We start from the raw sequence: 282,472 nt of genomic DNA on the forward strand, positions 1-282,472 counted from the left end.
AGCCACGTGGAAAGAGATCTTCTTGTGCCCAAGTGCATTCCCAGAGTTAGGTGACCTGGACACCCTCAGGGAGCTCCTCTACCTACATGCTCAGTCCTCAGGAGTGCAAAGTCATGGCCAGTTTAACCTGGGACTTCTCGGACTTTTACCTCAGGGTGGCATCTCAGCAGGGATGCTAGAGTAGAAAGGAAAACTTACACAGTGAAAGACAGTGTCCACAAAGCCCCAAGTGGTGAACCCAGACAGGGTAAGACTGATGTACAGGGGTGGTACTTCCCAGGCCAAAGGGTACAGGGGCCATTTCTAGTGCTCTAACATCTTGCACAAGTTTCCTACCAGGCAGCAGAGCAGGCAGACTGGGCCTCAGCAAGCTTATCTTGAAGGCAGCTACGGTTCTGAGTGCTGAGACTCATCTACAGGGCACAGCAAAGGTTCATGCTGTGCCTGGCTATCTCTGCTGCTATGGAACCACCTGCATGCCTGTGTGTGGACAGCCATGTGAAGTACAACTTTGTCCCAGTCTTGGGCTTCATCCCCAGCAGCCAGGCCACGGATATAGCAGGGCAGGTTCTGCCACATTGGTCCAAGTGGGCTTCATGGAGAACACAGGCAGCAGATGGGTGAAGGCAGAGCTTCTGTCATGCGTTCCCTTTTGAAGTTGGTCTGGGACATCTATTTCTTGAGTAGGACATAGGTAGGGTCCCAGGAACTGGTCTAACTAATGGAAGTTGGGCCTCGTGGCTCCTTGGCCTCCAGTACTAATGACAAATTCTCTTCCTCCTGGGTTTTTTTCAGCGCACCATCAGCCCCCACTATTTCAGGTGAAAGGAGAAGCCCCTGCATGGTTCCACGGGTACTGGCTCTGTCCACAGAGATGTGGAGAGGAAGTGGATGTAGGGTAGGATCATCTTCAACCTAGAACTTGAGCTCCATCTCCCTGGAACAATGACCTCTTGGATACTGTTTGAGGTCCATTTGAAAAAAGAAGTACTTGGTAAGCTCAGGATCCATCTGAGTGACCATGGGGCCAGTGGGAGGGGACAAGAAGAGCAGGCTTCTCCTTGTCCTTTTGGAACAGTCACTCATACTTCTCGTTTCTCCTAGTGCCTCAAGTGCTATAGGAATGCCCTGGAAGTGTCACTACTTCCAGCCCCAGATGGAAGCCCCCTTTTATTATTTTTCAATCTCCATTATGTCTCTAGATATTTTCCCCTTTTTTGTTCTGTATTTTATTTGCACCCACCTGTTTTTTTGTCCTTGATCAGTGTTGCCAGAAATATGCCTAGATTATCAGCCTTTGTTTTTTTTTAATATTCTGCGTCTTTAAAAATTATTTATTTATTAAAAATTGTGATAAAAATGTACCATTTTAAAGTATACAGTTCAGTGGCATTAAGTATATTCACACTGTTGTGCAAACATCACTGCCATCCATCCACAGAACATTTTTCATATTGCAAAACCGAAATTCCATACTTGTTAAACAATATCTCCCTATTTCCCTTACCCCAGCACCCCTGAACTTTCTGTCTCTAAGAATTTGGCTATTCTAAGTACCTCATATGAGTAGAATAATACAGTATTTGTCATTTTTGTGAAACAATATTCCATTGTATGTATTTATCACATTTGGTTTATCCATTCATCAGTCGATTGGTTATTTGGGTAATTTCCACCTTTGGGCTACCGTGAATAATGCTGCTATGAACATTAGTTGTACAAATATCTCTCTGAGGTCCTGCTTTTGATTTTTTCGGGTATATACCCAGAAGTGAATTTGCTGGATCATACGATAATTCTATTTTTAATTTTTCAAGGAACTGCCATACTGTTTTTCATAGTAACTACACCACTTCACATTACGACCAGCAGTGCACAAGAGTTCCAATTTCTCCACATCCTCTGCAACACTTATCGTTTTCTGTCTTGTTTTTGTTTTATAATTGCCATCCTAATGAGTGTGAATCCCTATTCTTTTAAAGTCTCCATTTCACTCATTTTTAGCCTTATCATTTTTATTTTCTTCCTTCTCATTTCTTCAATTTTGCCCTAATGTTCATTTTCCAACTTCTGGAGAAGAAAGCTGGGTTGTGTGATTTGCTAAATGATAAGAGGAACAGCAGAACAAGAAGACTTAATCATTATAAACATATTTTTGCACCTAATAACACAGCCTCAAAAATCCATCAACCAACAACTAACAGAAATGCGAGAAGAAATATATAAATCAACAATTAATAGTTGATTTTAACACACCTCTTTCAGAAACTGATAGATTAAACAGAGATACATAAGCAGAGATACTGAATTATAATTAATAAACTCAAATATTAGATACATACAAAAATAGAAGACGAACAGTGGACATCCCTGGAGAGAGTAAAAATAGGAAGAGTGTCAAGGCCAACTTTTAAATTTTACTATGTATACGTATGTATTGTTAGAATTTTGTATAATGGAATTTATTTGTGCATTATTTGTAGACTTCAAAGAACAAGAAGAGTTAAAAGGCAAAAAAGCAATAGTGGTTCAACTGGCTGGCTCACATTTTTCCACCACAACACTGTCAAAACCTTGATGAAATCAATATACATGGGGATTATTATAATTCCTTTGAAAACTCATTTACAAAGTAGGAAATAAGAGTAATGTGGGAAATTTTATGTGGTAAGTACTTAAGGACTATATTTAGATACAAACAAGCACTTGAGGATAAGGCAAATTGCACTGCTGAACTGCAAAAGCAACTCACAGTTGGTCAGAACACAGGTGTGCACATTTCAATTCCCATCTAGCAAGTCTCCATAGTAGCTAGTTTGAGAGAATGTGTCCATCAACTTTGGAAGAGTAAGAAAAGAAGAGTCACAGAGACAAATCTGATAATACTCATCCCAGCATTGGTCAGAAAAGATAGAGCTTTGCCCAACAGACTTTGAGTATTTCTATTGAGATGCATGAAACTAACCTCTTAGCTTCGTGCTACCAGGCAATCAATTTATTAGTTTGCCCAACTTTCCTTGTTCTGAAACCATGCATCAAGCATTTCTGACCCCCAGGCAGTTCTGTCTATATGATTTGAGAATATTGGTGATGTTGAAAGCAGTAAGTCAATCTCTGCAACTATGATTTCTCATGGTAAATCAATTTTGTGGATTCTGATTACATTTTGACTCCCCAAATAGACTATAGAGAGAGAATATGCTAATTATTTCCTGTCCATGTGAGCTATTTATTTTTAAAAATTTATTTTTATTTATATATATATATATTTAAATATTTATTTATTTGGCTGCATCGGGTCTTAGTTGCTGCACGCAGGCTTTTTGTTGCAGTGCGCAGGCTTCTCTCTAGTCGTGGCGTGCAGACTCTCTAGCTGTGGTGCACGGGCTCTCTAGTTGCAGTGCGTGGGCTCAGTAGTTGTGGTGCACGGTCTTAGTTGCCCTGCGGCATGTGGGATCTTAGTTCCCCGACCAGGGATGGAACCCAAGTCCCCTGCATTGGAAGGCGGATTCTTAACCACTGGACCACCAGGGAAGTCCCTAGGGTAAATTTATAAATCGGCATTCTGGCACTTACCTCAGGCTGTGTGTTTTAGTTGGCATGGTCAAGAGCACACTTCTTATCCTAGAAAGTGAAAGGTTAGATATAACTGCCTTCCCTGATGACACGATATATGTGCCACTTCCGGACGGCTGTATGTTCTCTACAAGTTGTTTTACTTGAACCCACTCTGGCCATTGTGATCATCCATTTCCTTTCTAAGAGCTTATATACATTCTGTCAATAATGCAGTTTAAAATTTTCCTGGCAAGGGCTTCCCTGGTGGCGCAGTGGTTGAGAATATGCCTGCCAATGCAGGGGACACGGGTTCGAGCCCTGGTCTGGGAAGATCCCACATGCCGCGGAGCTACTAGGCCCGTGAGCCACAATTACTGAGCCTGCGCGTCTGGAGCCTGTGCTCCGCAACAAGAGAGGCCGCGACAGTGAGAGGCCCGCGCACCACGATGAAGAGTGGCCCCCGCTTGCCGCAACTAGAGAAAGCCCTCGCACAGAAATGAAGACCCAACACAGCCATAAATAAATAAAAAAAAAAAAAAAAAAAAATTTTCCTGGCAAGCAACTAGAAACTGACTGATTTGAGATTCTAGAATTTATTGTTTCTCCCTTTTTGAATATTTACCTATCTCTGTTTTCTGACACCTCTCTCATAATCATGATTTCTCCAAGAATACTCAGGTAGTTCTGTAAGCAGCCCCTTCCTTCCACTTCCTACCATGCAATAATGTAGGGCCCAAACAGAAAAGAAAGGAAATGAAAAAGCAAAGTGCAAAGGTCAAATTCTCTTAGATAACTATCAATTTACTCATTCATTCATCCTCTCAACAAACATTGGTGGATTTCTGGAAAGTGCATGCTATAGAGCATTTGAAAGAAATAGAACACAGTGTTCTTGCCCACCGTTGGAGTAGTGGGGAGTGGTTAAAGTGTGTGTTAGATAACGTCTACAATAGGAAACAACTAGCAAACAAGAAAACAACTGCATTACAATACCATGTTTCCAACTTGGATGCCAAATGCTTAGAGTATTTCCATTTGCTTGGTCAGTAGAGTTTTACTAAGCATATAGTAATTAACACAAAATAAGGGAGAGAGTGGTTAGTGTAAACTGAAGTTACTATAGAAATTTTTTGTTAGAACAGTAATCTTCAAACTGGGGTCCTCATACCCTAGGGAAACATGAATCTTTTCCAAGAGGACTCAAGTTCTAGGGTTTAGTTTTGGTTTATCTAGGACTGTTTTGGTTTTAGCACTGAAAGTCTGGCATCCCAGGAAGCCCTCAGTCCCTAAGGCTGGATCTCAGCCTCCATATTCGCTCCTTCCTAAAACTGATATGACTGAGGTTTTGCCTGGTTCTGCTCTCCTACCACCCACCTCTTCATAAGAACCCTTCTCTCACTTTATACTAACCGTACATCTTACTCAGTCCTAATTTTATTATGATGACTTGTCCTAGGGTGAAAAAAACTCCAGGGCACCAAAAAAAGGAGACAATTGGAAATATTGATATGGGCAAAGCCTCCTTTAATCTAGGCATCATAGATCATTGGAAAGGCATCTCATCTTTCACTTATATACTGTGACGGTTAATTTTATGTGTCAACTAGGCCAAGGGGTGCCCCGATATTTGGTTAAACATTATTCTGGGTGTGTCTGCGAGGGTTTTTCTAGATGAGATTACATCTGAATCAGTAGACTGAGCAAGCAGATTGCCCTCCCAAGGGTGGGCCTTGTCCAATTCATGGAAAGCCTGAATAGAACGAAAAGGTGGAGTAAGGGAGAATTTACTCTCTCTGCCTGTCTTCAAGTTGGAACATCAGTCTTCTCCTGCCTTTGGCCTCAGACTTAGACTGCAACTTACACCATTGGCTCTCCTGGTCTCTAGCTTGCTGACCGTGAACTTCTCAAACTTCTCTGCGTCCCTCCTTGCATGAGCCAATTCCTTACAGTAAATTTCTCTTTATATAGATACATAGATAGCTAGATACAGATATAGATATATGCTATATAAATATACACAACTGCATACCAACAAAAGTAGATAACTTAGATGAAACAATTTCTTAGAAAGATACTAATAGGATATATCTCAGATAGATAGATAGACACAGACATAGACATAGATACACAGACACTGATATATCCCATTGGTTTTGTTTCTCTGAAGAACCCAGACTAATACATATATATTTCTGTTAAGGGTATATCCTGGCATTGGAAACAAGGTATTTTGTCCCTCTCTGGGGTAGTCTGAATTCAGATTTACGGTGGAATGTAGAAGAGGTGGTATTAGAAATTTTTATTTAATGACCTTGACTCTTCATCCCTTGGTAACTCTCTAAGGAAGACTTGCTTCTGAGAAGGAAAGAGTCCTGAGAACCTCACTGAAGACCACAGGGCCTCCTTTCATCTAAGAACAAATTCCTGGAAAGTCTCATGCCTGGTCTATCAATCTATCTTAAATTTACAGTATCCAACAAGTAAGCAGAAAATCAATAAGGATATAGAAGATTTGAGCAACACAGTAAACTGAATAAACCTAATAGGCATCAAAGAACACTCAACAACAACAGAATATACATTATTCTGAAGTGTGCATGGAACATTCTCCAGAATAGAACATACATTAGTGCATAAAACAAGCCTCTGTAGATTTAAAAAGATAAAATCCTACAAAGTATGTTCTCCAACCACAGTGGAATTAAGTTAGACATCAATAATAGAATAAATCTAGGAAATTCACAAATATGTAGAAATTAAACAACATATTTCTAAATAATCAGTAAGTCAAAGAAGAAATTGCAAGGAAAAGTAGAAAATACTTTGAGATTAATGAAAATAAAAAACAACATACCAAAACTTATGGGATGCAGCTAAAGCAGTGGGAAAGAGGGAGAATTTATAGCTGTAAATGTCTATATTTAAAAAGAAGAAAAATCTCAAACCAATGCCCTAATCACCTTAGGAAACCAGAAAGGAAAGAAAAAACTAAACTCAAAACATGCAGAAGGAAAGAAATAGTGAGGATTAGAGGAAAAACAAATGAAATAGAGACAGAAAAACAATGGAGAAAATGAAAAAGAGTTTTGGTTTTTTAAAAAGATCAACAAAATTGGCAAAACTTCATCTAGGCTGACGAAGAATAAAAGAGAGAGGACTCAAATTACTAAAACAATAAATGAAAAATGAGACATCACTACTGACCATAAATAAAGAAAAAAGGATTAAAGGGGAACATTATGAACAACTATATGTCAACAAAAATAGACAACTTAGGGGATTTCCCTGATGGTCCAGTGGTTAGGACTCTGCACTTCCGCTGCAGGGAGCACAGGTTCAATCCCTGGTCGGAGAGCTAAGATCCCGCATACCACGTGGTGCGGTCAATAAATAAATAGATAAGTAAATAAATAAATAATTTTTAAAATATAGATAACTTAGATGAACAATTTCCTATAAAGACACAAACTACCAAAATGGACTCAAGAAGATGTAGATAATCCGAAAAGAAATACAACAAGAGATTGAGTTAGTAATATAAAAACTTCCCACAAAGAAAAGCCCAGACCCAGACAGCTTCCCTGGTGAATTCTACTAAACACTGAAATAAGAATAAATACCAATCCTTCACAAATTGTTCCAATGAATAGACTAGGAGGGAACACTTCCCAACTCATTCTATGATGCCAGTTTTATTGTGATACTAAAACCAGTCAAGGACATCACAAGAAAACTACAGACAAATATCCCTTACAAATATAGACACAAAATTCCTCAACAAAATTACATGGGAAATTAAGGTTGCTAATCAGCTGACTTTAAAATAGATTATCCAGCTGGGTCCAATGTAATCACACAGGTACTTAAAAATTGAAAAGGGAGGCAGAAGAGTTCAGAGTCAGAAGAATGGTCATGGAGATACAATGGTGCTGGCTTTGAAGACTGAGGAGAGGGACCACGAACCAAGGAATTTGGCCAACCTCTAGAAGCTGGAAGAGGCAAGAAAATGGATTCCCCCTTAGAGCCTCCACAAAAGAACACAGCCCTGCCAACATCTTGATTTTAGCCCAGTTAGACCCATGTTGGACTTCTAATCTACAGAACTGTAAGATAATATATTTGCGTTGTTTTAAGCCACTAAGTATGAGGTAATATGTTACAGGAGCAATAGGAAACTAAAACAATGGTCAACAGATTTTTGACAAGGATGCCAAGACAATTCAGTGGGGAAAGAATAGTCTTTTCTGCAAACGGTGTTGGGACAATTGGATATTTGCATGCAAAAGAATGAAGTTGGGCCCCTACCTCATACTACGTAGAAAAATTAACTCAAAATGGATCATAGACCTAAATTTAACAAGTAAAAATACAAAAGTCTCAGAAGAAAACAACAAATCTGTGTGACCTTGGGTTAGGCAATGTCTTAGATAAGATACCAAAAGCAAACAAGAAAAGAAAAAAATAGAAAAATTGGACTTAATTTAAAAGCTTTTGTGCATCAGAGGAGACAATCAAGAAACTAAAAAGATAACCCAGAGAATGGGAGAAAATATTTGCAAACCATATATCTGATAAGGGACGTGTATCTAGAATATATAAGAACTCTTATAATTCAACAATAAGAACACACAAAACAACCTGATTAAAAGATGGGCCAAAGATTTGAATAGGTATTTCTCCAAACAAGATAAACAAATAGCCAATAAGCACATGAAAAGATGCTCACCATCATTAGTCATTAGGAAAATGTAAATCAGAATCCCAATATTATACTACTTCACACCCACTAGGATTGCTCAAATCAAAAAGACAGACAATAACATGTGTTGGTGAGGATAGGAAAACTTGGAACGCTTGTACCTTGCTGGTGGGACTGAAAAATGGTAAATTAATTTGGACGACAGTTTGGCAGTTTCTCAAAATGTTAAATATAGACTTATTATGTGATTCAGCAATTCTACTTATAGGTATCTACTCAAGAGAAATGAAAACATACGTCCATACAAAACTTGTACAAGAATGGTCATAGCAGCATTGTTCATAATTGCCAAAAAAGTAAAAACAACAAAACTGAATGGGAAAATCTACAAACAACAAATGCTAGAGAGGGTGTGAAGAAAAGGGAACCCTCTTGCACTGTTGGTGGGAATATAAATTGATACAGCGACTATGGAGAACAGTATGGAGGTTCCTTAAAAAACTAAAAATAGAATTACCATATGACCCAGCAATCCCACTACTGGGCATATACCCAGAGAAAACCATAATTCAAAAAGAGTCATGTACCACAATGTTCATTGCAGCTCTATTTACAATAGCCAGGACATGGAAGCAACCTAAATGTCCATTGACAGATGAATGGATAAAGAAGATGTGGTACATATATACAATGGAATATTACTCAGCCATAAAAAGGAAAGAAATTGGGTCATTTGTAGAGACATGGATGGATCTAGAGACTCATACAGAGTGAAGTAAGTCAGAAAGAGAAAAACAAATATTGTATATTAACACATGTATGTGGAATCTAGAAAAATGGTACAGATGAACTGGTTTGCAAGGCAGAAATAGAGACACAGATGTAGAGAACAAACATATGGACACCAAGGGGGGAAAGCAGCAGGGGTGGTGGTGGTGGTGGGATGAATTGGGAGATTGGGATTGACATACATACACTAATATGTATAAAATGGATAACTAATAAGAACCTGCTGTATAAAAAATAAATAAAATAAAATTCAAATATTCAAAAAAAACTGAATGGGAAAACAAAATGTGGTATAACCATATAAAGGAATATTATTTGGCAATAAAAAGGAATAAAGTAACGATACATGCTACAACATGAAGGAACCTTGAAAGCATAACGTTAAGTGAAAGAAGTCAGACACAAAAGGTCACATATTGTATGATTCCACTCATATGAAATGTCTGAAATATGCAAATCCATAGAAACAGAAAGTAGATTTATAGTTTCCAGGGACTGGGGAGAGGGAGGAATGAGGAGTGACTATGGGTGTGAGATTTCTTTTGGGGGGATATAAAAATGTTCTACAATTAGATTGCATTGATGGTTGCACAACCCTGCGAGTATACTGGAAAAACAGTGAATCGCACACTTTAAATGGGTGAATGGTATGGTATGTGAATTACATCTCAACAAAGCGATTAAGAAAATAGATATTAAAACATATAAGCATATCCAAAGAGAGTAAAACTTAAACGTCCTCACCTCCCCCCCAAAATATAGATGTAAGTATATGAGGTGAAGGATGTGTTAATTAACAGTTAAGAGGATTCCTTTCACAATGTATCAAATCATCATTATGTACACTTTGAAGGTATTACAAATTTTAGTTGTGAATTATACCTCAGTAAAGCTAAAAAACTGTAGAACATAACTAATAAAAAAAAAAAGCAAACATATAAGCATTATCCCAAGGGGGGAAAAGGTGTGGAGCATGAACCACTGCTCAGAAATCAAAGAAAACAGGAAGTTGAAGGGAGGGTCCAGCCCAGATAGGCTGTACAGTTGGGGAGAAGCCTGGATGGAGGAGGTGGTGGGAACTGTAAAGTATATGGGCAGAGAGCAGAGGTGGGGGCTAGGCCCTGAAGGAGAGACTGAATGCCCCAAAGAATTTTGCTTGCTTCAGTTTTATCAAGGGCCAGCCTTTGGATGATCTCTGAGAGAAGGTTCTAGAGCCTTGAAGAGGAGAGTCTATGATGTCAGCCCCCGACCTCTGTGACATAGGCACTAGATGCCAGGGACAACGGCCCCAGGAAATGGGGCTCTCAGCTCCCAGCTCCTGAGGGCTGTTGGGACAAAGTGCCCACCTCCCAGAGGCTTTCACCAGCTAGCCCCACTGCTACTGCTGCTACTGAGCGTGAAAAGCCATCTCGGCTGGGGCCAGACTGAGCCAGAGGACATCAGCGTTACGGAAGACAGGGATTAGGGCAACCAGAGTGCCAGGAAACCAGGATGCTTGCAGAATCTCTGATTCAGGTTTAGGAGAACAAAAACCTGGTAACAGAAGACCTCCGCCTGGCTGAAGGAGGACCGAGAGCAAGGCTCAGACAGAACTCTTGGTCAGAGTGAGTTTTGGGTGACAGACGCTGGGGGCAGAAAGGGGCGTACCCACCATTTGTTGACTCTGTTCCTCTCTCTCCCAGGTCCCACACCACTGAAGTGCCTTGAGAAACACAGCCCAGAGGAACCCTCATCGGTAAGAGCTCACAGCACCAGAACACCCTCAATTCCTAGTCCCATCTCCGTCCCCATCTCCCAAGCCCCCTCCTCGAACTCCAACCTATCCATCCTACCGTCCTTCCCTACTCCTCTCCTCCTTAGCTCTTACCTTCTCTGGAGCTTTTTGCCAGCTCTTCTGACCCCAAAGTTGACATGGATTTAGGGCCTTGGTGAACCAGCTTGCATGGTACATAAGCCAGAGCCAGAAATGGACCCAGTCTCCCAATATCTTGGGCTCTGTTTCTTTCTCTACAGATCCTATGGGCTGTGTCTTCCTCCCTGGCCCACCCAGATAACTTCTGCTGTCGTTCAGCTCCCAAGAGTCAGTCCTGATTCTCCATCCCCTCCATCCCTCATCACTGGCCTACTGCAAAGAAGTGAGAAGGCAAGTTTAGAGCCAAGCTCCCGTCTGAACACCCAGAGAAGCTGGTGCTCCAGGGCTGGGTGTCTCCTTGGCTTGCCACCAACAGTCCTACCAACACCAGGCTGGAGCCACATTCTGTGCACAGAAGGCCTTGATTTCTCAGCCACTTCTGGCCCCAGAGATACTGGTCCTGCGTCTGCCAGGTCTCTAATCTCTGGGCTTGACGCTCCACTCTCCTCTGGATTCAAGGCAATGTTGACTCAAAACAAGGACCAAGTGCTGCTACAGAACGCAGCACCCCCTGGGCACCCTCCTCGGGGCCCCTCACAAATTGTGGACTCCCTTCCCTGCAACCTACGACCTCAACCTCCCCAACAATCACTCCGTCACACCCACCCACCTTGCTCTCCTCCCCCATGGTCCCACTCTGCAGGCTCCCATTTCTACTCTTCTGACTCAAATTCGGACTTTGTCCTACATCCCTACTCTTCTTCTCTCCCAAGTTCCCCTTCTTTCTTTCATCAGAATTGCCTCTCTTTCTCCCCACCACATTCTTCCTCGCCCTCCCACTGGCTATACCCATCTCCTACTCTCACTCACTCCTCTTCTCCCTCTCAGCCACAGAACTCCTCTCTCCTGGGCTCACGTTGCCAGTCTCCTTCCCACCCCGAAGACCTACCTAGGTCCACTCTCACCTCCCCAAGCCCCAGTCTACCTTCTCGTGGGGTTCACTCTAACAGCCAGACATGCCACTCGCATCAGTACAGGAACACCGGGTCCCCTGGGGGGGAGGGGGGATGCGTGGCAAGCGAGAGGGACCCTGCAGAGTTCAGGGACCCAGGAGCCCTGGCCCAGGCCCTGGTTGTTCATCTGGGGCACCGCCGTATCGCCCACGACCTGCGGCTACTGCTTCTGCAGCGCCTGTGGCAAGGCAGAACCGGCAAGGCCCCGGTTGTGGAGTATCCTGTCTGTCTGGTGTGTCTCCGGCCCCGCAGCCCCTCTTGCCCTATCCCCAGGTACAGGACTGGACCCAGGCTACTTGCTTTCCCCCAACTACTGCCCTGTGCGCAGGGCCGGGAATCCGGACCACTGCGCATCGGCATTGGCTTTGGCCTCCGCCTGCCTCGGGGCCAGGCCAGGGCCTTGCATCTGTTGGCAGAAAGAAGGCCGGAGGAAGTAGGGCCTCGGGGAGAGGCTGCTCAGGCCCGTGGATGTCAAGCCCAGGCATCTCAAGCCCCAGCAGCTCAGGCCCAGGCAGATCTAGGCCCAGGCACCCCCTCCCAGAACGGGAGCTTCAGGTCTGTAGGCCCTCAATCACCAAACTCGATGTGCTGTTCAGGGTCTCAGACTCAGGCACCAAAACAGGCCACTGTCTCCCTGAAGCCCAGACCTTCCTCTGCCTCAAAGAGGCCTGCCTCTCCAGAGCCCATTCCCCGAAAGTCACCACTCTAGTGCCAGAGCCACGGAGGCTCCCTGGAGCACCTCCTCTGAACCCCCCCATCCCTGCCCGGCCCCAGATCTCAGGGAGCTCCCGAGACACTCTGAAGGGCTGGCTGGCTGGAGGTCAGGTGTGTTCTCCAGCCCTGAACCCTGGGAGCCCCTTGTGGAGTCTGCTTTCTCCTGGCTGAAGAGGACCAAGGGCACCCGAGGCCCCACTCAGCCTTCAGTGTATCCAATAAAGCCTGACCCTGCAAAACTTGTGTTTGTGTCTTGCTGAGCAGATCCTGTGGGTGGCTGTACCTTCAGGGTGACCAGAACCCAACAAGGGGTGGAGGAGAGTCAAAGGAAACAGAATGACCAAGGAGAGTGAGTGCCATATACCTGAGGAGGGCAAGGGACCCATAAGCCCTGAGCACCTGAGATGTGCAGAGGGCTCTGCCAGGCCCTCCACCCATTTAATTCGATTTGTTGGGACAGATAATGGCATCCCCAGAGATAAAGCCACTGGGCCCCTTCCTCTGGCTGCACCTTAGATTAAAAGGACTCATGCTGATGAGGCCAGGGGAGCAGCAGGAGGTGCCTCCTTGCAGGGAAGGGCAAGCCTAGCGTTCACTGCAGAGAAACACGGGGTCCTCACGTTGGAGATCAGAAATCCAAGGGCCCCCTCAGGAGGGTGGGCTGCGAGGCAGACACCTGCCCTACCTGGGGGCTGAGCTGCCTACCTCTGAGAGTATCAGAGGGGAGCTGTCCCCACCCACAAAAGGTGCAGGAGCGGGTGTGGAGCCTCGAGAATGGCCAATTCCCACCTCTGCCAACTACGGAGTCTAGGTGTTAACCGTGAAGTTAAATAGTGGTTTCCTCATACTAGGAAGCCGTGGAATTGGGATTTGAAGCCAGGTTTGTTTTCAAGTCCACGCTGCGTCCATTAAGAAGCAAGAGAGAGAGAGGTCACTTTCCGGAGTGTGACCTTGGATAAATCACTTCGTCTCTGGGGTAAACGTAAAGGCTGAGCTTGACGAGTCTGCGTATCACTCCTGAAGTGTGGACAGTCCTAATCCACGGATTTCTTTATTAAAGCCTTATTAACCCTCCTTAACCTTCATTAGCACACCCCGTCCCCGCCGTCCCCACCCCCGCTCCTGCAGAACAAGACATTTTCTTGAAGCTGGTGCGCGCCCCCAACGCCCCGCAAAAAGATGGCGGAGTCTGCCGTCACAAGCGGGCGGAGAACGGCATCCTGGAGCTGGGGCTCCGCCTGCCCGCGGCCGGCTAGTGCTGACGCGTATTGGCGGCTCTGCCCCTGCGCGAGGAGTGCAGGCTCGGTGCGCCTGCGCCTTGCGCGTCTGTGAGACCGGGTTAGGCGGCCAGCGGCAGTGATAGGGAGCCTTGTGTGTAGTTAGAGTTTCGGCAACCCGGCGGCTGTGAGAGGGGTCTGGAGTCCTCCCGGCGGCGACCGGACCAAGGTCAACAGCGACCGGAGCAGCAGTCGAAGGCCGGGCGCGGCATGTCCCCGGTGCCTCGGCGCAGACAGTGAAGCGCGGGGCGAGCGGGATGGGTCGGCGCCGGGCGCCAGAGCTGTACCGGGCCCCGTTCCCGTTGTACGCGCTTCAGGTCGACCCCAGCGCTGGGCTGCTCATCGCTGCGGGCGGAGGAGGCGCCGCCAAGACCGGCATAAAGAACGGCGTGGTGAGTACAGTGCCACTGGGCCGGGTCGCGCCACGGGCTGAGGGCGATTCTGGGAGGGTCTGGGGACCGGCCGCACCCCTGCTTCGGACCCGGCCCCTCCCGGGTGGGAACCCCGGCATGCCGGGCGTCCCGGCGCGAATTTCAATCGAGAACTCACTCACCGGTCAATTGAGACGCTCCTAAGGTAAAGTGAAAACTGCACACGGCGCTACCTAGGCAGGAACGCTTCAGTTCGACCTCAGGATTAGCACCAGCAGTCTTATCCTGGCTTTTTCCAGGGAGGCCACATAGACTTGTCTGCCTGCCTAATAGGAGCGGCGAGTGAAATATAATCTAGGTTTCTTTACTCCTCTGAGCGTCATCATATTGTTCTGCAAACTAGAGGCTTGTTTGCTGTTACAGGTTCGTGAGGCTCAAAAAAGAAAAAAGGTTGCAAAAAGTCTTTTAAACTAGAAAGTGTAGTTAGCAAAGGGGTTGGGCATCAGACTATAGGATGTTAGTTTGCCCTTGAGGTGCTCTCTGGACCTCATCCTGGTTCCCTCTCCCACAGCACTTTCTGCAACTGGAGCAGATTAATGGGCGCCTTAGCGCCTCCTTACTACACTCCCATGACACAGAGACACGGGCCACCATGAACTTGGCGCTGGCTGGTAACATCCTTGCTGCGGGGCAGGATGCCCACTGTCAGCTCCTGCGCTTCCAGACCCATCAGCAGAAGAGCAAAAACAAGGCAGAGAAGGCAGGTGAGAGCCCCCTCTCTAGCTTTGGGAAGAGGGTTAAATAAGTAAGATCTCTCTCATCTTGGTCTCTGACGAAGTGGGGCTGGAAGTGGGATTATGGTAGCAGGCGAGAAGCTCGATGTTCACCACTAGAGAGGGGGCCAGTACTACTTACTTTAGAAACCTGGAACCTGGCAGGCTGTTTGTGTTGCAGGTTTCAAGGAGCAGGGGCCTCGACAAAGGAAAAGGGCTGCCCCAGCAGAGAAGTCTGGAGCTGAAACCCACCAGGAGGAGGTAGAATTCAGCGTAGAGAATCTGCAGGCGGTGCAGACAGACTTCGGCCCTGATCCACTGCAGAAAGTTGTATGCTTCAACCATGATAATACCCTGCTTGCCACTGGAGGGACGGATGGCTACGTTCGTGTCTGGAAGGTGTGGTTTGGGGAGGTTAGAGAATGAGTGTCAGTAGCAGCAAGGCCAGAATTGTGAGAAACTGAACATGGGTTTTGGGGAACTTGGGAGTGAAGCCTGCACTGAGCGGCCATTAGTAGAGAAGAGGGGTGAGTATCATTGCGCTCTTGCCGGGTACCTAGGCTAACTATGGTGGTGGTTTGGCTGCAGGTACCCACCTTGGAGAAGGTTCTGGAGTTCAGAGCCCACGAAGGGGAGATTGAGGACCTGGCTTTGGGGCCTGATGGCAAGGTGAGGAGTTGAGAGGGTGGAGAAAGTAGGTGATTATGCTGTTTGTCCAGTAAGTGGATGCCCTAACTGTCCATCCTTGGAATCTTGATTCCTGACTAGTTGGTAACTGTGGGCTGGGACCTTAAGGCCTCCGTGTGGCAGAAGGATCAGCTGGTGACACAGCTGCACTGGCAAGAGAACGGACCCACCTTTTCTAACACGCCTTACCGCTACCAGGCCTGCAGGTGTGAGGACCCCGGAGGGTGGCTGAAAGAGGCACAGCCCAGATGGGGTGGGCAGTGGGAGGAGACTGGGGGGAAGCTGGGGAGGATCGGAGCCCTGTCGGGTGTCACCCTAGGCCTGACCAGGGTGCAGGAGGGCACACACCTCTGAGGAGGGTTGGGCAGGCCCCAGGAGCCGAACAGCTTCTCGCCCGGCCCCCAGGTTTGGGCAGGTTCCAGACCAGCCTGCTGGGCTGCGACTCTTCACGGTGCAGATACCCCACAAGCGTCTGCGCCAGCCCCCGCCCTGCTACCTCACAGCCTGGGATGGCTCCACGTTCTTGCCCCTTCGGACCAAGTCCTGTGGCCATGAAGTCATCTCGTGCCTTAGTGTCAGGTGTGAGACAGTGGTGGCTTGGCTGGGTTTGGGGGGACCAGGGGGAGCTCAGGGAGACGTGCTGCCTGAGTCCCTGAGGACTGTTGTTGCTGCACAGACTCCAGGACAGCGAGCATTTTATTGTTTGTTGCAGTGAATCGGGCACCTTCCTAGGCCTGGGCACGGTCACTGGCTCTGTTGCCATCTACATAGCTTTCTCTCTCCAGGTAATGGGTGGAGGTGGGCACAGCCCTGAGGGCTCTTTGGGGTGGGGATTCTAGGCCTGCTTCTGCACTGAGTGTGCAGGAAGGAGTCTGGCCCAGCCCGTAGCGGGAAAGCCTTCTGGGGGCAGAGGCCGTGTTTTCCAGAAGGAATGTTCCCAATTGGGCCTCCCCTCACTAGTTTTCCTCCTGTCCCCAGCGCCTGTACTACGTGAAGGAGGCCCATGGCATCGTGGTGACGGATGTGGCCTTTCTACCTGAGAAGGGTCGTGGTCCAGAGCTCCTTGGGTCCCAGGAAACTGCTCTGTTTTCTGTGGCTGTTGATAGCCGTTGCCAGCTACACCTGCTGCCCTCACGACGTGAGTCATTGGGGTGGGTGGGGTGGGGGAACCACCCCAGCTTTCGCTGTAGCGAAAACTTGCCTCCTGGAGAAGGGGATGCTTATCTGTAGCCATCTACCCCCTTCTTGAATGGTTCTGTTCTCTGGGCTGTGATGCTTTGCCTCCTGACTTCTTCCCTTCCCCCCTTGCAGGGAGTGTTCCTGTATGGCTGCTGCTGCTGCTGTGTGTCGGGCTTATCGTTATGACCATCCTGCTGCTCCAGAGGGCCTTTCCAGCTTTTCTCTAGCCTCCCTGCTCCCAGGGAGCCAGGGGCCTGGGCACTGCCACCTTCCAGACCAGTGTGGAGGCCTGGAGCCCACTGCTCGCGCCACCTGGGTCCACAGCTGAGGTTGCCTCTGCTCTGATGAGACTAACGGGCAGTGCCTGCCCTTTCCAGTTAAAGCTTGGCTGTGGCCCTGTGCGACACTGAGTCCTGGGAACCTTGCATTCGTCATCTGTGGATCCGCCCAGAACAGTGGTGTCTGAAGGCCAGGCCACACCACCTGTCTCCTTCCCTCTGCCTACCAGAGGCTCCAGAGTTGAGCTTGTCCTTTCTCCAGAAATATGTGAAGATGCCCAAGAACCTGGAGGCAGTGCTGTCCTTCCTGCAGAAACAGTCGTTTTCTTCTCCCCTCACAGCCTCGTGGCCAGTTGCTCTTCGCATTTGCTGGGGCAAGCACTGGCCTGGGACTTGGTATTAGGGAAGGAAGGGGCAAAAGGAAGGACCAGGCAGTAATCTTTGGGTTCAGCTGGGTAGCTCCAAGCCAGCCAGGCTAAATATGCAGTAAATTCCTGGACAGTCTACCCTAGCCTTGAGAAAAGGGAAAATGAACTTCAGCGCGTTAGGCAGGAAAAGTTGATATTTAATAAACAAGTGAAGACTGACCTGAGGCTCCAGATGGTACTCTTGTCAGCTTTTGCCTCCCTCAGAAGGAGTGGGTGCCCTGAGGCTGAGCAGCTCTGCTGGGTGCTGGAAGATGGCTTTGGCATACTGAATGCAAGAGGCGGCTCATGTAGCAGTGCTGCCAGGGGAGCAATCCTTCCAGGAAGCCGATGTGGCCACCCCGAGCTGTGATGAGCAGTGCAACGTGGGGAGAATGTTGGGCAGCCTGTAGGGGAAGGGCTAGGAGGGGTTGGAGAGGAGGTCAGGAACCCTGGCCTCTGCTGAGAGCCCAGGTTCTCTCCACTTGCACTGCATGGCCCATTTCCCCTGGGGCCTAAAGCATCCAGATCCCAGGTGCTCACCGTGGACTGGGGAGAAGGGGTCATGAGCTGCATTGAGGCAGAGCCCAGGGATCTGGATGGCATCTACCTTGGTTCTTGGGCTTGCTGCTCGGTAACAGGCAGCACAGTCTTTTTTTTTTTTTAATTAATTAATTGATTATATTTATTTATTTATTTTAATCAGTCAATTTTATACACATCACTGTATACATGTCAATCCCAATCGCCCAATTCAGCACACCACCATCCCCACCCCACTGCAGTTTTCCCCCCTTGGTGTCCATACGTTTGTTCTCTGTATCTGTGTCTCAACTTCAGGCAGCACAGTCTTGCTATCCAAAGACCACAGTTGTGTAGCGCTCATCAAAGTGGCAGATTGTGCGGGCCTGCAGGTGGTGGCGGGTGGGATAGGCTAGGATGAGGATAGGGAATAAGGTGTTGGAAGAACAGTTTTGGGCAGAGAGGGGATAGTTGAAAGACTACCTGTAGCACAAAGTCTACATTCACCACCTTTTCCATCACCTTTCTGTTTCTGCAAATGAACACATAGGGTGGGACTTCCCTGGTGGCACAGTGGTTAAGAATCTGCCTGCCAATGCAGGGGACACAGGTTCGATCCCTGGTCCAGGAAGATCCCACATGCCGTGGAGCAACTAAGCCCACGTGCCACAACTACTGAGCCTGTGCTCTAGAGCCCGCGAGCCACAACTACTGAAGGCCACGCCTAGAGCCCGTGCTCCGCAATAAAAGAAGCCACTGCAGTGAAGCCCGCACACCACAACGAAGAGTAGCCCCCGCTCGCCGCAACTAGAGAAAGCCTGCGCGCAGCAATGAAGACCCAACGCAGCCAAAAAAAAAAAAAAATTAAAAAAAAAAAAAGAATACATAGGGCTTTGGCTCTACTCCTGGACCTGACCCAGAGCCAGCCTCTGTCTTATCTCACGAGTGAGAAAATCCAGATAGGGAACTGACCCGAGCTCTGGGAGAACGTGGCATGTCTGCCATCCTACCCTGTCTGCTTCCCTTTTCCACTTGTCAAGACCCTACCGGTTCACAGCTCGGCAGAGCCCAGCAGTGAGGTGCTGATTGAAGAGCAGTGAGTTCAGTGGGGTCTCCAGGGAGCAGGTGGTCTCAGAGGAATCCCAGCATGCAGGTAGAGTCAGTGCTGCCACCAACCCCGCAGCCCGTCCCATTCGAGCCAGGTGGTTCAGCACTAACATCCTGCAGGATTGGACCAGGGGCCATGAAAGAAGGGTTTGTATTGGTGAGTTGGAACAGGAGAACGGGAGAGAACATGGAGGAGGAAAGAGAAAAAGGAAGACTGGGCCTTTGGGTTAAGTGCAGGCAGCCTTTACCCTCCGAGAGAGATGCCCACAGCCAGCAGTGGAGCTTGGGAGTAGCGGCTCTTTATGTGGTTCACGACTGTCTCCAGATCTTCAGTGTTGCGGGCACAGAAGGTCCTGTAGGTCTGAGGCAAACCGGATCACTGGGTAGGGAAGGAGGCCCTGACCAGAAGGCAGAAAAGTGAAAGGGCTCAAGAAATGGAAGACAGGTAGGTTGAGGCCCAGGGCCCAGGGTCTCTGAAGGGAGTGGGGTGAAGGGCCACTATGAGGAAGGAGGGTACTCACCAGCAGTTCTTCCCCACAGCAGCCCCGGTTCTTAAATACAATAGCCCTGTGGCACACACAGGTACATGTTAGGCAGACCCTCCCTAACGGCTCCTCTCCCCTTTTGGTAGGTTTCAGAAAGGCCTCCGTCAAAAGGTTCCCTTCATATGGCACCTCCTCCCCATAGCTAGCAGGGTCTGAATTGACCCTCCCCCGACCCCTAACACACAAAATTATGTTATCAGACACCACCCACTTCCGCTGGGCTGTGTCCATCCTTACCTATAGCCATCCTTCAAAGCTTGGTCAACTAGGTGCAAGATATATGTCTCCTGACTACTGCCTGTGACACCAGGAAGCAGTAATACAATGGGCTGGATGGTAGGGTCAGGATATTGACTGCTGTTAGGCTGGCTGGCCCAGTCTAGGAGGAGCTGTCCTCTATCCGGGGTTTTGAGAACTTCCCTGTGGTTTTGGAGAAAAGGGCACAGAAAGATACTATTAGGAACTCCATGTACTTCGAAAGATTTTACACCCTCCTCTCCCTCCCCAAACAGCTCCCACAAGTTACCAGCATCATTTGAGGGCATGCATTATGCAAAACATTAAGACTGTAACAAGGTATAATGGGACATAAAAGATTTGAGTATTCCCTCATGGTTGTGCAATTAAATAGCCTTTCCATATAGCCACTCTGGTTACCCTTAGCACACTGAGCTAGATGGGGCAAAGGTTACCCCCATTTTAAAAGAGGTACACGAGTAGGATTCCACTGTACTTGCAGCTTTATGTTCACCCCCATCTGTCCTTTCTTACCTTGAGTAAGGGACTATAGGCGGAGACTGCAGTAAGACTCTGAAGATGGTTTGTAGCCGCCCCTCAAAACACCAGAGCATAGGGTAGAAAGTCTCCACAGTGACTGGACAGTGTTGCTCCAGGAAGGCCAGAAACTGGGACCTAGTCACCAGTTGTGGCCTCTGTAATCACACAACACAATGTGCCTCACTCCCCTGATTTTTGCACCAAGCCAGTGAGGTACCCGATACCAGAGTGAGCCCTTTCCAAAGGCCAGCCTGGAGGGCACTGCTTTGTCTGGGCGTGAGAAATCTAGCCTACCTCAATCTGGAATGGTCAAGTCACCTCTGTTAAGATAGTCCCACTAGGGCCCCAACTCCAGTCCTAGAGTGTAACCTCTCCAGAATTGCCCCTGAACTGACTTCCACACTCAACCTATCCATGCCCCAAACCCATTTTGGAGAGAGCAGGTAATATAAAATAAGTTGCCCAGCTGATCTACAGGAAAGGTTGGGATCCTGGACAGAGGCTGAAGAAATGCAGCACCATTCATTCTGTGACTTTTGCCTTTTGAATTGTCTACACTTCTGCCAGTTGAATTATCCACACTCTAATCTCAAAACTAGCTCCGGTCATGCTGGCTCCTGATTTTAGCATTCCATTGTTGCATATTCCCATTCCCTACTGCATGTGCTCACTGCTGAAGGGCTTCTTTGTACCGCACCACCTCATTTTCTTACTTAACAGCCCCTGCTGTTAGACCATACTGTAAAGGAGGAATAGTCCCAATGGGAACAGATTTTCTCTTTCTTCATGCCAGCCAGGAGGAAGGTAACAGGGATAGGATGGTGGGCCAGATGAGGTCTTTGGGCACTTAGCCCTGTCTTTCAACCTCTCTGCTTGGTTCTTCTGGATATACATCAAGTGAATGAGAGGGCCTAGCCACAAAGAAGGCTTATGAGGGGGAAGTATGCTGTACAAAGACAGAAGGCCTCAGACTCAAGAAATAGAAATTGCATTTCTGTTGCAGGCCTGAAGGGACCCAAGGACCAGAGTCCTATCTCTTCTTGCAGTCAAAAGGGGCTACGTAAATTATGAACTAGAGAGGCCAGGTTGGTACTGTGACTGTTGTGACTCGTACCCTGGGTCTTAAGCCCTGGAATAATAACACCTGTGATTCATTGTATGCTATTTGCTGGCACTAGGCTAAACCCAACGTTATTATAAGAAACTATGACAGGTTAAGATGTTTGCCCAAAGTCACACAGCTAGCAAAAGGCAAAGTGGAATAATAATTATGAGATTAGGCAAAATATTCTCTGACATAAATTGTACCAATATTTTCTTAGGTCAGCCTCCCAAGGCAATAGAAATAAAAATAAAAATAAACAAATAGGACCTAATCAAGCTTACATCTGCTTTTACAGATCAAGCTTTTTCTAATCAAGCTTTTGCACAGCAAAGGAAACCATAAAATGAAAAGTCAACCTACAGAATGGGAGAAAATATTTGCAAACAATGAGACTGACAAGGGCTTAATTTCCAAAATATACAAACAGTTCATACAACTCAACAACAACAAAAATAAACAACCCAATCGAAAAATGGGCAGAAAAAAAAAGAAAAAATGGGCAGAAGGCCTAAATAGACATTTCTCCAAAGAAGAAATATAAATGGCTAATAGGCACATGAAAAGATGCTCAACGACTCTAATAGCGAAATGCAAATCAAAACTACAGTGAGGTAACAACCCACACCAGTCAGAATGGCCATCATTAAAAACTCTACAAATAACAAATGCTGGAGAGGATATGGAGAAAAGGGAACCCTCCTACACTGTTGGTGGGAATGTAAGTTGGTACAGCCACTATGGAGAACAGTATGGGGGTTCCTCAGAAAACTAAAAATAGAATTACCGTATGATCCAGCAATCCATACAAAATATATCCATACAAAATTCTAATTCAAAAAGATACATGCACCCCTATGTTCATAGCAGCACTATTCATAATAGCCAAGACATGGAAACAACCTAAATGTCCATTGACAGATGGATAAAGAATATGTGGTACATATATACAATGGAATACTACTCAGCCATTAAAACCCCCCCACACACACACATTTGCAGCAACATGGACACAACTAGAGATTACCATACTAAGTGAAGTCAGAAAAAGACAAATACCATATGATATCACTTATATGTGGAATCTAAAATATGACAGAAACAAACCTATCTACGAAACAGAAACGGACTCACGGACATAGAGAACAGACTTGTGGTTGCCAAGGGGGAGGGGGTTGGGGAGGGATGGAGTGGGAGGCTGGGGTTAGCAGATGTAAGCTATTATATATGCAATGGATAAACAACAAGGTCCTACTGTATAGCACAGAGAACTATATTCAATATCCTGTGATAAACCATAATGGAAAAGAATATAAATAAAGAATGTATATAAATTGTGTAACTGAATCACTTTGCTGTACAGCAGAAATTAACACAACATTGTAAATCAACTATACTTCTATTAAAAAGTGTAAAAAATAATTATGATATTACCACTAATACTAGTAAGATTTGTTGAGTGCTCCTTATGTGCCAGGTTTTGTGCTAAGCATTTTACATGATTATATCCTATAACCTTCACAATAGCTCTTTGAGATAGGTACTATGATCCCCCTGTGGGAACGTGTTTGAATATTGAGTAAGTCGTCAAAGGTCACAAAATGTGCCAAAGCTAGTTAGCAGTGGAGCTGGGATTGAAACTAAGAGTTTGTGCTCTTCATCACTTTACTACATTACCTCCTAGTTGCCAAGATTTTGAGTTATCAATTTATTAAATCTTTGGTCAAACAGCTCAGTTGTGTAGAACAAGGTGCTAATAAATCACAGGTTTGATGTATGTGGGTTAGTTTCATTTTAACTCTAGTGAAGTGTTTCTTGACTTATCCCTGAGAATTAATTAGTTAAATGCCATTAGTTACTGTGGATGAATCAATCCCAATCCATTACCATGCTGGACAATCCAAACTGCATGTCCTCAGAGTGTCCAGAATTACACTTTCCCTGCCTTTAAACCAGTATTTGGAAATCAAAGAAGGATTTGGAGTATAAAGTGGCAGAGGTCTCTGACTTCTCTGTGGCTGGTTGTAAGCAAAGGAAAATGTTTAGTTCAGGACAGCTCTGTTCTGAAATGACTGACTTTCCAAATCAGGCATATAAGGTAAGGTTTATAGGGTATTGTGAGGTTTGGATTTTTAAAATTGTTTTACTAAGGCACATGTATTCTATAAACAATACATAGGATGTATAAAGCTCTGAAAATACAGAAAAGTTGAGGTAACATTAAATTTCCCTACAGATCTTTTTAAAGGGCTTGAATCAATAGGTTTCTTGTTAGACTCAGCTACTTAGAACCGAGTTTAATGAAAATTAAAAGATTTAGATTTTTGTGGCTATGTAACACGTTAATTTCAGTGAGAATAAAATTTCCAAGTTCATCAAAATCATCCTCTTCGGACTTTTCCATTGCACTCTACATGGAGAGCCTGGAACTTAAAACAGGGCTGAATGAGCAAGGACAGTTAGGGTTATCCATTAGTCCTGAGCTAGGCGGGGAACCTCTGCCAGTCCTTAAGAGAAGCAAGGTCCTACTAAGCTGATGGGATGATGTTGGGAGTTAGCCACCACCCCACCAACTGGTTCCTTCATTCAGAGCAACTAATGAGAAGCTCATCTAGACTGCCTAAAAAGAAAAAGATAGTGTGCATATCTCCCTGACACCTCAGGATGCCTTCCACCCCGCTTTTCCGCAAGTGTTTGTCCACATCATCGGCAGCAGCACCCCTCCGATGCCTAAAAGGCCCAGCTGGCATGGGGAGTACGCGGGATGCAGAGAATCCAGGCAGGCAAAGAACCGACTCTCCATTAGGTGATAGTAGCAAAGCTGAGCCTGGCTGGAGCGCGGGACCGGAGTGGTGGTGGGGCTGTGGCGTCAAATTTCACCTGGGCCAGGAGACCCCACCCAGCCAGCCTCCACAAAGGGCTCGAGCCCCCGCTGGAAGCTGCCTTCAGACTCGAGTTACCTACACCCGCCAGCGAGAGCTCTGGACCCGCACCCTCCTGGGCCACCCACGCCCGTAGTAGCCCAAGTAGAGGGCAGCGCCAAGTCCCAAAAGCAGAGAGAAGGACTGTGTCCAGCTGTCATCTTGGGGGCCCAGGGAGGAGCTCAGCCTCTTGCGTTGCTGAGTCTCCACTCCCAAGTTCTTGACTGGCTCTGACGCCTGAGCTTCGATTAGTGGGCCCGCAGGTGCGCGATGGGCCCGGCCCGTTACACGCCATTGGACAGACTGTGCGGGTTTCGCCCGCACTGCCCGGCGATTCGGGGACCCGGGCCCCGCCCACCGCCCGTGCTCCCGTCGGCGGGCGTGGCGAGGGGCGGTGCTAGGACGTCGAGGGTGTGGGTGGACCGCGCCTGGGCAGTCTGCGCGGAGCTGACCCCAGTGTCCTGCGAGTGGCCTCCCCGCTCGCGGGCCGGGTCTCGCGCCTCTGCGGCTCCTGCTTCCGCTTCGCGGTCACCGGCCCTGCGGCCTCTTGTGAGGACTAGCGGCCTTCCCCGCAGCCGCCATCTTGAAGGGCAGCTCCAGCTCCATCTTCCTCAAACCCTGCCCCGGAGCGGCGAGTCTGACAGCCTGGCCAGAGTCCCCCAGCCTCTCAGTCAGTCACACACAGAGCACAGCCACTGACGTGGTCACACCACTCCACTCCCGTAGTGTTCAGTCATTGACAGTGGCCCTTACACACTGGACACGATCATTCACACCGACACCCCACAGTATCACGTAGTCAAGTTTCAGCTACTTGAGTGAGTGGCATTCCGCACAGAGTCACACACACATGGGTTAAAGCCACTCGTCCAGTGTCACTCTACGCTGTCTCATACAATCCCTGTAACAAGTACAATAGATACTTACTCATCACCCACTCTGTACCAGGCACTTGGGATGCTGTTCCTGTCTTCATCGGGATATGGAAACAAGTAAGTAATCTACTAGAGCAATGACTCAACCTTGACTGAAGAGTGGAATTATCTGTGAGTTTCTAAAACTAGCAGTGCCCAGGCCCCACCCGCTGTTATGACTGGTCTGGAGAGGAGCCTAAGTATTAATAACAACTTAAAATCTCTCGGGAAGACTCAAATGTGTAATCAGGGTTGAACCCCTGCAACAGAGCATGGTGCTAGATAAGGGAAGTACTAGCTGCAGCGGGAGCCCTGGGGAGGGTGCCCAGACTCCATGGATCAGAGAAAGCACACCCAGCTATTAAATGACAATACATTTAAGGCGAAATCAAAAAATAAGTAGTAGTTTCCAAGGCAAGGTGGAGGAGGGGAGAGAGTAATTGTTCCAGGAGAGGGAAGAGCACAAGCAAAACCCTGGATGTGAGAGACTTCTTAAAGGAACCAAGAGAAATTTGGTGTTGCTGGATCATGTGAGATGGTCAGGAATCAGGTTGTGGGCAGCTGCATAAAGGATGTTAGGCTTTATCCTAAGGGTGGAGGAAAGCCATCAGAGTTTTAAGAAGGGGTGGGCAACATGATCAGAGTTATATTTTAGAAGAATCATTCAGGCTACTTTGAGAATGGATTGGAGGGGGATGAAAAGTAGGCTAATTAGGAGGCTGTTAACGGAAATTTGGCATGGACCATGGCTGCCTGGACTGAGGGAAAGCTCGGGAGAGGAGTAAAGATCTTTAAGATAGGAGGCAGAATTGATAGGACTTGGTAGTAGGTTGGAGGTGGGGGAAGAAGGAGGAATCATGGACGACCCCCAGTTTTCTGACTGCATAGATTCAGGGATGCATGGTGGTAACATTGGGATAGGGAAGCGGGGGGAGGGGAAGTTTTGAGGAGGAAGATGATGCATTCTGATTCAGACACGTCTGGGGTGCTGGTAGGTGTTCTAATTGTGTTTTCTTAGATTCTGAATTTGTCTATTTGGCATCCATTAATCACAGGACCAAACTAACAGCCAAAGTTGTTCACATCTCGCCTGCAATCCAGAGGCCATACTCTGAACCACTTCCTTTATCCAACTCTCACACACCAAACCAATATTTTCCCTTTCCTAGATAAACCCAGGACCAGGGACCAGTCAACTAGGGACAGCCCCTATGCCCCAAAGCTCTCTGAAGTTATTAAAACTAGCCAACCCTAAACTGTTCAACCTGCCTTGTCTTGCTTTTCTAGCTTAATAAAAGCTGTGGCCTGTGCCCTCCCCTTGCTCCTTTCTGCCTTCTGACCTCCACTGGTGCTTCCCTCTGTGGTCCTGTGTGGTGAGCTGTGCCTCTTCTTCCTAAGGGAACTGTAACATTAAACTTTTCTTTCAATGGCATTGACCTCTCTGGGTTGTCACTCAGTCACCTTTAAAAATTAAGATCCGGCACAAATCAGTAGGCTGTTCAGTTCCTGATGTGGTCTGGGGCTCAGAGATTGGAATTTGAGATATGGTAGTTATCAGCATTTAGATGATATATTAGCTTGCAGGGTTGCCATAACAAAGTGCTGCAAACTGGTTGTCTTGAACAACAGAAATTTATTGTCTCACAGTTCTGGAAACTGGAAGTCCAAGATCAAGGTGTCAGCAGGATTGGTACTCGGAGAGCAGTGAGGAAGAACCTGTTCCATACCTCTCTTCTAGCTTCTGGTGGTTTGCTGAAAATCTTTAGCATTCCTTGGTGTGTAGAAGCTTCACTCCAATCTCTGCCCGCATCTTCACATGCTGTTCTCCTTGTGTGTGTGTGTGTGTGTGTGTGTGTGTGTGTGTGTGTCCAAATTTCCCCTTTTTATATGAACACCAGTCATATTGGATTAGGAGCCCATCCTACTCCAGTATGACCTCATCTTCACTAATTATATCTGCAACTACCCTATTTCCAAATAGAGTCACATTCTGAGGTATTGGGGGTTAGGACTTCAACATATGAATTTTTGAGGGACACAGTTCAACCCATAAGAGATAGTGATGGAAGCTACGTGAATGGAAGAACACATGAGCAGATGGGGAATGAGGAGAGAGCCCAGAGGAACTCCGACACATGAAGAAACTAAGAAGAAATGACTAAAGAGAGAGGAATGGTATGGCCGAAACCAATGATACCATGACCCAAGGAGGTAGTGTCCAGCAGTATCCACCTGTCCACCACAGGAAGGAGGACAGCGTGACTTTGATGAGAGTGAGTTTGTTGTTGTGGATGGACGCTGACGGGAAGGAGCTGATGGGGAGGGAGAAGTTGAAGATTCCAGAGAGATAAGAAGTCATGCACTCAAAGAACTAAGTCTTTGAGCCAGTGGGTGAGGAAGTAGTCTGCAGCCTGGGTGGAGGAACTGGCTGCTCTGAGAAAACTGGTGACACTGCATTTTGACCACAAAGCTACAGCCACACATTGCAACACTGTGCTGGCGAACAACTGCCACTGTCACCCTTAAGCTGACACTTTCCCAGGCCCCCCCTCCCCCCACCATGGCTCACATGGAGCCACTTCTCAGTGATGTGCAGTCACAGTCACACAGTGATACCTTCACCGGAAACCGACAGTCACGGGTGTCACTTGAGCATCACAGCTCAGGAAGAGTTCAGCCAGATACCCTAACAGACACACCACTCACGTCCTGTGCGGTCACACACCCGGACAGTCGCACGTTGGCCATACTCTCTCCAGTACTGCCACACTGGATGCACAGCCACACGAAACACTCCCTACCGCGTCACAGGTCTCTCATCCACACAGCCACATACCCCAGTCACAATCACACAGGCTAACAGTAAGTCACATTCTATCTTGTCACACACATCTGGGTCCCAGCAGGGAGGGAGCCCCCAGTTAAACGTGCTTCTCATTACGCACCAGCCTCATCATCTGTCTCTTTGCCTCTCTCCCTCTAGTTGTCTGTGCCTGTCAAACGCGCACGCACTCGCGCACACGCTCTCTCTCGCCCGGTGCGGGCCGCCGCGGGCCGGGGTCTGCGGGCCAGGCGGGGCGGGGCGGAGACCCTGGCCACGGCGCTGGCGCTCCGGACTCTGCCCGGGCCAGGGCGGCGGCCGCAGCCGGGAGGGCTACGTGGAGCAGCCACGTGGAGCGGCCCGGGGGAGGGCCGGGCGGCGGGAGCCGAGGCGCGGCGGCCGCGGCGGCGCACAGCCTCGAGCGACGACCCAGCCGGACCCGGCCCGCGCCGCGCAGCGCCGCCGCAGGTGGGTGCGAGCCCCGCCCGGGGCTGGCGGGCTGGGGCCCGGGGACCCCGCGGCGGGCAGCCGGGAATACTGGGCGCCGCGGGGCGGGACCGCGGGCAGGGGCGGTCTCCTGGCCTCCAGGTCGGAGGCTGAAGGCGCAGTCCCTCCGCATCCCCTGCGGCTCGGACGCCGCCGGAGCGCTGGCTGTCGCCCCTGGGCGCCTCTCCGAGGTTACCCCTGAGAGCACGTAGAGGGAGGGCCTGGAAAGCGAGGCCTGAGCTCCCTCGCTGTGATGAGGGGGGTTCACAGTCCCCCAAGGGCTTTTCCCTCCGGTGTCTCATTCGTTGCTCTTGACAGCCCCGGGGAGGGGGGAGGCTGGCAGGAGTTTCATCCTCATTTGACAGTGGAGGAAAAGGGGGACCGGGGAGGGGCCGAGGTTATCACCCAGCTAGAAGTGGCAGTGGGAGCCCAGCTCTCAGGTGTGGGACCCATTTGGCTGTATAGCCAGTGCCTCTTCTCTTGCGCCGGGGGGTGGGAGGTGCTGGGAGTCACAGGCGGCCCTGGAGAGATAAGTTAAGGGAGAGGATTGAGCTCAGAATTACTTCCGACAGTTCGAATTAGGCAGAAATGGAATGCGTGCCCTGTGGGTGGTAGGCTCCCGTCCTGGAAAGTCCAGTGGAGGCTGATGGCCACTGACAGGCATACTGTGCAAGCAGTTTTGCACTGGATGGGAAGTCAAGCAAGAGAAAAGGCCCTGCCACGTCCTAGAGCCTCTGAAATACTCAGGGAGCCTCTACTCACTGCCATGCACTCAACCTACATTATTCCATTGCATCCTCCCCAAGCCCCTACAAGATAGATACCACTATCCCCATTTTTTAAAGTGAAGGTCCCAGAGCTCAGAGACACGAAGACACCTGCTGAGATCACACTGTTAGTCCTGCGAGAGGCTGGATTTGATCAGAGGTCTAACTCCAAGGCCAGGCTCTCCTCCCATGTACTGGTGCAAAGGCTTGAAGAAATCAGAGGCTAGAGGATCATTGTGAGTGTGTGTGTGTGTGTGTGTGTGTGTGTGTGTGTGTGATGTGAATAACTTTATTGAATTATATCACAACTCTAGCAGTTGTGGTGGCTTTTCTGTGGTCATAGGGTAAACTACGCTTATGCACGTTATAGAAAATGATTAGGAACGTTTTTATTTGACAGACAGTTGTTCAATAGCTGCTTTATTTCTGTTGCTCATAAAAGCTTTTGTAAATACTGTAGTTAGAAATGTGAAAGTGTGAAGAAATCACATAACACCAACCTCATTACACATTACTTGAGGTGCCTTAGCCTGACTTCCTTTAAATAATAGAGGTGAGTTACCTGTACTAAAAACGTCACGTTTGGAACCATGACTTAGGAGAATATTACTGAGATGACACCAAAAGTCCACATGCAATTATTTGTTTCTGAAGTGGGCTGCAACCAGAGTCCTAAGGTTGTCAGGAGGGCACAGGATGTTCCAGGTAAAGGGTGGAACAGCTTGGGCAAAGGCACTGCAAAGTGAAAACGAAAAGTATTTCCGCAGACTCCAGTAACCCCTCTCTTTGAAGCAGAGTGTTAGTATAATGGAGCACTGGAAGATGAGTCTAAACTGGTAACTTGATATCTGATTGTAGAAGGCCTTAAATGTCCAGGCGAAGACTCTGGACTGTAATAGAAATAGGGAGCCATTGAAGGTTTCGGAGCAGCAGAGTTCCAGCAAAGGAAGGGTACTCTGCGTGTGGAGGGTTCTTTACATCGAGAAGATAGCAGAGGCAGGGACAAGAATAAGAGACTACTTGTGCAATGAGTAATTCATTATCCATTTAGTATTCACTGTAACTCTGTGACGTAAGTACTATTATTATCTCCATTATGCAGATAAGTTTAGTGAGGGTAATTAACCTACCCGAGGTCACGGGGACAGTCTGTGGTGGAGCTGGGATTTGAACCTAGGTCTGGCTGGTTCCATAGCTCTGTTCTCTGTCCACTGCACATGCTGAATAGTTGCACACATGTGACATAGGGCCAAGAGGAGGAGAGTAAGAGTAATTCATGTGGGCAGGGTTCAGGACCAGGTCTTACTTTTCAGGGCTCGGTGCAAAAATAAGATTAAGAATTTCAAGACAGAGACAGCAGAGCATTAGACTAAGCCCAGGGCCCTTTTGAGAGCAGGGCCCTGTGTGACTGCCAAGAAGGCAGTTGTAATCATTATGACAACTTGACAAATCACCTCAAAACTCAGTGGCTGAAAACAATAACATTGACTTTGCCTATGAGTGTACATTCTGGGTAGGGCTGGGAAGGCAAGCTCAATTCTGCTCCATCAGTGTTGGCTGGGGCAGCTCGAAGGCTGGGGCTTGGAATGATCTACAGGTGTGCTCTCTCACCTGCCTGGCCCTTGGGTGGGGAAGTGAGCAGCTGGAGGCTAGAGCAACTGGGGCTCCTCAAGCATCCCTATCCCTCTGTGCTCTCTCCACATGGTCTTTTCAGCGTGGCAAACTTCTTCCTTGGCGGTTCAGAGCTCCAGAGAAGCATACCTGCATGTCAAGAGAGGGAGAGAGAGAACCAGAAACAGGCATAAACCGTGTTGCCTTTTATGACTCAGACTTGGAGGTCACATGGCATCATTTCTGCTATTCATTTGAAGTGAGTCGCTAAGTCCAGATCATATACAAGGAAAGGCAAATTTAACTCCAGCTACTTCCCACAAGAAAGAATTGGTAGATGTTTTTCAAACCAGCACAGTTGGTCTAATGAGTGACTGGATTAGTGGGATCCGATAGGTGTTTCCCCTTTATCTCTGAACTGCTACCACCAGAGTCATTCTTTGTAGTTTCCAAATGTCCTTTTTTAAAAGGCAGCTCCTAGTGATGATAACACATTAAGCCTGGATAATAGGTTTTGACAGCTCTGAGGGATTTAAATTACTCCTGTGCCTCCTGTTAGCCTAGGTCCTGGCAGTTAACAGATGGGAGGAGAAAGAAATTTGAGGGTATCCAGGTGGGGAGACCAGGATGGTGTGAAGCTACTACAGAGCAATCCAGAAAAACTTCTGGAAGGAAAATGCCTTATTGTATAACCAGGCACTGCGCTTTACACGTCTTGTCTCATTTAATCCTCGCCACACCCCGAGAGGTGCTCTCATCAACCTCATGTTAACAGACTGAGGTTCTGAAACACAGGAGGCACACAGTGAGTTGCAGAGCCTGGATTTGAACTTAGGCAGTCAGAGATTAGGGCCCGTACCCTTAAACTTTGGGCTATGCCACCTATACCTTAGCAATTCTGTTTCTATGTTTTTCTCTTCATCATTGCTTTAACATTTGTATCATTTCCTAGTTACATAAATATGTAAGCTTTAAGGAGGAAAAATAATAGGTAATTTTACCTAATATTATCATCTTACTTATAAAATAGTGCCTCACATATAGTAGGTACTCAATAAATATTAAAGAAATGAGTACCATTTGCCCTTACTCTATAAACTTATATTTACACTTGCCTTCCCTACAAAGGCTCGCCTTCCTGGTCCTTGTCACTCAAGGTCTTGACTTCGGCTGGTGCTTCCCATGATGTCCTCTGCGGCATCCAGTCCAGGGTCTATATCTTCTGGCCTTCTCCTTTTGGCCTTTTCTGGCCAGCTGGCCCTCTCAGCCGTTTCGTGCCCCTCCTTCCACCTTAGAGCCTGGAGCCCTCAGACCCCTCTTTTCAAACCAGCAGCACGCTGGATACCAAGAACTGGGTGAGGCAGGCCTCCTGTCCACTTGCCTAGACCCTCTCTAAGCCATTGCTTCCTAACCGCCAAGAACACTGTGGGCAGGGCCTTCTCTTGAATCCTCACGGGTTAGGCACATAACTCTGCCGTTCTTGGATTTCCACTCAGTCTCCGTGGGGTCTCTACGGAGATTTCTGTCTCCAAGCCTCTGCTGGGGGTGGGGGTGATGAACTCCACCCTGCTGAAAATCCAAATCGCCTTGAACCCTGTTCCCTCCAGTCCTCCATCACTTGTCTTCTTGAACTTGATTCATGGTGTCTTTCATAATACAGAAGTTTAAACTTTTGATATATTCAAATCTGTCCATTTTTTCCTTTAAAACATGAATTTGAAATATTTATCATTTAAAAAATATATTTATTAATTTATTTATTTTGGCTGCGCTGGGTCTTAGTTGCGGCACGCGGGATCTTCGTTGTGGCATGCGGGATCTTTAGTTGCAGCATGTGGGCTTCTTCGTTGTGGCATGCAGACTCTTAGTTGTGGCACGCAGACTCTTAGTTAAGGCATGCATGCGGAATCTAGTTCCCCGACCAGGGATCGAACCCAGGCCCCCTGCATTGGGAGCTCAGAGTCTTACCCATTGGACCACCAGGGAAGTCCCATGAAATATTTATCATTTTTAATGGCTCTGTCACATAATATGATTTGCTTAACCATTGCCTAAATGTTACAGTTGTTTACAGTTCTTTGACTAATATTAATAGCACAGCTATAAATAGCTTTATAATTTCTTTTCCGTTTGTGTTTTTCCTTACATAATCCCCAGGATGATATTGTTGGGTAGGGGTTTTATGGCAGTTAATACACATTTGCAGATTACTCTCCAGAAACAGTTCACGTCTATAGTCCCTCAAACAATGTAGGTTAATACTCACTGATTCAATTTCTTCAGTGGTTATAGGACTATTAAAATTTACTATTTATTTTGATGTCAGTTTTACTGTTAAGTTTTTCTGGGAAAATGGCTATATCTGCTAAGTTTGCAAATTTCTTCTATTCCTGTAGTTATGTCCCCTTTTAATTCCTAATATTGTTTATTTGTGCCTTTTCTCTTTGTTCTTAATGAAAATTGTCAGGGGTTTTGTAGTTCATTAGTTCTTTTAAAGAAACACTGTTGTTTGACTTTATTGCTGCTCTCTATTATATTTTAAATTTCTTCTATCTTTTATTATTCATTTCTTTTAGTTTCTTTAAGTTTATTCTCCTTTACTGGCTTCTTGAGTTGGAAGCTTAACTCATTAACTCTTGGCCTTTCTTCTAATATAAGTTTTTAAGTCAACCCAATTCCCCTATACATATATATGTATATATATATATGTGTGTATATATATATATATGTGTGTGTGTGTGTGTATATATACATTCCCCCCACCCCCGCACCACATACCTTGTGGGATCATTTTTTTTAAAAAAGTTTTATGTTTTCTCTCTTTTTAAAAAAAAATTTTATTTATTTATTATTTATTTTTGACTGCATTGGGTCTTTGTTGTTGCATGTGGGCTTTCTCTAGTTGCGGCGAGTGGGGGGCTACTCTTTGTTGTGGTGTGAGGGCTTCTCATTGAGGTGGCTTCTCCTGTTGCGGAGCACGGGCTCTAGGCGCGTGGGCTTCAGTAGTTGCAGCACGTGGGCTCACTAGTTGCAGTGTGTGGGCTCAGTAGTTGTGGCTCGCAGGCTCTAGAGCTCAGGCTTAGTAGTTGTGGTGCACGGGCTTAGTTGCTCCGCAGCATGTGGGATCTTCCCAGACCAGGGCTCTCACCCGTGTCCCCTGCATTGGCAGGTGGATTCTTAACCACTGCGCCACCAGGGAAGTTCCAGCTTGTGGGATCATAGTTCCCTGACCAGGAATTGAACCTGGGCCCTTGGCAGTGAAAGCGCCGAGTCCTAACAACCTGACCACCAGGGAATTCCCCAATCCACTTCCCCTTTAATACTGCTTTAGCTACGTACGTTGTTTTGATGTATGTTTTCCCAGTATTATACAATTCTCAGTATTCAACAATTTCCATTATGATATCCTTCTTTGACCCATATGTAAGTGTACCTTTTAAATTTTTTATATAAATGAGATTTTTACATCATTTTTGTTATTGATTCCTAATACAATTGCATTTATTCATGTAACAGTATGAGACTGATTCTTTAATATTTGCTGAGCCATATTCTTTGGCTGACTGCTTGTCAGTTTTTATAAATATCCCACATGTGTTGAGAAGAAAATGTATTTGCTAAGTGACTGGAGTTGGGTTCTCTATTTGTTCATTAGCTCAGGCTTAGAAAATATTTTATTCAATCGTTTACATTCTTACTAAATATTAGTCTGCTTAATCTTTCAAATACTGTATGAGGTATGTTAAATTCTCCCACCATAATGGCAGATTCGATTTTCCTGATTGTGTTTACGCCAGATTTTTTAAAGAATTTATTTGTTTTAGAATAGTTTTAGGTTCACAGCAAAATTGAGAGGTTTCCCATATACCTCCTGCCCCACACATGCACAGCCTCATCCATTATCAACGTGCCCCACCAGAGGGGTATACGATGAACTGATGAACCTATACTGACACATCGTAATCATCCAAAGTCCATAGTTTACCTTAGGGTTCACTCTTGGTGTTGTTTGGGTTTGAACAAATCTATAATGACACGTATCTATCATTATAATATCATATAGAGTATTTTCACTGCCCTGAAAATCCTCTGTGCTTCACTTATTCATCCCTTTCACGCCCAGTCCCTGGCAACCACTGATCTTTTTACTGTCTCCATAGTTTTGCTTTTTCCAGAATGTCATACAATTGGAACCATACAGTGTGTAGCCTTTCCAGATTGGCTTCTTTCACTTAGTAGTATGCATTTAAGATTCTTCTGTGTCTTTTCATGGCTGAATAGTTCATTCCTTTTTAGCACTGAATAATATTCTTTGTCTGGATGTACCACAATTTCTTTATCCATACACCTATCGAAGGGTATCTTGGTTGCTTCCAAATTTTGGCAATTATGAATAAAGCTGCTATAAACATCTGCGTGCAGGTTTTTGTGTGGACATGAGTTTTCTGCTCCTTTGGGTAAATACCAAGGAGTTTAATTGGTAGATTGTATGGTAAGAACATGTTTAGTCTGGAATGAAATCACCTAAGTGTCTTCCAAAGTGACTGTACCATTTTGCACTCCCATCATCAATGAATGAGAGTTCTTGCTGCTCAACATCCTTGTCAGCATTTGGTACTGTCAATGTTCTGGATTTTTGGTCATTCTAACAGGTGATAGTGTTATGCCAGTTTTCGTTTTAGGTGTTTTGAGGCTATGTTATTAGGTACATACAGGTTCAGAATCATTATATCTTCCTAGGGGATTAAACTTTTGTGCATTTTGTCATGATACTTTTTTATCTATAATAATGCTTTTCACCTTAAATTCTATTTATTCTAATGTCAATAAAACTATGCCAGCTTTCTTTCCTCTAGTATTGCTTTATATATCCTTCTTCCACCGTTTTGTTTTCTGTGACTTTACTTTTTAGGTTAATCTCTTGAAAACTGCATGTAACTTGTATGTTGTTTTATGTACCTTTTGATAATCTCTATTTCTTAACTGATGAGTTTATACAATTTATGTTTATTATGATTACTGATATACTTGGATCTATTTTTACCATCTTGTTTTATGCTATTTGTCTTCCTTTTTAATTATTTAATTTTTAGTTTCTTCTTTTTCCCCTATTATCTCCTCCATGATGCTTTTTTTTTTTTTTTTTTGGTTGCGGCAGGTCTTAGTCTACAAACTACGTAGACTCACTATATCTGTTGGGGCCAACGTATGTCTAGAAAAACAGAGACAGTTTCTATGACTCTCGGGAGCTTCACCTTCTTGTGGACTTCCATGTTGTGCTGCTTCTTCCTCAAGGCAGCTCTATTTGCACAGCTACACATGTATCTACCTGTTGGCCAGTTGCTCACTGCCTCTAGGAAGAGCTCTTAGGAAGCTGATGTCCTCCCTTGCACTGGTTCGGAACCTTGTCAGGGTCATGGAACTCTTTGAGAGTCTGCTGAAAGCTATGCACCTTTCTCCAGGAAAATTCAATGCCAGCCAAAGTGTAGGGTACCATTTCAGAGAGTTCCTGATCCTCTGCTCTAGACCATCAAGCACCTGATGATTTGTCTTCCTAAAGATGAGTTTGATGTCTCAGGCCTCAGCTCTGGAGGGCTTCTGCTTCCTCAGAAACTCACATGATATGTACACAATCCTGGGACTAATTGGAAAGCTTCATGCTCTGAACATTGATAGATACTCTATTTGACTATTTTCATTTAATCAAGTGATGTGCTGCCAATGGGCCTACACAATGTAGGTCTAAAGGAAAGTTTTTGTTTTTTTCCTTTCTATTGGGATCTGGTTTTCCTGTGTTTAATAAATAGCAATTCTTGGGACCACTGTTGGATTGACCCTGATTTGTTGTGTTTTCAAGCCCTACCTGAGTGTAGACCTATTTCAAGGAGTCTAGTCTCTTTTGATTTGTTCTTCAGTGAGTTTTTAATAGATACAAACCAACAATCTGTTTCCCTCCCTGTTTAAGCCTTGGTCTTTTTGTGACTCTATGCACTTCTAATTTGGCCTTTTTCTTATCCTCTCTGAACTAGTTTCCACTCGTAAAATGAGTGGACTGAACTACATCATATGTGCTTAAACTGCACTTCTGCGAGCACCTGGGGGACTGGCAGGGCAAGAGGAGTGGGGTGCTCCTGCCCGCAGCGCAGCTTCCCCCAGCACAGGTCTGCGTTATGCGCTTTACGTGCTGGATCCGGAATAAGATTTATTTTGAGCCAAGTTCCTGATGTCCGTGTGTGGCTCCTCCCTGCACAGGAGTCCTGTCACCTGGGTGGCAGGTAGAGGCAGGGAGAGAGGCGTTCCTGTCTAACCCACCGATCCCCCCCTCTGTGGCAGACACCGCTTCCCTCTGATGCCCTAACCCTGTTCCTACTTCCAGCTACAGGAGGGATGTTACCTGTGACGATGAGAATGCTAGTGCTGCTGCTGCTGCCGCCCCTGAGTCAGGCTGCCCCCAAGGACGGCACCACAAGGTAACGGGATTCAGAGGGCAGGGCCGTGGGCTGGGAGCAGGGGGGGGTCTCTGGAGAATCGGAGGTATGCTGTGGGCCCCTCTGGGAGGCAGGAGACTGGGTGTACGCTCCCTGACTTCTGTATCCTCCCCACCACCTCAGCTTCTGCCTTGTGCCTGTTAGAGTGCCCTCTGCAAGGTGGGCATCGACACGTTTGCTGGACTCACTTGGAAACCGGGAGCTCGTTTCCAATGAGATGTGAGGCTATGAGCTTGGGAAGGGGCTGCAGTCCTCTTATCAAGACCTTATAGTGGAAACTCCAAAGAAATAGAGATCATTAGCATATCACTTCTATTTTATTTGAATATCTTTCTTGAGGTTTTGTGTATTAATACTATGCAGTGGGTATGCTGGGTGGGGTCGGGGGATGGATACAGCCACAGCAGCAAGGGCTGGCAGCAGTGACAAAAGTTGCTGTAACAGCTCCTGCCAGCTCTCTGGCATCACACATCTGGATTGACTTGGGCAAACAGGGATCCCTGTCCGGAACTGCGAGCAAATCTTGAGCTTTAAAGACTGACAGAAAGCCCCTGAGCAGATCGAAACTACAAAACCAACATATATGCCCTCAACTTGGGGTAAAAAAGAGTCTACTCTGTGTCATGGAGCAAATCGGGTCTGTATAAAACTGGGCAGTGCCACCGGGCTCAGCCAGAGACCTGTCCCTCGGCTCCCAGCATCACAGAGGAAGGGTTGCCATGATGCATGTTGTCCTGCCGCCCACTATGCTGGTTTCTTGGGTCTCCAACTTGTGTGTCTACTAGGTGCGGCTTCCTCTGGCCTCCACCAAACCAGATGTTTTATTGGGATTTTCACTTACCATCTAAGCTAGGAATCTGCAAAGGCAGAGTCTGGGGAGTAAGGTTCTGCTTCTGAGGAAGCCAGAATGGCCTCCTCCCCACAAGGTTTTTGGGGACCTGGAGAAGCAGCTCCCTTTGGGTCTGGGGGGAGAACTCTACCAGGAGCTTGGGGATGGAAGGCTGTGAGGCTGGGCCCTCAGAGGAGGCTCTTTGCAAGGCCAGTGCTTCCCTCCCTTCTCCAGGCTGGACCCTGAAGTGCAGCATCGACCTCTACCCAACCCCTTCCAGCCAGGCCAGGAGCAACTTCAGTGAGTAGGCTGGGGTGGGGCGCCTGAGGGCCAGGCCTGGGGCTGCAGACTGGCCTCTCGTGGACTGATTTTCCGCTTTTCTGCCAGACTTCTGCAGAGCTACCTAAAGGGACTAGAGAGGATGGAAGAGGAGCCAGAGCACATGAGCCGGGAGCAGGGTGAGGGGCTGGGCTGATGGGGCCAGTGGACGGGGGCGGGGCTCAGGGCAGCCAGAGCTGGGACTGACCTGGGGCCATCCCGCGACTCCCACCTGACCCACCTGTCGCCTGATGCCTCTTCTGACCCAGCCTCTCTTCCTTAGTCCTCCTCTACCTCTTTGCTCTCCACGACTATGACCAGAGTGGACAGCTGGATGGCCTGGAGCTGTTGTCCATGTTGACAGCAACTCTGGCCCCTGGAGCTTCTGACTCTCCCACCACCAACCCGGTAAGCCCTGCTGGATGGGGGCCCTTCTCCCAGAAGAAGACCCAGCTCCCTGGGGCTCTGGTTTTTTTCCATCATGACTCTTTTGGTGAATCCCCTGTGAAAGGAGGGCTCAAAGCCTGCATGGCAGGGATGCAGGGGGGTGTTGGGAGGGTCAGGGTTCCTGGGAGCATCCAGTCACTATAGACCCTTCCACAGGTGATCCTCATAGTGGATGAGGTGCTGGAGACCCAGGACCTGAATGGGGACGGGCTCATGACCCCTGCGGAGCTCGTCAACTTCCCCGGAGAGGACCCGAGGCACACAGATCTCAAAGAGCCCCCAGAGCCACAGGATGTTGGGAGGCAGCCTCTGTTGGCTAAAAGCCCATCAAGCCAAGAAGCACATGAAGCCCCAGGTCCCAGAGAAGAAGCTGGGGGACAGGTGGAGGCCAGAAGGGAGTCCTTGGAACCTGTGCAGGAGGCTGGGGGACAGGCAGAGGCTGCAAGCGAAGCCCCAGGCCCTGGAGGGGAGGTTGGGGAACAGGTAGAAGCCAGGGACGCTGGAGAGAGAGCAGAAGAGCTTCCAAGGGAAACACTGGAGTCTAAGAAAACCCCAAATGAGCTTGAGGTTCATGCTATTCAGCTGGAGAATGATGAGATATAAACCTTGAGGATACAGGTTTGCACCCCTAGAAGTCTCAGTGCCAGAACATAAGCCCCGAAGGGTAGGGTGTGTATGTTAGGACAACAACCACCTCTGTGCCCCCTTCCTGGCCCCAGTAGGTGGCAGGTCTTTCTGTGCAGCTCAGGGAGACCCTAAGTTGAAGGGCAGCTTTAGGGCCCAGACAACCAATAAAGAACCAAATGAACCCATCCCTCTGGGCCATCGATCCACTGGTCCAGCCTGCCCTGACCTCAGGCTGCAGGGGGTCGGGACTGGGCAGTCCCCTTGGGAGGGCAGGAATTCAGTTTACCCAGTGTTCTCAGATGGTGCTGAGACACAGCAGAGTACAGCACTAGGCCACAGCCAGCTGCAGACAACCGGGGGAAGGGAGCTCAGTCTTTCCCTGGGGCCTAACCACTAGAATGCCCTCCTGCAGTTCAGGGTAGATCTTCTCCATCATCCTGTATCTGCTCCCCACCCCTGAAAATATTAATAATTACCATTTATTGAGAACCTAGTACACACTGGGCATCATGCTGGGCATTTTACATATTGTGATTTTATCCTCACGATAATTCTATGACCAGGCATGCACCATTTGACAGATGAGGAAATTGGGGAAGATGGAGTTCAGTAATATACTCATGGTCCCATAGCTAATTAAGTGGCAGATTTGAATTCAGGCCTGTCTGAGCCTAAAGCCCATACCTTTTATCACATTCTATGGCCTCACCTCCCTGCCCCAACTTCCATATGGAAATTCGCCAATTCCCATATGCCCTCAGACCAGGTCTCCCCCAGGGAAAGCAATGCTTTGTATTCCAGGTCACATTTGTGGCTGAGGCACCGCCTCAACTACAAGGCGGCTCCGAGCGTGGGGCGGTCAGGCTCGGGGGCAGTCACTGGGGAGATATTTTTGGACTGCAGAGGCTCCGCCAAACCAGAGTAGGCTCCGTGCCCGCTGGCCTGTCAGGTTGGCTCAGCCACGTGGACACTCTTGTGGCCACTGGAGTCTTGTGACAGAGCTGGGGCCCAGAGGAGCTTTTCTCATGGCTTGTGGTTATTTGGAAGGTTCCCTGGGGTGCAAGGGGTTAAGTCTCCTCCCCCACCAGGAAGGCTGGAAGTCTGGCCCTCTACCCTGAGCTGGGCCCCCAGCAAGGGCACAGCTGGTGGCAAGCCTGGGGCACTTCCTGCTGCTCTGGTCTGGGTGGCCCTTCCTCTGGGCCTGGGCAGGAGGTGAATTTGGGGAATAGAGAAAAAAAGGGCGAAGGACTGCAGGATCAAAGCCTCCAGAATCCCCAGCCAGAGCAGCTCAGACATCAAAGACAGACTGCCAGAAGGAAGCTGGCTCTGGGGAAGATTTATTTGCTCTGCAGCTCTGCCATGTGAGATGCCAGGTCACAGGTGGAGCCCTCCCACGGCCTGCATCCGCCCAGGGGGCAAGGCAGCCTGATGCCAGCTGGCCAGAGAAGAGAGGGCAACGGCAGCCAGTGATGCTGGCCTGGGGTGGGGTGTGAGCCGGTGCTTCCTGCCACAGGGCCCTCACACGATGCCATCGAAGCCCTGCAGACCACACTTCTTGCCCGCCACCTGGCAGCCAAAGCTTAGTGCCTCCTGCATGCTCTTCCCTGGAGGGAGGGATGAACAGCCAGATCAGCCTGGTCTTCTGGGCAGGGGCAGGCCCCAGCCCCGGGCCTCCTGCTGGGGTACTCACCCTGGGACAGGCTGAAGATGACGGACGCGTTGAAGGTGTCTCCGGCCCCCAGAGTGTCCACCACCTGGGGCGGTGGGAAAGCGTCGGAGTGGAGCAGCCGTCCATCAGGGCCCAGGGCATCGGCACCCTCCTCAGCCCAGGCACAGACCAGCGTAGCCCTGTGACACCCTCCACTCAGCTGGGTGTTAGCCCAGCCCTGGCCCCCAGCCTCATTATCCCTCCCCGGGGCAGACCCTGGGGGCCAGGCTCCCTCACTCCCCGTACCCGGGCCGCTGCCTGGCTTCCGCTAGCTCACCCCTTCCTCACGCGACCGTACAGGCCCCTCAGGGCCTCCTCCGCTGACTGGAACCCAAAGTGCTTGGCCACATCTTTGCTGACAAACACCTGTGGGCAGTGGAGAGAGGCTGCCAGTCACCTGGGCTCTACCCCAGCTGCCCCTCACGACCAGCAACCTGCTCCTGCACCGTGGCCACCGACACCCCCAAGTAGCACCTCGCTGTCCCTCAGGAACAGGTTTTCATACTTGCTCAGGATATGCTAGGAAACAGCCATGTAAATTGTGACACAAAAGCCCCGGCCTATTCTAAGATCAACGAATTTCCTCACAATTGAAAACCCAGAGTGAGTCTTGAGGTCATCTTGGGGCGCAATCTACAACTGGCAGGTAAAACCACGGCTTTCAGGAGGGTTTCTGTTCTGTTTGGCTTTCCGCATATAGCTATGCCCTCTAGGTCTGATTTCTTCATCTTTAAAACAAAGGGATAGGGGTTCTAGAGCTTCCTTAACACCAGCGACATATTAGAATCACCAGGGTGTTTTGTTAAAAAATACTTCAGCCCAGGCTTCACCTCTACCAACCAAATTAAAAAAAAAAAAAAAAAAAATGAGGGTGGAGCTCAGGCATCCACATCACTTAACGTGCAGCCAAGGTTGAGGCCCAACGAGCTTCCACTGTGATGCCAGGATCATCATCCCGATTCCACTTACATTCCAAACTTACCACGGGCAAGTCCCCCTCCCATCCTCCCTCACCCCCTAGTGGCTCCCACCCCAGAACTGGAGGGCACCTCGGAGAGCTGCCCCATCCTGTCATCTGACAGAGGAAAAGACAGGAGGCCCAGGGAGGAGAGGCTTCCACGCAGGCTGGCCCTGAGGCTGGCTGTCTTGGCCTTGACCAAGCCCTCTGGCTGCCTTCACACCTATGCGCCCACTGGGGTGGAGTAATTCTACTCCTTGGCCACTGTTGAGGCCTGCACCAGAGCCCTAAGCTAGAGGTCTGCCGCTTTGCTTTGCCCCCACCTGCCAACATCACCAAGCTGCAAACTGCCATCCTAAGTGTGACAGGCAGGACAAGGGGACACTCGGACTCCCTTTAAGGACCAAATGAAGCTGGATGTGGCAAGTGGGGGGCCGTGGGGGATGCTTACCACGTCTCCGTAGCCTAACAGCTGGTACAGCTCCTCTCGCGGCTTCTCCACCTCCACAGACACCTGGATCTTCTGCTCCGGAGGCTGCCTGGCGTTGTGCTGTTCTATCCGCTGCAGCATCTTCACCTGCTCCGATGCATTCCGGCCCTGGGGCAGAGCAGGGCAGGGCAGGCAACTCAGGACCAGCTGGGCGCTGGTCTCATTCTGCCTCATTAATCCTTCCCTGCTGGAACCATGGGTGAGGGGGGAGAGGGGCCAGGAAGGCTGGGCCAGAACCCCATCCTAAGCCTCAAAATTCTAGTGCTATTCTGGACCTTGGAGACCTTATTGACCAGCCCTCCCACTTCAGATGAGAAGACGAAAGAATAAAAGAGAGACTTTCCTAAGGACCTACAATAAATTAAATGACAGGGCTAGGATTAGAACTCAGGACTTCTCAAGGTTTCCTCCCACCTAGACTCCAAAACTTCTCTTGGAATGAAGATTCTAGTTCCCTTTATTTGGGAGCTGGGTCAGGCCCTCTCATTCCTGCCTCCCCAGAGGTAACGGGTCAGGCCTCCCACAGCCAGGCTCCTGCCAGAGGCCAAGTCCAGAGGAGGTGGGGCAGCCTGTAACACAGAAAGCACCAGACTTTGCCTAGAGCCAGCATCCTGCTTCTGGCACCTACATCCTGCTGTGTGACCTTGAGTAAATCACCCAGTCTTTCTGGGCCTTAGTTTCCACCTGAAAACATAAAGGAGGATGGAGAGGGGGTGAGGGGGGTTGGATTCATTGATCTCTAAGGTACTTCATGGTTCAAAGAAACCAAGAAGGAGGCAGAACATGTGGAGGGGCTGGCAGGTTGAGGCCCTCAAAACACAGGTAGGGCAGGGCTTGCCTCAATGTGGATCCACTTGAACCGGGTCAGGTCAACCTTCTCAAAGTCTTTAGCAGACACATCTGGTAGGTTCCTGAGTCGCAGGACAGAAAGGACAGAGAAGGGTCATGGTGAGGTCAGCCAGGGCCAGGATCTCTAACTGGCTGCTAGGGCCCCTATGCCTGGCGCTGCCTGCAGCATGGCAGGAAGCTGAATCTATAGCACATGCTTCTGAGGCTTAGCTCCAGGACAGACCCTGTCTCAGGCTAAACTCGAGACCACTCCTTGCCCTACTCAGCTCCATCCAGACAGGGGGCTGGAGGCAGTTTCCTAGGGTGCCCCTTCCTGTGTTTGAGGCTGTGATATTATCTAAGGGCAAACTCAACCACCACATATGTCAAGCAAGGGACCAGTTCTGCGTGCCTTGGAGACCATATCTCCCAAAATGCTTTCAGCGCACCAGGGACTACAATTCCCAGAATTCCTCTTGCCAGCAGCACACACAGCTACCACCATGCAGTGCCCCGGGAAACTACAAAGGCCACGCCGTTCTGCCTGGAGCTCGGGTCTGGGCCCTCTCACTTCAGGCACCCCAGCGGTGACAGCAGCGCTGTCCTGAGTTTGGCAGCTCCGTGTTATGACCCTGAGATCAAGGTTGGTGCTTGAGGATGAGTTTATTTTTGGCTGACTTAGGTGTGGAGACCTGGGAAGGGTCCGCCTTGACCTTCCTTGGCCAGAGACCTACACACAGCCAGTGTCCTCCCCTCCATGTTCTGTGCCAAATCCTCCTCCGATTTAACTAGCTGGGTGACTGTGGCCTTTCTGAGGTGCTTCCCCTTTGGTAAAGGGGACCGAACCCCTAGTCTCGCAGGCCTGCTGCAGCTGGAGATAATGTGTGTGGATATGCCTGGACCGAGGCCAGTGGGCAATAAACATTTCTCCTTGGAGCTCCTCTCCCTCCCTTCCCGTGAATACCCATGTTGTGTCCCTGATCAAAGATGCTACAGATTGTTGCTTAATGGGCAGATGACTAGGGTTGCCCAATGGGAAGATCGTGTCTAGCATGTATGCCTACCCACTCATTCACTGGGACACAAAGAGCCCAGGGCCACTGGTTATAAATCTTGTTCTAGGATGACTGCCCCTCCCGCAGGTCCAGTGGTCATGCTGGGCAGCAGGGACAGTCAGAACCCCAGGGCAGTTGGGCTTGGGCCATCTCTGCCCTAACAGAGTACTTGGCACACATTAGGTTCTCAGTAAACTAAACCTCTGAGATTTTTCAGGAGGGAATCTGGGAGAGATGAGAAGGGGTCTCTCCCTGGCAGCTTGGGACCCTAAAGGGATTCCCCTGCCCTGCCCCACGTTAGCAACACATCAGATGGCCCTGTTCTGCTGAGCCAGTGTTCCCCTTCCCTCCTTCAGCAATGGCTGTGAGTGGTGTGTGGCATTTGGTCTGGCTTCATTATGCTGGGACCTTTGGGGTTGCTCATCTCTTTCGAACACCCAAACCTCAGCTCCTGGTGCCATGCTGCAGGCTGGCAACTCTGGGGCTGACCCTGGAAACCCCAGTGGGCCCCCTTCAGGGCTCAGGATGGTTTGAATCACATCTCCCATCCCTCTGTCCTCAGAACAATTTCCCCGTACTCACACCCAGGCTGCTGATTGGCTGATTATGGAGGAATCACATCATAAATTACAGTTTGCACAGGCCTGCCCGCCCATCCTTGGTGTTGACCAAGGCCAAGTCGCCAGGCAGAGCAAAGCCCATCCCTTCCCACCTCACTTCTCCCCTAATTGAGAACAATTCCGAAATCACTGAACCGTTTGGCATAGGGACAATTTCTGGTACAAAGAGAGAGGCCACAGAGGGCGGGCAAGTGGGCTGCCCACGTGGCAAGTGAGGAGGCTAATTGGTGGGCTGTGGCAGGGCAGGCCAGGGGGCCTTACGTGTCGTAGAGCACAATGGTACGGGAGCCATTGGAGCTGTTGACGATGCAGCAAGAGCACGGGGCTTCCCCGCTACTCTGCCAGGCCACCTGAGACACGTCCACGCCCCGCTGCCTGAAGTCAGCCACCAGGAAGCTTGGGGTGGAGCCCGAGCCGAGGGAAGGGCAAGGAGACACAGATTAGAGGCTACCAGGGGCCTGGGCCTCCCGCGGGGTGGGGAGCGGTGCTGGAGCACGCGGGCCTTGGAGAGAAGGGTCCTGCTCTGGGAGCTGAGTGACGGCAATGGCGGCGGCAGCTGGCAAGGCGCAGACAGATGTACAAACCTGTAGGCATGTAGGATGGTGCGGCTACCACTGGCCTCGCTGCTGATGACTGTGGAAATGGGGACGGAGCCCGTGGTCTGAAAGACCGTGTAGCGTAGGTCCACGGAATAGCGGCGAAGGTCGTCCAGGACAAAACTGCCAGGGCGGAGTAACCCGGGGAGGCGCAGTTCGACGGGGGTTTGGGGACTGGAGGGTAGGTGGCAGGGCCACCGGGGACCCTGGGGTGCAAGCAGAGGGGCTGGGATGGGACGGGGAGTCACTGTCACAGGCTGTGTGGAGGCAGGAGAGGCAGGAGAGCATGGCTGGAGCTTAGTGAGAAAAACCCTAAGGGACATTCTTTTAGGTCCTGACTGAAGCAAACTCCAACCCTGACCCTGTCCTTCAGTCTGACTCAAGCTGGAAAGGATTTGCTCACGTTCATAAAGCTAGATGGGGTAGACTTGGGACCTAGAACATGCACCCTGTTTGAACCAAGCAGGTGAGGGCACTGTGGCCCGCATCATGCAAGGCCCAGGCAGTATTAATAATTACCAAGGTGACACTTTGTCCCCCAGGTGCCCTCTGCTTGCTCATCCCCATGGTACTGCTCTCTCTGAAGTCCTTCCAGTCCTAACATGATTCCTCTCCTTCTACACCTGCCTCCACGATGCCCAGCCAGGAAGTGGTGCTGCCTCGGTGGGCCGGCTCACTGCCCTCTCCTTCCACAGTGGCAAGCCCTCTCAGTGCCTGAGGCCCCTCAGTATAGACTGGGTCCAGGACTCTTGCTCAGAATCCCCTCCACTCAGAGTGAGCCGGGGGGTGGCCCCTCAGGAAGACTGTACCAGCAGAACAAGGAGGCCATCCCACCCCTCCCAGCTCTTTGGAAATGCAGTGTCCTGTCACCAGGAGCTGGCAACTACGCCCAGCAGCCCAGCCACCATCCTGACCTTTCTCACTATGGCTGAACCCCACTTTCGGCAACACCAAGGCTGGACAATACAGATTTGTATAGAGGTACCACGTTGGGGCATCGTTCCTTGTCTTATGTCTCAAGGATCCTTTAAATAGTAGCTTTCTCACAGCATGGAGAATATGATTTGGTTTTTGCCAAATAACTTTTTGCACCCACAGTGCCAGGCACATGGTAGGTGCTCATTCAGTGTTTGTTGAACACATGGGGAGAATTTGGAATGGCCCAGCTATCAGCATGATTGCCACACAAAGGTGGGTCCACCACCCCAAAGCAAGAGGCACGGTCTTGCTCTAGCTGGGAGGGAAGGCAGCTGCTGAAGAGCGCTGACAAGTGAGCAGCTGTTGGCTCCGGGTCCCTCTGTCTCCCATCACAGGGCAGGCTCTCACCCCATTATTTGCTTCGTGCCAGTTCATAAGGAAGGGAATCTGGCTGCGGCTTGGGGCTGGGCTCTGGCAGCAGCCCCTCTCAAACCAGGGTTCAAAGGGCTGTGCTTTACAGGCCAGCAACCTGGCAGCCTGCCCCTGTGCCCACAGTGGGCAAAGTGGGCCTCACCGCCCTGATAAGCGCTTGCTGAGTTGGCAGTGCCAGGGGTCAAAGGGCTCTTGGGTCCCTGCAGCAGCCAACATAGAGGAAGTGTGTGGGCCACTACGGGCTGCAGCCTCCTAGCCGATGAGCTGGGAGGCATGGGTCTGGGCCCAGCTTTAGCACGTGGCATCCGGGTGTCCTTGGGCAGGGAGCTCTCGCTGCTTCAGTGAACAACGGGGACACAATCACTGGCCCTGCTCCCTCAGCTGGGAAAGAAACTGCAGGCCTGGACCCTGGGACCGTGGATGCAGGACATCCCCGAGAGAGGGCAGGTACAGCATGTCCCTAACTGCCTTCTGCCACAAGCACAGGCAGGATTAGGGACTTGAGAAGGGCAAAGTCACATCCACCGCAGAGAGTCTGTTGGAAACAAGGAAGAAGGTGGGAAGCCGAAGCAGGCTCCAGGGACTGGCCAAGGAAACAGGCTGTGAAAATGAAACCTTTAACAGGAGCAGCATTAACAACTGAGCAGCAGATAAGCCACACCAGGGAGGGTCTGGGATGCTGGTACTCCACTCCCCACGCCCCACCCATTTCTGGTGGCCGCAAACCGTTTCTCAGAGACCGCCCGCCCAGGGCCAAGGCTTCCTTCTTCTCCCCCCACCCTGTGGGCCACCCTCCCCTGCTCCCTCCACTTACTCGGCAACGTGGCCCGGGGCCAGCGAGCCCATGAAGGCACAGGGGGCTCCAAGCAGGGAGAGGACAGTGCAGGAGTTGGATGCGTTGCCTCCACGCTGCCATCTCTGGGACAAGCACCTGCAAAACACAAGGAGGGTCCCTGCAGATCCAGCAGGCTGGGGCTGGGATAAGCAGGGCTGAGCCCTGAGTAGGGCCCACAGGATGTAAAAGCCAGGCGATTCCCCTCAGAAAGCATCCAGGCCAGCCTTAGGCTCAGCAAAGGGAAGAGGCTCAGCTATTCCCCAGCCCAGGCTAAATTCAAGTTCACAGTGATTAATTTCTATCTTGCACCTATTCTTAGGACATCAGGAAAGCACTCACTCGGGCCCATCACAATTTGAGGGTCCCACTGACTCTGGGTTACTTCCTCCTTTGTTACAGTGTCCCCCCACCAAGCCTCCTCCTTGAGACCTGCCTCTTCCCAAAAGTGGCAAACCTCCTGCTGCTCCTGTCTTAGGAGAGACCACTTCAGTAATAACTCAGATTAAAATAATTAAGACAGGAAGCAAACCCGGACATTGTGATCATTTAAGAAGGTTGTGTGTGGTAACTTTTATGATGACAAAAGTTAAAAAGATTACTGAGTGAAGACCAGTTTTTCTCCATCTTTGTTCGTTTCTCCTTTTTTTTCAGCTTTATTGAGATGTAAGATGTAATTGACATATAACATTCTGAAAGCTGAAGGTGTACAACGTGATGATTATGATATACATATATTTTGTGACGTGATTACTACAATAAGGTTAGTTAACACATCCATCACAGTGCATAGTTACCTTTTTTTTTTCTCCATCTTTACTGAAAATCTAATGAAAGGAAACTAAGTCAAGATACACCTGAAGGGCTTCATTGTCATCATCAACAACAAAAATGATAACTCATGCATACATAGTCAAAGCACTTGAATGGTTTCTCATTTGTGCTCCAATAATACTGTGAGGTAACAGTACAGGCTATTATTTCTATTCTTCCAGTTCCAAAAAGGATAATAATAACTGTGGCAGCTTACGATAAGGGGAACAAGTACCGAAGAACTACTAATTAAGAGAAATAAATGAAGTAGCATTTTTAGGCTAGGGTATATTTGTACACAAAGCTTAACCTTGAAGTTCCCTTCAGCCTTGGGAAAAGGGGACCATGATCTCATTAGAAAGAAGGATACTAATCTGCAAAGGGTCAAACATTTCTCAAGCTATGAGCTTTAGAGAAATTTTCATGCAGAGAAGAGAGGAGAAGCCTGGAGGGACTGGACTTGCTCAAGGTCACAACAACAGTTAATGACAAAGGTGATACCAGAACCCGGGTTTCCTGACCCCAAACCACTGCAAGTGCTCTGTATTTCTGAATGGAAAGTAGTTGGGTCCCAGCTTGATGAGGCTTCAGAGAAAGGGTATACAGTTTTACTCTGTGGAAACCCTTCAAAGTTATATTGACACCCAACTTTCTGTGCAGAAATGCTCTGCTGAGCATGAAGATGCTTTCCAGAAGGTCCTTCTCAGCCAGGACTCTGGGAGGGAGGGCCATTCCTCAGGGGTCTGGCCGAGTTCCAGGGGGCAGCTCCTGAGAGTCCTCGGCTGCCAATGGAGAGAGCCTGGGAAAGGTGGGGCTCAGATGCTGGGAAGGACTGTGTCCCCACTCAGGTTTGCCCATCGGGGAGGCACAACAGAGTCCAGGAGCTGGGCTGGGTGGGATGGGAGCACAGGAGAGAGGCCCTGTGGACAAGCAAACTGCTCCACAGAGGAGCAGAGCCATGGGTCTGGCGGAGGGGGGAGATACTCCCTGAAGCGCAGGGAGCACGGAGGGTCTCTTCAGAGAGGTACCTCGCTTAGTGCCCACCTTCGGAACCAGCTCCCGTCAGGGTGGAACTAGCAGGCTCTTGTCCTAGCCTCCCAACATGAGTAAGCTCAAAGGCACTGGGACTCAGCTCTAGCAGAACAAGTCGTCTGGGTCCTCTGGAGGTCCTCCACAGTTCTTGGAGAAACTGTAGCCCCAGAATCTGCACTGTTCTCCGGAAAGTAAACTTGACTCCTCACTGGGCACCAAGTCCCGGGGCTGGCTTGACCTTGGTAGGTGGGCTAGGTCCACACAGCAGCATACCCTTGTGCCTCCCCCCCACTGTCCCTGCACCTTTTGCCAGGGGCTGTCACCTCTGGCAAACAAAGCAGCCCAAAGCAAAGGGTCAACTCCATGAGGCGGGCAGCAGCAAAGGAACAGGGAGCACCAGAGAGGGCGGAGGGCTGCGGCACTAGCATCAGGACGCTTGAGTTGTGACTACCGCTCTGCCACTCATCAACCACGTGGCCCCTTACAGAAAGTGTCTAATTTCTCCAAATCCTTAGCTTCCTCATCTCTAAAGAGAGGATGTGACTGATCCCTACATGCTTCCCATGGGCTGCTGTGAGGAAACTATGTAACAATGCCTGTGACAGTGCTGTGTGGACCCAGGGCTCTCCCCTCAGTGAGCGTCCTGGCTGTGGTTGCTGTAGTGTCTTTCCCGAGTTCAATCTTGAACTCGCCTTTTATCCAGTTCTTGGCTGAGACAAGTGAGGGCCAAGAAGCAGTTCTTGCCCGTATTCTGAGCACCAGACTGCACCAAGAGACAGCCACGGATTCCACCACACAGAAGTGTCTTGGGATTACAGTGTAAGGGTGATCAAGAGTAAATACGGGAACCAACAAATGACTTTTCAACTTCTACCAGACAACCAAGAAGGGTCTCTTCCACTATGTTGTTCACTGAGTATTGTAAAAAGGACTTCTGGTAAACTTTTGGAATTCGGCACCAGGGAAAAGTCTGTGTGGCTCATGAACCAGCTCTACCCATAACTCACAGCATCTCCAAATTTGCCTGCCGTGCCAGCAAGCCCTGAGCTACAGTGAAGCTCAAACATCATGGTTTTGAAAGTCCCTGAACAGTCTAACTGCACATACTTCTTATTGTAAGCTACCTCAAAAAATTTTTTTAAAAGACACATATGAGATATATATGTGGTAAATAAATTAGAAGTAAATGCTGGTGATAGGTAAGTGCACAGTTCTTGTTAAAAAGAAAAAAACTGGTTCTGCACCTTCCTAGCTGTGTGCCCGTGGATAAATAACTGCGTCTCTCAGGGTCTTTACTTGCTTAGCCTACTCGGTAAAATGGGGATAATGATGTCTGACACGGTCCCAGGGTTGAAATGGGAACTGGAGAACACAATGCTATCCAAAGCCTGGATCTTACTACTAAAGGCCTCAATTCTTTCCCCAGGTCCCGGGCAGAGGGCAGGGGGCACCAGCTCCCAAGGCGACCTCAAGGCCTCGCTGCGGGGGCCCCCTCCCGCTCATTAGCCGTGTAGTCTTGGCCGCCTGGCACAACGCGGGGCTGCAGCGGCCCCTAGGGTCTCCGAGGGGCCCGGGCGCCCCTACCTGCTGTCCGTGTCCTCCTCCGGGTATTTGTCCATCACACTGATGATGTCCAGCGCCACTAGTCCCACGCACAGAATCTGTTTCTCTTCCATAATGCTGCTCCCGGAGCTTTCTGCCCGCTCGGCTGACGGGGTTCCTCCCGGGCTCTGCCTCTTATCCAGGAGTATCGTGTCCCAGCTCCCAGAGTCTGCCCTGGCTCCTCCTCCGCGTCCCGAGCTCCTCCTCCAAGGAGCCTCCTGCAGCGGCGAGGGGTGCAGTAGGGTGCAGTGGACGCAGCCGGGCTCTTGCTCCCCACGCGCATCGACCCCAGCGGGCCTGGGAATGCAGACCCCGCGGTTTTGGTCCCCGGCCTTCCCTTAGCAGGTTGCGTGGCCCAGGAGATGGCTACGCCTTCAAATTCTCGCCCTCAGTTTCCTCACTTGTCAGACGGACTCCGAGCTAATACAAATCTCTCTAAAGCGCAGCTAGGCAACCTCATGAATGCCAAGAGAAAGCGCAGCAGAAAGGCATCCCTTGTCCCGCCTTCTCCTGCACCCGCGGATCCCTCTCCAGACCCTAGGCCCGCGGGGTTGAATCTGGCCTCGCAGCTGCGGCCCGGTCCCCTGCATCCAGAGCCGCGGCTCGCGCCGTCCCTACTGCCCCGCCCCGCCCCGCCCCCGAGGCCCAGCCAATCCCAGCTCGAGGCCTCGCCTCCGCCGCTGAGCAGCTGGGGCACTCAAGATGAACGGCGGACGTCACGTGACGGTAGACACCGCCCAGCGGCGCCGCGGTCTCGGCTCCCAGCGCCCTCTGGCGGACGCCGGCAGAAAAGGCGCGACCAGTAATGGGGCCCGGCTAGGGCTCCAAGCCCCGGGCGCACTTCTCGCCCGCGCGTCCAGTGCAAGTGCAGGCAGAGCTACCCCCGCCAGAGCGGAGGGCGCGAGCGGGGTCCGGAACCCGGGGCTCCCTCACCCCGTCCCCTGTATACTCCTGTCTACCCCTGAACACATAGTAGAGCAGACAGCTTGTTTAGTTTAGTTTTTTTTTTTTTTAGAAAAACCAAGTGTCTTTATTCCTGAATAGTTTAGTATGGCGGTGGGGGCCGGAGCCCCCTCGAGAGAGTCCCGGAGCCCAGGGATTCGGCCTAGAGGCCAGTTGGGGGAGCAAAGTGTGCGAGGATTAGCCCCTCCGCAGTCCGAGTCTTGCAGGGACGGCGATCAGGCCAAAAGTCTGGACGAGGGGACCCCAGAGTCCCAGACCCGGTGCACTCCGACCGTGGGAAGGACGCTGCTCTGGGCGCCTGCGCTGCTGCGGCGGGTACAGAGACGGCGACTTGCCCCGAGTCGGGGCCCCGTCCCAGGCGAGACGCCCCGGAGCCCACCCCCCAGCTGGCTGTTTGGACGGCGTAGACACTTCGGGCCACTGGGGCCCGGCTCCCTGTCTACTCCTGTTCTAGCTCCAGGTCCCCGTAGAGCAGGGCTCCGCTGAAGATGGTGAGCGGTTCCTCCGAGTGCGCCAACTGCCCCATGACCAGGTCGATGCAGACCGTGTCCCCGGCCTGCAGCGGCAGGATGAGGCTGAAGACGCCTAGGGCGCCCGGGCTGGGCTGGCTCTCGGCCACCGGCTTATTCTCCAGGCCCTCAGGCTCGTAGCCACCGGAGTCTATGCGGGCCACGCCCAGGTTGGAGCGGGACAGCACGGCCTCCACTTTCTCGTGCCGGTGCCCAGTCAGCACCGCGCTCAGCAAGTAGCGTCCGGCTAGTGGCGCCGTGAACACGCCTGGGGACAACAGTGGCAATCAGGAGGGAGACAGGTAGGTGGCAGGGGCCGGGAAGGTGTCCGGGAGCCCTTGCAGAACTCCTGGACTACGTGCGGAGGGACCCTCTGGGTCTTTTCACCTCTCTTCTACCAGAATGTGAGCTCCACATGGCAGGGAAACCAGTGTTTTGTTCATTTCCGCATCCCCAGCACTTAAAACAGTGCCTGGGCAAGAACAGGCCCCCCCATAAAGAGCTGCGGAATGATAGGCTTTTCCCTCCCCACCTCACCCCTCAGTCCAAGCCGTGGTGAGAATGAATAAATGAAGGAGAGAATAGGGGTCTCCCCAAACCAGAGAATGAAAAGACTCCGCTTGTCTGAAACTGCAAGAATGGAGACATATCACCGCACAGCCTCCCCCGTTCCCCCCAGTGCCCGGCTGCCCACTCCCAGGCTTACCAGTCTCTGGATCATAGTAGCCCCCATCGTTGAGCAGGACCCTGTCAAAGGGCACTGTGCCTGGTTCAGACCGGGGCAAACTCAGGGCAGCTGAAAAGGCCACGCGGGGCACAGAGGCTGCTGGTGCCCCCTCTGCTCCTGGGTGGGGTGGGGAGGGTGTCAGAGTGGACGCTCAGTGCAGGGCTGCCCAGCCCCCTTTCCCTCCTGGCTCTCTACCCCCAGGGCTGCCTGAGGCCTTCCGTCCTCCAAATCCTAGTTCAGTTCCCCGCCCTCCAGCACTGAGTGAGAGGAACTTACCCTGTTCACCTTGGGGACCTGTGGGAAGAAAAAAGGGAGCAGTGAGAAGTAGGGCAGCTCTCGCTAAGTCACTCAGCAAACATCTGCTTTCCCACTGTGCCAGGTGCTATGCAGACTCCAAAACAGAACTGGGCGTATCAAGAAAAGGAGGAAGAGATAGGGTCCATTCTGTTCAACCTTATAGGCTCAGCCATCGTCTTCAACACAGCAGTGAGGCCACCACAGCCAACTGGCCAACACAGTGACTATCCTAGCTCCTAGTCACTGTCAGCCATGTGGGAGCCCCAGTTCCTTGCCCCTTTCCCCCCTTCTCTGTCCGGTTCAGAGAGGAATGTCAAGCCCGGGGCAGTGGCGTTGGGGTTGGAGTAGCCCTGGCTGCAGCAAGGATCTCAGCCCACATACCTGGTGGTCCGATGGGCCCCTTTTGTCCATCCTTGCCTGGAGGTCCCGGAGGTCCGGCAGGGCCTGGGGGTCCCTGTACCCCAGGAGGCCCTGGTGGCCCAGCCTCACCTGCAGGACCTACAGTGACAAAACTAAGTTGAAGGAGAGCCATAAAAAGGAGTTTCCAAAGGACAGGGAAGGTGGTGGATCCAGGGGCAGGGTGATGGGGCCCCTCGCTGCCCATGCTGGGTACCTAGCTGGCAGAGCAGCACCCCTCCTCCACCCACAGGCCTGTCTGAGCCGTCAGGGGAGGGCGGGGAGCTGGGACCTTGGATCATCTCTTGTGGACAAACCAAGCCCTGGGACAGAGGTGGGTCTGCAATTCATGCTGGGCAGGGCAAGGAGAAAGTGGACGAGGTTAAGGCTGGGCTGTCGCAGGGTCAGGGGAGGAGAAAGAAAGGACTTGAAAGGAGTCCCGCCACCCCGTGCCTCCTCTTGCCCCCTCACCGGTGAGGTCCTTCAGACTGAGTTGGTGAAGCCGGTCCTCCAGGAGCAGCAGGGAGCTGTTAAGGGTGCCGAGCCGCCTGCCCAGGCCGGCCTGCCCCCCTAGCAGCTTCTCCAGCAGGGCTGCCTGTGTCTGGCTGGTGCTGTTGGTTTCCCGTAGCCCGGCCCAGAGCCCAGCCACGTGTCTGGAGAGGCCTTCGCGCAGGCCCTGCAGTCCCCCAGCCACCGTGTCCAACCGCTCACAGACTCCCTCCAGGCGGCCCAATCGCCCCTCTAGGCTGGGGCACTGGCCGGCCTGTGCCTGTCCCTCTTCCAGGCCTCGGAAGCGCTCCTCACTCTCTGTAGCATGCTCTGTGGCCTCCTGCTGCAGCCTGTTAATCTCAGAGATGATACGGTCCTTGGTGGCTCCCAGGTCAGCCAGATCAGCACCCTGGCCCTCCACTGTGGTCTGGAGCTCATGCAGTGAGTCATTGAGGGAGCTGAAGGTGAGAATAACCTCGGAGAGCTCTCCCTGCAGGGCCTGGAGGGCTGAGCCTGAGCTGCCCCCGAACACACTGAAGCCATCCAGAGGCCCACGGCTCGGTCCCCCAACACCCGGGCCGGCCCCAGGGCCCCGCGGGGGTAACAGGGGGCAGGAGCAGCGCTCCACACCATCTCGAAGACGGCCCAGCTCCTCCTGGACACCACCGCAGGTGCCACAGCCCTCATCCCCACGGGCCTGCAGCAGCCCCTCCAGTTGGCCCAGCCGTGCAGCTGTGAGATTCAGCTGCAGTGTGAACTCTGCAGCCGCCTCATCCAGCGCATCGACACGACCCTGGAGCTGGCCCACGACCCCTTGCAGTCCCTCCAGCGCGGCCTGCTGGGCCTCGCCAGCTGCTCCCAGCTTGTGCAGGCCTGAGCCCACCAGCTGCAGCTGCCCCTCGCTGTCCAGCACCCTGCGCTCCAAGGCACTGAGGATCTCGCTGACCTGGGAGCCCTGCTCTCCCGGGGCCCCAGAGCAGAGCTGCCCACATGCCTGCACAGCCCCTGCCACCTGCTCTTCCAGCAGAGCCAGCCGCCCCCCCAGCGCCCCGCTCACATTGGCCAGCAGCCCCTCCAGCTTCTCTTGTTGGCCCCGGGCAGCAGGCAGCCAGTGGCCCAGCCCCCCGGGATGCCCCCGCCAGCCCTCCTCCTGCTCCTCCAAGGGGCCCAGGGTGGAGTTGAATCGGTCCTCCAGGCGAGAGAGACGGGACGCTAAGCTGGTATAGCCTGGGGGGTGGCCCCCTTGCCCAGCTGCTACTCCCAGGTTGGCGCCCCGCCGCCCGCTCAGGACTGTCACCGAGCCAGCCACTACATCCAGCCTCCGCTCCAGTTCGGCCAGTCGCCGGCCCAGCTCTGGAGGGCAGCATTCCTGAGGGGGCCAGCGGCCCAGGGCCTGCCCAGCGAGCTGCCGCTGCCGCTCCTCCACGGAGGCCAGTAGCTTCTCCAGCGCGCGCAGCCGCTCCCTGTCCTCCTGCTGCTGCCGGCGGAAGCCATCCAGCCCCGCCAGGCACACGGAGCAGGACTCCTGCAGCCGCTGCTCCAGCTCCCGCAGCAGCTCCTCGCTGTGGCCGGGAGGGGCCGGGCTTGGGCCCAGAGCCCTGCTGCCACCGCTGCCACCACCACCGCTGTGATGGGTGTTGAGATGGCCCAGCTCCTCGTCGTGGGTGGAGACGCGGTTGTCCAGGAGCTGCAGCTGCTGCTGGATCTCGTTGAGGGTTTCGTGCACACCGGGGCGGGCAGCTGCATCTGCGGGCTGCTGCCTCCCATTAAAGGCTGTCTCCACAGCTCTCTGGACGTCTTCCGTCAGGCGCCCACTCAGTCCCTGCAGGACACCCCGGAGGCCCTGCAGCTCCTTTGTCAGGCTCTGCACCTGCTCCTCCAGCTGCTGCACCTTCTGTGACTCCCCAGGTCCTGGCAGAGAGGGGAAGGCATGAGGTCGAGGGGCTAGGCCTCAGAGCTCAGTGCCTACCTCCTAGGTCCCGCTCTCCCCAGCTCCAACAAGAGGGCAGAAGTCCCAGCTGATTCGGCCATTCCTTAGCTGCGTGACTTGGGCAAGAAAAGATGGTAGGAAACTCCATTCACTGAATGCCTTTAAGCCACATGTGTACCATGGCTCCTTCCCCCATCCAACAACTCCACTGTGAAAATACCATTAGTTCTTCCCATTTCACAGACTGGGAAACAGAGGACCAGAGAGGTTAGTTAATTAACTGGGCCATGGATTACAAGTTTAATAAGTGGCAGAGCCAAGTTTCAAACCCAGGTCATCCATCAGACCACCAAGGCCAGGTCCTTTCCACCTTCCAGAATGCCTCTTAACTTTATGGAAACTGTTTCCACATCTGAAAAAAGGGAATGATACTATGTCACCCCCTCAGGGTGAGTGAAATGCGAACGTAGGGTAGGAACCTCTCCACAGCACTACAGGGACAAACAGGGCTCCGAGGCAAGCTGCGGGGGATCCGGCTGGATGGTGGGAGAGTCAGCCAGAAGTTCCTGTTTCCATAATTACAGCACAGCTATCTCCCTGGCAGGCAAACACAGCACATCTGCAGTGCCGGGCAACGGGGACTGCTGCATTCTGGGACCTGCAGTCTCCAGAGGCCACCGAGGGCCCTGGGACCTGTAGTTGGCCGCAGTGCATGCTAGGACTTGTAGTCTCGTCTGTCTATCCCCTTGGACCAAGCTTCTCCAAGGAATTCCCCCTTCCTCCGCAGCTGTTCCCAACTAGGAAGTATCTTGGCCACACGTGGGCGTGAACGAGCACATTCTCTTTTTCTGTCTTCCTTTTCTCTGGGTCTCCACTCAATCTCTCTTCTCTGTGTCACACACACACACACACACACACACACACACACACACACGGACACGGACATATTCTCTCTCTCTCTCTCTCTCTTGCTCTCACGTGTGGGAAGGGATCTCATTAACTCCCTTCTGTCCCCTCTTCTGACCTGGAGCAGGGGTTCCCCGCAGCAGCCTGGCCCACGCCTCCCCCAGCACCGTCTCGCCCTCCTCTCCCCAGCAGCTCCCGTACTCACCTTCCCCGCCCAGTCCACTCAGGTGGCTGCCCGCACTGGAGCCCGAGAGGTTGGGGCGGGCGGGCCGGGGCCGGGGGCGCGGCGTGGTGGGTGCAGGGCCCAGCGCCGGGGCAGGGCCCTCGGCACAGTCATCGCCCCCGTGCCCCTGGCAGCACCTCCACTCCATATCCGTTACTGTTTTGTAGGCCACACGGTAGCGAGGGCGGAGGAAGCTGCGGTACCTGGGAGAGGCAGAGGGAGGCCTCTTGACTCCTCCCTGTCCTGTAGTGATCCTGGCCCCTGTCCTCAGAGATGGGCGGCCGCTGGTGGACTAGGCCTGTCCCTCAGGCTGGGTCCCCCTTACTGACCAGCATGTGGCCTTGCTCAGTTGACAGTTTTCAGCTTGTTGGCCAAGGGCCAAATCCCTATTCTTCCTCCCCTTGTCCTGGGCTGGAACTTTGAACTCCTCTCCTTGACTGTGACCCAGCCCGGAAAAGGCATTCCAGGGGCTGGCAGGGTGGTCCAGGTAAGTTTGCCCTAAGTATTCCACCAGCCAAATTGCTGCCTCAGCATCTCCTCAGCTGGCTCTGACCGAAGCCCCCGGTCCTGCCCCTTGCTACCTGCTTGGTACAGATGCCCCCAGTTGGCCGCCCTAGCCCAGCCCCAACCAAGTGCACATCCCCTGGTGGGGGGGGGGGGGTGCTCACATGATGCTGTGGGAACACTGGGGCTGGCCCCAGCCACAGGGCTGGTAGTCAGGCTTGATGAAGGTCTCCACTCCATCCTCAAGGACACAGCTCACTGTCCGGGTCACCACATAGGCACACCAGTTCCTGCAGATACAACCCCACGTGGGCCCAAGAGCCAGAGACACATGCCCCCAAGGAAGGCCCAGGGGCCACCAGAGGGGCTGAGGGAGGGTCAAAAGATGAAGGGCCCCTGGGGACCGGTGGGAGCCAGGGCTTTGGCAGGGGCAGCTCCCCCCCGCCTTCCTGTGCAGCAGGAGTCAATAAAGACTTTTCAAGAGGGGGACAGGAGGTGTAGATGCAAAACCACAACCATGAGATGTTGATCCTTGTGGCTGGGGGCACCTGGGGAGCCTCTGAATCCACGCATTCATTCGTGTCCCTTCTGTCTCAACCCCCAGCTTGGCGTGGCCTGTGTGAACCGACTGGCCGGGTCCCCTGGAGATCCCCTGTAAGCTGGCTTCCACCCACCACTCAGGGGAGACGACGGGGCAGGCAGGGGTCCAGCTCAGGGTTAAGGAGAGAATAAGCCATTGATGAGCCCTGCCCGCCTTGGGGCTCGAAGTTCTACACTCTTGGCCCCATTCACGCCAGCCTCTGGTCCGTGTCGGCTGGAGAGCCACAATGAGCAGAAGAGTGGCGTCAGAAGCGTGGATTACTGGATGGGGCTGAGGGAGCCCTAGAAAGGAATGAAAGGTCTGCCGAGAATCCCAGGCTGGTATGCAGCTGGCGGCTGGCAGGAAGGCCTGGCTGGTGCCGCTCAGGGTAGTTTCCCTGGGCACCTAACGTGGAAACGGATCTCCCTGAGGTTGGGGGGGACCTATCTATTCAGGGGGCCCTGGAAGTGCCCTGAAGGAAGGCGGGCGTGTAAAGAGCCACCTGATGGATGGGTTTCCTCTTCCCCCTTCCCTGCCCTAGGCGGGGACAGCCCAGAAGAGCAGACCCAAGGCAGGGGCCAGGATACGCACCTTCTCACCCACCCTCCCACCTATCTCCAGCCTCAGGCTGGGACCCGGACTCTTACCTGTGGCGGCTGGCAGGCCGGGGGGCACTCTGGGCCTGGGGTCCCCCAGGGCTGAGGGCCCCGCCACTCCCAGTGTAGAGGCTGTAACCGCGAGGAGGGTAGCTAGCTGCCCCCACGGCTGTGGTCAGCAGGCAGCAGAGGTAGCAGCTCCAGAGGGTTCTGGGGGCCATGGCGGGGGCGCTCCGTGGTGGCCCTCACAGGCACATCCTGGCCTGACCACTGGCGCCTCTGCCTGGAGCGGGGGATGCCGCTGCTCCGAGGGACAGCAGGTCCTGTCCCCAGCTTCCTGCCGGCAGCCCCCAGCCACACGCCTCCTCCTTGGCCGCCTGGCCTGACCGCTCTCCCCCTCCTCTTTCCTCCTCAGGCTCCTATCTGTCTCTCCCTCCGTTCCTTCCGCTCTCCTCTTCTCCACTTCTGAGGGGGGTTTGTTCTCTGTGCCCCCCGGCCTCCTGTGCCTGGTCCCTGGCCCTCTCAGATGCTGCTTCCTGGGCCTCCACCCCCTCGCCCCAGCTGGCCCTCCTCTGGCCTCCCTATCGCTTTTCCCCAATGACTGGATCCTGAGGGTGACAGGGCTTTGCCCCTGTGGCTGCTCAGAGGCGCAAGAGTGGCTTCGGGGCGGGCCCTGGCCTCCCGCCTCTCTCTCTCCCTCACTCCCCTCCCTTCCCCCCTGTCTGGCTGGCGGTCCAGCCTCCCCCTTCCTCCCCCCACCTCTCCAACCATCGTGCGCCACATCTGCTTCTTGTTAACTCCGGGAAAGAGAGGAAAAAAAAGGAAAAACAGAGAAATGTGGAGTTGCCGCCGGGCTTGGGGCCAGCCTCTCAGACGGGCCACATGGAGCGGAGCTGGGGCCAGAGCTGGGGAGGAGGCCCAGGGCTGGTCGCTTAGACAGGGAACGGGAGCTGGAGCCACAGCTCTCCTGGGGCCAGGGCAGGCCTACCCTGGGACAGAAGACCTGAGAGAGGAGCCCAGAGGGGAGAGGTGGAAAGGAGAGCTGTAAAAGGAAGGAAGAACTCGCAGGGCTCAGCAGGACAGTCACTCACCATCTAGTCCAGCTGCCTCCTTTCATAGATGTGAAAATTGAGGCCCAGAGTGGCAAAGTAACTTGTCCAAGGTAACACAGCAAGTCAAGAGCAGGGCTCAGATTAGAATTTAAACAGTACCCAGGTCAGTGGCTTGGGAGGAAAAAGGAGGAGAAGAGCGAGGGCTACTGGGCCAGGGAGGAAAAGGAGAAGGACTCCACTGAGGCAGGCAAGAAATTCAGAGAAGCCAGAAGAAGAAAGGAATCTGGAAATGGGGAGTAGCCTTCTGTCAAGTATGGAGAGGACATGGGCAAGAGGAGAAAGACTTTCATTCTCAAAAGGCCAGGTGAACATGGGTCTCAGACTTGTCTTGGAGAAGGTCAGCCTGAGTCGGGGAGGGGAGGGAAGGAGGGAGGTGAGTTGCGCCCTATCTATTTAGCCTGAAGGAAGTCACTCCCTAGAGTGAAGCCAAGTCTGATAGCCTCTGAGGCAGGTAAGGAAGTTGACTCAACCACCAGCCTGCCCGGTAGGCTCTGTCAGAATCTGTCGGCCGGCCCCCCTCACCATCTGGCCCCCAGCGTTGTGTTCTGTACAGGTCTCCCTGCGTGGTGGGCCGCTTGGGAGAGCGAGGCAGCAGTACTAGACAGAAAGGAGGTGAGAGCCCGGTGTGTGGGCGCTGCGGAGGTGCCTGGGTAGCAAAGGCACGTGTAGAACTCAGTAAGGAGCAGCTGGTCCTGCTGGGGAACAGGACACAAGCTCCTGACAGAGAACGAACACAGGGCAGGACAGACAGAAGGCCAGACGGATGCTGTGCTCCGGGTAAGAGGAGGGGAAAGATAGCTGGCTGCTGCGGGGAGTCAGAGAAGAGCTGTTGGAAGAAAGAGAATCTGATAAATGTTGGGGGGGGGGGAGTGAAGAACAGAGACAAGGTGGGGGAAGAGATTTCAGGTTGGTGAAAGTGGTCTGTCTCAGTTTCCTCATCTGTAACATGGGAATAATCATAGTCCCCTCCTTCCTAGTTTCGTGTGGATTAAGTTAATCCATGTGAAGCATTTAGAGTAGTGTCTGGCATGTGGTAAATGTTAGCTCTTCTTTGTGTCAGAAAGTCAGAGAGGTCCATTGTGGAAAAATCAGGGAGAGGTTCAGATGACTGGTTAACAGCTTGGGTTACAAGTTTTTGAGTAGGGGGTCGATACACATGCAGAAAGAAGATATTCTTGGCAAGAGCAATGGGCAGGGTGTTAGGGCACAAGGATGCTGGTTCCAGCTCCTCCTCTAAATAGTGTTATCACTTTGAGCAAACCCCCTGACTCCACCGGAGGTCTGCTATCTTTCTGTCATCTCAGGTCCCTTCCAAATTCTACATTGCCAAGTGATGCGGACTTGGAAGAGAAGGCTGTGACTGCTTGGTGACTGCCTGGGTAATGACGGACCAGATGAAGGGGGACACCACAGAAGCTTCCAGGGTTTGAGCCAGGATGAGTAAATCGAGAAGGGGAGCAGGTTTGAAGGAAAGAAAGATGACCCTCGTTTGGGCATCCTGAGTTTAAGATGAGAATAACACATCTCAATGGAAATAAACGTCCAAAGGAGATGGTTAGCAGTGTGGGTCTCGATTCTGGGAACCATTTGCAGGGCAATAGTTGGAAACTATAAGAATGGATGCCACCAAATCTTCAATGTGAATCTGAGTGATCTGCCTCTGAGGTCCTATGGCGCAGAATATGATCCTGATGACTGGGAGAAATGTTGGTGAAAAGACAGGATGGTGAAAGTAAACACTGGAACCAACAGAAATGGAAATTTGTGGCTGTTCCTTAGAGGTGAGGGGATCGGCACCTAGGGAGACGTGAAGGAATTGGTCCTGGAAGGTCCTGATTTCGAAGTCGCTGTCAGTGGAAGGCAGCAGCCTAGGCCCTGGCCCTGGCCCTGGCAGGAAGCTAACTCACTTCCCCTCCAGGTGGCCCTGGCTGCTGCTGTTGGTTTGCTTTCTCTGCTCTTCCCCGTCTTCTCCGTTCAGGAGCTTCTGGCAACTTGAAAAGTCATCCCAGCCATCTTGTGACTACCCAGTTGTCACCCGTTCCTTTGCCTGCCCCCTTAAGTTACAAAATCTGTTGTATTTTAAGTGTGTCAAGGCAAAAATGTTGCTTTTGAAATATAATGGCAGTAGGTTGCATTTCATTTAGTCCTGTAATTAGGAGCCAAGACCTAGGGCCTGACATGAATGTTTAGAGATCTCAAAGAAATCAGTGGGTTCACTGGGGAGGCCTGAGGTGCTGGGCGAGCAGCCTGCAGTGGAGACTAAGGTTAGAGGGAATGCGGTGGTGGCGGTGGTATTGATAGGCAGCCACAAATTTCCAGAGAGACCAGAAGAGAACTCCTGAGACCAAAAAAGGCTAAGAGTCCCTGGGGCACTAGGACAAGATCTATTTTATAATCTCTCCAAGACAGATTTCCATGGGTCTAGTGCCAATGGGAAACCTTGGCTATACCAGGCAACTAACTCATTCAGTCAACCATCACTGACTGAGCAATGAGCTCCTGTGCCTGGGGCCAGAGAGATAGGGGCCCCAGCAGAAAGGAGCATTTTATGCCTACCACCCTCTGTCAGAAGACTGAATAGTGGGAGGAAAAAGGGGGGAATAATATCAACCGGGCCTTGGGTCATGCCAACCCAGATGGGAATTCCAGCTTGTGGGGACTCTTGAGCAAAAGTCCACTCCTGCACAAATGCACACATTTTCTTTTTCCTTCCAACCCTTCCCACAGGTACAATACTTTAGGAGCCAACCTCCCTGGACGCAGGGCCCAGTGCCCCTTTTCCAGGTCTTGTTGCTTTTTCACTCCTGAGCCTAATCCTATGTCTTCTGCTTGAAATTGTCCCACTGATCACAGAGGTTAAGCTCCACACATTTCCCCCCGCCCCACATGCCCCCTAATCCTCTCTCTCCTACTTCCCCCAGGATAAGGCTTCACCTGTCTCACTTCCCACATACTTTTCCACCCAAGCTTTTTTCAGGAGTTGTTAGCTCTTAGCTGAGTCTAGTTTAGTCCTGGAGACCATTTTTAACTTGTTTAAAATGTTCCTCCAGGCACTAGGCCAAATGACCCATTCAAGGCTGATAAAGACTCGCTGACCTAGGCACAGGATGTTCTGGGAGGTGAAGGACATTTCTGGATGGTTCTAAAACAAATCCTTTTCCGCTTGCCCCTGACCCTAGGACAACCTATTGAGTCCACAGTCTGACACAGAGTATGCAACAGAGGAAGGAGGATCAGGTGACACTGTCTCTAACCATTTGTAGAACCTTGGTCAAGTCAATTACCTTCTGGGCCTCAGTTTCCTTCTTCATAAAATGACCTTGAAGGCCCCCTTCAGCTCTGAGAGTCTAGTTTACTTTGCACCCGGGTCAGCTGGTTTCTGGACAGCCTTGGAAAGCTGAAGCACTTCCAAGGCCTTCTCTTATGTCATCTGCAGTCTAGAAAGTCTACTTTCCAGGATCTAGTTGTGTTTCAACAGATCTAAAAGTTTGGTTGCACTTGGATCTGCTTCAAATTTCCAGGAGATGCAAAGCATAATGTGTGTAATCCTTTAAGACCTAGACCCTCATTCTCCCAGAGTAGAGCTGGGGACAGACTGCTCACTGAGGGGACACATGAGCGAGTACACGGCTGGGATTTCACCGTTATGTGGAGGCAACATGGGCTTGGGATTCTAAACAGAAAACTTCTGGGAAATACTGGGTGGGGGCTGGGTGATGAGAGGGGAGGCCAGGGAACTACAGACTGCTAAAGGCTGAGACCAAGCTTAGGAGTCATTGGGCTGGTGCATGGAGGACAAACTGCTGATGGTCCCAGGCCAGGGAAGCCCACTCCAGGCTAGTGCACCCTTAGCTCACCGTGCACACAGGCAGCGAGTCGGTCCCCTTACCCAGCTGTTCCAGCCCCATAGAAGCTCCTGTAGTTTTCTTTGGCTCAGAGAAGCAGAGGCGTCCCCTGAGCCCTGGCCCCCCTCTACCGCAAAGCAACTGGCTTCCATTACCCCTGACAGCTCCAGAGAAACAGCCCAGCCCCTGGCCCCAGCCTGGCTCAGTGCCGTTCCCTTTTATGGTGAAGCTGAGGGAAAGCAAGGAGGTGGGGGGGAGTAGGTTTTGGCTGGGCAGAGGGTTGTAGAGCCCCAGGCTGCCTCTCCCCTCACCAGAGACCCTCGGACATCTACCCACAGTCATCTTTTCTTTTTTCTCCTCGGTGGCCCACTCTGCTTATTACCCACAGGACCCCTCTTGCTGGTCCCAGCCCTTCCTCCTTTTCCCCCTCCCTCACATCCGGGGGGGTGATTTCGCACTTGGCTCAAGTCCCACGGTTTGGGTTTTGATTCCGGGAGGGTCCGCCCTATTTCCGACGCCCACCTCTGAGAGTGGGATGGAGGGAGGGAGTCCGGAAGGGAGGCACTGGTCAGATCACAGGCAGGATCGTTCTATTTGGCGGATGTGCGGCAGAAAGGCTGGCGCCGAGGAGAGTTAGCCGGCCGCCCCAGCCCTGTCCTCATTCTGCACCGCCTCTCACCCCTCTCCCCGCCGCCCGGACCCGGGAGGGGACCCTGAGGGCAGGGCGCAAAGGAAGCACCTGGCCGGGCCAGGAAGCGAAAAGTGGGCAGCAGCACGGGGGCCCGCGACTGACAGGGGTGCCGGAGTCTAGGGTCAGGCCGAGCCTCCCGCTCGGTCCCGGCGCCGCACCCTCGCTCTAGCCCACTCCTCGGCTCCAAAGAGGCGGCCCCAGCGCCGCTAACCGCGTCCCGGACCACGCCAACAGCGCCCAGTTGCGCCGTGCCGCGTCCGAAGCGAGCGTCTGCAGCCAGCCCGCCCCCTACGGCGGCCGGCCCCTCTTCAGCCCCGCCCAAGACCCCGCCCCTCGCGAGTGCGCCGCGGGAGCAGGCGAGACGCGGGGGCTAGGGAGCCCTTACCGGCCGAGCCTGACGGCCGGAAGTGGCTGTTTTGGGACTGAACTGGAGCAGCGAACTTCCGGCCCAGGTCTCCTACCTCGAGCTAGTCCGCAGACCGTGTCGGAGCCGAGCCCTGCTGATCAGGTGAGAGGCACGCAGGCGCGGTCCACGGCCCATCGACGGTGGCTGGGCCAGTGGGGCGAGGACGGGTCCTGGTCTGGGCGAGGAGTGCGCCGGTCCGAGGCTCAGTCCCTCCTCTTCTCCGCAGCATGATCACGGACGTGCAGCTCGCCATCTTCGCCAACATGCTGGGCGTGTCGCTCTTCCTGCTTGTCGTTCTCTATCACTACGTGGCCGTCAACAATCCCAAGAAGCAGGAATGAAAGTGGCGCTTTCTCCGCCCCAGGTAACGGTCCGGGGCTGTAGCGCCCAGCCCCGGAGAGTGAGTGGCGGGGCCGCGCCAGGGCCTGAAGGGTTCGAAACTTCAAATCAGAAAGTGTTGGGCCAAGCATGATACTGTCCAGAACTGGGCCCCTTTATCCGCACAGAGCAGCGAGTGCCCTGCCCCCTTCCCCCTTAAACTGCTCCCTGCTAGAACGGGGTGGGTTCCCGTAACTCCCTCAGTCCCCATCTTCATGTGGTCCCCAGATGCCCAAGTTGATAGTACGGGTACAAGGAGGTACTGACACCCGAAGGAATAAAGGTACTGAGGATGCCGTCCAAGTAAGAGGATTTAGGCTCTTCACTTAAATAGTACTCACTTTTCCAAGGTTGTTTAGGCTTTTATTTAGGCATAATTTTTTTTTGTGAGGGGTTGGAAAGATAGAGGATTCTATTTCAGGGGCACAGGGCACTGATTTAGGGGTTGGCTAGTGTAGACCCAAGCCATAGAGAAGAATGGGATGGGGGGTGTGTGTTGTATGAACGTCTTGTGAACCAACCCGTAAGTGTGGGCGAGAATTGTCAGGGGGGACAGGCTGGATGGGAGCTGATTGCTGAAGGATTGCCCCAGAGGAAAGCTGCAGCATTTTCCTTACCTCAGGTCTTTCCCCCTCTTTTCTAGGGTTCCAGGACATAGTCTGAGGCAAGATGGAGGGTGTGAGGGGCCTTCACACTTCACTTCATCCCTTCTACCCATCACAACATACAAAGCAACTACACCTGGATTTTTCCAAACAACTTTTATTTCCTCAAAGTCTTCCTTAACCTTATGGAACAAGAAGCTGCCACTGAATAGGGCCCAGCATAGGGCTACTTTCTTTTCTACTCCCTCCCCCCAATATAAAAATATAGATTTTTTTTGTGGTCCCAAAATCGTGTGCTGTGGAGGGAGGGAGGGAAGGGGTGGCAGGTCCCTGCTTTGTCCTGTCTCAAGGTGATGCTCTGCAATGTCTCAGAATAGTGTGGCTGGCGTTCCAAGGAGTTATAATTGTCACAGGGAATCAGGAGCTGAGAAAGGCGACTAGCACATTTCTCACTGTGTTCCCCATCTCGGGGTCATGTGCTGGGCAAGAAGGTCAAGGCATCAGACCCGGGGAGAAACAGTGAGTGGAGGAGATTTAGGGACAAAACAAACCTCAGTTTGGCCCAAGGGCCCCCCACTGTAACAAATCCGGGACTGGGAGTCAGACAGACTACGGGAAATAGGAGAAAAGGCAGGGGCAGAGCGGGGCCGCGGGGGCCCAGCCTGAGGCAGCCTGCAACAGAGAAGAGAGAGGAGTCAGGGTTGTGAAAACTCCGCCCTTCTTCTGGTCTTTCAGCCAGGGGCTGGGAGATGAGAGAGGCAAGGTGGGTGAGGACAGGCAGGTTGAGCACTGCACAGTGGTCTGATAGGAGTGGTCTGACCAGCCTGCTCCTTAGGCCTAACTAGAAGTTGTTCTCTTGTCTGTTGGAGTGAAGACTGACAGCATGATGGGAAAAAAGTCAGGGACTAGGTTCTTAATGAAGGTACGTTTAGTCTTTCGGGGGTCAAAGGGAGAAGGGAAGGAAGAAAATGATCCTGAATGGCAGAAATGGGAATAAGGGGATAGAAGTGAGAGGTGGGGTGAAGAGTTGGACCCTGGTGCTCACCGTGGTACGGAGCAGGGTCCCGGCTCTGGCTCACTGCTCTCCCTGGTCCGGGGGATAGGGGACGTGGGGCCCGAAGAGCCTCTCATCCCTCTGCGAGTCGGCGGTGAGCCCCGGCCCAACCTGGGCCTAGCCTGTGTGGATAGGGGGTAGGCTATGAGGCTGGATTCTTCCATGAACTTTTTTGCTTCTAGGTTTCCTTGTAGTATCCACGCGTATGAGTGTAATATAGGTGTCAACACGGGTACCGGGGCCTTGAGTTCCTGGGCACTGTTCCTAGCTGAGAAGGTAGGGCAGGATGATAGCTAGAAAACTCTTGGGTTCAGTCTACGACTATACATTCCAAGCTTTACTTAACTAGGGGAGTCAAAAGGGTCCAGCATTTAACCTTCATGGTTATACCACGGTCAAGATCTGGCTGAGTAGAGAAGCACGGTGTAGAAAGATGTTGGAGGATTAGTAGGTCTACCTCAGAGCCTTCACTGCCTCAGCCCCTGCCAGAGCAGCTTAAGCTTCACCCATCCAGTCAGCTTCTGCCTATACCCAACTTCAGTCAACCTAGTATGGGGATGTGGACTGAATCAGAGTTGGTGGTACAGCTGTTCCTAGGAGCAGCAACCAGATGTGTTACCTGGGGAATCCGGGACCCCTCCTGGCGGGAACTCTCCTCGGGCAGGTCTGGGCAGAAAGAGAGGAGAAGCTAAGGGCAGGGGCAGGCAAAGCCAAAGCTAGCAGGCTGAGGTTAGGGTACGTCTGGCAGGGATACTGGGATTGGAAGCAAGCAAGAGACCTGGCTGAAGGGGACGGGGGTGCAGCACTGGACAGACAGGCACTCAGGCATCAGAGCAGCTCTCTGCTATGGTTGTGGGGAGAGGGTGTAAAGCAGTGCTGGGCGTTTTCCCTCCCACTACCCAGGTGAACAGCGCCTTGCTGGGCTCTGCCAGAGTTGTTATGCTGGGGACTGGGGAAGACCCAAAAATGTTACCTGTAGTCGGGTCCTGATACAGGGGATCCGAGGTCCAGCCCTTAGCAGACCTTTCCCAATCACCATGACAGCCTCTGGTTTGTCCCCTGAGGATAGGAATGAGCAGCTGCTCCCTAGGGAACAAAGGAAACATATCAGGATGGGGCCATGGAGAAGAGGTAACTTCCTTTAGATCAGGGTTTCTCAATATTGGCAGTATTGACATTTTGGGCTGGATAAGTCTTTGTTGTGGGCGGCTGCCTTGTGTATTTCAGGATGTTTAGCAGCATCTCTGGCCTCTACTCAGCAGATGGCATTTCTTCCCCTGCCTCCTCCCCACTGTAACAACCAAAAATCTCTCCTGTCACACAAATGTCCACTGCCTGGCAAAATCGCCCCTGGTTCAGAAGCACGGCATGCTCTAGTCTGGTCCGGGGGGTAGATCAGTAACTTGGAGCTTGAATCAGAACCCACTCAAGCTGAACGACTCTGAATTTATAGACCTTAGAGTTATCCCAGTCATATGTGTGAGCATTTAAGGATCAAGTCGGCAGTACCCAAGACTGGTGGATTCAGGGCTACCCACTGAAGAGAGTTAACAGGTTGGGAGTAGTGGGCTCTGAGGGAGGTAGAAGATGTTAGGCTGGAGTCTTAGAAATCGTTCCCGTCCAGTCCTTTACACGGCTGGGTCTGTAACTTAAAAGGAGAGCAGACAGACGGTCTAGGCTCTATGTGGATGATATGGTCACATAACATTTGCGGTGATGACAGGTGAAAGGCCTATGCTTTTTTCATTCTTCAGTTTTGTCTAAGTTGCCCAGCTCCTGGAGTCAGGGAGCTTGAATAAACAGCAGGTAGGAAAAGTCCTCAGGTTCCTCAACTGTAAAAGTAAGGATTAAATGAGATAATGTGCTTAGAGCAGTGCCTGCCACATAGTAAACGCTCAATAAGTGGTAACTGTTATTTTATTACACAAAGATGTTCACTAAACTCCAGCTTCCTGTACAAGGGCATTGATGTTAGGGATTTAGGATAATCCAGGAGGATAACTGATGCCCCTGGTCTGGAGTGGCCTATATTACATCAAGTCAGGAATGAGGTCCAGGTCACGTGGCAGCAGAGCCAGAGGGACTTGTTCAAGCCTAGTCAGGAGTCTGGCCTATGCCCTGGAAGGTAGGGAAGGAAGGAGGTTGGCCAACCCAGATTTCAGTGGCAGTGGGTACAGACCTGATATGCTGAGTGAGTTGGGCAGTAGGCAGGAGCCCATGTGTAAAGAGGCTGTGTTAGAACTAACAGGAGTTGGGGACGGGGCCGGGCTGCTTGAAGTAGGGCGATGGGTCAGTGGCTGCTGCCGCCGTCTTCTGTCCTGGCTTCGGGGCTCTGAGTAGAAGGGACAAAAGCAGATAAAAGGGCAAATAAGTGAGGCATTGTCACTCCCCCGCCCCATTGGCTTTCCCTTGTCAGCAGATGCCTGTTTTCAAGCTTGTCATCACACCAGCATCCCTCTTCTGAAGTAAGTCTAAGATGGGTAGAAAGAACTAAAAATTTATTCCAGCTCTCCAGTTTTCATCCAGCCCTCATCCTACTTCACCTCTTTGGAGCTAGCCTGCTCACCCACCAGTTCATTCTTCTGGCAAAGAAGTTATTGAGCTTGGCTTTCCTAGGTTCTCCTCTTCCCACTAACTGCCCCTTTTCAACTACTTGTCCTGCCCCTAAATGTCAGTGTCCCCCACCATTTTATCCTTGGTTCTCTCCTGCTCTACGTACTCAAAACTCCGAAGTCTCCCTCTTGCCCTTTTTTTCCTGAACTGCAGTTCTAATTGTCTACTGATCGTTCCTACCTGGCAATCTCTCATGACCCAAACAAAACTCATTTTCTCCCCTCCTTCCTTTTGTTCTCCCTATCTTGGTGAAAAATCTGCTAGAAACCTTGTTTCATCTTTCGACTCCTCCCTCACATTTAGATTTGTGTTTAACCCAAATCTGGACAATTCTCCCTCTGCCTTCACTTGATTTCCTCCTTTATTCACCCTTGCCATTGCCAGCATCCAGATACAGGTCTTTATCTCTCATCCAGGCTTTTGAAAAAAATTCCCCACTGGCCTCCCCAGCTTGAGTCTCTTCCCTTTTACAATCCATCCTTCACACAGGTGCCAGAAATTATTCTTCTAAAATACAGACCTGATCAAAAGTCATTTTGGCTCAGGCAAGGGGGAGATACTGAAGGTCTTTTAAAGGATAAAGTCTCAACTTTTTAACATGGCATTCAGAGCCCCGCCCACTGTGGGTCCAGTCTACACATCCTTAGTAGGATGCTGACTTGATCCTTCACACCCTCTGCTATAGCCTCTAGGGCTACTAGCTATGTGGTTCCTCTGCAAAGTCTGTTTCCTCTTCTAGTGAAACTTTGGACATCTTATATGTCCCATCTCGAATGTCACCTCTGTGAAGCCTCGCTGACCATTAACAGTAGAACTAATTCTTCTCTTTTCTTTCATTGTCCTTTGTTCACTTGGCTAGTAATTGTTTATGGTTTCTGTCTCCTTAACTAAATATTAGTACATGTAAAGTACTTAATACTGCCTGGCGCATAGTAAGTGCTCAATAAATGGTAGCTAATATTCTAATTGGAACTTGAGTCTCTTGAGGGTAGGGACCTTGTCTTTTCCAATACTGTACATCCCAGTGCCTGTGAAGTACTGCCTGGAAAACCAGAGACCTTAATAAACATTTTGTTTACCCGGATAGCAGACACCCACTGTAGACCGTAAGCTGGCTCAACAATCCCTGTCTAAGGGCATATGGTTATACTCTGTGGGGCAGCTCTCTTGGTCCCTTCTTTGTAGCTACAGCCTCACTACTACAGATTCTGAAAGGTGGGGTCCCAGTGGGGTAGATGGTGAGGTAGGGAGATTCTCAGGCTTGGCAGGTCCTTCCTTATCACAGGGGGAGAGCAGGTACCAAATGCTCTCAAACGGAATGAGCTATTAACCTTTGTGGAGCTGAATTCGATGGTGGTTCCACGATGCCAGTTGACTTCTAACAAAGCAACATGTGTTACATGTGAAAAGGCTCTAAAGTAGGAAGTAGGTGACAGTAACTTTACCTTGTCTAGCTACACTAGCAGTGACAAGGCTACTTCTGGAAGGTCCCAAATCAAATTTTAAAAAACTGATACTTGTATGAATAAGGACGAGAAGAAAGGGAGAGATCTCAGGATGGAAGCTACTCTAGCTTTGAGGAGTTTGCCAAGATGCTGGGTACCAATTAGAGTCTAAGACCACACACAGGAGCCAAAAACAACCAGACCTTAGGGGGCTAGTAAGAGTTGGCACAGCGATGTCAACAAAACAACCGAAGTCAGAGACTCATGGCCACAGTCACATAACTCGAAACATTACCCACCACCAATGACTTACGAGACACTGTAGATAGAGCCTAGACCTGGGTAATTCTTTGGTTCAAACAGGGATGACAAGATGATGTCAAGTGATAGTGCACAGTAGGCAGAAATAATGAACTTTAATGACAGAGGGGGAAATAGCAGGAAATAGATGATCTGAGAAATATCTATACACAGAAGGATGTTGAAACCATGTTAAGGAATGAAGCCTCACCCCACCCCAAGGAAGGATAAGAGAGCAGTCTAGAAATTGAGTGAAGGCCTCTGGGACATTTGTAGGTTCTAGTAAGGAACTGAGTGGCACTTAAGAAGATACAAAGCAAAACAGGCAAATGATATAAAAAATGCCAGTGTGAAATGTAAGGATCAAGGGAAAGATATTAAGGATACAACTCAGGAATCCTGCCCCTAAGGAGAGTTTCAGGGTAGGAGACCAGTTCTAGTTTAGGAGAGAGGCCTGATCTGGAAAGTAGAAGGCATTTAAAGGTAACACGTCATCACTTAAAAGACTGTCTTAAGGTTCGGGGGCTGCCTGTGAATTTGGCAGCGTGAGCACACAGCCCAGTTTCTCATGTTTTGGCTTCTGGGCCCTGGTATAATCCAGGCCTACCCAGTCTCCACTGTGACAAGAATTAAAGGGAGGAGCCCCAACTCTCTTCTTTCTTGGTTCTGAGCTAGAGAAACAGTGCCTTAAGGCTGAATGCAAGTGATAATGTGAACAGCTCTGCATCTAGAGGTTGTGAGATGGTGTTTTATGATAATCAGCCGCTAGGTTCCATTTGGGAGAGGCAGGACAGTCCTGGGGCAGAGGCCTGAGACATAGAGCCAGAATGACCTCACCATGTATGAGTCAGAATGGATATTCTAAGGGCTCACAATTTTGAGGAGCAGTTGTGTAATCTGTGCCTAGGTCGTGCATCATCCCTCCAAAACATCTTTAGAACTGTCCCTACAGGTAGCACCCCAGATCTCAATGGATCCCTAGGATGATCGCAGACCTGATTTGTGCCCTGTGTGGGGTGGACAGGCGAGACAAGCCTTCATTCAGCTTCAACTTCTTGCCTTTTATTTGTTCAACAAATATTTGCAGATCATTTAATAAGTGCCAGGCCTGGTGCTAGGTGCTAAGGGAATAAATAGATGTGTTAGGAGACATTTCCTGCCATCAAATAAGTTTTACTCTAACACAAAACTTTTGTTTGCAGGGGAAAAAGTGAAAGTGGTGATGGTGCTGGAGGCACTCTTCCTGTGTCCTTTGACTCACTTCTCAAAGGAGCCTCCACTCACCATTGGCCTTTAGCTGCTCTATCAGAAGCTACTGGTCAGCTGAGACAAGGCATCACAGAGGCCAGGAGAGAATTCTGGTAACCTCAGCTTTAAGTGCCAGAGCTGGGGGGGGGACTAGAGTGGCCATGGCAGGCTGATGGCTGAAGGCTCCCCGCTTTACACTTAAGTCCCTTGTCTTTTACACCAGTATCCCGCTGGGTAGGGTGGAGGGCTAGGGAATAAGTTTAAGTTATTGAGTGAGACTTGCTTGAATCCAGGGCCAGGACTAGTATGAGGCGAGTGAGGCGCCTAGAGTGCACAGTTTAAGGAGGCCCTTGCCTGACCCTGAGAGCGAGTGCCTTCTTAAATCGTGTGTCCTAGGCACCTCACTGGCTTCACTCTAGTCCGAGCCCTGTTTTCATCAATACATAGCCAAGAGAAGGAGGAGCTCGTTTACTATCCACCCTCTCCCCAGCAGGTCCTCCTCTGAGCTGTCTGCATCTGCTTTTGCACCAGGAAATCGCACACTTTAGCTGTTACTTTAGCTGTTCCCCAGTGAGCTCTCCCTCCTGCTCCTCGGTGGCAGCTGCGGATAGTGCCGGCTGCGCTTCTGAGCCCCGCGGTCAGGGACGTGACCACGGGTCTGGGAAGGCGGTTCTCGGGACCTATTTTGCAGCAGGGGGAGAACGAGGTAAGGAAGATCCTGGCACTATGGTCAGGGGCGCTGGGAGGCAAGGCTTACTCAGGCTCTTCCAGCCTCCTGCCCCAGCAACATTCCTGCTCACCCCAAGTTGGCTACTTTTTGGCTTCTAAAATGTCACCCCCAGCCTCCGAGGACAGACCCTGCCAGACTAGTTCCCTGAACTTCTAACTTAAGCTTCTGGCTGCGCTACCTAGATCTTTTCTGAAATTTTCTGGGTAGCCCAATCTCATGTTCTGTTCTGGCCAATAAAGGATAGTCAATTAAACGTACGGTTAAATGTGATAAAATTTTTATACATTAGTGGGAATTTTCTTATAAATAAGTTGGTAAGTCAAAAAAAAAAAAAACCTTGTCAACGCAATCCCAGTTTTGGGATTTGGAAAGTGTATTTATAGCTGCTTTTATAGTTAGAGATATGAGGGTTGTGTTCTTCCTATCTCGGAAGACAAAGTATGCCCAGATGTGGCAAAGGCCCAGGGGCCAGATGTGTGGAACCAGGAAATGTCACAAAGCTACAGCATAGGATAAATCACACGAACAAAATAAGGAAGTTTTTCTAAGGGTTAGCTGAAGATGCCATGTCCACATACCACAGCTGCATCACAAGTCCCTATCCCAAGCCAGGGCCAGTCTCCCATCCTGGAGTCTTATCAGGGACTTTGAGATGAAGTGGTAAAACTGTAGCACCAGCAAATGCTCAGGAGAACAGGAGTCAAGATTGCCAGATCTGATCTTTCAACTCCTTACAGTATTCCTGTTTGGTGTTATTAGGAACCTTCTTGACCCCTTGACTTTAGAGACATAGTTTCTTAGTTCTTACAAATATTTATGCAAGTCCCTAGGGTGTCTTGGTACTCAGACCAGCTCTCTTTCTGCTTCTAAGTTCATTTACCTGGGGGAACATGGCTTCTCACTTGGTTTCACCTGTACGTGGATGACTCTTAGATCCAACCCTGATGTCATCTTTTCTACAGTTTGGCCCTTTCTCTGCCTGTAGGTCACCTCCATATAGCTAGCCCATGACATCCAAGCACGTCTAAAGTAGATAAACTCAGCACTTTTCTTCCAACAGTGTCTTACTGTCATCATGACATTTTCCTTTAGCTTGTAGCCATGAAGCTCTCTTAGTCTCTCTTCCACCACCACTGAAGCCTGCCACTTCTATTTCTAGTATGTACATTCACAGACCCTGGTATAGGCACTAGTTATCTCATGTATAAACTACTGCAAGGATCCCGCCTCCCTGTCCCTGCTTGATTTATATATAAACGAACAGTTCACAGATAGCTCTCTTAAACAAATCTTTTGTTCCCATCATTCTCAGAAACACAGTCGTTGCCATGTCTCGTTAACGCATCATCTTTGTTTTCAAGACATTTCGGCCCCTTCCACCCACCTGTCTTGCTGATTTCCACGGGAAGGGCTTGGCCCCTCGAACCAGCCAGTGTGCCTGCTTGTGGTCCTCTCTACGCGGCAGCTCTGGTCCTGGCTATCACTGTCATCGCTGCAATGTTTTTGTTAAAACCATACACCACCACCCATTCTTCAAAACCATTTCTCAATGATCATTCTTTGGGTGGTTACTCTTGTGCTTATCTACAACAGTGGCTCCCCACGTTCCCTGTATGTTTATAATGAGTGTGTGCTTTTACGTTGTGTTTACTGCCCTGTGTTCCCCGTAAAGTTTCAAGTCAGTCAACCAGGAATTACTTTGTACTGACTATGCCTATTTTCTATTAGTTATTTGGGGGAAGTAACAAAGAAACAGAATACATGTCTCTCACTCAAGGAGCTTAATACAACACTCTGCATTTGGCGGGGGGTGGGGGAGGGCAGGGAAGATGTTAATAAAATACTGACTAAAAACTGCCTAGAATCCTCCAGTGAGGACCTAGAAAAGGCTCTTTACTATTACCCTTTTGTAGTCAGGGAAGGAGAATTTATGGTGCCAATATTCCTTCTATGAGTTAAAAGGAAAAATTAAAAGAAGAAAAAATATACAGATTTAAGATGGGAAACTCAAGCATACTGGAACACGAAAAGACTAAGTTTGAATAACTGCCACTTAATAGCTGCACAATCTTGGACAAGTTACCCTTAAACACCCTCAGTCTCCTCTTCAGAAAAGTGGAAATAACCACCTATCCCACAGGGTCTTTGTGAGGATTAAATTAAATAAATATGCGATACTGTTTTTTTTTTGTTCACTGTTTAATGCTATTTAAATATAAGGCATTATTATTGCTTTAATACTCTCCTTCTATCAAACAGTGTGCAAGTGTCCTTTCCCAATGAAGACAGACTCTCTTAAGAGTGGGGCTTGGAACATAAGCAGAGGTAACTATGGAGCTTCTCAGGGGTAGAACATCTTACTGGTCAAAGCTGGTAAGGCCCGCTGCTCTCTCTCCTGTGGCTGCTCTAACTAGTAGTCAGATTTCCACAGCCACTGACCCCAGTGCATGTTTCTGCTCTGCACCGAAAGCTTTGTTGCAAGCTGAGTAGCAGGGAAGTGCTAACAAGGATGAGTGCAGCTTGAAGACCAGCAAAGCTTAGTTCTAGCATTTAAGCCTCCATACTCTGGCAAGATTGCTGTAGCCCAGAAGCCACATACAATGTTGATTTTTGATTTAGTGTTATTTCCAGAAGTGGCCCGGCAACTGTCTCCCTGCTACAGTCCGGGTCACTCCCGAGGAACGGCTCTGGAGTCCCTTCCTCTTCTTTTTCCCTAAAGGCCCACCTGTTTTGGGGATACACTGTGACCCAGAATCTCTTGTCTTGTATCAAGCAGGGTCTCCTTGGCCAAACCCAAGGGCACAGTTGAGCACTTGTGACCACTGCTGGAAGGGGCTAGACTATTGCTTTGTAAGCCTAGAACAGGAGCTGTCTGTAGTTGTTCCATTTTTCTTTGGAAGAGCTGGCATCCTTCTGATAACACTTTCTGAACAGGCTCTGAAGCCAGGAACAATTTCAGCCCATAGAGACCCTGGATAGGATTCTCCATCTTTGTATGGTGCTGCGATTTGGATTGTGAGGACATCTCCTTATGTTGCTCCCAACAAGACCGACCCTGTCCTTGACGTGGAGGCTCCATGTCTCAGTGTGAACCTGCTCTAGCCAGTGTTTCTTCCTTGGAAACTTTCCTGCCTCCCAGCAGTTGCTGAAACCCAGATACCGCGGACTCCCGCCTATGCCATACACGGTACCGTCTGGAGCTCGTGCCGCGGGGAACACCAAGGTCGCAGAAGAGGCTGTAGATTCTGCTATATACTAATTTTATTGATTCACCCCTCGGTCCCAGGCCAAGTGTGTATCTTCAAGCTCTCACTTCCCCCAGCAATGCCCCAAACAACTGAACACCTGTTGCAGGGGCTCCCAGACTAGCTTACCTCTGACGGGGCCCAGCACCCGGTGGCTGACCTTTTGGGTGCTAGAGCCCAGGCCTGGCAGCCCTGCAGGCCGACTGCCATGAAAAGGAAAGCTGAGGGAGTTCTTCATCTGTGGAGAATTTTGTTGACTGCTGCTGCTACCACCAGCACTTGTGCCAGTGCTAAAACTTCGCACGCAGCTCAAGGTATTTTCAGAGCAGGAAACAGGCAGTCCACTGCAAAGAAGCAGATGCCAGTTAACCCTGGGCCAGGGAGGTTGTTGCAAGTCTTTCCCCATGGTCTGATGCTCAGTAAAGCATCACCTCTGGAGTGAAAAGGCACAGGGACTCATTCCAAGGGAGCAGGGAGGGATTTACGTCCATGGATAAGGTCCCTAACCTGGGGCATCTCAGGATGCCTGGGAGCCCTTGTTCACACAACATGCTCCTGCAGACAATACGCTAAGAGCCATAAGGGCTGTCCCTGGGCAGCTTTAACTCCCAGCGAATTCCCCTTTAATGCCTTGGTGCTGCCCTTGGACCCCTCAGTCATTCACAACCACTGGAAGCTGAGACTTGCCCCCACCCGCACCCTAATTGTATTTGATTTTGTGCAGGGCTCTGGAGCAGGGAATCCCCTAGCCTGCTTTTCAGATATCTGGGAAGTATGCAGCTCCAGGTAAAAGGGAAGAGGATGCCATTCTCCAAAAAATGCACTGATCTTACTAATTTAAGTTTCCCCTGGAAATATTCACCACGTGGTCCTTTTGGAAGTTGGGAATCACACAAATTCCTTGGAACTCCTCGCTCTAGAGCCCTGTTCCACTATCACAGCCTTTCTCCCTTCCACCCTGCTGGTCTTACTTGTTACTTTTGGGTGGAGTTCGAGAGCCTCTCTTCTTGTTGACACCCGTGTTCACAGTAGTGCTCAGGCCTCGACTGCTGCGCACGTGTTTTAGCATCCAGGCCCGGAGGTTCGTGAGGCTGCTATGCTCTGACAGCACAATTCGGGGCCACGGATTGCATTCTGCCATGTCCAGAGCTGCAATGGCCATAGCTCGTCCCACCTGTGGGAAGAGTCTGGTTTGGCTCAGTGTCTTGGTCTTCCAACCTAGGGTGCTGTGTTGGTTTGGGGTGCACAGCACAGGGGAAGGGAAGGAGAGGCTGGCCTCACATTTGCTCGATGAGGATCCCAACTTTAGTGCTCAGGCTGTTTATCGCAAGTGGATTTAGAGCTATTCCCTAAACTGTTGCCCATCTGGGGCCCCCATCCATTATGAGCAGGGGCAGGTGGGCTTTCTGGCTGGCACCAGGCAGGAGTTCTCCCAGCAGGAGAAGGCATTGGGATCTTTTCTATAACCCACAGCTCTTTCTACTCCTCTTGTGTGCCCTAGGACACCAGGATCATCAGGTACCTCTGCAGAGGGGGTACTTTTAGGTCAGTAGTGAACAAATGCAATAGAAGGAGGAAGACAAGCTCAGAGGTGAAGAATCTGACCCGGATGTGCTCGGGGATTCGCTATGGTGGGGTTGGGGGGAGGTCAGAATAGTGCCCACTCATCCTCTCAGTACTCTTACAGTCAGAGGCCTGCGCCTATTAACCGAGGAAGACAACCACAGTGGTTGAGAGATGAGACAGCGACAGTGGTGCGGCTCTCCTCAGAGGACCTTAGAGTCAGGTAGCAAGAGTGAAGGCCTTTCCAGACTTTGCGGTTTCCCTTTTCCCCACTCATCCCCTGCATGCATACCTGCTCAAACTGTTCCACAGTGTATCTGGAGGGGAAGGCCGGCGGGGGAGGGGGGCTGGCACGTCCGTTGTCATGGCAGGCGGCAGGGATGCTGTTTACTGAGCGTCCAGTGTTGTAGTTGCATTCAAGTGTGTAGCTAAGACACAGAGACATTTATCAGACAGAATCTGGACAGAACCACGGGGGGACAGACTAGGTGGTCTATGAGATAATCATTTGGGAAAAAATATACACAAATAGAAAGTGCTAATCCCTAGCAACTAGCAATTGACCTTGGCACTTTATCATATACCTAAGAAGGTCCCCAAAAGGGACCTTTAGTGTCCCAGACTAAAGACAATAACACTAATTGTGAATCTGTCCTTTGAGAAGACTTCGGCTATCCCTGCCCCTTGAACGCCCTCGACTAGGTATTGTTTTCTTTGGGAAGCTATTTCACAAACTGTATCTCAATTTCCACCCAACCTGTGGATTATCCCTGAGGCTTTGTAGATTGCAACCCGGCCGCTTCCCTCTTTAGACTGGCCATCTCTGCGGTCTCGGGCATACATGTTCTTCTCTGAGAAATTGCAGCCCTGGAAGTCAAAGTGGGCTGAGTTCAAGGAGATGAGCTTTGGATACAGCATATTTTCCACCTGTTTGGGCGAGGAAAAAGGCAACTCAGAAGGAGAGACAGAGAAAGAAGGGATGGGGACAAGGAAGAGATGCCAAGCATGCGGCCACGTGCCTTAAACACAGCAGACACCTTCAGAACCATCAGCAGTAGTCAGTGTTCGTAAATTCTCACTGAATGTTTGACAATATTTCTAGGTGTTGGAAAGGTACGATTCTACCTCTTTTTAAGCCCTTCTTCTCTCCAATAATGCAAAATTCTCCTCCTCCCCTGGTTTCCCAAACCCTAGAACAGACTAGGATGCCGAAAGCTTGACCCTCTTTCAGAGGTCATGACGTAATGACTGAGACTTGAGGGGCCCAGTGCTGCCCCTTCTTGGCTCTCTGGAGCTCGCTCAGGATATTGTACCTCTTGCAGCCCCAGGCCTTCCTGCCAGAAGGCCCCCTTCCCTCCGTTTGTGGCCTGACCTTTATTTCCTAGCCTGCAACATGTCCCACACTCACATGACCACCTGTGGATTCCTACCTGGGTGTTCTCGTCACTAAAGCTGTTTCCATACATGAAGCAGCCCCTTTTGGAGGCATGTCCATGCAGGTCCACGTAGTAAGCAACACCACTCTCTTTGGGGGGGATGGTGTCGGGGTCTGGATGCTCAGCCTCAGTGGACTGTTGTGGCATAATCCACACGCTGTGGCGCTTCGGCTCTGCTGGCTCGGTCTGTGTCCAGGCCTCAGGGTTCTCCCCGTCAGACGAGTGCCCACGGCGAGCTTCATTTCGGAGATTGTTGGCTTTCTCAAGGTCGGAAAGGGGAGCATCAGGAGGGAGATGGGGACTGTGCTGGTGCTCAGAGGGACTCTGGGAGTTCAGACGGGAGTGCACGTGGTGGTAGAGAAGCACAGCTTTAGCCCCGTAGACGGCCGGGTGCAGGACTGCATCAGGCTTCAGGTACTGACGGTTCAGATTCACTCCACGCGAGTCTGTGCTGTAGGGAAACAAGGACCAAAGCAGGGTCTAGAGGGCTGGACCAGCGAAGGAGACACTAGAGTAGATGAAAACAAGACTTGACTTGTGACACGAGAGGCTGAGGGTGCATTAGGAAAGAAAGAATTGAGGCCAGGCCCTCTCCGTGGTCAGCTGTCACCCATCCCATAGAAACCTAAAAGACAGCGCCCTCCGCTCAGCTGGACCTGCGGGGATTCTGGCTCTTCTCCTTCTAGAGAGTGCCACTAGATGGGATCATATTCCTTCTCAGGTCACTGGAGGATCACATGAACTTGCCCTCGTTAGGGTGCAAGAGGACTGGGAACACAGACGTTAGATGAGAGGCTGACAGTCTTCCACTGAGATGCAGGGCGTGAGGGGACTGGGAACAATCCAGGCGGGCTGGGGACGCTTCTTACCGGTAGTGGCCCCGGACTACGCCATCGGGGTTTAACATGGGAATCAGCTTAAAGACAAAGAGGCGACGTAGGGTTTGGGCCCGAGGATCGTCAGGTCGAAGGATGAAGTCCAGAAAGCCATTGAAGACAAAGCTAGATGGAGTCTCCCCAGGGTGTACCCTACTGCTTAAGAAGAATATCTGAGGTGGAGAGGAGAGCAGTTATTAGGTCAGTTGCTCTATATTCCACGGTAACCATGTGGGGATGGTGGTGGGATGAGGTGGAAACAGCCACTGGATTTCCAGCTGGCTGAGTCTGCAAATGGAGTAGGAGCTGTCACACTTGCCTCAGAATGCAGGCTGAGGCAGTGTCCACGGGGCTGAGGAATAACATGGCCTTAAGCTACCAGCAGTGCCTGGAGCTGGGCAAAGGCCAAGGTACTACCTTTATGCTATTTCTACTCACCCTCTTGCCTGTGAAACGGAATGGTCGGGGTGTGCTGGCATCAGGAAATAGCTGCTCTAGGCGGGGCTCTCGATCTTCTCGAAGCCCATGGCAGGAACTGATCGTTAGCAGATCTACACGAAGTCCATCCAGAGAATAGCAAAGGGTCTCCCGGTGGTAATAGATGGTATCCAGGGGGCTGTAAAGGTAAAAGTCATTAAGCCAGGAGAAGTCCCTGAAGTCCTACCAACAGGTGGGCCTTGTCATGAGCCCAGGATTTGTACGATCTGGTACTTCACCCTAACCTTTGGGGCTTTACAGTCTCTCACAGTTTTAAATGAGGCTGAGGATGTGGGTGGGTCTACATTGCCGGAATGCAGGGAACAGGACAGGATAAACTTATTGTTTTTCTCCCCAGTTTATGGTGCCCTAGGATAGACTACTTTGCATAGACACAGAGAGTTGGCCTCTGCTGGGGCAGGAGAAAAACAAATGTGTGCTGAGCAATGGCAGTGCTGGCTAAATTCTGGGTAACTGATGGGAGCTGGGATACTAAGAGGGTTGAAGTAGGCAGCTGGATAAGTGGAGTGGAGCGGTGGTAATGCCAAGATCAAGGTCACACAGAAACATCTGTCAAAGATACCCCAAATCCCACATTCTGTACAGAGAAAAGAACAGATGAGGTTTTGTTTCAGGGCTCTTAGGGCAAGTTCCAGGAGTAGCAGAGGTGCCGTGTGGTCCAGGACGGCATGACAGGAGTAAGAATGCGGCTGGCACCTGCTATGGGTAGGGTGGTTCTCCAGAAAGCGCTGGTCCAGCTGGTTCAGCAAATCCTGGCAGTCACTGTAGGAGAAGGGGTAGCAGAAGGCGAAGAAGGTGGTGGCCCCACGGCTTTCCACGAAACGGTGAACAAAGGATAACACAAACTGCGTCTCTGTCATCTGAGGAGCAGAGGAGGAAGAGGGAGGGGCAACATGCCATCGGTGTCAGAACTAAGATCCTGCTGGGGTCACCAGGAACTGACCTCACACGCTCATCACTTTTACCAACGTCCCTCCCTCTGAAACTCCACGTGACAGCCAGATCCTTCTAGGCTTCCCGAGGCAGGGGCTTATCTTGGACTCCAGCTGGCGCCAGAGGGACGCTGGTACCAAAACCTGGTGTCCCGCCTGCCCAGCACGCTGTATCGAAGGGACTCCTCTTTCCTTTCCCTCATCTGCTTTTAGCACCCAAGTCTGTCTATCCTCCTCATGGAGAACTTACCTCAAAGGTGGGCCGGTCTCGAATGCGTTCCCAGCGTGGCCGGGTGGGCAGTGTGCGCACAAAGGGGGCCATGCCCTGGGAATACAGCTTGCTTTGCTTGTTCATGTTCATGACGTTGATCTTGATGAGTTTCCCTGGAGTTCCTCCCCGGACACTGAAGTAGAACCATGACCTGAGGGCCAGAGTAGGAGAGACAGGTCATTCTACAGGGGAGGGTTGGAGAGGAGCGAGGTGGGAGGGCTGGAGCAAGCCAAACTGGGAAAGGGCTACTTGGTAGGGAGAGAGGGAGGGAGAGAGGGAGAGGAAGGGGGAGTGGGAGGGGAAGGGTAGTGTGCTGGCACGAACTCTCAGTCAAAGGGCTAACTGAAGCAGGGGTGCGGGGCCAGCCTCTCTTCCTTCTTCTACCCTCCATTACTCTCCTCTTACCTGTTCCCATTCTCGAATTCTGTTTCAGCACAGTCTGGTCGAGTCCACACGTTGAACTCATAGTCAGGGGAAGAGGCAATGCTGCTGGTGGAGGCTGAGGCACCACCCGCTACTCCCTCCCCATCACTAGACACAGATTCCACCTTCTCCACGTGGGCTAGGTTCCCTGAATCAAAGCGAGAACTGAACAGCAATCCCCCACAGCGCAGCTCCATGGTGCGGCTGGGAAAGCATCCTCCTGCCCCACTCAGGCCCTGAGAGCTGGGGAAAAATGGTGGGGTAGGGAGGAGAGGGAAGAAAAATGAAAACACGTTCTTTGAGTATCTCTGGGTGAATGAGAGCTGCTCTTAGGGAGTGCCCTAAGAAACAAGAGTCTCTCTCCGCCTTAAAAAAAGGTAGAAGTGGGCTTCCAGCAAAGGCCAAGAATAAGCAGTATTCTGTCCCCACACTAAGGGTTATAACTGACCTCAAAGGACCCCATTTTACCACAGCTTGGCTATTCCAAAATGAAATACTCAGTGGCTAAAGTATGCTGAGAAACACCAGACTCTTAAGTTTCTTTGCAGCCCAAAGATTAGAGATGCTAGAGAGGTCAGATTGCCCAAATCTAGCCAAGATACACCCACCACCACATGTGGCCATCTTGAGAGATGGGCCATTCTGGATCTCTGGTTCCTAGACGGGCTCCCCACTCTGGAGAAGAGCAGAGTGGAGAGAACCACGTTTCTAACTTTGGACGGGCAGCTTCCTCTCTCCACTCCTCTGTCCTCACAAGTACTGACCAGGCAGTTTTCTGTTGCTCCCCTGAGCCCTGGAAGGGCTGGTTCTTACTTTTTTGTTACTACCCCGTGCCTATCAGGGAGGAAAACTAGACGTGTGGCCTTTGCCAAGCCAAAGGAAACTGGGCAGAAGCCACCTGCTCACCTGGAGACTGCAGCTCAAACCCAGCTACGGTACGGGTCTATTCCACCCCCTCACCCCCAGTCCTGTGAGCAGTGAGGCCCCTGAAAAAGCTACCTTGGTAGTTGTGGGTTACTAATGGGTGTTCTGAGCATCCCTAAAAAAAATGTGGCCGATAGAGACCTACTTGGGGACAGGGGGATGGCTTCTCGACCCACAGCTCTGAAGGACCCTCACACGAGGACCGAGATTGTCCCGGCCAGGGTGGGGTTTGTTGGCTTGGGATGGTTCTGGGCGGACTCACACTCGCGGGAGGGTAGGAAGGCAGGGCGTAGCGGGTAAGAGAGGAGGCCACAGGAGTGGGGTGCGGCCGGGGGCACCCCGGGCTAGGGGCGGGGCGGGGTGGGATTCCAGAGGGGCTCCGGACCGCCAGGGGCTGAGAAGGGGGCGGGGCCGGGGCCCGCACTCCACGCAGAGCCCCTCACCTCTCTCCGGGCCGGTGATCCCGCTCCCTCTCCCGCTAGCGAGGCGCCACCTGGGCCCCGGCACCCGGGCCCTCCACCCAGGACCCAAACAAAACCCGAGCGCCGTGGTGCCGGGACCCCGCTCTGCCGGGAAACAAGAAGTCTCACGCCTATTGGCCGCGGGGACAGCTGGCTACCCGCCCAGTAAGGCTCGCTGCCATTGGCCAGCACGCCGGGGTTCCCTCGCACGTTTAGCGGGTACCTGAGCCCGTGCTGTTTGGGGGCTCTACCTGCGGGCCCGGTGGGAGGGTTCCGCCCGCGTCTTCTCAGAAGACGGTTAACGGCCTGCCCACCGGGAGGAGGAAAAGACGAACTGACCAAGAAGGACACTGGAAAAGACTCACCTGCAAAATAAAAAGACCGTGTGTGAAGCTGACGATTGCCTACCGTACTCCTCTGTGTATTACAAAACACCCACCAGCTTCAGCCACTCTCCCGCGGTTCAGGGATCCTCCAGTGCCCGGGCCAAAAACCGAGTGGAGGATGCGGGCATCGATCCCGCTACCTCTCGCATGCTAAGCGAGCGCTCTACCATTTGAGCTAATCCCCCGGTCGTTGTTGGCTTCTTTCTTTTTGCCTTACAGGTTGTTCTGGGGTGTCCACTGACCAGTGAACAGACCGCAATTCAGAACATTCATTTAGCTTAGCACTGCACTCAAGTGCAGTGGGACCGCGGGCAAGATTTTTAAAAGCAGACATATAATAATCACACATAAGCAATAATAAGCCTCATTTATAAGCATAGGTTAACATTCCTTTGCATGTAACCCCCAAGAGAGCGTACCCGTACCCTATTTACTGCATATATGTTTCACGGAACATCTGCAGTGCGTACGCAACTCAGTCGGCTTCTAGGTAAGCTTTTCTCCTCTGAATGAGTGGAAGCTAAAAATATCGTACGAAGTCCTTCGAGCCGGAATCGAACCAGCGACCTAAGGATTGCCATAGCCTTACCCACTACAGTCCTCCGCTCTACCAACTGAGCTATCGAAGGCTCCGCTGCTGCTACCGTCTGCCGCTGTCCCCCTAATACTTACCAAGGCCTCACTCCAGGGTCTCAGTAGTTTTGGGGTGGCCTGGCCCCCACCCTCTAAAGGAACTCCCCGGGGCCGAGCTCCTCCAAGGTGCACAGAACAGAGGAACCCGGAGACAGAAATGCGAGCAAAGGGCGCTGCCAAAGGACCCGCTTTCCAACCCTGGACGAAGGAAACACGGGCAATACAGTTTCCCTTCCGTTTCCTTGCTTTTTACAAAACGATACCGCCACCCCCACCCCCTACCCCCCACCCGCTGTGGTTTCTTACAGGACTGCGGACACTTCGAGACCTGGCCCACAACCCTGACTTATGGGCCGCATTTCTCCGGCGGGGCGGGTATGCACACGTGCTCTACAATCGCCCGGCGCCCGCTGGGTTTGCAAAGCCGACCGCTTACGTTCGCTATTTCCGCTCCTCGTTTCCCTCCGGTTTCTCCAGGGGCGCCTGTAAAATCCTACTGCTCTCCTGATGTGAAGGACATTCATTCAGTCAATTAACCCACGTTTGTCAGGATCTCTTCCTCCTAAGAGCAAGAAAGATACAAACCACCGAGCTGCTGGAGGCGAGCCTGACGGCGCTGGAGCGGGCGGCGCGGGATGCCCGGGATCAGCGACTGCGGACGGGGCCCTGAGCCGGGCGGTGAGTCGGGCCGCTAGCATCCACCCGGCTCCCGCCCCTGCCCGCCTCACACCTGCATCTCTCTTTCCAGGGGCCTGGCATGCCAGCCCACAATCCTTTGCCCACCAAAAGCTCCCGGGGTTTTAAAACAAAGAAACAAACCTAAAACTCAACTCCTGTGTGAAGCTTTGCTTCGCGGTGTGGCGGGGTGGGTGTGCGGGGAGACCTGGTCTCCATTGCCAGCTCTGCAACCGCCTGTGTTACCCCGAGTCACAATCGCCCCGGGCAAATCCAGGTCGGGCGATGGTTTCAAGCCCCTCGCGGCTCCAACATTTTGGGGGTTCTCTCAGGCTGTTTTAAATCCGAAGTTTCTGTTGTCACTGAACGCAACACGGGGTTCACGCCTGTGCTCATCCACAAAGCAGGAGGTTAACATCTTCCCATTGATTTATTGGTTTAACTTCATTCTGCTGCTGCAAATGCTACCTTTATGTCCTAGAACGTTAGTCTGGGGTAGTTTTCTTGGAACGGTGATTAGCACTCTCACTGTCTTTCTCTTTCTTGTGGGGAGGCGGGGCTGGAAAGCAGAATATATTTAATTATGTTGCTTGGGGTCTTTGTTTTGTTTTTGAGCGAAATTCGCATAACATACAGCTAACTATTTTAAAGTATGAACAATTCAGTGGCATTTAGTACATTCACAATGTTGTCCCAACCTCTCTCTAGTCTAAAAAAAATTTTTTTTTTTAAATCACGTTGGAAGAACACCCTGTACCCTTAAAGTAATCACTTCCATCCATACTTCACCCAGCCCCTGGCAACGACAAATATGCTTTCGGTCTCTACGGATTTACCTATTCTGGAGATTTCATACAAAATAAATCGTAAAATACGTGACCTTTTGTGTTAATTTCTTTCACTTATCATAATGTTTTGAGAGTCATTGAAATTGTAGCATGTATCTGTGCTTGTCCCTTTTTATGGCTAAATAATATTCCATTCCTTTGTTTGTCCATTCTTCTGTTGATGGACCTTTAGGCTATTTCCACCTTTTGGCTTTTTTTTTTTTTTTTAAATAGATCCTTATTGGAGTATAATTGCTTCACAATACTGGGTTAGTTTCTGTTGCACAACAATGCGAATCAGCCATATGCATATACATGTCCCCATATACCCTCCCTTTTGAGCCTCCCTCCCCTCCTCCCTATCCCACCCCTCTACTAGGTCATCGCAAAGCACTGAGCTGATCTCCCTGTGCTATGCTGCTGCTTCCCACTAGCTATTTTACATTCGGTAGTGTGTATATGTCGATGCTACTCTCACTTCGTCCCAGCTTCCCCCTCCCACCCCATGTCTTCAAGTCCATTTTCTATGTCTACCTCTTTATTCCTGCCCTGCAACTAGGTTCATCAGGACTTTTTTTTTTTTTTTTTTTTTTTTTTTTAGATTCCATATATATGCGTTACCATACGGTATTTGTTTTTCTCTTTGTGACTTACTTCACTCTGTATGACAAACTCTAGGTCCATCCATCTCACTACAAATAACTCAGTTTCGTTTCTTTTTATGGCTGAGTAATATGCCATTGTATCTATGTGCCACATCTTTATCCATTCATCTGTCGATGGACATTTAGGTTGGTTCCATGTCCTGGCTATTGTAAATAGTGCTGCAATGAACATTGTGGTACACGTCTCTTTTTGAATTATGGTTTTCTCTGGGTATATGTCCAGTAGTGGGATTGCTGGGTCAAATGGTAGTTCTATTTTTAGTTTTTTAAGGAACCTCCATACTGTTTTCCATAGTGATAGTGTCAATTTACATTCCCACCAACAGTGTAGGAGGGTTCCCTTTTCACCACACCCTTTCCAGCATTTATTGTTTCTACCTTTTTTGATAATGGCTATTCTGACCGGCGTGAGGTGATACCTCATTGTAGTTTCGATTTGCATTTTTCTAATAATTAGTGATGTTGAGCATCTTTTCATGTGCCTCTTGGCCATCTGCATGTCTTCCTTGGTGAAATGTCTATTTAGGTCTTCTGCCCATTTTTTAACTGGATTGTTTGTTTTTTTGATATTGAGCTCCGTGAGCTGTTTGTATACTTTGGAGATTAATCCTTTGTCTGTTGTTTCATTTGCAAATATTTTCTCCCAATCTAAGAGTTGTCTTTTTGTCTTGTTTATGGTTTCCTTTGCTGTGCAAAAGCTTTTAAGTTTAAATAAGTACCATTAGTTTATTTTTGTTTTTATTTCTGTTACTCTAGGAGGTGGGTCAAAAAAGATCTTGCTGTCATTTATGTCAAAGAGTGTTTTTCCTTTGTTTTCTTCTAAGAGTTTTATAGCGTGTGGTCTTACATTTAAGTCTTTAATCCATTTGGAGTTTATTTTTGTGTATGGTGTTAAGTAGTGTTCTAATTTCATTCTTTTACATGTAGCTGTCCAGTTTTCCCAGCACCACTTATTGAAGAGGCTGTCTTTTCTCCATTGTATGTTCTTGCCTCCTTTGTCGTAAATTAGGTGCTCATGTGTGCATGGGTTTATCTCTGGGCATTCTATCCTGTACCATTGATCTATATTTCTGTTTTTGTGCCAGTACCATACTGTCTTGATTACTGTAGCTTTGTCATATAGCTTGAAGTCGAGGAGCCTGATTTCTCCAACTCCATTTCTTTCTCTCAAGATTGCTCTGGCTATTCGGGGTCTTTTGTGTTTCCATACGAATTGTAAAATTTTTTGTTCTAATTCTGTGAAGAATTCCATTGGTAGTTTGATAGGGATTGCATTGAATCTGTAGATTGCTTTGGGTAGTATAGTCATGTTCACAATATTGACTCTTCCAATCCAAGAACATGGTATTTTTCTCCGTCTCTTTATGTCATCTTTGATTTCTTTCCATCAGTGTTTTATAATTTTCTGAGTACAAGTCTTTCGCCTCCTTAGGCAGGTTTATTCCTAGGTAATTTATTCTTTTTGTTGCAATGGTAAATGGGAGTGTTTCCTTCATTTCTCTTTCTGATTTTTTGTTGCTGGTGTATAGGAATGCCAGGGATTTCTGTGCATTAATTTTGTATCCTTCAACCTTACCAGATTCATTGATTAGTTCTAGTAGTTTTCTGGTGGCATCTTTAGGATTTTCTATGTATAGTATCATGTCATCGGCAAACAGTAACAGTTTTACTTCTTCTTTTCCAATTTGTATTCCTTTTATTTCTTTTTCTTCTCTGATTGCTGTGGCTAGGACTTCCAAAACTATGTTGAATAAGAGTGGCGAGAGTGGACATCCTTGTCTTGTTCCTGATCTTAGTGGAAATGCTTTCAGTTTTTCACCATTGAGTATGATGCTTGCTGTGGGTTTGCCATATATGGCCTTTATTATGTTGAGGTGGGTTCTCTCTATGCCAATTTTCTGGAGAGTTTTTATCATAAAGTGGTCTTGAATTTATCATGCAGTGGTCTGCATCTGTTAAGATGATCATATGGCTTTTATTCCTTAATTTGTTAATGTGGTGTATCACATTGATTGGTTTGCGTATATTGAAGAATCCTTGCATCCCTGGGATAAATCCCACTTGATCATGGTTTATGATCCTTTTAAAGTGCTGTTCGATTCTGTTTGCTAGTATTTCATTCAGGATTTTTGCACCTATGTTCATCAGTGATATTGGTCTATAATTTTCTCTTTTTGTAGTATCTTTGTCTGGTTTTGGTATCAGGGTGATGGTGGCCTCATAGAATGAGTTTGGGCGTGTTCCTTCCGCTGCAATTTTTTGGAAGAGTTTGAGAAGGATCGGTGTTAGCTCTTCTCTAAATGTTAGATAGAATTCGCCTGCGAAGCCGTCTGGTCCTGGACTTTTGTTTGTTGGAAGATTTTAAATTATGGTTTCAATTTCATTACTTGTGATAGGTCTGTTTATATTTTCTAATTCTTCCTGGTTCAGTCATGGAAAATTGTACCTTTCCAAGAATTTGTCCCTTTCTTCGTGGTTGTCCATTTTATTGGCATATAGTTGTTTGTAGTGGTCTCTTATAATCCTTTGTATTTCTGCAGTGTCAGTTGTGATTTCTCCTTTTTCATTTCTAATTTTACTGATTTGTGTCCTTTCCCTTTTTTTCTTGATGAGTCTGACTAAGGATTTATCAATTTTGTTTATCTTCTCAAAGAACAAGCTTTTAGTTTTATTGATCTTTGCTATTGTTTTCTTCATTTCTATTTCATTTATTTCTGCTCTGATCTTTTTTTTTAAATTATTGCAATTTTAATAATTTCTAGAATATATCTTCATATAATTAAAAATTTTTTTCAAGCTGTTATGAAAGTATACATAAGTAAAATGTATTAAGCAATTCAGTTGTCAATTAAAATTATTTTTGAATTCAATATTTGCCTTAAAACTAAAATATAAGTAATCTATTACAGAAAGGTAGCTAAACTTTCAAGTAAACCAATCTAAAAGAAAGTAACACTCAGATCCAGAAATACAGTGAACTCCAGGTCAGTCTTATTTATTTACTACAAAAGTTTCCGGCTAGAACACTGAATTCAGAATAACTTTGTGGATGAAGTTCTCAGTGTCTGCTTATTTAAAAAAATAATGATAGATTTCTTCTGATCTTTCAGAGCCCCAATCATTTTTGCCCCAGCAATATTCTTCTAGTCTTTAAAATACTCCATGGAATGTAGAATAAGGTTAAAGGCAGCATTCTGTCTTTGAGTCCTTCCTTGGTCTGCTCTGATCTTTATGATTTCTTTCCTTCTACTGACTTTGGGTTTTCTTTGTTCTTCTTTCTCTCCTTGTTTTCAGTGCAGGGTTTGATTGTTTATTTGAGATTTTTCTTGTTTCTTGAGGTGAGATTGTATTGCTATAGGCTTCCCTCTTAGAACTTCTTTTGCTGCATCCCATAGGTTTTGGGTCGTCACGTTTTCATCATTTGTTTCTATGTATTTTTTTAATTTCTTCTTTGATATCTTCAGTGATCTCTTGGTTATTTAGTAGCACACTATTTAGCCTCCATGTATTTGTGTTTTTTACAGTTTTTTTTCCTGTAATTGATTTCCAATCTCATAGCGTTGTGGTCAGGAAAGATGCTTGATACAATTTCAATTTTCTTAAATTTTCCAGGGCTTGATTTGTGACCCAAGATGTGATCTATCCTGGAGAACGTTCCATGTGCACTTGAGAAGAAAGTGTATTCTGCCACTTTTGGGTGGAATGTTCTATAAATATCAGTTAGCTCTATCTGGTCTATTGTGTCATTTAAAGCTTGTGTTTCCTTATTTATTTTCTGTTTGGATGATCTGTCCATTGGTGTAAGTGGGGTGTTAAAGTCCCCTACTAGTATTGTGTTACTGTCCATTTCTCCTTTCATGGTTGTTAGCATTTGCCTTATGTATTGAGGTGCTCCTATGTTGGGTGCATAAATATTTACGATTGTTATACCTTCTTCTTGGATTGATCCTTTGATCATTATGTAATGTCCCTCCTTATCTCTTGTAACAGTCTTTATTTTAAAGTCTATTTTATCTGATATGAGTATTGCTACTCCAGTTTTCTTTTGATTTCCATTTGCATGGAATATCTTTTCCCATCCCTTCACTTTCAGTCTGTATGTGTCCCTAGGTCTGAAGTGGGTCTCTTGTAGACAGCAAATATATGGGTCTTGTTTTTGTATCCATTCAGCCAGTCTGTGTCTTTTGGTTGGGACATTTAATCCATTTACATTCAAGGTTATTATTGATATGTATGTTCCTACTACCATTTTCTTAATTGTTTTGGGTTTGTTTTTGTGGGTCTTTTTCTTCTCTTGTGTTTCCCACTTAGAGAAATTTCTTTAGCATTTGTTGTAAAGCTAGTTTGGTAGTGCTGAATTCTCTTAGCTTTTGCTTGTCTGAAAAGCTTTTGACTTCTCCATCGAATCTGAATGAGATCCTTGTTGGGTAGAGTAATCTTAGCTGTAGGTTTTTCTCTTTCATCACTTTAAGTATATCCTGCCACTCCCCTCTGGCCTGCAGAGTTTCTGCTGAAAAATCGGCTGATAACCTTATGGGGATTCCTTTGTATGTTATTTTTTGTTTTTCCCTTGCTGTTTTTAATATTTTTCTTTGAATTTAATTTTTGTTAGTTTGATTAATATGTGTCTTGGTGTGTTTTTCCTAGGGTTTATCCTGTATGGGACTCTCTGTGCTTCCTGGACTTGGGTGACTATTTCCTTTCCCATGTTAGGGAAGTTTTCAACTATAATCTCTTCAAATATTTTCTCAGACCCTTTCTTTTTCTCTTCTCCTTCTGGGACCCCTATAATTCGAATGTTGGTGCATTTAGTGTTGTCCCAGAGGTCTCTGAGATTGTCTTCAATTCTTTTCATTCTTTTTTCTTTATTCTGCTCCTCGGCAGTTATTTCCACCATTTTGTCTTCCAGCTCACTTATCTGTTCTTCTGCCTCAGTTATTCTGTTATTTGATTCCTTCTAATGTATTTTTCATTTCAGTTATTGTGTTGTTCATCTCTGTTTGTTTATTCTTTAGTTCTCCTAAATCTTTGTTAAACATTTCTTGTATTTTCTCAATCCATACCTCCATTCTATTTCCGAGATTCTGGATCATCTTTACTATCATTACTCTGAATTCTTTTTCAGGTAGATTGCCTATTTCCTCTTCATTTATTTGGTCTTGTAGGTTTTTACCTTTCTCCTTCATCTGTGATGTATCTTTTTGCCATCTCATTTTTTTTTTCTTTATGAGTGGGATTGTGTTCCTGTCTTAGTGGTTGTTTGGCCTGAGGCTTCCAACACTGGAGTTGTAGGCTATTGGGTAGAGCTGGGTCTTGGTGCTGAGATGAGGAGCTCTGTGAGACCTCACTCCGATGAATATTCCCTGGGGTCTGAGGTTCTCTGTTAGTCCAGTGGTTCGGACTTAGAGCTCCCACCGCAGGTGCTTCGGTGGGACCCAGGGTTTGTGAACCAAGATCCCGCAAGCTGCCTGGGGAGGCAAAACAAACAAACAAACAAACAATAACAAAGTAAAAAATAAAATTAGACTAGAAGCTAACAGATATGTTAGGAAGAATATAAAAATAAATATATAGATGAATCAACAACAGGAAGGTACATCAGTACACGACAGTAAAAAAGAGGAGGAGGGAAAAGAAAAAAGAAAAAAAAAAAAGGCGGGGGGGGGGAGGCCTGAGCTGTGGAGGGTGGGGCCTAAGCAAGGGTGAGGTTTGGGCAGTGGGCGGGGCCAACGCTCAAGACCCACAGGGCTGGAAAAGGTCCTGGGAGCTGTGGGGGGTGGGGCTTAGGCTCCAGGAACAGAAGGGACCCAGGCGTGCCCCCCACCCCTGGTCTCAGAGGCTACGGAGCCTCACCTGGGAGCTCAGCAGGCTCCCCAGCCCGAGTGGGCCAGGCGATCGCCCTCTGCTCCTCTCCGGCTCTTCCCCGAGAGTCCCTCCCGCCTGCCTCTCCTGATCTCCCCAGTCTCAGGGGCGCCAGTCCTGCCTGGCCTCCACTTCTCCTCCCCGCTCCGTCCCCCTCCGTCCTACTGGTTCACTTAGGGGTTCCTCCCGTCTCCTCGGGCGTTAGAGTCCCCCACCAGCGGCCAGCAGGCGCACCTTTTGGCTTTTATGAATAATATTGCCATAAACATTCGTGTACAAGTTTCTGTGTGGATGTATGTTTTCATTTCTCTTGGGTATACTCTTAAGAATGGAATTGCTGAGTTTTATGGTAATTATATGTTTAACTCTTTGAGGAACTGCCAAACATTTTTCCACAGCGGTGGAACAATTTTTCATTCCCACCACCATTGTAGAAGAGTTCCAGTTTCTCCACATCCTTGCCAACACTTATTTTCTGTATTTCTTATTGTAGCCAATGTTTCAATAAATTGAGCTCAATTAATAATAAGCAATTTTCTGTCGTTAAAGATTTTTTGAAATCACCATTTGAACAGCCATTTCTCGTCGTTTGCTTTTTACAAAAGTTCATTGAAATATTCATCTTATTGTTGGACACAGTTTATCCAAATTTTTCCTATTAATACTGCTACAATAAATGTTCTTGTACATAAATCTTTGTCTGTATTTCTGTTTACTTCTCTAGTCTCTAGAATATATTTATAGGAGTGGAACTACTTGGTAAAGTAGTATGAAACTGTTAAGGCTTTTGATAAATATTACCAAATTAATTCCCAGAAACATTATACCAATTTCTATCATAGCATTCACTGAGTATATTATCACTTAAAAAAACTTCTATTAATATGATAGGCAAAAGTAAGGAGTACCTTATTTTATTTTATTTTATTTTTTTTTATTTTTTTTTTTAATGGCTGTGTTGGGTCTTCGTTTCTGTGCGAGGGCTTTCTCTAGTTGCGGCAAGCGGGGGCCACTCTTCATCGCGGTGCGCGGGCCTCTCACTGTCGTGGCCTCTCTTGTTGCGGAGCACAGGCTCCAGACGCGCAGGCTCAGTAGTTGTGGCTCACGGGCCTAGTTGCTCCGTGGCATGTGGGATCTTCCCAGACCAGGGCTCGAACCCGTGTCCCCTGCATTGGCAGGCAGATTCCCAACCACTGCGCCGCCAGGGAAGCCCCGGAGTACCTTATTTTAAATTCACACTTCTTTGCCAACGAAATGGACTTTTTCCCCCTAAGTCTTGTTCATTTGCATTTCTTTTATGAAGTATGTCTTTCATCCATATTTTTGTTGTTTAGTGCTTTTCTTACTGATTTGTAAGAGTTTTTTAACATTAAGAATGTATTTATGATAAGCTCAGTAAGGAAATGGAGGCCTTGATCAGCATACCAACCAGACCTAACAGACATACACAAAACATTCCACCCAACAACAGCAGAATACACATTCTTCTCAAGTGTACATGGAATATTCTCCAGGATAGCCCACGTTAGGTAACAAGTCAATAAATTTAAAAAGATTGAATGGGAACTATAGACTCCAGGTGACACTGATGTGTCAGTGTAGGTTCACTGATGTTGACATTACAGAAGCTGTGGAGTGCAGAGGCAAGGGGAGTGTACTTTTTGCTCAGTTTTTTTTAAATTTTCATTTAATAACTTTTTTTTTTTTAAACTTTGGGTTTATTTATTTATTTATTTTTGGCTGTGTTGGGTCTTCGTTTCTGTGCGAGGGCTTTCTCTAGTTGCGGCAAGCGGGGGCCACTCTTCATCGCGGTGCGTGGGCCTCTCATTATCGCGGCCTCTCGTGTTGCGGAGCACAGGCTCCAGACGCGCAGGCTCAGCAATTGTGGCTCACGGGCCTAGTCGCTCCGCGGCATGTGGGATCCTCCCAGACCAGGGCTCGAACCCGTGTCCCCTGCACTGGCAGGCAGATTCTCAACCACTGCGCCACCAGGGAAGCCCTTTTTGCTCAGTTTTGATGTGAACCTAAAACTGCTGTAAAAAATAAAAGCTATTAAAAATTAATAACTTGTGTACTAACATAGTAAAAAAAATTATACCAAGGCACATCCAATATGTCTGAACTCAACGTTTTTATTAATAAGTAGAATATTCAATAGTCAGTAAGTATTTGCTCATGCCCTGAATGGTGAAAGCTCTCCCTCACCCCCAAATTCTTTCTTATACTTCAAGTCTGGGCAATGAAACTGCCAGGTAAAAATGGAACATCACATAGGGAAAAGCAAGGTCCTTTGTCCCCTAAAGTCCCCTTGGGAGCAGAACCAGGAAGATTATGTAGAAAAAGAATTAATCACTTTAAGTGTTCACTTAAATCCAAACTCCTTCAGGAGAGATTAAGACATATTAAAATGCTTAGAGGTCATCCAACCATTGAAATTTCTGTATAATTGACAACTGGGTCATTCTGGAATAGGGCAGGGCAGGGCAGGCATGCCTATTTCTGTGGGAAACACTCCACTCTAAGAGTGGAGCCATTTGAGAATGGACTGGCAACGTCACAGGTGTGAGGCTAGCAACATTATCTATCCATAGTAAGGCCCCCCATCAAGCTGCCCTGCTCTAAAGCTGAAGCTGTAGACGGGGTACACATGACCAGAGGAAACCAAAAACATGCTCTAAGACTTAGACAAATGGAAAGAAGGGTTTCTAATGAGTCATGCAATATAATTTGCAAGTCCGTACAAGAACTAGTAATAACTAAAGTTAGTTAACAATACTCAAACTGCCCATCAGTTATATGGTATGTTCTCTGTAAAACTCCACCTGTGTGTGAAAAGTAAAGTTAAAATGTCTAGAAGTGATCTTTCAGGTGTCAGTTTACTTCCAATAACACCAATCATCAGTGTGATTGCCCGCCTGCCGGCATCAGTGTACTCCACCAGTCCATACTGGTTCAACTAACTGGCTCAGCTTGGATTCCTGTTCGTTGACAGTTCTGCTAAAGTGAAACATCTGGATGTCTGGTCTAGCTTTAATGGACAGCAGGTACAGTGTTGGACTACTGACAGAGGAAAAATTCTGACAATTCCAGTATCAGGTCAAACGACTCTGTCTATTGAATAAAGCCAATTAAGGTGTCAGTGTCCCTGTGAGAGGCTGTGGAGGCCCCAGTTTACCTGAGTTAAAGAAAAATGTTGCATCCCAGGATCATACATCAGAGATTAAATGAACCTAACAAGGCAGAAATAGTACACACATTAGAAACCAATGAGGCACTTGTAAGTGGGATTCTCTGAGTTGCTAGATTGAAAATCCAGTTCAGCAGCCTTGGCTGGACTCAACGTCAGTAGGACAGAGTGTTATCATTTTACTGGTCCTGCGCTCATGCCAACCCAAGCTCACACCAGCCCCCTTTCTTCAATTTGCCTTGAATACAGGACAGTTAACAAGGATTCACTACTCTTAAGAGTTGAACCCATCTGATTGGTAAGGAAGAACTGAGGCAATGCAACATGTCTTGGGGCCCTTGGACAGTCCTGCCTAGCAGTCCTAAACCTTGGTCCTTTGCCAGGTGGGGTTTCTTTTTTTCTGGGAAAAATGGTCATGGCTGACTGCCACTAGAAGAGCAGGGTTCTTCCCAATGTGGTAATGTAGTTACATCCTAACAGGAGAACAAAAATGTGAGACGCTATAGTCCTCACGACCTCACCTTGTGTCAAGATTTTTCTATGCTTGCTTCTTTATAATCTTGCTGCTGGAAATGGAGGCAGCATCTCAGGGCAGCCCGTGAAAGGGAAAGTGGCAGCTGGCCATCACCCCTGCTGGTCATCTCAGGTGTTTATGATGGAAGCAGAAACCAGCCCATGGAAGTTGGAGCGGGCAGTGCACCTCTAGTACTGCTTATATTTTTTGAAACATTCAAGGAAAGAAGCTTGGGGTGAGAACCGAAAACTCATGCAGTTAGCTGACTAATTATTACAGTCTCAAGTCAAAAATTAAAAGGGACTTTGGTGATTAAACCCTTGACTCTCGGAGTTCTAAACCTTTCACTCACTGCCTATAAAATGAACCAATTAATAAATTAAGGTCCTGGGAAAGAAGGAGACACCCTCTGATCACTGGCCAAGAATTCCTCTAGGAGACTCTCCCCAACTTTTCCAAGCATAAAACACTCAAGCTACCAAGGCAAATCCTGGGACGTGAATCACAGGGACAAGTGAGACAATACATGAGCAAGAGTGTGTCTAGAACCCTCGACAGGCCAAACTTTAGAATGGGCTTTCCTTGCCAGAGGCTCAATTACAGCCAGCGGCTATAACTTTCAGGAGGGCAGGTGGCTAAAGAATGTGCAGGTGCTCCAATTTTGTCCTCCTGTCCACAACTATAGGAATTCCTGTATGAAGAGGCACAGAGGAAAGCTAGAAATCAAACCTGTGTCCTTTATTCCACCGAGTAGGCATACCCATGGGCCACATCCTGTCTCAAGACTGCTGGAAGGGTCCCTGGGCCCGAGGGACATGACTACCTGGGCTGCGCTCTCCAGACAGACGGCAGGGGTGGGCAGCAGCGAAAGGCTGAACATTGAGGCAGAGACCCCCCAGCACTGAAGGGGAATGGAGAGTGAGGAAGTAGGACCACAGTGGAAGGGGCAGTGAGGGGCCTTGAAGGACCTAAGCTGAGCATTTTGAGGTGAGAGGCCTTTCCACCCAGGCCTCCATGTCCACTGACAGCCACACCCAGGGTGTGGGTAGAGGCGAAGCTGCTGCCACCCACTGAGGTGCTATATTCTTCTGGATTCTTCTGGAGGTCCCTTTCTTTTTTCTGCTGCGGCTGAAGCCTAGGAATCATTTGTCTGAAGAAGGCAGAAACCACTTGCTAGAGTCCCACCTTTTTGGAGGTGAGCTGTTTGAGGCTTCAGGGATGACACAGAAGGAAGTGGAGAGCAGGAGACAAGAGAGGAGGCAAGAGAGGCTACCAGCCCGAGGACAGAGGCTGGGAGCTAGGTGCCATCGGGCAGAGCAGTGCTCAGTGGAGTCGCGGGTAGGAGGCTGAGATACCCCCGGGCTCAGCTGCCGCCAAAGTGGAAGAACGGAGGCAGAGGCAGCCAGCCACTCGCCTAGGAGACAGAACTCAGGCACCGCGTAACAAAGACTCCCGTGCAGAACTGCCACCCTCTCCCCGCCCGCAGTCTCGGATGGTCTGCTCCAGACAGAACCCAGCAGCCAGGGAGGCAGGGCCTACTGCTGGGATATCATGGCAAATGCCCAGTCCAAGAAGGCCACTGTGGTGTCCTGTAGGCAGAGCCAGGTCCGGTGGGCAGCCTCACTGAGCTGTGTCTTCACGCAGTCCCAGGTCACCCCACCTCTGGGAGGAAAGCAGAACATTTGTGGAGGTTGGAAAGCGGTGATGTGCAGCTGCGTCAAGTCACAGGGCTGCAGCTCACACTCACAACCCGCATCCCAAAGTGGCCAAGGGATGAGCAGGGGCCAGGGCAGAGCGAGAGACTCAACAGAGGAGCCTTGTCCCTGGAGAAAGGGCGTGTGGCCACGGGCCTCCTGCTGGTGCCCTGGGCGAGGGTCTCACCTGCACGCCTCATGGCAGTGCTCCTGGACGCGGGCCAGGGCCTCAAGCAGCATGTGCCACATGGGCAGCAGGATGCTCTGGTAAAGAAACAGGAGCAGCTCCCTCAGAGAACGGAGCAGCTGGTTCAGGGCATCAGGGAGCTGGATCTGCAGCTGGACCGCGGAGAATGGACGGGATTAGAGTGGCCAGGGAATGCAGTCCACACGGGGCTGCACCTTCCCAAGAACTCAGCCCCTGGCGAGAGCAGCCTTCTCTGACCTCCCTGACTCTGGCTTACCCTCTGGGAAAGGCTGGTGAGGCTGTCACCCAACCAGGCAAGGTGGGAGGCACAGTGGGCAGAAAGGAAGCTGACTGTGGCATTGGTGTGGGCCCAGGCCAGCTGCAAGCTGGGCCTCACCATGGTCAGCAAGTGGGAGCCCCAGGCCGGCAATGTCTCCTCCAGCCAGCTGTAGGAGAAGACACAGGGAGGAAGGAGGTCTCTGAGTTTTCCCAGGCAATTTGGCCCAAGAACAGCTGGGGCAAAGGAGGCCTTGGGAAAGGAAAACCACCATCACTTCCCACTGATTGTCAATGCCTGAACACGCAAGCCGTCTCTCTCCCAGCCCACCCCTCCCCAGGAGGTGCTCACCTGTAGCCTTGCAGGCTGTAGGAGTAGATCTTGGTACATGCTTGTTGGACAGCAGGCAAGACACCAGATGAATGAAGCAACCGGCCAGAAAGGGAGGCTGAGAAAAGGGGGGGCCTCGGGTGAGCTGGGAGGTGAGCGGGGAAGGGACTGGAGAGACAGACACTACAGGCCCCAGAGCAGACCCAGTGAGGGATGGGGCAGAACTCAGTGTGCTCCTGGGGCTGCAGAGCTGCCTCCAGTCTGCTCTGGAGCACACACGGAGGGAGGATGCAGGCCAGGGGAGCAAGAAGGGTGCAGCCAGGTGGAGCCCTGGGCTTAGGTGTCAAGAAGCCTCAGGTTTGAGGGTCGGCCCTTCTATTTCCTAGCTGTATTTTAGCTAACTGGTAAATCTTTCTGAGCCTCAATTTCCTCAGAAGTTAAAAACAAGATAACATCTACTTAAATAAGACCATGAATATGCAAGCATTTCTATACTGCAAAGCACCTGTCTGATCTGAGGTGTGACAGAAACATCTGTCGGAAAAGTGTTTGTTCTGGATTGTGTTGGGGGCGGGGAGTGCTACATCCAGCTCTGTGTCCCCATAGAGAGCCCCAGGCTACCTCCCTTGCCTGTCAATCCCTGCTTACCCTGGAAAGAGCTGTGTGACCACAAGTCATGGCACAGGAAACCTATGGCAAAGACCAGCACCAACACGAGTAGCCGCGTCCAGGGCAGCCAGAAGCCCCGTGCCTGCTGCAACAGACTCTAGGAGAAGGGGTAGGGAGCAGTGGTCAGAAGGGAGAGGGGCTGCTCCTTGCCTCGTAAGGCAGGCCTCGAGGTAGGCCTTCCAGGGAGAGGATCAGGCCCTCACATTACCCAGGAGGTAGTGCGGGCTCCAGGGATAGGCGGGGCAGGAATGGGACACAGGCCCACCCCAGGGTGTGCTGAGACAGCGACGCAGAACAGCTTGTGGGGCTGGCGGAGGGCTGGGCGCTGGCACCTTGCAGGCCGCGTCACAGGCGATGACATCCTGGTTGCTGCAGCTGCCCTTCCCTAGCAGATCCTGGTTGGTAAGCTTGAAGGACTGAATGGTTTCTTGCAAAGACTTCTGTGTCTATAGGGTAAGAAAAGTTTAGGCTGAGGTCGTAAGATTTGGCCCAAGAGGGAACCCTGAGCCTCCATTCTGCTTCGTTTTCCATGCCAGATGTGCTAACAGAGCACCTTCTCAGAAAGGGGGACAGTGGCTGAGGGGTAGGAACCCAGAACTCAGATGAGGCTCAGCCTGCCATGTCCTCCCAGCTCCTTACCTTCTTGGGAATCCGCTCCCAGGACCTGAGCAAGTGCTCCAGCAGCAGGCTGTGGGGAAAGCACAACCCCTTCCAATCAGGAGGCCCACTTGGCCCCTTCCACCCCCCTGTCCTCCACGAGGCCCCGCTCCTTCAGGCTGAAAGATATCCACACCCCCCCGCCCCCGCAGAGGAGCAGCTTCCTAGAGGCCTCCCAGCAACGTTCCCACTGAACTTGAGGGGCATGAGCCTGAACAACAGTGACAAACGTCCCCCCTCTGCTTCTAGGACAGGGACACAGCAGGAGGCGTGCGTTAAGGCTTCTCTGTGTGCATCGGGGCAGGGGACCCGCCCACCCCCACCTGCCTGGACTGTGACGCGTGCTTGGGGTACAGCTGCCTCCAGACGCCGGTGCTGAAGGGGTCCACCGCCAGGCACTCGGTCAGGCTGCTCAGGAGCTGCACCGGGGACAGGACAAGGGAGAGACTGCCGGGAGGTAATCCCCCTCTCCTAAGTGAGGCCCTCCGGGCAACACATCCACCCTAAAGGGTGGAGAAACTGTGCCCATACCCCAGAACTCTCCGAGAGGCTGTAAAGGGGGAGGCCAGGGCTCCTGAGCTCGAAGTTCACTTGTCTGCAAGGGGCAGGATATCAGAGACCGGCCAGACCTGAATGTGCCTCTTTTCAGCTCCGTTCTTCTGAGGGCAGAGCATGAGAGAGCCGGGCAGGCGGCTGTCAGGAGTGAGCTAAGGGGATGCCCAGAAAACGGGCTCCCTGAAGCAGGGCCTTTGTCAGCAGATAAGGACCTCTGTAGCAGACCCCTGGGAAGGAAAAAGGAGCCTCCCACCATTTCCTCACCTCTTTCTTCATCTCCGGAGGGCAGCTAGGGGTGGCTCTGGACAGGAAGGAGGGGAAGTAGGTATGCAGGGTGGATTCCGGCTTTGCCCCAAATGCCAGCACCTTCAGTCGCGGGTAGAGCTGACACAGCTGCTCCTGCAGGCTGTGGAGGGGGTTGAGAGGAGAGCCAGGCACAAGCTCTAAATGGATTTGTGCGCCGTGTCCCTTCTGCCTGCCTCAGAGCCCACACCCTGCCCAAGGCGGGCAGTCGTGAAGGGCCTTGTGATGGTCCCGCATCTTTCTAGACTCGGAGACTTCTTGGAAAATCTGCTCAGAGTCATGGGTCCCCTCCCCAGGAAAATGCCCACGTGCCAATCACATTTGAGGGCCCATATAATTCCAGGGGTTCAATGATCCCTTGTACTTGCAAGTTGATAATCTCAGATCTAGAGTGGCTGGAGGGGAAGGGACATGTATTGTCTGCTCCTAACCCTCTGCTGGGATCCTTCACAGCAGGTGTGCCCCAGGGCAGCCCTACCTGGGAGTCAGGGAGTTGTTGGGCATATAGGCAAAGTCCAGAAGTGGGAATAAGTCCTTGGGGCCAATCATGCCAAAGCCCTTGGTGAGGTTGGGGTGCATCCTGTGGGGGAAGAAAGAAACAGGCTTGTTGGGGACCACCTGCCCGGGCCATGGACCCAGCTAAGAATAACATCTAAGAAAAAGGGCATACTCTCTACCCCATCCCCCTCCCCTTCCTGGCTCTCTCCCTTTCCTTCTTCACCATCACATTCTGAGTTGGGAGGAGCTGGTCCTGATTTTCCTCACATCTACGGAAACCAGGATCACAGCATGCCATTTTGCTGAAATGGCCACTGGAAAAGGCCCTGGGCCTCGGCCTCGCTGTTCCCTGCCGTTACTCACAGGAGCAGCCGATCCAGGTAGGCAATGGCGAAGGGAGACAGAGACTTGACGCCCAGCACAGGCAGCATGATCCCCAGCCACACTGCGGAGACAAAGGTCAGGGAGGAAGCCTCAGGCCTGGATCCACTGGGAACACTAAAGAGCAACTTCCTGGCCCCCAAACCTCCCTCTTCCTTCCCCACTTCCTCGTTACCTCTCAGTCCCTCGGTGAGATTGGCAAAACCTGCTTGACCCAGGGCCCACATGATGGTCAGACACTTTGCTGGTCGGCTCTGGTGGGACCTCAGCAGTTCCAGGAACTGAGGAGACCGGTGGGGGAGACAGGTTGGGATAGGGCAGAGCACCAGGAGCACCCCCAAAGCCAGGGAGGAAGAGAGGTGTCAACTGGGAGAGGAGGGACAGGCTGAGGGACAGTGCAGCACATGGTAGCGTGGTGGAGTGATTCAGAGCACAGGCTCCGGCACCAGGCTGTGGCCTTCACCCATACTTGCCACTTACTAGTTGACCAACTCTATGAAAGTTACTGAACCCCTCTGTGGCTCAATCTTCTCATCTACAAAATGGGAATAACAGCAGTACCTACCTCATATAATGTACAAAGTAGACACAGTAAGCGCTAACAGTGTTAGCTGTGATCATTTGTCTTACAGGACCTCCCACTATCCCTTAATTGGGTCTAACAGTGTAGACTCCGCCCAGCCTCCCCAGTCCTAGCCTCCCGATGTCCCCACCACGACCCTGAGCTCACCTTGCCCAGGTTCATGGTGGCGATCTTGGGCTTGTCCTGCAGAATGGCCTGGATACAGATGCGGTAACCGTGTAGTGACTCCCCTGGAGAGATATACATTCTCAGACCGACATATACTAATCAGCATCCCAAACCTGTAGCCTCCCTTTTGACAGCTGAGAGCCCAGAACCCAGGCCCAGCGAGTCCTTACATCCTCCTCCTTTTCCAAAAGAGTGTGGAGGTTAGCACGTTTCTCTGCTGAAACGGAACCACCCAGCTACTCTCGAAGCAGGAAAAAGGGGGTAGGCTCCCCAGATGGGACTGGGCTATTCCTCACGGGCCCCTCTCACCTGGCGTCTTATCCAGCTCTTGTAGCATGGTGAATAGACAGTGGTCAAAAAAGAGCTCCAGAGACTCCGCTGCCTTCGCCAGTAGCCCTCGGATGATCCCACGCAGCTCCCGGCTCACCAGGCTGTAGGGATAATCTGCGGCCGACAGGCCTCATATGAGTGCTAGGACCAGAAGCCTCTGCCGGCTCTGAGAGCTCTGGTTTGCCCCCTGAGAACGGTAAGTGGAGGCAGAGGTCACTGCACTGTGGCTGGCATCCTCCCTATTTCAAGGAGGTCCGGAAACTTTTAAGCCATGATGATTTGAGAACAGCTGAAATCACCCATGTAAATCAATGCAGTAGGGGGCATTGGGCTCAGTTACTAAGTAATGTGCTTACGCACAGCCCTTTCAGAATTTTCTTGAACTTGTCTCGAGAACTAACCGTGAGTATGCTGGCTTAGTGTGGGTTCACTTGGAGGTACTTGGAGCTTGTAGTTGAGATAGCTGGCCAGGTCCTTCAACCACACAGATGGGTTCCCAGAGAACACGCTTTGGCTCTTGTCCAGTTCCTTCTGCAGAGCTGCCAGGTCAAGCTGCCAGGGACACAGGCCCCTCATGGTGAGTTGTGGGTACAGAGTAATGGGGTAGAGGTGGGAAAATGGTTGAACTAGGTGGTGGTAGGAAGAACAAAGGGTTTCTGCTTTTAAACGAAAGTATGTGGAATGCCACACTTTTGCTGAATCCAGATCTTTAGGAAACAGAGAACATGACAGCTGCAATTGCTGATCTCAAGGACTAATACTCTTGGGCCCTTCACATGTTCAAGGGGAAAAACAGAAGACTAGATGGAAAATGAAAGATCACTCCTTCCTTGTGGAGAGGCACCACAAGCCGTTTTTCTAAATCCTTCCTGTATCTCTGGATTTTCAAGGCTCTCCTCTCACTAATCTATGTTTCTCTATAAACGTATTTCCTTTCCATCCTAAGTGCAAACACTGTACCCCGTGGGGTTTCCATCCTTTCCTGAACGCCTCCTCTCAGCCAGCCATGTCCCACATTCCACAGGTCCCTCAGCCGCCTGTCGCCCTCCCGCTCCTCTCATTTTCTCTACTCCTCGAGTCCTCATTCTTGCCCTGCCTAAAGTCTAGACACACTCACAGCTTTCAGTGCCTCCTCCAGGCTGCGAAAGCGGCCCTGCTTCTGGTTCTGGTTGGTGAGCGTGGCCACCTTCTTAGTCTGCTTCTTGTTGCCCGGTTTCTTAGGCTCCACAGCAGGGGGTGGAACCTGCTCCTTATTCTGCCGCTTCATGATTTTCTCAAAGCCCCGTTCATACAGGGTGCTTGTCGTCTGGATTGGAGCTGGGGTAATGACAGGCAGAGAAAGGGGGGCAGCCCTGAGTCAGGAGGGCCTCACAGGAACAGTGGTCCCTTCCTCCACACTGTCACCTAATTCATCTCCAGGGAGGATCCTGCCTCAAAGCCCCTTCTTGCTGTCCTGCTTAAGGAGCAGGGCAGGGAGCGCTCCTGGCTGCTTCTTCAGTAATCACAGCTCGTGAGTTCATGGGCTCTTTCACAAAGATGAGGCGTTTCTTTATTAGGAAATCAGAGTATGTGAGAATCGGTGGCCGGGGGTGGGATACAGAGGGCTGGCTTCTTTGTTGAATGGCTACTAGTCTGGGAGGTCAGGATTTTTCCATCTTGGTTCTACCCCAGTTCCTTTTGGTTCAGATGTGACAACTCTATAATCAACAAGTGGCAAGCTTTCCCCACTCCTCCAGGAGGCTTTGAGGAAACCGGCACCACTTAGAATAACACTTGGTGGGTGTGGACAGTGCGTGGTGGGTCATTTCTCCCAGTGCAGGGCCTCGTGTGCGTCCCAGTCCCCACGCCCACCCCCGACCTGCTGGTTACTTAAGGCGGGGGCACCGTGTATGATGAACCAGGATGCCTCTCCGCACCCCTCGGACACCTGCCCAGAGAGGCCAGGCCAGGGCCCGGGAACAGCTGGTAGGGCGTATGTGCAGTCAGCTGAGCGTCCGAAGACCGGGATCCCGGTCCCCTCTGACATGTGATCCTGGACAAGGCATCTAACTTCGCTGGGCCTCAGTTTACTCATTTGAGAGGTAAGGACAGCGACTTCCCTCGCGCTGTCTACCTCCCGTGAGGCTCAAAATAGGCAACGCCAGGGTAGCGCCGGCTGAACTGGGAGGTTCCGATCGGCAGGAGAGCTCGAGCCTCCAGGAGCCCGGGGGTGTTTTGACCCTCTGGGCTCGGGTAGCTGCTCGCTACCACCCGCGGGGGCAGGCCCGGGGCTGGGCGGCGGCGGCAGGCGCGGCGGGCCGGGTGGGTACTCACGGGTCAGGTCGTACTTCCACACGCCGTTCGCCTCCCCGAGCGCCCGGCGGTCCCCTCCGCCGCCTTTACCACTGCCGCCGGCCCCAGGCCGCCGCCCCTTCTTCACCACCTCCCAGCGCCCCCCACCCGCCGTCCTGGCCGACATGGCTCCAACCCTCCCGCCACGGCCACCTCCCTGGGCTTTCCGGTCCGGCGCGGACGCGCAACGCTCTGCCACGTCTCCTCGCAGGGCCTCACGGCGCGTGACGGCACCCGCAAGGCAGCCTGGGACTTGTAGTCTTTCGTGTTTGCCTGGTTCTCCCACTCTAGGGGTCGGGTCGGCGTCGGGGCCTTTTCGCAGCAAAAAAACAGCCAGGCAGAGACGTTGAGATGAGAGGCTTTTGCATTCAGACAACTTTTATTGAGCAAAATGTGAAGGCATTGGGTGACTTGGTGGAAATCTAAGTGTTTCTGTTTTTCTTTCCTTTCTAGTTGTGCAAGAAGGATGGAATGAAAATAGTTCTCTTCATCTCCTAGGAGAGTTTGAAGATTAAATGCTTCCTTCCTTGTAGGAAAGTGCTAGTTTTTCTGTTGCTAGTTATTAAACTTTGGGTTTAATGAGCTATAAAAATCTGTTCTGAAGGAACAAGGAAGAGGATGGAGCTTGAGGGAAGAGGCAGTACTTGGAGGGCAGGAAGTGGAGAGCGGAGAGTCCTTCTGGTAGGAGGCACAGAAAAGTCTGGGGCCCTGGTACAGCCAGCGCTGGGTTTCCCCTTCCAGGCAATGGGAAAGAAAAGACTCTGACTCCCACCACAAGAGTCACTCCCAAGTCCCAGATGTGGCAGGGAAGGGAACCGAGAGCTGCAGACCTGGGGAACCACCCAAACACGTTACTGCTCAGACATCCACTATCTCCCGAGGGCCTTCTGCCAGGCTTGTAGTATCACGTGAGGCCTCAAAACTTGAAGCATCCCAGCAGGGGAGGATAAGCGAAGGTGAACTGGAAGGGGTCTATCACGATTAAGGAAATGTGCTATTTCATGTACACTCCTACATTTGAGGACGAGATTCACACCTGCCATACTGAGGAACAAGACAGGCAAGCCCTTATAGTAAGAACTAATAGAGTTCAGTTTCCCACAGGACGAATAGCTTAGGGAGTGATGAATTCCTTTAGGAAAGAGATTAGAGAAGGCTTCTTGAAGGAGATGGCACTTGAGATGGGTTCTGAGGAATGGGCAAATTTTCATTGGCTGGGGATTAGGACAAGTGGAGAGAACAGGCCAGTTGTATGGATTTATTGATTTAAGCAGAGTCCTAGAGGTGGGACACAGCGTGGCAAGGCTGGGAGACTGGAAGTAGTTTAAATGTGACAGTGCTTAAGGGATTTTGGAGGGGATGCGGTTGGAAAGGGATCTGAGCCCATATGCCATGGGCCTTGCCTGCCAAATTCGGACTTTGCCCTCCAGACCCTGGGAAGCCAGTAGGAAAGTGGCACATCTGCTTTTGGAAAGCTAAATGGGGATATGTGAAGGATGGGATTTGGTGGGGGAAAGGCAGGAAGGGGGATATAACCGGCTCTTGCTGCCGCCTTTTGCCTGCCCTCCAGCCCCTTCAGGCCTGACCATAGCTGACTTTGCCTCTGAGATGCAGTGCTTTTGGCAAGGAACATACTTGAGCTGATCATTAATCAATTCATTTTTTTCAGATCATTGGTTTAGCTCTACTCAGACACTGTCTTCTCTTTGTTCTACCTCTTCTGTGTCACATGTATGGTCACAGAAGAGACACTGTTTTTGGAAGAGAAACAGAACAGGCTTTCCATAGAGGCAAAGAAGGGGGGTGCTCCATGGTGGAAATATATAGAAAGGGAGGGGCTTTATTTCCTATCTTTCCTTAGAATAGTCTGGCAGGTCATCTGTTGTAACTTGGCATCTAAGGGATAGAAGTCATTCACTTACTTATCCAGTAGCATTTCCAAAGCACCTTCTTCTCTACCTAAGCACCTAGCACAGTGCTAGGTGGAGCTAGAGGACACACCTCACTTGCTTGAGAGGAACTCGAAGCTTGTGTGGGAGACAACTATGTAAACAGAAAATTATGGTTCACTATCTTAAATGTTGCAGACATTGGGAAGGAGGCAGTGGCTTCACATCCTTGAGCTCTGGGTGTTCAAAGAGCAGCCTTAGACACTAGCCATGGAGGTGGGCTTAGGCAGGTACCCATGGGGTTTGAGGGAAGAATCAAAAGAGGAGGACGGGTGGGTGTCCAGTGTGGAGGAGAGAAGAAGAGTGAGCTCACTGAAGCAGTTTGACCCACTGTATTAGTTTCCTATTGCTGCTGTAACAAATTGCCACAAACTTACTGGCTTAAAACAACACAAACTTCTAATCTTACAGTTCTGGAAGGGGAAGTCTGTCAGGGTCTCACTGGGCTAAATATGGTGTCTGCAGGGCAGTGGTCCATTGTGGAGGCTCTAGGGGAGAAGCTGTTTCCTTGCCTTTCCCAGCCTCTAGAGGCTGACCGAATTCCTTCGCTCATAGCTCCCTTCCATCTTCAAAGTCAGCAACAGCGGGTCAAGTCCTCCTCAGATTGCATCACTCTGACCTCCTGCCCCCTGCCCCAGTTTTGTGGACCCTTGCAATTACACTGGGCCCACCTGGATAATCCAGGATACTCTCCCTATTTTAAGGTCAACTGATTAGCAATTTAATTCCATCTGCAGCTTAATTCCCCTTCACCATGTAACCTAACATATCCATAGGTTCTGGGGATTATGACGTGGACATCTCGGGGGAGGTGTTATTCTGTCTACCACACCCACTTAACCAGCAGGGTGAGGTCTTGGCCTGAAAATGAACACTGGGCAACGCAGAGAAACTACCTTATCCTTTTACTATATCTACCTGGAATGGTGGGGGGAAAAGCCTTTTAAAATTAGGCACAGGAATTAAAAATCATAATGATAAATAAATGCAGGCAGGGAACTTGTTGGAGAAGAAAAACAGAATAAGATCAGAAGTCTCTGTGCGTGGGGGTGGGAGTCAAACGGAGGAAGTGAAGTGAATGAGGAACGAACAGACACGGTTTGCTTATTTCAGGCTTATAACTGGAGTCATCTGAGAAATGGTGGCAGTCTGGAAGGAGGGTCATGGAGCAGGGCCATGGAAGGAACACAATCCCCGTAGTATCTCAGGCATACTCAGGATGGCAAGGAAACATCTACCAGGGCTAGTCTGAAGCTAGAGGAACGTTCTGGAGGTCACACCTCTGTGGTCTTTGGGAATGAGCCCTGAACCCTGAGTCAGGAGGTCTCAATTCTAGTCTAGTTTTTTTACCACCTTGAGCAAGTCATGTCACATGTTGTTCTCAGTCCTTTCATCAGTAAATGAGGGACTGTTCTAGATGGCAGCCAAGGCTCTGTTTGAATGGGCCCGGTATCCACATGCATTTCAGCACCCTCGGGGCCTCCAGGACACTGGTTATCATGGCCCTTGGCCGGCACACACCAGGATTGCAGGGCTGTGCGGAGGATGTGACAGAGTTCCCGGCTCCCGGCTCCCGTTAGAGCCTGTTCTGTGGAAGGAACCCCTTGGACATTGCTTTCCTTCTGGACTTCAGTCCTTAGAGCTGTTGCTCTTTGTAGCCCACTCAGCTCTGTCACATGAGCCCTTGTCCGCGGCTGGATCACTGTTGTGGGGCGTATGAGCTTTGACAAGGGTGGGGGACAATATGCAGTCATACTGGCCCAAAGGGGACTGAAACAAAGCACCTCTCAGCCAGGGCCCCCTGTTACCCCACAGCTGCTTTACTGGGCTGCCCATCATCACAGCCATGGCCCTGAACTTTGTTCCTCTTCAGGGAAATGGCAAGCCCTTAAAGCCCGGGGAATCAGCGTTGGGAGATGGGGGCTAGGTCAGAGCTGGGCGCTTGAGGCTAAGCCAGTGGTGGTTTCTGGGCCCGAGGGAGGACGGCAGGGGTGCTGTGCTCCATGGCCATCGCCTCTGGAGACGGGGTCGCTCAGGAGAAGAGCACTGAGAGCCAGGCTGTGGCTCAGTTGAGGGAGATATGGTATGGACTTTTACCACACAAGTTTATTTAAATAAAAGTGAACACATATGCAGGCTGGGTGGCCCGAGGGGCAGGGGTTGGGGAGGCGGGCAGAGGGGAGGCAGACGTACAGGAGGGTCCAGGCAGAGCATGTGTGGTATGAACCAAGCTGCAGGGGGAGTAGCTGGGGGCCTCGGGGCAGTGCTGGGCTTCGGTGCTGGGGGCAGGGGGCCGAGGGTGGGCGAGCCTGGTGCCAGGAGGTCATTTTCATCCCTCACATGCTCCCCTCTCTCCCTGACCACCGGGGCCTAAGGCACCCCCTCCTCAGTCACCCTATCCCTCTCCTGACATCAGCCTTTCCCTCAACTACTGGGAAGTCAAAAGACAAAATAAATAAGAATCGGTGAGTCCTGCCACAGCCCTGGCAACGGGGAAGGGAGGCCAAGCCAGACACGCTGCCCCGGAGCCCGTGCTGTCAGCCCTGGGAAAAGAACAGGTAAAGTGCAAGGAAAATCCAGTAAGTAAAAATATACCAATGACTTTGTCAAATATACAGCTGCTGGCTGTCAGGGGAGCAGGCGGCTGGCTGGGGTGGGTGGCAGCAGCCCCCTGGGAAGTGTTGGCCGACACAGCATAGAGACCAGGGAAATAAATAGGGGTGGGGAGTGGGCAGGGATCCCGCCCAACTGGGCCTCTGCCACAGGAGGAGGGGCCTCTGCCTGCTCGCCTGCCCCACCCCCCAAGCCCCGCTCGCCAGGCTCCCCAGGGCCACGGCACTGACACAAAGCACCCGGCCAGCTGGCTGTCAGGAAAGGATTATAATGTGGGCGTGGGAGCGGGGTGAGGAGACACGGCAGCCGTGCGGTCAGCCAGGGCTGGAGCCGCCCTCAGTACTCGTCCTGGTCTTCCTGTTGGTGTTCCTCAATCTCATCGTCCTCCGGGGGTGCAAATCCTTCCTGGAGGGCGGGAGGGAGAGAGGTGGTGAGGCAGGCAGGCAGGCTGAGGGTGCGGACTCCTGAGGGTAGCTTGGGAGCCAGGGCCCAGGTTCTTGTCCTACTTCCCCTGCTCACGCCCTGTGAGACCCTGGGCTGGTGACTTCAGCGGGCTGCCCTCATCGGCCCACGTCCTCCCAGGCCCCTTCTGGTCTGAGGGCCCGGCGGGAACGCGCGAGGCTCAGCAGGCGCTGGCAGGGCTCACCTCGGTGGCGTAGAGAATGCCAATGATGCCGGAGATGACAGGGCTGTTCTCACTTTCGTGTTCCTGGCAGATGAGCTCAATGTCTCGAAGCTTGCTGAAGTAGAAGTCGCGCTCCTTCTCCAGCCCATCCACTGTCAGCTTCAAATCCAACAGCTGCTCGGGGAGAAGGTGGTGTTCAAGCCAGAGACCCCTGCCTCGGACGCCCTTCCCGCCCTGACGCCCCGGGGGCCTGGCTTTTGTGGCGGGGCTTTCTCAGCTGCCAGTGTCCACGCCACTCACCTGCTGGTTGAGTTCAAGAATCTGGGCATCGGTCTCGTGGCCACCATTTCGGGCTGATGGAGGATTCTTCCGGAGGATGCAGGGTGGAGCCACGTTGCTCAGCCGGCCGGAGGTCTGCATATTTTTGGGGCCTGTGGGGGACGTCCTCTGTGGAACTGCCCAGAGGAGAAAAGTCAGATCGGGGCTGCGTGAGCCCACAGCTCACGTGGCACGAGACAGCCTGGTGTGACGGCGGGGCAGGCCCATGCGAAAAGGCAGGCACTCTCGCCCTCCCCTCCTCTCCCTCTCAGGATGGGCATCTACATCTAGGCCTCAAGCCACGGCCACACGTGACACCACAGCAGCGGGGCAGCCCTCTGGCAAGCCTGGGAGAGCAGGGGCTACAGGGAACTAAAGAAAGTGTAAGGTGTAGGCAGGGAGGAGAGCTGGCCTGAGGGGGAGAGGAGGGAACTGGGATGGCGAATTTGGGGAGTGGGGCTGGAGGGTTGAGGGCCCTCTTGTACTGACAGCTGGGGCCTGGGGAAAAGCAGCTGGCACAGGGTCTCACTGGGTCTTTGCTGACAGGTACCCCAGCCCACAGCCATCCTCCCCGGGGGTGACTTCTGGAGGAGACCACAGAAGCCTGGCCCTGCCCCCTGCGCCCCCTGCCTCAGGATGCTCTCTGGGCCCTCTGCTGGGCCTGATTCAGGGACCCCACTCCTCCCCTGCACACGCGGCATGCTGTGGCCACTTATTCTCCAGCTCTGGCGGCTCCCAGGACAGAGCTGCTAATGCAAAGCAAGCAGGGGAGTGGGGGCAGGCCCCGGCGGGCAGCAGCACACACAGAGGAGCCGCTCTGCTATGACGGGTTCAGACGCGTGCGGGGCTGCTCCTCTTCTCTCGCCAACCTTCCCATCCCCCAGAGGCCCTGTTGCTTTTTCCCCTTCTCCTCTGGAACCCAGACAAAGCCTCGTTGCCAGAGACTCATCTCTTGAGGACTTAGGGCTGTGGGATTTTGGAAATGGGGGAACATATGGTCAAGCTTGGCCAACTCCCATCCCCGGGGAATCAAGTGGGCAGAGGGCAAGAAGAGTCTGTAGTGCCGGCCCAGGCCCTTGGCCTGGATGGACCTGGACAGAGGAACCAAGCCAGGGGCTGCCCCATCATCTCGAGGCACAGGAGTTGGCTCGGGCTACAGAGGGAGGTGCCCCGGGGCCTCCCATCACCAGCTGCCACCCTGGCTGGTGCCGGTGGCTCTCCTTTTGTGGCAGTCTCTGGAGCCCTCTCCTCCCTACTGTGACTCCCCCTGGTCTAAGCGGGCAGCAGGCGGCGTCATCTGAACTCCGTGACAACAGTCTCCTCTAGGCTGGCAGGGCCGGGCCGGTGGCCCAGGGGCCGCTCCTGGCTGTAGAGCCCTTCCGGCCCGGCCCCCCACACTCCCTCCCCCAGCTCGGGCACATTACCTGCTGTGCCAATGAGTTTCTTGGATTTGTTGAAGATCTGATCACCTGGGTTAGGAGGTGGTGCTACGTCCTGGCCCTGCCGCGCCAGCAGAGGGTTGTAATCCTTTCCATCATAGTTTGCGTCAAAGAATTTCTTAAACCACTGAATAAACTCAAAATTATCTTGGAATTTTCCTTTCACTAATTTCTCTACAGGAATGATCTGAAATAGACCACAGAAGCAGAGAACTTTAACCTCCTGCTGCTGCAGGGCTGCCTTTCTCTGTGAGAGGGCCACTGCTCTCAGGAAAGCCAGCCCCTGGGCTGCAGCATCCTCCCCCTTCTCCACCGGGCCCCCCTCCCGTGCCACCAGAGCAGATGGGTAGGCCGCAGGCCCTTTCCTCCAGGCACAGGAGGAAGTGTGTGGGGAGACATCCCTTGGTGCTGCGCCTGCATGTGGGGTGAGGGCTGCTGGAACCAGGGTCCTGGGCCGTTGAGGCAGTAGAGTGAGCCAAGAGGCTTTTCTTGGGCCCTACAGAGGAGGAACTTAATAGGAGCAATATACCGAGGCTCAAGTGCTGGGGTGTAGGGTCCAGAGGGGAGAAAGGGACAGGAATGTCATCAGGATGGGATGTCCAAAGCTGTGGGGTTTTCCACTGAGCCTGGAGCTGGGGGAACATTCCCCCTGGAGAGTCGGGGTGGAGAGAGGCATGAGAACTGGATTGACCCCAGCAGCCCCTGCTGCCCTGGCTGGCGGGCCATCTTCTTTCCCAGGGTCACACAGCTCCTCGGGGCCCCTCAGAGCGCAGGCACCTACTTTATCAACACCCATCTTCTTGAATGCTGCTTGCAGCACCTTGAAGTTGTGGATATATTCGTGCTCTAGCTTGGCCTGGAACTTCACCTTCCTCAAGTGCACACAGCCAGGGAAGAGCATGTCCATGAACTGGCAGTAAGCTGCCCCTGTGGAGAAACACAAGATGCTCGTTTTCACTTCCCCAGGCCAACTGGCGCTACTCCCCCAAACCTCTCTGTCTCCTCTTCTCTCTCTTTGTTCCCAGAGCCGGGGCCAGACTTCCCAAGAGTGAGAGCAATTACCATACAGTGATGCGATTATGTACCAGCACCATGTCAAACACTGCATGTATGGGCTTTAATCCTAACAGCAACCCTGGTTAGATAGCTGATGTCATCTCCATTCATGGATGGGAAAACTGAGACCTAGAGAGGTGTGGTGACTTGTCCAGGGTTGCAGTACAAGAAGAGCTGAGATTTGGACCCTCCCCCCCCACCCGAGTGGCTAGGCTGGACCTGGTACACGTGACCTCTGGCTTCACTGCCTGTCCCCACTGCTGCTCCCCTTCTGCAGCCTTTTACTGTGCCTCTCCTGCTCTTCGTTTTTTTTTTTTAAAAGAGTAACCTAACCTCTCCTTAGGAAGCTGTGGGTTTTTTTTAAATAAATTTATTACTTTTATTTATTTATTTTTGGCTGAATTGGGTCTTTGTTGCTACGCGCGGGCTTTCTCTAGTTGTGGCGAGCGGGGGCTACTCTTCGTCGCGGTGCACGGTCTTCTCATTGTGGTGGCTTCTCTTGTTGCGGAGCACGGGCTCTAGGTGCACAGGCTTCAGTAGTTGTGGCACGCGGGCTCCGTAGTTGAGGCTCGCGGGCTCTAGAGCGCAGGCGCAGTAGTTGTGGTGCACGGGCTTAGTTGCTCTGCGGCATGTGGGATCTTCCCGGACCAGGGCTCCAACCCGTGTCCCCCTGCATTGGCAGGCGGATTCTTAACCACTGTGCCACCAGGGAAGCCCCTGCTCTTTGCTTTTTACTCTTTCCATCCCATGTAGACCCCTATTTCCTTACTCCAACTCCAAACACTTTGGCTAGTTGAGGGCTCTGCAGTGCTCCTCCTTAATCCCAGTTACAAGCTACGTTGTCCGCGGTGGCTGTTCTGCCTCCTGCCTACCCCCCTTTGCCCCCCCAGCAGGGCCCACTTCCCCCCGATTCCCAGCCTCCCACCTGAGCAGAGCTGCTCTATCTTGGTATAGTTGAGGTGCAGGGAGTCATTGACCCACGCGAGCATATCATGGCGACTCAGATTCTCACTGGTCACAGACGTGGAGTACACATTGACGGCCATACCCCAGCTGCAAAGAAAGAAGAAAGGCAAGGTAAGACCCTGGGGGCCTTGTGCTGTTCCTGAGCCCGAAGGAGAGGGAGCTGGAGGGTCTCTGGGGAAACGAGAAGCATCTTCCTCCAGACCAGCAGTTTGCCTCTTGGAGAAGGGGTACTCATTCACTCCTGAAACATTTAGTGAGTGTCTACTATATGCCAGACCTGCACTAAGAAGTGGTGAAGTCAGACGTGGTCTCTGCCTCCGAGGAGTTTACAGACAGGCAAATCCCCACAGCAGGGAGTGACAGGGCAGGAAAAGCAGCACATGCAAAGTTCAGGGATGGCACAAAGAAGGGAGGGATCTCTTCTGCTTGACAGGGTCAGCGAAGACTTCAGAGCAGCCTGAAAGGGGTAGGAATTTTCTGAACATACAGGGGGTGGGGTAGAAGGGCAGTGCAGGCCCCAGGACTATCAAGAACAAAGGCATGGCTTATTCCGGGACTATTCCGGGACTCGGAGCTGTTCAGCAGGCCTGGGGAGCGGGTGTTTGTGTTGGGGTGTGGCGCAACGTCACTGGAAGGGGCTGGTTGCGAGGGCTTTGGTTACCATGAGGAGGAGTCTGGACTCTGTTTAAACAAGGGAAGCCATTAGAGGATTTTAAGCAGACAATACTTGACCAGATTGGGGTTCTAGAAAGCTGACTAATCTTCGCATCTGCTCTGAATTCAGACCCTATAATCCCTGTGGCCTGCTGGCCGATCCACAGGCACCTAAATTCCGCTTATCCAGAAACTTCCCTCAATACATGCTTCTGCTCTTGTATTCGTTATCCCAGTGGATGTCACCACCAGGCACCCAGTCACCCACGCTGGAAACCTGTGGGGTCGTCCCAGACAGCCTACTCCCCCTCATCCTCAGAGCCCATCATTCAGTGAGCCCGGCTACTCTGCCTTCCCAGTGTGCCCTGCTCTTCGCCCCGCCTCCTGCTGCCTCGGGGTTTCTGCCTGCATCCATTCGCTCCAGCCAAGGCTAGCAGAAGCCTCCTAGGGGGCCTTCCAGCCCCCAGGCACTCCCTCCCCCTAGTCCATCCCTGACGCTGCTGTGGTCAGAATCTATGTGAAAGCAGCCCTGGCCACGCCACCCATCCCCCCTCCCCCCCCCCCCCCCCCGCCAGTGGGTGTAAGTGCCTCCTTACCCTCCCCCCATCCCCACGCAGAGGTCAAGTGTCAGTTGTTATTACTGACTTGCACTGTTAAGAGAGAGGGAAATATTTCTTGTAACTAGGTCTTTATCATAAATGGAGAAATAGGACTGCGTATTTCAAGAATTGTAAGAGTACATATTTCTGGAGTGAAGAATATTTATGTTTAATATGCAAATTGTCTCCCTGAAGGAAGAATACACCCAGCCTACTTCCCGGTCCCCTGTGGGTATCTGCTCTTATAATGTGACCCCCTCCCCATCACTTACGAAGCTCTTCAATGAGCCCTCCCTCTCCAGCCCTGTCTTCTACTTTGATCCCCCAACTGGGAGCCATGGGCAGCTCTCTACTCACCCTCTGCATGGAATGTGGCTGCCACCCCCAAAGTCCACTCATTCTCTGCTCTAGAGGTTCTCAAACTGTGGTCCCTGGAGCAGCTTTGGTGCTCTATGGGCATCAGCTTGTTAGAAATTTCAAGTTAGAAATTCTAATTCTTGAGCCTCGCCCCAGATCTACTGAGTCAGAAACTGCACTTGACCAAGAGGGTCTATAGGCACAGTTAAATTACAGAAGCTGCTTTAGAGAAGAGGCTCAGTTGGTATCTGCTAGGCTGTGCTCCCCCATGGCCCCACCCCAAGTATATATAATGGAACCTCGCTAGATGCACATTTAACTTCAATACATTTTTTGAAGAAAAATCAAGAAACCCTCTTGTTTATTCTCAGTCATTCCTCCTTTTAAAAATAGACCTTGTCCTTCATTGCCCAGGGAAAGGGAAGCCAGACAGAGCCAAAAAGCCAAGAGAAACAAAAATTATCATCTTGGGAGCTTCTAAGGACTCAGGAGCTGACAATTCCAGAGATTTCTGAGGGTAATTTTGACTGCACTTGAGCCCCTTCTTACACAGTGGTTTTGAGCCACCGGCCTGTAACCTGACCCTTGCGCTAACCACTGGACTTGCTGAAATGCCTGCCTCCCTCATCAGTAAGCATCTCAAAGCCAGTAGTGGTGTTTCCAGGTCTGTCACAGGCAAGGTATTCAGCAAATTTGTTGAATGACTGAGTGACACCTCCTCACCTTTTCTCCTCTTTCTGAACCATCTTTTATCACCTTCTGACCTGGACCCTCCCTCCCCCACTCAACCTTCTGGACTCAGCTTGGGCTCCATCGCCTCCAAGACACGTTCTCTGAGCCCCTGTGCAGGGAGACATGGCCTTCATCTGTGTCTCTCTGTCACCCTGAGCTTACTCAATCATGGCGTTGATCACATTCTCTTGAAATCACTTGTGTGTCTGTCCCTTCCACCTGACTGTAAACTCAATGGCCAGGCTGTTTCATTCACTTTGGGGTTCTAGATCAATTCTCAGTGAATGACAATCACAGAGACTAGAGTTAGGAGAGTGCTTCTTAATTTCCAGAGAACTCACCTAAAGTAACCTCAGCAGGCGTGGCAGGGGCACGTGGACACCAGACTTGATTAGAGAGGCAGATGGGTAGGGTCAAGGCAAGTGCATTGTATTTTGATGAGTATTTAGTTAGGGACTCTGAGAAATAGAAAGATTTGCCCTTGTCATCAAGGAGTTTATAGTCTCACTGGGAAGACCAACACACAGCAGAACAGTATAACCAAATGCCCCAAAGTGTGGTGAGAACGGTAGGTGCTACGGAAAGTCAGGAAGGAGAGAGCATGCACAGCTGGAGAATGGATTTGAACGGCCCCAGTAAGAATGGTCAGAACCTGCCAGGCCTTCGGGGGTCTGCAGAGGCCTGTGGGATCTGAGTGCAGAGGGGACAAGCCATTCTGGATACTGGCTTACCACAGGCTCGGGGACTCATTTCTCCATGAGGTCTTGGGGGCTGCTCTATCCCTGCACTCCTGGGGTACAGTCTCTGGGCTGGTCAGGGGTGGTTCTGGGAGGTATAGGGCGGTCTTAGGTTGGCCCTGGGAATTCCTGAGCCACTTTAGGGATTTTTTTCCTGTTTACTGTGTATGAGTTTCAAGTGCTGATTATTGAAGAAAAGCAGAGGCACTGGTCCTAGTCTAAACTAGTCCTCCAGTTTTTGACTGAAATCATTTGAGCTTCAAGGGTCTTCCAACCTGAGGGCAGCCTACCTGCGGTTCCCTAGCCTCTCTAAATATTACACATAACCACATCATGTATATTATTACATAGTATATATGCAATTATATATAATACACTATATAAATATACATTAATATATATATAATGTAGTATTCATATATAGTATGTATAAATATATATGATACACTACATATGATATATACCAATCTATTTATATATAATACATAGTATAGTTGGCTCTCAGTGTCCACGGGAGATTTGTTCCAGGACCACCGTGGATACCAAGATCTGTGGATGCTCAAGTCCCTTATGTAAAATGGCACGGTATTTGCAAATTACCTATGCACACCCTCCTGTGTACTTTAAGTCATCTCTAGAGTATTTAGAATACCTAATACAATGTAAACACTATGTAAATAGTTGCTGGTTCATGGCAAATTCAAGTTTTACTTTTTGGAACTTCCTGGAATTTTGTTTTTTCAAATATTTTCCATCTATGGTTGGTTGAATTCATGACTATGGAACCCACGAATATGGAGGGCTGACTGTATAATATGTTTAGTGTTATATCTATATATATGTGTGTGTATAACTATATATTTTATAGTTATTTTATATCTGTATAATTTAAAACACCCTCCTGGCGCACAACAAGGTGCTGGAACCACAGTCCTCATCTGATGCGTGTGCTTGGCTGGGACTGCCGGGCCTGCATTGCGATGGCACAGGCTGGGATACTGGGGTGTTTTGCGACCTCCCTGGGGTACAGCGTTGGCTATTTTCCTCCTTGGTAAGTATGAAAAACCTCCAGTCTCCCTTCCAGAACACAACTAAAGACCTTGCTATCAGGGCCCTAAGAGTCACCAAAAGCTACACAGGTACTAGAAAAATGCCCAAATCTTCTCAGCTTGGCCAGAAATTCCCAGCTCTGTCCGTGCCTGATGATGGAAGGGCATTTTCCACACCTTTGATTAGTCTGAATCTAGGGTCCCCAAAGAGCCAACAGTGCCTGTAAGGAGAAAGCTGGAAAAAAATGGCTCCTCTCAGGGCCGAACCACCAATTATGACTTTTACCTCCTGTGGGGCTTTTGGGGAAGTGGGTGTGGGTCGCATGGAGCGGGGTGGGAGGGTGGGGTGGGTGTGGGTGGGCCGTTGATAATGTGGAGCAGAGCTTTGTCTCCACTTGCGACTGGCTCTGGTTCTTTCAGGTGATGCTACCCTCTGGCCCAGCTGAGGTCCATTTTGGCTCAGGAGAACTCATCTAAGACACTTGGGGGTCTCTGCAAGGATTCTCAGTCATATTTGCTGGGGGGGGTGGGGTCACGAAGAAACCAGCCTCCTAGTTCCCTTATTCCTCATCATGATGGGGAGGGCAGGATGCCCTTTTAATTTTCTTCTCCCAGATTTGGCCCTATAAATACAACTAAATTATGGCCAGCAGGTGGCACCCAGGTCCTGGGCAAAGACTCCTTTAAAAGTTTCTCCCATCCCCAAATCCCTCTCTCCCTAGCTCAGTTTAGAAAAGGGAGAGCCCCTAACTTTGACCTTGTCCCTCAAAGAGGAAGCCTGGTTTGGTCAAAACCTGGTGGTGTCAGGGCACAGGCTTGAGTGGAGTCCTTGTTCCTGACCCAGGTGTCCTCTGAGAACTGAACCAGCTGGAGTGGCCTAGGGCATTAGGCCTACTCTAAGATTCTGGACTCAACTAAACCAACCTCCCAGTTCCCCAAAGCCATAAGTCAAACTCATCAACGGGTCCAACTTCTGATGACTTACTGTATTGGGGGTTGACTCAGGCCTCAACTCAAATCAGAGCAGCTTCTGGGGGTGGAGGAGGCATATAAAGCATTTGCCCAAGCATCTAGCCCTAAGTGGACCAGTTGTCTCCAAATACAGCAGAGACAATGTCTGAGACAACTCTTAAAGTTGATTACACCTGTAACCAAGGGCTGCTTCACCTCCCCTGAGACAATGGTAGGCAACCACCCAGAGGAAGCAGGCTCTGTTCCAAGGGCTACAATAGCAGGGTCTTCCAACCCCGTCCCTTTGACCTTTCCTTTCCTTTCTCTTAATGCTCAGCGGCCTAAATCAGAGCAAGTCATCCTGCACTAGAGCTGTGCAGAGGATTTAATCAAGTGGCTCTTCCTTCCCCGGTGCCATGGTGCGGGAGGAGCACAGGGTTTGGGTGCAGATGGCCTGGCTTCACGCTCTGGCCTTGCCAGTGGTTGATCTTGAGTCTGAGCAAGTCACTGCACCCAGAGCCTTCATCGCCTCATATTCGAAATTGAGATGATAACTAAGGCTTTTTGGAGACACATGCTATAATCCACAAGAGTAGCATTCATGGTGGGAACTTCAACCACCATGGCAGACCAGGAGAGAAGCTATTGGAAGGTGGGCAGGCCTGAAGGTACCCCTCCCGTGCACGTCCCCACTGAGGGGGAACGACCATCGCCTGCAGGGGGGCAGGTAGAGTCGAGTCTCCGGGACGTGCAGAATGACAGTCTGCACAAGAGAGGACAGAGACTCAAATGTTGAACCTTGGCAGGTTTGTTCTGGACATTGTTAGGTAGACTTGCTGGTGGAAAGGTTAGAGTATTAAATGAGCAGCCTGTCAAAAAGTCATGGAAATAAAACTGGTGGATTGGCTGCGGCGGGGGAGGGGCTCTGAGAGCAGAGAAGGGCTGGGCCTGGGCTTGAGGGAAAGTCGGCTGAATGATTCATAGACTCCAGTTTCAGAGGAGGGGAGCACATGCCACTTGGCCAGGTGACAGCTGTCAGCCACACGGTCTGAAGAAACATCATTTGAAAGGAAGATAAAGTGACATGGCTTGAATGTGCCCCCCAAGACCAGAACTGCTTTTGAAGCATGAAGGATCAGTAAGGAGACACCAGGCACACTAGGGCCGCAGACACAAATGTTCTCTTCCCCACATGTCCCAGCAGCCGCTGCAGCCCCCCCTCTCTCTTTATGTTCAGGCCGCAGATGGGCCAGCAATCCCCTCCCCGGGGGTGTGCACAGAGCTGGCCTGAGAGCCAGTCCGACTGGGGCATCCTCCCAGCAGGTACCAAGTTCTGTTCTCAGAACCACCCCAAAGCCCTGCTCTGAGGAGTCTGGCAGCTATATAGCCATGTTATATAGTTTCTCTTTTCCTTGTATCAGAGGAAGAGGTCTTTTTCAGTCTCTTGCTGAGCATCCAGGGGCTTCATGCTGCATCTGGTTGTGTGTGGCCAGCAGGTGCAGCCAGCTTTCTACTCTCCTGCTCCTTGGGGTCAACAGATAGGAAATGTGGCCAGAAAACCACACTTTCTGAGCCCACCTGCCACCTGAAACCCCACACTGCAGTTCAGCCTCTCCCATTCATTCATTCATTCAGCAATATTTTATTGCGTCCGGGGCCCTGAGCCAGTACTAATTAAGGAAAGAAATGGGCACCAGAGCTCCAGCACAGCTGCCGGAGGGCCACAACCAAAAGCCACGCCTGCCCCTGCTCTCCCCCTGTTCAGAACCCTGATCGGAACTCTGTGGGGAGTTTTCCAGGGTGCTGGGAAGAAGAACATGAGTCAGACACATCTGTCATCCGCTGCCTGTCATGAAGGTTGTTCAGCCCCCAAAGTGGAGAGAGGATTAACCTCTGGTTCCCACAGACGGGGTCCCTCATTAACCCCACAGCAATCTCATGCTCAAGAGAATCATTCTGATTCTTCAGGCTTGAAAACTGAGGCTTGGATACTTCAAACTACTTGCTCAAAGTCTCACAGGCAGTTGGTGGCTGAGCCCATGGCCAAGCCGCAGCTTTTACCATTAAGCCTCGCTTCCCCACACTGCACAGCTCCAGGAGCCTGCTGCTGGTAGCCTTGTTTTGATGGCAGCTCCCATCGTGGAAGTCTGTTGACTTAAAAAGTAGGTGTTTGTGGAACTTAAAGATGTCCAGTAGAGAACCTTTGGAAAGAAAGGTTTAACTTTCTACCTGCCAACTGACATGGACCCTACTAAAAATGGATTAATTTTAGCAAGTGAGGAGTTCTGTTTACTCCCCTCCTGGATTTCCATTAACCCTTTGAGTAATGACCAGATAGAGCAATCTGGCCAGGACTCCCCAGAGGACTCCTTCCCCGGGATAGCAGCTACAAGTGGCATGGCAGCATTATCCAGATCTGCCTCTTTAGAGTTTAGATCGTGTTCAGCAGGACATGTTCAGGACTCCAGTGGCTGGGACCTCGGCAGGTTTCAGGATCTTAGGGAAGAGCTACCTAAGAGTGACCTAAAAGTGTTGTGAGAACAGAATCCTGGAGAAGCTCCAGTCCCTACCTGAACCTACACCGTCCAGATGTAGGTGTGCTGGTTCCCCACCAGCCGCGGAACTACTCCACCTGCCCCATCTCCACTTTTTAAATTCAGCTTTGGCAGTCTGAGCCTCCCCGTGAGTCAGGTCTTTGGTCAGCCATGAGAAGAAGGTGATTGGTTGGGCCTGCCAGGGCTTTGTGACCCGCCAGCAGGGCTCTTCCAGTCCCTCAGAACCGTCTTCCCTGCCTGCACATATTGCCTCCATGCAACCCCAGAATAACCTGGATGTGTGACCCAGGGGGACAAGGAGTAACAATTTTGCAGATTTTCCCAACAGGTGACTGTAGCGCCCCTGGGCCCGGGCAGGAAGGGGTAGCCCGGTGGCAATGGGCGTAGCCCCGTGTCAGGAGTGGGAAACGTTTCGGCAAGCTCCTCAGAGTTCTCTCTCCTCTGATCCCACAGCATCTGTTCCAGTTTTCCTGGCCGGTAGGATGCATCTACAAAGCAGAATATATGGGAAATCTGGAGTTGGGGAAGGATCGTGGTTAGAGGCCCAGCTTCAGGAAGCCCAGATGGCAGTCCCCAGGCAGAAGGGGCAGAGAAAGCACCGTTCTGTAGTCTGCCTCCCTCTTAGACTGGTGTTCTACGGTCTTGGAGGCCTGAAGCTGGATGTGTGTTGGGCGCCTGCTTCTCAAACAGGTGCCCTTGGATTCTCAGTGTCTGCCCCAGTAATGCTGATAACGCTGATCGAATACTTGCTGTGTGCTGGGCTCTGCTCAGCGCTTTGTATACATGAATCACCTAGTCCTCGTAACAGCTCTATGAAATGAGGACTGTTTTGTCCCCTTTTTATAGATGAGGAGACTGAGGCCCGAAGTCAAGCAGCTAGGAAATGTTACAGCCAGGATTTAAAGCCAAGTTGTCTGACTGGAGATCTGGTGTTCTTAAAGGAGCCTGCTTGAGGCATGCCCAACACCCCTGCAGGACCAAAAGACCTGATGTTTCCCTCATAGCCGTTGGGGGCAGAGGACAGAGACCTGGGAACTGCAGGGAGTTCTTCTAGGAACCAAAGAATTAGAGAAGACCGAGGGTCCCTGAATTATTTTCAAGACATGTTTGTGGAAGGTAGAGTTCCACTGAAGGCTTAAAAACAAAAAGCCAAAATTAGATTTAGGCCACTGACAAGGTTATTAAATATTAGAATGTGAGCTTTCAGAGTTATGCAGCCTTATTTATGACTTAGGAATATAATGCCTAGCTGTAAGTACAGTCCTAGGTATCTGGGAAGGAGCTGGATGGTCTCGAGAAGCTCTTCCCGGCCACGGGACGTGGAGATTTGGTCTTGACGACCATGTTGGAAGCCTCAGCCTGTAGAATGACCAGCAGCTGCACCTCTCCTGATGAGAGCTATAACTGCCTTTCCTGTTCAGTGACTGCACCATGAACCTTATGGTCCTAGCATAGGAAATGGTTTAGCAAATCACCAGACTAGACCTCCTCAACTTTTCTTTCCCTTGACCCCAGACCTGGTAGCAGGAGTTAAGACCCTACAGAGCAGGCTGTTCCCAAAGCCACGACCTCAGTCTGATCCTTGAATGGGGTTTCCAGCGGATCTGGAGGATGACAAGCCACAACCCAATCAGGAGCTGTTTCTCCTGACAGTCACCGTGTGCCAAAGACCATAGTGGTCTTTTAAATTTTTATTTATTTATTTATTTTTGGCTGCATTGGGTCTTCGTTGCTTTCTCTAGTTGCCGTGAGCAGGGGCTACTCTTCGTTTCAGTGCGCGGGCTTCTCATTGCAGTGGCTTCTCTTGTTGCAGAGCACGGGCTCCAGGCACACGGGCTTCAGTAGTTGTGGCTCACGGGCTCAGTAGTTGTGGCTTGCGGGCTCTAGAACGCAGGCTCAGTAGTTGTGGTGCATGGGCTTAGTTGCTCTGTGGCATGTGGGATCTTCCCAGACCAGGGCTCGAACCCATGTCCCCTGCATTGGCAGGCGGATTCTCAACCACTGCGCCACCAGGGAAGTCCCAGTTTTCTTCTTCGTATTTCTCTTTCCAAGCTACTGCAACATTGCTCTAATGTCACTCAGCAAGTGTTTACTGACCACTGCCATAATGTGCTAAGCACCCCACAAGGCACCATGAGGACATGGGATGATTTTAAGTCATGGGTCTTCTCCTTAAGGAGCCTTTGTTTGGTTGAAGAAATAAGAGTAATTCATAAAATAAGAGATTTCCTTGTTTTATAGTTCCAAGAGAATATATGAAGTACTAACTTGTGCAAGTGTATTTGGCTTTTAAGTGCTCCAGGAGAGTGTAAAGGATGAGTGGGGCCTCAGTAGTTAGATGGTTTCTGGGGGTAGGTGGCACCTAATTTAGGCCTTTAAAGATGACAGGACATCAGAAAGCAGTGAAGAGAAAATGGAAAATTTGGGACTTGGGAAACATGTTTATTATTACTTTTATTTGAAAAATGAGCATGAGACCAATGATTAAATCTTAGAGGAATGTTAGAGGATGCAATCAAGAGCGAAAATGGGAGAGGTACGTGGTGTCCCAGGAGCCAAGGGAGGGACCAGTTTCAAGGAGGAGGTTACCTGCCCTGTTTAATGAAGTTACCAGACCTTGGACAGAGAAATGGTCATTAGATTGTGCAAGAAGAAATGATGAAACTCTGAGTCATTTTGTTGGAGTGTGAGGACAGAAGCTAGACCTGCAGACAATTACAGAGTCCCTGATCATTTGCCCGAGAGGATGCTGAGGAGGGAAATCAGGGGTTCATCACCAAGGCCGTTGGGTCTGCTGCAGCACTGCAGGTGGATTAGAGAGTGATGGCTTGCGAGGCGGAGAACACCTTGCTTCTCTCAGTAAAATCTGGAAAATTCATGTCCTATCCTTAAGTTCTAGATCTTATCTGTCTAAGGAGGCTCATGAGTGCAACCTCATGGTCTTACTAAAGCTTTTTACAACATGGTGCCATGAACGAAAAGAAAGCATGGGAAAAAGTTTTAATATAATAAAGTCTTGACTAAGTTGAATGTTTGGAAAATGTTTTAAATATTAATATACTGTTCTGTTTAACTGTGGTTAATCAAATCCCCTGTTGGTCTTCAGTTTTGTTGAAAATTATTAAGGAAGGGTAGAATAAACAAAATTTGTTACTAAGGACTTTCCAGAGCGTCAGATTCACTTACTCATTGATCACCGTTTATGGAGTGTGTGTTCCAGGCACTGAGCCAGGCATGGGGCCTAAGGAAAGAAAAGGGACCCAGTCTGGGCCCTTGAGGAGTTCACAGACTAGGGTGGGAGTTAGACAAGTGAATGTAATAACCACAGGGAGACACATTACACTACAACCCCAGATGCAGGAAGGGCATGCTGCTGAGCAACTCTGCTTCCTGGGTCAGGGAAGGCTTCTAGAGGAAGCATAGTTTGAGTTGGGTCTTGAAGGAAAAGCTCATCAAGCAAATAAGAGTCAAAAGGATAGAGGAACAGACTGGGAGGAGGGAGGGGATTACAAATAGTTCACCCCAGAATGCATGTTGGGGGCAGAAGGAGATGTGGTTAAGGGTAGACGGAAGCTACAACCAAGAGCTCTGTAAGGCGGCTGGGAGTTATTCCATCCTGGGGGAAACTCAGCAAGGGATGTTTTCGCTCGTGTATGTATTTGTAACAATACAAAAATATTTGTAACACTACTATAGTTAAAATAGTAGCTGCGTGTAATTTCCAAATCAAAAATACAGAAAATGAAATTACAATGCTTAGAAACTGCATTAAATTTATAATTCTTGAGGCTTTAGTTTATATTATCTTTTCCGGTAAGAACTGAAGAGATTCCCAAGTTCTGCTTGCAGAAATCAGTGCCCCTCCAAATTTTGGTAAACTTTTTATTTTGAAATAATTTTAGACTCACAATTGCAAAATAGGACAAAGAATTCCCACATATCCTCATCCAGCTTCCCCAATAACATCTTACATAACAATTGTTAAGGCCAGGAAATTGACATGGGTACGTTATTAACTAAGCTACAGACCTCATTTGGATTTCATCAGTTTTTACACGCACCCTTATTTTGTGTTGTTGTGGTCCAGTCTATGAAATTTTATCACATGTATAGATTCATGTAATCACCACTCTGCTAGGGCACAGACTATTCTATAACCTCAAAGAAACTCCCTCATGCTACCTCTTTATAGCCAGGCCCTCCTCCTACTCTAATCCCTGGTAACCACAGATATGTTTTCTATCACTATAATTTTGTAATTTTAAGAATGTTACAGAAATGGAATCATACAACAACCTTTTGAAATCAGCTTTTTTTTCTTAGCATAATGCCTTTGAGTTCCATCCAAGTTGTTGCACGGATTAATAGTTCTTTTTTATTGCTGAATAGTAGTCCAAACAATGGTACAAGTATGGATATACCACAGTTTATCCATTCACCCATTGAAGGACATCTGGGTTGTTTCCAGTTTTTGGCAATTACAAAAAACCCTGTGAGAACCTTCCTCAATCTTCTCTTGCTTTGTCCATGACAGTCTGGCTCTGGCAGAGATCTCTCCATACTTTTCTGTCCTCTGGAACTACAGATCTGATTGGGTTTTGTAGGTGGGCGACCCAGGCATTAGGTTGGGGAGGGGGTTGAGAAAACACAGGTACACAAGCAACGCTTTGGACTGACTATTCCAAAAATTATGGGTTTGTCTCAGTTTAAACCTAAGTTTGTGCCCCTCCAGATCAGGCTCCTGCTTCTTACAGGCATTTATACTGTAACCCAAGTCTGTGAATTTATCTTTCTAGGTGTCATAATTTCAGCAAGCATACTTTAGAATCATAGTGGCCAGTTCAGGCAGCCTTCAATCTGAACAAAATTGAGAGGAGCTTTAGAATGAAAAGGGAACAAAGTTTCAAACATCAAGTGTTTGCAGGATTATTGAGGCTGAATCCATTAAGGTTCAGAATGACCTGTCTAAATGTCTACCCAAACTTGCACAAAACCTTCTTAAATCAGAAGCTAAAGAAAGACTAAAATAAATAGTCAAAAGCATAATAGAGGAAGGACACATCATATCTTGAACAAATCCTCGTAATAACCCTACCCAATGTGTGGGGATATAGATTTACTCAGGACCTTGTGGCCATAAATAGAATAGTCATTCCCTGACCAGAACCAAATACTCTTTTATCTCTAGTGCCTCCTGCGGTTGCATATTTTACAGTCATAGATTCATGTTCTGCTTTCTTTAGTGTTCCTTTAGATCAAAATAGTCAACATGTGTTTGCCTCCTTCTGGGAAAATCAACAATATAACTGGACTGTTATGCCCAAAAGATTTACTGAGGCTATTCCTACTTTTCACAAGTCCTCAACCACAACCTCAAGGACCTTAAATTTCCCTGTGATTCTTTATGTGGATGACCTTTTGTTGTATCCCAAAGATGAGGGAAGCTCTAAGACTGTTTCTAGCTATTATTTTCTTTCAGAAAGGACATAAGGTTTCTTTGTTTTTGTTTTTGTTTTTGTGGCCACTCCGCGTGACATGCGGGATCTTAGTTCCCCTACCAGGGATCGAACCTGTGCCCCCTTGAGTAGAAGCACGGAGTCTTAACCACTGGGCCGCCAGGGAAGTCCCAAAGGACATAAGGTTTTTAAAGAGAAGTTACAATTTTGTCAAAGTAAAGTTCATTACCCAGGCATGATTTATCCCAAGGAGGTAAATCCTTTACTTCTGATTATAGGCCATTCAAAACTTTCCAACTTTTCTGAAATGATCACATTTATAACTTAATCAAGTCCTTGGTATACAAGTCCCTTCCCTGGGAATCTCAACATGAAGACGCCTTTTGTGAGTTAAATCAGCCCTTCAGCAACCTCCCACTCTGGGCCCACCTAATTATCATAAACATGTCTGTCTGTGTGTGTGAGATCTGGATAAACTGTTGATGCTATGAGTCAATTTCATGGGACTCATCAGATATCAAGTCTACCGCAGTCTCTCTTGACTGTGGCAAGGCCTACTTAGCTCTCTTAAGGGAATTAGCCCTGGCAGCTAAGCTAGTGGGGGCTTTTGTCCCCTTGGTTTTAGGGTGTCCTTTAAATTTGATGGTCCTTCATGCTGTACAATGTTTGTAGCTCACTGAAAATACACAACGTTTCTCAGCATGCAGGCTTACCCCCAGTGAAATCCTATTACTTTCTCTCCCACATACTTCTAGTCATTGTAGTAATACTTTGAATCGTGCTGCTCTACTTTTGAGATGTCTTGTTCTCAATGAGGTCATTTTGGCCTATTGGTTTCCACTCTAGGAAAAAGAGACTGTTGGATAATTCAAGAAGGAGAAAAACTGGGCCTTGATTTAAGAACCAAAAGCTTGGCCACTAATGGGGAATCAGGGTTGCTTTCTTTTCTTGTAACGCCAAAGGTTTTTCCAGATCTCACGTGTACATAACCATGCTCTTCCTTTCTCTCCCCTCATGGTGGTAGTAACTGATGGTAGCCTCAAACTACGCCCTCAAAGGAAAGCTCCCAGAGCGCTGTTTCCTTAGGATGGTGCTTCTCACACTCTGCGTGCCGCCTCTCTGGAGGTCAGGGTAAGGTCGTGAAGGGACCGCTTAAATAGAATCCTTATCGTTTCCTTCCTGGAATCACAATTCTGGTGTTTTCTTTTTCTTATTTTTTTATTTTATTTTTTCCTCTGAATAGTTTTTTTTTTTTAAACATCTTTATTGGAGTATAATTGCTTTACAATGGTATGTTAGTTTCTGCTTTATAACAAAGTGAATCAGCTATACATATACATATAGCCCTATATCTCTTCCCTCTTGTATCTCCCTCCCACCCTCCTTATCCCACCCCTCTAGGTGGACACAAAGCACCGAGCTGATCTCCCTGTGCTATGTGGCTGCTTCCCACTAGCTATCTATTTTACGTTTGGTAGTGTATATATGTCCACGCCACTCTCTCACTTCATCCCAGCTTACCCTTCCCCCTCCCCGTGTCCTCAAGTCCATTCTGTACATCTGCGTCTTTACACCTGTCCTGCCCCTAAGTTCTTCAGAACCTTTTTTTTTTTTTTTAAATTCCATATATATGTGTTAGCATACAGTATTTGTTTTTCTCTTTCTGACTTACTTCACTCTGTATGACAGACTCGAGGCCCATCCACCTCACTACAAATAACTCAATTTCGTTTCTTTTTATGGCTAATATGCCATTGTATATATGTGCCACATCTTCTTTATCCATTCATCTGTCGATGGACACTTAGGTTGCTTCCATGTCCTGGCTGTTGTAAATAGAGCTGCAATGAACATTGTGGTACATGACTCTTTTTGAATTATGGTTTTCTCTGGGTATATGCCCAGTAGTGGGATTGCTGGGTCCTATGGTAGTTCTATTTTTAGTTTTTTAAGGAACCTCCATACTGTTCTCCATAGTGGCTGTATCAATTTACATTCCCACCAACAGTGCAAGAGAGTTCCCTTTTCTCCACACCCTCTCCAGCTTTCCTGTTTGTAGATTTTTTGATGATGGCCATTCTGACTGGTGTGAGGTGATACCTCATTGTAGTTTTGATTTGCATTTCTCTAATGATTAGTGACGTTGAGCATTCTTTCATGTGTTTGTTGGCTATCTGTATATCTTCTTTGGAGAAATGTCTATTTAGGTCCTCTGCCCATTTTTGGATTGGGTTGTTTGTTTTTTTGATATTGAGTTGCATGAGCTTCTTGTAAATTTTGGAGATTAATTCTTTGTTAGTTGCTTCATTTGCAAATATTTTCTCCCATTCTGAGGGTTATCTTTTCGTCTTGTTTATGGTTTCATTTGCTGTGCAAAAGTTTTTAAGTTTCATTAGGTCCCATTTGTTTATTTTTGTTTTTATTTCCATTTCTCTAGGAGGTGGGTCAGAAAGGATCTTGCCGTGATTTCTGTCATAGAGTGTTCTGCCTATGTTTTCCTCTTCTTTTTCTTATTTTGGATGGTGGTGGTGTGGTGCTAGGGCCTGGCCTCTGCTCCTGCACTGAGCACACTCACTTGGGTTCATCAGTCACTCATTTGTTCACACACGAATCTATGCCTACACACATGAGTATTTAAGCACCTACTGTGTGCACAGACATGACTTGGCCAGAGGAATCCTCTCACCCCTAGATGACTCCTCATTTGAGGAGAAGGGCTGTGCACAGTGGCTAACTGCTGACTAGTTAATAATTATTTCAAAGGGATGTGCAGGGATAATTTCCTTTTCTGGCCGCCTCCCCAGGAAACTGCAGCATGTCCCCAAAGCAGCTTAATAGGATTAAAATACCCCCCAAGAATCTACCAATACCCTCTTCTCGGCCTTCCCTCTGTTACAGAGTGAAGTGGGCCTGTAAGGCTACCTTACCTGAGGCACATCCGGATGCGGGGGTGGGGGGAGGGCTGTTTCAAGAGGCCAGCTCCCAGAAGCACCTCAGCCCCAGACAAGACAGGAGGGCCTTGCCTTAGGACTAAGACGGGACAAATGACGATGACTCCACAGTGGCAGAAAGGACTTTCAAAATAAAGGTAGATGAGTGGCGCACATGCTCACCAGAAACATCACGAGTCCTCTGCAGTGCCCGTCAGGACGAGGACCCGCACCTGCCACCTGGAAGCACAGGACGCCCTGCAGACCTGCACCTCCGGGCAGGGATGGGGAAGGGTGGGGCTGGCTGAGGTTCTCAGTGTCCCTCCTCTGGGTTCCCAGAGGCTGCAGGGCACTTCAGTCTGGTCAAGGCTAGTACTAAGTTAAATCCACATAATGGTCATAGGATAATAGCTTAATGACAAACAAACAAAAACCTGTTGTTGAGGGTGCAGGGAACTGTACTCTTTTAAACACGGTTGGTGAGAGTGTAATTCGGTACAATCTTTTTGAAGGGCAATTTGGCCAAAAAATATATTAAAAGCCTTTACATTTTTACATACTTTTGGACCTTAATTCTACTTATAGAATTAAGGAATTTTATACTGTAGCAACAATTATGGCTATATATAAAGCTTTAATACATAGAAGTATATTTATAATAATGAAAAACTGGAAACAAGTGAAATGATCATCAACAATGAATTGTTAAACAAATCATGGTACATCTAAACTACGCAGCTGCTTAAGAAAACAATGTTGTAGAAGAATATGTAGTGCCTCTTTGGCACCGTTGGCTGGCTGACTCAGCACCCACTCCCAACAGCACTTTCCCTCGCCTTTCTCCACTAGAGAGGTCAGAAAAATGAAATACTTGCTTCCCAGCCTCTCTTACAACTAAGAGCCACCTTGAGACATGAGGTAACACCCAACAGGCTAAGGAGCTGGAGTGTCCTTGATGATGTCCTTGAGCTGGTCTCCCTGCCTGTATCTCCTACTTCCAGACTCCTGTCATGTGAGGAAAATACCCCTATAATTTGTTTAAGCCACTGTTGGTTTGGGTTAGGGTTTGTTGTTACTTGTACCAAAACATAATCCCAACTGAAAGACATAGAAAGATGTTTACAATACATTAAATTGGGGGAAAGTGTTACAGAGCAGAAATATACCCACAGGCATAGAAGAATAATGTGAGGGTATATTCTAAAATAATAATTTTGGTTCTGTCCGATAGTAGGGTTACAGGGGATTTTGATTTTCTTCTTTGGATTTATCTGGATTTTCTAAATTTTTTACAGTGAATATGTATAACTTTTGTGACAAGAAAAAAACTCAATAAAATATATTTTTTTTAAAAAGCAGGGAGATATGGGGATATATGTATATGTATAGCTGATTCACTTTGTTATAAAGCAGAAACACACCATTGTAAAGCAATTATACTCCAATAAAGATGTTAAATAAAAACAAACAAACAAACAAACAAAAAAACCGCAGGGTAGAGAAGTAATGGAAGAAAGCTGTGGTCAGGCAGCAAGTAGTCTTTGACAACAGCTGCCAAAATAACCATGTTAAGGCTTCTATTGCTTATTGTCTGGATGGTTCAGACTTCCCTGGCACGGTGGTTCTAGCCCTTCCTTGCTAGTTCCTCTGGTTTTGAAAGGTCCCCACTGGGTTCTAACAAGGCCCACTGAGGCCAACCTCCACCAGCTGGGCACTATCCTCGGGCATGGCCCAGGAGGCCGCAAGGGGCTCTGAGCACTCCTGAGTGCATCTCTCTCTCCTCTCTACTGTGGGTCTTGCTTTACATCCCCCAATGCCGTCTCATTTCTTGCTCTCTCCTAAGCTACTTGGCAGAATCAAATGAGATAACCTACCTAAAAGTACTTTGTACAGTATAAAGTGTAACAAAGGTTAAGTTATTTTTCTTATACTTATCTCTGTCCTTCCTTGCTCTTCTCCCTCCCTGTTTTTAAGTCTTTCACTCTTGTCCTTTCTCTTCTTCCCTTGTTCCTCTTTCCATTCCATCCTCCTGCCTTACGTGGCCATGGTATAACAAGGACACGATGGACTTGCACAGCCTTGTACCTGTACTTCTGTCATCTTTCACATGACCCTGCCCTGTATTTATCTGCTCACAGGCTTCTCGCCCTTGCTCAGCAGTGAGCCCCCTGAGCAGGAACCACGTCTTTAGACTCCCAAGAACCTTCTAACACCTGGCTCACAGTACACTCCTGGCAAATGCTTGCTTGATATCACTGAAGCACATTTTTTTATTGTTTTGTTATCTGGATAAAGCACAAACATTCACACTTATGTGTAAAATCAGTCATCCATATAAGTAAGTAGAAATGTGTTACTTGCATCTAAAAAATTAAGGTCTTATAGAATCTTTATTTTTAAGAACCAACAACTGAGAATTGGCAGAAAAATTAGTAGTTTGGAAAACTAAGTTTTTCTTCCAAACTGCAGTTTTAAAATATTGATAAATGTATTCAAAATTGAGATGGTAACATTAATTAATGATAATGTGGAAACAAATGTTTTATGGTAAAATATTAGAATTTAAATCTGTGTTATACACCAAGATGCAAGGATCCATAAAATGCCACATTAAAAGTGCATGTATTTGGATCTAATCCTACCTCTCCCGTTTTGGCCAAGTTGTCAAGTCATTGATTTTTCTCATCCATCTCATCCCTTCCATTCTCACTGACATCCTCCTTGTCCAAATTGTCACTTTGTGACTTGACGGTATTCCTGACTCTAGTCTCCTTTAAACTTTCTTACCCCTCATTGCAGGACAAACTTTCTAAAAACACCGCTTTGAATCCTTGCCTCCCCCCACACCAAACCTCCAGTGGCCCTTTACACCTATATAGAGTCTATAGGATAGAGACTAAACTTCTCGCGCTGGTGTTCACAATTTCACTCCACTCCTTCCCTCCTGTTCTTTCCTTTGGCTTCTCCATTCCTTAGACCCTCAGCCTCAGAATGGTGCTCTCCTGCCGCCACTCTTCCTAATACTGAAGCCCTGCCAGCCCTGACTCATACCTGGAGGCCTTCTTCCTTTTAAGATGAGGCTCATGTCCCACCACTTCCGCAACCACTGGCTGACGGAATCAGGGTACCAGGTTGCTGTGACGGCCTATGGCAAGGGGCTAGACCATTCAAAAGACATACACATGAGGTTCTACATTTGGATCTTGAAAACCAAATGGAAGGAAGCAATGTGGCAGGGGACCTAAGGATCTGCAAACACTTAAGGGGTTTGAACTGATGGGAGCTCCGTGTGAGTTGCCACTGGGATGGGGCTGCCAAAAGGCAACAGTGGCAGAGGCTGGGGAAGAGGACCCCACTGACTGAGTCTGTCATGGCCCTGACCCTACTGTGCATTTTATTTACCTCAATTTCTCCTCACAACATGGGGAGTATGATTGGGCTAAGGGGATCATCAGCTCCATTTTCTGGGCTTCATACCCACTACTTTGCAGACTACCATTAAAGCAACCCCAGATTCAATGTCTTCCCTTGCCCTCCATCACGTTCCCCATGACGGGCACCTGTCTGCCTCTCCAGCCTCCCTTCGCACCATCATGTCCCCTTCCCACTCTACGTTCCAGCTCTAAGACACCATACCAGGCTGAGTCAGACGTTGGCGTTTTTTGTTCATACTTTTCTTCTGTTGGAAATGCCTTCCCTTCCTTGCCACTGATCTTCACCTGGAAAATGCCAGCCTAACCTCCAGATTCATCTCAAGTGTCAATTCCCTGATTCTCACCCCCTTCCGCTGGGCTGAGTTAGATTGGCCTTCTAGGTGTTTCTGTAATACGTGTGGGTGTACTTCTAACATAGACAGTACTTATCATATCTTTTTCTTCCACTTCACTATGAACTTCTTGAGGGCCGGGATTAAGTCTCTGCATCCCTAGTATGGTGCCCAGTACATGGTATGTTCTCAGATATTAGTAGAACTAAACTGAGGCTCAGAGAGCTTAAGTAACTTGCTTGAGGTAACATAGCTGGTAGGAACAGAACTGATTTGAAGCCAGATATCTGGTTATAAAGTCATTCTTCTAGGATGAAAAAAGTATTGCTCCCCTCTGGGCTTGTCAGACCACACCTGGAATACTGAATTCAGTTCTGGGAAGCAAACTTTTAGAATAACATTCACGAGCAGGGGTATGTTTGAAGGAGAGTCACCATGATAGTGGATGCAGTGAATATACTCAAATCCAGGTCATGTGAGGATCTGATGGAGAAACTGGGGGTTTAGTTTAGAGATGGAAGAAAAACTCAGGCTGACCCAAGAACTATCTGTAATGACTTGAAGAGCTACCAGGGGAAGACTAAGAATTAGACTTCTCTGTGGCCACAAGGGATGTAATTGTGACCAAAGTGCTGGAGGTACAAAAAGACAGATTTTGACCAATTGAAGAAAAATTTTTCCAGCGGAGCTAAAGGCAGCATGGCTATCCCAGAAAGGGGTAAGGTCCCATCATGGCAAGTTTTGAAGCTGGATGACACCCTTTGGGGACGTCTAGTGAGGTCAAGAACCAGAGTGAAGGCTGGACTAGGTGAGCTTTTATTTTTAGGTGGCCTCTTAAGGTCTCTTCCAATAGATGCTGATTGTATTACTCTGTCTCCTCTGACCACTCTAGCCTTTGGCAATTCCTTATCCCTCTATATTTAATGAATTTTATGAGTTTACATAATTCATTTGGTGATTAAGTATATATATATGTGGCCTGCCACACAACATTTAAGGTACCAATCTATCCTTTATATTGTCATTTAATTTTTCCCCAATATCTTCCCAAACATATGTGCTTTGAAGTCAGGGATCGCATATCATGTATTATACATTTTGGTCCCACGTAGCTATTGTTCACAATAAAAAATGTTTTAAATGCTCACTTCACAACTTTAATTTGTCTGCTAGTGGGCTTGTCTTTTCCCTCCTGAAAATTCATTGGAAAGTAAGAACTAATTCTTCACTAGATACTTTTCTTCCAGGTATTCTCTGTTCCTCGGGTGAAGAGCTTAAAAAGGAAACATTATAGGTGGTGGCCTCTGCTAGTTAAGGAAACCTCAGTCTCCTAATGTCTCATCTATTTCTCATGGCTGCTCAAGGACCCCACAAGCAAGAGCTCCACTTTTTGGACCCACCAGCTCCCAAGAAGACCAAACACTCTGATAAGGATAACAGAAGGAATAGACACGATGGACAGGCATGAATGGGCCAAGCAGACTCAAGATACAATACTCCCATCTGCTGTCTTCCCGTTGTCCTCTACGGCTCAAACATCGGTGGTCTCCAAACAGGGAAGGCTCAGCAGTGTCTCCCAGAGAGAGCTTTTCCAACACACACACACACACACACACACACACACACACACACACACCCCTCTCTAGAAAGAGGCTCAGGTATGTGGAAAAGCTCGCCAAGTGATTCTTATTTGCCCTCCAACCTGTTTGAGGACCACTTTTTTCTCCTAACACCATCATTAACCCCATCATTCCGCCTCCATTTATTTTTCATTTATCTCTTTAGATCAGTATAAACTCACAGATTATTTTATTCAGTGGGCTATAATACATTACTATCATTTATTTGGATGCTCAAATTGTCCCAGTATTGGCCATTGGGAGCCCCTTTCAGCTGGTTCCTATGTCTTTTATGACACATCCCCAACATTCTTGGAGAAGTTCCTTACTTTCTGGTGTAAAAAGATGCTCCAGGCTCAACTTGCACTTCTCCTGCCTCCATCTTGGAACAAGCCATTTCTCTAAGGATTCCTGGTCCTCTTAGGGGAGAGTAAAAACCTCTTTTGAAGACTTAAGCATCATATTAATATTTATGATAAAAGAGGATTGAAGTAAAGTCTGGAAAGGACAAAAACGAGCCCCTTCTGCGATTATGACTAATAAGTAGGGGTCAGCAATTATGAGCTAGAGCTCCCTTTTTTCAGTATTTGAATTTTATTTTATTTTTTTATACAGCAGGTTCTTATTAGTTATCAGTTTTATACATAGAGCTCCCTTTTTTTGTAAACAAAGTTTTATCAGAAGACAACCACACTCACTCACTCATTTACATATTGTCTGTGGCTGCTTTCATATTACAACAGCAGAACTGAACAGTCTTGACTGAGACTGTGCAGGTGGCGAAGTGTAAAATACTGGCCCTTACAGAAAATGTCTACTGATCCCTGCTAACAAGTATCTACATGGTATAGACAGGATTACCTATCATGAGGAATAGTGTGACTTGGAGATATTGTAAACAAGACAAATACATCTCCCTAGAGGTCACAAGGCAGCACCTTTATCAATGCAAAATAAGCTACAAACTTAGAAAAACTGTCACATGCCATTATGTAGAATCTGGTTGTAAAGGCAATAATAAACAGAGGGGTGGTTATTGTGGGACCTAGAAAAAAAAATGCCTGGAAAGTAAAACTATGTTAGTGCAATTTTAACATTATCCAAGGAGTGGCACTCTGTTTAGTTGACATTGGCATTCTAGTCACTAGGACAGTGCCTCTTCTAGTGGAGAGGGGAGAATTAATTAAGCTTGACCAGAGTGTGATGATATATCATTTATTAACATCTTACAACTCTATTTGCTCTGATTTTATGCTCACAGAGCAAGCTGTGATTGCTTTTCTGATTTTCAAGGCACCGTATAGGGAAGAAGTATATCCCTTGTTGTATTAAATGTACTTTCTGGTACAAATGTGCCTGAGCAAATAAATATAAGTCGGTTTTCTCAGGGCTCAGTGACCTTAAGTAGAGCTGATCATTAAAGTATCAGATCTAAAGACCTGAGAGGCTAGATCCTGAACTGTGTCACTTCCCTCAGAATATGGCACAAAACAAAACAGTCAAAACAGCCAGATCGTCAATACACCTCTTTCAAAGCGGGCCGATGCAAAAGTATGCTGAAATGTTGGACAGCTCCCGCCTACAAAGATTAGGGCTCTAGCCAAATTCTGAGGTATCCTGGAAGCATTCCTTAAAGTCAATATTCTCAATAAGCTTCTGTCTTGTGGGAAAAGCCCACCCTCTACTCAGGAGAACATGGCTCTTAAGGTGTCCATTATAGTTCTGGTTTTCCTGCTAAGCATGAACTTTCAGACCCAACCAATGGCCAAGACCAAGCTGGGCCTACACTAGTAGGACAAAGGACCAGAACTGCCCTATTTCCTAAATCTAACAAGCATCAGTGTTGGTAAGGCTGAGAAGGGTGCAGAGGGCTCGGCAGCTGGTCCTCAACCTGCCATTTCACTGGGCAGGGAGTCACACTCATACGCACCAAGTGATTACAGCAGAGTGTATTAAAACTACAACATGAATTCAGGGCAAGGGCAGTGTCTTACATTTGTATTTTTAATTCTAAAGCATGGTGTGAAGTAGGTGCTTAATGTTTGTTGAGTGATCTGTTTTCTCTTCCCCTCAAACAATCCATCCACAACTTCTAGGTTAGTATTAAAAAAAATATTTGAGAACATTACTCAGTGAGAATGAGTGTCCTGTTTCCCATAAAATATGACTTTAAAAGCTTTTTTGGACAAAAAGCATTGCTGTAGTTTTTAGATATAAATATAATAAATATGAACATATATCATTTATTCTTCTCCCTTAATTACAGAAGGAATAACAGTTTCTGATTTCCCCAAATCATGAGGTTAAACAATTATACACATCCAGTTTTTCATAGGAAGTTGGCATAAAGGAAGGATGTGTGTGGGTTGGTGGTGGTGGTGAAGGACAGGAAATCAATTTTCGTATGTATGGTCCTGGGGCTGATCAACCAAGCCTCCCTGGACTCTGTTTTAGGATCTTCTAAATTCAGTCAGTACACACTGTGCATCCACCATGTGTCAGGGACAGCGTGGGGCACTGGTGACAGGCAGATGAACAGGACGAGGCCCCTGCCATCAAGGAGCTCACAGCTGAACCACGGAGACAGACACACAGAATGATGACACATACAAGGGCTATAAAATCAATCCATTCTTCCCTGGTAATTATTTGAGCAATTACTCTCTTGGTAATCACTTTAATTGTTACTGAATTTGAAAAAGTAAAAAAGTGGTATTGAAATTCATATAATATACATGTGTACAAAATAAAAAAGGTTCCTGGTATCAGGTACGTGTATTCTTCAGATCTTTTAATATACATACTCAAACTATATATACACATATTTGTTCCATTGTTTAAAGAAAATATAAATATTCTATGACCATTTTTCCCTTTAAAAATATCATGGTTACTTTTCCATGCAGTGTACAGAGATTCACCTTATTCTCTGATGGTTGCATAGTCTTTTGTACCCAAGAACAATTAATTTCTCTGAAAAGGTTAGGGAAAGTTTTGGGCAAAAGCTGATATGTGATCTGGCCTTGAGAGAAGAACTGGAGTTCATCATAGTAAGAAAAGCCAGGAGGCGATGTTTGTGATGAAGGAAGGGAGTGGGGACAGCCTGAGCGTGCGTGAGAGGTGTGGAAACACACAGTGTCTTTGAGGACCATCAGCAGTCTGGAACACGGTGTTCCTCGAACTCTGGCGTGCATCAGAATCACCTTGGGAGTTTCTTAAAACTAGCTGTGCTGTCTCCTACCTTGAGACTCAGTAGGTTGGTGAACCCAAAGTCTTTGCTCTTACCAATATAGTAGTCTGTCTCCCCTTCTATGATAGTGTGGATTCACACCATCCTCCATAAGACAAGCAAGGCAAATGAAGGCCCAGAAAGCCCCCATGGTGGCACAGGAGAAAATCCTGGCATCCTTACATTTTACTCTCACTTGGCCGTTTCATTCTCAGTTTCTAGCATCCTCTCCTACACCAACTTTTCACTTTGTAGTTTTATATCATCTTTCATCTGAGAAGTTCAAAGTATTCCCAATGTTGACGTCATGGTTGGGCAATGGGAACAGGTAATAACCTCATTTTATAGAAGGATAAATAGAGGCACTGGGGAACTCAATTTCCCACCATGGTGAGTGAACACGGAAGCTGAGAACAGAATTCAAACCTGCCTTTCGTCCTGTTCATGATATTATTGTCCCTTCCTCTGAATTACAGACTTTGGATCACTTTTCTCATTAATCGAGGCAGAATGTGGAAAGCATCCTGCACAGTATCCAGCTCACAGCAGAGACGAGCCATTTCTCCCCCGGTAACAACCAGTACCAAGTAGGGGCTGCCCAGGGCCTCCGGAGCTTAGTGGGTGTTTCCCGATGTGCTGCTCAGACCAGCGAGCCAAGAGACACGCCATGTAACAACGGCACTGGCAGTTAGAACCTGGCCTCCAGCCGGTCCGTCTGCCTAGGAGAGGAGAGCAGTGTGGTCTATAGAGAGGTGGCCCTAGGATGATGGGTTCTTTTTTGTCCCCTACCTTGAGCTTCATGCTCTAAACTAGAGCATGTATCCAATAAGCTGCTTCTTTTTAAAGTGAAATTCATTAATTGGAGTCTCAGACCTTTGTGTTATGAAGAGAGGAGCTGAAGCAGAATTAAGCCATTAATTATCTGGCGAGGCTCCAAAGCACTCACCGTAACTTCTCATCGTGTTTCACAAGCATGTAGGACACCTTTGTCTAACGCCTTGTCCTAGAAATGAGTTTGAGTGGTTAGGAACACAAACAAAAGTCTGCCCTAACGGACTATTCTCTGATCCCTTTATTGGTTGTCAAATCTCCTTTTAAGATTCTCCAGCTTTATATTCAGTCATGAAAAACCTTTTCAAAATAGGCCTTGAGTGTTTTCTAGTAGATAATTTTAATGTTGAGAATTAATTCTCTTCCCCCTGTCCTAACTCTACTTCTTTGAAGTCAGCATGCCTTTCATCTGTAAATATGAAAATAAACATTAATAATTAATGACTTATCATCCTCTCCAAGTAGGAAGTTTTATTCACTTCTGAGGAAGAAATAATTATTTCCCAGAGTCAGAGAGGCAGGTAGGAGCAGAATGGGAACTCTGCTTTTGACGGTCTTGATGTGCGCTCAGACTGCCTCAAGTAATTCCACCTGCCTTCAAGAGCAGCTATTACTGGGCTGCTCTCTCTTGAGTACTGACCCCTCTAGATGGAAATATGTTTCAAATGGTCGATCTTCAGCTTCTCACTCTCCCTTCTGACCAACACTCCCATGAACCACTTCCATCTTTTACGACGGAGCCATAACATCTCCCACATGCCCTGTACGCTGAACTCCCCAAGCCATTACAATGAACTTGCCCCATTTTCTCTAACCTCAGTACCATGTATACTTCTTGTGACTCATCCTTTGGCTCATCTCCAAGAGGCTGTGTCTCCACGGGGTAACAGTTCTATGACTGATGGCTGCATGAAATGCCCTTACAGACCCATTCAGCTAGGCTGCTTGATAAGTACCAAAGGTGAAGGCTGTAGGAGACACTCCCGCCACGTCATCACCTCGAAAGCTTAAAGGGAAAACTTCACCTTGCCTAGCTCACATTCATACCCCATCTCTTTAAAAAATTTATTTATTTATTTATTTATTACCATTTTCTGCCTAGAAGAACCTGTGAGTGTAATGCATTCCATGTTTACTACCTCTGCCAAAGACGTGTTTCCTTTGATACTGCCTTTCTCACTTCAGGGAGTAGCATCTAATTTGAACACTCAGGGATGTGGTAAACAGATCCATCATTCTTACCCACACCCTTTAGGATTTGCAGACTGTGCTAGGCCCCCACAAAACGTCCTTGTCCTAATCCCTGGAACCTGTGAATGTTACCTTAAGTGGCAAAAGAGGCTTTGTAGATGTAATTAAGTTAAGGATTTTGTGATGGGAAGATTAGTCTGGATTATCCAGGTGGCCCTAACATAATCACAGGGGTCCTTATAAGGGGGAAGGGAGGGGTAAGAGAGAAGATGTGATGATGGCAGCCAAGGTCGGAGTGATGCAGGGCCACAGGCCAAGGAATGCAGGCAACCTCTAGAAGCTGGAAAAGGCGAGGAAAGGATCTTCTCCTAGAGCCTCCAGAAGGAACACAGCCTTGCCAACACCTTGATTTTTAACCCACTGCATTAGTTTCCTAGGGCTGCTGTAGCAAATTGCCACACGTTGGATAGCTTAAAAGAACAGAAATTTATTCTCTCACTGTTCTGGAGGTCAGAAGTCCAAAATCAAGGTGTCAGCTGGGCTGCACTCCCTTTGCAGGCTCTGGGGGGAATCTGTTCTTTGCCTCTTCTAGTTTCTGGTGGCTCCAGGCATTCCTTGGCTTGTGACCACATCACTCCAATCTCTGCCTCTGTGGTCACACTGTCTCCTCCTCTTCTCTCTCAAAACTCCCTCCACCTCCCACTTATAAGGATACCTATGGCTGAATCTAGGGCCCACCCAGATAATCCAGGGTAAGCACCCCCTTTCAAGATTCTTAATCACACCTTTTGTCGTATAAGGTAATATTCACAGGTTTTGAGGATTAGGACTTGGGGAGACACCGTTTGGCCCATTATACCTATTTCAGACCCCCAGAACTGTAAGATAATAGATTTACATTGTTCTAAGCAACTATGTTCATGGTAACCTGTTATAGCAGCAATAGGAAACTAATATGCAGACTGATCATATCTCCTCTCACTTGGATTCTCTAAGCTGAAGAGTCCCTCTTTGTTCTCCTACTCTGTGGAGATGGCTCTGGGTTATGCTGGTTGTTCTGTGACCTTGGCACTGGCCTAGGCCAGACCTGAGGTGGTGGAGCCTACCTCTGCCATGTTACTTCTATGAGGACAGCTTCACCTACTCAGATCCACACTGTCAGAACATGGAGAAATGAGATGTACAGAAGAGAACCTAGAACTAGAATACTTTGAAACATCTCATGAGCTGGGAGGATGGCCCAGGTGGAATTCGGACTGACTCGGAGGAAGAGCCAACATCCTTCCCCAAAGGGAAGAAAAGAGTTTCAACAGCACATATTCTAACCTCTCTCAGGGCTGAAGCACATCTATCTAAATGGTTCTAAGCAGCTGATAACCAGGCTGGGGAAGGAAGAATTCAGAACCTGGGAATGCCCCTTCTATTCCTTCAGTGTTTCGGTGAATTTAGGCAATTCAGCTAGTAATCCTGACACATTTAGACATCTGTAGGTAAGTCTAGCTGAGGCAGAGTTTTATTCTGCTTAAGCAAGTCACTGGCCCTATGTTTCAGCTTCTTCACTAGCACAGTGAAAGCATCTTCCAGGGATGAATTCAAAACAAATTTCCCTGACATTATTTCAGTGTCTTGGAAATAGTGCTACTGGGGACAAAACCAAATATGATGTTACCTGGGACAATGGAAAGTGCTTTCCACGTGTATCTTGCACTGGTTCTTGAACATGACTACTGGAAACGTTGTAAGTGGACAGGATTTTAACGTAATTAAAAACTGGAGGAAAACGTAGCAATGCATTCACCGTAGTAAACAACAGTGGTGGCAACAGGTTTTGAGAATGGCGGGGCTTGGGGCTGGTAATCTGGTGGGAAGAGGGAGACAGAAGAGAGTCTTGAAACTGTGTTTGCAGAACCAGCACACATTTGTATTTGGACTATAGGTTCACCTGGGCGGCTCTGCAAGGGGGCAGTACTAAAGCCCACAGTGGCCACCCCTCGATGCCACTATTGTTTGAGTGGTGGAATTACAATGGCTTTAATGTCCTTGTTTACTTTTTTCTATCTTTTCCATTTTTTCTATAAATGAAAAATAGTAGGATCTCATGTTTTTAGAAAGAAATAATAAAATGTTAGAGTATGTATGTAGAAAAAAAGCTGGAATATTCAACAAAATTGTGGCACTGATTTCTCCTTGGGGGACAAGGTTATGGAAGACTTCTACTTTCTACATTATGCATTTCTGTAATGTTTTAATTTTAAAATATTGTAAAGGCAATTTTGACTTACATTTGTTATCCAAAAAATGTTTTTTTGATGACTACTATACACTAAAGGCATTAGTTAAACGCACATTGCTCTAAGAAATTTTTCTGAAATATGGGCTAGGTAATAGTGATTTTTGAGAATAATTTTTTTTTTAATTCATAGGAAAGCTAATGTATGGATACAAATTAGGACGCACGGATTATTAGGGTGAGAATGAAACAAGTGATACAAAAATTCTCGAGTGTTCTTCAGAGGAATAACAGGACTTGGCAGCTCTCTGAAGAATCCTTTTCCAAACCCTAAATCTCCAACAGGGGGAGAAGGACCAGAGGTGAGAGGCGGCTGTTGTTTAGGGACAACCTGTAGTAAAGGCTTCTCGGTTATTTCTCTTAGCTCGTCTCCTGCCCTCAACCACCAAGGGCGGCTCAGGTGCCTGAGAAAGCTTCCTAAGGAAGCCGATTGGCAGCCTCTTGGGAGAGACTTCTAGAAGGGGCTGTCAATGCCAGAAAACCAAACAGTTCTAGGAGCTCTAAAACAACTAGTTACTATCCCCTCATCCCTCCCAAAGAGGTCATCTGCTCCAGGCAGGAAGTAACATAATTTCCACAGAACAACTAGATGCTGCCAGAACCATCTGAGTTCAGATGATGAACTTTGAAGATGAAGCAGCAAATTGGACCTCCTTAAGTACTCCTGACAGGGCCTGTGTTATCACTGGGTTCCCAAGGCCCTCAAGAGGGCCTTGGAAACAAAGTCCTCTCGAGTTACGATCTTTAGCACATCCCAGAACAGCTCTGGGCCAAAGCAGTGCCTGGCTGGGTCTTGCTAATGGAGCCTTCTAGGCCATGGGAAGTCCTCTGGGCTACAGTCAGAGGCTTGTCACATCTGCGAAGGCGCAGGGTACTGATTCTACCTGTTGTGAGGCTGGCTAGGTTCGGAAAGACGCCTCAAGAAGCAGATCAGTTCTCTGGAAGTGTTGGGGGGCGGGGTGAGGGTGCTACAGGAGGAAGAGGAGTTCTGAAGTCTATCCTGGGAACCCAGGGGACTCCTGGGTCAAGGGCTGGTCGCCCATACCCAGGAGAGTGGGAGATGGGCCCTTGGGAGAGCTTACACTAGGCAAGTCGCCTTTGTCTTTATGTGAGCACAGATTACGTGGAGGGTTTGGTCTCTGAACGTCCTGTCTCTCTGTTACTGGAAAGGTACCTCTGCCCAAGCGAGGCCTTACTGAATAGGGTGGTGGTATCTGTCCTCTTCTTCCCTTCTCCCTCTCAGGGGAGCTGGTTTGGCCTTCCCGGTTTCCGGTGCCACTCCTTCCTAACGTGGAGACCGAGAGGTCCAAGAGCTGCTCTTTCTGTTACTTTTGTCCAGTAGGGACGAATGTGAGGGGTTTTGGTTTATTATTGCAGCCACTATCTACTCACTCCTAGGAACTGCCTCACAGAACTAAGGACTGACAGCAACAAAGTACCCCTCAGAAATCCACTCATTCAGCAATTATTTGCTGAGCCTCAACAATTTCTAGGTCTTATATGGATGAGTCAGTCAGTCTTGATCCTTGATTCATGAAGCCTGTTACCTAGTGAAATAGGTAAGTAGTAATAAAATCATACAAATAACTACGTAATTATAATCATATTAAGTGCTGTAGAGTAAACATATACGACTAGGGTGTTTTGAAAGCAATGGCTTTCTGCCTCTTAGTGAAAGATACATTTTATATTCAATCCAATACATACACAAACACACACACCCAGACATAGATAATAAAACAAAAGTTCCATTAAACAATTCTTACTCTTACTATGCGTGATGCCCTCTGACATTTTCTGGTCTTTTCATTTGTTTTTTTTTTTTTTTGGCCGTACCACGTGGCTTGCAGGATCCCCGACCAGGAATTGAACCTGTGCCCCCTGCAGTGGAAGCACGAAGTCCTAACCACTGGACCACCAGGGAATTCCCTGGTCTTTTCATTTAGAAAATGCTGGTTACAACCCAATAAATTGGTCTCACAACCAATTAGTGGTTGTAATCTACCATTTGAAAAACCCTGTCATGGGGTCCCCAACCTGGAGTGGAGTGGGGATGGAGGTCACAGAACACTTTCCCCTAGGGAATGACATTTAGGCCAAGACACAGTGAGGTTACGGAGACTTGGTCTAAAAAGGCCAGGAAAGAATGCTCCAGACAGAGGGAACAGCATATGCAAAGACCCCTCATTTAATAGAAAAGGAAAGTGGGGATCAAGGAAGAGATGTGCCTTGTTCAAGGTCGTATAACGCTAAGCCCACGTCTCCTAACTCCGAGTTCAAGGTTCTTAAGCGTACTGCAGCCTATTAGTTTACTCTTCCTCTTCTTTTTGCTACTGATGGGCCAAGGGCTAATTATTCAGACCTAGGCTGACTAGGAGGCAAGAGAAAAGAGCAACGGCAGGGGGCCATGTTTACAAAGGGCCCGTTTAGTTCTCCATGCAAAACAATGCGCCTTAGTGCCTACCCCACCTGGCTTGAGGCCTGCACTGGCGAGCTGTTTGTTCCTTCCTGGTAGGGATTGGCTGGGAGCCATACTCCTGCTTAGTCCTGGCTTTAATGAAACACCATTTACAAAATGTCCAGGCAAGGTTTAGACTCAGCTTAAGGCCCTGGAAAGGATGCAGAGCGCTGGCCCTGGCTTTTCCATGTCCCTGTGTTGATGCTGGCACTCCCTTTCCACGTGTTTCCACCTTGCTCAGTTCCCTGCTTGGCCCCTGTGACTGCTACACATGGTCAGCTGTGTAAAGGGCTTTAGCTGTGTGGTATGATGGTAATGTGAACATGGCAAGTGGAATAGAGGACACAACCAAGGGTGTCAGTCAGAGTCAGGGTCAAAGTGGATGATCTAGGAGGACATGAGAAGGAGAGCGGTCACAGGAGGCAAGGGCCTTAGGCCAAGTTTCAAAACAGGCAAGAGAGAAACAGGGCTGCTATATACAGTTGTACAGTTTGTACACTGCACAAAGCACCCAGGGAGGGGATGGGTGAGGCTGAAACAGAACCCACAGTCCACTCACAAAACTGCGTCCCTGGCAAGGGGCTGTATCTGCCTGGAGGAAGAACCTTCACGGACAGAGGCCAGAGAGGAATGACTCGGTAGGGCTCCCGGGCAGAGTCGGAAACAGCCAGACCCACACAACAGTACATCGAAAATGTGACTGCCGAGCCTAGGGAAGGTCAGCCTGCTCAGGTTTTAAACACTAAAACCATGTGGGTGGATAAGGGCTGGTGGTTGGGTGCTACTCCGTAGCAACAAGCTGTGACCACAGGAGCAATGGCTGAAAGCAAAGACACCTCACAGTGCAAGCCCCTTATCAAGCCGGACTCTGTGAAGCTCCTCCATCTTCATTTCTCCTCCATCAACCTCAGAGGTAATCCTGCCACACCCTGGAAGCACAGCTCTACACCAGAGATTTTAGCTACAAAAATGTTGCTGGTAATACGTGCCCATGTTAAGGGAAGAAACAACAACAACAAAAAACAACAACAAAAACACCCCCAAACATTCTACAAAGGTGAATAATTAAAAGTAAAAACAGCCTCTTAAAATTAAAATCTTCCTCTGTCAAAAATCTCCTCACGGCTCATCGCTCACCTTCCAAACCCCCTTTCGGTTCTCACTGGAGCCTGTAATTACTTTCCCCCTCATTCTGCTGACAACCAGTGCCTGTCTTAGATTTGCACTGCTTCCTTCCACCTCTGACCTTAGGGCCAGCTGCTGCACTGCCATCTCAAACTCTGCCTCCCCAGAAACCTTGCCCCGAGCATGCTAAGCCACCCCCATCCTTGTGCTGCCCCACTTACTGCTGCTTCTCCAGGCTGGAGGACTTCAGAGACTTAGCCCTTAGGAATTCATGGGTCCAACTCAGCCCTCACCCTTGCACAACAAGACTTTCATTCACCTCTCAAACGCCCAGGCTCATTTCTCACAGTGGTTAATTCAGACCTTCAGGACCTCGCCCTCCCACCTCAGCAAGCAGCCTTGGCTCTGTCTCACTAAGGAAAAGGTCTTTTATTAGTAGGAACTCCAGTCATCTCCCCTGGACTTCACCCTGCAAGTCAGGGGTAGAAAGAGCTATACACTCTCCTCCTATCAGTCTCAGAGGAAGGGAGTCCTTCCCTCTCCTGCAAAGTTATCCCTTCCCTGGTGTTCTCAAGATCATTCCTATTTGCTCACTTTCTCTCTTGTATGTGGATTATTTTCCTCAAATAACTCCTTTTCCTTTCCACCATCAAACATGCTCATGTCTCCCTATTATCAGAAATCATTCCAAGTCAATACTAAACTATTACTCTGATTGTAAGTTGGTTGGATCACCATGGAGAACAATGTATAATAAGGCTATTAAAACAACAACAATATGGAAACAATCTAAGTGTCCATCAGTGGATGAACGGATAAAGAAACTGTGGTATATATACAGAACGGAATATTATTCATCCAAAGAAAAGAAGGGAATCCTGCCATTTACAACACGGATTGACCTTGAGGGCATTATGCTAAAAGAAGTAAATTGGAGAGAGAAAGACAAATACTGTATTATCTCGCTTATATGTGAAATCTAAAAACACTGAACTCATAGATACAGAGAACACATCGGTGGTTGCCAGAGGTCGGGGTGGGGGTGAGGGAACTGGGTGAAGGTGGTCAAAAGGCACAAACTTCCAGTTATAAAATTAAATAAGTCCTGGGGAATATAATGTACAGCATGGTGACTATAGTTAATGATACTGTATTATGTATCTGAAAGTCGCTAAGAGAGCAGATCTTAAAAGATCATAACAAAAAAAATTGTAACTATGTGCGGTGATGTACGTTAACTAGACTTATCATGGTGATCTTTTTGCAGTATATACAAATATTGAATCATTATTTGCACACCTGAAACCAATATAATGTTATATGTCAATTATATCTCAACTAAAAAAACCCCAACATTGTTTGTACCATTTGCCTCAGTAACTCTGCTTTATAGGATATACCCCTGAAGAAATAACCCAAAAAGGAAAAAAAAGTAATTTGTCCAGTGATGCTCAGAGCAGAGATACTTACACTTGCAAAATATTGGAAATACCCTAATTGCCCAATAATAGATTGATGGTTAGCCACATTTTGGTATCACTATAATGGAATACCACAGAGGGAATGGGATACTTGAAGTGACAAACCTATGGATTATGCTGATATAGAGAAATCTGCAGATGAAGCACACTTTAATACACAGAAACTACATAAACAAAAAATACATGCTTACTAAAATTTTATATATGTTTGTTGATGAAGAATAGAATTGTAACAAAAAAAGTTTGATCCTGCTGCTTCTCCTGGTTACTACTTTTCTCCCCTTCCCTGTTGCCGTTCTCTGGTGACTATCTATTGCCTCTGCTTTCTCTGTACCCAGTTCCCTGCTTAACGCTACCCAATCTGGCTTCCATCTCCAGTGTTTTACTGGAGTGACACCCTTGCCATGATTTTCTTCTGGATGAATCCTTGAGTCTAGTTAAACCAGCAGCACTGAAGCTCTCCTCCCTTGCTCTGAAGCCTCCTACTTCCCCACATTGCTTCACTTTTTTTCCTAATTATGGACAATTCTCAAAGCTTACTACTTGGGGCTCTGGTCTTTGTGCTCTGTACCCAAGACCCCTGGAGAAACCCCCTTTCAGGGAAGCCATCGCTCCTGTGTTGTTGATTCTCACACCCATAGCTCCATCCAACCTCATCCTCAGCTTCTGGGCTTTTGTGATCACTCGACTTGGATGTCTCCAACTGTCGTCTTTAGTTCTCCATGCCTAAACCAAAACTTATCTCCAAACTGTCTCTTCAACTTCCTAATTTCTGACTAATGTCCCCAATGTTGTCCAAACTCTCACAGCCTCAATCTGGTAAAGGTGACCTACTTATGATCCTTGGCCAGTCATTCCTTCCAAGACGCGGCACCTTGCCTCGTGGAAAGCCCTCTCTGGTGTCCTGTCTACTCAAAGCCTTCTCGTCTTCAGGACAAGCTCAGGGTCTGCTTCCTTTGTGAAGTCTTTTCTGATTACTCCGGTTCACAATGATTATTTTCCTCTCAGAGCCCTTTTTGAATTTAGACCCTGTAGTGCTAGTGACTCACAATACGCTGTTCTTTTCATTTCTTTTGCCTGAACTCTCCTACACATCTGTCCTCTGCTGGGCGGGATCCTGCGTTACCCTGCATACCCAGCTCCGATATGCTTCCCTCTCTGAAGGCTCCCCCAGCTCTTACACGCTCAGGGTCACTCTTCTGCCTGGGTTACCAAGCACCCTTTCCCATCACTGCTGGCGTTCCCACCCCCTTGTGTGATAGCGATTTATATAATTTTGTGTCCAATTCTCTTGCCAGAATGTTAGCTGAGTTCCTTAAGGGCAGACACCATGGCTTATACCACAAAGCAGCACAGATGTATTATCAACACCCAGTGTCGTCATGCAGGCTAATCATCCCACACATCCACCTTATCTTCCAAACCAGACTGCAGTTTCTCATGGACAGGGGTTGAATCTCATTTCTTTTATAACCCATAATGACTCAGAATACAAAACAGAAAGGACTTGGAGATATCTTATTGAGAGTACACTTAGAATAAGGCCTTAAGAAGACAATATGCAAATTTATATGAATAACCTATAAACCTGGAAACTATACTATCTGGGGAATACAAATGTTATCAACTCTCAAAACACTGTACCTTGCTATTTTAGGGCCAGCATAACACATCTCTGTACTTAGCAGTGGTCCTGTCACTTAAAGGTGTTAATAGGATGCCCAAACTGGGAGCTTTCAGCTGTGAACTCTACCCATCTAAAATCAGGACAGATCACAGACTAAATCAGAGACCCTGATAAGTGGCAATAATCTGCAGGGACGGGAGTGGGGGCTGACGGCTGTCTGCCAAGAGTCTGGTGCTGCAGAAAAGTCTAGCTACACAGTGCATGTTACACCACTGGAGATAAGCCTTCAGTGAGACACTCCCCATATGGGAAGGGATATTTAATTTCATCCAGTGGTCCAAGGCCTGCCCCTTTCACATGGCACAACACACAGTAGTTCAATTATGATCCTGCTGATTCAGAGCAGCTGAGATTTCATTTCTTACCAGGCAGGAAACACCATTTAAATTACCAGGTGACCAAGACAACAACACCCTCAAGAGAAGATGAATGCTTCTCCCACAGTCACTCCCTCCAGGTGGTGGAGTGTCCCCAGCGAGCCACACCCAAAGACATGTTCACTAATAATCCCAGGTGGCAGGGCAGGCCTCCACCCCGTCTGGGACAGGTGTCTGGGGAGTCAGAATCACTTGGAAGAAGAGGCAGACCCTGCTTAGAAAACATTTATATAGCAGCACAGGCCGAGCTGTGTGATAAACCACATGGCTCCTCAGCTCTACGTCTTGGTGCTCAGAGGTGGGCCGACACCACCACTGGTAGAGGGCAGGTATCAGCCCGCTGGACAGGCCACTGAGATGATGCACAGTGTGTACGTGGATGGGAAAATGAATGAGAGGACAGCGGCCGGGCCAGCCCCTCCCATCACAGTCAGCAGCTCCAGGGACCCGGCCCAGCCCATCCCCGCAGCGGGCTTCTGCTGCCAGGTGGCCACCCAACCTTCTCCACCCACGCCTGGAAGAAAAAGGGCCTCTGAGCTGATGGCGGAACAGAATATGGCCAGGGCAAAGGGAGGAAGGAGGCTGCTGCAGGCCTGGGTGGAGTCTTTCAAAACAGATAGTTCAGATAGGTGCACAACCGCCAAAACAAGGGAGAAAGCTTCAAATGAGGCCCCTGAGACATGGGGGAACCAGGACACCAGAGAATCTGGAAAGACATGGGGAGAAAAAGCCCACCCAAATGGAGCCCTGTGGTACACGGGGTTTTACTGAAATCTGATAAATCTAAACAGCAAAAGTTAAGAGGCAAAGAAGAGTATATTGTAAGACACTTTCTTTTCATAATTTTTTTTTACATCTCATTCGAGTCAAGAGAGACTACTTCATTTGGACGGTTGGACTTGAGAGTTTCTAGACTATGGTTTTAAGTCACACACCCACACAGTAATACTCCAGGCACGCTCTCTCTAAAAGAAGAAATGAAGTACTATCTAAAGGAACACCTTTGAGAAGTGTTTACCTTTAATCATGACCATAGTGAAACAAAATAATAAAAAATTAAATACCTTGAGATTTTCTTAGCGATTGCTGTACTACATGGAAACTATACAACACTGGTTTAAAAATTTTGTAATGAAAGTTATAGCTGCTTAATGCAGAAAAGTTTGGAACACACTGAAAAGCACTCAGAAAAAAAAGTAATCCCATTACTTAAAGATAATCACTTATGGTTTTGGCATATGCTCTTCTAGGACCTTTTCATATATTTTAAAATAAAATTGGTACCATTCTTGACACACAATTTTGCATCCTTCTTTCATTGATTATATCAAAAGTTTCTGATATCAAAAAATATTCTACAAGATTTTTGATGCCTGTGCAGTATTTTATCTAGGTGAACTGACCAATGCCTAATTATTGATCCTTTTGGTTGTTTTAACTATTTGATATTATTAATAATGATTATAATTAATAATGTTGCATTAATAAAAATCACTGTATAGGTATTTTTATATACATCTCAGATTTTCACAATATTCCTATAACAGCAATCTCTGATCTAAACATATGCTCCTTTTAACGTTTTTGATACATACTGTCAAAAAAACTACTTGGCAAATTTGAAGTCATGCTTCTTGCTCAGTTATTTTAAACATATCACACAACTGCTATGTATCTCCTATATACAAGAAATAGTTTCAGGAAAAAAATCATTTTACATGGAGTCAAAACATTTAGATAGGCCAAATCTTTATTTACTTCAGGCAAATGATGTGTCCAGAGCTCAAAACACCAGTGTTACGTTATACCCGTTTAGGAAAGTTGGTAGGGCACGATGCTTGTGAGAACAAGATATTGGACTTAGGCCAGTATTAGCCAGTCAACTCTACACGGAGCAAAAACCATACTTGGCCACAGGAAGCCTCACCAACCTTAGCCAACTGTCACACAAATTTGTACTCTTGGCCAAAGGGAAGATTGCGTGATGGAATGTGGATTACTCATCATAACCCATCCTAACTCTTGGTTAAGCAAGTCAAAGCACGTGTCCAATGATAGGTGTGTCATCTTTCTATAATAAACAGGACATCTGGCTAGGAAACACAACTAGGAGAAAATTAAAGCTCAATAATACTTAATAATTTTGTCAGTTTATCAGTGATTCCTAGGGGAAGCAGTTAATAAATCACTGTGGGAAAGTTGTGCTCTATCAGCCCGAGCTGATCTAAAACGCAGCTACCATAACGGAGTAGGTCAGCATTTCAGCTGGGTGCCATTATACTTCGAGCCCGCTTGATGCTAAGTAAGGGGCACGGATTTTTCGTACAGGTCATCTGGTCAGATGCCATTTTCATCAATAGTTGAAAATTAAAACAGCTTATTAGAATAACAATGATTACTTCAACTGTTCAAGAGAAGGAAGGGACAATTCTCAAGAAGGGGATGAAAAGACTAGGAAGAGGTGGTGAGGTAGGAGGTCAGTGAAGTATCCTGGGCTGCCAGGAAGCAGCCACTTTGGAGGGTCCTGTCCTTACCTACGAGCCTGGTTTGCTGCAAACTGGCTTGGCCTGTTTGAAGGAAGCAGTCTAACCCTATCTGCCCCAAGCATTGACGGCTCCAAGTAAGGGCAACTGCTTCTTGCTCACCAACATGTACTTACTGAAAAACAACCACTACGAACTCTATTGGTCTTCATTAAACTACAAAAGCACACATGCTTCTTACAACAATTCACAGATAGAATTATATATGAAAAAAAGTTCTCCTTTGAGTGTCCTTTTCACTCCTCCACACTCAAATTCCACTTCCCAGAGGTTAAAACTATTGTGTTTAAATTTTCAGTCTTTAGATGCCTATTTATGAGTATTTTCTTTCCAAATGAAATTTTTAGGAATTTAAGTTCATTTGTGTTCCACCTGAATGGCTTGCCTGGGCTCCCTAATCACGTGGCAGTCTCCGCCTTGACTCCATCTGGAACCGTTGCCACCCCAAATGACCTCCCTTTACCTCTCCTCACTAGCAAGGAGGTTTCCCTCCTAAGGCAGATAGCTCCTCTCCTGGGCCCTCTAGATCTCCCAGATGCAGAGCTGATCTAAGCAGTCACCAATTAAAGCTACACCTCTAATAGTAGAGGAACTGAATGAAGGCCATTGCGAGCTTGACTCACGAGGGAGAGCTCAGCAGCTTTTCCATTTCAAATTAAGATCACTCCCCAGACTGGCCTCCCCAGCGGAGGACTAACCGCCACCACGACATACACAAACGCACGAAGTCTCTGCTCTCTTAGTCAACTGCTCCCGCCCTGCCAGCCTTTCAGATAACCAGGTCAGCTGAATACATGGAGACAAAGGGGCAGTTCATATACTCCTATTTTGGCAGTTGAAACAGCACTGCAAGTGCCAGGTCTTCACAGGATAAATCCCTCTGTGCATGTCAAACACACCGAGAGGGCTGCTGGGAGTTGGGGGTTGCTGAACTGAGGGGCCAAGATAGACTTAGGTCATGATAAAATTTGGAAAGCATTATTTTTTATTTTATACTTTAGTAATATAAATTAATGGTTGCTATCTCTTAATAAGCAGGTGCTCTACATACTTCCTTTCATTTAATCCTCCCAATCACCCTGTAAAACAGATGGTTATCACTTCAGGCTTGCAGATGAGAAAACTGGCACTCAGGTTCCATAACTCACCCAAGGCCACACGGTCAGGAAGTGGTGGGACTGGGATTTGAATGCAGGTTTGCCTGCTTCCAGAGGCCAGACCACCTCCCTTTCTCAAGGATAGGGATTAGAAATCTCTATGGCTTCCAGGAACCACAGAAGGTTACATTCTGGGAGCTGGAAGATAATCCAGTTTGTTCCTCCTCTCGGCCCCCTTTCAGCCCTCTCCACCTTGTTTCCTGGAATACAGCAGTAGCCTCACAGATAAGAAGTTGCGAAGACTTCAAACACCCACCTTTGTGTTTACTTTACGTTAGATGATGCAAATTTAAGAAAGGAAAAACTTCCTTGAAGTTGAAATGCAATGCGTGGGGAAAAAATATTTTCGAGGTGGCAAGAATAAATATTTAATTAGACAGTGTGACACTCAATTTCACCTGGCTTTGCAATCAGACAAAAAACAAGCCCTTGTCTACAGGGCTAATTACAGACTACTAAATTATTTTTTATTAAAACCCTCTGGAATATTAAACATGAGGGATGAGGTAACATGGTATTGTAGAATAGCCCTAGACTGGCAATCTGGGTTCTAATCCTGACTCAGCCACTAATAACTACCAACATTAATTTGCATGGTGTACACAGTTGACAAAATGCTTTCACATACTTTCTACATTAGTTGGGTGACCTCAGGCAAGTCACTAACGCTTGGTGTCTCATGTTGAAATCTGGAAATGAGAACACTGAACCATCTGAAGTCCTCTCCACTTCTAACATCCTATGGGGGGGAGGACAGGTGCCTTAGGATCTTTACAAATATGTCTGTGAACAAATCAGATGCATTCTGGTTCAGAAAAATTACATTTTCTGCTCAGCTTCTGAAAGATGTTACTTGGCTAAATTCAGGTATAGCTCATAAGATGTTTGCTGCCAGCTAGTTGGCTCAGCTTCTGGAGGGTACCATATGAAGGCCTTGGGATGGATTCCCACATAGGAACTTTCCTCTCTTCAATAGCCAACTGCCATGCCTAACTCCAGTCAATCATCTTACATACATAACCCCACAGAGTAGGCTGGCTTAGGGAAAGGACTTAAGGAAATCCGTCCTCACAATGCATGCACTCTGAGGATCATCACATACCCAGGAATATTATAAATATATTCTCAGTTCTAAGACACGCAAATCCCTCCTTCAAATCTTGCCACTTCCTGGCTATTTTAACGTTCCTGAAATTAGGAGGCACCGTAGACTCAACATATATATTTTGATCTGGTAGTGTTAAATGAGTTTACCTAAAAGCTGCTGGTAAATTGCTGGTGTGTCTTAGAATCAAGGAAATATAGTGCTACAAAACTACAACATAGATCACATAGATTTAGGTCTAATTTGGTTCAAATCATGTCCCTCTCCCTGATCCTAACAATTACACTCAGTAACAACTGGATAGGCAACGTATAAGACACAGGTTATTAGCCCTGCTTCCCAACAGCAGCAGTTTAAAAGGCATTCCATCATCTCATAAAATACAGGTATGGATTTTAAAGGCAAATTAACCTATATAAAAACCACTGTGATGCTCTGGAAATGTCCTGTCCCACAGCAAACTGTAAAGGGAACATTTTACTCACACCCTCCTGATCTATCTAGCCTTGACACATTTTCTTGCTTCTTAATTCACAACCCTCCACCCCAGTAATATCGCTGATTCCCAAAATACACTCAACCCAGGAGGAGTAGCTCTCCAGCACAGCTGTCCGCTCCTGCCCTGCTCGGGTATTTCGGTGAGCTATGCAACACAGAGAGGACCACACAGAAGGAATGTTAACTCTCAGGCCCCACAGTTCCCATCGCCCCGCAGGCAGGTGCATCCCACCAAACCCCAGACTGGCATTCGAAACAGAAGAAACTGCACTGCTGCATGGGGGCAGTAGTTTTCCTGAACTTCATCTCTATGTTTAAAACTAGGGCGACAGCCGTCTTTGCTACTGTAAACTAATCTGATGGGCATGGGGGTGGGGAGTGGCTCTGAGGAGGCTGCCAATAGGCCATGATTGAGCAAAGTCAAGGCACAAAATCATTATTTCTCACTGTTTGCAAGCCAGAAACTCCAAATTTGTGGGTTCTTCACCATGATTTTTAGAACTGAACCATCTACGCCTTTTGCACCCTGAAGTAAAAAAACCCAAAGCCTCTTCTACTGTTTAACTGGGTGATATTTACACGTATTTTCTAACAGTACAATGAAATCTGGAAGCAAAAAAAAAAAAAAAAAAAAAGAATCAAAGGAAGTTGGCAATGAGGTACACACTATAGTTAGGAGCCCTCGAGTTGAGGCACGTTTATTAAGAGACAGCTTCTGGCTGTGCGCACCAACTCTAACTTCAGCTCCATTTCTTCTGAAAAAAGAAAACAGTTTGGGATCCTGCTCTATTCCAAGATCAGGGAATGCACGATGGGCAGGTGGATGGGGAGCAAACAGGGAATTGTTCAAATATGCCAGAACCCCTATCAGGTGACAGTCCCCACAGAGACACAGCTGCAGGAAACAGGGGGTGCAAGCCTCAGCCCTACACCAGAGGGAAACCTCAGTTCTCCTCCTCCTTCTCCGCTCTGCACATGTTATGTTAAAACTCACTCTTACCCAGTTGGTTACCACTTGGAATTTACAGGTATCAGAGATCACAACCCTTCAATATACAAACAGTAAGCATTTGCTACGGGTATCAGGCCTGTTTCCAAACCTGCCATTATATCCGTGTTGTACTGCGGGGGGGCGGGGGAGGGAAGGGACGGGGGGGGAGGGGAGGGAAGGGGGTCGGGGGGATGGAAAGCATGTTAAAGAGTACTGCAAGATGCTTATTCACAACGCACTGGAAGCTCAGGAACTTCAGCTCCCAAACGCAACCTTTTCTTCCCCTCCCTCCACTCTCTCTAGTCGCTCTCCACAGCGCCCGCCAAAGCCAGAGCTCAGCCCACTAGAAGGCCACCGTGCACTAGCGAGTGCTCACTAAGCAGTAGCTGATCATGATGATGGGGCGGAACGCTTCCCAGCAAATCTACTCGGAAAGCCCCACAAGCTCTTAGCAGCCAGTTAGAACTGTCCAGACCTGCTTCCCCACGCCAGCCGGGGCAGGAGCGTGTGGGTAGGAAACCTGAGGCCCCAACGTTTGGGCAGGCACAACGTCCCCCCTCCCCCCAGTCTCCCCTCGCTCTCTCCCTTGTCACTCTTTTTCTGGCATATCACTGGGGAAAACCCGAGAGGCCGGAGATGTCAGGCCCAAGAGGAGTAAGGAGAAGGGACAAGGGCGAACGGGAGGCAGTTTTTTGGGGAAAAAAATCTGTCCAGAGCAGAGGTGCGGTAGCGCCGCATCCAGCGGGGAAGAACCCCCAAGGTGGGTCTGTGGGGAGAGAAGGGGAGGGGGAGTGGCTCGGGGAGGCCTGACGGCTGAGGCCGCGGGGAGCCCGGGAGAGAGGGATGGAGGAAGGGAGACAGGCGTGGGGGAGACGCAGTTGGGGGGCGGGTGCGCGGGTCGGGAGGCGAGGGGGGCAGCTCGGTTCCCCTCCCCCAGCTCGGGCCCGGGCCTCCCGCTGACTCAGCCCCACGGCGTCGGTCGCCTCGGCCCGGACTCACAGTGCGCGAGATGGCTCCGGCGGAGGCGGCGGGGGAGGGGACAGGCGGCGGGGGCGCTGCGGCTGAGGCTGCGACTCCGGCCGGCGGCTCTGGGGCGGAGGGTCCTAACAGAGGCCGCCGCGGTCTCCGGCTTCAACGCACAGAGACTGCGGGGGAAGAGAGCACTGCGCAGGCGCGATGCGGCCACCGCTGTCAGTCCGAGCGGGGCGGGGCCAGGGCACCAGCCGTCTCCAAGGCAACTGGTTGGAGCGGGAAGGACAGCCCCTACTTCCACCTTGTGTTAGCAACTGCGATGGGAGGTGGGGACGACGAGAACAGTCCCTCTAAGTTACCATAGCAACAAGGAGAGGACACCGCCTCATAAATTTACGGCGGTATCGAGGGAACGCTCTTACCTTGTCACCATGGCAACTGGAAACAACCCCTTCCTTTTTCCTTAGCAACAGGGTAACAATTCCTCCACCCTAACTGATCACAGAAAGAACAACCATTTACACCTGATTCCATAGTAGCCAGATGATGGATTCTTTTTTTTTTTTTTTTAACATCTTTATTGGAGTATAATTGCTTTACAATAGTGTGTTAGTTTCTGCTTTATAACAAAGTGAACCAACTATACATATACATATATCCCCATACCTCCTCCCTCTAGATGACGGATTCTTATCTGTATCACGGCTACTGCAAAGGAGAAAGGGGAGAATATTTCTTCTCTTTTAGCAACAGGAGAGAGCTAAGGCTGGGTTTTCTCTCCTCTCTTGGTTTATGGCCTTCAATCGCAGCCTGTTACTCTAATCCCCAAATTCAATTTTCCTTTGCCTGTGTTAAACATTCCTTTTTGTCTCCTGCCAGAAAGTCTATACCTTTACCTCTAAATGGAGCTAACAAAATTGTCTATACACATGTCACGAATTTTTATCAACCTTATTGTCTCTGTCGCAATGCATTTGTAAACGATGCCTGTTTCTTCATCTTGCCCACTAGCTGGTTTAAATTCTACCCCCTCATAACTAGCTCCCTCCTTGATATGTTCATTGGTGTTCCCGAATTCCCTGTTCTAGGTCAGCTTTTATGGATCTCCCCAGCTCTTCTAGATCCCTCTTCTTCCTGCCCACACCTACCATCCTTGTCCTCCAGTGCTCCACCCAGGGCTCCACTATGCTCACCACTTCATGATTTCATTAGCTTGGTTCTCTTTGTGAAAACTACTTCTGGGTCTCCTTCCCTCAGCCCTGACTCCCGTGGATATCTTAAGGTCACCTCTGTACCCATCTTGTACATACCTCCTTTTGTATACCTCCATACACATCTTACAGTATTGTCCTTGGTTTGCACGTGTCTCTTCAATCAGACTACATGCCCCTTGTAGGCAGGAATTCTGTCTTATTCATCTGCTCCCTCAGCATCTAGCACCCAATATAAAACATAGTAGAGTTCCAATAAGTGTTTATGGAACTGGATCAAGTGAAGACAAAGATTTTCTTCAAAGGGTCTTCAAAGAAGAATCTTTTTTGACCCCCAAAAAATAAGTGAAAGGAGTCAAAAGGTTAAAAAAAATTTTTTGTTCATCCTCACTTTCTCTGACCTAACTGCCTCAGAGTCTCCACTAATATTTTCCTTATGATCTTTGCACATATTTAATCTTTAAGTACCACTGATACTATTACACCTCTCTCACTCCCTTAGCTCTCCATCTTAATGCCAAAACTCTAGTCATCTATTAATTGAGACTCTGGCATTCTCTATTTCCTGACTCCTCACCTGTAGCTAGTCTCCCTTCTACACTGTCCCTAATGTTTCCACTAAATAAATTTTCTCCCAAGGTACTGACCTCTTCAATGATTCCTGTCACCCTCTATAATCAGTACAAGCTCTTCATGCCTTACTATTCTACCATCTCCTAAACCAGCTCAGATCCAGCGCTCTTGGTGAACATCACTGGATTCTGCTGGGCTTGTTGACACGCTGCATTCTCTTCGAATGACTCAGAAGTAAGAATTCATAGGCTAGCATTCTTTTCTGAGTTTCCCTGTATAGCTCCCAGAGATTCCACCCCAGGACTATGGGTGTCAAAGCACTCTGACTGAGCCCATTTTCTCAGGAGAGAAGGAGAAGGCAGCTGACTACAAATAGAGTAAGAAAAGAGAGGGACACAGCGTATGCTGAGTCAAGATGGTCTCCACCCATCCAAGGCAGTTCTCAGAAAGGGGAGGGTTTCTTGTAGAGGATAATTCCCAGGGCAAATCAAGGGGTTAGGACAGTAAAAATGCAGGCTACACTTTTCTTAGCTACAGAGTTGGAGAACTGAAGCTGTTCCTAACTGTATCTATAGGGTGTCTGGGTGCCACAAGGACAAGGGAAAATTTTCAGACTCAGTTTATTTTGCTCCTCCATTCTGAAGTTCCAGCACATCTCCATGGTTGTAGGTGTGGACTTGGATGGCATAGCTGGCTGGTCCTGAGTAATCCTGAGAAGAGACTATGGTCCTTGTAGCGCCCCATTTGTCACACATGGGATAAAGGACCATTCTACAAAGAGTTTCTGTATACCCTTCATCCAGATTCTCCACACGTTAACATTTTACCGTGTGTCAGTTATTTATTGCTGCAAAACAAATCACTTTAATTTAGTGGTTTAAAACAACAACCATTTCATTATCTCTGTTTCTGTGGGATGGGAATTCAGGAAGAGCTCAGCTGGGTGGGTCTGGCTCAGGGTTTCTCAAGTGGTTACAGTCAGATGGTGGCTGGAGCTTAAAAACAGCAAGGGGCTAACTAGACAACCCTCTCTCTTCATATTTCTCAGAGCTAGCTTTCTCACTACATGGTGGCTTTGGGGCAGTTGGAATACTTACATGGTAGTTGAAGGTTTCAAGGGTGAATATAATAGTAAGAGAAAAGCTGCATCTTTTTTTTTTTTTAAAGATTTTTTTTGATGTGGACCATTTTTAAACTCTCTATTGAATTTGTTACAATATTGCTTCTGGTTTCTGTTTTGGTTTTTTGGCCGTGAGACACGTGGGATCTTAGCTCCCCGACCAGGGATTGAAACCCACACCCCTTGCACTGGAAGGTGAAGTCTTAACCACTGGACCACCAGGGAAGTCCCTGCATCCCTTTTTATAGCCTTGCCTCAGACATCACTTCTACCATATCCTATTGGTTGAGAAACATCACAAAGTCTACCTAATATCAAAGGAAGGGAACATAGGCCACACCTCTCAAAGGGAGCAATGTCCAAGTCACGTAATAAGAGCACGTGGATGAGAGATATTGTTGAATCATCTTTGGAAAATGCTATCTGCTACCCACTACCATCTAATGACAAGAATTCATATGCCACTCAATGCAAAATACACTCATCCCTTCCCTCAAGACCCCCAAGTCTCATTCCATGACAGCACCAACTTGAAGTCCAGGATCTCAACATCTAACTCAGGGCCCAGTGTGGATATGGCTTTTCAGGCCCAGTTCCTTGGATATAACTCCTTGAGTACCAATCCTCTTGATCTGAAGACCTGTGACGTAAAGAGACACATCATCTGCCTTATACGTACCCAGCATACACTAGAGGCACAGGCATAGGATAATTTCTATGGACATTATCATTTCGAAAAGGAGAAAAACAAGGCACACACAGCAGTTACTAGTTCATAGCGATTCTGAAATCCAATGGGCACACATTGCCAGTTCCTGGTTTAGGGTTCAGACACACTCCCATTTATTTATTTATATCAGTGTTGACAGGGATTTTTCCCCCAATGTGTTATAATCCTTTCTTCTTATTATTTGTTTTGATGTTCAATGTGTCACAGATTTGGCCAGTGGAAGAAACTTCAAGTTGGCTCCTGTGTCCTTTGGATTTGTCCCCATCATTCTTTGAACTTTCCCTTGCTTTCTGGTTAAAGATGTTCCAGGCTCATCTTGTACTTTCCCTACCTCAGCCCTGGAATTGGCCATTCACCAGGAAGTGATGAGTCCTCTTGACTTTTTGACATTCCTTTTTCCATTCTCCCTTGCTTTCTAAATCTGCCCTTAAACATCCCCGGGATTCCCATCTCATTTCCCTCTCTCCTCCCTCTATACATACTTCCTGAGTGACCTCAGGTATTCCCATGACTTCTGAATCTGTATCTCCATCCCAATCAACTCTTCCAACTGTCAGACCTGTATATGTAATTGCCCTCTAGATATCTCCAACCCTATGTCCCACAGGCACCTCAAACTCAATGGGCTTAAATTAAACTTATTTACCCTTCCCCCCTCACAAACCTAACTTTCCTATATTCCCTATTATTGTTAATGACTTCACTATCCAAGAAAAACTTGAGGGTGATCCTAACCCATATCTTCTCCCCAACTCCTTATACCAGAACAGCTTTCCAACACTATCAATTCCATTTTTAAATAGCTCTCAGGTCTGTTCTTCTTTATCTCCATTACCTTTACCATCTCTTGCCTGGGTTATTGCAGAGCCCCCCACCTGGTCTCTCTTCCTCTAGTCTCTCCCACTTCTGACCCATCCTCAACACCAGCTAGAAGGCTCTTTCTAGAAGATAAATCTTATCAACATAACTCCTCTGCCTAAATCCCTATGGCTGCCCTTCTCAAACTGGCTGAAACAACTTCTGGGCATGGGGGAGTCATGTAAGGAAACAGAGTGAGGAGCTATAGAATAGTTATATCTTCCTCAAGCTTCAATTTTACTTAGAGATTCAGGAAAAACATTTAAAAATATTTTTTAAAAACCCTGACATATGATGAAGTAGAATGCAAGAATCACATGATATTAAAGACAAGGTGTTTAGAGAGTTTGAACTCAAGAAACCTCCAGGCCTGAACTCTCCACACTGCCTTTTGGGATACTTTAGTGGAACGTTTGAGAAACACTGGCTTGAAGGATAAAAGTTCAGACTCTTTCATGTGGTAGAGAAGCTCTGTTCTAATCTGGCCCCTACTCACCATTTCCACTTCACCTTCCACTCCTCTTATGCCCCCAGCCTCATTACCTCTCACCATATATGTCAGCCACAAAGAGGAAGCACTTGTGGTTGGCCAAGAAACCAGTTCTGTTTCACAGCTGAGCCACCGTTACGGGGTTCACCCTGCTTGGAGTCCCCCTTTCCCTTCATTCTGCAAACTCCCACTCATTCTCCAAGACCAGCTTTAGTGTCACCTCCTCTGTGACACTGTCAGGGACCTCCTCCAGACAGTTGACACGTTCTCTTTGGTACCAGGTACGTTCTCGTCACGGCCTCACATCGCCTTGTGTTACGATACCACGCTTATTCACATCTCTCCCCACCCGAGGTCCTTACTCTCAGAGACCATATCTTATTTACCTTTGTACTCTTAGCACCTCACATGGGACTGAAAATAGCCAAGCAAGTTAAAAACAACTTGACCTTTTGTGCTTTGCCCAGGGTGACTGGGGAAGCCAAGTGGTTGAGGGAGTCTGAGAGAGTGGGTCAACTCTGGCTGACAGGGGGCTAGATTTTAGGTGGGCACTTGCAGGGCTGCCCTAGTTGTGAGGTGAGGGCAGGGAGGAGCTGCAGTGCTGGTCACTGTTACTGACAGTGTTCGTTATTCATTTGAAACCAGCTAAAAGTGGGACAGGACACTCAAATAGGACCGATTTCCACATATAGGAACCCTTGACGTGGTTTTAAAATTTACAAGGGACCCATGGAAACAGTATGTAATTTTGCTGAGGAATAAATTTTAATCCTAAGACTTGAAGCAGGTGACCTTATCTAGAGAGCGAACCTAACACCATCACCCCCACCCCCGCTGGAGCTGCACAAGCCTTGGGTCCAATATTTCCTCTTTTATGTGACCTTGGGCCTTGGTTTTTCTCATTTGTTGTTGTGCTGGTTAAGTGAGATAATGTATGAAAAATGACTGGCAGTGCCTGATACACAGTAAATACCCAAAAAATGGTAACTATCAATAGTAACCAAACTCTCATTAAGGTCAAGAGGTCACTTGATTCTCCCCCTCAGTTATACCCTGATACATTATATAGGAGCAAATATGCAAATTTAGAATTTGCAAAGGTCTTAAGACAAACCTCCTGTGAACATTAATGACCTACTGTATCCAGATTGAATAGCACCTTTAGATCAGTGGCTTAGATTGCAAGATGTTACCCTGCTTTTGGTGGAAAATGCCCACCATGATGAGCAGGTGGTTGATAAAGGCTTGGATTAACTTGGATGAGTCTGAGGTGGCCTCCAGGCCCCAGGACTTTTTTTTTTTATTGGCATATAGTTGATTTGCAATGTTGTGTTAGTTTCAGGTGTACAGTAAAGTGACTCAGTTATATGTATACGTATATCCACTCTTTTTTAGATTTTTTTCCCATATAGCCCATTACAGAGTATTGAGTAGAGCTCCCTGTGTTATACAGTCCTTATTAGTTATCTATTTTATATACAATAGTGTGTATATGTCAATCCCAATCTCCCAAATTATCCCTCCCCCCCTTACCCCCTGGTAACCATAAGTTTGTTTTCTACATCTGTAACTCTATTTCTGTTTTGTAGATAAGTCACTGGAACCCTTTTTTAGATTCCACATATAAGTGATATCCTATGATATTTCTCTTTCTCTGACTTACTTCACTCAGTATGACAATCTCTAGGTCCATCCATGTTGCTGCAAATGACATTATTTCATTCTTTTTAGTGGCTGAGTAATATTCCATTGTATATATGTAGCACATCTTCTTTATCCATTCCTCTGTTGATGGATATTTAGGCTGCTTCCACGTCCTGGCTATTGTAAATAGTGCTGCAATGAACATTGGGGTGCATGTATCTCCCAAGACTCTTCTCTTTCACCTGCCCCAGCTTTTGCATCAGCATCCACTGTTCCTGCAGCTCAGTGGACATAAATCGTGCTTCTCTTCATAGCAATCCCCACCTCAAATGTCAAGGGCCAATTCACGCGAAGGCAGCATTAAACAGAGGTTAAGGCAAGGTTTGGGAACTACGTGGACTTGAGTTGAAATACTAAATCTATCACTCACTAACTCTACGGCAAGCTATTTAACTCAGTTTCTTCATCTGTAAAGTAGGGATGATAATAGTAAAAACCTCAGAGACCTAAGAATTGGGTGGGATCTTGTTCATCAGGTGCTTAGGACAATGCTTGGCATGCTGTAGGTATTCAATAAACAGTATCAGTTGTTATTTTTATTTAAAAACTGAAGTGTTACATTCTTTATAGAGACCTTCTCCAAGCAGGTAAAGCTCTTTGCTACCCTGGCACTTTTATTTGTCTCTCTCTCACAGTATTTCTTGTTTACAAAGGGGAAATTAGCATTTATTTAGCTGCTACTGTAGCCAGGCATGAAATACGTACCATTTCCTATAACCTCCCTGGTCACCTCCTGAGGTTGGTATCATTCCCATTTTCACAATAAACAGTAGAGGCCCAGAGAGGTTAACTAAAATCGCACAGCTAGTGAACATCAGGAGCAGGGTGGGAGCCTAAAGCCAACACCAAAACCCAAACTTCCACTATCCCATGCTTCCTACGCCTTCTGTACTACAATTATTTCTCAATATGTATTTTCCCCAAACTAATCTCTAAATGCAGAAGCTGCACTTGATTCATTTTTGTAGTATCTAACACATGCTTGGCAGATATTCCATAAGCACGCATTACATGGAAGATGTAAAACTCATGAATGTAAACCTGGAGTTGCCATATGAATATAAGATGCCTAGTTAAATTTGAATTTCAGATAAACAACAAATAATTTTTCAGTATAAGTATGCCACAGACACTATTTGAGACATATCTACACTAAAAATTCTAAAAATTACTTGTTATCTGAAAGTCAGATTTAACTGAGCATCCTGTATTTTTGTTTGTTAAATCTTGCAACTTTAACTTAGAGATTGGCCTTGAAAGGGACAACTACTCCAGGGGTTCTCCTGGTAGCAGAAGGGCTGCTATGGCCCCTCACTCACACTCAAGGTTGACGTGATCCCAAGCTGCTCTGGGTGCTGGGACTGAGGCCATGGTGACCTGGACATATTGGCCTTTCTTGGGCCTTACCAGTTCACCTAGGTTAGGTCAGCTTTGGCACCTTAAGCCAAAGAAGCAGCCACTGATAAGCTTAAAGCGCCACCTGGAGGCCTTTATGGGTAGTACTGTGGCCAGGGGCCATCTCACGGACCCAGGACTTTGGGGAGCAGAGAAAGGCTGAACAAGGCAGAGAGAGGATAGAAGAGGAGGCCAGCCCAACAGTGGAAAGGGGCAGGGGAAGATATACCTTCCTGGCATTTTCAGTGTACAGCTGCTGTTCTGGCCCACCTCAGGAACTGAAGGCACTCACTCTCCAAAGGAGGCCATTTCTTAGGGCTTTACTTCTCCAGGGCCCTCTGCCTCTCAGGCTGTCCCTTGCAGTCTCCAGGGAGTCATTGTCTTATAAGAAGCACCAGAACCTCCATTCTGGAGGCTCGGTGCCACATTTCAGGATGAGTGGCATGAAAACAATGCCATGGACCGACAGCTGACAGAAGGGGAGCTGTTTGCTTAGAGCAGTGGTTCCCAAAGTTTGGTTCTCAGCACACCTGAACTTGTAGAAATGTTTGGCCCACAGCAGACCTACTGAGTCAGAAGCTCTTGGGGTGGGGCCCGGGGAGCTGTGTTTAAATAAGCCCTCCAGGTGATTCTGATGCAAAGCCAGAGTTTGAGAACTACTGGCTTAGAGGAAACATGAGTGGGGTGGGCAGGACGGAGCCCACAATGAAGTGCACATATGGGAAGAGCTGCTACATGAATGAGGAGGCTATTTGCTCTGTGCTCCTCCAGAGGGAACAGCTAGGGCAAACGGGCACGCGTTGCAGAGAGACAGAATTCAGTTTCAATTAGGGAAGTAATATTGAACAAACAGAGCTCTGGGGGAGTGGGATAGTATGACTGGGGAAGGCACTTCTCTGTCACTGGACTAAATGTCCTGGATCCTGGGGGCTAGACGATCTGTCAGGGATGTGGTAGAAATTTCTGCAGAGGTTAAATTAGATGTGTGTAAGGAATCCCCAAACTCAGAGAATCCATAATTCATTCTTTTTGCAAATCATCTTTTCTTCTTCTGTTCTCTTTTATCAAGAGCAGGGCAATACTTTCTGGTTGTTCTGAGAACCTCTTTCAGCTAAGTATTTATAGCACATTGTGACAAAAGAGCAAATATCGGACCAAATGGATTTTCTAGCCTCCTGGTCAGGGTTTTCTCAGGGCTGCTCCTTCCGGACCCATTGTCTCCTAGGCTGCTGCCCAGCTGCCTTCCAGGGGTTTCCCTCTACACCATTCCTGATCCTCTTACCTACGCTGAATCTCCGATTCCCTTTATCCCATGTCTTTCTATTTTTTATTACAGTTTAATATGTTGGGGCACACCCTCAAATGGATCCCTAAGAAAGGGTACAAGAAAGGTCAAGCTTTTCAATCTTGCATGTCTAAAAATGACTTTTCACTGATACTTGGTTGACAGATTGGTTGGGTGCAGAAATCTTGGTTGGAAATTATTTTCCCTTAAAATTTAGAAAACATACTCCATGATCTTCCATCTTCTAGTATTTTTTTTTGACAAATCAGCTTTCAGTTTCCAATTCTTTGTATGCAGCTAGTGCCTTTCTCTTGCTAGCTCTTGACGCATTATTTCCATTAATTAGAAATGTCTTGATTATGTCTGGAAACTCATATATACACAATCACTGTGCTGTACACCTGAAACTAAAAGAACATTGTAAATCAGCTATACTTCAATTAAAAAAAAAAAAGAGAGAGAGAGAGAGGGTCTGAGCATATTTGGTAGTTTATGTCATACTTGTAAAAGAAATTTTGGCCTATTACAGTGAGCGCCCCAGAACTAATTTAAAATGTGTAACTTAAGACTTATGACTTTACGTTGAAAACTTACTAAATTTATGCTCAGCAGAGAAATATCTAATAAACCTCTAAGCTCACTATATTTCTAAGTTTGTCAGATTGGTAATAATTATTTAGTACTTGGGAAAGGTATTTAAAAAGGAAATAGAATTTTAAATGTAATTTAAAATGTTGTAATGTGTTTAAGTTTATAAATTGAATCAAAGTCCCCTTAAAGGCAAATGATAAAATTTGGTAGGCTTACAACTTTTAATGGAATAATAAGGTCTATAAGCTAAACTGAAAAGCTAAGAAAGTGCCCCCAGGCCTTTACCACTCTGCTGCATCCACAGCCACTGAGACCTCACGAGGCCTCCGAGGGCTGTGCGGAGATTCAGGGCTCGTCACCAGAAACTCCAGTCCTCACCCATGAAAAAGGACCCATTTTCCTCGCCTCTCACCATGCCCTGCCCCCCATCTTTCAGTGATGGAAAAACTTTTGACGCCTGACAAGCATATTAATAAACTCATAAATATATAGGCGTACCTAAGATGCCCATAAAATTTATTGTCCAAACCAAGACACATTTGAAAGTGAAGGGGGCGCTATTAATAATTATTCTGGAGGGCAATAGACTTAAACCAGGACTGTCTGGGCAAACCCAGACAAGATACCTCTAGGTATAAACGTGTGGTTTGTAAATATATGAGGGGAAGTAGGTGAAGAACTCAGCTACCATCATTATAAGATGGTATCAAGTATCAACAAATGTTAGATCCTTTAATGTTTTGCTGGAAAAGTACTAAGAGCCCTCTCAAATGTGTTATCAGCAACACGGTCAAAGAGCTGTTTATTAACTTAGGACTAGAAGGTCTATGCTCCCCATGTATCGTGAGGTTTCTTCTTTATACCTTGGGTGTCATGAGGCCCATCCTCCTCCACTGCAAGAACTGCAAGGCAATTCTTAGTGTTAGGTTGTACCTGTAAATAAAAGTCAGCCTGTAATTGGAGTGAAGAAATTGAGGGTGATGGTTGCTTAGCTGCTGGCTGGTTCAGTTTCCCCAAATGCAGATTCTTACAAACGATCAAGTGTTACCTTTAAAGTCTGAGTCTGTGGTCTTTTGTTTTCCCAGAACTACATATGTACAAAGGCAACCAGTGTCTTCCTGGGTATCTTATTTTTTTTTTTTTTTTTCTATAAACCACCTGGTACCGTGCACATGACCTGCCAAATGAGTTGCCATGCCATTTTTCATTCAAACACTTACAAAGGACTTTTGGCAGTGAATCAAATTCTGGTGTGCTCCCATGGTATGGGGAAACAGGGTAACACAGGCACTTTGGCCCAGTATCATCCCAGGGACTTGGCATCCTTCACAAGCCCAATAATGGTATTTCCATCTGGCTCCGAAACCCCAGTAGAACTTATACACACAGCTCATTTCATTATAGTGAAGGGCTCTGTCCTAACTGCAGTGTTCTGGGTATTTCTTTTGGTCATGGGCTGCCTTATTTGCAGGAGGGTTGCTTATTTGGTGAGAGCTGGGAAGGTTCTCCGGCTGCCAACTATTTCCCCATTCTACCTAAAGTTCCCTCATTAAGGTTTTGATTTTTGGGGCTAAGAAGTACAAGTGACCCCATAGTACTGGTAGCAACAATTTCACTCACTCTTTAGTGTGAAAGTGTTTGATCAGATAACCCCCCCAACATCTGGCTGAGATCTAAGAGAAGGTAGATTAGTCTTGATGCAGATGGAAGGGTTTGAAGGCACAGTGGGCCAATCCAAAAGGTGGGGTTCCGGAGAGCCAGAGAGCAGCCTGCAGGTCCTTCAAAGACACACTGGCCTTGTACAGTCCTTTGAAATGTGATTTTGTGAGACCATGATTCCAACAGCCAAGGGTTCCAGTGTGAAGACGGGGCTATGGGTTTCCAAAATGGTAACCAAGAGAATAGGTGACAAAGGGTGGGTGGGGAAAGCCTAGTCCCACCCCCACTCCTGCCTGCCTTTTGTATCTGATGTTTTCCCCTAATTATTCCTGTATCAGATAACTCAGCCCAAAATAGTCCTGGGAAATTTGGCACCAAAAACCTTGGTTTTGTTCCCACCAGGAGAGAGGACTGACTACTAGCTGTTGGGCCACTGAGGCTCCCATCTCTTAACATTTTTAATCTCCAGTCTCTGCTCAGGCTTCCCAGTGAGCTGCCGCCTGCCACCTAACACAAGTGAGGACCCAAAGCTGACTTTTTTAGCAACTGAAGCCTCATCCCAGCCACTGTGGAAGAAGAGGTCCCCTACCAAGCTCCCTCTTCTTTGAAGAAACACAACTGAGACCAAGTGAGAAGTAGCTACAGTTTAATACAAACCTGCACCAGAACACAACGAGTCGGGCTGTTTTGTTTTTGCCTCAGTCAGGTGGCCAAAGCACAGGACGATGTGTCATCTTGGGGTTGACACAATCTTAGCACCATGACATTTACAGAGGAGTGAGGAAGTCACTTGGGTGCTGGAGGCTCCATCCCGACCCCAGGCTGTGCCTGCCACCTGGGCAGCTGGAGGGGGTTTGGGTTTCCGAGTGGTTCTGTGGTTTCTGGGTCAGTATCGGAAAAGCCCTCATCACGGCACTGGCTTGACCGAGACCTACTGCGGACTCCTAGCACTACACACACGCGCACGCACACGCACACACAGTAGCACAATTTTCTGGTAACTTAACCCCACAAACCTAGAGAGCAGCTAAGGCAAGAACAACAGTATTTATTCAGCAAGTACAAGACCAGTTTGAGAGCTGCATTCAGTGCAACCAGAGACCCTTTTCATTCCAACCAAGAGCCAGTGGGGCTGGTGATGGGGCTGGCTGGAGCTCGGCACAGGGGCAGGGAATGGGTGGCAGGGGGTGACCTTTCATTTGGTTCCTTGAACCTCCTTCTGATTTTCACCTAGAAGCTCCTGGGCAAGGGTGGGTCTATGTAAGGGTCGGGGGTGAATGAAGCGGAAGGCCTTCGATGGACCACACCAACATGTGGTCTCCCAGAGCCACGGACCACGCATCTCTCGGGCGGAGGCACTCAGAGAAGGTAAAGCTTTCCTAGCCCAAGCAGGGATGCTCTGCCCCCTGGCCACCACCACTGCTTGGCTCTTTGGCATCTGCCCAAGGCCCATGACCCAGCAAGGGCTGAAAGGGATAAAGACGATGCGCACTGTACCACGGGGTCAGTGTCACACAATTTCCTAGGCTCAGACCCCACCGACTGTCCCCATGGCCACCACCCTCCATGAGTGTCTTTGTTGCCTCTGCTTCCTGGGTTAGTGTCTCAGTCCTCTCAGCCCCTGAGTGAGGAAGAGGAGCATGAGTGGAGAAGTGAGAATGTGGGGACAGCTCAAACCACGTGGCAGGCTGCCAACGAGTAACTGGCTCCGGCTCAAACAGTGATACGCGTCAATTTGTTTACAAGAAAAATTTATCTACCTGTGCAAAACAAAGCAGAATGCCTACTGGGAGAGTAAGTCTTTTAGTTGGTTAAACTCTCAGGTGGGATCTGCAAGAGATGTCACTCCACTCCTCCTGTCCACAGCTAGGGTACACAGCCAAGCTCTTAAGGGCAGTCCTGGACATTTCCGGAGTCAGAAGACCTAAGCTTTCTGGGCCACAGCTGTGAAATGGGGAGAATAACACACACTTTGTTATCATGAGGAGCAATTGAGAGCTCATACATGAAAGGGCTTTGACAATGTGAAAAGCACTACAGAAATGTGCCGGGTATGACCACCGGCCCAAGAGTCCAGGAGCCGCGTGTCAGCCCGGGTGCTCAGACCAAGTGTGTAACATGATGTCACTCCCCGAGGGGGAACAAGGCTTACCAAGGGCAGCCTCTAGTGTTTCCATGGAAACCACCTGGAGCTTTGGAGGCAGGGAGGGCCCAACTGGGAGGAGATGGAGGCCACAGACAGGTTAGGGTGAGGTGCTGACCACAGGAGACTGCAGCCCCTGAGCAGCGCTGTGGGCTACAGCCAGGTCCTGCTGGCCTGGCCTCCCACCTGGCATCTAGCCAGGCTGCTCCCCCAAGTCCCACCCCCATCTCTCTTAGCAGGCATGAGGCCTCTCGCCAATCACACGGAGGAGCGGCGGGGCCTCTGTCCAGTTGGCGGAAGCCTACAGGCGGCTGGGTGTGTGTGTGGGGTCAGTGCTGGGAGTGACCAGGGCCAGAGATGGGAAAGGCCACCCTGCTCCCTGAAGGTCTGCAGGGCCAGCATCCCGGGCACCCTCTCAGGATGCAGGAAACTAGACCAAGAGGGGAGGGGAGGGACAGGAGGACTCCAGGAAGGGAGAAAAAGGGCCCTCGAGTCCAGTACCCCCCTCTCACCCCTGTCAGCGGTGCCCTAGGCTGTCTGGTTGGTGTCGATGCAGCATCTCCTAAGGTCCACATCTATTGCTGTTTCTATGCTATGCTAGTGACACGAAGCACCGTCATTTTTCACAGGATGCACAAACAAGTCAAACCAAACCACTGCGCAAACCAAACGTGCAAAACAAAATCATATACACGCGCCTGGCACCAGCCTCATGCCCGCCCGACCAGCCCTTCTGGGCCTGGGACTCCCGGGGGGTGGCAGAGAGGAAGCAGCTGGCAAAGGGCGCAGAGTGTCCCAGCCACAACCAAACAGGGGCGGGAGATGAGTGGGGAAAAACGGGATGTCCTGGGCATGGCTGGGATGCCAACACCGGTCTGACTTGGCGAAAGTGACCACTGGGCCGAAGGGGATGGGGGAGGGAGTCCTTTTCTTTTAAAACACATCTGCTAAAGTGCTCTGGACAGCTGGCGGGTCAGCCAGGGGCAGGGCACTAAGGTCGGGCTTTCCCAAGGCCAGCCCAGAGGCGGGTGTGAGAGGAGGGGCGGGGCCAGGCTCTATGCATTGGGCTCTGTGCATAGCATGGGCCCCCGGGAAGCCTGCCGAGGCCAAGGCAGGAAAGGACTGCAGCAGGAGGAACACATCTCAAAGTGCCTGTTAGGGTCGGCTCGAAGCACAGTGAATCACGTGTCAGATATGGGGAGGGCTCCCCGTGTCCCGGGGCCCCCTCAGGTGGTGCGCTGCCCAGCCCGGCCTCTCCCGCCCCCTGCAGCTGTGGCCGGAGGGCGTGTGGGCTGGTGGCAGTGGTGCATCTTCACTTGGGGGGCTGGTCAGTGCCTTTACCAAATGCCACTTGACCTGCCTCCGGGGGGAGCGAGGATCCGAGCTGAGGCTCGCTTTGGAACATGGTCATCGATCTGAGAACCTGCAAGGAAGGAAGCAGAGGGTGAGCTCCCCTGGGTAATAAAACCAGGTCCTCCGTGCTTAGGATCTAATTTAATCCTCAATCCAACTCCATCCCATTTTACAGGTGGGGAAACTGAGGCTCAGGGAAGTTAACTTGGCTAATGTCACACAGTGTATAAGTGGTAGAACCTGGACTTGAACCCAGGTCTTCCTGGCTCAGAGCCTCCAAGATTAACTGCCTTGCTACGCCACCTTCACTGCTGTCAGCCCTGGGGGTATGGTCTCTCGCCAAGCACACGGACCAGGGAGCTGCCTGTTAGCAAGTGGGCCTTTGCACATATGCCTCAGTGAGCAAGAGAGCGAGAAGGAAGGGTGTGCCACTGCTTTGGAAAATCAAAGAACAACACCCCAAAGGCCCCCACGTCTTGAAGTCCCGAGACTTAGAAAAGAAGGTCTGGGGACTTCCCTGGCAGTGCAGTGGTTAAGACTCCATGCTTCCACTGCAGGGGGTATGGGTTCGATCCCTGGTCGGGGAAATAAGATTCCCGCATGCCCTGTGGTGCAGCCAAAAATAAATAAATAAATAAATAAATTGAAAAAAAGAAAAGAAGGTCTGTGCCCCAGGAGTGTGGTGGGACATTCTTCAGCCTGTCCCATTTAGAACAGACGAGGTTTGGGGCGGAGGGAAGGTGAGAGGCTGCCTGATATCTGCTGAACCTGAGAGCAGTTCCGCCCAGTCTTGGCTCTGCCTGAGACTTGGGTGGGAGCAGAAGCCAGGGGCCAGAGGGGGCTCGCAGCTCTGGGGGCTTTGCTGCTTCTCCCGGGACTGGCGGCTGCAGGAAGGGGCAGGTCCAGGCAGCCGTGGGGAGCTCCACCTCCTGGACTGGCGAGGCCGGGGCTCCCACTGACACTCCGCCCCGCAGACCCCTTTCTGACTCCCTGCACTCGGTCCCGTCGCTGGTGGGAGTAGCAGTGGCCCTCAGGCTGGGGGAGAAGTTATCTCCGTAATGAGACTGGCTCTGAGACGATGGGGAGGGCGGTGGAGAGGACCCCTCTCCACAGGTGGTCAGCTCCTCACTCAGGAGCCACCTGAGCTGCTGCCAGCACACGGCTGGGCACAGAGGAAGCTCAGCGGGCAGCCGTGGCCCTCAGCTCCCCTCTGGTTTAGCTCTTGGCCTCTCATCTTAAGACAGTTTGTGGCTGCGTCTCACCTCCCCCAGGATCTTGCTCCTCTCACCTGCCGGCCCCAGCACGGCTCTTGCAGAGCGGAGGCTCGGTCTGCGCCAGGGCTAGTCGTGAAGGCCGTTCAGTGAGACCCGGCCCCTGCCCCTTTCAAGTAGGGGTCATGGTTTCCGGCAAAGCTGCTTGCAGGACCGAGGCATCTTACAGTCTCTGCCTGCTCTCCAGTGAGGCTCGCCGTTTATGCCGCAATGACCTCTACCTTTAACTATGGCCAAGCACCTGGGACACACGCCGTCGACGATAAAGTCTCTAAGCATAGACACACCCCATATATTCTATATTGTATTACATACAGTACAATTCCTGGCAGAAAAGAAGGTGGCAGACGAGCAAACCTGAGGCTAAGATGACGGAGGAAAGGGTATAAGGGAAATACCACGACTTTCAGCGAGGCGGGTGAGGAGCGGGGTGGGAAACGGGGGTGCAGACCCATGTAGCAGAGTTAATGCTTCTGCGCTCAGATCGTCTCTGGGGCATCCCTATGTGCAGGGCTCTCAAGATATCTCAAGGGATGAAACTATTTGAACTTAGAAACCATGGGGAAAGGCCCAAAAGGGCCATGGCCTGTTAGAGTGGCTGGTGCCCAGGGACTGGGAGAGCCCTCCTTCCCCGCCCGCCAATATTTGTGTGTCTATAAAATGGGGCCCAGCAGTCATCACCGGGCAGGGGATCGGGGAGGGAGGGAGAAGATGGAGAGGAAAGCAGCATAAACCCCTCTGCCGGGGTGGGGATCCTAGTCCCTCTGCCCTCCTCCAGTCCCCTCACTCTGGTGGAGATGCAGGTGCCAGGCCAAGTGGCCCTTGCTCTTACCAGAGAGGCTGAAGCTGGATTCATGAAGGTCCCTCATGCCTCCGTGCCGGGTAACAGGCCGGGTAGGAGTGTCTGCGAGTGGCGTTCCCATCTCTTTTTTCCCAGGATGCACAACAACAGCTACATCCCCCAGGTAGGGAGTGCGGTCCACTCCCTTCACCTTTAAGGTCTAGTGAAGGTGGAGAGCAGAAAAAGGGAAAAGATGATGCCATCAGAGCACAGACACCATCAACCATCAGGGCCAAGCCACCACCACCACCAGAGCCTCCTTGATGGCTGATAAGACTTTGGACGCTGCCACTCTTCTTAGGACCCAAATTACTGCATGTGACAAAGCCTTCCTACATCTTGAACCCAGGGGTAGAGAATCCGCTTGTACCTCCTAAATAGTGCATATGTGTGTGAGTGTTTGCATGCATGCGCATAGAGATATCCACTGACGCCCCTTGACATTGGTGGAATGTTTTCCAAGGTAGCGGGTAGACTTCTGAGGTATTCAGCTTTACAGAGCATCCCTCACACGGAGCAATGTCACCCCCTCACTTGCCAGGCTCTCAAGAGGCCAGGCCTTTTATTGTGATGTGACAACTTTGTGGGAATAGAGGTTAAGTACAGCTGATTTGGAGATTAGAATCCCCCAGCAGCAATAGTAGTTAATTTTGTACTCACAAAGGCAATAGAGTTAAGAGCCTATATTCTACAACCAGACTGCCTAGGTTCCACTCCTAGCTCTGTTACTTGTAAGCTGTGTGACCTTGTGCAAGTTATGTTACCTCTCTGTGCGTGTTTTCTTATTTATAAGAATACAGAGTTGTTATGAGATCAAATGAAATAGAACACGTAAAGCTCTGGCACATGGTGAGTGACATGTAAGTACCAGCAGCTGTTATTATTGCAGGGGTGGTTTCGGGGCTTAACCATATTACAAAGTTCTGCTGCGAGAGGAAGTGTGTTGGAGCATGTGCATAAGGTCTGAAGGGGCAGCATAAATAATCTACACCCCAGGCACTCTTCAGGGACATAACCTCAATCTCCTTGCTGCACAATGCTTGCTGAAACCCTTGTTGAGAGAAAGAACAGATAAGGGTGATTTCTGGAAGGCTCTTCAGCTTACATATTCCTTTGTATTCTCCAACAGATCTGTAGTTGAGCTCAGTCCTCAGAATGTCAAAACTGGTCTGAAGTGTTTTAGCCTTTACCAGGCTGCACTTTGGGGTTCCAGGGGTGAAGGGTGGGAGTACAGACCTGGTGAATCCTGGTTGAGTGACCTTGGCAGGACCCGGCTCCCGGCAGCCCCTTGCTTTGGCTTTATACACTGGTCCCAACCCCAGAGCTGCTTTCTTTCCTGAGGACCCTGCTCTGTAGGGACTGCTTATTTATAATTTTGGGGAAATGAAGTTTTTTGCGTACCTGCATTCTGTTACATAAGGGCTATACCAGAGAATAGGGAATAGAATTGGCTTTTTCTTGAGGACCTTATGTTGTCATTATAATAAGTGCTTTGGATAAAGGGCCTCTGAGTTGAATTTATATCAGTCCTAGAAGCTGAGCTCTTCCACTATGTCTGGCCCTAAGAGCGGTCTGCTGTGAATTGGTATCTGTCTGACATTTTTGTGAGGTTGGTTTTTATTTATTTATTTATTTTTATTATTTTTGGCTGCGTTGGGTCTTCGTTGCTGCACGTGGGCTTTTCTAGTTGCCGCGAGCAGGGGCTACTCTTCGTTGCGGTGCGCGGGCTTCTCATGGCGGTGGCTTCTCTTGTTTCGGAGCACGGGCTTCAGTAGTTGTGGCACGCGGGCTCAGTAGTTGTGGCTCGTGGGCTCTAGAGCACAGGCTCAGTAGTTGTGGCGCACGGGCTTAGCTGTTCCGCGGCATGTGGGATCTTCCTGGACCAGGGATCGAACCCGTGTCCCCTGCATTGGCAGGCGGATTCCTAACCACTGCGCTACCAGGGAAGTCCCAGGTTGGTTTTTAGAAGGGCTTCAAACACTTTCTCTGCCCTCTTTTGATCCTATTTCCTGACTAAAACATCTCTTTTTGGGAAAGCCACAGAACTGTTTAAAGATTTTTTTTTTTTCAAATGAGATATAATTCACATACCATAAAATTCACCATTTAAAAGAGTACATTTCAGGGGTGTTTAGTGTAATTCACAAGTTTGTGCCACCAACACTGTGTAATTCCAAAATATTTTCATCACCCCCAAAAGAATCTCCATCCCCGTGAGCAGTCACTCCCATTCTCCCCTCTGGCCAGCCCTAAGCAACCACTAATCTATTTTCTGTCTATGGATTTGCTTCTTCTGAACATTTCATACGAATGGAATCATATAATATGTGGTCTTTTGTGACTGGATTCTTTCACTTAGCATGATGTTTTTAAGGGTCATGCATATTGTATGTAGCATATATTAGCACTCCATTCCCTTTTATGGCTGAATAGTATTCCATTGTATGGATACACCACATTTTGTTTATTCAGTAGTTGATGGACGTTTACGTTGTTCCCACTTTTTGGCCTTTATGAATAATGCTGCTATGACATTCATGTACAAGATTTTGTGTAGACATATATTTTCATTTTTCTTGACTACGTATATACCCGAGAGTGGAATTGCTGAGTTACTTTGGCAACTCTATATCTAACATTTTGGGAAATGCCAAACTGTTTTCCAAAGTGGCTGCACCATTTTACATTCATTTGACGATGAATGAGGGTTCCAATTTCTCCATATCCTCACTGACACTTGTTATTTTCCGTTCTCTTATTTTAAATCATTGCCACCCTTGGTCAGGTAGTCTTGTGTGTGAATGTGTCTCTCTTACAGCTCTTTGTGGCACATCCCCCAGAGGTGGGGCTGAGGTCTTCTGCCATTGTCCACATCTGGGAAGCATATTGGAGATGGGACCATTCACCTACCCGAGAGATCCTGAGTTCGCTTTTGAATTGAATACTGGGATACCTAAAGTCATGCTTTTTTTTTTAGGTAATCCAAGTCTGCTCCCTGATAGAAGACCTGCATTTGGGCTGGGGCTCCCAGGCCCTTGGTCATGATATTTCTTTTTTTTTTTTTTTTTTTTTTGGCAGAGTGACATTTATTTGCCAGGTTCAGCAGGTACACAGCCCACCGACCTTCATACACCAGAGCAGACCCACAGGCATGCAGGGAGAAGGGCAGGACTACCCCCAAGTGCCAAGCGAGGGCCAGGACCAGTGCGGCTGCCTGCCCAGGCTGTAGTGGGGTCTGACAAAGGGCACCTGCCAGGAGTTCATGATATTTCTAAGAACACCCACCCTTTCTAGACAGAATCTGGAAATAGCTAGGCAGGAGCATTTTGAACCATAATAATATTGCTTTATGCCAGAGGAAGGGAAGGGGAAACCTCATGATGCTTTCACCCATCAGTTTTGTCAGATTTGTTCTTTTCTGATGATTTGGGTTCTCCACCCAGAGGCCAGGGCTGCAGTTGGTTCCCAGCACCCGGAGTTGTCAGGAAGGACAGGACAGCTCTCAAAGATAAGGCTGGACAGTCAATCCCCAAGCAACGAGGGAATAGCCAGCCTTCTTTTGGGTGAAACTCTACCCAGAGTTCAGTATCCCTGGGGATAAGGTGGAGCCCCAAGCTTCAGTGAACACCCAGGGTGTTTATGGAATCCGAGGACTGGATGAAACTCTCACGATAAGACCTCAGGCCACACCCCCATGGCCGTGAGCTAGACCTGGCTTGACCACTCCACTGGGGGGCCCAGACTCAGCAAAGCCCACCCAGCCTACTGCAGTCACAGGGCGGCTGTGGGGAGTTTGGGGAAAGAGCATCTCCAGGGCAAATATGATAACCCAGGCCAAGCCAGGAGTCCCCTGCCCCGAGGGACGACAAGAAGCCTGGATGCCAGGGATAGCTATGAGTACCTCATAGTGTCCCTGGGCTCCGAGGGAGCTGGGGACCCTTCCCAATAAATTTTACTTTGTTACAGGTGCTCCTTTTCTACTATTTTGATTGTTCCCAAAGTGACTATTCAGGCAATAAGATTTGGTGGAAAGACAGAGTGAGAACATCTTTGAGATTTAAAAGTCATATAAGATGCCGCCGCCAGGGGCCTTCAACCTCTTCCCACACGTCTTTTCCGCCCCCGCCCCTCACCTTACCTTTTCTCTCTGGACCAGCTTCTTGTAGACAGTGTCTGGGAAGGACCTCAAGGGGCAGAACTTGCCGGTGCCCTCAGCGCACATGAAGACGCCGTTCTCATACACGACCCGCCCCCGGCTGATGGTGACCAGTGGGACACCATGGCAGCGCATGTTCTCGTACAGGTTGAAGTCTCCTCCTTGCACCTGGGTGCTGGCTGAGATGGTCCTGGTGGGAAGGAAGTGGCGGGAGAGAACACTCTGAGAGGAGGTAAAGATGTCACAGCTCAACAGAAGGGAAGTTACTTAGCAGGAAGGGATGATGCTCAATGGGAAAAGGTGATGCTCAGTGCAAAGGGATGCTGCTCAGTGGGAAGGGAAGATGCTCAGTGGGAAGGGAAGACGCTCAGTGGGAAGGGAAGACGCTCAGTGGGGAGGGAAGACGCTCAGTGGGGAGGGAAGATGCTCAGTGGGGAGGGAAGATGCTCAGTGGGGAGGGAAGATGTTCAGTGGGAAGGGAAGATGCTCAGTGGGAAGGGAAGATGCTGCTCAGTGGGAAGGGAAGATGCTCAGTGGGAAGGGAAGATGCTCAGTGAGGAGGGAAGATGCTCAGTGAGGAGGGATGACCCCCCAAAGGCTAGGATGGACCGTGTCCCCCCAAATTCATATGTTGAAGTCCTAGCCCCCAGTACCTCAGAATGTGACTGTATTTGGAGATAGGGCCTTTAAAGAACAAATTAAAGTGAAATGAGGTCATATAGGTGGACCCTAATCCAATCAAATGGGTGTCCTGATAAGAAGAGGAAATTGAGACACCAGAAGTGCACACACAGAGGAAGTGCCATGTGAAGACAGAGGGAGAAGATGGCCATCTACAAACCAAGGAGAGAGGCCTCAGAATGAAATCAACTCTGCTGACACCTTGATCTTGGACTTCTAGCCTCCAGAACTGTGAGAAAATAAATTTCTACTGTTTAAGCCTCCCATCTGTGGTATTTTGTTATGGCAGCCCTAGCTGACTAATACACTGGGCTACACTCTAGGGGTCTTTCTGCCAATAGCAATCACTAACAGCCACACCTGCAACAGCAGCAGGGACCAGCCACAGGCTGGATGCAGAACCCGGCTTCTCAAGTGCCCTAATGGAGAAGCAGTGTGGGGATCCCAGCAGGGAGGTGCGTTTCTTTGCAATTCAACTTTTTATCTTCAAAAATCCCAGCACATTTTTGTCTATCTTGTTCACTGCTAGCTTCTGCACCTAGAAAAGTGCTCAGCAAATGGTGGCACTTTTCTATCTGTTGAGTGACTGAATGAAATTTAACATTAAAAAACAATTCCCACTACCCTGTTCAAATCTCTGAGTAAAGATGATGCCCTGGGGCTTCCCTGGTGATGCAGTGGTTGGGAATCCACCCTGCCAGTGCAGGGGACACGGGTTCGAACCCCGATCCGGGAAGATCCCACATGCCGCGGAGCAGCTAAGCCCGTGCACCACAACTACTGAGCCTGCACTCTAGAGCTCGCGAGCCACAATGACTGAGCCCCCGTGCCACAACTACTGAAGCCTGTGCACCTAGAGCCCATGCTTTGCAACAAGAGAAGCCACAGCAATGAGAAGCCAGCGCACCGCAAGGAAGAGTAGCCCCCGCTCGCCGGAACTAGAGAAAGCCTCCGTGCAGCAATGAAGACCCAACGCAGCCAAAAATAAATAAATTAAATAAATAAATTTAAAAAAAAAAGATGATGCTCATAACAGATGAGTTATCCTGTGGTTTGATAACTCCTGATGCACTTCATTTACCCACTCAACTTGTGTTCATTAATGCCATGGGTGTCAAGCGCTGTGTGCTCAAGGGGACCCACACCCTCAACGAGAGAAGCAGAGTGGGTGGAAGAGTCCGGAACTGAGTGTCAGGACGTCTATCTGGTTCAGCCAATTATTAGCTATGTCATGTGGGGAGTCCCTCTACTCTCTGCTCTTAGTTTCTTCAACAGTAAAATGGAAATAAGAACTTTAGGCTTAAGTGCTTCTTGGGGCTATGTGAAAAGCAAACGAGATAGTTGATGTGACCTAGCTCTGAAAAACTGTAAAGTGCTGTGCACATGGAGCTGCACTATAGCAGATCTTCAGACCTTCTTGTTCACTGTTGCATTCCTAGTGCTTGGACCATGGCAAGCCCTCAAGTATTTGTTGAATTGAACACACCTTAGGGTCATCTTGCTCTATGCTATAAGTAGTGCAAAGATGATATGCTTATGGAGTTCTGTAATATCAGGTCCTTAAAATCCCAAGTCCCTCTAGCCCTGGAGACTAGCAGCAGGTTTTACTTTGTAGCTTCTGGGTCCCACACCACCACGTCGGCATCGGCTCCAGGGATGATGCGGCCCTTGCGGGGATACAGGTTGAGAATCTTCGCTGCATTGGAACTGGTAACAGCCACAAAACGGTTCTCATCCATCTTTCCTCCAACCTGAAACATTGCAAAAGTGTTAGGTCAACCGAGGTCCTGTGTGTGTGCCTCAAACACCGGGTCACCCTTGACCCTCGCCTGAGGGCTTTTAGTTGGTTAGAACAATGGTGTTGAGAAGGACAATGTCACGGGCATCATTTCAGATGAGCCAACCTGCTAGGCTTGGTTCCATGTTACTCCTCTCTCCTTCTTGCAGCAACGGGGGCGGGTGGGCCCTTGTTCCAAAAGGTTGCTTTCCTCGTGCAAATCTACCTCCTGTTTGTAAAACCAGGTCTACTCGGTACTCACTCTGGATAAATCAGGAGCTTCCCTGCATCCACGAAGGGACATATATTCTCTGCTGGAAAGGCATCTTATCGTCCCACCCACGAAGGCACCGTGGACTCTTTTCAAAGGGGATTCTGGAGCTGCCTCATGGGTCTTCCCTGAGCTGGTTGTTTAGGCTTGAGGATTTCAAATCTCTTTGGGCTCATACTCTGTGCTGCATCTAATCTGTGATAGGTCAAGACCAAAACTACTTATTCTTCATGGGCAGAACAGGAGGTATTCAAATGAAGTCCCAGTCTCTATCTTTATTATTGGACAAAAGATATCAAGATCTCTAAAAAGGTTCATATCCCTTGGCCCAGAAATCCGCCTCTAGGAATCTGTCCTCAGGAAATAATTAGAAATGCTGATGTACACTCATGAACAAAGAGATTCTCTGCAGCATTATTTCTAAGAGCAAAAATTTGAAACAGCTGAAAGTTCCAAACATCATGGAAGGATTAATTGAAGTATGGTACTTCCTTTGGAGGGAATATTATTTAGCCATTAAAAATATGTTTTTAAAGAATTTTTACTGATATAGGAAGACACTCAAAATACACTGTTAAATGAAAAGAAGATGAACCCAGTAATTAAAATAATGTACAGTACATGCATAGAGCTGGAAAGAAATACACCAAAATATTAATAATTTCCCAGTATGGAATTATGGGGTTTTTTCCTAATACTTTTCCATATTTTCCAAATTTTTATGCTAGGTCTTATTACCTTTCAGATCAGAAAAAAAAAAAAGACCTTTTCTGTTTTCCTTTTGAGTGAAACAGGAGCTGTGGCTGACCCAGCCCTCCTAAGGGTGAAAATTCTTCTGAGGCCCAGAGTGGGGAGGGGTCCCGGGAACATACCACTCCTCTCTCCCAGATGACGCTCATGCGGTCCTGCACGCCGCTCACGCCGTGTGGGATCTTGGTGAAGTCCTCCTTGCCCATAGCTTTCTGCTTCGTGGTGAAAGGCCGGTGATCTGACGCCACAATGTTCAGAGTATCACTGGGTAGAGAGAAGGACATGACCAGTAAGGGGAGGGGAGGCCAGGGTCCCAGAGGGTGGGGACAGGGACAGCGAAAAACCTTCACTTGGAAACACGGCAAAGCTGGTTTCAATCTCGGCTCTGCCACTTCATAGCTGTATGACCTCTAGCGAGTTATCTGTGAGAACCTCAGTTTACACATCTGCAGAATGAGCATATGTGCCAACTGAGGCACAGAATGCCAGTGTCACGGGAGACACTGAGAGTCTTTGGATGTTAAGAGAACTAACGGGTGGAGAAAAATTGAACTTAAGAGTTTATCTAAGGGCTTCCCTGGTGGCACAGTGGTTAAGAATCTGCCTGCCAATGCAGGGGACATGGGTTCAAGCCCTGGTCTGGGAAGATCCCACATGCTGCGGGGCAACTAAGCCCATGCACCACAACTACTGAGCCTGTGTGCCACAACTACTGAGCCCGTGTGCCACAACTACTGAAGCCCGCACGCCTAGAGCCCGTGCTTCACAAGAGTAGCCACCACAATGAAGCCCGCACACCGCAACGAAGAGTAGCCCCCGCTCGCCGCAACTAGAGAAAGCCCGCACGCAACAATGAAGACCCAACGCAGCCAAAAATAAATAAATAAATAAATAAAATTTAAAAAAAGAGTTTAACTAAAGTGACAGGGTGGAGGTAGTTTTACTTCCATGGAACCATAGGCCGACTCCCTCTCATCTCCCCCCTCAACCCGCGCCAGGCCCTGCTGGCAATAAGCATGTGCTTGGTAAAACACTCAAGTTCCAATGTTAAGCTTTGCTTGGATGTGAGGGCTCTCCTGGCCCAGCAGGGAAGAGCAAGGACAAGACGGAAGAGAAGTCTGCCTTGATGAACTAGCAGCGACATGCCAGTGGTTCATTGCCGCTGCCATCGTGAACATGGTCCTCAGATGGTTGCTGAGGTTACGGTGGGTAAGGCACGGCCAGGCTCTCGAGGGGTTCGCGGGCCACTCAGGACTCGGGGCAGAGACTTACATTGGTGACAGTGCACATGGCATGCCACTCTGTGGCATGGGCTGGTAGCTCCCTGCGCCAAAGACGCTGCTCTGGGCCCTCTCAGAGACTGCGGGAGGGGCTCTTCCACAGAGCAGAGGGTTTATTCTAGGGTATCCTGGGGATCCCCACATCCCCCAGACCTGCAGAACCCACCAGAGATAAACAGAATCTTTAGGTTTTCACTTTCTCCTCAGGGATCCTCCAGACACCCAGGTAGGGCTCAGATCAGAAGATGCCCATCAGAGTCATGGGTTGAGGGTCTGGGACCCCAGGACCCGATGCTTTAACTGACGAGTCTTACTGAGCACCCACTTTTCTAAAAAGGCCCCTACACAAGTAAGTGCTCACTAGGCAAGAGTGAATGGGGGGGGGCACATTCCAGAAGGGCTTTTGGGGTCCCCTGATGCTGCCCTGAATCTGGGAGGTATGACAGACCCATCCCTACTCTTTAAAGTTTAAAACACCACTCCCTTTTGTTAAGTACTTTAAAAATATATATGTTCAAATGAAAACATTTCTGATCCCTTTGAGAAGTCAGATTTTAAATAAAGGACAAATCCTTATATCTATAGATTGTACTTATTACCCTGGTATATTCGAAGAAACCACATCCTAAAGTAGATAATTATGAAGCAGCTCATATTTTCTTATAGAAATATGATAATTGGTGTCTGGGTTTTCTATCTAGTATTTTGCATAACACCAATTATCACCAATAATGTCATAGAAGCAAAATTATAGTAATCATAAATTCCTAAAAATGTAAAAACTATGCTCCAAATTCTATAAAACTGCACGCGTTTACAATATGCACTGATTAAAAAAGGGATTCAGGGACTTCCCTGGTGGCACAGTGGTTAAGACTCTGCGCTTCCAATGCAGGGGGCCTGGGTTCGATCCCTGATCCGGGAACTAGATCCCACATGTCGCAACTAAGAGTTCGTGTGCTGTAACTAAGGAGCCAGTGAGTCGCAACTAAGGAGCCCATGAGCTGCAACAAAGGAGCCCGCCTACTGCAACTAAGACCCGATGCAACCAAATAAATAAATAATAAATAAATAAATATTAAAAAATGGGATTCAAACTATTCTCATAATAGTTCACATGAAATTATAATTCTATTTAAATGAATAGAATTTAGTTAAATAATTTAAATAAATTTGACAAAATAGGCTAGATATAAAAACTTAAATTATTCGATTAATAATACTTTTCTTGACCTGCCTATTTAAATTTGTGTGGGTTTGGGCACTGTAATTTGGGTGGGTTGGGGGTTTTACTACCTTTTTGTTCTTCCAGGAAATTTGCTTGGGGCAAGCAGAGGTATTTCAAAAGATTCTTTGACCTTGGAACTGAGCCCAAATTCTTATAGTGGGTTCTTGATACTTGTTTGTTTTTGTTGTGTTGATAATGATGAAAAGGAGGCTGGTTTTTCCCAACAACAAGCATTTTTAAAAGAAAGAGCTGATCTGGCATTTCTCCCTTTCCTCTCTCAAATTGGTTAAATTCGTCAGAGCTGCCACTGCAGAATCACAGCAAAACTATGGGACAGTCTTTAATTACTGCCACTGTGCCACAGCATATCCTGCCCCTCCAGGGCCCACCTTCACCCCGGGACCCTACTGCCTGCACTCCAGTTGTATTTGGAAAGCCCCACACTGCTCTTTCGGTTGTTAATGTAGCAAGATGTGGAGTGGAAATTTTCCAGTTGTTAGCCAACCAGGACTGAAAACTAAGGACATGGATGAAATAAAAGCCCCATTATCTAACGACAGCCACCTCCAACTGGGGCTGGTCACTTCCCTCAACACCCCCCCACCATCACCCTAACAGAGGTATACCACCACCCCCAGGTCTTGTAAAAGCAGAAGACAGGGAGGGCGACTGAGGTGTTGGCAGAATGGTGAGTCCTGCAGTCTCTCCCTTCTTCCTCTTTTCATGGGTTGAATGGTGCTTTCCTCTCCCCCAGCTAGTCTCCTCAAGAGGGGACATTTCAAGAGGTTCACCTGTGGAGAACAGAGGTGACAGCAGCGGGCACCTGCCTAGGTGGTGGACGGGTGGGCCTGCCTGAGCCTCTGGGTGAGGAGAGCCAGGGGTGGGGGCCAGCCTGCCCTCCCACCGTAGGGAGTGGCAAAGCTGTGTGAGCTTGCTCTGGGCCCAGATACTGTAGAAGGTGGCCAGGCTTAAGCCGCTTGGCCAGATTCTTGTTCACAGGGAATTGCTAGTTCTGGAAGCCGGGAAGGTACGGGAAGAAGAGGTCAAGCTGGACTCCATCTCCTGTGTCAGAGGATTGCGTGAGGGTGGCTCAAGAGAGCCTGTATCTGGGCACATGCCCCATACAAGGAGGGCCCCAAAGGCCAGTCACTTTCAGCCAGAGAAGCAGCAACGATTAGTGCAGGAGTACAGATCATGCTTGGGTGTGGAGTGGAATTCCCCACCCCTTTAATCCTAACCCCTACTAATTCTCTGAGCTGGGGGTGGGGAGGGGAAGAGACTGACTTTTAAACTGAACTGGAGTTCAATAACCAAAAGAGAAGAAAAAGCAATGGCCTTTACCATTATCAAAATGTCATTAGAGGCAAGAAGGAATTTGAAGCAAAACGAAACAAAATCTTTCCATGTTTGTGTCCCACCAAATTCAGACTATTCATTAAAGCATTTTATTTAGACCTGGATTGAATGGGGAAAAGCAGTGTTAGAAAAAGAGGAGCTGGGGAAAGGGAGGTCTGGAGGAAGATGTTAAGGGGAAAGAGGGAGAAGGTGCAGAAGAAAACAGGGAAGAGGAAAGAAAGGAGGGAGAAACACACAGAAGGAGGGAGGTACATACAATGAGAGAAAACCACATGGGACATAATGAGAAGAGGGAGAGGTGAAGAAAAAAAAGAGATAGAAAGATGCACAAATTTTCTAGGATAAGTCAGAGACCACATCCTATAGTTCCCCAGTGGTCTCCAGTGTAAGGTATCAATGTCCTCTGAAATTCTGAATAGCCGCTGTTCACAGTTTTATATATGCTCTTTACTCGTCACCTCAGAAGCTCTCATCCAAATAAAGTGGTCATAGGAGCTCCATGGATGGCAATTATCTGATGGGCTTTGGAGAAGCTAACAAAAGCAACATCATCCTCTGGACACAACGAAATCAAACTTAGGTCAGGTTTGGGGCCTCTACGATATCACCTTAAAGACCTACAAATTCCCGGAATGGCGCGCATTGTGAGATAACGCCGTGCGTGGTCCTGCTGAAACACCTTACTTGGCCAGCAGGCTCATGAGGTAGGTTGACGTGTTGGTGTCCAGTCTCAGGGGAGGCACTGTGACGTAGGCGGCTGCGTGGGACCAGTCCTGGTGGTAGTAGTGTAAGCCCGTCAGTGTGGCATGCGCAGTGGTGGTCTCGGCCAGCACGACCTTCCCTGAAAGAAGAGGGTTCAAACCATCACCAGGAGGCCAGTGAACCTGGGAGATCACTGGTCTGAGCCTCTCATGGGGCAGGTGAAGGAGCTGAAGTCAGAAAGGAAGGGACTTGCCCGAGCTCAGCTGGGCATTTGAGAGCACAGCTGGGGTCAAGGTCAGACTGCTCCCTGGCCCCGTGCTGACTCCAGGCAAGAAGAGAAGGGCGAGGGCGCTGAGGCGGGGCAGCACTGATCTGTTTTCTGAGCAGGCGGCTGCTGGGAGCAGCTTCAGGAGAATACTGGGGGTGGCATCCGTAGCAGGGGATGGAGGGCAGGGAGACGGAGGTGGGAGGCTGGAACAACAGCGCAGGAGAGACAGCGAAGGGGGTCCCGCTAAAGGAGAAGCAAGAGGCAGGATTTGGAGGGCAGTGTGGTGCGAAGGCTGAAAGCCCTTGCTCCTGATTTATATCCTCAGGTTTGTGACCGTGACCTGTTTCTCCTGTTACTGGGCCCTCACTGGCACCCCGAGCCGGTCTGGGAGTACAAGCACGTACCAAGCCTTCAGGGGCTGCCAGGTGCTCCGACACACAGGTGCCCTGGGGCTGGTACACTGGGTTCTTGACAGGGACGCTGGGCCCTCACAGTGTCGTTTCTCCAGGGACTTCCCAGGCATTTCCCCCCTGAAATGTCCGTTGGAACTGGTCCAGGATTTCATGTTGGTTACCAAGGCAACCACTAGCAAAACCCACGAGACTCAAAAAAATACCAGTTAGTGAGTTGATTGAAAACTTGGAAAATTTTACCAGACCCAGGAGAGGTGACGGACACTTCTGTAAAGCTGTTATGCAAACAAATGTGCAGAGGAAAACACTGGTGCTAATGGACTGAACCCAGGCCAGTGCAGGGTGCTTGTGAGGAAGACAGCCAGAGAGAAAAGGGAAAGGCAGGCTCAGGGCCTGGCCCCAGGAGCCGGGCTGGGAAGTGCATGGAGCTGCTGGGCCCCACCACACACGGGCGCTGCTCAGCCCAGCCTACGGACTCACCTTGCATCTTAGCAGCTGCAATAACGTCACCGGCCGAGATGCTGGACACGTTGACCAGGTAGATGGGACAGTGAGTCTAAGGACGGGAAACACGGTGGGAAGGAGAGAGCATCAACCCCATAACCTAACAAGGCCAAGGTGACCGGACCAGCCCAGTCCTGGCCCCAGCGCCGCCCCCTGCATCGCTTAGCACTCCCCTCAGGGTGGCGGTCTTCTGCTGGGAATGCAGGGCTGGCGGCTGCAGGCTGGGGAACCCCACGAAACAAGGAGGGGACAGGCAGCGCCCAGCACCAGAGCCCAGCAGGGCGACATCAGGGCAAGATGTCAAGTGCTGAACCTCACATTTTCTACCAGCCAACACCAAGACTATTTACAACTTGAAATGGGGGACTCTTAGTTTCCTATTCATGAACGTGATGACCTAGAGACAGTTGTGTATTATATCCCATATCTAAAATTATGATATCTGCCATCTGAGGGCTGCTTTATCAGTAGACAGAATGTACCCTGGAGAAGAAACAATACACAAGAGGTTCAGGGCTCACAGTCTACACCAGACAGGACCGGTCTTGCAAATGGACACCTGGATTATAATACTGATTAGCTTTTCCTCTATCAAGCTGTGTGACCACGGTCCATGGCTTCACTTCTCTGGGCATGTGTTTGAACTAAGAAAACGAGGAGCTGCCCTTTTGTTATTCAGATCTTTCCTAATTCTGGGGTAAGTTTCCATCAGGAAGTAATTGATAGCATAACTATTGTTATGACAGTAAAACAATGTTCATGTACAGCTCCTGGACTTTTAAAGGGCTAAAGGGAAACTGTTTTCCCAAATGTTATTCTAATGCCTTCTTTGCCTATCAAATTAGGAGGATAGAGAATTTAGGGGCTGCCCTGACATTTGATGTGTTTGGCACAAGTTTCCTGACTAATTCTGAGACCAACTGGACCTCCAACCTCTGTGTTCCCCTGGTGTTCCTAACACCACATCCTCTGCTTACAGCCTTCGGGGTAGCCTAGGTCTTTCTGGAGGAGAAGTTCTCAAGTGTTAGCGCCCATTAGGATCATTAGCGGGCTTGTTAAAACACAGATTGCTGGGCGTCACCCCCAGTTTCTGATTCAGTGGGTCTGAACAGGCCTGAGCATTTGCATTTCTGAGTTCCTATTTCTAACAAATGATGTTGATGCAGCTGGTCCAGAGACCACACTTAGAAAACTAGAGTTCAGATTATCTGAGCAAATAGAACACTTAATGATGGTTTAGGAGGAGAAAGGATCTTGGTACAGTGTTCTACTGTTTTTAAAGTGCTTTTCCTTCCACGACTCCTTTGATCCTCACAACCATCCTGCGAGGAGTGGGTGATATTATCATTCCAATTTTAGATAATAAAATAGTCTCTCGGAGTGGTTGATTGACTTGCGTGTGACTGGAAGCTTGTCTTTGGTCAAGGTCCTAAGGTGTGTGCTCATTCCCACCACCACACTGCATCAGCGCCCCCTTACCCTGAACCATACCAAGGAAAAATCATGAATGGCCCAGAGGCAGAGGTTCGAATCATAGTTCTCTAAGCAAACGTCTCTCTGCTCCTCTACTAGGAACAGATTCCAGCTGCCATGAGGCTCTGTGGTCCCCACCTTGCCCTGCCTCTGCTGGGAGGCATTTCCATTTGAGCAATGAACCAGGTCTCAGCAAGCTCAGCAGGGCAGAACGGGGAGCCGGTGGCAGGGAGGACTCCTGCCAGATCTGTGGGAATAGCAACGTTCATTCAGCAAACGGTGTTCATTTGCGGTCCTGTGAGCCAGGCATGGGGCTGGCACCCAGAGCAGAATGGGACTCTACTATACAGGCTGGGTTCTGACTGCAGAGTTGAGAATGGGCTGAGGGTGAGCTGGGGTCTACTTACTCTGTTTGCAATGGTGATAACTCGGTGAGTGGCTTCTGCTTCCAGCTGTTAGAAACAGAGGACAGGAAGAAAACAAGCTTCACCATCTCCCCAAGCAAGCTTACATCTCCCTGACACCCCACCTCGTACGCAGGAAGTGCTGGAATGTCTGACTCACAGCTGGAGTGACAAACAGCACCCACAGGGGCTGGCTCGGGGGGAAACCCTGGGCAGGGCCACCAAGCTCCAACCACCTCTGCTCACACTGAGAGAACCCCGGGACTTAGGGTTCTAGGCACGTCTTTGCTGGATGCTACTCAGGGCTTAATTAAAAGACAACAAAACAAGAGCAAACGAAAACCTGCGGTCACATCTCTCCCTGGTTTCTGGTGCATTCTCTCCACAGCCATCTCAGAACTGTAGCAAAGGAGCAATACTGATTGATTTCAAGCTGGAGATTAGGCTAGATCGGGATTTCTGAACCTCGGCACTAGGGGCATCTTGGGTGAGATAACTCTCTGTGGTAGGAGCTGAATGGACATTGCAGGTTCTTTGGCAGCATTCTTCACCTCTACCTAGTAGATGCCAGTAACATCCTCCCCCCAGGTTGGGATAACCCAAAATATCTCTGGACATTGCCAAATGTCCCTGGGGAGCAAAACCTCCTTAGATGCTCCCCTTTAATCAGTAGATGATGAAGGTGGTATTCTTGCTATTACTGCCACTACAGTCAGCACAGCGCTCTTCCCCTCATAGAACTCCACAAAGTCCAGTCCTGTGTGCATCCCCCCACCCCTCTGCTCACAGGCACTCTCAGTGCCTTGTTGAAGCTGGTGTGTCTTTCTCTATCAACTCTGAGGTGCCCAAACAGGAGCTACATTCAAGGGCTCTGGCAGACAGAGACAAACCCATGGCAGGAGTAAGGTGGGACCCCCGTCCACATCAGGCTGACCCACTATAGGCTGACTTGGTTCCTGTCTGATGGCAGAACTATCACAACCTGTCTCCAGCTCCTCGTCCCTCAGGGCCTCCCCATCAGTCCCTCATGGACATCCAACCACCACTCTGCATTTAAGGCTTTGAAGAAATGGAAAATAGCTCTCCCCTCACCACTGGTAAGGCATGTCCGAACAGGGTCATAGGGCAAGAACACATTATTTATCTAATGTGATCCTCCAGAGCTGAATCCTTCAGCAAGGGGGACCTGGGGGCATTTGTGTCGACACTCTGCAAAACTGTGCAAGGATAAAACCAGAGGGCAGAGGGAGAGCATGGCTTAGTCACCATCTCAGCAATGAACAGGAAAAGGGGGAAAGAGCACAGACACGCATGTGCCTATCGTTTCTGGTGGGAAGGGTCCAAAGTCTTCCACAGATGCTCAAAGGGATCTCAGCCCCAAAATGCCAATTCACTGGCTTGGCTTACAGTCTGGAATTTCTTCTAACATCTAAAGGCCCTTTCAGTCTGTCTTTTCTCTCCCGATTCAATTTTGGCCAAAGCAACCCCTGGCATGTTCACATGGCCTCCCTCAGACCCTTGAAATCAGCTCCCAATGAGGTGGGTCTGTTTCCCCAAAGTTGTCTTCCCCAAGGAAGCTCAAGGCCAGGTTGGCTGTAGCATGGAGGAAGCTGTTTCCTGGGAAGCTTCCAGATGGGAATTTCACACATGAAGAAAGCAATACCATACGACTCGTATTTACTGATGACTCTTCTATCCTAAAGGTTCTGTGAATCTATAGGAAAGATGATGACAGAGAACACGGATGTCTTCCTCACCTCCTCTGGACGGCTGATCTCAATTCCTTCTGGGCCTGTGATACCCAAATCTAGCGCCTCCTTTGCACCCTGAATAAGAGCAAAAGAAAGAAACTTGAGAGAATCATAGAGATACAAAAAATACTGAACCCAAGGGACAGTAAAATATGCTCAGCACAGCCCATTCCAATAGGTTTGCTGCTTTTCTCACTTCTGTAATACTCATCTTATAAAGAGGGCAGGATTAGTACAGGAGATCCCCTGAGTCTCACTTCATGATTGAAAATATCTTTTCCTCTTAAAAATACAGTTCAGTCACCAGCCAACAGGCCTGGGACACTAAAGACAAACACTGTTTATTGATCTGCAAATCAGAATTTCCTCACTGGAAATCTAGTTAAATCTCCAGCTTCCACAGATGCCTAGATTAACCTTTACCCCAAGTATCCTACTTAAGACCCAGTAGTACAAAGGGGCTTGTCTATCTTGGTACCAGTGAGAAGATCTCTATAATACCTCAGGTCCGCTGAGGAGGTACAGGAAAGTGGAATGTTGACCCTTATTTATTCTGTATGCCACATCTCATTAAAACTATTTCTTAGAAGTGCTCCAAATTCCTTTGTGATAATGGAATGTAAGTTATCATATTTGAATGAAGACATCATCACCCAAGACTTAGAAACCCTTTTGGACTATACAGAGAGACTTGTTTTTTACAGACACTAGAAAAGTTTGGATTTTGGGACAAAGATCTGTCATCTGGGCTGTTAACATCTCACACTTTCTTTTATAATTTGTTTTATCTGAACCCTGTAGGGAGGGTCATGGGTGGTCAGGAATCCCCCCGAGAACTGTCTCCATTGGTGCTCCCCCAACTTCCCCCAATATTCTCTACTGCCTTGCCTCGGCCACGAGCTCCCCATTTTCAGCATGGACCCGGGCGATCGCCCCAATATCCTTGCAAGCGTGAAACACTTGGTACAGTTCGCTGTCCCGAAGCATATACAAGTCCTTGTAGGTCATGAACATCTGGAACGAGTTGACACCCTTCTCCCTCACCAGGGTCTCCATTTCTGCTTTCACCTGGAGAGCAGAATGCAAAGGCAATGCCACGTGAGTACAGAGAGCCAAGAGGCTGACTGGCAGACGCTGGCCCAGCGCGGAGGAGAGGTGGCTCTGTCGCCACATGACCACCCGCAACCTTGCAGTATCTCACTCTCCTCCCACTCCACAGGCTGCTGTGAGGTCACGTGAGCAAATGGATGCGGAAGTGTTTTGAAAATTGTCCAGCGTGACACAAATATAGAAACTAGATCTGGGCATGTTTCTCCTATCACATAAGCTTGTCCTGTGTTTCTGCCTCCAAATTAGCCTTATTGGTAAATGCACTAATGACTTTTACACCTGTGGCCAGTTCCCTCCGCCCCCCATAACAGAAGGGGTGTTACAGAGAAGGCATACTAATGCTAAAAATCCAGAGACCTGGGGAAAATCTAACTTAGGGACAAAGCCAAACATGAAGCAAAGTTATATGAATAAGGAGATTCATCCCAACATTATTTATACTAGGAAAAAAACGGAAGAAACATTGGTCCAACAATAGGAAAACAAATTGTGATTCATCTACTTGACAGAACATTAGGTGGCCATGGCATTGATGGTCATGAAGGCCATGAAGCCAGATGGAAAATGCTCACACTTAAGTGAAAGAGTTACTGTGTAAAAAGCAGGTATGAAAAAAGACCAGAAGGAAATAAGCTAAAATAGCAATAGTGATTGTGTTGGGGTGACTGAATTATGTGCTTCCTTTCTTTTCTATTTTTAAAATCTGTAATTAGAAAAAAAATTTTGGTTATTATAAAAAAGAATTAAAATTTCTAGATGCATGAAAATCCCCACAACCTTTGGGGACTTAGGGATAGCTGACTTGGCCTCAATGTTGCTGGGAATCTGAGCGGACCCTCTCAATTCCAGGCCACTGGAGGAGGGAAGGGAGAGAGGCCCAGGATAGGGGTCGCCCATCCAGGAGGGTGTCCGAAGTGGACAAAACTTCCATCTGAGATAAGGGATGGCTAACATTCAGTGTGGTCTGCACCTTTTACCCGGTACCAGGAGGGGGATCTTCATGTGTGAGGTTGGGGGGTTCCAAGGCCTTTCATAAGCACCAGTTTGGATATAATGGAAGAGACTGTGTAAGCCCCACGCTCAAGGCTTGTACCTGAGGGCAGAAGTACAGCCAGGTTTTTAGTCGCTGTCTCAGAAGGGACTCAGGCCCTTTAGATCAGGATCCACAGCTGGAGAACTTTGTAAAATTTCTTAATGCTTATTTATTTTTAAGATTCCAAGGCACCCACTCAAGTACTGGCACATGGTGACTAATGAGCACTTGATGAAAGAATGAATATCCAGGTTGCTTCGCTGGGGTAATAAGCAGTAAAACTCCAGAAGTGAAGCAAAATCTAAATGCCTGTATATCTGTATTCGGGAAGAACAAGGAAGAAGGAATCCGGGGAGCAGGGACTGGACTCTGGCCCTGGGGCCTGGGCAATGGGAGGCCAGGGAAGCCAGGGGCACAGAGGCTGAACTGAGAAAGGGCCCAGTGGGAGCCACACACCAGAAGCAAACTCAGGGTGCTCAGAGCAGGAGCTGGGGCCCAGCAGGAAAGAAGCACCCCAATCCATTCTCACCAGGCAGCCCTGAGCCAGGACGGGACCCTCCGTTCTGAGACCTCAGTGCCGTCACTCCAAGCACAAAATGACGTGACCCTCAGGGCTGACCCTTACTGAGCTTGCTACTCAGCAGCAACCCCTTAGGGGTTGCTACATAAGTGGCACCTTATGTAGAGCATCAGGACATGCTGAGCGCCCTGTGGTCAGAGCGCTGGAAAACTGGCTCTTTAAATTAAGCAAAACAGGCCTCCCCCTTTATAGAATCGTAAGTGTTTTTTCTTTTGGCATTTGGAGGAGTTAGGATGGTGGTGGGAGGGGTGTTCCACACCGCAGGACAGCATCAGCCCCCCCAGCTGGCTCCCACCAAATGGCCCCTCTGCCAAAAAGAGCACTGGTTCTTCTTTTGGGGTTCCACCCAGCGCTGTTACCTTGGGTGCCCACCAGGGGATCCCCACATGGAGGGCGTAGTCACAGCAGACCTTGGGGTCAGCCAGACCCCGGCACTTCTCGTAGGCATCCACAAGGGAGGTCTCCTTGTCAGGCAGGACATGGCCGATGATCATGGTGGTACCTCCAACTAGTGCTGCCTGAGGGAGACGGGAAAAGCAATCTCGTCACATCTCTACCCGCACCCAAGTTGCTGACGTGGGGACACTGTGTCCTCAGGTGGACATTCAGGACAACCACAGACCCTCCTGCACAAGAGGCTGGGAGGCCCAAGTGCAGCAATGTTTGGGAAGCTGTAAGGAGCCGTCAACACAGGAGCCAGTGTGTAATCTTCATCATTACTGTGAATCCAGCACACAAACCTGCTTCTTCCTCATCTTGGGTTGCAGCTCGGTGCTTGGGAAAAACCACTTAGTGTGTTACTAGTGCCTATATTTCCAAATGAGAAGATTCCCCCCAGACAATTTCTGACCAACTTGAATATATAGATGATGTAATCAAATGTCTACCACAATGTAATATAAGTCTGTTTATAATATTATTTTAGTTACACATATATATGTAAACCATAATGAATAAAATGTCAACTTGACTCTATTGTTTTGTTTTATTTGCTCACATTTCATGAAACAATTCTATTCAAAGTTCTTATAGGCATCTTCACATCAGGGTCTTTGTCTTCAGTTTTTCCAAGAACATTAACTTCATTTCCATCTGTCTTGTTTGAGATAGAGCATTTTAGGTCCCCGTACGACCTATCAGTGAAAAAATGATCCTATCCACAATCTCCAAGAGATACCACTTAAAAAGAAATCTTTTAAAGGTCTCATTTGCAATCACAAACAATGCGCCCAGGAATAATTACTCAATCTGTATTAAAGGTCTGCCCCCACGTACTTTTTTAAAAAACAGTTTGGTCAGGTGACCTCCATGAGCTTCCTAAACTAACACTGACCAAAGGCTATTCCAGGCTAATGGGTTGTTCTCCAAAAAGACTTTATTAAGATAAAAATTGAGACAGGCCCCATAATATGTGAAACTTTATGAGGGCTTTAATATAGGTGACTCTCTTTACCTGATGAATTAAAATTTGGACAAAACCTACTCTTTTATTTGGATCCTTTCTGTGACTGGAATCAGCTCCAAGTTTAAGTCCCTGCTATGCCACCTCCCAGCTGGATAACCTCAGCCTGGTTACTTGACCTCTGTGATGCAAGAGGTCAAGTATGTTTTTTCTCTTTTTTTCTTTTTGCTTTTAACATTTTTCATTTATTTATTTTTTAAATATTCTGTTACAGAGTCTTTACCTATACCATGGGACCGGCTTCCTTGCTGGAGAGCTGTGAAAGTCAAGAGAATCATCACTTTGTAAAGTTTTGTCCTAATATGTGTGTTTAATTATTCAGAGTTTAGTTGTTTATCTCTGTTTTCTGTATGGGAGGAAAACAGCACAACGAAACTGTCTTGATGATTTCATGCTTCTCTATCCAGTTAAATCATTGATCACGAATCAGAAATATTGCTGGAGAATAAGGGACTGAAAAAATAATTAGTTTAGTGGCCAAGCAACAATTACAATGAAAGCTCTTGCAACACTGATTTTCCATGCTGACCCTGGCTGGGCGGGTGAGACTAGTCCCCTTGTTGTCCTGGGAAACCCAGGGGCCTGACTTCTTGCATAGCTTAAAGCAACCAGCAGAGGGTGCTAGTTCTGCGGCTCACACGCAGGAATCGTGATGTGGGAGATGGAGAGAAGGGGAAGAGCAGCAGATTGTAGCTTTACTAGCTGGCTTCTATTTCTGATTTTGCTGGATTGTGCCAGAATGATTCACCCTCGTAGCAGGTGGTTGTACTCTATTTTGTCCTGAAATGCATTTCTTGCTTTTATGTGTGGACACGGGGGTGTCTGGTATATTGGGATGTTACACACCAAATTGTTTTACTTCTTCTGTGGTTCTAGATTGTTTTCCTTTGCACCCTCGTCTGTCTGTAGACTTGCATAGAAAAAAAAGGGGACATGGAGACAGCACAGTGGAATAAGACAGCCAAGACCGTTCTTAGCATCTGTGGGCTTCTGAGAGTAGAAAAGGAGGTCTACCTGCTGAGTCTCTAGTTATAAGTTACAGATCAAGCTAACAAACTGTTACACAGAGTATATTCTGTGCTCCTACTCTAACAGATATATGTTCATAATGACTCAGAAGGCCAGGCTTGAGTTCAGAATTCTCAGAATGCTTGCAGTTCTGAGCTATACTCTAGGGGATGTTGGCCTTCAGACTCTGTGTCTGCCTCTAGCCCATACTCTCCAACTCCGGTTATGTGTCCTGCAGCCCACGGATTTAAGCTCTGCTCACTCCTGCAAGATGCCACCCTGGGGCTAGGTGTGCACAGAGTGGTGGTCTGGCCCCCAGAAGGACAGATGCAGGCTAACGTAGGCCCTGGCAGTGCTCAGGCCCTTTGTTAGGGGATTCCAGGGCCCCAGAGTGTGGTCCAGGATTGGGACAGTGGGCTCTGGGCAGATGTGGGGGAGTTGCCTGTAGTCCAGAGCCCATGGCAGAGACTCCTCTTGCCTGGGTCCAAGGATAGTAACTGAAAAGCGTTCTGGAAGGAGTCAGAAGCATCCGGCAGTGGTCCTGACTTTCCCAATTGCTGGTTGTAATCCTGTGTGCCTGCTCTGCTCTGTGCCTCACCGCTGGGGGCCCACAGCAGCTCAGGTGGCAGTGGATGTGAGAACCTCTATAAGCTGGGAAGGGGCATATAAATATCTGGAATAATCATTACTGCTGTTACCCCAGGCCTCAAAGCAAAAGTTTAATGGGATCAGTAAACACTTTCCCAGCTGCGGGTTCGGGATCCCACACCAGATGCTGGATGCACTAGCGCTGGTTTCCTCCCAGGCAAGATGCACACAGAGCTGGCTTCTAAAATATGCACAGTTCCCACCCACGGGATGAATGCCGACAAGCTCAGTCTTTGCAGGAATGTGATATCACAGATGTGACAGACCTTTTTACTGTCATCCCACACAAAACAGCCTTGTAGAAATCAACAGCAGAGCGTGACCCAATCCTGTTCCGGAGGCTTTCAAAAGGATTATATTTACGATAATCAAAAGGAAAGGTGACTGTGTGACTGCTCAATGTTCATAACTGTCTTTATGCAAGAAAAGTAAGCTGTGAAAGGTCTTTAGAAATCAATAGAAATGATGTTCATGGAGGCTAAGTCTTCACATGGAACAAGGGTGATGCTATAACGAGAGAAAAAGACAGAATTCAATAAGGTACCCAAGATACTTAGAAGTATGTTTAAACACACACACACACACACCCACACAAAGAAAAAAAAATAGAAGGAAATATACCAAAACATTAACAATGACGGTTTTTGGATGACGAGATTCTGAGTAATTTATTTTTTCTAATTTTCTGAAATTTACTTCATAGAATATATTACTTTCATAATATTGTATATATAAAAAAATTAATTTGGAGGAAACTAAAATTTAGTTATCCATGTTTATGTATTTAAAATACTTTCTTTTAAAGTTATGAAACATTTCAACCACACAGTAAAAGTACAGAACATAAAACAACACATACCCATGAACCCACTACTCAAATTTAACAGATGTTAGCTTTTTACTGTATTTACCTTACACGTTTTTTAATTAAAAAAATGAAAGAAAATATTTCCAATACAACTGGAGCTCTCCATCCTATTCCCATCCCTTAACCCTGAGGTTGATATAAAATTTTTCCCATCCATGTTTTTATGCTTTTACTATATTTGTTTTGCAAATCTGAAAAATGTACACAAGTGGTATTATACTGTCCATGTCCTTTTGCAACTTGCTTTTTTCACTTGACAGAATTAAGATTCATTTATGGAGAGATATTTCATTCATCTAAGTTAATTCACTGTATGAACATTCCTCCAGGTATGTAGTCATTTCCGAGTTCACGGACACTGACTGCTATACCTGATGCTTGAACATTCTCATGCACACCAGAGTGGTCCCTGCATTCAGGGTATATGGTGCCCGGAAGTAGAATTGCTGCTTCCTGACACACGCGCTTCTCCAATTATGCCAGACACGACCATGGAACAGCTAACACTCTAGGGCCTACTGGAGCCTGGTGGTTGACCAGAACTGGCCATTTATCAACCCAGGCCCTTATTTTTTTTGACATAAACTACTATCCAGCCAAGCATTCCCCGCTGTGTATGTGGCATTCGTTTCTATTGTGAATGTGAGACTTCACATCTCTCACTGTTAAGTTAATACGGACTTTAGGACCATTTGTTTAACCAACAGACGCAGCACCATCACACACACTTGGCAGGATATGAAACATAATTTTACTATTTCAAAGGGTTACCATTATTTTGTTTTTGATATTGATGACATACCGCTGGGTAAATCTGGGTTTATTTGATGCCCAGTCATGTCACATCCACTTGTTCCCTAAGAAAAACCAGTATTCTTTTTTTTTTTTTAACATCTTTATTGGAGTATAATCGCTTTACAATGGTATGTTAGTTTCTGCTGTATAACACAGTGAATCAGCTATATGTATACATATATCCTCATATCCCTTCCCTTTTGCGTCTCCCTCCCACCCTATCTCACCCCTCTAGGGGGACACAAAGCACCGAGCTGATCTCCCTATGCTATGCAGATGCTTCCCACTAGCTCTCTATTTTACATTTAAAACCAATATTCTTAATGGTAATCCATTTTATGTCACAGTTTCCAGGCATACGCTTGGCAGGAACTTGTACTGAACTCAACCTAAACCTGTTATTATAAATGTCATCTTTATGCTTCAGAAGTTATCAGACCACTGTGGGCACATGGGGGTCTCCGTATTGACCAGGGACCTGCTCAGCAAGTTGGAAAGAAATTTCAGATATAATTGATTTGCTGACATCACAGCGTTGGAAAGAACAGTGCATTGGCCCTTCCTGGTTTTGTCAGGACAAAGATCTTTGGAGAGTCATTCTCTACCATCTTCTACGTTGCTGCAGCTCTAATCACGTTTTGCTGAGTTCCCAGTAGCAATGGTTTTTTCTCTACCCCTCCACCCTGCCCCCAAAAGGGAAAGGCTTGGTTCTCTGGCTCCAAGGCCAAGAACCAATAGGTCAAGGCACAAACTTTGTACCCTGTTGTTGAGAAGGAACTTGGGCCAGAGCTTATCTGTGGGGTTTTTCATTAGGGCTGGGGGAGGGACTTCCTGTGAGCATATTTTCACACTAGTGCTCAGAAAATGGGTGTGTCTGGGGGGAGGTGATTGGAATCATAATAGCAGGGTTTGCTAGTATCTAGATGTATAGATTAAGGGCAACTCAATCTTCACAGAGGGAACAATCCTACACTGAGAATCAAATAAGAAGTATTTGGATGTGCTTTGTAAACTAAGTCCAATGCAAACGTTTCGACATTTCTTAATGCAGTTGAGAAAGCCATCACTTGTTCAGATGGATCTGCTTCTCTTGGAATTGCTGAACCACTTCCTTTTCTTTTCACATTGAATTTATCTTCCATCTTTTACTCATACTCACTCGAAGTACAAGAGAAAAAAAAAAAAATAACCAGATCAGTGGTTTCTCTCTTGCTCTGAATAACTTCCTTGCCCTTCAGGGATCTTGTTGGCTGCTCCCTGGCCCTCAGGAAAGCCAGCTCTTAAGCAGTACCACTCCTTGGGATGTGAGAGACTCCCCAAAGAAGGGCCTGAGCATTTCGTCAAGTGAGATGATGTATGTATGGTACCTAGAACCATGCCTGGCACTCAGTAAACACCTTTCTCATCCTGAAACATACGCCCACCAGCCAATGCCAGCTCCATGGGTATGTGGCTTGTGCAGTCCCACAGTGCCCTGTGTTCAGACTGGCTCTGTCCTGGTTTAATCTCTGCTGTCACCTTGAAATTCTTAATAGTTTTTAAACAAGGAGTCCCACATTTTTATCAGCTACATTGACCTGATCTAGGGAGGTCACGCTCTTAACAGGTTTACGCTGGCTTCACTGCCAATTCATCCAGCTCACACTGGGGGCTCAGGACCCTGACCCTCTCTCCGGTAATTCCCTTCAAGGCCGCTTGAATGCTGACCACTGCTCCAACCTCTTTTACAGTCTCCCCAACACCTTTTATCAAATGTCCCTTTTCTCTGAAAAACAAACAAAACAACACAAACCCTCCCTGCAACCAGCTTTTCTCCAGGACACCAAGTGATACATGATTGTTCCTTGGGACCACCCACTGTCCCTCTGGCTACATACAGCTCCCAAGCCTTTTCTTGACCCGTTGAGCTCATTCTTCAGCTGACTGGTTTTCTCTAAATTGCACATTTATAATTAACTGCACTTCTCAATTTCCTTTTACTTTTCACTCCTACTTTCTGGGTCCCAGCCTCTATTACTTCATCTAGGGCATGGTCCCACTTCTGACCTTGCAGTGCTCTCACTGTAAGCATTACCATATCTAAAACTCACCCTTCATTCTTTGAATTTTCAGCACAGGAGACAGGCAACATTCAATCTGCAATATACCTTGGGAAAAGGACATTTTCCCACACTTAACCTGCTTACCATTTTTTAAAAAAATTATTTATTTTATTTATTTTTGGCTGTGTTGGGTCTTCATTGCTGTGCGCGGGCTTTCTCTAGTTGCGGCGAGCGGGCTTCCCATTGCGGTGGCTTCTCTTGTTGCACAGCATGGGCTTTAGGCACGTGGGCTTCAGTAGTTGTGGCTCACGGGCTCTAGAGAGCAGGCTCAGTAGTTGTGGCACACGGGCTTAGTTGCTCCGCGGCATGTGGGATCTTCCCAGACCAGGGCTCGAACCCGTGTCCCCTGCATTGGCAGGTGGATTCTTAACCACTGCACCACCAGGGAAGTCCCCTGCTTGCCATTTTTAAAACACATTAATGTTATATTTAGAGGCAAAGTAGTAGAGTGACAAGAACCAGACTTTAAGGCAGGCAGATCTAGGTTTAAATCCTAGCTCCATCACTTATGGTTATAAGACTTTGGGCAAGTTATTTAATCTCTTTGAGCTTCATTTTCCCCATTTGTAAAATGGAGTAATAATACACCCCTTGTGGGGTTACCATGAGGATTAAATGAGATAATGCACGTAAAGCACTTGGGACAGCACCTGCACATAGTAGGAGCCCAATAAATACTAGTGATTTATACTACTATTATAGCTATTACAGTTAATAAACAATAAGCATAATTTGTAGGTAGCATGAATGTGCACACCGTGTTATGTGTATCAGATGCTCCAGAAGAAGGTACTTAGAGTCCAGTTAGCAAACAGGACAAGAAAAAAGTTCATTTCTAATAGAAATGACTTCAAAATAATGAGTACAAAGCAGCACAAGATAACATTCCTCAATGGTGACGGCAACATCAAGTTCAACAGACCAGAGGAGGGGAAGGACACAGTAGGATGGGCAGGCTGAGAGCTGGAAGGGGACAGGATGAGACACTCTGGGGTAGGAAATGATGTGGGCAGAGCCGGGGACACAGCCAGAGGACAGAGAATAGATCTTTTTGGTCTTGGCTGAGGCAAACTGTGTGGACCTTGATGAGCTTGGATTCCATCAATCAGCAAAGTTTAGCAACTTGTGTGTGTGGAGGTGGTGGTGATGAGGGGGCTTCAGGAGTGTGGGGTTTAGGAGCACATTTACAGAGAGGACTCTGGTCACCCCCATCCCTGGACATGTCTGTAGTCACAGCAGGCTTCTGGGTGGAGCAAGAACATGAAAATCAGACTCCAGAACATGGCCCTGACTGCTCAGTGCAAACTCGACTGCAGTGCTGAGATGATGGACCTCAACCTGGGGACTGGGATGAATGACATATGTGAAACCTGTTTCAGGGAAGAAGTAGCAGCCAGGTTCGATGACAGAAGAGGAGGGGATGTAAATAACAGGGGAGGTTTTATGCTTGTGTGGCTGAAAAAATAGTATCAGGAGAGGAACAACCAAATTTAGGAGGGAAGGGAGTCTTTAGAAATCTTAAGGCAGAGCTGATGGAGGGACAATGGAGCAGATGAAAATTGCTAATTATAACCAACATCCATTGAGCACATACTCTGTGGCTATTTAATTCTCACAACAGTCCTGTGAAATATGTATTATTATTCCCATTATTCAGATGAGGAAACTGAGGGTTGATATTCATATCTATTAGGCCGGGAAGGACATCTCTTCCCATCCATTTAGGAGAGGGGTGGATAGAGGAGGAGATGACCTGAGGTGACACGGAGGAGAGCTGAGGGTGCCCAGGCCCTTGGTCTCAGACTTCTTAGCAAAACAGAGGAAAGGTTTTGGGAAAATTAGGAGTGTCAGTCTGAGCCAAGACGAGGTTTAAGAAAACTGTATGGGAAATGCACTACAGAATCAACGAAGGAGGGCTGAAGTAAACTTGCCATATTTTAAGGGGTCAGTTCCATGAAGCCAGGAGCTGGGACAGAGAAAGCAGGCTGGGATTGCTGAGGGAGCGGGGAGTCCAGGGACGGACTGACAAAGGCATCCAGGTGGAGGTCCAGCACAGCCAAAAATGGGGAGGGGTCCCAGAGCAGAGTTTGGTTGGGGCTTAGAGTGACATCTGAATTTTTATGTTTGTTAGAAATACAGTTCGAGGGGGCTTCCCTGGTGGCGCAGTGGTTAAGAATCCACCTGCCAATGCAGGGGACACGGGTTCAAGCCCTGGTCCCGGAAGATCCCACATGCCGCGGAGCATCTGGGCCCGTGAGCCACAATTACTGAGCCTGCGTGTCTGGAGCCTGTGCTCCGCAACAAGAGAGCCCGCGACAGTGAGAGGCCCGCACACTGCGATGAAGAGTGGCCCCCACTTGCCACAACTGGAGAAAGCCCTCGCACAGAAACGAAGACCCAACACAGCCATAAATAAATAAATAAATAAAATTTAAAAAAAAAAAAAAAAAAGAAATACAGTTCGATTCTCCGATGGTACGTGAAGGCAGGGTGCTCTGGTAGGAGAGGCCTGAACTCTGGAGTCTGGCACACCTGGGTCCGAGGTCTGGCTTTATCGCTGAGGAGTCCTGTGGTCTTGAGCAAGTAAGCTCTGGCTTGGGAGGATGGGGGTGCCATTCCTGGAAGGAGGGGTCCCCGGGAGAGGAGTGGGGTTGTGGTGGATGTGTTGAGTTTGGGGCAGGTGCATGGAGGTGTCTAGGCTGTAGCTGTAAACCTGGGAGTCATCAGTAACAGATCACCTGGGGAGAGAAGGTGGGGAGGGGGAGAAGGCAATCTGGGATAGGATCCTGAGAAGCAACCACAGAGGAGAGGAGTAAGACGAAGACAAGACCATGGAAGGAGACTGGGAAGGAGAGCCAAGAGGCAGGAGGAAGAGCAGGCTGGCACGGGGTTATGGAAGCCAAGAAAACCCTGTCACCAACGCAAGAATCTCCCTGGCTCACTGGCTTCAAGAAGAGGTGAGCTGCCCTAGAAGTTAAGATGCCTTCGAGGGAAACCCAAGCTCCCCTTCCCAGACGTGAGCACACCAGGGTAGCCTTCAGGTCTCAGGGACAGTGAACACATCTGCCTGGGAAGCCCTGATTTAAGCCTGCCTGGCTCCGGCTCAACAGGTAGACCCTGGGCACACAGGACACAACCAGCTGCAAGCGCTGCTGAGAGTGAGAGAAAGGGAGGGATTCAGTGTGAAATCCCCATCTGCCCTCCTCCCTTCAGCCCCATCCATAAAGAACAGGCCTGACTGCTAAGCTGTGGGGAGCAGCTGGGTCAGGCACAGGTCAGACCAGGCTGGGCAACAGCTCTTGCTCCCCCTTCCTTTCTGTTGCAAATTCCTGAAGACAAAGAGGTGCTGGCTCTCTCCAGGGCTGCTTGTGCAGTGGCCTTGCAGCACTTCTGCCGGCTGAGCCTGGGAAAGCTAATTTCAAAGGACCCCGCAGGGAAAGATGGCTCCTCGGCTCTGGATTCTCAACCCTGGAGGGGCCCAGGGCAGCAGGGGAGTAACCCCAACTATAGAAACTTTGGGATGAAACTAGACCCAGAGAAAATCTCCTGAAGGGATGCAGACCAACACAGGGACCTGGTCCCCACGAAGTGCTCCAGGAGAGGGTCACCTGCACAGCAGAGTGCTGCCCTCACCGAATCTTCCTGACCACTGTGTTGGACAGATGTTTTCACCATCTCAGTTTCTGAGACATAAGCCAAGACTGGGATCCAGGTATTTTTATTCCAAATCTCATACTCCTCCGTAACACTGAGAATAGATTTGATACCAACAAATAGTAACTAAGCACAGAGCCTCACAGCCTGGGGCAATCCCACTGCAGATTCAGGGTCTCCCACCTGGTATACTTAAAATAGACAACAGATAAGGAAGTATATACATCAGCCCTAACATTTTCTCATTTTGGAACTAGGAATACATGAATATCAAATGGTGGGAGAAATGTAAAAGCATTCATGGTTTTTATCATGAGACGATGCACATTTCTGTGGTTAAGACATTTCCTTTAAATCTGGGAATGAATTGTGTTAATTCCCAGACCCAACAGACTAGCATGCCCCAGGGACGCAGAAGCTAGCAAAAAGTGACACCACTCCCGCGGAAGCCATCGGACCACTGTGGCAGTTAGCACCTAGGCTGAACTCACGTTCAGGAGAGAAATTAACATTTACTGACAGCCTGCTTTGTGCAATGTTCTTAATATTATTAATATTTATTATCTTATTTGATCCTCAGAATGACTCTGTAATTTACAGCAAGGACTCAAACAGATATTTGTATATCCATGTGCATAGCAGCATTACTCATAATAGCCAAAATGTGGAAGCAACCAAGTGTCTATCGACAGATGAATAAACATAATGTGGTACATACATAAAATGGATGTTATCCAACCTTAAAAAAGGAAAGAAATTATGACACATGTTCCAACATGGTTGAAACTTGAGGACATTATGCTCAGTGAAATAAGCCAGTCACAGATGGACAGCAAATGTATGATTCCACTTCTATGAGGTATCTAGAATAGTCAACTTCATAGAGATGGAAAGTGTAATGGTGGTTGCCAGGGGCTGGGAGGATTGGAGGATGCGAAAGTTAGTATTTACGGAGTATAGAATTTCAGTTGGGGAAGATGAAAAAGTTCTGGAGATGGATTATTGTGGTGACAACATTGTGAATGTACTTAATGTCACTGAACTGTACACTTAAAAATGATTAAAATGATAAATTTTATGTTATATATATTTTATCACAATAGAAATTTTAAAAATATATGATTCTGTAGGATAGAGGTTACTCCTCTCGTCTTACAGATAAGAAAAATGGGGCTCAGGAAATCATGCAGCCAGACTGAATGAGGGTCTATCTGCCGCTAGCACCCTAGGTTTCCTTTACATTATGCCGCCCCTTCTAGAGCTCAGGATAGCCCTGGTCTGACTGCGGGGCTCCCTGGCTCCAAGATTCCTCTGTCAAAGGATGGAGAAAAGCCCAAGTGAAATTGGACCTAACTGCAGTTTAGAAACAGAGGGGTAGGTGTGGCTTGGGCTTGACTTACAGGGCTAAACCTGAGAATTGTGCCAACATCTAAAATTATGAAATGAGGATCTCCAGGCGTCTCTCTAATCCAGAATGATTATCTTCACTGCCGAGCATCCAATTTAAATCATTGTGTTTAATACAAAGCCACAGAACAGAGCAGGCTGTCTCCCGACATGCAGTTACCATGGAGACCGGAGAGGATCCTCAGAGGGAGTTATGTGGCGGAGAGAACGTGGCTGCCAGCTTCTGAGAAGCCAGGGGGCCAGGGGAAACCATTCTAAAATAGAGCCCGGAGACGCCCTTTGTCATCTTCCTCCTTAGCAAAGCCCCTTCTAATCCCAAAGCGGGAAAGTTTACAGGTAAGCAGGTCATGACCATCTTTATTAAAAGTCCAGGCTGCCCACAGATGCCAGACAAGAGGGGTTTGTCAACAATCCAGAAATAGACCACATGTAACCCCATCTGCTCTCCTTCCCTCATCTACTCCAGTGTTGGCGAGTCTTCATTTTGGTCCCAAATCTCAGTGATAATAGTGCCATCAAGCTGCCGAGGAAGGCTGTCCTGAGGCCGTGCTGGGTGCTGGTGCTGGGGAATGCGGGCTGGCGTCTGCTCTGGGAGGCAGGGAGGCCTATGCCTGTACTTACTAGCTTGGAAAGGCATTTCACTCCCTGAGACTCAGCTTCTCCACCTGCAAAGGAAGGAAAATAAGGCCTGCCTGAGGGGGGCTTTAAAGATCACGATACACGTATAAGGGATACAGAAATGCTGGGCCTGACGGGGCAGTGCAGCCCTCCTGGAGGGGACAGCGGCTGGAAGCTTAGCTGCAGGTCCTATGCAGAGCCATGCACTGCCAGGTGCCACCTGGGGGTCTGGGAGCCCAGAGCCCGTGAGAGGCTCCACACGCTCCAGGCTGAACACTGCATTTTCCACACAGCAGGAAAAGCAGACTCTTTGATGGGCCACTATGTCTGGGGCTTAGAGATTCAGAACGACAGTGCTCTCCCGAATATGAGTCCTAGTTATCTTAAGCCCGGCAAAGTGAGAGTCAGGGCACCAAACCAGGAAAGAGCTACAGCCCAGGCCTGGTGGTAACAAAGGGTACCAAACAGAATGGAAACCTGACAGAGGGAAGGGGAGAAGGTGGCAACAGCTCAGTGGTTAGAATTTCAGTTCATGTAAGTTTTATCCTAACCTAGTCTGCTCAGAACTCCCCGGCTCACTTTTGTTCTCCACTGACTCTAAATGTAAGACAAAGAGGGAGCAGAATGAACGCTTCCCTATGACGTCATCACAATTTATTATACATAAAGATATGGATCATGTGAAGATAATATATTGAGATCAATATGTAGCCAAGTATCATGGAACATCCTCATGGACCTCATCTGAACCCCCAGCACCCAGTTAAGTTCTTTTTAACACACACACATCACAGATTTTTTCTCTCCAAATAACTTTAGAAAAGTCTAAAGAAAATTCTTAACTTTTGGCTAACGGAAAGGGACCATGCTAAGGGCTGAGAAAGTTTACCAGGTGCTTGGTTAATGCACTCAGTTTACTGTTCTCTTAAGTTTTTGGTTTACAGCCTGCACTAAAAAAGTTTGCTTCCAAGGAGATAGAATAGCCAAAACAACTTTGAAAAAGAAGGACAAAGTTGGAAGACTTATACCACCGGCTTTCAGGACTACTGTAAAGTTATCATAATCAAGACATTGTGGTATAGGTGTAAAGATAGATATATAGATCAAAAGACAGAAAAGAGAGTGCAAAAATAGACCCACACATATATGGTCAACTGATTTTTGACAAGGGATGATCTTTTCAACAAATGGTGCTGGAACAATTGGATAGCCATATGTAAAAAAACTGAACCTCAACCCTTACTGGATACCATATATAAAAACTAACTTAAAATGAATCATAGACCTAAATGTAAGAGCTAAGATTATAAAACTTCTAAAAGAAAACATAGAAGAAAATCTTAGTGACCTTGGATTTCACAAAAATTTCTCAATTACAGCACGAAATACAAACTATGAAAGAAAAAGAATTAATAAATTGAACTTCAAAATGAAAACCTTTTGCTCTTCCAATGACATTGTTAAGAAAATGAAGAGGTAAGTCATAACCTGGGAGAAAATATTTGCAAAACATGTACCCAACAAACGACTTGTAGCTAGAACATATAAACAACTCTGACAACCCAATAAAAAGAAGACAAACAGTGCTCACTTTGGCAACACTAAACTTGGAACAACATGGAGAAGATTAGCATGGTCCCTGCACAAGGATGACACACAGATTCCTGAAGCATTCCATATTTTTCAGTTGTAAGGTAAATAAGTACTAGGGTTGTAATGTATGACATGATAAATATAATTAACACTCCTGGATGTTATAGGTGAAAGTCATTAAGAGAGTAAATCCTAAGAGTTCTCATCACAAGGAAGAAATTTGTTCTTTTTCTTAAAAAAAATTTATTTATTTATTTTGGCTGCTCCGGGTCTTAGTTGTGGCACACAGGACCTTCACTGCGGCATGTGGGCTTCTTAGTTGTGGCATGCATGTGGGATCTAGTTCCCTGATCACGGATCGAACCTGGGCCCCCTGCATTGGGAACGTGGAGTCTTACCCACTGGACCACCAGGGAAGTCCCTCTTTTTCTTTTATTTTGTATTTATATGGGATGATGGATGGCCACTAAACTTACTGTGGTAATCTTTTCATGACGTATGTAAGTCAAATCATTATGCTGTACATCTTAAACTTACACAGTGCTGTATATCAACTATATTTCCATAAAACTAGAAAGGAAAAAATATTTACCTATTCTTTACATTTCATAAAAAAAAAAAAAAAAAAAGAAGACCAATGACTCAAAACATAGGGAAAAGATGTGAACTCTTCACCAAAGATATACAGAGGGCAAATAAGCACATGTAGAGACATTCAACACTAGGGAAATGCAAATTAAAACCATAGTGAGCTACCACTGATACATCTGTTAGATGGCTAAAATTAAAAAGACTGACCATAACAAGTGATGGCAAAAATGTGGAGCCTGGAAGGAACAGAAAATGTTACAACCACTTTGGAAACCAGTTTGGCAATTTCTTAAAAAGCTAAATGTACACCTACCATATATTCTAGGCGTCCCACTTCTAGGTAATTACACAGGGGAATGTAAGCATATGTCCACACAAACACTTGTACACAGATATTCATAGTCGCTTTATCTGTAGTTGCCAAAAACTTAATAATGCTAAGTCAGAAACCAGACCAAAAAAGAAATACATACTGTATTTTCCATTATATAAAAATGTGAGAAAATGTAAATTAATCTATAGTGACAGAAAACAGATCAGTGGTTGCCAGCACAGGGAAGGATTACAAGGGACACCAAGAAACTTTGGCGGGGGTGGAAATGGATATGTTTATTATATTAATGGTGATGGCTTCACAGTATATACATGTGTCAAAGTGTATCAAACCATACACTTTAAAAATGTGTGGCTTACTGTATGTCAATTATACCTTAAGTTGTTTAAAAACAAAAGCGTAACACATAGATTTAAAAAAAAAAAGTGGCTTCCTGGGCTACCCAATCATGACCTTCTTCATTCTGTACATACTCTTCCCATGAACAGAGTTCACTAACATACACCAAGTTTAATTTTATTTTTAAATATTGAGAACACTGTAGAGAGTTTAAATCTAAAGAGGAAAGTTATTCATAGATGAGGGGTTGAATTCATTAATCTCCAGTGACACTTCCAGCTCTAAAACTGTGTGCACGAGTGAGTGCACGTGTGTGTATGTGAGAGTGCGTAAGTGTGCGACTGTGAGAGTGAGTATGTGAAAGTGTCTAAGTGTGTGAGTGTGTGTGTAGTGTGAGAGATAAACATTTATGAATGAGGGACTTCCCTGGTGGTGCAGTGGTTAAGAATCCACCTGCCAATGCGGGAGACATGGGTTCGATCACTGGTCCAAGAAGATCCCACATGCCGCGGAGCAACTAAGCCCGTGTGCCACAACTACTGAGCCCGCGCTCTAGAGCCCGCGAGCCACAACTACTGAAGCCCGCGCGCCTAGAGCCCGTGCTCTGCAACAAGAGGAGCCACCGCAACGAGAAGCCCGTGCACCACAACGAAGAGTAGCCCTGACTCGCCACAACTAGAGAAAGCCTGCGCGCAGCAACAAAGATCCAACACAGCCAAAACAAACAAACAAAAAAAGAACCACGCTGGTGAATGAGAAAGTTCTTAACTATAGCTGGCCTACAGCTTTATCCTCACATTGTCACTAATTAGGGATCCTTACATCTCCTAATTTTTAATTAACAAGAAATAAAAAAGGATCAGAATGAGAGAAAAACATGGTTGGCTATAGGGATAACCTGAGGGAACAATGAGGCAGAAACCACTTAGGGGAGAAGATACAGCATCTACACACATTTCTACCTGCCAGTGAACCATTCTAAGATGTGCACCTGACATTCAACACAGAAATATGGCCATTTCAGATAGGAGGCAACCTCAGTGAGGTTTTGGAGAAGAGATATTTTCAACTGAGATTTTTGAAGCCTTCCATAAGGCCATATTCAAATATTTCTTGAAATATTAAAAAATATTCAGTCTTTAAGAAAAGAAATAGGAAGAAGAAAAATACATCATTCATGTACTATATGCATCACTGAAGTATACATACAATACACGATGTATTTTTCTTCTATCTTTTTTTTTTATATATAAAGATAATCTTTAAAGACTGTTGCTTTTTTTTTTTTAATTTTTATTTATTTATTTATTTATTTATGGCTGTGTTGGGTCTTCGTTTCTGTGCGAGGGCTTTCTCCAGTTGCGGCAAGCGGCGGCCACTCTTCATCGCGGTGCGCGGGCCTGTCATTATCGCGGCCTCACTTGTTGCGGAGCACAGGCTCCAGATGCGCAGGCTCAGTAGTTGTGGCTCACAGGCTTAGTTGCTCCGCGGCATGTGGGATCTTCCCAGACCAGGGCTCGAACCCGTGTCCCCTGCATTGGCAGGCAGATTCTCAACCACTGCGCCACCAGGGAAGCCCCACTTCTTTTTTTTAAACCCCAGAGACGCTGGATGAGAGTATAAAAGCAGAGCTTGTATGAGGTATGAAAGGTTTCCAAGATGCTGGGGTTAATCACAAAGGGTACATTTATCTCTATTCTTGAACCAAAGGTTTTCAAAAGCAATAATCTCTCTGTATAGATCAATTCTTTGCAAACACTCTTATTCTAGGAATTGAGGAGCTGCTTGGTCACCATAGGAGATTTTTTTCCAATGCTAGACGTAAAAATTTGTAAGAAATGATAGATCTCTCTTACGTTTGTTCTAAGAAGAGTCAACCTGGCCTACATGTTGGCCTACCAATTAACGTAGATGTACAGTGAAAGTTGCCAGCAAGGTTTTGTTATACGAGATACCTGATTTGAAGCAGGACATCTTTAAATAGCTCCTGCTACCTGCTGAGTTTATGACTGGATATTTCTGTTTTTAAGAGAAAGAAAGGAGAAAAAATTATCTAGAAGTCATCACCAGTACTATTTAGGCTCCATTTGAAATCTATAACACACACAGTCAACCCTGACAGTAGAGATAGAAACCAATTTTGTAATTCCTATTTGATGTCTAACACTTTAATACGTATGCTTGTGAGGAAACTGCACAAATGGATTTTCCAGGGGTTGGTCCTCAATCATCACGATCTATTTATTTAACAAACACTCATATAGTGCTTAGTAAGCACCAAGTACTATTTTTAAATATATTTTTTATTTTAAGATTTTTATTCATATTTTATTTTTGGCCACGTGGCTTGTGGGATCTCAGTTGCCCAGCCGGGGACTGAACCCTGGCCACGGCAGTGAAAGCGCCAAGTCCTAACCACTAGACTGCCAGGGAACTACCAAGTACTATTTTAAGTTCTTTACCAGTAGTATCTCAACACACATAAAGTATTATCATAATCTCCATTTTCCAGAGAAGGAAACTGAAAGGCAGAGAGAGATTAACTCGTCCAATCACACAACCAGTAAATGTGGAGCTGAAATTCAAACTCTGGCCGTCCACCCCAGCCTGTGCTCACGACTGCCACCCTATGTAGACATTCATCTATTTCTTGAGCATCTATTGTACTACATGTTTAAATCTTTGTGAGTCTGTGGTGAGTCATGAGTTAAATATAAATTGTGGTCTCTGCCCCTCAAAGTTTTCAATCCAGTTGAGAGACAAACTTTACATAGGGAACAATTTGAAAACCCCAGGATGACACTTTATTTCAGCTGAGGAGAAGAAAGTGGATCCTGGGGCTGAATTAGCTGGAGGAAGAATGTGACATGAGCTTGGTAAGTCGTGAAGGCCTTCTGTGGACGGGTGGGAAGGGATGGCAGGAGGGAGCATGGGACATTCATAGCGAAGGGGGCTGAGAAAACCCCCTTCCTGATGGATGGGCACATGTCGGCAGTGAGGATTGGATGGAGAGGGCAAGGTCAGACGGGGAGCTGTCCAGGGTGAAGATCTAGGACTCCAAACTAGACAACAGGGAGCCACTGCAAGTTCTCAAGCAGGACATGACCCTGCTGGCAAAGCCGGGGACATAGGCAGCACGGGTACTAGATGGACAGTAGAACAATCTCATTGCAAAGCCAAAGTGGGTGGATCAAGTAACCCTAGAAACCAGACAGAGCCAAGGCCAGGCCTAAGGTGGAAGCAGGTACTCACAGCCTGCGGACTAACAGTTATCATGCACGTACTCTGTGCCAGGCACTGTGTGAAGTGTTTTTCATGCATCAACTCATTTAATCCCCACAACAACCATTTGTAAATGGTAAAAACTGTCAGCTCTAAAGCACTGACATCAGTGTTATTCCTCTAGGGACAGTGGTGTGTTATAAAGCTGCCACCTTGGGGAGGCGGAGAGCTTACTCTGCTGTCTGCCTGATGCATCAGTTCCTTGATGCCTTTATCTGGTCCAGGCAAGTTCCAAGCCACACAGTGTCGAGTTAACTATTTGCATGCAGCCTACTGAGAGGTCATAGGCTGTCTGAAAGGGGTGACTGTCCAGAATCTGGGGTTTCAGGATCCTCTGAGTGGTGTGGTGAAAAGGGCCTCAGACTGAGAAACTTACAGTCTGGTCCAACTACCTCTGGGACTTGGGGCAACTCATTCACTCTCTCTCCCTATCAGTGGAAGGGTGGGGCTATATTTCTAAGGTCCCTCCAGTTTTTTACCGGAATGAAGTGAACTTGGGAACATCAATTAATAAGCAAGACTGTATGAGTCTGGATCCCGATAAGCAGGAAGTGTTACTGCAGAGCAAAAAGACTGGAAAGACATTTTGGCTAGAATTAAACAGAAATGGACTGAATAACAGAGTCAAGAAAAAAGAAGAAAGGAAGTGACCGGCATTTAAAGGTTTAAAGCCAAAAGAGCAAGTTTCAAAGGCAAAATAGCAAAAACAGTCTGCCCAATGGATAAATGGGCTCCTTGGTAAGAAGGTTGGCAGGCTGGACACCAAAGGGAATTTATTTATGTCCCAGCGGGTCATATCCCAGGACTCTGATAGGTTTAGTCCTCTGCAGTGGGAGGAGGGAGGTAGGGTCAGGACCCTCCACTGGGGGCGGGAAGTGGCAGGCCACCTAGCCTGTGCCACTGTACATCTGCTAGGCTGATCCTGTTCTAGACAAACACTCTTCGGGTTAGGATTTGGCTCTCCGTGTGGTTTGACTACAAGAATAGATGTCCTGCTGCTGATGGTTTTGAGTCAGTGGGAGGCTGTCTCAGTGACCAGATGGCCCTGGCACAGACAAGAGGGAGTCTCTGGGTCCTCAAAGAAGAGGGACAGACCCAGCCGGATTTCCATTTGATGACATCTTGACCATGGCCAATTCACCGCTCATTGATGATGTCTACGCCGTACAGACAGGAGGGCAGAGCACAGCACCAGGGACACTTAGCAAGTACAGGGGTTCTAGGCCCCAGGCTGGGGCTTGGGAACCCAATAGTGGGACCCTATAATGTAACTAGAAGGAGAGAAACAAATAAATAATACTGGCAAGGGTGAGGCAAGACAAGCCCAAGTTTTCAAAGGGGATTCAGATGTCATTCTGGCACATAAGGTGAGGGTCAGACAGGCAACAGGAGTAACAGCCAAGACAACATGCCATTCAAAACAGCCGAGAAAGTTCCTTAATAATCCGCATGCTAGTGGTAGGATCATCAAGGATGCTTAAAAAAAAAATACATGGGCTTCCCTGGTGCTGCAGTGGACAAGAATCTGCCTGCCAATGCAGGGGACACTGGTTCGATCCCTGGTCCGGGAAGATCCCACATGCCGCAGAGCAACTAAGCCCATGTAGGCTCTGCTGAGCCTGTACTCTAGAGCCCGAGCTCCACCACCCCAATGAGAAGCCCGCGCACCGCAACGAAGAGTAGCTCCGACTCGCCGCAAATAGAGAAAGCCCGCGTGCAGCAATGAAGACCCAACACAGCCAAAAAATAAATTTAAAAAAATAAATTTTTTTTTAAATTAAAAAAAAATACAGACGGGGGAAGAGGCAGACCTAGAGACATTGATTTCATTAGTCTGGGGTGGAGGGTGCGGGCAGTAGAGAGGAGGGGTCTGGACATGTATTTTTAAAAAATTCCCCGGGAGATCAGCTCGGTGCTTTGCGACCACCTAGAGGGGTGGGATAGGGAGGGTGGGAGGGAGGGAGATGCAGGAGGGAAGAGATATGGGAACATATGTATATGTATAACTGATTCACTTTGTTATAAAGCAGAAACTAACACACCATTGTAAAGCAATTATACTTCAATAAAGACGTTTAAAAAAAAAAAAAAATTCCCCAAGTAGTTTTACTGTAATTTGCTTCCAAAGGTTGAAAACCATTGGCCTAGACAGTGGTTCTCAGTCTATTTTCGGAGGAGTGGGAGGCAGAAAAGGCATCTAGGAAGCATTTCCCCATTGTCCCTGCTGCCCCCTCTATCACCATCTTAGTGAAGGGGCTGTGCCTGTAGTTTAAAAAGCCTGATTCTGATATTCCCACCGGGCCACGGAGAGCCACTGGTGGGGTGGAGCTCAACAGCCTGCATTAACATTCTTATTATGTAATATTAGATTCACACCAAAGAATAAGCATAACTTATGAGTAAGCTAAGCAGGATAATGATAACAGACCCCCGTGACCCAAGTGAAATCCTAGACCTTTATTAACATGGTTGGTGTCACTGGCTCTCCTCCCTCCCCTCCTGCTCCTGCCATTCCACAGGAGATAACCCCCTTCCTCCATGGGGGCATTTTTAACAAGCAGGGCGTCCTGGCATCTCTGGAGACCAGGTTCTGGGCCTCTGGGAGGGAGGGGCCTGCAGGTTGGGGGTGGCGGGGAGGCGGGGAGGAGGGCGGAGTGCCCGGGCTGTGAGCAAGGGGGGCAGAGGCAGGGGAGCCAGGCGGAGCGTGCCCCAGCCTCTAACGGAAGCAGAGGCGGGCAAAGCGTGTGTTAAAGAAGCGCTAGAGAAACCCCTTCAGACCCAGTACAATGGAGACCCAGATGCTCTCAGAAAAGCCAGGCTTTCAACGGTTTTGTTTTCCCAGCCCTGGCTGCTGCTGCCCAATTGACAGGCAGCCCATAGCTCAGGGGGTGCAGAGTTCAAGGCCCTTGGATCTGTCAGACGAGAACAAAAAGGCGCAACTTGATCTCTCTTTCTCTATAGGCTAATCACAAGGGTGAGCTTTTCCTTGGGGTTATTATTCTATTATAAACCCAGATGCTTGAAGCAGATCAACTGTTACCTTTCTTAGAAGGTGCAAAGTAGGTCAGCGGCAATCTATCAGGGTGCACAGCCTCGGCCTGAGTGCCACAGGCTGTGTGAATAATTAAATCCACACATCCCTGAGATTAGTAGTGCAACAGGAGAGCATTTTCTCTCCCCAGGAGATTGTCAGGAATTAGAGATAAGAGGAAGCCAAAATATCCAGCTGTAGGAGCACCAACAGGGAGGAGCAATCCAGGAGTGGAGGGGAGGGGGGACAGGGGTGGGAAGCCAGTTCTTGGGAGGCTGGGATGTCTGAGGCAGGACTCTGGGCAGGGTCTCCCAGAGGGGTCTGGGGAGGACTGCATCAGGGGCTGTGTTATGAAACAGACGCTCAATATGAGCTGCGGCACAAGGACAAGGTGCGATCTTACTTAGGGGGTGGATATAACAAAAGGTCAGTTTAGGTGACACGAGCAGCCGGAGTGGCTTGGGGTTTATGGGCCTTAAATTTCCTATAACTTGGGCCTGGCATGGACTGGGGGTGTCTGACCCTGCAGGAACTGGGACCTTTAATCACACAGGGGCTTTTTTGTGCTTTTCCAGAGACAGCTGCTTCCACGGATGAGAAGCCTGGAAAAGATCAAAAGTTATCCACCACCTTGCACAAAGATGCACGTGCAAAGGTCTTCATTTGCTATAAAGAGCTGAAGGCTCTCAGGGGAAAACTCGTCACTCCTGGCTAATGAGGCCCCGGCAGATGACAATGTGGAAAATAAAACAAAGAAAGGCCAGCCTGCTCTCCCAGAGGCTGGTAGTGACAGTGTGGCATCCGACCCTGGACTAAAGATCTCCCAAGTGGGGAGAGTAACCAGCAAGCTACAATTTTTGGTGCAAGGCTGCACACTGCATACAATTTTTGGTGCACACTGCAAAATGGACCCCAGCATGGACTGTTGTGGTAATCAGGGTTATGTTGGTGGTAAATACTGGGTCCTCTCTTACTCTCCTCCTGGGAGTTTAAACTGTTACAACCAAACTGGAAAACAATTTGGCAGTCTGTCCTAGAGCTAAACATGTGTGTCTTCTATGACCCAGCAATCCCACTCCCAGGAATATGCCCAGTAGAAATGTGCACACACGTTTACTAAAAGACATGTATGAGAACATTCACAGCAACAGCATTTGTAATAGCCCCGAAGTAGCAACCACCCAGATGCCCGGTGATAGCAGGATGTCCAGGTACCCTGTGGGCTCTTGTACAGTAGAACACTATGAAGCAATGAAGTGCAACATGCAACAACATGGGTGAATTTCACAAAAATAATGTTGAGCAAAGGGAGCCAACGCAAGGGTACAGGCTGCCTGAGTTCATTTACGTAAAGCAAACAGTCAAAACCTATGGTGAATATACTGAAAACCACCCACTTCTGCACTTTAAATAGGCAAATTGTATGGAGTGTGAATTATATCTCAATTAAGCTGTTATTTTTTAAAAACTATGGTATTAGAAGTCAGGATAGTTGTTATCCTTGGTGAGGAGTAGTGACTAGGAGGGGGCACAAGGGGGGCTTCTGGGTGCTGGCAATGTTTGGTTTCTCGATTTGGGTGCTGGTTACAAGGGTGTGTTCAGTTGTGATGATTCTGTGTACCTTAGAACCTGTGCGCTTCTCTGTATGTATGCTATACTTCAATAAAAATAACCACAAATGAAGCAGGCCTGGCCTGGCAGGGCTCAAGTGCATGGGGATGGTGAGCTGGATGTGCTCACTCTCTTCAGAAAGGCCCCGACTGCCACCAGAGTCCCCCCAAGAGGACCCTGCAAGAGTTTATGAGGATGGGGCTCCCCATTCATTAGTGAAGCATCACCTGCAGGGCCCTGGAGTAATTCTCAGAGGAGAAAGTAGGGCGGGTCCACCAATCACTTCTATTCCCAGGGCTTGGCTCAAGTGGGCAGGTGTGGCCTGGGATGCCAGAGTATTCAGTAGGCCTGGCGGCATCCTTGCGTCAGCAGAGGCTGGGCCATGGCTACTGTGACTCCTCACAGCTCAGCCTTCCGGGGGTCTGATCTGTTGCGCCTGGACTGGGAAGGAGGCATATCCTCAGGGAGACCTTAAGGGACATCTGCCTGAGGTGGGCCAGCCTCTGCCTGGAGCCCCAGCCAGGCTCTTCAGGGTGGGTTTGGGGAGCCTTATCAGTTGCTGCCTAACAGCCGGAGCACTGGAGCCCCCAGGAAGATGGATCCCAGGGGAAGCGCACTGAGCATGGGAGAGGGGGTCCCTGAGAACCCCAAGTAGAACAGAGGTGAGATTTTAAGGTACAGGGCCAATGGGAATTTGAGGCAGTGGGCCAGAGTAGGACGTAGGACTGCTGCCACTGGTGGACTCCTTTCACCCAGGGAGCATTAGAGGCCAAGTCCTTTATAAATCAGACAGTACAAAGGGCTGCTGCCAGGGCCAGGGACTTCTGACCCTCAAGATGCTGATTCAACTCTGCATTTGAAAAAAGTCTTCATAGATGAATCTGATACACAGCTGGATGTAGAGACCGCATGGATAAGTATCAATCACTTATTCATTCAACAAACAATTGCTGGCCAGCTACTCTCATTCCAGGTCAAGGCCAGGCTCTGGGAAAGCAGAAGAATACAGTCAGGTCTTGCCCTTAAGGAGCCCATAGTCTGGTGTCCAGGAAGAGGCCTGCATATTACAGATAATTACAACACACAGGGATGACAGCAATGACAGGATTCTGGAGCACAGAGAAAGGGTGAAAGAACCTATTTGGGACTCTTTTGGCGAAACATAATTTCCTCCTGATTCATTTGTTTCACAGGTCTGGATTTTTGTATTTTGCATTTAGGGACATAAAGTATCTCGGGCCCAGCTCAGTAATTCTTAAATATTGTCCGTGATAATTCACTCTGAAAAGAGGGCTTACCGCCGGTATCTTTCAAGCTGTTTTTAAAAAGAACAAGCTAGGAAAGATAATAAAAGATAGTTAACTATGTCTGTTTCATAATTTCTACGATTAAAATCATCTAGAATAGGCATATCTATTTTTCATAATTTTGGGGAAATTAATTTAGCTTATCATACATAAAGCAGTCCTTCAGACCTACCCCCCACACACATACCTCCCGCCACACACATGCACAATAACAGACTCCAGCTAATTCTCCTCTTCCTCTAGGTCTGTACTACAGGACATAAAAATATAAAAATAAAATCAGTACCTGGCCTGGGTACCTCAGTAAGTGATGTGATCAGCAAAATAGGCTTAAATGCCTCCTTTTCCATAATCACAGAAATCTATGACATTTAGCCTGAAATTTCCTATTTTAGTTGCCACAGTGGCCCCTTCAAGAGCACCCTTCTCCTTTGAGCAATACAGCAGGAGCGCCCTGTTCATGTGGATCTAGTCTGGAGCAGCCTCAGAAACAGAGGAAACCGCCGAGGAAGGCACCCTCCCCAAACAGAAGCATTACCTTGGTCCCGTGGTAGAAGTCGTCCACGCATGTGGCGTTCATGAAGGTCTGGTGGAAGTGGGTGCTGGTGTCGATGCCTCCAGGGATCACCAGTTTCCCAGTGGCATCAATCACCTTGGCCCCTCCGGGGATCATGAGCTCACGGCCCACCTGCTGGATGATGCCGTTCTCAATGTAGACGTCAGCCTCGTGGGTGCAGTCATCATTCACAACCTTGCCTCCCTTGATGAGAATCCGCACACTGGCTGAATTGGCAAGCATGTTCCTGTGAAAGGTGAGAGGGGGCACGGGTCAAGGTCAAAATTCCTTTTCACTGGCACCAAGGTCCCACCCCTTCCTGTGAGAGCCCAAACTCCATGGGCAGAGTAAGTGAGCAGGGATGGGGAGGAAGTTTCTCCACAGCCTGAGGACACTGGTCCTATAGCCAGCTGGGGTCACAAGCCTCCCACTGACCTCACAGCAGGACTCATTGGGAATCATGACACCACAGCAGTAAGGGTGAAGCTGGGGCCCAAAGAAACATCAATTTTCACCTTCTCAAAAAGTTGTGGTGGTTCTAAAGCATTTTCATACCTCTTGTCTCATTTTATTCCCAAAACAACCCAAGAAGTGGGATTTTACAGACGAGAAAACTGAAATTGCTAATAAGGAATTTATGGCTACTAAGTAGCCAAGTCAAACCCAGACGTCTTTTATGACCAATGTCCCCACTATACCATATGGTCCTGAAGACATCAGAGGCTCCTGGGACGTGTCTCAGAGAGCCAAATTCTCCAAGCCTCACAGCTGCTTAATTCATGTCATTCTTCAGATGGATTCTGATTCAGTTCACCCTCCTATGTTTGTCTCAAGAAGTCCATGACCACACTGAAGCTCCACAGCTGGTTGCACATTGACAAGCTCATCTGATATGCTCAAGTCCCACCCCCAAAGATTCAGCTTTATTTGGTCCAGATTGGGTCCCCAGAATCAACTTTTCAAAAGCCATAGAACTCTACCATACACTTAGAGAAGAATTAACCCCAATCTCTTCCAGAAAATAGAGAGGGAAACCTTCCCAAATCAGTTTATGAAGTCAGTACTGCCCTGATATCAAAGACAGACAAACACAGTACAGAAAACAAACAAACAAACAAACTATAAAGTAATATCCCATGAATGTAGATACAAAAATTTCTAACAAAATATCAGCAAATAGAATTCAGCAATATGTAAAAGAATTAAAGAATCCCACTATGCAAATGGGATTACTTCCAGGGATGCAAAGCTTGCTCAATATTTGAAAACCAATCAATGTAATCCACCATATTAACAGTGCTTTTTTTTTTCTTCTTTTTTAATAAATTTATTTATTTATTTATTTATTTATTTATGGCTGTGTTGGGTCTTCGCTGCTGTGCGCAGGCTTTCTCTATTTCTCTAGCTGCAGCAAGCGGGGGCTACTCTTGGTTGCAGTGTGCAGGCTTCTCATTGCGTTGGCTTCTCTTGTTGCAGAGCATGGGCTCTAGGCACGCGGACTTCAGTAGTTGTGGCTCACGGGCTCTACAGCACAGGCTCAGTAGTTGTGGTGCACGGGCTTAGTTGCTCCGCGGCATGTGGGATCTTCCCAGACCAGGGCTCGAACCTGTGTCCCCTGCATTGGCAGGCGGATTCTTAACCACTGTGCCACCAGGAAAGCCCAACAGTGCTTTTTCTGCATCACATAATCATATAAATTGTTGCAGAAAAAGCACTGGACAAAATTCAACACCCATTCATGATAAAAAACTCTCAGGAAAGTAGGGAAAGAAGATAACTTCCTCAAGTTGATAAAGAACATCACCAGGGACTTCCCTGGTGGTGCAGTGGTTAAGAATCCGCCTGCCAATGCAGGGGATACGGGTTCGATCTCCGGTCCGGGAAGATCCCACATGCCACGTGCTGCAACTACTGAAGCCTGCACACCTAGAGCCCGTGCTCCCCAACAAGAGAAGCCACCACAATGCAAAGCCTGTGCACTGTAACGAAGAGTAACCCTTGCTCAGCACAACTAGAGAAAGCCCACGCACAGCAACAAAGACCCAACACAGCCAAAAATAAATAAATAAAAAATTTAAAAAAAATTAAAGAACATCACCAAAAAACCTACAGCTAATACCAGAATTTATGAAAGACTGAATACTTTCCCCCTAAACTGGCAATAAGGCAAGGATGTCTACTCTCACCACTGTTATTCAACAAAGGGAGTTCTAGCTAGCACTATAACAAAAGAAAATTAAATAAAAGGCATATAGACTGAAAAGGGAAAAATAAAACCATTCTTATTTGCAGGTGATGTGATGGGAGCTATGCAGAAAATCTCAAAGAATCTACAAAAAAATCTCCTAGAACAAATGTCAGTTCAGCAAGGTCACAAGGTACAAGATCAACATACAAAAAGCTATTGTTTTTCTATATACTAGTGATGAACAAATGGACACACACAAAAATTGAAATACTTAGGTAGAAATCTAAGAAAATATACAGGATTTGTATGCTGAAAACTACAAAATGCTGATGAAAGAAACCAAAGAAAATAAATAAGTGGAGAGACATACAATGTTCATGGATTGGAAGACCCAGCATAGTAAAGATGTCAGTTCTCCCCTAATTGATATACACGTTTAATGCAGGTTGATTTGGCAACTATCTTGACCATTCGGTATCTGAACAGAAATGATTTTTACTTAGGCTTAGAAAATATAGGACACAATCTGACCAGGGGAGGGAGACTACACCACTGCAGTGTCTCTGTGGGCTCAGTAAAGCCCACCTTTCTACACGGTAAACTTATTCTTCAGGATCCAATCAATTGTTCCCTTTTCTGAGAAGACTTCCCCAACTCTCTGTACCTTCATGTGGCACTGGAGTCTATCTCCACCTCTGGACTAAATCCTCAAAGTCAAAGGCGCAGCAGCAAACATCATTTCTGCCTGGTCCTCATCCCCAGCATCCAGTATAGGAAACTCAAAACTGTTCACAAATGAACAGTTTTGGCTGCATCTACTTGTTGCACCCTGATAATCAAATGGTTTAAAGCAACAAGCGGTAGGCCAATTCCATATTTGTTGTCCAGGACATTTGGCAACTCTGTGTCCAGGATAATGCTCAACTTTCATCCCTTTTCCAATACAGCACATCACTGTGAACAGAGCCAAGGACGTGACATACTATCTCTCATCCTCGTCATTTCATTTTGCCTGCCACTAGGCAAGGTACAGGAAGCTTGTGTCCCAGGATGAAAAGGTCTCACAATCTGTTGAAGGAATAGCTCTTGTAAGGAAATAAGTCAACTATCTGGAGAGTTTAGCCTGCTCTCCTGGACACACTTGGTTAGGCAGTTGTTTTTTTGTTTTTTTGTTTTTTGTCAAGTTGACCAGATTGGAGTGCATGGAATCTCCACACCAAGAAAGTTTACAGTACCTATTCAGCCTCAACTGCCAGGTCTTCCTGCTGTTAGGAGAGGGTGGTCTGCTGGGGGTGGTGCTGGGAAACAAGACAGGTGGCTGGGAGTGAACCCTGTTCCCTTATACAGCAACATTGTCCCCCATGAACATCTGGTCCCTGCCAGGTATCATTCGGACCTTTGGGGAGAAGGGGTCCCTCCCCTAGTGTGGAAGGCCCTGGGCAGAGGCAGTGGGGAGGAGTTGGGTAGGCCAGAAGGATGGGGGGACAGGGACAGTCACAGCAACGAGCCCATTGTCTGAAGCTGGAATGAAGCTGACATATTTCAGGAGAACTTTTGTCCTAAAATCTGAAAACTGGAATTTTAATTTAACACACAATAATCAGGAAATGAGTTTGGTTCTTAGGTGATGGACAAAACCATTCTGGCCAAAGGAAGTCCAGAAAGCCTCAGAGATGCAGTCTGTCTCTCTCTCTCTCTCTCTCTCTCTCTCTCTCTCTCTCTCTCTCTCCCTCATTACAAAGCCAAGGCCAGGTGTGACCACAAAAGGAGAGATGCAAGTTATCAGAGGGAAATGATGGTAAGACACACACAATCCTCTGTGCAAATATATAATCCTCACCTTTTAAAGCAGCTTTAAGTAAGAGGAAAAATAGGAATGTTTATGCTGGGAAATTGCTGCATAGTCATTATGTCAATGTGGTAAATGAGAATATTGATTTGCTTATTAATCCAGAACACATGCTCATAGCACACACCTGGAGGGCAGAGACCCTGAAAGGATGATGTGATAATGATTTATGGGGGATTCTTATCTGAGCTTTGATGCTGGAATCATAAGCCAAGGGTGTTTTCTTCAATAGAAATAAGAAAACAGCTTTTAGTAAGCTAACACCCTGTGCCTGGAATTTAATTCACATGGCAGCCCCGAGAAGTAAGAACAAGTCAGGAAGTATTAGCCTTGTTTTAAGATGAGGAAGTAGAGGTTTTGAAAATAACAGCTAGGGACTTCCCTCGTGGCTCAGTGGATAAGACTCTGAGCTCCCAATTCAGGGGCTCCGGGTTCGATCCCTAGTCAGGGAACTAGATCCCACATGCATGCGGCAACTAAGAGTTCGCATGCCACAACTAAGGAGCCCAAGTGCTGCAACTAAGGAGCTGGCAAGCCTCAACTAAGGAGCCCGCCTGCTGCAACTAAGACCTGGAGCAACCAAATAAATAAATACCAAAAAAAAAAAAGTCTACCTTTAAAAATAAAGAAAAGAACAGGTAGCCCATTAAAGGTCACACCACTCCAGCGTGGAAGGATGGGCTTCATACCCAGGTCTGTGACTTAAAGGAAAGGTTATCAGAGTTAACTCTGGGTAGAAGAGTTTCAGGTGATTTTTATGTTCTTGATAGTTTTCTATATTTTTCAAATTTTATACAATAAACTTGTATTACCTTTTAGAATCTGAAGTTGTGTTAAGAAGGTTTTTTTTGTTTGTTTTTGTTTTTTTTAAGCTACAAAGAAGCCAGAAGGAATACAATGTGACCCTTCATTCAGGTCCAGTGGGCTCAGTCCCTCCCTCTGTCACCTTCCATGCAAGGAGATGAAAAAAGAACCTGCTACCACCAGCCATAACACTGAATCCTTCTCTAGAACCCTTGGGCTGCCACCATGACTCACCCTGTCGTTTTCCACTTCCTTCTTGGAAATCCCTGAAGGCTAACTAGGCTCTGAAAAGGCTGGGCTCCCTCAACAATACTGGGGAGTCCTGGAACCTCTCTGGTATGGAGATCCCATTCACACAGCCTGACATAGTCCTAGAAATCCAGGCTGGAATGGACTGGACTCCCAGGACTACCTTAGAGGGAACTCATTCTCAGAGCTTGGAGGGTGCTGTTAATGATCTTAACAATTAGTAAACACCTACTGTATACTGGGCCCCTCCCTAAGCCCATCAGATACATTATCTTATTTGATCTTTACAATACCCTGAGATAGGCACCATTATTGTCCCCAGTTTTACCATGAGGAAGCTGATGCTTAGAAAAGTTAAAGGAACTTCCTCAAGGTCACACAGCTAGTTTGTAACAGGGTAGGAATTGAAAGCCAGATAGTCGTTTTCAGAGCAGTTATGAACTGAATGTTTGTGTCCTCCCAAAATTCATATGTTGAAGTTCTAACCTCCAGAGTGGCTATATTTGAAGATGGGGCCTCTAAGGAAGTTTTTAAGGTTAAATGAGGTCATAAGGGTGGGGCCCTGATCAGATAGGATTAGTGTGCTCATAAGATGAGACAACAGAGAGCTTTCCCTCTCTCCCCTACCCCCTCTCACCCCTGTGCACCATGCTTATGAGCACAAGAAAGGCCATGTGAGGACACAGTGAGAAGGTGGCCAGCTACCAGCCAGGAAGAGAGTCCTCACTGGAAACCAACTCTGTAAATAATGGCTTCAGTGTAAATAGTGGCCTGGCTGCTAGGTCTGATTAGACACAATACTGTCAGCTCCCTCCAACCCTCTGGCAGACTATCAGCTTCAGACTGGAGGTTGTTGTCATCATAACTACCTGCAGGACTTCAGTCTTTTGGGATCACCAAGGCCTTAGAACACTCCAGGCCTGGACTCGTGTGTGTGGATAATATCATAGCTCCCTGCCCAAGGTGCTTTTGGGGAATATCTTTTTAAAATGAACATTTGTGTGCATGAAAGTATTCTATAACTTCACTCCTTCTCAGTGTCAAGCACTGGAGACAACTCTGAAGGGACACAGGACTTGCTCTCAAGAAACTCAGTCTAGTGGGCGAGAGAGACACAAATAATGGCATTACTAAGTGGCTAAAGTGTCCAGGGGACACTGAGTGTCTCTCACCAGGTACCAGACACCACAACTGTGACTGGATGAGGCCAGCAGGTGGGTGATGGGAGGGGTGTCTTGTTACACAAGTATCCTCCCCACGTTTCTACATTTCCAGATTGTCTACATCACCAAGATGTCTAATCCCTCCTGGTCCCCCCCTTGCTGTTGACTTGTGTGACGGTTGACATTCATTATGCTTCTCACCTCCCCCAGCAACCTCATTAGCACCTCATTCCTACAGTTTTCCTTACTAGTCTTTGCTAAAGGAAAGAAAGGAAAGACACACTGGCATCTTTTCCCAAAGTGTGCCTGCTGTCTGTGAGTGTACTGTCCATGTATGGACATTAGAGTGAGGGAGTGGGTGAGTGGGGAGATAATTTGGACCTCTTTGGAGAGTCCCCCAAAAAGGGAAAGGATTTGAGCACAGTTGTTGAAACACATGCTTAAGCAGTGCAAACGCCACCGGCTATGACTGTCTTTCCCTCTGCTCTGGTTGGGGCAGCACATTCAAAGAACGTTCTTGTCAATGGTCATGGTCAAGAAGGTCAGGATCAGTTTTACTAATTTATGATTCTTCAAGTCACCGATTTTATCCCCAAACATCATAACTGTATAGATAGAGCCAATATCCGGCCCACTGGCTTACTACATGCTATGGATTGAATGTTTAGGCTCCCCCTCCCCCAAATTCATATGTTGAAGCCTTAATCCCAATGTGATAATATTTGGAGATGCGATCTTTGGGAGATATTTAGGTCATGAGGGTCATATAGTGCCCTTATAAGAAGAGACACAAGATCCCTCTCTCACTCTCTCTCTCTCTCTGCCATATGAAGACACAGAGAGAAGATGACTGTCTGCAAGCAAGCAAGTTCTCGTCAGGAGCGGAATTGGCTGGCACATTGATCTTGGACTTCCCAGCCTTCAGAGCTGTGAGGAGTGAGCTTCTGTTGTTTAAGCCACCCAGTCTATTCTTATTATAGCAGCTCAAGCTGACTAAGATACCACATTAGATAGAAATAAACATTATAACCAAATCATCATTAAGTAACAACTGGGCCTTAAAATAAATACACCTCCTTTAAAGACTTCTGACTGTATCCCCACACTCCCATTCGTTTAACCAAAAACTTTGATCATCCACCTCTTCTGTTTATTCGAACAAAAGGATTCAAAACACATATCTGTCCTCCCAGGAAGAAATGGGGAAAAACTGCCAGATAGTTCAATGCTATTATAAAAAATAAATCAGAGGAATGGAATTCTAGAGCTGCATAGATTCAAGTCCCCCCTGACTTTCCCTCCAGTCCTGGTCTTTACCAACGGTGACCTTGAATCAAAGGGAACCAGTCCAGGACTAATGGGGTGGTGTTATGCTACAAATATTAAGGATCTTAAGAATTTTACAATTTATTCAGGGAATGACACCTTCCACAGCAAGATGGTGGATATCTCCAGTATGCAAAGATTTATCCAAGTGTACCCAGCTCGTATCCCCCAATTTCCTGGTCCTTATGTTCCTAAACCAGTGGTGGGTCAGAGCGAAGGTGATGTGCAGGCTGGGGGAAAGAGGGACTTCCGGATGGGGAGGGACAGCGGTGCAAGCTGGGAGCGCAGTCTTTCATGAGAAAGCCTCTTCATGTTTAAAATAGTAGCAATTATTGCTGTCTGCTCTCCAACAACTGTCTTGCTGGATGACAGTACATTTCCCGCACCGCCCACCCTCCTGCCCTTTTTCCTGCTGCTGAGCAACTTCCAGGGCAGAAATGCGCGGGGCCAGGGGTGCGTCCTGCCAAGTGGACAGTCAAGGCTACGGGCAGCTCTGCTTCTCATTTACGAAATGCACACGCCCCACACTCCTAGAAGGTGCACAGTGTTCGTTCCGCCGACCCCAGCACCGTGTTTGGAGCTGCCTGCTTCTGTCATCACCTTCCACACTTCCCCGAGCCTGCAGGGAGGCGTGAGACGAGAGCGGCACAGTCTGTCCGGCACAGCTGCCTCCTGCCGGCAGCTCAGCGGGGCGGACGCCGGGCGGCTTCACGCTGGGCACAGACCCACAAACCAGAAGACTGCAAAGGGACACTTCTTACAGAAAGACCTTAAAACTAACCTGACAGTTATTGGTTTAAGATGTATATTTCCTCTTGACAGGCACTGGTTTAAGACTCATATTTCCTCTTTCAGTAGAATCCGCAGGAAAATGTGTGATTTTACACACACTTGGTCACTGTGATAGCCAGGAATATGCAAGAGCTACACACTGCCCCGTGACATGAAGGGTCTGTGGCATTTAAGCCGACCCTAATGGCAACCGGAGTAGAAGCTGGAGGGGAGGTGAAGTTGCTCAGGTCACAGGGGACACGCTAAATGAATGGCATGTCTTGTCCCTTGCTCCAAGCAGATAACATTTGCTAAAGGATCAAAGGACAATATATGTCACGGGTTTGGAAAAGAAAACAAAACCGTGCAGCTGTTTTTCTTCTTCTGATCAGCACATAGGGAAGAGAGACAGAACAATGGGAGAGGGGTGTTTGTGCTGAGAGCACCCTGGGATGATTCCGGAAAGGGGTGCTCTTGGAGTTGAAAATGAGAATAAATTAAAGGTTCAGCAGAACACAAATACCAAAAAAAGAGAAGTTTGAGGTGAGTGGGAAACAGCTAAAGTGTTTAAGTTAATAGATTTATTTTTTAAAAAAAGTAAATTGCGGGGCTTCCCTGGTGGTGCAGGGGCTGAGAATCTGCCTGCCCATGCAGGGGACACGGGTTCGAGCCCTGGTCTGGGAAGATCCCACATGCCGCGGAGCAACTGGGCCCGTGAGCCACAACTACTGAGCCTGCGCGTCTGGAGCCTGTGCTCCGCAACAGGAGAGGCCGCGACAGTGAGAGGCCTGTGCACCGTGATGAAGAGTGGCCCCCACTCGCCGTAACTAGAGAAAGCCCTCGCACAGAAACAAAGACCCAACACAGCCAAAAATAAAATTAATTAATTAAAAAAAAAAAAAAGTAAATTGTTTTCTAAATAGTGAAGCACTAAACAGTTCTTAACTAATGCTAAAGCACAGTGTAATTTTATAACTAATTCTTAATGGGCTTTATCAACTCTTGAGTAGATTTCAAATAACATTTATAACCTACGTGTAAGGTACAAAGAATTATGACACAAACACCTGTGAACTCAACATTGTTATTACCGTGTTCAAGAGCCAGCACCTCCTTCATCCCAACCCACAATCGCCTCCTGGAGGTAACTTCTCCCCTAGTCAATTTGTATGAATTGATGGCTAATAACAATTAGGTGACAAGTAAGAAAAACAAAAGGACAAGATCACAGCTACTCCCACCCCGTGACCACCCCTCCCCACATCCCACAGTCACACTTCACCTGCTCTATGACTGATTTCTTCACCACCTACTTTTCTGCTTGCCAAGGTAAGAAGGAATCTGGGAAACTCCACTATGCTAAGAATGAAGGAGTGGGGGAGTTTTAATATCATCCAAACGCCCACTGGACCATTCCACTGGGATGTCCTACAGGCAGCACCATTCACCTGGCCCAAAACCAACTGCACTGTCCCCATAACCCACCCAGAAATCCAGGACTTTTCCTGGATTCCTCTCCAACCCAGGCCAGTATCAGTGTCCAGGAGGGCTGGCATGCACCTGGGAGTTTTGTGCAAAAAGTTTTGAGGGATTCTGGAAGTAGAAGTCAACCGTGGGAAGAGGAACTGTGGGAGGTAAAAGGGCAGGTCCTCCGTCTCTCATCTGGGGCTCTCCAAGGACTGGTGGGGACCTGGAGGCCAGGGACCTGGACGCGAAGAACGGCTGGTCAGGCCAAGGGGTAGCTAGCTCAGTGAGGGCAGAGGCTACAGAGGCTGTGGCCGATGTTACACCCACCCTGAGACACACTGTATCCTTCATCTGCTAGCAACACACTGTTTCTGCATCTAACTGGCCAGCCAGGAAGCCTCTACCATCCCAGGGGCCCTGTTTCCTTTAACCCAGGGGCTGGGCAGGGTCAAGGCTATGGGTGGCAGGTGAGGGCTGGCCCAGGGTGTTTGTAACTGGGGACCATCTGTACAAGACCATGAAGCATCTGCATCTGGAATACCGCCACCACCTTTGCTACCACATGGTACAGAAGGTAGAATTAGACCAGGTAGGACAGGGAAGGGCAAGACTACCGGTGAGAGCCGAGCACCAGGGCAGCCTCTTCAGGCAGTAACAGGAAAGGGGATTACCGCAGTCTGTCAATGTGACGGATGTGAATGTGGTGACCAAGGAAGGGCTTGCCCCTGAGAAAGTGTAAAATACCAGCTTAGGACCGGGGAGCTGCTACAAGTAAAGTCCAAGAGGTGGGCCTGGCTTCCGGGAAAGTGTCTATAAATCCAATGGGGGTGAGTCCTTAACAGGCTAAGATCAAGTAAGTGGTTTTAATCCCATGGGTTCATCTGGCCTGGCCCAGCAGGGCTCGGCTTACAGCACCGTCAGTGCTCAAGACAGCAAAAAGCGAAATTCCAAAGGATTAGCTGTGAGAGAGTGGTAAGAAATGGAGCCGCAGGCCACTTGTTCGACAAGATTAGCTATGAGAGAACTTGGGTAGTTGTTAGAAGGCAAAGCTGGGCGTGCATGTGAGTGTGTGTTGCTGACCCGGAACAGGCTTCTCCGCGCGCTGACACACGTGTGTGTCTGTGTGGGCATCCCCAGTTTCTGGCATTTGGGCAGCAACGTAGCTCCTTTCAGGTGCCCACTGACTCACTGAGGTCAGGAGGCTCATTTGAGACCTGGAGAGGCTGAGCACCAGCAAACACCAGTAAGTGTGAGTTAAATCCCCCTTCCGTGAGCCCAGCTGCCCAGGGCCCTGGAAGAAGGGCAGAGGAAGGTGTGCACACACTGGAGGCAAGGCTTCCTGACTCCTGACTGAGGCTTTAGCCAGAGAACACCTGGCCTTTCGTGACAAGTAGCGTCACCACCACCACCACCAGAACCCTCCCGGTTCTGGCCGACCCTCTGGCAGATTCCTCAGCCCTGCTGTGCTTTCCATGCTCTCGCCAGCTGTCTCCAGGCCCCAGAAATAATTCCATCAACTCCCTTGGAAGGACGGCAGCTGCAGCTCAAGGGTCTCCAGCGGCCCACAGAGTGGCTGCTTCCTAGAACGCCAGCCAAATGGCAGAGAGGGCCAGCGCCACGGCCAGAAAAGGGGGAAGTGCTCTTCTCACTGAGACATACATTCTCAGGCAGGGGTTGGGGAAAGTCACAAGCAGGGGAAAGGAATGAGTTTTCCCAACTATAAAAGCATCACAAACCTGGGCTACGTGATAAAGTCTAGATTTGGGATAGAAACAGAGCAGGAAAATAAAACTACTCTTTTAAACTGAAAATGAGTGTGAATTAACTACAGCCATATACAATGTCTTGAAAACAATAATTGAAGGAAAGAAGCAAGACACAAAAAGTAAGGTATGATTCCATTCATATAACATTCAAAAACAGGTAAAAGTGAATTATAGGCACATAGTGGTAGAACTATGAAGAAAAGGCCAAGGAAAAGGTTCTCAGAAAAGTCAGGTTGGTGGTTCTCTCTGGGGGAGAGGGGGCTGTGTTTGGGGAGGGCCACAAGCTTCCTGAGAGCTGCAAATACTCGAGTCTTTTACCTGGGTGGGGGTTAAAATAATTTAAATTATTCTTTAAACTGTCCATATATTTTCTGTGCTCTTCTGGATGTATCCCATAAAACATTTCACAATTAAAAAAAAAAAAAGGACAGAACTGGATGCCAGTATACAAAAATGGTATGTCAAGTACTATTACAACCATGTGAAAATATGCATTCAAAAAATAGACCAGATGAAAATAAACAACAACGTTTGTTATGGGATTGTAGGTGATTTCCCCTTCTGATTTTTCAAATTTTCTATATATTAATTTTATAATGAAAAGTAAATATGGTCATTTAAAATGACATAAATACTTCTATATTGTTTGAAAAAAATTGACATGAGGTGAAAGACGTTCTCTCTTCTTTTCAGTAGGTCTTGCCATCACCCTGCCACCTTCTGGAAGATTTCCTAAAAGGACTGGGCTTTGAAACAAACCAATCTCCTTCCTTATATCGACTCTTCAGTAGATTTCAGAAGGACACAAACTTTTTTTCTCTGTGATATGACTCCTTTAAAGAGGTACCAGATATTTCAACTTGGGCTTAAAATGTGCTTCCAGGCCTCTCTCCCAAATGCAGTGCTTTTACCTGCCATTGACTTAACACCACTAGTTCTTCCGCTCAATCAGTGACCCACTTCCTGTGCCTGCTTCTGCCAGCTGCCTTCTCATGGACCGGACTCACCTCCATCACTGAGGCAGATGGGTATTTTTACCTCAATCCAGAATTCCTGGAGCCTGAGAAGCAAACCTCATCAGTGCCCATGGACAGACATGACTAATGGAACCCAACTTTGCGGAGATGGGCAGCAAGGCGGGTGAGCCACGGTGAGCTTATCAACTCCCTCCTAGAGACAAACTCACATGGGTGAGACAGCCGGGCACTTGCGGGAAGCACCTGGAGTGGCAGGCCAAGTGGGCACACTTAGGAGGCTTAAAGAAAGGACTAGGGATGAAAATGACCAACTTCCCCTTGACTGGGGCAGTGATGCCATTAGCTTGATTGTGTCCGTATTTCAGAGACCTGTTTAAGGGAGCAGCGATTGAGAGTGAGTGGGACACAAAGGAAGTAAAGGGGGATATGAGGAGGAGACGGAGTGGGCGACGGGGTAGGGCCATGCCACAAGCACCGAACTTGGCTTTGTCCCTCTAGCCGTATGACTGTGGGCACATCCTTAACAGCTCCAAGCCCATCTTCACAGCTGTAAAGTGGCCATTGGCACCATCCATCCACATCACTGCTATTAAGCTCTTTTTGCGTCACACACAATTTCATATAAATCTTACAACAACCCTGTGAGGTCATTAAACATTATCATCCCCATTTTATGGCCAAGGAAACTGTGGGTTGGAATTCATACTTACTAGACTGGAGCTCCTAGAGAGAAAAGGTTATACCTTATTTTATCCTTCCCAGGGTTGGCATGCAGAGTGGACTCATTAAATGCCAGTTGAAGGAAAGCCAGAGGATTGATCATATGAAACAGCGGTGGGAAAGCATTTTATGAGTACAAAGTGTTAGCCACAGTAATGGGCTGTTAGCAATGGCAGGAAGGCATCTCAAAAGAGAGTTCTGTGCCAGTTGTGAGGGTGTTTGGTGCAAGCCTGGGGCAGAGGAACAAAGCAGGCATTCTGTGGGATGAAAAAAAGACAAGAGGCAGAAGTAAGCAAAGATGGGCTGGGAATGGCAAGCCGACTAACGGCCTTGGAGCAGAGAGGTTAGGCTGGGATGAGGAAGCGGCTTGGAGAGCCAGGGTGTGCAGAGCAAGAGGCTCAGGCTTCTGAATGAGATCCGCAGGGCCTGGGAAGCCCTGGAGCATTCAGAGCAGGATGCTGAGTATGGTCAGGGGATACAACCATGATTCGGGGGCTGGTCTTCCTGCTTGTTTACCTGGCACAGGTTGAATGGAGGCTGGGAGAGCAGTGACTGCTGTGATCCCGGCATGAGGATGCAGTAGGTTAATTACGTAGTGCTCACGGAATAGAAAAGGAAGGAGCAGAGCTTGGAAAGGACTGAATGCTGGGAGGGTCTCTGGAGGAAAAGGAAAACAGACTGGGGACGACAGTAAGAATGGCAGCATGGGCAAACAGAGCGAGCAGAGAGCTGTGGACAGATGGAGACCAGCTGTCAGGGCACGCCTGTGCTTTGTGGAAACGCAATAATAAACGCTGATTTCAGCTTCTCTCTCTAGGAATCCCTTAGGTCAGTCAGAAGATGGCAACTGACCCAATCACCCAAGGTAAGCAGGTGGCGGAGGCCAGACTGTTAACATTTACTGAGTGCTACTATGTTAGGGGCTGTGAAGGCTCATAACACATGGCATTTCATTGAAACAACCTCACAATTGCCCTTGGAGGTGATAGGCTATCTCCACTCGACAGATGATGACGAGGTGATGACTAGCCAACATGACACAGCTTCACGGAAAGGAATAGGAGTAGGGGTAATTCTAAACACCAAATAATACCAGAAGCAAAAGGTCTGGACGGTGCTAATAGGCTAACATTTTTATTTACTTGTTTGTTGAACATTTAGGAGACACTTCAAACAAAACACTCTACTCAAGCACTGTTCATTCTACCCACTAAATCTGTTTCTTAAACTCTTTTCTCCAAACCCACTACCTCAGTCCAGGTCCTTGTCAGCTACCTGGATGAGGACATCACTATTACCTGGATACTTCTAATTGGTCTCCCAGCCTCCACACTCTTAGCTCATTGAGCTTGCTAAGATGCAAATCAGATCACAGGGGCAGGCTTAGCACCTGCTAAATGGTACTGTACCAAGTGCCAGATGCTGCACGCCCCCACCCCCCAGCCCTGGAGCTCACAAGTTTGTAGTGGAAAGAAATGCATAAACAAAAATTTCAATATGAGTTAAGAGAATAGCTGTGTCAGTCCCAGGAGGGGCAGGAAGCACTTAACATTTACTGGGATAAGGGACTGCTTCGCAGAGGAAGTGCCCTTGAGGTGAGTCTTGATAGTTGCTTAGGAGTTCACCAGACAGTGGGGGAGAAGACAAGCATGGGCATTGCAAACAGAAGCAGAGCGGTGCTTTTGGGATGGCTGATATATTTGATTTATGAGGATGGAGAATAGGCAGAGCCCAGATCATCCAAGGCCTGGTGGGCTAGGCCAAGAGTGTGGGCTAGACGCTAAGTGCATCAGGAAGGCTTGCTGATATGGCAAACAAGGAAGTGACATCATTAGATTTACATTTTACATAAAAAATAAAAGTATAAAGTACTAGAAGGAAACATAGATATTTTTATAAATTTTGGATGGGTTACGATTTTCTTAGCATAATCTAAAGCCAGAAACTATAAAACATAAGATTGATGTAGATATGACTAAAATAACAATGAAAAACTGTGATGCAGCAAAAGATACCACAAACTACTTTTAACAAAGACAAATAAAAACTGGTTATGACATGTTTGCACCATATAACTAACCCTAACTAAGGATACCTGTAATACGTAAGAGCGCTTATAAATCTTAAAAGAAAGACAAACACTCCAGTACAAAAAATAGGCAAAGGGTATGAATAGGTAACCCACAGGGGTGGGGGGAATATAGACAGCTAAGAAGCAAATGAAATAATGTGCATCTTTATGAATAATCAAAGATATGTGGATGAAAACAATGAAATTACATTTTTCACTTATCATAATGGCATAGATAAAAGAGAACAAAGCCCAGAGCAAGTGAGAAAAGCATGTACTCACTCTCAGACACCATTCGTAGTTCAAATTGGTACAATCTCATCAGAAGTAAATCTGTATGAAATCTGTCTGTATGAAAACTTAAAATGTGCATTCCACATCTAAAAACTTCTTCTAAGAAAATAGTTGGACCATTGCACAAAAATGTATTATGTGGGTATTTTGCTGCATTGCTGTTTATAATAGCAAATATTTTGAGAACAAGCTGAAGGTCTATCAATCTGAGGACTGTTTAAATATATAATGGCATATTCACACAATAGAAGGCTATGCAGCCATTGAAAAGGATTGTTTAGATCTCTGAGTACTGACAAAGGAGGCTGTCTATGATTCAGCGCTAAGTTAAGAAAAGCAGGTTACAGAACAGGACCTGTGGTGTGTGTATCTACTTGTGTATTTACATATAAGTGAGATTTCATATATATATATGAATATTAAATCTCATTTATATGTAAATCTCATTTATAAATATTCATCTATATACATAAACTCACACATAAATGAGCTTTCTGCCTAAAACACTATTAACTGCAGTTGTCCCAGAGAAAGGGAATTGCAGCAGGACTCACTCTCTCGGTACTATTTGATTACATAAATATTTTTATAACAAACTAGCTGTGGAATTGATGGTAGCCCTGGTCAAGCAAGCAGCAGCACTGGAATACACTCTGAGGAAGTCTGTGCCAGCGCAGGCAATCCACTAGCGAGTCAACATCTCTTGTACATTTATTCAACTACGATTCATCAGTACATCTCATGGCCTATGGGATCGCTCTGCTCTGATGTCTCACTGGCCCTTCAAACTCATCACATCTAAAACTAAGCTCATCATGCTCTTTCTGCACCTGGCTCCTCTTCCAGTGTCCCCTATCTCAGTGAAAGACACCCCACCTCCCACCCTGGGACCAAGCCAGCACCAGGGGCATCATCTTCAATGAAGAGAGCAAATGGGGGCCACCTCCACAGGCAATAGTGAATGGCCCCCTTCCTCCACTCCGTTCATCGGGGCCCCAGACAAGACAGAGTCTTTTCAAATGGCTGCAAAATAGGAGCTGAACACCCTCTCTAACCCGGCCCATCTGGCTGCTGCCTTCCTTGAATGAACAGTTGGAGAGAGGGTGCAATGGATTGTTTGGGGTCCAAAAGCTTTTCCTGGTGGTTGAGTCTGAAAAAGTAAAGATACCTTCATTCACTTAAACAAAAAGAGCTAATGAGCCTTTCCTTCAGCCCTTGCTGGGCTGTGGAGCACCTGCTGTGTAGCTGCCAACAAAAGGGATGAATAAGTCTACATCTCTTGAAAGCAAGTAAATGGGAGTAATGGGAAGTCTGGTTGTCTGCCCATCTAATTCACCCTGAATGCCAGCATTTCCTCTTTTTCTTGTTCATCTGCTCATACTAGAAAAGGGGAGGGGTTGGAACTGATGACAGACTCCCAATTACCTTTATAAACACAATTTATTTCCCTTTCCTTCCCAGAAGGGCTGGCCAGATTCCCTAGGTTCCCAGTCCCTGGCAGCCTCCTCTCCAGCCCCAGCCCAGGCCAAGGACCAATCCCTGAAGACAAGTCTAAAGACTAGAGCCCAACATGCTAAGACACCCAGTTAGGACACCTGGCTCTGGACAAGCCCTGAATGTGCGCTCTACCTCTTCTGCTGTAGAGGGTCAGACCCCAGATTCCACATCAGGTACCAGATGCCTTGCGCCCAAGCCTTGCTTGGTAAAGGGTCCACTATCTCATGCCTGGTAGGCTGGCATGCTCTTCCTTCTTGTTGCTTATTGCCTTTTCTGGGAGTCGAGTCCTGCCCATCTGTGTCTGAGGCCCCTCCACCTGTTGGCACACTCTTCTGACACCAACTGCTTCCTCTCACCACCTGTGCCCACACTTCCGTCACTGTGCTCTACCTGCTGTTTTCTGACACATGCCTGGGTTCCTACCAGCTGTGATCTCCACCGTCATGGGTATGCTGCGCAGTGGAATGAAGGTGCTCCAGTATCTGTGGCTAGTTGCCCCCTCACCCCACCCCCACCCATTCCAGTTCTAGTCCTTCCCAACTGGCCTGCTTCTGTTGAGGGTCACCAAGTGATCCACAGAATGAGGCAGCTTACATGATTAAAACATTTATCTCATTTACAATAGCACCAAAAACATGATGAATTTGACAAAAGGTGTGCAAAACTTGTACAACGAAAACTACACAACGTTGTTAACAGAAACTAGAGAAGAACTAAGTAAGTGAAATATTTACTTTTTTGTTTGTGGATTGGAAGACTCAACATTGTTCAGATGACAGTTCTCCCCAATTTGATTTAGAGATTCAACACAACCTCAATCAAAATCCTAATAGACCTTTTTATGGATATTGATAAGCTGATTCTAAAGTTATATAAAAATGTGTACAACCTAGAATAGGCAAACTAATTTTGAAAAAGAACAAAACTGGAAGACTTACATTACCTGATTTCAAGACTTACTATAAAGCTACAGTAATCAAGACAGTGTGGTACTGGTTTAAGAATAGACAAATATATGGATAGTGCAGAATGGAGGGTCCAGAAATAGGCCTACATATATGTATGGTCAATTGATTTTTGACAAAGGTACCAAAGTAATTCAACGGAGGGAAAGGTAGTCTTTTCAACAAATGATGCTAAGCAAATGTACTTCCATGTGGGGAAAAAATGAATTCAAAATGGATAATAGACCTAATCATAAATACTAAACTATAAACCTCTAAAAGAAAACATAGGAGAAAGTCTTTAGGATCTTGGGTTAGGACAAAAAAAAAGCATGAACCCTAAAAGATAAAATTGATAAATGGAACTTAATCAAAATTTAAAACTTTTGCTCTTCAAAAGATACTGTTAAGAAAATGAAAAGTCATAGACTGGGACAAACTATTTGCAAAACATATACCTGCAAAGGACGTAACCAGAACATGAAGAGAATTTCTTTACTCAATAAGAAGACAAACAATACAATAAAAAATGAGCAAAAGACTTGAAAAGACACTTCACAAAAAAGATACAAATGGCAAATAAGCTCATGAAAAGATGTCAACTTCATTGATTACCAGGGAAACGCAAATTAAAACCATAATGAAATAGCACTGCCCATTAGAATGGCTAAACTTAAAAAGACCAGTAATATCAAGGTTAGAATGGATGTGGAATAACTGGAACTCTTGTGCATTACTGGTAGGAATGTAAAATGGTGCAACCATTTTTGAAAATCTTTTGGCAATTTCTCATAAAGTTAGACATACACTTACCATACTACTCAGTAGTCCCACTCTATAGATATTTGCCAGAGAGATATAAAGATATGTGCACACAAAGACTTATCCTTGTAATAACTTTTTTCATAATGACCCCAAACTGGAAACAACCCTAGCGTCTACCAGCAAGTGAATGGATAAACAAATTGTGAGTACAGTACTAATTCCAAATAAACAAGGGAATAATACTCATTAATAAAAAGGAACTAACTCCCAGAGAATGGAAAGAAGATTTGCAAATGAGATATCTGACAAGGGACTTATATCTAGAATATATAAAGAATTTCTACAACTCTGTAATAAAAAGACATAACCCAATTTAAAAATGGGCAAAGGATCTTAATCGACATTCCTCCAAATAATATGTATGAATGACCAATAAACACACGAAAAAATGCTCATTTAGCAATCCGTAGGGTGCAAATCAAAACCACAATGGGATACCATTTCACACCCACTAGGATGGTTATAATAAAAAAGACAGATAATAACAAGTGTTGGCAGGGATGTGGAGAGAAACTGGAACCTTCATGTACTGCAGTAGAAATGTAAAATGATACACCTGCTTTAGAAAACAGTCTGGCAATTCCTCAAAAAGTTATAGAATCACTGTATGTCCCAGAAGTTCCACTCTTAAGAATACTGTATACTCAAAAGAAATGAAAACATATGTCCACACAAAAACTTACACAAAAATGTTCATAGCAGCATTATTTATAATAGCCAAAAAGTTGAAACAATCCAAACCTCCATCAACTGGTGAAAGATAAACAAATGTGTCAAATCCATGCAATGGAATATTATTCAGCAATAAAAAGAGAAGAGGTATTGAGTCACACACACTACAACATGGGTGAACCTTGAAAACATCATGCTAAGTGAAAGAAGCCAGTCATGCTGGAGTACATATTGAACCCATTTCTAACTTATGGGCTGCACAAAACCAGGCAATGAGGCTGGATATGAGCCGTGGGGTACCATTTGCTTGCCGAATCTATAGCTAGAGTAGGGTTTCTTAGTCTTGGCATGACTGAAATTTTGGGTTGGTTAATTCTTTGTTGCAGGGACTATCCTGTGCGTTGCAGCATATTTAGCAGTATTCTTGGCCTCGACCCACTGACGCCAGTAGCACCTGCACAGTTGTGACAACAAAAATGTCTCCAGACATTGCCATATTGGCGCCTAAGGGGCAAACTCTCCCCTGGTAGAGAAACAATGATCTACAGTGATAGCAGATCACTGACTGGGGAGGGAGGAGGAAAGGGGATTGAACAGAAGGAGGCACAAGGGAACTTTGGGTGGTAATAAAAATATTCCATATTTCAATTGTGGTAGTGATTACTCAGGTATATAAATATGTCAAAACTCTTAAATGAACACTGAAAATGGTTATGTCTATTTTATGTAAATTACACCTCAGCAAAGTTGACTTAAAAGCAACAAAAACACATTAAAAAGAGGACTGCTAAAGGGAACTCAGAAAAAGAAGAGATATAATTTAGTAGGAATTATAGTTAATGCCAAGCTTCCTGGCAGTTAGAGCAAAGGGGGGAATGGTTTGGGAGGGAAGGGGAAAACTCTTCTTATTATTGGATAAATGGGAGGTTCCGATTCACCCAAAGGAAAGGCATTTTGAATCCCAAATAATTCCCTGCTCTCCTCTACCTAAACGAACTTTCAAAAGAAGGTCTTAGAATGTTTTCGAGAAAGCAGGTCTGCTCTCTATGTAGATAATTCTAGAAGGAATTTATTAGATTACTCTTTAAGGAAAATAAGAAACAGATATATTTTTTGCAGAAGGAGCAGAAATATTTCCCCAGTGGTCATTTTTAATATAGAGCAAACATCAATAAAAGGCTGAGGAAATATCATTAAATTTTAACTCAGCAATGACATTTCTGTGGAGGTTAAAGTGATATGGCCCAATTATAAATTTACATCTGGTGCTCTAACCTAGAGTAAAAAGCGAATACAAATGTATCTTGTACACCCTTAAACTGGTAATGGTAAGGAAGGTGTCTAAATATTGCTCCTCTAGTTAGGCCACCCCAACCCCAGCCATCGCCTATGCCAAGTTCATGCTCCCCACCTCCTCTCCCCTCAGCCTAGTGTTCCGAAATTGAGGAACACTACAGGTGATTCCAGAAGGTACGTGTCCCTCCCTCCCCCATCGGAAAGTAGAGCATTCCTATGAAAACTTTCTAAGCACAGTGGCCTAAAGCAAAGAAGCAATTACCTTAGGACACATCTTGCTAATGGATGCACAAAATAAATTGGATAAAGCGCAGATGCTCACAGACACAGTTCAAAGCTATGGCAGCCTGATGCTGAGATGCCGAGTGTAGTCCCCGGGGAAGGAGCTTGGCGGCGCCACTCCTATCTTGAGGAGCGCGTTGCCTCTATAAAGGGTCTCAGCAAAACAAAAGCTGAACACTGTTGTCGCTTTTTGCCTTTGTTCCTAAAAGCAGAAATCCTCTTTCTGTCGGTTAGCGAAAACAGGTACTCATGTAGGTCTTTCGTAAAACCGAAGCAGCCATAAAATGAGCTTTTGAAGCGGGAGACACTTGTACACGTCCCCGGACATAAGTGACCTTGAATCATGAGTGAGGAGGCGGTTTCCTTTTCAGTTCTCTTTTTCTACTTCTGATTACATCATAGAACACCTCTCAGGTGGTGGGTGTGTCTCGTCTAATACTTAGCACTTGCTAATTTCTCTTTTTTAACGAAAGAAAGAGCAAAGTCTAGTTTGTTATTGGAATTTAATAACATCGGTTGGCTTTCATTCTATTTATTTTTCTAGTTATTTATTTATGGCAAATATTTCCATTTACAGTATTGATATAATGTTTCTTTTTTTAAAAAGTCAAGCTTATTTAAAGAAAAATATTAAGCATCTATCTCGTAGATGATATTGTAATAAGAAAAACGGAAAGAAGGTATATAAAAATGACTCAGTTGAAGAGACAATACTCTCGACCAGGGGTCTCCAAACTTTTCATGTAAAAGGCCTTTGGACCAATTTGGGTTCTGTCACATATTCTGTTTTGTTTTAAGTAATCCCTTAAAACTGTAACCACCACTCTAAGCTGGTGTTGGTTTGCCCACCCAGGGTCTAAGAGCTGTGCTGTCCAATGAGGTAGCCACTAGCCACGTGTGGTTACTGAGCACCTGAAACGTGGCACTTGAAACTGAGGAACTGAAATTTTCATTGTATTTATTTTTAAGTGGCTAAGGCACTATGCAGTGCAGCCAATGATTAAGGAAACATATAACTATTTCATACCAGCCTTAAAAGAAATGGCAATGGAAAGGTAACTCCCTCTCAACCTTCTTTTGACTTTCCCTGCCTCTGCAGTTCATCAATAGTTGTCAATAAATTACATTTTGATGGCAATTCATAGTCATTACAATCAAGAATAAAGCAGGGATGCCTTCTCTGACTACGATTATTAAATGATGTTTGCAATTTGCTTAAAAATGCAATAAGAAAATTAAATCCTCAAGATAAAATGGAAAAAAAGAGATAAATTGTACTATGATTGTATACCTAGGAAACCTATGAAAATTGGTAAGACAACAGATTATAAGATAAATAAAATCAAAATAATTTTCTCCTATGCTAGCAGTCAGCCAGCTTGAAATAGAAACAGGAAAAGATATTGTGTTCACAATAGTGAAGAACACTGGAAAACACTTAAGCATAAAGAAATAAAACACTAAGAATAGTCCAGAAAAGGCAAATCTAAATATAAAGTATTTTCTCTATTTGGATCTATTTTGTTTAGAGGCTGCCCAAGGTTGGGGGTGGGATTGGGAGTAAATGCACATGGGCTTGAGTTTTCTTTTGGGGGTGATAGAAATTTTCTAAAAGTAAATTGCATGATGGTGGCACAACCCTTTAAATATACTAATAATCAGTGAACTGTACACTTAAAGTGGGTGAATTTTATTGTATATAAGTTATATCTCAATACAACTTCACACAGAAAGAGACCAAAAACAAAAAACTAAGACAGGCACAGACTCCTATAGAACTTCTCAAAGTACATAAAATAGGATCTAAACACAATGAAACAAATATATTCACAGACAGGAAAAGCTAATATCATAAAATGTCAATTATCCCAAAATTAATAGATAAATGTCATGAAATTCCTATTAGAATTCCCAAAGGGTTTATTTTGAAACGGATAATAATGGAATTGAGAAGAGTCAAGAAAATTATGGAAAGGAATACTGTGGGGTAGGTAAAGGACTTCCTTAGAAATAATAAAAGATACTATATGAAATTACTGTAATTAAATCTGTACGGTATCAGCATATGATTAGACAGAGAAGTGGAAAAGAGTAAGGCGATTGGTAGCAGATTTCAATTAAATCCAACAGAAGAGATATTTCAGTTCAGCAGGGGGGAAAATGATTTACTTAATAATAGATGGTGCTGGCATCACTGGCTATTCGTCTGGAAGAAAATTAAGCTGGCTCCCTACCTTACAGCATATACCCAAATCTGTAATCCATCTGGAATTTATTTACATGTAAAACATAAAACAATTAAAAATATTAGAAGAAAGCCCAGGAAAATACATGTATAACCTAGAAGCAGGGGAGACCTTTTACGTCTATCTAGAAACCCAGAAGCCATAAAAGAAAAGTCACATTTCTGACCTTATAAAAATTTTTAAATGTAATATTACAGAAGATGATCTCATTTGATATAAAAATATCATAGAAATAAAGTCAATAATCAATAAATAGCCTGAGAAAACATGTGCAGTGCATATGACAGCTATGAACTCTTACAAATTGATAAGAAAAATACAACCAAGAGAAAGATGGGCACAGGATATGGATAAGTGATACGTAGAAGAGCAAATCTAAATGACCCACAATATATAGAAGGATGTTCAACCTCGCCAGTAATCAAGGAGATGCAAATAAAAGTCATAATGAGGTGCCACTTCATATCCATCAGAAATGGCAAAAATTCCAGAGTGATACCTGATGTTGGCAGGACTTGGGGGAGGAGGGGTGGGGGTTGGGAGAGGTTGCGGAGGCGTTGCTGATGGAAATGTAAATTATTACACACTTTTGGGAAAACACTCTGAAAGCCTCTGTTAAAATTTTAAAAAGATCTCTGACTCAGCAACTCCACTCGTAGGGCTCCATCCATCGAAATAAAAGCACGAGAACATAAGGAGACATGTACAGAGAGTCTACTGCAGCACTGCTGGTAGGGCAAAAAACCCAGAAAACTGGAAACAAATTGAATGCCCATCAATGGGGAATGGCTGAAAACCTGTGGTACTATCCAAAGGAAAACTGTTTCTCTATTCACAACACTTCTGACACTAACCACCGGAAGTTAGTGCAGACTCTGGAAGCTAAGGCTCAGTCCCACAAGATTGTCCCCAGCTGCAGATGCCAGTTGTCACCTGTACTTCTGACCATCCAACTATAAATCTGGGGTTCCCACAATGCCCTCTTCGAGTTTGCTAATTCGCTAGAACAGCTCACAAACCTCAGAGAAACACTTTACTTACTATTACTGGATACAACTCAGGAACAGCCAGATGGGAGACATGCACAGGGCAAGGTATGGGGAAGGGACTTGGAGCTTCCATACCCTCTCTGGTGCACCACCCTCCCTGCACCTTGATGTGTTCACCAATGTGGAAGCTCTCTAAACTCCTTTGGGTTTTATGAAGGTTCCATTACACAGGCATGAGTGATTAAATCACTGGGCCTTGGTGATTAACCCAATCTCCAGCTCCTTTTCTCTCCTTGGAGGTGGGGTGAGGGGTGAGGGGTGGGGCTGAAAGTTCCAAACCTCCATCATCTAGTTGGTTCCCTTGACAACCAGCTCCATCCTCAGAGTCACCTTATTAGCATAAACTCAGGGAAGGTGGAAAGGGGCTTATTATGAATAACAAGACACTCCTCTCACACCAATCACTCAGAAAATTAAGAGTTTTACGAGCTCTGTGCCAGGAATTGGGAATGACGACCAAATATATATTTCTTTACTTTATATCAAAACAAAAAAGGGTAGATTGTGGACTAGGGTGCAGATATTGCATTTAAAAAAAAAAAACTTTTGGCCGCGCATGTGGGATCTTAGTTCCCTGACCAGGGATCGAACCTGAGTCCCCTGCACTGGAAGCGTGGAGTATTAACCACTGGTCCACCAGGGAAGTTCCTGCATTATTTTTTTAAGATTAAAAAAATGAAGCTTCAACAGTCACAAAAGTGGCTTCCCTGATGGCGCAGTGGTTAAAAACCTGCCTGCCAATGCAGGAGACACGGGTTCGAGCCCTGGTCCAGGAGGATCCCACATGCCGCGGATCAACTAAGCCCGTACACCACAACTACTGAGCCTGCGCTCTAGAGCCTGTGAGCCACAACTACTGATGCCTGTGTGCCTAGAGCCTGTGCTCCGCAACGAGAAGCCCGAGCACCGCAACGAAGAGTAGCCCCCGCTCGCCGCAACAAGAGAAAGCCCGCGCACAGCAAGGAAGACCCATCGCAGCCAATAAATAAATAAATAAATAAATAAATAAATAAATAAATAAATAAAATTAAAAAACAAAACAAAACAAAAAACAGTCACAAAAGGCCACATTTGATTCCATTTATATGAAATGTCCAGAATAGGCAAAGCTATAGAAATAGAAGGTATATTTAGTGGTTGCCAGGAGCTGGGGTTGGGGAGGGGAATGGGAAGTGATTTAGGGGTAAAGGGTTTCTTTTTGGATGATGGAAATGTTCAAAAATTAGAGAATGGTGAAATCACTGAATCGTACACATTACATGGGTGAACTTTATGGTATTTACATTGCATCTCAATAATGTTGTTAAAAAGGCTTCAGGGCTTCCCTGGTGGCGCAGTGGTTGAGAATCTGCCTGCCAATGCAGGGGACACAGGTTCGAGCCCTGGTTTGGGAAGATCCCACATGCCACGGAGCAACTAGGCCCGTGAGCCACAATTACTGAGCCTGCGCGTCTGGAGCCTGTGCTCCGCAACAACAGAGGTCGCAATAGTGAGAGGCCTGCGCACCGCGATGAAGAGTGGTCCCCACTTGCCACAACTAGAGAAAGCCCTCGCACAGAAATGAAGACCCAACACAGCCATAAATAAATAAAAAATAAATAAATAAATAAAAATTAAAAAAAAAAAAAAAAAGGCTTCAAAGCTATTTCAAACTTGCATCAGGTGCTTCAGGCTAAGCCTGCAGGGCCAGCTTTAAGAAGCAGTAATAGGAAAGAATGGACACTTCAGCCTGACTCATAAGTCGAGAAACAGGTTCCCAGGAGGGCAACTGGGGTACAGCTCTGGCAGGCAGTGTCAAGACTGTCCCCGTGGTTCCTGGTGAGCAGCTGAAACTGAACCAGCATAAACAGGGGTGGGGATGCCAAAAGCCTAGAACCGCTGCTGGAGGTTGGTCCGTAGCCCATGTCAGAGCTGTGGTAAATGGCGTGAAGGAGTACGTGGCTGGACACACCAGAGCACCGAGGGGTGGGCTGGGCCGAGGGTAATGCAGGTAGCTGGCTCCGTGTGAAACTGAAGGGACATTCAGTGACAGTGGGGAGGGGCTGGGCTCCCCAGATGGCTTCAGAGGAAGACGATTATGGAGTTGGGTGGTGGGGAAGGGGATCACCTCCTCTCTCTCTGTGGAGAGCCCCTCAGAGTGGATGTGCCAGATGTTCCAGGGTATGGTCCAAAAAAGGGACTAAAATGGGAGAATGCCCTCAACAAGTACCCTTTCCACCACCAAAACCAAACACAACAAAAACAATGGAGGACAGGCTGAAACAACTTCTGGAATAGGTTACATACATTGAAAAGGGCCACAAAATGGAGTGTTGACCACCTCCATGACTGCTTTCTAGTACATTCCTAGGCAGAGCTCTATCCCAGTCTCCCCTCCCCACCAACTTGGGCAAAACGCCCTCCCCCACTCTGCTGGACCTCCACCACAGGGGCCAGAAGTGCCCACTATCCTGATGACTTCCCTCAGCCCTATCAGGGTCAGAGCACAGCTGCTCTCCACCTCTATCCCCCAGAAGCCAGGAGTCGGGGCACGGGGGGAGGGCGAGCAAAGACTCAGAAAGAGAATGATAAACAAATGAAGCAGTGGGTTCATGGGGTAAAACGGGTGAAGAAAACATGGACTAGAAACAGTGACGCGGGAGAGCTGTGAATTAGTTTTCTATGCTGTTTAACAAATTACCACAAACTTAGTGGCTTAAAACAACGCATATTCATTACCTCCCTTTCTGTGGGCCAGGAGGCCTAAGTTCTCTGCTTTAGAGCCTCACAGGCTGCAATCAAGGTGTTGGACAGGCTGTGTTCTCATCTGGAGGTCTGACTGGGAAGAACCCACTTCCAAGCTCGCTCAGGTTGTTGACAGAATTCATTCCTTATGGTCATAGGCTTCTAGCTAGAGGCCACCCAGCCTCTAGAGGCCACCCAATCTCCTGCCAAGTGGGCTTTCCCAGCACAGCCACTTGCTCATCAAACTGCGCGTCTAGAGCAAGTTTGCTAGCAAGACGACGGGGTCTTACATCACATGACAGTCATGGGAATGACATCCCCATCATCTTTGTCGTCTTCTATTGGTTAAAACAAGTCACAGGAAGAGATCACACAAAGGTATGAACCCAGGAGTTTGTCTTCACAGCCCTTACAGAGAAAACATGCCCAAAAGTAACCAGAATGCAAAACAGAATGGAACCAACACTCTACATGAGGGAACTAATTCTCCAGGAGGATCCAGAGGTCTCTTAACCTGTCATTGGAGACCAAAGAGGGCAATTATCAGAAACTGCCTGCACTGATACAGCTCACTGGAAGTTAAATTGCCCCGGAGGTTCCTCCTCTGTGAAATGGTTAAATGTTGTCTAAGGTTTTTTTAGCCCCAATATCCTATGTTGACCCCTGGCCCACTGTAGGTGTTCAGTAAGCACCTGTTCTATGAAGGAAGGGATGAAGGAATGAGCACATGCACACAGCGCTGTGGGAGGTTCATGATGCCTCATTAGTGCTTCTCATCTTCTGCATCCTAAGATTTAAATCAAATTTCCCTGAATAGAAATAAATAAGAGGGAAAATATCAGAAATGCTATTTGCGAATCAGCAGTAGTACGTCATCCTCACTTCCTGGCCCCAAAGCCTTTCTTTTTTGAATGGGCTACACATTCTGTCTCTTCAGTAGGCTTGAAAGCCCTACTCTGCAGGCTTATTTAGGGGTCCTCCATCTGGGGGTCCATATGAGAACATAAGCCCTGAGCATGAGGCCCAGAATTCTACCCTTCTCCAGTTTACTCGAGTCTCTAAGAGGTGAGCCAGAACCAGGGCTGCCAAGTTATTGTTATTGTTTAAACAGGTAAAATATACACGTGATAAACATTTAAAACTATAGAAATAGTGAAATGTTCCCCAGTCCCCTTCTCCAGAGACAAGCACCATCATGGATTTTCTTGTGTTTCTTTCCAAGGACAGTCTCTGCATATTTAAGCGTATATGTATATATTTTACATCACATAAATGGCAAATATGCATTAAATATTGGTCTGCCTGCTTTCCTTTCTATTCACTGATATATACTGGATGTTGTTCTTTATCAGATCAGAAATTATCTGCCTTATTTTTTTCAAATGGCTACATAATATTTCTTTGTAAGGATGGATCATAATATATTTAACTAGCTCACCAATGCTGAGAATTTAGGTTGGGTCTAATTTTTTTGCTAGTACAAATAATGCTGCAATAATATCCCTTCCTATTTTTTGTCGTGCACATATACTTGTACATCTTTAGGATAAATTCCCAGAAGTGGTACTGCTCGGTTAAAGGGTGTGTGCAGTTTTCGTTTTGATAGATGGTGCCAAACTGCAAGTCTGCTGGTTTGAGCTGGGAAGGAATTGTGACAGTCTCAGCAGCAACATAGCACGGCTGTCACAGATCAGAGCTGCCGATAGAATCTAGTCTCCATCTCCTCACTGTACAGAGGAGGGACCTGAACCACTGTGACTGAACTTCTCAGGTGCTCTCTATTCCCTCTGCACCAGCTATCCTATTGTCCAGCCTATTCATTTGACAATCATGTACTTTGACAATACTGTTCTATACCTTCATGTAGCTCAAAGCACCTAACTTTAGCACCTAGAGAATACCATTAGCTCCACTTACTGAGTGCTTACGACATACCCACCAGGCTCCCTGCGTGTTTTCCCTTGAGTCCTCCTTATAAACCTATGAGAAAGATATTAACAACCCTTTAAATCACAAGGAAACCGAGGCTTGGGAAGATTAGGTGACTTTTTCCAAGGTCTCTCAGGTCTAGAAAGTAGCAGAGTCAGGATTCAAACCCCATCTCTCTCCCACGTGCAAGCTGCTTCCTGGAAATTGCACTGTTCCTTGCAGGCACTCAGGAAATATGTGAGAGGAGGTTTGAGCCCATCTCACATAACAGCTCAGTGCAACTTAAGTCCAGTTACTGGATGGTTAGTAAACCTCTCTCACTTGCTAGGCTGCTCCAACAGTCATTTCTGGTCCTGGTTATTTGCATTCTACTGGCAGATACTTAGAATTTAACTAAGTATTGGATGCTTCTCATAACTGTTTCATCTCTTTGCAACTTTCATTTTTTTCACTATGGCCAACTTTTGGTGCTATCTGCTATTGAGACAACACAATTTTATAGAATTTATTGGTAGAATTGGCTTAGCTTGGAGTCCTTTGTGCTCCAAATTATTATTACATGTCCTGTTTGTAAAATGATTGATTATCTCAGACAATTTTATTCCTACATTTACACAAGTTCTTTGATAAACAACCTGCCAGCTAAGACTGATTGGAAGGCATCTCTGATCAGGGAACTTTGTGACACGTATTATGCATTTCAAGGAATTAACACATATTTATGCATTTCTCCTTATGTGAAAACTATCAGGTATTATGAGTAAAACTGCATCCCTCACACCAAAAGCTTTTCTTAAGGGAATCTCAATTTTTAAAAACATATTATCAGCTGGGTAATGAAATCATGTATGTGATTTTCACAAAGATGTAAACACTACCTAAAATTTTAAAAATCAGGGACTTCCTTGGTGGCGCAGTGGTTGGGAATCCACCTGCCAATGCCGGGGACACAGGTTCAAGCCCTGATCCGGGAAGATCCCACATGCCGCGGAGCAACTAAGCCCGTGCACCACAACTACTGAGCCTGCGCTCTAGAGCCCACGTGCCACAACTACTGAAGCCCACGTGCCTAGAGCCCGTGCTCCGCAACAAGAGAAGCCACTGCCTTGAGAAGCTCGCGCACCAGAGCCAAGAGTAGCCCCTGCTCTCGACAACTAGGGAAAGCCCTCGTACAGCAGCAAAGACCCAACGCAGCCATAAATAAATAAATAAATTTATTAAAGAATAAAAATCGAACATAATCTAAATGTTCATCAATAAGTAAATGTTTAAATATAGTACATTCTAATGAAATGATAGGCAGTCAATTAAAAGTTTACATTTCTAAATTAGGTAGAGACACAGAAAAGTTTTTTTCTAATGTCAGATGGCAGAACAAAATACAAAATAGTATCCGTGTTGTGGTTACAACTCTGTAAAAATTACATTGTATATATGGACAAGGATTTGATGAAACGCAAACATTACACTAGCTGTATTAGCAAAATGGTCTATAAGTGGTTTTATAATTGATTAAATATTGGAATATACATTTTAAAGTACAAAATTAAATCCTATATTAAAAGAGATATGAAATATCTAAGTGCTTAAGGGACTCAGAGTTCAAGCAGTAAATCTAGGTTTTAAAGCAGTGATAAATCTGATCTCACTCACTTGCTTATATGAGGACCAATACCAAACATGAAAGGCCACATGACAGGAAAATATTCTTTCTCAGGCACAACTTGGGCTGTGAATGGGTCTTATAAGCAAAAACCAGCCAAGTTAGGAATTCATGACTGCCTTGTTATGCTCTTTTGGTGGCAAAGGTTTCATTAGCATCATCCTATAATTGTACCTAAATCGCTGCTCTTGATCTATACTGGCCAAGTTTATCACTGCCATCTCTCCTGGGCCAACAATGAAGACCAGCTATGGAGAGGAGATGGGTTTGCCTATATCCACAATCTGGATAGAGGCTACTGCTCATATCTTTGTGCCTCATCTTTATTGTTTTTCAGTAGTTGCAGGGGTTTTTCCATTATAATCACGTTGTAATGGGAACTATACTCAATATTTTATAATAACCTATAAGGGGAAAGAATCTGGTTTTGTTTTTTGGGGGGGGCGGGCACCGTACCACATGGTATGTGGGATCTTAGTTCCCTGACCAGGGATGGAACCCGCGCCCCCTGCAGTGGAAGCGCAGAGTCTCAACCACTGGACCACCAGGGATGTCCCAGGAAAAGAATCTGAAAAAAGAATGTGTGTCTGTGTGTATGTGTGTGTGTGTGTGTGTGTGTGTGTGTGTGTATATATGAATCAGTTTGCTGTACACCTGAAACTAACACAACATTGTAAATCAACTATACTTCAATTACAAAAAGAGAGAAAAAAAAGAAAATAAATAAATAAATAAGATTAACACCCCCCATAACATGTGCGTTTTAAGTCTTTTTAGAAAAACCCACAAAAAATGAGATATATGCTATACTTCTAATTCCCAAATAAGAAATATGAACTTTGCAATTACAAGCTGACATTTCTGAGGCGTTTTTTAAGCCACAGAAATCACACAATTCAAAACTGCTATCTGACCCAATACAAGAAATCCAAAATAGTTAACCAAATAAATATCACTTGTTAATCTTGTTCAAGGCTGACAGGACATCTCTGGAATGATCTTCGGACCCATGTTGCAATTATAATCTGATTCTCAGCTTTTCCTTAAGAAACAGGAGTAAGGAAATTGCTGTAGCAAGACCAAGGCTGAAGCACATCCTTGGTCTTTAGTTTAGAAATGTTCACTTCAGCTACTGTAGAGTCAGACACAGCTAAAGTTCTATTTTTTTGCTGAAGAATAAGAGTTGAAAACCAACCTCTGATCAAGCCACTAAATTATGCCAGCATTTAGGGCTTTTAAAAACCGTTTAATCACAGCATTGCATGCCTTGGGATTGAATTTTTAAAAAAAAATTTCACCATTAATCTTACTATTTGGTGTGGTCTACTAAAACACAACATATGCATATCCTTGACCTGAATTCTACTCTTAACTATATACCCAAGAGAAACACACGTTTGTTCACAAAAAGACAGGTACTAGAATGGTCACAACAGCACTATTCATGACAGCACCAAACTAGAAACTAGCCAAATACCCATTAACAACATAATGGATAAATAAATTGTGGTACATTTACACAATGGAATGCTATATAGCAATGAAAATGAGCATATAAAATGCAACAAACGTAACACTGAGCAAAATAAGCCACTTTTTGAAAGAGTACCCACTATATGATTCCATCTGTAAAAAGTTCAAAAATAGGCAAAGCTGATCTATGCTGATAGGGGTTAGAGAACTTGGAGGAAGAGTAGTGACTGGGAGGGGACTTAAGGGGGGTTTTGGGATATGCACTGGTAATCTGTTTCTTCATCAGGTGCTGATTACATGGCCATGTTTAGGTTGTGAAAATCCAGTAAGCTATACACTTACGATTTGTATACTTTTCTGTATATCTGTTATACTTTACTAAAAAGTTTAAAAAATAAAAATATTTTAAAATACACTCTCAATCCCCAATGTTACTGTTTTATGTATGTGTGTGGCCCAAATATTTGGCAATATGCCAAACTTAAAACATTCCAAGTAACTTTCTTAAAGTTGAGTTTCACATCTGTTGGAAACAGGAGCAAAAAGGCATTAAATGAAAAAATTGGGGGCTACATTTGAATTTTATAACAGAATGAATATATTGATCTACAAAGACGAAAATCCGGTTGAAGCACTAAAAATGGGAAAGGAGGCGACTTCTCCATCAATAGTGGTCATGCTCTGGGGAAGGACAAAGGGAAGGACAGGACCAGACAAAAGCAGGGAGAATAAAGACCGAAGGCCTGAGAAATTAGAGGGAGCCCATGGCGGATTTGAAATCAACAAAGGGAATGCTTGTCAGTGGACAACAAAGGGACACAAATATGGTGTGACTGAGTCCTGGGCACTGCTAGTGTGTACAGAACACATTCACAAGGAGTTGAGGCAGTGACAGACCCACAAATCTTTGCTAAAGCCGATGAAAATGGACAGATGTTGGGAGGTGGGGAGCTCAATTCAGAATGCAGATATTCTCCTGTCTTTTTTTTTTTGGCTGCACCGAACGGCACACAGGATCTTAGTTCCTGACCAGCGATCGATCATGTGTCCCCTGCCGTGGAGGCGTGGAGTCTTATCCACTGGGCCACCAGGGAAGTACCTCTCCTGTTTTGATTCAAGAGAGTCTAGTCATTCATAAAACCTCAACCTCACTTGGGCCAAATGATTTTAAATTTAAATGGGGAGTTAGAGGTCTCAATGGCTGGAAAATCCTGTAAAATATCATCTCAATCTTTCAGTTGGTCATTCTTTCAATATTATCTATTGAATGCTTGCTCTGAGCATTATTTTGTGCTAGAAGCTACATGGATGAAAAAAGAGGTCCAAATTCTATTTTCAACAAGGTAAGGAGCACCATTTTGTAGTGGGATAAATAGCCTATTGCTAAATTATTTAGTTTATTGTAAATCTTATACCCAACAAGTAATGTTCTTATCTTGGGGTAGTGCTTAAAAGCACGGACCCTGTGATAGTTTTTTGTGTCAACTTGGCTAGGTTTTAGTAGTCAGTTATTCAATCAAACACACATCTATATGTGTTGCTGGGAAGGTATTTTATAGATGTGGTTAACATCCACAGTCAGTTGACTTTAAGATTTTCCCCAATAATGTAGGTGGGCCTCATACAATCATTTGAAAGACCTTAAGAGAAAAACTAAGGTTTCCCAGAGGAAGAAGAAATTCTGCCGTAAGACTAATCATTATGGGGCCCACACAACCTCAGCTCCCACATGAAAGCTTCCAGCCCGTTGGCCTGCCCTACACACATCAGACTCGCCAGCCCCCACAACCACATAAGCCAATCCTTATTGGTTCTGTTTCTCTGGAGAACCTCGACTTATACAGACTCTGAGTAGGCCCTTTGGGCTCGAAGCTTGGCTCTACCACTTCTCTAGCTGGCTGGTTTCTGTACCTCCGTTGCTTCATCTGTAAAATGGGAATAATGACAGTACTGTACTTAACTCACAGGAACTAGAACAACCCCTAACACAGTTAAGTGTTTTGAAAATTTGAAAATGTTTGTTAAATAAGTAATTCTGTGCTGCCAAATTTCTTTCTTAGCTGGAAAACTTGAGCTAAGAAATGAACTCAACAATTTTTATTCCCAACCACTTGCCACCAACCAAACATGATCGCTCTTTCCCACACCAAGAACAGAACATCCTCGGAACAACAGCATCTCACCAGTTACGGATGCCTGATTGTTCTTCAGATGGTGTAGGAGCAGGGTGAGTTGCCGGGCCAACTCTATACACAGGGACAATTTGGCAAAGCTGGGGTCAGAGCACTTCTGGAACATTCTTAACTCTGCAAGTTCTCAGCTGCTCAAAACAGCTGTGCTTAAAGAGGCTCAGACTCAGCACAGAGCTATTCCTACTATTTACAAGGGTGGGAGCTTCAGAAAGGTGTCCTAATCATCCTTTCTGTTCCCACTATCGATACCCTACAGCAGCTTGCCCCGGCCCCTGGTGATATCCGCACCAGCTTGCCCCAGATGAAAGATTAAATGGGGAATCAAAATGTTTTTATGGGCACACATTCTGGGGTAAGGGTATGATGATGGTGCTGATGGTGGTAACTAACATGTATTGAGCACTTACTAGGTGCCAGACTCTGGTCTCAGTGCTACACATATATTAACTCATATAAACCTCAATGTACAGACGAAGAAACTGAGTCCCTGAGAGAAAAATAACTCATCTAAGGATAGATGGACAGAAAGTGGCAGGGCTTGGATTTGACCCCAGGCTTCCTGGCTCAGACCAAGGCTCTCCCTCCTGTGTACATTGTCTCTGAGTCTGGATTGTGAGGAGAGAGTCAAGGTGGGAGGAGGCAAGGGAACGAGCACAAAACTGGGCTGTGATTGATGGGAGGGTATGAGAGGGTCAGGGGATGCTATGGTTAAGTCCATTTATTTTAAATGGAAGAAATTTCGAAGATTGAAACAGACCAAATCATATACAATATTCTTTCACAAATTTCTTTTGTTAAAGTATATAATGTGTCTGCTTTTATACATATATATCAAAGTTCATGAAAGATTCATACCACAGTATTTGAACCTTTCATCTTCATATAAAAAATTTAAGACAAAGTGATTTTGAAATTATTTCTTATTTATTCACTAGCAGTGCAAGAAAATCAAATACCTTCTTGTTATTCTCATTTGACTTTATTTTATACCAACTTCTCCCTACAGGTTCTCACACTGACAAAGATTTCCTATATTATTATTCTTCTATAAGCTCCTGTCAACTAAGTCTTAGAAGACTTTTCTGAAAAAATTTTCTTATAGCTCAGAAAACAAAAATGTATGAACAGGATCAGATTCTATCAGAATTTGTTTAGTTTTGACACCCGAAAGATATCTTACATACTCTTTTCTAATAATATCAACTTCTCTGGCTCTCAATATTTATCTAAATCCTAATTTACCCCAGAGATTTGTCCACAGTTGTGATGGCCTTTGGCCTACAGTTCCCTGGAGCTGAATTCTGTGTCAGAGGAGCTATTATTATTAAGGAGGGAGAATTCTTAGATATCCATGGCAGGACAAGGAGAGGTGAAGGTACCACAGATGAAGCCAAACCAAGTCCTCAAACCAAATTTTGGCCAGTTGTGCAGACTTGCCTTGCTGGGTAACTGTTTCCAGAGGTGGAAACATGCAGTGCATTGAGAATACCGAAACTACTCTGGCTTACATCTGCATCTGGGAGAGGCTATGCTGAAAACAGCCAGGTGTTCATGTCCCATGAACATCTTTTCTATACCTAGCTGAGCTCCCCAAGGGCACCCTGGAATTCTGGGTACATAAAGTCCTTCTCTGGAGCCACTTGTCTCTCCCCTCTGTCTCCCAGGCATTTTCACAGGAGGTGGGAGGGGGGCGTGCTGCTTTCTCTCTATCTTCCCGATAGAAATGGGCTGGTCATACTGGCATCCCTCATCTATGAACTGACTCCCCATAGGGAAAAAATTGGGTTGGATATTCACACAGTGCTTTAACAGGATTACACCCTTAAACAAATCCATAAGTTCCTTCAAGAAGAATAAACCAACAAAACATTCCCTCCTGAAACTTTTCCTTTGGGAAATGACATGAAAACACACTTCCCATTGGAGTTTTTTCATAAGAAAAAACATTCAGCCTCAGATTTTTGGTGTTCTAATACTGAGATTCCTGGTTTTCACTTACTCTGGAGATAGATAGGTCTATTAATTTAATTAAACACATCCAATGAACAACATTCCAGCTAGTCCTTTGTAAATTCTGAGAGGCACCTCCTCAAAGCACCATCCTTTAAAAGCAGCAGGATATAGCCTACTGCTGCTGCCACTGGGTACAGCCCAGATAGGAGGACTTCACTCTGGCAGCAACCATACGTTTTGGGCAAGAGCCAACAGTCACATCACAGTCTCTCACCTTATGCATCAACCTGAGTAAAACTCTGAGGTTTCAAGGCTAGGCTAAGAGAGCCGAAAGGCTCCTCGGTCAACTTCGCGCCAAATATGTCATACCGATTTGTCCTATGATGCTCTGACTGTCATTTAGCCAAGCTTCCTCCACTCCTGGAACAAAAATGCTTCTGCCTTGCTTTTTTCTTTTCTTTTCTTTTTTTTAAATGAATGACCATTTAAAAGTATAAATCTATGCTAAAGAGTCACCTTTAATATCAGCTAAACAATTATCAAAGAAAACCTATAAAACAGAATGCTAGTTTCTGGCTGTCATTTCACATGTCAAGACGCTGAGGCGCGGCATGAAAGATGCTTAGACAGCAAGCAAGACTATGAGTGCATGGAAAGCTCTGTTGAACCCCTTTTTGCGTTTCCATTTCTGTCCATCTGCTTTCCCATGGGCAAGGAGATGCCTCCTATCACAGAGCCATCCGTGTCTTAGGTCAGCAGACAATACCAGCGAAAACTGCAGGATGGATACCCTGGCTTGGGTGTGGTCACTGGCAAAGGGAAGCACTGGTCCCCTGGCTGCCGGCGCTAAGGCCCGGAGTGGCACCCGGGGCGTGTAATCTCCACGACAGCTTCTCCTCATTTTACCACAGTCCGCACCAGCCCTGACTACTCCCTCTAGGAACACACAGCAGACCTTCGATGTGCGCCGCCTCGCCAGACAAAGCCGGCTACTCAGGGAGCCCGCTCAGCACCGAGGCAACCTCCACAGGTCGCCCCAGACCGTCTCGGTGATTGGTCAACTGCAAGGGGCAGGGGGCGGTGCCGAGGTCAGAAGGTACCAAAGCCCCAGGGGCGGCGTCTGTCTGCCGGTGCCACAGTCTAGGGGGACGCGCGGCTCACACCAGGGAATTAGCGGCGGGGCTCGGTTCCCCAACACAAACCCCAAGAGACGAGCACGTGCCCTGTGATTTCTCCGGGAGCATTTTCTGCACCAGAAAACTGCGCACTTCAGTTCTGGGGGGGGGGCCTAGTTCGCTGTCGGGCGGATACCAGTGTCGGCTATTGTTCTCCGGGTCTCCCGGGCGGGAGGCGTCCCCCATTCCGCCTCCCTGGCAGCATCTGCCGCTGGACCAAGCCTTTCAGCTCTGCGAAGAAAAGGGTGTGCCTGCGGCGCTGCGGATTATCACAAAACCCTAAACGAGTCCCTACGGGCTGGTGTCAAGCCGGGAGACAAAGCTCCTCGCGGGGACAGCCAGTTCGGTCCCGGATCCACCATCCTGGGTCCGTCGCCCGGTGCAAGAGCCACGCCCAGCCAGCCACAGGACAGCCAGGCCCATCGCCAGAACTGAGGGTCTTCAGGCCCGAGACCCGCGACCCCAGCTGCCTGACCCTCCCTTCCCCGGAGACCTCCCTCCCCAGGGAGACCCCTCCTCCTCACCGCGCTGGTCTCCTCCTCCCCAGCGTCTACCCGCCTCAAACCCAGGCAGTCTCCACCCTCCAGCATCCCTCCTCCCCTCCACATTCTTCGTCAGCCCCAGCCTCGCCTCGCGCCACCTGCTCCAAGCTCCGTCCCTCCCTCCTCAGACCCTTCTCTTTCCTCCTCAAACCCTAGTCTCCAGTTTACCCCTCTTCCCAGATCCAGTCACCTGTCCCCACCCAGCTTCCCCATCTCCCATTTCCCCCCATCTTTGCTCAAACGGAGGCCTCGCCTCCGCCTCTCTCCATCCCAGCTTCTCTCCAGCTCGGACTCCTGCCTCCTCCCCGGGCCTGGGGCGTCGACGTCTCTCGCTCGCCAAGATCGATGCAGCCAGAAGGGCTCCCGCGCTGGGCTCAAGCGAAGGGACCCAGCTTGGCGCCCGCCGAGAGGGCCGCGCCGCAAAAAGCGGCCTTTGTGGTTCAGACAGGTGCCTCGGAGGCGGCTGGCGAATCGTCCTCAGGCGTCCGCTCCGTTAGCCGGACGTGTGGACGGGCCGCCGGGTCCGGTTCAGGCTGGGCAAACCCCAACCCGCAGGGGAGGGGACAGAGGGTGTCTGCGGATGGGGGTGGGGGCAGAGGACGGCGCCGATCTAGGACTGGGGCCGGACAGGCCCACGGCCAGCAAGCCCCCACCCAGCCTTCCAGCCATTCACTGCGCCTCGACGAGTGAGGCTGGGCGTCTACTGTGTGCTAGGAGTGAACCCCCTTCAACCAAGCCGCCTCCTCACCCCAGTTCTTTGCAATCCCACGAGCACCTATTAAACGCCTACTATGAGCAAGGCACCGCTCGGCGCTCTGGGAGCTCTGTGGGCTTACAAAGAGGAACCGATTCGGGCCCCAGTTTAGCCCGGGAAGGCTGCCGCCATTCCCAAACCACACTTCCCGCCGCGTCCCCCGCAGCCGGGCCCCTAGGCGCACCCGGACCCCGGCCCTATTGTGCGCCTCCCAGAGAAACAGAGACTGTGTGAGATGGATGTCCCAGCCCGGGGAGAATAAGCCCACCGCCCGCCCCGCCATCACCCACTCCTCCGGGATGCCGCGGCTGCGAGGGTCCGTCGGTCGGTGGGTTCTCCTCCGGTCTCGCCGCGGCGCCGGAGCTGCGGGTGCTCGGGGCGGCGGCGGCTGCACGCTCGCTCGCTCGATAGCCGCCTTGGCGCGCCGGGCGCTGGAGTCAGAAGCCGCGGGCAGGGGAGGGGTCTTGGGTGGGGGCTGGAGGCGGCCTCGGCCAATCACCGAAGCGACGGCTCCTCCCCAGAGCTCCCCACCTCTCGCTAGCAGGTTAGGGGGAGGCGGGGACCGGCGGCGCCTGGCATCCTCGGCGCCGGTCGCGGCCGCCGCTTTGGGACTACAACTCCCGACAGGCCCTGCCGCAGGGCCAGGGTCCGAGAGGGGACGGAGGGCGCGGCCTGAGAACCCGCCGACCTCCTGGTGCCCTTCTCCGCGTTCCTTTGGATTTCCATGGTGACTCAAGACACTTAACAAAGCCCGGGCGCTTGGACGCGCTGATGCACGGGTCCCCTGGGAGGGCTACCGCGTCCCCTCCCCCTGCAGGACCCCACCCGAGGGGCTGAAACAATGCCCCAGTCGCCTCTCCCGGGCTGCTGCCGGGCTTCCCCTTCCCTGCAGGCCGGGCTAAGGCCGCCTGGTTCCAGCCAAGACCCAGTCCGACGCCTTCGAAATGGGCGCCCGGCTGAATTGCAGGATGGAGAGGGCGGGGCGGGGGTGTAGTTATAAGAAAATATTCTCACGTACAACGTGGACGGCCACTCGGGGCCACCTAAGTTCGCATCTGCACCCTCTGGGGCCTGGAACCCGGAATTCATTCTCTCGGCCAGCGCTTCTCCATCCAGAGCTCTCAGGTCTAGCTGCCTGTCCTATTTCTGACACCTCCTTTCAGGGCGTGGTGAAGCCTCTGTAAATGTTTTATAATTCAATTTACATTCGCTTCACCTTTTTTCTTCACATTTTGAATACACACAGAATTTGACAAAATCAACAAGTCTAAAAAAGAGAGAGGATCACCATGCCTTTACCACCTCACTGATCCCCTCTCAGTCCTTCACCGTTTATCTGTTATTTCAGTAGTTGTAATAATAGCTTAGATATGGTTTAGTAATTTGCCTCTTTTCACTTATTGTCACTCCAAAAGCGTTGTATTGATACGGTGTTAAAATGCAGCATTGAGTCCTCACTCCAACCCCATACCGGGGCCCCTGGGGAACCCCAAGGGGCTGCTGTAGAAGCCCCTCCCCTGCTGGGCTCCTGGGAAGGGGTGAAGATGAGGGAGTTCCCTGTCTGTAGCCGCACAACCATGGCCCGGAGAGATGTTTCTCTCTGCAGGATATATTCAAACAAAATGATGCTTCACTACTCTGGAGGGTCCCTCCTCCCCGTCTCAGCAAAATCTACCCGGGCCCCGGGCCCCACAGAGCCCGCCGAAGCGAGGTCGCCTTAGGCCACTTGCTCAGTACTCCTTTGCAGTGGGCTCAGAACCTGGAGCAGGCCAGGCTGGCATTTGGGCCTCACTTCTGGATTACCACCATAGAATCTCCACTTCTCCTAGGAGGAAGGTTTACTTCTTTGCCCCCTCTCACATCGTAAGATTTTGCAGGGAGCCCCCAAATGAGCCTAGGGACTACCTCAAAGCATCCCCAACCCAGAGGAGCCCGGGGATGTACCTGTGAAAACCAGGGGGGAGTGGCTCCTCCTTCCCCCACTGCTCCAGCTTGGGGCACTGCCGTAGGGATTCCCCCAGGCTGGCCAACTTCTGCGCTGACCCAGGGATTTAGGTAAAATGGGTTGAGCTTGAGGGAGGTGGAGTGGAGCCCAGAGGCGGCTCACCACAGCTGGGTCCACTAGAAAGTTCCAGGCCGCACTTTTTGCCTAAAGGGGGAGGAAGCCCTCTAGTGGCAGTAAGCTTTTTCTGCAGCATTTAGTGGACCTCATGTTTGGAGTCCTGCTTCTTTGCTTTACTGGGCCTACCTCCCTTGGTCAGAAAAGACCTGCCTGGAGGTTATTTGTAGGCTTGGGACATTGCTGAAAGTCGCACCCAAACCTGAGGTTGTAAATAGCCCCAGTAGTTGATTTTAGTTGTATTTATTTATTTTTAATTTAGGCTCTCTCGGGAAGTAGAAGGAATGCAGGGCTTGGGGGGTCACACATCCCTAGGTTGGAATCCTTGCTCTTCTTTCTGGACACTTGACCTTGCGAAAGTTACTTAGTCCATCTGAACCTTAGCTCCCCACAGAGCGTGGGGACCATAATATATTCTTTTAACCTTGCTGTGATAATTACATGAGGAAATGCATATAAAAAGGCATAGCACACTACCTGACATATAGCATGTACTCAACAAATGTAGCTATTATTATTCATTTATTCAGCAATAGTTGTTGAACAGTGTGAGGGATATAAGAATATGACACTCCCATTATAACAGCCACAAAAGGCAGTATGCTGTGACTTTTATTGTAAAGCTCCTATGACCAACTGAGGTGAAGTGGAATGTCAATTCAGACAAGAGAAAAATCGGCTCTGAACAGATCGTCAGAGAACGGAGGCACTGGATTTGGATTTCACCTGGATATTGATTTCCTGAAGGGTTCTAAGCAGAGGTCTGAGATTCCAGGCTGAAGGAGTAAAAGTTTGTGGATAGGGAAGCTGAGGGGTGTTTGGAAGACAGCTGAAGATCCCACCATGGCTTGAAAGTCCAGTCCATGAATGGGAGTGGTGGGAAGAGAAGGAGGATGGCAAGGTAGGCTGGAGTCGGGGCCAGGCTTCACACAGCTCAGGGCTACTGGTTTTTATGAGAAAATGTGTTTGGGGTTCCAAATTGCCTTAACAGCAAGCTTCTGAATAATGGGCAAGTGAACGGCTACCATCAAAGGGGTAGGAGGAAAGAGTAGTAGGTGTTTTTAGAACACATTTGACCCTTCCCCCTGCACACGGCAGGTAGCACTGCTCATCTCTTGCAGATGAGGAGATCCAAGTCCGGAGAGTCACGCTCTCTAAGTAGCAGAACCATGGTTCCCAGCCCCATCTGCCTGATGCAAAGCTGAACTCTTCCTGCTCCAGCACGCCCTCCCCTACAATCCGCCAGAAGGTGACAGACCGTGGTGACCATGAATGACCAGCTGTCAAGGGGAGGCAAGCCAAGTCATCGGCACCCAGATGTTCCTCCTGCAGTTTCAACCCGTTCCTCCTCGAGGTGCCCTCTGAGAAGGGGTGTTCTCCAACATTCCTGAGGACCTTTGTGTTAGATTTCTTCCTTGGCCTTCTCTTTCCACCTCTTTTCCCCCCTCATACTTCTCCATAACAACCCTACTCTGGAGTTCACGTTGTGAAGTCTACTTAGCCGTTAAAAAAATTGTGAGCCAGCAGTCAAACCTCTATATTCAGGTCAGGGCCACGGGGCAGGGGCCAAAGAGGAGTCAGGAAGATGGACAAGTGGACACTGAGAGGGAGAGAGAGAGAGAAGAGAGAGAGAGAGAGAGAACAGAGGAAGCATGAAGACGATTAGATACACAAACAGGGACAAAGGGGAATGAGACTGGGAGCGTTTCAGACCCCAGAGCTGTGGCCACCCAGCCTGACACGGAGACACAGGAGAGAACTGGGGAGGCTGGGGGTGGCGGTGCTTGAGCTGAAAACAGCAAAGTAAATTCCAGTGGCTTATCACTACCCTTGAAATGCTGATGAACTCTTCAAAAATTTAAATCTTTCCTTCTGGCCTTGGAAACCTTTTTTTTTCTTCTTTTATTTTTCAATTTCAAAGTTTAGTTTTGAAATCAAAGTTTGTCTTCTCTTGGAACCAGAAGGAATCACTGGATGATTCCAGCTGCCCTGGCCCCATTGTGGAAATCTACAATTTTAAATTTGCATTTATTTCACACACATGTAGAGATTCTTCAAGCCAAAAGGAACCTAGAAATTGCATAGTCTCACAATGTCAACATTATACAGATAAGAATAAGGAGGCTTTGTTTTAAGGCATTTTCTCCCTTAACAAATAAAATTCATCTGGGGATTAGCAAGAATAATAGGACAAGAAACACAACTCAAATAGACACAATCACCTTCAGAGAACAAAAGAGTTACTCTAAGAGCCAGATCTTTAATCATCTTTTTGTTTCCCACCTGTCACCCTCTACAACACAATGCTTGAACCCTTGACCAGGGCTGAGGAGCTGAGACTATTGGAAAGTATCCCCTCACTCTGGCCACCAAGTTGGGTTTTCATTTATAAAACGAGTCCAAAGAAATCCAGCAATTAAAAAATATACCCATTACTGCCTTTACCTGATTTTTTTCTGCTACTCTTTTATGAAGCCAGCCTTTCTGTTGAGCTATTTTTTCCTCTGTAGTTGCATTAATCAGAACCTATCTCAATAGGAATTAAAGCAAATATTTATCTAGCTTTTCCTGCATATTTTATGTATGTTATTCCCTTAATCCCCACAGCAGACCTGTGAGAAAGATATCATGACACCCACTTTATGGAAGAGGGAAACAGGATCTCAAAGACAAGTAAGTAACCCGAGGTCAAACAACTCAAAAGGGCAGAGTCGAGATCAAGACCCAGGTCTGACTCCAGAATCCCTATTTGTCCCTTTAGACCACAGTGCCTGTTATTGAACATTATTCTGTTCACATTTGCCCTTTTATCAAACCTATAATGGTTATTTGAAATTCATATTGTAATTTTCAGGGTGGCAGCCATCCCATCCAGCTTGGAGGTTTTATTTAATTTGATTCGTTTGCCTCCCCACTTTCAGGATAAGAGCCCTGATGGGGCTCTGTAAGGTACCAGGGAGCCATGTGTCCTGCTATTCAACCGTACAGTGTCTTAGAGCACTTGGAAGAAGGACTTGGCCCGTGTGACCAATAGGTCAAGTGCCTGGGTGACCCAGGATGAGTCCCCTCCCTGAGCAGAGATTCTGCTTCCCAACTGTAGGGCAGTGATCATCTCTCTGCTATTGTGAGGATCAAAAGAGGCTGGATAAAAGCCCAGGTTTTGGAAGGGTGGGGCACCTTTTGGACACCTGCCTGAATCATTCAGTTAACCATGGGAGCAAGTGATGCTGCATCTCCAAGTCTCAGTATCCTCTGCTGTACAGGAGGACGGTTCAGATCCTAGCCACAGCGTGCTTGTGGGAAGAGAGTGAGGTAATGCATGTGAGGTGCTGTGGATTAGGCGAGTGTTCAGTGTTTATTCGATGGCTTGTTATTAACAGGTTAAAAATGAACAGTGTAAAGCACCATACAATTGAAATGTACTGTTATAGCAGATTACCTACTTTTGTAGGGGTTATGAGGATTTAATAAGTCAGATGTGCTCTAATAGGTGCTCACAAATTATTAGCAATTATTATCATTATTATTATATGTTCAGTGAAACGAAGGTCTGTAAGCGTGAAACTACAGTAGACAGATCATAGTCCTAGCAGAAATAAAAGAACTACTCAGCTTCCTCATACACTGAGTGGAGTCTTTAAGATCCTTGCCATTCCCTTCCTGGGAATCTTGCCTCACCAAACTGTCCAAACCCTTCAACCAGGTGTTTAGCCAGCTTTCTAACAAGATTCAAGTACCTGTCCAGGAGTTGTATTTGGACCAAAGTCCCTCAAATGAGCTTTGAGAGTTTTGTTCTGTGAGTTGTCCAAACACAGACCCCCATCTGCCTCCCTCTCCTGTCCCTTTCTGGCAAGGACATCATGTGCCAAGGCTGCTGGGCTTGACATTCAGTGCCCCGCTCCCTGCAGAGGGCCAGGCGGCCACAGCCAGGGACTCCCTGGATAGGAGGATTAGAACGACAGCCGTCAGCTCACCAGTGGGTTCTTTACACCTTGGGTACCAGAACCAGAAGGTGGACAAACACATGATCCCCTTTAACTCACGCCAGCCTTTTTCTCTTAGGTAGGAGCCTGTGCTCAGGCTGGCTACAGTTTAGGTATTCTTTGAGACATGTTAGCAAACCTTTGTTTGTGCTGGGAATGGGGCTCATCTGAATCCAGGCAAAGTGCCTGAGGATCAGACAATACGTTAGGACACTGATCAAGTGAGGTAACATTTAAGAAATTACCCAACTTTTTGTGGAATTGAATGTAAAGCACTATATCAATGCCAATTATTACTGTTATAATTTGATCTGAGGTCCAAAGAATTCCCTAGTTTTGTTCTCTTTTTGGTGTGTATGGGGGAGTTGGTCAGCAGCCCTTACACATCACCTGAATTGATAGAAATATGATGGGTGTAATTTGTAAAATCTGTCATTACACTAGATTCCAAGTGCAGACAAGATGAGTTAAAGAATTAAGAAGTTTATTAAAATTCTTCCAGACAAATGCACCACTTTATCTGGAAATGGAAATTTAAATTTCAAACTGATTTAAGATGGAGAAGGAGGTTCATTTACTTGTTTGAGAATCCTTCATCTTGAGTACTTAAGGGTGAAAATCAAATTAGAATTTGTCATGCTATGAAGAGGGAAAGCCCTAAGAACTAGACTTAATCTTGTGTGGAATGCTTTATATACTCAACAAGTTTTGTGCACTTATTCAAATCAAGGTAGGTTCCCGAAGAAGAAGAGGGTCACTGCCCAGCAGCCAACAGGGACAGGTGGCATTCACACTATAAGTGCCATCAGTTGCTTGTTCTCCTGAGAAAATGCATTCACAGTAGGCTCTGCAGATCCAACCTGAAAGAACCACATGCTCTGTACTAGTCTCCCAGCCTGGACCAGCATGGCCAAAGATTTAGCCCTCTGAGCAGTGTGACCACCAAGAGATACCAGTGTTGAGGTCTTCAAAGGTAAATTTTATTTATTTATTTATTTATTTTTAGAAAACCATTTTATTTTATTTTCCTAGTGACTTTAACTTTTTATTTTATATTGGAGTATAGCTGATTAACAGTGTTGTAATAGTTTCAGGTGCACAGTGAAGCGACTCAGCCATATATATATATATATGTATCTATTCTTCCCCCAGACTCCCTCCCATCCAGGCTGCCACATAACATTGAGCAGAGTTCCCTGTGCTATACAGTAGGTCCCTGTTGGTTAGCCTTTTTAAATATAGCAGTATGTACATGTCAATCCCAAACTCCCTAACTATCCCTTCCCTTCCCCTTTCCCCTGCCAGTAACCATAAGTTCATTCTCTAAGTCTGTGAGTCCGTTTCTGTTCCAAAGATAAATTTTATACTTCTTTTTTCTTGGTCCTATTGTGTTAAGGTCTCCAGCCCATCTCTATCTATAGAAAGGTGTAAACTCTAAAATAAGAGTTTCTATATTTTCTTAATCATTCTGTAAATTTTTTTCTTCAGCAAGCATAGATTTGATATGGGGACGATTCTTCTCTATTCAATTCAGTTAAATAAAAATTTGCTGAAGTCCTACTATGTTCCAGGTATTATGCCAAGAACCATATGAAATATAAAAATTAAGTTGTGGTTCCTGCCCTCTGAGAACTTAAGACCTTGTGGAAAACATAGACAGTTATAATAAGAGACAGACAGGGTTCCAGGATATATATAGAGGTAAAGAAATTTCTATTAGTGAGAGGCTGCACAAAGAAGTCTGGTAGAACTATACCAAATTGTCAATATCAGTTGCCTTTGGATGATAAGTCTTCAGGATTTTTATTTTCTATTTTTCTGATTCTTCCAAGTTAAAAAAAATTAGCATGTATTACCTTTTAAAAATTAGTAGACTATTTTTAAGAACAGGTTTTTTAAAAAAATTAATTAACATTTATTTTTGGCTGTGTTGGGTCTTCGTTGCTGTGCACGGGCTCTAGGCACGCAGGCTTCAGTAGTTGTGGTGCGCAGGCTTCAGTAGTTGTGGCATGCAGGCTCTGTATTTGTGGCTCACGGGCTCTAGAGCTCAGGCTCAGTAGTTGTGGCACACGGGCTTAGTTGCTCCATGGCATGTGGGATCTTCCTGGATCAGGGCTCGAATCCGTGTCCCCTGCATTGGCAGGCGGATTCTTAACCACTGCGCCACCACAGAAGCCCTAGAACAGTTTTAGATGTACAAAGAAATTAAGCAGACAGTACAGTTTCCATATACCCCCCCAACACACACACACCACAGTGTTTCCCTTATTATTAACATTTTACATTAGTGTAGTATATTTGTTACAATTATTTGTCATGTCTTTTTTTTTTTTTGAAAATGGACCCCTTTATCAGTATGTAATGGACCTCTTTATCTCTGATAATTTTCCTTGTTCAGAAGTCTCTTTGTCTAAGATTACCATGGCCACTTCAACTTTATTTTGATTAGTGTTACCATGGTATATCTTTTTCCATCTTTTTACTTTTAATCTATCTGTGTCTTTATATTTAAAGTGGGTTTCGTGTAGACAGCATGTAGTTGGGTCTTTTTTTAAAAAAATTTTTTAGAATTCACTTTGACAACGTCTGTGTTTTAATTAATTTTTAATTACACTTAAAGTGATTATTGATATAGTTGGATTAATAACTACCATATTGTTGAAAGCCAGACATGATGCTCTGGGAAAGAGAAACTGAGGTAATTAAGCTTTTAGTGTAAGGCGTTGTGTTAATGTGGGTAGGAGCTGGGCTGTGTTTACTTTTTTTATTTTTATGTATTTATTTTTTTGGCTGCAGCAAGTGGCATGCAGGATCTTAGTTCTCTGACCAGGGATTGAACCCACGCTCCCTGCAGTAGAAGTGCAGTATCTTAACCACTGGACTGCCAGGGAAGTCCCTGGGCTGTGTTTAATAATCACTGTGGGTGCCAAAGGCTTATTTCCTTTAATTTCCTTGTTTTTTTTCTTCCTCCGTTATCTTTGGGTTTCCCTAAGAACTCCTTCTTGAAAAGACTCTGTGACTTGCAGCTTCTTCAGTTGTAATCTGCTGTTATGATCTTGGAGCCTGTTGATGTGGCAGTAAGGTGTTGGGAAGGGACGGGTTCTATAACCTTATGATTAAATCTCATTTTTTTTTTTTTTTTTTTTTTTTTTTAAGCAGGACCGAGTCCCTGGGTTATGACCTTCAGAAGCAATTTTCATCCGTTTTTCTCTCTTCTCTTACATGAGACAGGAAGTTTATAGAGGACAAGAGCTGGATAATTGCCCTTCCCTCAGGTAAGATAAGGTTTTGGTAAGGTTTGCCCTGGAGGGCTCTTATTATAAAGAACCCTCTAGCCTTATTTCAAAATAGTTACTTTTCCCCATCCCATGCGAGAATCGCAAGGGGGATTTTCTCCAATCTTCACCATGAGAACTTAGTGGGGTTCTTGGAAGTAAAACCTACAAAAGTCTGGGGGGTCACACTTTTAGTGTGCTCTGCTATAGCCTGAATGTTTGCGTCACCTCCCAAATTCCTATGGTGAAATGTGGACGCTCATTGTGATGGTGTTAGGAGGTGGGGTGTTTGGGAGGTGGTTAGGTCATGAGGGCAGAGCCCTCAGGAATGAGATGAATGCCTTTATACGAGGCAGGAGAGAACTCCCTTGCTCCTCCGGCTGTGTGAGGACACACTGCCTATCTGGTAGAGGCAGCAGCTTCGGCACAATGGCACCTCCCTGGGCAGCCCGTGGCAGTGGAGTTGGTGGTGATGACCAGCGTTTGGTGCTGGTGGGGTTGGAAGTGCACGCTGTGGTGCAGAGGTGAGCCCTCTGCACCAGTCCTGTCTGTGGTCTCAGGCACTCGCCACTATATATCCTTTTAATAAACCCTTTTCCATCTAGAACAGTCAGAAATGGTTTCTGTTGCTTGCAATGAAGAACACTTAACTGTAGACTGTTTTTAGACTTCCAGGTTGTTTCCATTTTTTTTTTGCTATTATAAATAGTCCAGAACAAACATGTTTGAAGATCTATCTTGGTATCTTTGTATAATAATTTCATTAAGGAGAACCTCATGGCAAAACTGTTGGTTACTCATAATTTAAAGAGTTTTAAAAGAAAATACTCGATTTTGTAGGGGAGGAAAAATTCTCCTCTATCTTGTTTGGGTCTTTGGTTGGGCCTGAGAATTAAACTGACATAAGACAGCTTAATAGGAGAAAAGCATACAAATTTGATTGAATTCTTACATGTCCATGGGAGCCTTCACGAGAGACGGAAGACCTGAAGAAATGACCAGAGAAGGAGGTTTTTATACTTTTTAGACAAAGAAACAATACATTTGTGAAGAATTGACAAGACAAAGGAGTTTGGGCTATGGGTAGTAAATAAGGAAGAAGTAAGTAGGAGAATATTGGTTACTTTAACCAGTTTTGTTGATACAGGCTTCTCAGCCCTAAATTCCCTGTCCCGGGTGATAAGGATGTCTTCTATCCTCCTGGTACAGGGAGGGTCCCTTCCACATGGGAGATTGATCTCTTGCTTTCAGGAGGACAAAGGAGGGTCAGAGTGTCCTTCTTGTACCAACTGTTTCTTAAAAGTACCTTTAATTCAAAATAATCAGTATGCCAAAGTGGCATATTTGGGGGTGACATATTCTGAACCCTTTCAGTTACATTCCCATCTGCAGTCTGCAAATGTGCCTGTCTCCCTACAGCATCTTTATTACCCCAGAATGTGTCTTAATAAGGCTTATTTCTCTGTGTGTGTGTGTGTAGCTGGACGCCACCTCCAAGCCATCGTTCCTAGACCTGCAAATCAACTGTTGTTGAAGTAGAATATTCTCCATTGTGTAGTTTCGAGCTACTCCTGACTCAGATCCACTAAATCAACATAATTAAAGTGGAGCATGAAATGAACAAAATGAACAAAAATGAATAAAACCTCTGTAGGTCCCTGACCCAGAGGTGAGTCCTGTCCTGCTCTCAAGTCCAGAGAAGAGCTTTATTGATTGACCACAGTTACCAATAATGAATTCAGGTAAGCCCCCATTTCATTTTTATGTGACTTCAATTTCTATGTGACTCCTGAATACCTGGGAGTATAGAAAAGAAAAAAAAAACTTCGGGGAGCCTGATTCTCCATGAGTTAGGGCTGAGGGTTGCAGCCCCGGGGAGCGGCACTGAGCTTGAGGAGCGGAGTGAGGCTTCTGTGGCTGGAGCTTGGACCTGGCACCAGGGCTGGAAGGTGGGGAGGGGAGGGAGCCACAGGCCTGGCCAGTCCCTGAAAGCACCAGGGTGGAAAAGCATCAAGTTCCTCCTGTGGGAGGGGCTGCAGGGCTCATCCTGTGTATAAAGGGAGACACAAGCCTGGGTTTGGCCCAGGATCATGTCCCTAGGGAGGAAGCAGCCCTTCTCTGCTGCTAGGATGAAGCCATTGCTCATGGCAAGGTGACTGAGCCCAAGGTGACTGAGAACTGGAGCATGGTGGGCAGAAGCCCAGCCCCTGCAAGACGGAGGTTGCTTTGTGGAGTCTGGGTTTAGAAACTTATGTTGCAAGACCCGAGGATGTTGAGCAGCCAAGGGGATTTGGAGATATAGAACCCAAACCTGGAGGAGGCTGCAGCCATAGGGTGGATTTGGGGGCCATCTAGAGAGAAGTCCCAGCTGAAGCCTGGGGAGAGTGCAGGAATGCATGCAGAGGGACAGAGGAAGGACCTTGGGAAACTCATGGCCAGGAAGGCAGAAGAAGGAGAGCTGCTGGGGGGTTGGGTGGGCGATGAAGGCCTGCCCTGCACCAGGCACATAAAGCAGCACAGCAAGAGGGATTGTGGGGAAGCAGGAGAGTCACTGGCTTTAGAATCAGGCTGCTATAAGCTTGAACCAGATGCTGTGAGCCTCTGTTACCGCGTCTGTAACTTGGGCTAACAGTACCCATCTCTCAAGATCATTTAAGGATGGATGGCACAGCACCTGCAGCAGTAGACCCTCAATGTATGGTGGTTATTATTATTCAGGATACTGAGAACAGTGCCTGGTGAGCAGTTGCAATGTAACGGGTGAAGGTGAAAGTCTGCCTGTGGGCTCAGGAGTATGTGGTAAAAAACAGAAGCAACCACGGTTGATAGTCAGGGGAAACTTGCCAGGGAGAGGAAGGGCCAGAGCTGGGATGGCTAAGAGGAGGGGCAGCAGGGTACAGGGGAAGGTTTTTCCAGCTGCAGGTACATAGCCATATGAAGCTCTGCACGGGAGATAGAGGTGTAGAAGGGTCAAAGAAGGTGAGTCCTGGGACAAAGAGAGAGGGGAAGGGATTGAGAATATAGGAGGAATTTGGGGGAGCCCTGGGAAGGAGAAAATAGCAAACATGACAATGCATGGAGGTACCAATGTGCAGCAGTGCATGATGGGAAAGTCCTCACTTGGGAAAGGCACTCAGGCTCCCGGGGCTCCCATTTACCCATCTGTAAAATGGGGTCAACCTCACCTGTCAGTTTACTTCCCAGAGTGCCACTGAGGATAGGTGCAAAAGCCTTTTACTAGAACATACAGAATTATAAAGTCTCAGAGACTGACTGATGTCAAGTGGAGCTCATAGGTGAAATGTGCTTTTCCCCCACTGGCTTCTTTCTCAGAAAAGTTTAGAGGAAATTATTTTCAAGTGCTTTGATCTCCTTGGCAGAAAGACACCAAATAAATCCGAGATGTTATGGTACATTAGTCCCTCTGCTTGGGAACTGAGGGTGACCAATTTTATTCAATAGCTAATGACAACCTTTCAGAATTGCTTAAACCACTTAAGCCCCCCACCAAGTCCTAGCGCCTGAGACCGCTGTCCTCTGAGCCCTCGTCATGCAACAGTCCTGAAATAGGGCTCCTGTGAAGGTGATTTGAGGGCCAACAGCGGGTTTATGTGGCCGTACTCCTTGCTTGGTACCAGGTTGTTCAAGCCTGTGAATTTGGCCCGAAGACTGTGTTCAAGCTTCTGCCACATGGCCGCTCAGCCTCCCTGAAGGCATTGCTATGGAACCGTGATAACAATAGCAGCTGCTGCCGTTTATGAGGAGGCAGGCACTGCCAGACCCCGCAACGGGGCTGACGGGGGATGAGCAGCTTGCCCGGGTTACTGAGCCACGGTCAGAGTCGGGCTTCAGACATAGGGCTGCCCGTGCCAGGCCCAGATTCCTCGCTACTCTGGTTGTTTCACTACCTCGTGTGGAAGGTGAGGTCCCAACAGTCCCCTCAGAGTTGTCAGGAAGGACAGGTGAGTCTCAGCCACGTGAAAGCCTCTGGAACAGGAAGGTTCTTTACCAATGGGTTCCGTCTCTCTTTTTACAGTTATTTTCTAATTTAAATACCTGCACAGATGTTATGATCTAATCGGGTTTCTTTTCCTTCAGGTTTCTCCCTGGGCCTGTGGCCTGTGGTTCTTGCCCCACTGGAGGTTAGAGGTGAGCCTGGGGCCTGCAGAGCTCTCTTCCCACCGTGAGTTCTACAGTTCTCCTTCCGACTCAACATCCTCTGCCCCGGGGTGCCAGTGGAAAAGGCCAAGTGAGTCTGGGACTCCCTCCCAAGCACATAGGGACGGGTTCCTTCTACTGGGCATGTTCACTTGCACAGACCCGAGCCCTGCTGCCCTGAACAGCCCACGCCCTGTGTCTGCCGGGGTGACGTTTCACCTCCTCTCCCCACACCGCCACACTCGCTCTCTGTGATGGGCCCAGTGTCCACTTCCACCGTCACACAGCCTGTCGTCTTGTGAATGCCGCAGTAACAGTGAGATCCGGGTGACAGACAAGGGCTGTATTCGTTTGCAGACATACAGATACCACGTGTGGGGGGGGGAGGGGCTTAAACAACAGACGCTTATTTTCTTATAGTTCTGGAGGCTGGAAGTCCAAGTTCAAGGTGCCAGTGGGGTTGTTTCTTCTGAGGTCTCTCTCCGTGGCTGGTAGATGGCCATCTTCTCCCTGTTTCTCCACACGGTCTTCCCTCTATACACATTTGTGTCCAAATTTCCTCTTCTTATAAGGAGACCAGTCACGCTGGATTGGGACCCACCCTAATGACCTTGTTCTACCCTAATTACTTCTTCAAAGACTCTGTTTCCAAGTACAGGCACATTCTGAGGTACTGGGCATTAGGACTTCAACAAAGGAATTTGTGGGGGGCACAATTCAGCCCATAACAAGGGCCAAGGGCATGTCTTAGAGGGGTCTCCAAAGTCAGAATCGTGCACCAGTGAGGGCAGTGGCAGCAGGGAGGGAGGGGGACAGGAAGTGTCCCTGACGTCCTGCCACATCTGTCATACCTGGCCCTGGTGGTCACTAGGGCTCCCACCCTTTCTCTCCTGATGGAAAGGTCAGGGCTGGAGCGTTTCCTGGGGCCCCAGAGGAGCTGGACTCTGCTTTTTGTAGGAATGGGTTTGAGGAGAACAAAGATCCTGGGGCCCCTTGGGATCCTGGGGGTGACTCAGCTGACTGCTGTCACAGTCTAATGCTGTGTCTCTTTTCTTTGTCCCTTCTCTCCCCATGGTGGTCTCCCTGGCTGATCGTCCGTCCCCATCTCTGCGGCAGGACTAAGAACCATCCTCCACCTCATGCCTGCAAAGTCCCCTCGACCTCAGTCAGGGGAGCTTCTTTGCTCAAGAATTCACTCAGCCTCCCTGGGTTTCCATTTCCTTGGCTGTGGAAGGGGGAGGCTGGGAGGGACTCCAGGGAGAGAGCCCCGTGGGGCCCCAGGCCTATGCGAGCCCCTGGAAATCTTTTGAGTGGTATCGCAGGACTGTCGTATCCTGACCTCTCCAGGCTCCAGGAGAGGACGAGAGGCGCCTGGTTACTGCTACTCCCTCGGGCCGAGTGTGCAGACCTGTCATCATAGCTGCTCCACTTCCGCCCAACACAGCTTCAGGGGTTGGTGACCTTGGATTTGGTGTGCCATGATCTTGGTCCCAGTGACCATCGGTTAGCACGTACGGCCTTCTAATCACCACACCTAACTACCAGGCCATCTCCTCACTGTCATTCATATATTAATGTGCCTGGTAAGTTTTAGTTGAATTGTTTTTCTATACTCAGTCTACCAAGTTTGTAGTTTACAGAGTAAATTTATCTACTCAACTTTTAAAAATTTTGTAAAAAATACTGGTTCAGTTGCAGGGGAGAAAGGAGGACATCAGGCAGGGGGAGAGTTGTGATGGTGGCCAGAGCCTTGTGGTGCCCAGCATGGGAGGGTCAGAGACGAGCTGAAGACACAACAGTGCAGGAAATGAAGGCACCACCTCTCTGCTGGCCCATGCCTCTTCCTCGAGACTGTAAGCAGCCTGGCTTTAGACACAGATTGTGAACAGATGGGTGCATGTAACGCTCCTTAGAGAATTAGAAAGCCCAGCGTGGTCCTGGGAAGCCAGCCCCCTCCACCCCTACAATGTCCCTGTCCTACCTTCTCCCCCAGGAGACCTGAGAGTGAGCAACAAAGGCCTGGGGGCAAGAGGCTCCCCTGGGGGAGGGGGAGGTGCTCTGAGAGGGCCTTTGTCTGGGCCTGGAACCTTCCCTTTCCTTCTTGATTTGAATGGCAAAACCAAATTTTAATAACCTCCAAGCCAAGGAGCTGGAGTCTCTGATCTAATAGTCATGACAGTCAGTCCAGTGGTGACTTTGGAGCTGTCACTGGACTGTCTTCTTGCGGGAAAGCCTGTCATGTTGGGGAGGAGTGAGGTATGACCTATATGGGCCCCAAGAAGGGGAACTGGAAATAGTAGGAGGAAATTACTGATTCTTCTGGAGTCAGAGTATCAGGGTATGGAATAGGCTGCCTAGGGAAGTAATGAGCTCCCTGTCAGTAGAGGAGTCCAAGGAGAGAACAGCCGGCTGCTTTGCAGGGAGGTGTGGGGAGGATGTTGTTAGAGAGGAGATTCAGGCATAGGTGTGTGTATACACAGGCTGGTTATTACCGTTATTCCCAAACCTACGAGCCTGATTCCATGAAAGGGCTTGAAAAAAACTAATTTTATCTCAAGTGTACTAACTACGCTGTCTCTTGCGCCTTGTGGTGGAATCTGGGTCTAATCTGATGTTGGCTGCCTCCTGTTCTTTGCTGCTGTTTCTGTGGAAAAGTTGCAGGTGAGTCATGCTGTTATTAACAGCAGAGTTAGGGTTTCAGTTCTCTGGGTGTCTGAGTGTGATCTGATAAAAGGGAGTAGAGTGAGCTTTGACCCTGTGTGCACACTGGTAAACCGAGGAAATCTAACACTGAAGAGGCTTGGAGAGACACTTGTTAGGCAAAGGGATGGTTTCGTATTTTTTGGACGGAATGACAGTTCTCTTTCTCTCCACAACCTTCGCTGGCATCTGGTATCTGGCCTTCTGCCATCTACTCTGAAGACCCTGCTCCGTGCAAGTTGATGGTCAGAGCAGAGAGGGTGTCCACACTGACTCGGTTGGCTGGGGTGGAGTGGGGACCGTCCAGAACTTAGCAAACGCCCAGAGAGAGGCACCTTGCCAGTTCTCTTCAGCTCACTTAGAGACTCTGAAACGCAAATCTCTTGTTTCTCTCCTGGATCAAGCGGCATTTGATACTCTCTGGGTGCCATTTCTTGGAATCCTCTACAGTCTGGGGACTTGGAACTAACTGTACATTCTCATCAGACAGTTTAGCCAATAATGAAAATAGCTATTATCAACTGGGATTTAAACATAAACATTCAGGAATGAGTCTCATTTTTTTTTCCCATTGGGAAGATATAATATTACAAAATTTGAAAAAAATGTTAGTGAATGTTTAGAGTTACAAAACTAACATTCTTGTTGCAACATATTCCTCTATTCAAGTCCTTTGCTCATTTTTTTTAATAGATTTATTTATATATTTATTTATTTTTGGCTGTGTTGGGTCTTCGTTGCTGCCCGCGGGCTTTCTCTAGTTGTAGCGAGTGGGGGCTGCTCTTTGTTGCAATGCGCGGGCTTCTCATTGCGGTGGCCTCTCTTGTTGCGGAGCACCAGCTCTAGGCGCGCAGGCTTCAATAGTTGTGGTGCGTGGGCTCAGTAGTTGTGGCTTGAGGGCTCTAGAGCGCAGGCTAAGTAGTTGTGGCACACGGGCTTAGTTGCTCCTCGGCACGTGGGATCTTCCCGGACCAGGCCTCGAACCCGTGTCCCCTGCGTTGGCAGGCGGATTCTTAACCATTGCACCACCAGGGAAGCCCCCTTTGCTCATTTTTGAATCAAGTTTTTATTGTTGTTTTTAGTTCTTTATATATTCTGATATTAATCCCTTAACATATGATTTGCAAATTTTTCTCATTCTGTGGTATTTGTCTCATTATCTCATTATACGTCATTATATGTTATGTATACATCATCATATATCGTATATATCTCATTATATATGTCACAAATATTTGTCTCATTCTGCCTTTTCACTCTGTGGATAGTGTCCTTTGATGCACAGAAATTCTTAATTTTCATGAACTCAAATTTGTCTATTTTTTCTTTTATTGCCTGTGCTTTTGGTGTCATATCCAAGAAATCATTGCCACATCCAATGTTGTGAAGTATTTGCCTTATGTTTTCTTCTAAGAGTTTTATAATTCTCATTCTTACATTTAGGTTTTTGGTCCGTTTTGAGTTGATTTTTCTATATGGTATTAGGTAAGGTTCCAACTTCATTCTTTTGCATGGGGATATCTGGTTTTCCCAGAAACATTTGTTGGAAAGACTGTCTTTTCCCCATTGAATGGCCTTGGCACCCTTGTCAAAAATCATTTGACCATATATGTGAGGGTTTATTTCTAGGCTCCCTATTCTATTCTGTTCTATTCTATTCTATTCTATTCTATTCCATTGGTCTGTCTTTATGCCAGTAGTCATTTGGACCACTCTCCTACTGAAGACAACTAAAAAAAGTTGGACAACTATATTTTTCATTCCTTAAAAGCATTAAACTGCTAACAAGATAGTGACTACTTATTAGTAATTACTGATCCAAGATCAAAGAGAGGACAGAAATCTGGAGATGAGCTTAACAGCAGATTAGGCCTAACACTTTCTCATGGGGATGTTTGCCAGTCCTAAAAAAGTAGCTGAGGAATGAGGTATGCTTTTGGTAACCTTGTGGGGTTTAGGGAGACAAAGGTTGAAGTGCAGGCCTGCCAAGGTAAGCATGATAAGCTGACCTTGGAGGGCAGCTTGTACCTTAGGAATAAAGTGAATGAGAAACAATTCCAACCTGACACTGTACCTTGGCTTTGAAACATCTGGGTGGCTCAGAAAATCTCAAGCTCTAAAACTGAATTAAGGTGGTTCTGAATGTTTAGTGCCTCCAAGTACATGGCAGAGAAAATGCCAATCCTCTCTAGAGGAAGGTACCATTCTAGGCCTCAAATTATTTCCTCATATAGATGTGTCGGGCATACTATCAAATGTAATCAACACCAAAGAGAAAAAAACATGAGTGAGAATCAACGGAAACCACAAATAGAAACAGATCCAGAGGGAGTCTAAATATGAAAGTTATCAGACACAGTCTGTAAAGCAACTATGCTTACTATGTTAAAGGATATAAAAGCCAAGCTTGACATTTTAAGCAGGGAACTAGAAACTATAAAAAGTGACAGGACAATTTTGAAAAGAATCAAAAATTCTAGAACTAAAAATACAATAACTGAAATTAAGAAAATGGTCTGGTTTAAAACTAGATTAGAGCTGAAAGAAAATCAATTAATTACAGGGTAGAACAGAAGAAAGAAGATATGCAGCACCGATAGAAAAAAGATGGAAAATAGAAGAGGGGAAGAAACATTAAGGATGCAGTGAGAAGAAGGCCCAGCAAACAGATAATTGGCATCCCAGAATGAGGAGAGAGAGAATGCAAAGGGGCAGTGTTTGATGAGAAAATTTTCCAAAATTGATAAAAAGACATCAATCCATACCCAAGAAGCCCAGTGAATGCCAAGCAAGACAAATAAAAAGAAATGCACACTTAGACCATCAGAATGACATTGCAGAACACCAAAAACAAAGAAAAATCTTCTAAGAGGAGAAAGTCAGAGATAACATTAGCTTCCAAGGAGCATCTGTTGGACTGAGAGCTGACTTCTCAACAACAAGAACAGAACCCAGAAAATAGTGGAACAGCTTTCTCATGTAAAGAGAGAAAATAACTGCCAATCTACAATCCTATAGACGATAGGAAGCTCAACATAAATTCATAAGGATGGGGAAGACAGGACAGGAAAAAACAGTAACAAAAATCCTGAAACTTAGAAAGCAGATGGATGAGTAGAAACTGACTTCACAGACCCAAGAGAGTGGAATCCTAAACTAGCAGTGGGGGAAGTTAAGAACCATCACAACCTACAAGGCAAAATCTTTATAAGGCTCAGGAACAAAAGAGCATCAATTACTTCCGCAACTGGGTGTGAGTGAGGGTTGGCTAAAATAGAGGATTGGTTAGATACTGCTTAGGAAACAAGTCCCTAAATGTTCCTCTCCTACCACTCAGTCACTGGTGACTCTCTTTCCCCCATCTCAGCAGAAGCTTGGAGGCTGATTCTCAAAAGAAGAGAAAATCGAGTCTCTGGACTTCAGGAGGCCAAAGCCAGGGAGATTAAGGAAGCTTATGCACAGTGAACTTTGCATATGGATATCCTCAGCACTCCGCCACTCAGCTCCTAGACCCAGCTGGGCCTTTGCTGTCCAAGTGGTAAGGGTTGGATGATTCTCCCCTGGGGATCTGGCTGGCCTAAGAGAGCAGGGTGTCCCCAACAAAAGACCCACCTGACCATTCTACAGTAAAGCTCCAAGTCAACAAGCCCCACCAACATGCTCAGATCTACCTATTAGCTTTTCTGTCTCCCACTTTTAAACGTAAAGATTGTTAAACATTAAAGGAAAACCTTATAAGTGAAAGGGAAACTAGAACAGGAAAAACAAAACAACTTAGAGGAAACAGGATGATGCAGCAAAAAGAAAACAAAAACCAGTAGCAAAATTATAATAAATATCCTTAAAATGGTATTGCATCCACGAAACAAGATTGGGATTGGGTGCTGAGAGCACACGTCCTGCAGATTGTGTCTGTTGGCCCTCAAAGCTCCATTCTCACCCTTTCAAGGTCTTGTCCCTAACACAAGGGGGTTAGAAGGCAACAGTTGGGCTCTCAGACTCCCTTGCAGCTGCTCTGGCTAGGTTCTGCCAATGGAAAATGCTGGTGGGGCCTGGCAGGTGGGAGTTGAGACATTTCTCTGTTGCTTTGGTAGTGCCTTTGGCAGCAGAAGCAGCAGCGGATGTCAGCAGCTTCCCTGGTGTCAGTGGTGGCTGCAGCAGCGTTGGCTGGAGCGGGGGCTCCTTATTCCTGCTCAGTAGCATTGGTGTGGTTCTAACGCAGTGGTGGCGGGGGCCATGCTTCCAGCCGAGCAGCAGTGAGTGTGGGCTTTGAGCATTGGAAGCTTCCTGATCCTGGGGTAGCGTCCTCTCTTCCCTTTAGCTCTTCCAGCCCTCTTGACATCATTTAACCAATCCCTTCCATTAAATTCCACTTGGCTTGAAATATCTAGATTGGTTTTTTTTTTTGAGTAAATACTGATTGGGATGCTATAAAAAACATTCAAAAAATAAGAGAGTTCTTGGATATTAAAAAATGTGAAAGCAGAAATAAAAAACTCAATGGAAAGGTTAGAACATAATGTTGGTGAAATCACCCAGAAAGTAGAGAAAAACAAAAACAAAACGCCAGCAACATCAGCAATGTAAGTGCTCAAAGTTTACAGTAAATTGTAATGATATCATATAACATTATCATGGTGTAAATTACTTATTCTCACGTTACTGTATAAATACTCTGTGGTGCTGAGCACACATCCTGCCTGGCATTTGCATGTGACATGTGACCATGTGTTACAGTGGGGTCCTGGTTAGTACAATTTTAAGAGAGCAGAGAAGTGTCCATTTAAAGAAAACTAGAGGAAGAGTATAATCTTCTGATTAATAACATACTGACAAGAACTTTAAATATAGTCATAGATAGGTAAGCTTTATTCCAATGTCTACATAAAAATGAGTTGATGTCGAACAGGAAACGGTTTTTCCAAAGGGTTAAAATCTATCACACAACAGAACTTGGTCCTTTTCCCTTTAGTTTGTCTCTCAGTTGGCTGACACATCATTATTAGTGTCCGCCCTCACTAATCATTTTCACCACACACAATATCTAAAAGTCTTCGGGTGGCACTTCCCATTTCTCTGGAAATCTCTTAAACTGCTTTCAGTTACAAGAGATGGGCAAGGTTTTTTTTTTTTTATGGTGGGCAAGGTTTTTATCTGCTCATGCTCTACTCCACCAGAGACAAAAACACATCCCTGAATTCTCTTGTTTAAATTGTGGCTGTTGGCAAAGTGTCCAAATGAAGAACTTAACGCTAACACACAAAGGACACAGTATAAACTCTGTATAATAGTGAACTTCGCTTCAACTTTTTCTCATTAAAGAATTATTTTTATTATCTCTCCACAAGGGAGTTATAAAAAATACCTGTAAAAACATTGAAAAGGCTCTTAAAAGTCCTGGAATGAAAAATTCTGCAGTATAAATTATGCTACATCGTCTATGACTTGCAAATAAGAATAAAATAAATTCTACAAGCTAGAATTTCTGAATGATTTTGATAGGAATTTACCAGAAGGAGCCAGAACATCAAACCTTAACGATTTCCTGTTTTCATCCCAATTGAGTTTTTGAAAAGCTATATAATCCGTCGACAGGCACAATCCACACAGGAACTTGCTGCTGCCACTAATGATGAAATCAATCTGAAGGACAGAGATTTGTATGCTGGATGCGCCAGGCTCTTCCAGGCAACTGGCTGAAGTGGTCTTCTCTTATTTTTCCCCTTATGTTTTAAATAAAAGTAAATATACATATGGTAAAAAATTTAAATGGTACAGAAAGATCTAAAATAATCAGTAGATATCCTTTTCTCTCATAAGCTAGAAAATCTGATGTCTTCCAAATCATCAGGTGTGTGAAAAATTTGCAAAGTGAAGTCAAACTTGGAGTCTCTTCATCTGAAATTATTGTCAGGACTTTTGGAATGTGTTCATTCTGTCATGTATTACCTCTGTTACAGAGGAAAGCCATGCAGTCTTCTTCTTAAAAAAACCTAATTACAAAAGCAACACACACACTCTGCTCAGAGACAGCAAGTCCAGGCAGCACCTTGTACTCCGTGATCTGGCCCTAGTTACGGGCAGAGTCCCCGGTATCATCCCTGAAACACAGGAATCACAATTACTAACAAGGCATTTTCAAAAATAAGAACTTTGTTTTAATCAAAACGAGGTCATTTGGTCCTTGTAAAATGGAGAGGATTAACTCTGTCAGAGATTCAGGTTGTCTGGTCATTACTTAATTGAAAAATATCTT

At 47.6% G+C, this 282,472-nt stretch overlaps 12 protein-coding genes and 3 non-coding genes across 24 annotated transcripts in view; 5 read left to right on the forward strand and 10 right to left on the reverse strand.

Moving 5' to 3' along the window:
• Window positions 1-11,420: 11,420 nt before the first annotated feature.
• Window positions 11,421-12,620, forward strand: PRR30 (proline rich 30). The gene has a single exon (XM_059942616.1). It carries the CDS (start codon window positions 11,421-11,423, stop codon window positions 12,618-12,620), a length of 1,200 nt encoding a protein of 399 aa, XP_059798599.1.
• A 1,299-nt stretch (window positions 12,621-13,919) lies between these two features.
• Window positions 13,920-17,777, forward strand: PREB (prolactin regulatory element binding). Of its 2 annotated transcripts, XM_059942972.1 has the most exons (9): window positions 13,920-14,294; window positions 14,845-15,037; window positions 15,228-15,445; window positions 15,635-15,715; window positions 15,815-15,939; window positions 16,139-16,312; window positions 16,446-16,518; window positions 16,712-16,871; window positions 17,045-17,777. In XM_059942972.1, the coding sequence occupies exons 1-9, from the start codon at window positions 14,160-14,162 to the stop codon at window positions 17,137-17,139; spliced, it is 1,254 nt and encodes a 417-aa protein (XP_059798955.1). In that variant the 5' UTR covers window positions 13,920-14,159; the 3' UTR covers window positions 17,140-17,777. The 2 variants fall into 2 exon arrangements, with proteins under 2 accessions (XP_059798955.1, XP_059798956.1); XM_059942973.1 differs by lacking the exon at window positions 16,712-16,871 and having other exon boundaries at window positions 17,045-17,098.
• A 25-nt stretch (window positions 17,778-17,802) lies between these two features.
• On the reverse strand, window positions 17,803-25,174 carry ABHD1 (abhydrolase domain containing 1). The gene is given in 12 exon segments (XM_059942617.1): window positions 17,803-17,886; window positions 17,888-18,015; window positions 18,138-18,245; window positions 18,442-18,502; window positions 18,600-18,648; window positions 19,164-19,337; window positions 19,472-19,584; window positions 19,745-19,790; window positions 20,006-20,188; window positions 20,540-20,700; window positions 24,641-24,965; window positions 25,101-25,174. Coding segments are annotated over 12 exon segments (1,506 nt in total).
• On the forward strand, window positions 25,024-40,369 carry CGREF1 (cell growth regulator with EF-hand domain 1). Of its 3 annotated transcripts, none has more exons than XM_059893394.1 (6): window positions 25,024-25,560; window positions 37,544-37,637; window positions 38,719-38,784; window positions 38,872-38,942; window positions 39,086-39,210; window positions 39,406-40,369. In XM_059893394.1, the coding sequence occupies exons 1-6, from the start codon at window positions 25,551-25,553 to the stop codon at window positions 39,850-39,852; spliced, it is 813 nt and encodes a 270-aa protein (XP_059749377.1). In that variant the 5' UTR covers window positions 25,024-25,550; the 3' UTR covers window positions 39,853-40,369. The 3 variants fall into 3 exon arrangements, with proteins under 3 accessions (XP_059749377.1, XP_059749378.1, XP_059749379.1); XM_059893395.1 differs by lacking the exon at window positions 25,024-25,560 and adding an exon at window positions 28,696-28,771; XM_059893396.1 differs by lacking the exon at window positions 25,024-25,560 and adding an exon at window positions 31,335-31,426.
• Window positions 40,370-41,132: 763 nt separating this feature from the next.
• Window positions 41,133-52,362, reverse strand: KHK (ketohexokinase). 4 transcript variants are annotated; one of them, XM_059893391.1, is made up of 8 exons: window positions 51,743-52,362; window positions 48,296-48,412; window positions 45,797-45,931; window positions 43,871-43,943; window positions 42,994-43,140; window positions 41,862-41,950; window positions 41,567-41,724; window positions 41,133-41,480 (listed from the first exon to the last, which is right to left on the reverse strand). In XM_059893391.1, exons 1-8 carry the CDS (start codon window positions 51,832-51,834, stop codon window positions 41,395-41,397), a joined length of 897 nt encoding a protein of 298 aa, XP_059749374.1. In that variant the 5' UTR covers window positions 51,835-52,362; the 3' UTR covers window positions 41,133-41,394. The 4 variants fall into 4 exon arrangements, with proteins under 4 accessions (XP_059749374.1, XP_059749376.1, XP_059749373.1 ...); XM_059893393.1 differs by lacking the exon at window positions 45,797-45,931 and adding an exon at window positions 46,120-46,254 and having other exon boundaries at window positions 41,567-41,630; XM_059893390.1 differs by lacking the exon at window positions 45,797-45,931 and adding an exon at window positions 46,120-46,254.
• A 397-nt stretch (window positions 52,363-52,759) lies between these two features.
• On the reverse strand, window positions 52,760-60,583 carry EMILIN1 (elastin microfibril interfacer 1). Its single transcript, XM_059893397.1, has 8 exons — window positions 59,932-60,583; window positions 58,869-58,994; window positions 58,183-58,403; window positions 55,124-57,052; window positions 54,638-54,754; window positions 54,236-54,253; window positions 53,939-54,076; window positions 52,760-53,500 (listed from the first exon to the last, which is right to left on the reverse strand). The coding sequence occupies exons 1-8, from the start codon at window positions 60,099-60,101 to the stop codon at window positions 53,163-53,165; spliced, it is 3,057 nt and encodes a 1,018-aa protein (XP_059749380.1). The 5' UTR covers window positions 60,102-60,583; the 3' UTR covers window positions 52,760-53,162.
• Window positions 60,584-65,927: 5,344 nt separating this feature from the next.
• OST4 (oligosaccharyltransferase complex subunit 4, non-catalytic) lies at window positions 65,928-67,206 on the forward strand. Its single transcript, XM_059893401.1, has 3 exons — window positions 65,928-66,036; window positions 66,161-66,298; window positions 66,956-67,206. Exon 2 carries the CDS (start codon window positions 66,162-66,164, stop codon window positions 66,273-66,275), a length of 114 nt encoding a protein of 37 aa, XP_059749384.1. The 5' UTR covers window positions 65,928-66,036; window position 66,161; the 3' UTR covers window positions 66,276-66,298; window positions 66,956-67,206.
• On the reverse strand, window positions 67,059-85,040 carry AGBL5 (AGBL carboxypeptidase 5). Of its 3 annotated transcripts, none has more exons than XM_059893399.1 (15): window positions 84,918-85,040; window positions 83,533-83,793; window positions 83,107-83,278; window positions 82,621-82,784; window positions 81,865-82,042; window positions 81,421-81,599; window positions 80,546-81,002; window positions 79,873-79,982; window positions 79,408-79,543; window positions 78,524-78,726; window positions 77,682-77,896; window positions 70,151-70,303; window positions 68,945-69,057; window positions 67,963-68,093; window positions 67,059-67,589 (listed from the first exon to the last, which is right to left on the reverse strand). In XM_059893399.1, exons 2-15 carry the CDS (start codon window positions 83,745-83,747, stop codon window positions 67,418-67,420), a joined length of 2,598 nt encoding a protein of 865 aa, XP_059749382.1. In that variant the 5' UTR covers window positions 83,748-83,793; window positions 84,918-85,040; the 3' UTR covers window positions 67,059-67,417. The 3 variants fall into 3 exon arrangements, with proteins under 3 accessions (XP_059749382.1, XP_059749381.1, XP_059749383.1); XM_059893398.1 differs by having other exon boundaries at window positions 79,873-80,042; XM_059893400.1 differs by lacking the exon at window positions 67,059-67,589 and adding an exon at window positions 68,591-68,637 and having other exon boundaries at window positions 67,960-68,093; window positions 79,873-80,042.
• Window positions 85,041-85,433: 393 nt separating this feature from the next.
• Window positions 85,434-85,506, reverse strand: TRNAA-AGC (transfer RNA alanine (anticodon AGC)). The gene has a single exon. It is a non-coding gene; the product is annotated as a tRNA-Ala (tRNA).
• Window positions 85,507-85,860: 354 nt separating this feature from the next.
• TRNAY-GUA (transfer RNA tyrosine (anticodon GUA)) lies at window positions 85,861-85,950 on the reverse strand. Its single transcript is given in 2 exon segments — window positions 85,861-85,896; window positions 85,914-85,950. It is a non-coding gene; the product is annotated as a tRNA-Tyr (tRNA).
• A 10,145-nt stretch (window positions 85,951-96,095) lies between these two features.
• TMEM214 (transmembrane protein 214) lies at window positions 96,096-106,789 on the reverse strand. Its single transcript, XM_059893402.1, has 17 exons — window positions 106,630-106,789; window positions 105,434-105,633; window positions 104,718-104,868; window positions 104,296-104,430; window positions 103,966-104,048; window positions 103,411-103,516; window positions 103,218-103,299; window positions 102,835-102,936; window positions 102,318-102,459; window positions 101,826-101,917; window positions 101,481-101,529; window positions 101,174-101,287; window positions 100,821-100,938; window positions 100,194-100,290; window positions 99,843-100,011; window positions 99,566-99,717; window positions 96,096-99,346 (listed from the first exon to the last, which is right to left on the reverse strand). Exons 1-17 carry the CDS (start codon window positions 106,772-106,774, stop codon window positions 99,220-99,222), a joined length of 2,064 nt encoding a protein of 687 aa, XP_059749385.1. The 5' UTR covers window positions 106,775-106,789; the 3' UTR covers window positions 96,096-99,219.
• A 3,893-nt stretch (window positions 106,790-110,682) lies between these two features.
• On the reverse strand, window positions 110,683-159,149 carry MAPRE3 (microtubule associated protein RP/EB family member 3). 2 transcript variants are annotated; one of them, XM_059893404.1, is made up of 7 exons: window positions 158,981-159,149; window positions 115,573-115,700; window positions 114,373-114,518; window positions 113,622-113,778; window positions 112,135-112,289; window positions 111,856-112,008; window positions 110,683-111,614 (listed from the first exon to the last, which is right to left on the reverse strand). In XM_059893404.1, exons 2-7 carry the CDS (start codon window positions 115,691-115,693, stop codon window positions 111,546-111,548), a joined length of 801 nt encoding a protein of 266 aa, XP_059749387.1. In that variant the 5' UTR covers window positions 115,694-115,700; window positions 158,981-159,149; the 3' UTR covers window positions 110,683-111,545. The 2 variants fall into 2 exon arrangements, with proteins under 2 accessions (XP_059749387.1, XP_059749386.1); XM_059893403.1 differs by having other exon boundaries at window positions 113,577-113,778; window positions 158,981-159,148.
• Window positions 159,150-173,829: 14,680 nt separating this feature from the next.
• DPYSL5 (dihydropyrimidinase like 5) lies at window positions 173,830-221,367 on the reverse strand. Its single transcript, XM_059942984.1, has 12 exons — window positions 221,103-221,367; window positions 196,274-196,432; window positions 194,080-194,259; window positions 193,198-193,266; window positions 191,444-191,488; window positions 189,540-189,615; window positions 188,361-188,517; window positions 183,935-184,076; window positions 182,623-182,765; window positions 180,316-180,523; window positions 176,169-176,337; window positions 173,830-174,135 (listed from the first exon to the last, which is right to left on the reverse strand). The coding sequence occupies exons 1-12, from the start codon at window positions 221,361-221,363 to the stop codon at window positions 174,050-174,052; spliced, it is 1,695 nt and encodes a 564-aa protein (XP_059798967.1). The 5' UTR covers window positions 221,364-221,367; the 3' UTR covers window positions 173,830-174,049.
• Window positions 210,053-210,160, forward strand: LOC132347164 (U6 spliceosomal RNA). The gene has a single exon (XR_009497120.1). It is a non-coding gene; the product is annotated as a U6 spliceosomal RNA (small nuclear RNA).
• A 60,270-nt stretch (window positions 221,368-281,637) lies between the features above and the next one.
• The window catches only part of CENPA (centromere protein A), a 7,435-nt gene continuing 6,600 nt past the window's right edge, over window positions 281,638-282,472 (reverse strand). Inside the window, exon 5 of the mRNA XM_059942985.1 lies at window positions 281,638-282,317. The gene's annotated coding sequence lies outside the window, so the exon portion shown is untranslated. The remainder of the gene's footprint in view (window positions 282,318-282,472) is intronic.

This window comes from Balaenoptera ricei, chromosome 13 (genome assembly GCF_028023285.1).
Source record: "Balaenoptera ricei isolate mBalRic1 chromosome 13, mBalRic1.hap2, whole genome shotgun sequence".
NCBI classification, from domain to species: Eukaryota; Metazoa; Chordata; class Mammalia; order Artiodactyla; family Balaenopteridae; genus Balaenoptera; species Balaenoptera ricei.

Excerpts from the sequence above, each read along its gene's own strand:
- PRR30 (XM_059942616.1), top strand. The coding sequence starts at position 11,421 with ATGTTGACTCAAAACAAGGACCAAGTGCTGCTACAGAACGCAGCACCC.
- PREB (XM_059942972.1), top strand. The coding sequence starts at position 14,160 with ATGGGTCGGCGCCGGGCGCCAGAGCTGTACCGGGCCCCGTTCCCGTTG. Across the intron at positions 15,038-15,227 it reads AAACAAGGCAGAGAAGGCAG|GTTTCAAGGAGCAGGGGCCT; the intron begins GTGAGAGCCCCC and ends TTTGTGTTGCAG. Across the intron at positions 15,446-15,634 it reads GCTACGTTCGTGTCTGGAAG|GTACCCACCTTGGAGAAGGT; the intron begins GTGTGGTTTGGG and ends GTTTGGCTGCAG.
- CGREF1 (XM_059893394.1), top strand. Across the intron at positions 38,943-39,085 it reads GCACATGAGCCGGGAGCAGG|TCCTCCTCTACCTCTTTGCT; the intron begins GTGAGGGGCTGG and ends TCTCTTCCTTAG. Across the intron at positions 39,211-39,405 it reads ACTCTCCCACCACCAACCCG|GTGATCCTCATAGTGGATGA; the intron begins GTAAGCCCTGCT and ends ACCCTTCCACAG.
- KHK (XM_059893391.1), bottom strand. The coding sequence starts at position 51,834 with ATGGAAGAGAAACAGATTCTGTGCGTGGGACTAGTGGCGCTGGACATC. Across the intron at positions 45,932-48,295 it reads GCCCCGGGCCACGTTGCCGA|CTTCCTGGTGGCTGACTTCA; the intron begins GTAAGTGGAGGG and ends CTCCACCCCAAG. Across the intron at positions 41,725-41,861 it reads TACGGTCGCGTGAGGAAGGG|GGCTACGCTGGTCTGTGCCT; the intron begins GTGAGCTAGCGG and ends AGGGTGTCACAG.
- EMILIN1 (XM_059893397.1), bottom strand. The coding sequence starts at position 60,101 with ATGGCCCCCAGAACCCTCTGGAGCTGCTACCTCTGCTGCCTGCTGACC. Across the intron at positions 58,995-59,931 it reads CGGCCTGCCAGCCGCCACAG|GAACTGGTGTGCCTATGTGG; the intron begins GTAAGAGTCCGG and ends TTGTATCTGCAG. Across the intron at positions 54,755-55,123 it reads CAGTCTGAAGGACCTCACCG|GTCCTGCAGGTGAGGCTGGG; the intron begins GTGAGGGGGCAA and ends TTGTCACTGTAG.
- OST4 (XM_059893401.1), top strand. The coding sequence starts at position 66,162 with ATGATCACGGACGTGCAGCTCGCCATCTTCGCCAACATGCTGGGCGTG.
- AGBL5 (XM_059893398.1), bottom strand. The coding sequence starts at position 83,747 with ATGGAGCTGCGCTGTGGGGGATTGCTGTTCAGTTCTCGCTTTGATTCA. Across the intron at positions 81,600-81,864 it reads TCCGTTTCACAGGCAAGAGG|ATATTCTTCTTAAGCAGTAG; the intron begins GTGAGTAGAAAT and ends TCTCCACCTCAG. Across the intron at positions 70,304-77,681 it reads GGTGCTGGGCCCCGTCAGAG|AGCCCCGAAGCCAGGACAGA; the intron begins GTAAGCTAGTCT and ends CCTTCTACTCAG.
- TMEM214 (XM_059893402.1), bottom strand. The coding sequence starts at position 106,774 with ATGTCGGCCAGGACGGCGGGTGGGGGGCGCTGGGAGGTGGTGAAGAAG. Across the intron at positions 104,431-104,717 it reads ACTAAGCCAGCATACTCACG|ATTATCCCTACAGCCTGGTG; the intron begins GTTAGTTCTCGA and ends TGTCGGCCGCAG. Across the intron at positions 101,918-102,317 it reads CTCCGGAGATGAAGAAAGAG|CTCCTGAGCAGCCTGACCGA; the intron begins GTGAGGAAATGG and ends TCCCCGGTGCAG.
- MAPRE3 (XM_059893403.1), bottom strand. The coding sequence starts at position 115,693 with ATGGCCGTCAATGTGTACTCCACGTCTGTGACCAGTGAGAATCTGAGT. Across the intron at positions 113,779-114,372 it reads AGAAGATGGGTGTTGATAAA|ATCATTCCTGTAGAGAAATT; the intron begins GTAGGTGCCTGC and ends GGTCTATTTCAG. Across the intron at positions 112,290-113,576 it reads GAAACTCATTGGCACAGCAG|TTCCACAGAGGACGTCCCCC; the intron begins GTAATGTGCCCG and ends TCCTCTGGGCAG.
- DPYSL5 (XM_059942984.1), bottom strand. The coding sequence starts at position 221,363 with ATGCTTGCCAATTCAGCCAGTGTGCGGATTCTCATCAAGGGAGGCAAG. Across the intron at positions 184,077-188,360 it reads CTCATGAGCCTGCTGGCCAA|TGATACTCTGAACATTGTGG; the intron begins GTAAGGTGTTTC and ends CTCTCTACCCAG. Across the intron at positions 182,766-183,934 it reads TCATCTGGGAGAGAGGAGTG|GTTGGAGGAAAGATGGATGA; the intron begins GTATGTTCCCGG and ends GCAATGTTTCAG.